The 286,627-nt window shown below is 45.0% G+C and overlaps 8 protein-coding genes, 1 long non-coding RNA gene and 1 pseudogene across 34 annotated transcripts in view; 5 read left to right on the forward strand and 5 right to left on the reverse strand.

The window, feature by feature from the left end:
- Nucleotides 1-20,112: 20,112 nt before the first annotated feature.
- Nucleotides 20,113-38,764, reverse strand: Ppp1r36 (protein phosphatase 1 regulatory subunit 36). 2 transcript variants are annotated; one of them, XM_087911742.1, is made up of 11 exons: nt 38,631-38,764; nt 37,040-37,104; nt 32,188-32,274; nt 30,866-30,963; nt 30,701-30,767; nt 29,832-29,930; nt 23,403-23,537; nt 22,055-22,097; nt 21,364-21,542; nt 20,960-21,148; nt 20,113-20,484 (listed from the first exon to the last, which is right to left on the reverse strand). In XM_087911742.1, the coding sequence occupies exons 1-11, from the start codon at nt 38,697-38,699 to the stop codon at nt 20,298-20,300; spliced, it is 1,218 nt and encodes a 405-aa protein (XP_087767868.1). In that variant the 5' UTR covers nt 38,700-38,764; the 3' UTR covers nt 20,113-20,297. The 2 variants fall into 2 exon arrangements, with proteins under 2 accessions (XP_087767868.1, XP_085553635.1); XM_085697509.2 differs by lacking the exons at nt 37,040-37,104; nt 38,631-38,764 and adding an exon at nt 36,795-36,828.
- Nucleotides 38,765-46,079: 7,315 nt separating this feature from the next.
- Hspa2 (heat shock protein family A (Hsp70) member 2) lies at nt 46,080-48,852 on the reverse strand. The gene is made up of 2 exons (XM_048415723.3): nt 48,759-48,852; nt 46,080-48,541 (listed from the first exon to the last, which is right to left on the reverse strand). The coding sequence occupies exon 2, from the start codon at nt 48,534-48,536 to the stop codon at nt 46,629-46,631; it is 1,908 nt and encodes a 635-aa protein (XP_048271680.1). The 5' UTR covers nt 48,537-48,541; nt 48,759-48,852; the 3' UTR covers nt 46,080-46,628.
- Nucleotides 48,853-49,093: 241 nt separating this feature from the next.
- On the forward strand, nt 49,094-54,948 carry LOC125387672 (uncharacterized). Of its 2 annotated transcripts, none has more exons than XR_015739233.1 (3): nt 49,094-49,589; nt 50,112-50,215; nt 54,841-54,948. It is a non-coding gene; the product is annotated as an uncharacterized LOC125387672 (long non-coding RNA). The 2 variants fall into 2 exon arrangements; XR_007227954.3 differs by lacking the exon at nt 54,841-54,948 and adding an exon at nt 51,235-51,689.
- On the reverse strand, nt 53,139-76,621 carry Zbtb1 (zinc finger and BTB domain containing 1). 5 transcript variants are annotated; one of them, XM_085697513.2, is made up of 3 exons: nt 76,485-76,621; nt 62,694-64,607; nt 53,139-55,106 (listed from the first exon to the last, which is right to left on the reverse strand). In XM_085697513.2, exons 2-3 carry the CDS (start codon nt 64,589-64,591, stop codon nt 55,070-55,072), a joined length of 1,935 nt encoding a protein of 644 aa, XP_085553639.1. In that variant the 5' UTR covers nt 64,592-64,607; nt 76,485-76,621; the 3' UTR covers nt 53,139-55,069. The 5 variants fall into 5 exon arrangements, with proteins under 5 accessions (XP_085553639.1, XP_085553638.1, XP_087767872.1 ...); XM_085697512.2 differs by lacking the exon at nt 53,139-55,106 and having other exon boundaries at nt 61,395-64,607; XM_087911746.1 differs by lacking the exons at nt 53,139-55,106; nt 76,485-76,621 and adding an exon at nt 75,963-76,168 and having other exon boundaries at nt 61,395-64,607.
- Nucleotides 76,622-77,598: 977 nt separating this feature from the next.
- Nucleotides 77,599-104,105, forward strand: Zbtb25 (zinc finger and BTB domain containing 25). Of its 7 annotated transcripts, XM_048415659.3 has the most exons (4): nt 78,211-78,912; nt 93,346-93,525; nt 97,873-98,825; nt 99,297-104,105. In XM_048415659.3, the coding sequence occupies exons 1-4, from the start codon at nt 78,887-78,889 to the stop codon at nt 99,386-99,388; spliced, it is 1,251 nt and encodes a 416-aa protein (XP_048271616.1). In that variant the 5' UTR covers nt 78,211-78,886; the 3' UTR covers nt 99,389-104,105. The 7 variants fall into 7 exon arrangements, with proteins under 7 accessions (XP_085553640.1, XP_085553641.1, XP_048271613.1 ...); XM_085697514.2 differs by lacking the exons at nt 78,211-78,912; nt 99,297-104,105 and adding an exon at nt 77,599-77,736 and having other exon boundaries at nt 97,873-99,240; XM_085697515.2 differs by lacking the exons at nt 78,211-78,912; nt 99,297-104,105 and adding an exon at nt 77,746-77,840 and having other exon boundaries at nt 97,873-99,240.
- An 8,369-nt stretch (nt 104,106-112,474) lies between these two features.
- Nucleotides 112,475-120,767, reverse strand: Akap5 (A-kinase anchoring protein 5). Its single transcript, XM_048415650.3, is given in 3 exon segments — nt 112,475-117,218; nt 117,220-118,241; nt 120,635-120,767. Coding segments are annotated over 2 exon segments (1,905 nt in total). The 5' UTR covers nt 118,021-118,241; nt 120,635-120,767; the 3' UTR covers nt 112,475-116,114.
- Nucleotides 120,768-127,146: 6,379 nt separating this feature from the next.
- On the reverse strand, nt 127,147-194,123 carry Mthfd1 (methylenetetrahydrofolate dehydrogenase, cyclohydrolase and formyltetrahydrofolate synthetase 1). 3 transcript variants are annotated; one of them, XM_087911743.1, is made up of 28 exons: nt 193,851-194,123; nt 180,142-180,226; nt 170,552-170,611; nt 170,154-170,207; nt 169,855-169,991; nt 169,638-169,738; nt 166,950-167,086; nt 165,946-166,057; nt 160,578-160,705; nt 160,089-160,186; nt 159,739-159,912; nt 158,000-158,136; nt 155,702-155,748; nt 154,947-155,054; nt 154,720-154,794; nt 152,176-152,278; nt 149,115-149,191; nt 148,169-148,309; nt 146,252-146,320; nt 145,115-145,226; nt 144,874-145,013; nt 142,119-142,160; nt 137,119-137,219; nt 136,134-136,311; nt 133,095-133,202; nt 132,468-132,620; nt 129,089-129,182; nt 127,147-127,376 (listed from the first exon to the last, which is right to left on the reverse strand). In XM_087911743.1, exons 1-27 carry the CDS (start codon nt 193,889-193,891, stop codon nt 129,093-129,095), a joined length of 2,808 nt encoding a protein of 935 aa, XP_087767869.1. In that variant the 5' UTR covers nt 193,892-194,123; the 3' UTR covers nt 127,147-127,376; nt 129,089-129,092. The 3 variants fall into 3 exon arrangements, with proteins under 3 accessions (XP_087767869.1, XP_048271603.2, XP_085553637.2); XM_048415646.3 differs by lacking the exon at nt 193,851-194,123 and adding an exon at nt 193,223-193,266; XM_085697511.2 differs by lacking the exon at nt 193,851-194,123 and adding an exon at nt 183,195-183,271.
- On the forward strand, nt 165,060-165,468 carry LOC125387826 (large ribosomal subunit protein eL31 pseudogene; annotated as a pseudogene).
- A 7,795-nt stretch (nt 194,124-201,918) lies between the features above and the next one.
- LOC125388064 (uncharacterized) lies at nt 201,919-232,493 on the forward strand. 3 transcript variants are annotated; one of them, XM_048415956.3, is made up of 10 exons: nt 201,919-202,016; nt 203,423-203,777; nt 209,245-209,373; nt 216,509-216,765; nt 217,173-217,305; nt 219,747-220,049; nt 222,361-222,558; nt 226,760-226,966; nt 229,713-229,934; nt 232,231-232,493. In XM_048415956.3, exons 2-10 carry the CDS (start codon nt 203,640-203,642, stop codon nt 232,387-232,389), a joined length of 1,746 nt encoding a protein of 581 aa, XP_048271913.3. In that variant the 5' UTR covers nt 201,919-202,016; nt 203,423-203,639; the 3' UTR covers nt 232,390-232,493. The 3 variants fall into 3 exon arrangements, with proteins under 3 accessions (XP_048271913.3, XP_048271914.3, XP_048271915.3); XM_048415957.3 differs by having other exon boundaries at nt 229,713-229,856; XM_048415958.3 differs by lacking the exon at nt 209,245-209,373.
- An 11,005-nt stretch (nt 232,494-243,498) lies between these two features.
- The window catches only part of Esr2 (estrogen receptor 2), a 96,615-nt gene continuing 53,486 nt past the window's right edge, over nt 243,499-286,627 (forward strand). For 6 of the 10 annotated variants that reach the window (XM_085697519.2, XM_085697521.2, XM_085697522.2 and 3 more), the window contains exons 1-8: nt 248,349-249,082; nt 254,053-254,164; nt 257,460-257,912; nt 259,573-259,745; nt 274,287-274,403; nt 280,343-280,642; nt 284,208-284,346; nt 285,190-285,243. In XM_085697519.2, coding sequence (XP_085553645.1) covers nt 257,494-257,912; nt 259,573-259,745; nt 274,287-274,403; nt 280,343-280,642; nt 284,208-284,346; nt 285,190-285,243 — 1,202 coding nt within the window. In that variant the 5' untranslated portion in view covers nt 248,349-249,082; nt 254,053-254,164; nt 257,460-257,493. Of the gene's footprint in view, nt 243,638-245,019; nt 245,152-248,341; nt 249,083-254,052; nt 254,165-257,459; nt 257,913-259,572; nt 259,746-274,286; nt 274,404-280,342; nt 280,643-284,207; nt 284,347-285,189; nt 285,244-286,627 lie in introns of those variants that run through there. The other 4 variants (XM_085697517.2, XM_087911750.1, XM_085697523.2 and 1 more) reach the window with 4 other exon arrangements.

A 286,627-nucleotide genomic window follows, 5' to 3' on the forward strand; every position in this document is an offset into this window, starting at 1 on the left:
CTGAAGACCCCTGCATCCTTGAGTGTAGCTGAGGCTGCCCACTTTGCCTTCTTTCAAATTAGATCATCCTCAAGCTTCCTTCTGAGTTCTGTTTCCAAATTCCTACAAGACTAAGAACCCATAACAGGAATTAGTTGTGGTGGCATATACTTTTAATCCGAGCACTCAGGAGGCAGAGGAAAGCACATCTCTGTGAGTTCGAGGCCAGCCTGGTCTACAGAGTGAGTTTCAGGACAGCCACGGCTATATAGGCAAACCCTGTCTTGAAAAAAAAAATAAAACAAAACAAAAAACCCACTAACCCCTAGCAGACGCTCAGGTGGTTAAAATGTGTTATTTCATCACACAGCCCAGCGTTTTCCGTCTCAGCCATCAGGATCTCTCAGCTACCCTGGGGTTCAGTGATTCACTTAGATTTACCAGCCAGAAAATCCAGGGCATTTGTATTCCAGCACTAGGACAAGGGGTGTGGACTACCATGCCTGGTTTTGCACAGGTCCTGGAGTCTGGGGCTCAAACTCAGATCTTCACGTTTGCACAGTGAGCCCTTATAGATGAGCCATCTCCCCAGCTTCTGTTCTGTTTTAAACAAACAATCTTCACATTTTCATTAGTCATTGGAGATCCATCATGACAAGAAAGACAATCCACTACCAGGGAAAAACAAATCTTTTTTAAAAAAACAAAACAAGACAAAACACATCTATTATCTGAATCAGGATAAATCTCCTCTTATAATAATAACGATAATAATAGTAATAGCAACAGCCCATCAATGTTTCATTTTATTTGCCAAGACTGTCTTGAAATGCGACACCAAAGGGAGAGAATGAAAGTCGGGGAGAGGGGGGCAGAGGTCAGTAGTCTCATTCTAGTGCTGGGCACGGCATGTGACAAGGCAGTGGTGTCTTGTGACAGGTACTAGTTATTCCTCCTGGGGCCATGGGTATCATCTAGCTGGAGAGGGACAAAGAACAATCTGTCTTTTGCTTGGAACAAAAGCCTCGACCTTGCATCGTAAGAGAGTACTGACTTTTCATTCAGCTGCCTCTCCCTAGCCCAGCTCTGAAAAAAAAAAAAAAAAAAAAAAAAAGACTTCCTGTTCATGACTCTGGGGCTTTTGCTACTTCCAGAGCCTCATGGGGCCCAGGAACGTCCATAAGTTCTGTCCCCTTAGGATCTTCAGCTGCTGGGCTAGGGCAGTCCTCATCACCTCATCACCATCGCTGCTCCTCCTTGTAACCCCAGGAGTGGATGGTTTATTACAGAATTCACTCATCATTTAGAGAAACGTCCGTGAGGATGAACATGCCTGGGTGGAAAGCAATTGCAGATTAAAGGTGGCCCCTATTGTTCTCAGCAGGCAGCTGTTCCTCACTGTCCTGGGACTCAGCTGTCCTCCTATCTTTCATGGAAACTCAGTAACTGCTTTCAGGGGTTTGGAACATCTTGAGTTTCCCTAGGTGACAGTTCATGGCATAATTAAGGCTGGAGCCTCCTTATCATGCTTTCCTGTGGTTTGGGGTGGGATTTCTCGGAGATAGGACTTCAGGGAGGACTTTTCTTCTGCTGTGTTCGTCACAGAAGGGACGTCCAACCCAGGGTTGCCTTTAAGGAATGGTCTTGATGTGTACGTAAACAAACACACGGATTCTCACCGCATCTCTTCGCAAGGCAGAGGTGCAGCCTAACCCCAGGCTTCTCACCACCTCTACTATTGCCTCCCGCTCATCTCAGAATGTCAGAGTTCCACCCAGCTCTACTTAGGAAAATAATAATGGTAATAACAATAAAAGCCCCTCAAGCAGGAACTGAAGGAGAGCTCTTAGGGTTAAGACCTACGGTGAGGATAAGACCATTGCTACAATTTGGGCCAAATTTGAAGCGAGCTCTATTCTTTTAAAATTTATTATTTTATGTTCATTGGTGTGAGGGTCAGATGCCCTGGAACTGGAGTCACAGGCAGTTGTGAGCTGCCATATGGGTGCTGGGAATTGAACTCAGGACCTCTGGAAGAGCAGCCAGTGCTCTTAACCGCTGAGCCATCTCTCCAGTCCTAGAAGCTGGGGTCCACCAAAGAGCTGGCCAGCAACTGCCTCCTAAGTTGCATTAAAGAGAGCAGCCCCAAATCCATCTCTCAGGCCCCTTTTAAGGAGTAAAATCACAAGTAGATTTACAAAAGAGAGACAAAATAAGGAATTACAGAAAAAAAAACTCTCAAAAAAGCATTATGTAGTCACCATGTGATTAGGGAGGGTTCAAGGAGGACCAGGGAGGGTAAATGTGTTCTCAAAAACAAGTCAAGGCCATGGATTGGAAAGGTCAGGTTCAGGAAACAGAGAGCAACTCAGTAAACAGACCTTTTTTAATCTTTTTTCTTTTCTTTTTCCTTTCTTTCTTTTTTGGTTTTAAAGACAGGGTTTTTCTGTGTAGTTATGACTGTCCTGGAGCTCACTCTCTAGACCAAGCTGGCCTCGAACTCATAGAGACCCACCTGCCTCTGCCTCCCTGAGTGCTGGGATTAAAGGTGTGTGCCACCACCACCTGGTTTAGGAATTTATTTATTTATGGTTTTTCGAGACAGAGTTTTTCCGTAGTTTTAGAAATTGTCCTGGAACTAGCTCTTGTAGACCAGGCTGGCCTCGAACTCACAGAGATCCGCCTGCCTCTGCCTCCCGAGTGCTGGGATTAAAGGCTAAAGGCGTGTGCCACTATCGCTCAGCAGAAACTTATTTTTAACAATACAGCATAACTCCTGCCTTCAAAATGGAGTCAGGCAGGTTCCTCAGCATGAGCATGAGGACCAGGGTTCAGAGCCTTTAACATATATGTAAAAGCTGGGAATGGAAGCACACACATGTCACATAAACCCAACCTACTTCCAGATGCAGTAAAAAGAACCTCTCTAAAGAAACAGCGTTCCGGGAGCTGGAGATAGTTCAGCAGCGAACAACACTTGATGATCTTACAGAGGACTCCTGTTCAGTTCTCAGCATCCACATGGTGGCTCACAACCATCCATAACTCTAGGTCCAGGGATTCAAAGTCTTCTTCAAACGTCAGCAGCCACTAGGCATGCGTGTGGTTGGTACACATATATGCAGACACATGCAGGCAAATACTCATATGCATAAAATAAATAAGTCTTTAAAATGTATTTTAAATAAGTAAGTTATATAGGAATTTGATAGAAGAGCACAGCTAACATCTACCTCTGACACACACACGCACACACACACACGTGCACGCACACACACGCATGCACACACACACACACACAAACGTGTGCGCACACACATGCACATGCACACACACACGCGCGTGCACGCACATACACACACACATACACACACACACACCCTTCAGACATTCCTGGAGACTGTCAACAGCACTATCCCCCAGGCAGAATAACTATAGGATCTTCATAAAACCAGCTGTTTCTGCTTGTTAAAGAGTCTCACAGCTGGGCTTGTTGACTTTTGACTTTCTCTCATAGGAGGAGAGGGCAGGCAGGGTCAGTGGACCCACACCTGAGCATCTGGCCACTCCTCCCAACCAAGTCTGCCCTACGGAACTTCTCCCGGGGTCTTGGAGAAGAGCTAGAGCGTGCAGACTGAAGAAGACAGGGGAAGGCCTCCATCTATGGAGCAATGGGGAGTTGCAATCCGTGCTGGGTGCAGACCTTCCAGTCCTGTTGTTGTAGGTTCACACACTGACCTGAAACCTCTCACCCATTCTGAGAGACTCATTGGTTCCCCACAGTGAACTTTGGAGGAACTGAACTTTGGTTTGTCATTGGGCCTAAGAAGGAGGGAGGGAGACATTGACCAGCGCTCCACCTCCCAGGGAGAACATTCTTAGAGCATCTTAGCTTGTGTGACTGCTTTCCTATGCCATCCTTTTCCCATCAGCTCCACGTTCTCTGAGCTGGCCAGTACCAAGCTCCTGCCAGGAACCTTGAGTGCCAATATTGCCCTACCTAGGAAGATGCAACCACCATATGGCAGATCTGGGATTCGAATTCAAGCCTGGAATCGGACTCAATCCTTGGGCAAGTATTCCTAATCTATAGAGAGGCCATAGATGAGTTACTAACATAACTTACACGAATAGCTTCTCAACCCAGTGAATGTGGAACAGAGACCTTAAAAGGCCACAAAGTTCAACTCTGGCAAGTGGGACTCTTTTGGAATCCGGAAGCCCATTGCCACCAGTCCCTCAAATACACTGCCCCCAAGTGTCTCTGCTTCTCTGTGCTGCACCCCAGCCCTGCAGCGTCCAGTCCCTGGGCCTTATAGAAACTCCCTCCCAGCCTCCCTCTCAGTTTTGCCTCAAGAAATACTCTCTTCTCCCTGTACTTTCTTTAAGGCTCACTGAAGTGCCTGGGTGTTGTTGACTGCCGGTGATTTCAAAGGCAAAAATCCTCAGCAAACTCTATGCTTCCATAGTGTTTGTACCTAAAATCTGGTATTTACCCTGGGATACCCAAATGAACTGTTTCTGTTTCTTCTCTTTCCTGTTAGTTAGGCTGTGGAATTGCATGTGAAATTGCAAAGCACAAAAGTTATTTGTTTTTCTAAGTACCACCCACAGGTTCTCAATGATGGATAGTTGAGTTGAATGCAATTTGTTTTAATTGAACTACACTGGCTTCAGAATAACACAAGATTCAGTATGCATACATTTAACAGTATGTTATGAAGATTATTCATTGGTATCACTCGAATATCAAAGCATTAACAAACATTTTCTTTTCTGAATCATATCCAGGTTTGGAATCCATGATGCTGTGCTTGCTGGGTATGGTGCCTGAAATTCCAAATTCAAGACCAGCCTGGATTAATAATGAGTTCTAAGCCAACTGGATTAACTTATTGCAATATTATCACAAAATAAAAATGAAAGGGTTGGAGATGTAGCTCAATGAGAAAGCACATGCCTAGCACGTGCAGGATCTTGAGTTAAATCTCCAGCCATAGTGAATCCTGCAGAAGAAACCTGCTGGGGGAATATTCGATCACACTACGAACCCTGAGTTTGCATTTGTATTAATTAAATAAAATTAACCCTAGCTTAGGAGGTTTAGTTAGCAACTCATTGATGGAAAGTAATCATAGAGCATCAGCGGGCATCTGCAGGAGATAGAGAGCATGGGTTTTTGTTTGTCTGTTTGGCAGAACAGAAGGATGCTCTCTTGGGGATATGTCAATAAGGTAAGAAGGTTAGCTAGGTGCTGCTTAACCTCTCTGAGCTAGCAGGTTTTCACCCTAGCCTTTGAGTCTCGAGTTTTATTTACAAACAGAATGATAGAGATTTAGTTAAAGCTGCCTTTTGCTGCAGTGGCAGAGTCAGCATTGTAAGGTGGTGGGAGAGAGACCTTGATGGGTCAAGGGGCCACCTGGTGGGTGAAGGCCCCTGGCGAGTGAGGAACATACACACCATGCAGACAGAGCTTATGTGGGAGTTTTATTGAGATAAAGGGGAGTGGGGGAGGGAAGAGAGAAAGAGAGAGATACAGAGAAAAGGGGAAGAGGAAGAAGAGGCAAGGACGAGCCTGCCTTTTCAGAAGAACAGTGGGAAAGAGCAGAAATGGGCAGAGCTTGTCTCTTAAAGGGACCTTTTGCGCCTGCATATAAACTATGTAGTGCCGTAGCAACCATAGGATCCTGGGCTGGCCAGGATACTGCCAGGGTGCATCTTGTCAAGTGACAGTGGCCAGCGTAGTCTGAATCCTAACAACCAGTGTCTGTGGAAGCAAAATTTCCACCAGCATGCAGCCTGAGCAGACAGGTTGCGGCCAGAGAAGCAGGTCGACAACTGTGGGAGTCACAGTTGCTGGCTGAAATAGCAGTAGATTAAGGCGCTGTCACCATGCCGACGTTAAAAACAACAGAAACCATGTAGTTGAATATCTGTGCTGTAAGCATGGCAGCTGTGGCTGGGTTCCACAGTCATAGTTTTGTGATATAAAAATGTGTGGGAAATGGTTCACTGATGAAATGACTTGCCCCTAAGCCTGACGACCTGCGTTCAATCCCCAGAACCCACATAGTAGGAGAGAACAAACTCTTGTCCCTTGCCCTCTGCTGCGGGACACTGTATCCTGTCACTTGTATTATTTTAATAAAAATCTGATTGGCCAGTAACCAGGCAGGAAGTATAGGCGGGGCGACCAGGCCGGAAGTGGGATAGGAGGCGACAAGAACAGGAGAATTCTGGGAAGAGGAGTCAGTCTGCAGTTGTCACCCAGATGTAAAGGACGCAGATGAGAATGCCTCGCTGATGAGAGGTACCAAGCCACGTGGCTAACACAGACAAGAATTATGGGTCAAGATCTAAGAATTAATTAATAAAAAGTCTGAGCTAATAGGCCAACCAGTTTATGATTAATGTAGACCTCTGCGTATTTCTTTGGGGCTGATCGACTGCAGAACCTGGTAGGACAGAAACCTTTGTCAACAACTCTCCTATACACAAACACAATAATAATAAATAGCACTTTTTAAGTGATAAAAATGAGGTGGTTTTGGAATTATGACTAAATACTATGTCAGTAGTGTGTCTAACAGAGATACCATGAAAACTTGAACTTAACCCTAAGTTTAAGATGGTTTTTAAATGTCAATAGGCACCAGGATCCTTCTAGAGACTTTCCCACAGGCTTTACCATCCATTGTGATCATATAACCCACAGGGGCCAGTGGTGGTGGTGTGTGCCTTTAATCTCAGCACTCTGCAGACAGATCTCTGTAAGTTCAAAGCCAACCTGGTCTACATAGCAAGTACCAGGGACAGCCACAGTTACATGGAGACTCTGTCTAATATTTAAAAAAAATGCACAATTGTCAGAGATTTGTATATACTATCCTCCCCACAAACTTACAAGATCTCCCCATTGTGCTGATGGGAAAGCAGAGGCACCTTAAGGTAAAGCAACCTAACTCAGACCTCAGATGTGGTCAGATCAGTTCTGAACTCAAGCAGCAGCGTCCATGTGCTATGGTCCCCCACAGGCTGTACAGGAAGGTGTCAGGACTCAACTCTTCCTCGGGCAAGCCTGTTCTTGAATCTGAAGGAATCCAGATTCTCCCATATTTCACCTTTGCTTCTACTTGGGTCTTCCAAGGAAGAGAGGCCCAAATGCTCAGCCCTTGGCCACTGACTGTGAGTACCTGAAGAAGTTCAGACTTTTCAGTTTAAATCGTTGCAATAGCTTAACTCATCCATGTTTTTCAGGGCATAGCTCTTTTGAATAGTTTTTCTTGATTATAAAGCTCCAAAGTACTTAGGAGAGTTCTCCAGTGAGGCCCTGATGATGCCATATATGGGAAAAGGAGTCAGGAATTTTGCTTGTCATTTCCTCACTAACATGCCAGCATCAGCCTGTTGTGGAGATACAAGCCTGAGATCCCAGCACCGTGGAGACCAGGCTCGTTCAGAAGCTTAAGGCCAACCCAGGGAACATGGCACAACCCTATTAAAATAGAAGTCCAGTGTCACGTTGTTTCTCTAGCATTTTCTCTCTCCTTTCCCCCTCCCTAATTTTTAAATTTTATTTTATGGGCATGAGTGTTTTGTTCACATGTTTGTCTATGCACCACATACATGCTGGTATTCTCAGAGTTCAGAAGTGGACATCTGTTGCAGGAATATATGTTTACACTGTGAAAATGTGTCTCTGCCTAAGGTGCCTCCTGATTGGTCTAATAAAGAGCTAAATGGCCAATAGCTAGGCAGGAGACATAGGCGGGACTTTCAGGCAGAAAGAGGAGACTCAAGATGAATCTAAGCACGTGAGAGACGCCATGAGAAGACATAGAACAAACCTGACACACAGAATAGGAGGGATATAAAAGTCACATGGTAGAATGTAGGTTAATTAAAAAAAATGGGTTAATTTAAGTAATAAGAGTTAGTGGGGCAAACCTAAGCTAAGGCCAGGCTTTCATAATTCCTATGTCTTTGCGTTGTTATTTGGGAGCTGACCGGGGGACAGAGAAAGACTCACTACAGACATCAGAGCCCTGAGAACTGGAGTTAACGATGGTTATGAGCTGTCATGTGGATGCTGGGAATCAAACCCAGTGCTATTAACCCATCTCTCCAGCCCACTCTTCTAGCATTCTCCTGTTCACTGGTCCTGTGCATGGGGTAGTGTTCACCCAAAGCCCTGAGACGTTCATTTTCACTTACATGTGTGTGGACAAATCTCCTGATAGCCAAGCCAGCCTGAAAGGTCCTGGGGAGGCTAGCCCTGGCTGTCTGGGTGTCAGCCGCTCCTAATTTGGTATCATTCACTGAACACCAAATGCTTGGACTCAACTAGACCGTACAGGCCACTGAAGAAAGTATTTATACAAACCTCTTTCCCCATAAATATACTTTCCTGGCTTCCAGATAGCTTGGGAGTGGGGGTCTGAGTTCACATTTTAATCCTTTCTAAGAACTGCCGCCAGTTATCCGAAGTGTTTGCCCCTTGGGAAGAAAACAGTCCTGATTTGTTTCCAGATCTGAAGAACTACTGATGTTTGGCCACAGGCTGGTTCCTGGAAGACAGCCAACACTGAATTTATTTAAATCCAGGAGACAGCAGTGTTCTTTGGAAGCCAAGGCTCAGCCTCACTATGTGGAAGCTACAGAGAGGCCTCTACCAAGGGGCCTGCCCTATGCTGCCCACAGACAGGCACTGCCTTTACTTTGGACTAGACAGAAACACTGCAGTCTGGCAGCAGGCCAGGACCGCTAAGAGCTGAAGAACTGGATGCTTTTAACACAGGTTTCTGTAGTGTTTCGTTTATACCTTGTCTCCAAGAAAAGTAAAGACAGTTTTCAAAATTTATTTCTATTTTGCATGCATTAGTGTTTTGACCACATGTATGTCTGTCTGTGTGAGGGTATCAGACCTTGGAGTTACAGACAGTTGTGAGCTGCCATATGGATGCTGGGAATTGAACCCAAGTCCTCTGGAAGAACAGTCAGTGCTCTTATCCTCTGAGCTGTCTTTCCAGCCTCCATTCCCCTCCCCACCCCCTACCTCCAACCCCTGTGCTTTTTAAAAGGAACTTCTGACCTGGCCAGTGGTTAGAACCATCAGGAGAATTTTGGTAAATGGAACTGACACACCCCAGACTATTGAATCTCCAGTGTGATGGCACTATTGAGGGGTGAGGACAGGATATTATTTTTGAAAATCCCCCAAATCAATTTCATTAATTATGGCTAAAGCGATGCCGCAGAACACCGACAGTCGCTCTAGAAACGACCAAATCTAAATATGCTAATGTGGAAGGAGCTCATATCAGCTATGCAGAAAGTCTAGTAAGTTTCTACTTGATGTCAATCTGTCGTGTCACATGGGTAGAAATGATTCCATGTACTTGTTTGTCTTCGTTAGGTTACTGTTGCTGGGATGGAACACCGTGACCAAAAGCACTGGGGAGGAAAGGGTTCCTTTCTCTCACAGTTCTGTGCAACAGGTTCACCATCCACAGCGGGGAGGGCGGGAACCTGGAGGCAGGAGCTGACGCCGAGCCCCCGGAGAAGTGTTACTTACTGGTTTGCTTCCATAGCTTGCTCTTACAGAACCCAGCTGGTTCTTACAGACCCCAGGACCGCCAGCCCAGCGATGGGACCATCCATAATGGGCCCCTCCATCAAGCACTAATTAAGAAAATGTCTTACAGTCAGATCTTTTTTTTTTCTTGGTTTTTCAAGACAGGGTTTCTATGTAGCTTTTTTTGGATCCTGTCCTGGAACTAGCTCTTGTAGATCAGGCTGGCCTCGAACTCACAGAGATCCACCTGCCTCTGCCTCCCGAGTGCTGGGATTAAAGGCGTGTGCCACCACCGCCCGGCTACAGCCAGATCTTATAGAGGCATTTTTTTTTTCAATTAATGCTCCCTCCTTTCTGATGACTCTAGTTTGTGTCAATTTGACATAAAATTAGCCAGTACAGTCGTGTTTACCACAAAAACCCCTGTACATGCTCAAGTGCGTGTGTGTGTGTGTGTGTGTGTGTGCTGTCTATGTAGATGCATGTCTTAGATTTTTAAAAAAAAAAACTGAATCAGAGAGAAAGAAAAGGTATAGACAATACAAATCTATAAAGACAGGAAATAAAAATCAACTGATTGGGGCTGTGGAGATACACAGTTCAGTCATCATGCAAGATGCAAGCAGTTAACATGCAAGCTTGTCTCAAAAAAACAGACAAACAAAAGTGCTGGGCCTGGTGGCATCTACTTGTAATCCCAGCATCAGGGAGGCAGAGACAGGAGCATCACTGGAGCTTGAAGTCAGTGGGAGAATCTGTCTCAAGGAAAGCAAGGTCCACGTGACAACACATGAACTTGCCAGTGGCCACTCTGGTGACTAAATAGTAACTCTGTTTCTGTATTTCCTAGAGGCAGGAGTGAAAGAGGCAGCCATGGCAGCTTATGTGTTCTTGTTCTCTGATTTGAAACAAGCACATTAATTTTTAAGAGACATTCTTTCTCCCAGCACTCAGTTCTGAGGAAGAAATGGACTTAGCCTCACAGAGTAACCGCAGGGCACAAGGTGAGTTCCCCATGGCTGAGCATCATGAGGCTCAGGGGTGTCCGGGTTAATGTTTGGTGATCCGCAACTTGTCTATTTTGGATCCTAACGGAAAATTTAAAAGGACACAGCTTTCTGACCTTCTCTGGCACCCAGACAGGGCAGAGGGCAACACAGGAAGAATAACTATAGGGAAATAAGAAAAGAAAGATTGTTACGTGTGGCTGTCTTTCCTATGTGGAGCATCAAAGTGCAGCACTGGGGACATTTTTACTGTCCGGGCTCTAACGTTGGAAACTCAGGGGTCAGTGAGCTAACTCAGCAGGCAAAGGCATTTGCCACCAAGATGTACAGAGAGGGGCATTCAGGAGCACCGGGAGGAATGTTGGAGAGATTATTATACCCCATGCTTTGCCATGCAGGGCCACGTCATCCTGGGCTTCTTATCACTGTCTTACATCAGCAGTCTCGGGCCCTCCAGGCAGGCTCAGCATCCACACCAAGATGAGGCCTGGACAGATGGCTCAAAAGTGAAGAGCACTTTCTGGCCTTCCTGAAGATCCAGGATTCCCATCACCCACGTGGTGGCACACGGCCAGTAACTCCAGTTCTAGGGGATTCAATGCCTTCTGGCCTCCGTCAGGCAAACACGTGGCACAGACATACATGCAGGTAAAACACCCACACCCATACAAAATACGGATATGTTACGCTGTTCTGTTCTCCCTGACCTCACACCATCTCTTAGCAAATGCGCCCCTCTTCTGTCCCACATCAAGCCCCTCTGATCGCCCCCAGTCTCTGTTTCTCACGCATCTGTGTCTATTGAACCTGAATCAGAGGGCTCCACATCCTTGAGCCTGCATGGTAAGATCTCACATTTGATGGTCACTTTTTTGCAACCATCTCATCTTCACCTTCCCATTCCCTGTTTCATGGTACATTTTTCTCTTCTATGACCCCCTGCTCCCAGTGTCCTTCCTGATCCAGTGGCTACCGGCACGTTCTGAAGTTGGTTTGCATTGTGAGAGCACGGAGGGAATCTACCACTTTTTTCTTCCCACCTCAGCCTCTCCTGATGCGTACAGAGCCCTGCATGTGGGTACCGTTGTCCCTCTGCATTCTCTCCTTAGCTAATCACACCCAGTCCTGTGATCAGTGACTTCCAAACCTCTATTTCCAGCTCTGAGAGTTTCCTAGAACCAAATCCAGCTACTCCGCCCTTCCATGCCCCGTCACCACTCTAAATGTCCCAGCTCAAAGAGCGCTCAGGTGCTCTTCATGTGCTGTCCCCCACGGAAACACAGGATCCCCAACTGTTCAGACTAGGAAGGGTAATCATCCAGCATTTGCTTTGTTAGCCCAACAGCCAGCCGTTCCGTCAGCAAATCTCACCAACACCCTGTCTAGAACCCATTGCTTGCTTTGTCTCCTAGGAACCTATGGAACTTCTAAATGCCTCCTCTGTCCGTTCCCTGTTCTCCTCCCCTCCAGTCTACATCTCACAGTAGTCAGAGAAATCCCTTCAAACACAGATTAGATTATGTTGCTCATTGGTCTAAAACCCTCCACCTTCTCCCCAGCACATTGTGTAAAGTCTTAGCACATCACAACCGACAAGACCCCGATCATCTCTCGCCGTTAACTCTCGTCCATGGAGAAATGCAGGACCCATGCCTGCTCCTCAGGGGGAGCATTCTTGGGGATTGATGCAGCAGGTTTACGATAAACACTTCTGTGAATCAATAAAGCAGTGATTTAGAGAATTGCTTCTCGACCTTCCTAACGCTGTGACCCTTTAATACAGCCCCTCATGTTGTGGTGACCTCCAACTATAAAATTATTTTCATTGTGGCTTTATAACTGTAATTCTGCTAGTGTTACAAATCATAATGTAAATATCTGTGTTTTGTGATGGTCTTAGGTGACTCCTATGAAAGGGTCATTTGACCCCCTCAAATGGGTTAAAACCCACAGGTTGAGAACCATTGATTTAGAAGGACAAACTTGCGATTCTCAACTTGTAAAAACAGCTTTGTCATTCAGAGTCCCAACATGAAAAGCCAAGTTTTATTTTTTTATTTTTTACTTTATTTTATTATTATTATTTAAAAGATTTATTTATTGGTTATAGGCAACATGTTTTCCTGCACACCAGAAGAGGGCATCAGATCTTATTACAGATGGTTGTGAGCCACCATGTGGTTGCCGGTAATTGAACTCAGGACCTTTGGAAAAGCAGTCAGTGCTCTTAACTTCTGAGCCATCTCTCCAGCCCCATTTTATTATTTTTTTCAAGACAGGGTTTCTCTGTAGCTTTGGGGCCTGTCCTGGAACTCACTCCTGTAGAGCAGGCTGGCCTCAAACTCACAGAGATCCACCTGCCTCTGCTTCCCGAGTGCTGGGATTAAAGGCATGCACCACCACCGCCCGGCTGAAAAGTCAACTTCTATGATCACCATTCTTTCCGGTTTATGTGAGGAAAACTTGTCTAGTTAGAGAATCTTCATGCTAGTTCTTCGCTGAGTACCTGTTACCATGGGAGACCTGGGATGGCACTTCGGGTGTCCCCCCCTGCTGTGCTCTGCCACGTGCAGGGTCAGGCACAAGCGGCACAAGCGGCACAAGCGGCACAAGCGGCACAAGCGGCAGGCTCGAGTCCTCCAACCCATGCTCACATTTTGTCGTTTGCCTTCGCATCAGGGCACAATTATCAGCCCACACAAAGGGAGGGATGAGAGGGGAGAATGAAGCAACAGCATTTGGGTGGGAACCAAGATAATTACACAGCCAGTGGCTCAGAGACACTCCACAAAAGAGCATATCTGCCCCCAGCCAGGAGAAGGTGCCTGTAAATCCACTGCCATAGGCATGGAGGCCTCACACTCTGAGGATGCTGAACACACAGAAGGGCTGCTACAGTTTGGGTTCTTTTTTCTTTTCTTTCGAGACAGGGTTTCTCTGTGTAGCTTTGGAGCCTGTCCTGGAACTTGTTCTGTAGACCAGGCTGGCCTCGAACTCACAGAGATCCACCTGTCTCTGCCTTCAGAGTGCTGGAATTAAAGGCATGTGCACCACCGCCTGACTCAGTTTGGTTTCTTGAGATTATGTGTATATATTATATATATATATATTATATATATAATGTATGTATATATGTGTATATAATATATATATTGTTTTTGTTTTTTTTCTTTTTAAAAATCTCATTCACGCTTTGGTCTGCGCTTAATGCAAAGAACACCTAGTTGGGTGGGAAAAGGGTGAATCGCTCAAGAGCTACTCACATCCTGACCCAAGCGCTCCCATGATGCCAGTTGCACCTGAGGTCTTGTCTGGGACTCTTATTCTATTAGGGTTTTATAAAATGGGGCCAGAGAGATGGCTCAGCAGTTAAGAGCCCTGGCTGCTCTTTCAGAGAATCTGAGTTCAATTTCCAGCACCCACAAGGCAGCTCACAGCCGTTAGTAACTCCAGTCCCAGCTGAGCCGATGGCCACTCAGACACTGCATCTACATGATACACAGACATACAGTCAGTCAAAACATCCATAGTCATAAAATAAAAAGAATATTTTAATTTTGAAAAATGATAGTATTCTAGTGGGACTCTTCCTAATTATTATTTAACAGTGGTTTTATAAGGAGAAAAGTTTTCGTCATCAGCAATTTGGGTTGCCCTGAGGTACAATTTGAAAAGGAAATTGCTGCCTACAGTTTGGAGGTTTGTCAGGGTTGAAAGAGCACAGCAAAAGAGGGAAATCTCAGAGGAACAGCTGTGCTCCTCAGGAAGCTCCATCCAGGCACTGGGTGCTGGGCTTGGGGACTGACTCTCCAAAGGAAATGAGTGTGAGCCCCCATCTCTGTCCTCGTTGCTAATCAAGGACCACAAGAACCATCAGCCCACTGCTAAGACCCTAGTCTCTGCCTCACATTTAGCCCTCCCTGCCTCCTCTCCTGTTTTGTGACCAGCTATGCCCTGACTCCCTCCTTCAGCTCTTCAGCGTGGAACCCACTTTAAAGTTCTTGAGTTCCTCATGGACCTAGTAAGGCACAGAGCTCTGATCAGGTTATTAAAAAGTGGCTGTTTATAACCCAAGGAGATAAACTACTCACTTACCCTAACCGTCCTCCAAGGCATTCTACAGTATCTGTCTAAAGCAGTTTTTCTGTGGGGGGCAGGGGTAGAATGACCCTCCCACAGGGATCGCCTAACACCATCAGAAAACACAGATATTTAGATTACAATTTGTAACAGTAGCAAAATTACAGTTACAAAGTAACAATGAAAATAATTTTATGGTTCGGGGTCACCACCACACGAGGAACTGTATTAAAGGGTCACAGCATTAGGAAGGTTGAAAAGCACTTGCTTAGAGCATCTTGATGTGTAGCATGGGGCGGGGGCTGCTTGTTTGTTGGGGTTTTCTGTCCCGCCCGGCCCCCAAGCTATTTAGTCCCAGAGAAAAATCACACTGAGATCTCTATAAATTATAAAACTGATTGGCCCGTTAGGTCAGGCTACTTATTAGCGAACTCTCACATCTTGATTAACCCATTATTCTGATCTATTTTAGCCATGTGGTTCAGTACCCTTTTCAGTAGGGCAGCTTACATCCTGCTGCTTCGGTAGTCTGGGCAGGAGTGGCAGGAATCAACTTCCTCCTTTCCAGAATTCTCCTGCTCTCCTTGCATCATTTCCACTTCCTGTCTGGTTTTCCCACCTACACCTCCTGCCAGGCCAATCAGCGTTTATTCAAAACATGATTGACAGAATACAGACAATTCTCCCGCACCATTGATGGAGTATCTTGGTGGAGAAGGCACTAGATAGTAGGAGCAGGAGGCAACTGGTCACATGACACGTGCAGTCAGGAAACTGAAAGAGAATTCTGGTGCTCAATTCTCATTTATTTTGATTTATTTTATATGTCTGAGTGTTTTTCCTACACGCATGCCTATGTATCATGCATTTGCCTGGTCCCTGTGGGGCCGGAAGAGGTCGTCAGGTTCCCTGAACCTGGACTTACTGTGAGGGGCTGTGTCAGTTCTGGGCCATCTCTCCATCCCCTCTTTTTAACTGATTCTGGAACCCCATCCCAGGTCATGGTGCTGCCCACACTCAGGACTGGTCTTCCATTCTCGGTTATACCTTTCTGGAAACACCTTCACAGACTTACTCAGAGGTGTTTTTCCATGATTCTAAACCGGGTTGACGGTGATGATGAACCATCTCAGTGAGACTGTTTCAGAGTTCCTTAATTCTGTGGATCCTTTTGTCACATTCTATGGTGGGATATTATTTGTGTTTGACTAAATAAAGCTTGCCTGAAGATCAGAGGGCAAAGCGGCCATGCTAATCAGTCATACAGACCAGGGAGGGTGGCACTCACCTTTAATTCCAGGACTTGGGAGAGACAGAGGCAGATGGATCTCTGTGAGTTCAAGGCCACCCTGGGCTACACAACATTGATCCAGAAACAGATCCAGATGTTGGGGGCTCACACCTTTAATCCCAGTGTCCCAGCTCTAGGGAGGTGGACACAGGAGCGATATGGCTGGGCGGAGAGAGGAATATAAAGGGGAAAAGACATGAACTCAGTGGAGTGCGGAGTCTGAGAATTCCTGGAGACAGGATCTCACCCTTTTGGTCTGAAGATTTGGTAGAGATAAAAAGTCTCTCTAGTTGTTGGCCTCTTTGTTTCTCAGCCTGAACCCCAGTATCTGTCTCTGGATTTTTATTATTCGTGCTACAGCATTCTGTCTCCTGTCCTGGAACTCTGCCACTTCCCCAGCAGTTTCCTGAATCTTTCATCCATTAACACCTACTCCCTGTGCTGGAAGGTTTTGTGGGTTCTGACCAAGGCAGATGCATGTGAGCTCATCACCACAGTGTCCTGCTGAGAGGCTTTGCTGCTCAGGAAGCCCCAGGCTCTCCCTTGTAACATGAGGGCCGGCTTGTTGGGGTTTCTGTCCCTCCCAGTACCCCAACAGCCGGCAAGCAACAAAGAAAATCACACACAAGACTCCATAAGGTTACAAACTGATTGGCCCATTAGGTCAGGCTTCCTGTTAACTCTTATAACTTATATTAACCCATTATTCTCATCCATGTTAGCCATAATGGCCCCATACCTTTCTCAGCTGGGCAAGTTACATGCTGCCTCTTCGGTGGTCTGCGCAGGAGTGGCAGAGGAACTTCCCTGCTTCCCAGAATTCTCCTGTTCTCATTGCATCACCTCTACTTCCTGTCTGGTTTTCCCACCTATACTGCCTGCCTGGCCAATCAGCGTTTTATTAAAATATGATTGACAGAATACAGACAATTCTCCCGCATCACTCCCTACCCAACCTTCCTCAGCCTAAGCCCTTAGCACCACTTCTCTATTCATGCTGATTTGTCTATCATCTCTCTCTTTTTGCTTTGTTCTGGATATTATATGCTTGGAACATATAGTGTCTATAGGCTTTTCTGATTCCACAATATCTACTTCATATTCACTTGCATCTTTCTTTTTTTTTTTATCCTTTCTTTTTGAGGCAGGGTTTCTATGTGTAGCCCTGTCTGTCCTAGACCTCACTCTGTAGACCAGGCTCCTGAGTGTTGGAATTAAAAGTGTGAACCACCACGACCTAGTCTATATCTTTGTATAGTTTGATAGATCATTCTTCTTATTGCCTAATAACACTTTATTGTATAGTTATACCACAACTTATCAACTGGCCTATTAAATGCCATCTTAGTTGCTTTGTTATCAGTAATTATGGAATAAAATTACTATGAACATAATATTTTGTGTGGATAGGTATGTTTTTATTTGAATTATTTACATTTTAGTGTGTGTGTGATGATTTGTGTGTGTGTGAAGGCTGTGTGTGTGAGAGATGGTTGTGTTTATGTGCCACAGCATGTTCATGGGGTCAGACGACACCTTTCCCTCCTCCCACCCTGTTGCCCTGTCTATTAAAGACCAGCTGGCTAGTGCACTTCTGACTGAGGCCCCGTCTCTGCTTCCTGCCTTCTGCAGGAGGCTGCAATTAGAGTTGCGTACTGTCACATCTAGGTTTTCTACTGATTTCCAGGGAAGGAGCGCAGGTTGTCAGGCTTGCAAGGCAAGGGCTTTTATGAACTGGCCCAGCCCTCTCAGCTCAGCTGTTTAGGTAGCTTTGGAAGGAACTGTTTTTGTCAGCTTGATTTGGAACAAAGGAAGGAAGGGAGGGAGAAAAGAAGGAAGGAAGGGAAGAAGGGAGGAAGGGAGGAAATGAGAAAGGGAAGGAGGAAAGGAGGGAAAAGGGAGGAAGGAAGGGAGAGAGAGTGGAAGGGAGGAAGAGAAGGAGGGAAGGAGGGAGGGAGGAAGCGAGGAGGGAAATGTGGGCCTACTTTCTGAGGTGCAACCCATTTAGCATCTTCATCAGCATTCAGAATTACCGTATTAGATTTTAAACATTAGATTTTAAACATTCTAAGAAGAGTGTAGTGTGGTGCGGGAGAATTGTCTGTATTCTGTCAATCATATTTTAATAAAATGCTGATTGGCCAGGCAGGCAGTATAGGCGAGAAAGCCAAACAGGAAGTAGGGGTGGAGCAATGGGAACAGGAGAATTCTGGGAAGCAGGGAAGTTCCTCTGCCACTCCTGCGCAGACCACCGAAGAGGCAGCATGTAACATGTCCAGCTGAGAAAGGTACGGAGCCATTATGGCTAACATAGATGAGAATAATGGGTTAATATAAGTTATAAGAGTTAATAAGAAGCCTGACCTAATGGGCCAATCAGTTTATAACCTTATGGAGTCTTGCGTGTGATTTTCCTTGGGACTTGCTGGCTTGTTGGGGTACTGGGCGGGACAGAAACCCCAACAAGCAAGCCCATCATGTTACAGTAGTGGTATTAGGTTGCTTCAACTTGCATTCATTAATGACAGGTGATGCTGAACATGTCTCCACATGTATGTCATTTGCATGTCTTTAGTAAGGTGTCTAGTCACATCTTTTGGGCATTATTGGGTTGTTTTCGTATTGTTGAGTTTTAAGTTCTTGTATATTTTTCACATAAACTCTTTATTAGCTCTTTTATAAATATTTTCTCTAATCTTGAGGTTTTCATTTTTATTCTTATAACTGCTGAATATTTTGATCCTCAGGAACTTAGTAAACTTTAAGGGGCTGGGGAGATGATGGCTTTGCCAATAAAGTACTTGCCATACAAGGACTTGAGTTTGATCTCCAGAATGCATATAAAAATGGCTGGTGCTCATAATCCCTAGGACTCACTGGCACTAGCCTAGGCTACTTAGCTAGCTCTAGACCAGTGGAAGACCCTGTCTCCAAAGTAAAAACCAAAGCATGTGGCTCCTGAAGTATAGCACCTCCAGCCTCCATGTGCATGCACATATATGTGCCCCCCCACAGCCCCTGCACATACACACACATGCACATAAAAAAACCAAATCAAACAAAAAAACAACAATGACAAAATACATATAGTAGGCTTTAACAACTCACCTGCTTTAATAAGAGCTGGAAGCAAGTTCAAAGGGCGAAGTGTCTGCTGTGCAGCCATGATGACTGGAGTTTGGTTCCCAGCACCCGTGGAGAAGCCGGGTGCTGCTGCCTGTGCCTGAAGCCAGCACTGGTGGGAATCGAGATGAAGACGGAAGGAGCACTGGGGATTGCTGGCCAGGCAGCCTCACTGAAATGGCGAGCTCCAGGGTTAGTGGGACACTATCTCAAATAAAGTAGAGACCTATGGAGGAAGACAGCTGACATTGACCTCGGGCCTTCACGCTTGCACACACATGTGCGTGCTTGCATGTCTGAGCATGGACACACACACACACACACACACACACACAACTGTCTATGAACATCCATTAAAGCTGTAACTTTCTGAGTCATAAAACAGTATCCCTCTCTGGAAAGATCTAAAACCAGACCAAGGTTCACTCACTGACACTTGGCTTACCCCTCTGTGCCAAACACAAAGTGCATGATCCCACTGTGCGACACCACTATTCCTATATGTATTATATGCTTCTAGAGGCTCCCACAGGGGGGCTCTTGCCTATCCTCTGCAACCTAGCCAAGGCAACCCATTTCAGCCATTTGCAGGGGATTCTGCGCCCAGCCCATGGCTTCCTCTGCCAGCACAACAAGCTGACATTCTAAGGTGACCTCAAAGATCTTTACTTCCTAGTCTCAAAAAGAGGGGGGTGGAGGCTGGCAAGAGGGTTCACGCAGGTAAAGGCCTTTGCGAAAGAATCCTGACAACTTGAGCTCAGTACCCAGATCCCACACACAGTGGAAGGAAAGCACTGACTCCTAAAAGCTGCCTCTGACCTCCACATACGCTGTCTCTGTCTCTGTCTCTCACACACATAGCAAATAACTTAAAATTTTATATATATATATATAATTAAAATATTAGCATGTTAATGAGGTGAATGGCATCTAAGGAATAAGAGCCAGGGTCACCCTCTGGCCTCCACTGCACAGCACCCAAGTGCCACATACACCTGCACACACAAGTGCTCCCCCACACACGCGCACAAAGGAAAACGAGTAAGAATAGAAAAATGTGCTTTTTAAGATTTTTCTAAAATCCTTTAATGAGCAGTCATTAAAAGAACAACTTGAGCCAAGGAGTCTTGAGCATTCTAATCAGCTATTTTATGACAACAAATACTAATCCAATATAAAGTGTTAAGTCAAAGTAGTTTACTTCAAATATAGGGACCTGAATAAAGAACTGGAACACCCTGGATTATTTAGGGAAGGTGTTTTGTGACGATAGGGTTGTCATGACCAAATCCAGCGTGTCCTCAATCATTGCATTATTCCTCTCTATTATGGAGGAATTTCTTCCACTCTGTTTCCCATTTTCTTCTGATTCAAGGGGGAGGAGAGTATGAGGGTTGAACAGATGTCGAGGCTCCCCCAAGATGCCAACTCTGTAAAGAGAATTACTGCCGTAGTTAATAGACTGTGATTCCCAGTTGTGTTTGACACTGTGATTCCCAGCTCTGTGATAACCACACACACACTAAAGCTAAGACATACATTTATTTAAAAAACCAGACCTGTTTCCGTGCCACCATTGTGGTCTTACGATACTAGCCTGAAACTGAATCTTCGCAAGGTTCTGCCCTGGCTGTACCCACATCTCCCCAAGATGAATACTTAGAATAGACCTTCAGCTCGGAGAAGCCTGGCCCTCACTCTTCAGGCTACAACTATTGAGAGTCTAGCACAGCTTCTGTGATTTTTTTTTCAGGCCCAGATGGGCCTCAGTGGAGCAGCTCTGGTCGGGGAGTCAGGGGTTGGCAGGGGAACAGAAGCTTTCTCAGGAACTGAGCCCCTGGCCCTCCCAGCCCCACCAGGAGGCACTGCCCATGACTCTGCAGTGATCTTCCTTGGGCCACTTACACGGGAATGATTACAGACTCCAGACTTGCTGTGTCCTTCTGCATTCGGGGTTGCAGTTTGATGCCTGCCATATACTTTTTTTCAACGATATTTTGAGCTTTTTCTCTGAGAGATGGCAGCAGTGTAGACAAGACCGGGGAGCGCATGTCCACAGCCTTTTTAATCGCCGGGCGTTTTGCCATCATTTTCCTGTAAGAGGGAGGGAGACAGTCACATTAGTTACATTGTCCTGCTTCTTACAAACGTCCTTGAGCAGTGGAAAGGTCCGATGGTCACAGCTGAGTCGGATGTCGTAGGCAGGTTCGTAGCCCAGCTACTTAGAATTACAAGTTTGGGGCCAGTCTGAGCTACACAGAGAGACTTCTCTTAAAAACGAAACAGAGAAAATACGCGAGAGGTCATACCGAAACTGTACCAACGTCATGCGCTTCTTCTCTCCTCCTGATTCTTCATCCTCGCGTTTCCTTCGGGGAATGTTGAACATATTGGTACGAAAAAGCCTCCCTACTTCTTCCTCAATCTCTGTCAGGTACTGGCGTCGGAAGACAATCCAAGCTATGCAGGTACAGAAAGTATAAAAGGACTGGAAGAGAAAACAGCGGAATCACAAAACCCGGAAATGCTATGAAAATCTCCCACAGTCCCCGTAGTATCATTAGGTAGACACAAACCCAGATGACCCAACAGCTTGACATCCCTGGAAGCTGTGTGGATTTACCTGTGTACTCACACTTATGGGTGCAAAGGCAGGCCAAAATTCTAGGGCACAACAAACAATATGTTGTCATCCTTTTTTTAAAAATATTTATTTATTTGTTTATTATGTATACAGTATTCTGTCTGCAGGCCAGAAGAGGACACCAGGCTTCATGCCAGATGGTTGTGAGCCACCATGTGGTTGCTGGGAATTGAACTCAGGACCTTTGGAAGAGCAGGCAAATGCTCTTAACCGCTGAGCCATCTCTCCAGCCCTGTCATCCTTTTTAAAAAGGATGTCTGTTAAAAAAAAAGACATGCCTGCCAAATGGCTACTAGTCATTGTTGTGTGTTATTGTTTTCATAGGAAACGAAAAGTCCCCAAAGCAAGGGGCTTACCTCAAAGAATTTCCAATCTTTTTGTGTGTCTGAGACTTTATCCCTAAAATATAACAAATCACAGCTGTAGGTGATAAGTTCATCCCACACAAAACGTAGGATTATAACTGGTGGCTCTATTAGAATTTGAACCTGGAAAGTCCTGAGGCCATAGGTTTGGTTATTAGGAGGTAGTGGGGCCCAGTCGGAGGAAGTAGGTCACTGGGAATGTGCCCTGCCAGGCGGCCCTGTCTCTGGGTTCTTACTCTCTGTCCACTTCCTAGCTGCCAGGATATAGCAGTTTTTTTTTTTTCTATCATGCCCTCCGGCCACGACGCTCTTCCTCACCACAGACCTAGAACATACTAAGATCTTCACATTGGTTATTATATTTCATCCTCCTACTGTACCCGTGAGGGAGGCAGCGCTGTGATTTCTACATTACACTGAGGAAGCTGATGTTGAGATTCAAGTTCAGTTCTCTCTCTGTATTTCCATGGTGCTACCCAGGCACCTCCCAGCTTTCCACTGATGGCCGCCCCCACCCCACATACTCCTCATACTGTTTTCTTTGCACTTATATTTGGCACCACCTCGTCTGCTATACACTGGATAGAGCGTATGTGTAAAGAATAGTAAAGAATAGTGGGTTGAATGATTTCCCACACACAACAGCACACCTCCAGCTGCTACTGAAACTGTATACCAAAAAAAAAAAAAAAATCAAAGAAAGCACACAGGAAATGTACGCATCCAGGACACCTGGATCGACAGAGCTTCCTCAGAAGACAAGGGATATCTTATACTCCGTTCTTTTCCTGTGCTCAAGATGTGGCTCATGGGCCACTGTGAAACTAATTACTCAGGCACTTCAGTGTCCACAACCAAAGCTCCCCATCCTGTAAGTCCAAACTTTCCTGTGTTGCGAGCCCCGTTTAAGTTTTAGGTGCTGTATGTAGCCACTGTCATCCCGAGATCAAAACAAAACAAAACAAAAACCCCCACCAGTTTCTCACAGACAGTGCTGTCTCGATGGTGGTCCTCACACTGCTAAGAGAAGCAGACACTGATCTCCCCTGCAACACTGGCCATCACTAGGCCTCCTCCTGAGACAGCCAAGCAGCCCAGGTCATCAGGCTGAGCAGGACTCCACAAAGAGGACAAGTGATGTTGTCCCAAGAAAGAGCAGAGTCTATAAAATGCCGGCCGAGATGCCGGAATACCTTCAGTACTTACTTGGCTCTCTCAACAGAGTTATCACTGGTATTTGGGGCAGATTCTCACCGGAGCCCGATTAGAGGGAACAGTTTCTCAAGGGTACCAGGTACTAGGGATGTGCCGACCTAGGGCAGCAGAAGCGCATGCGTACTTTCCACAGTTCATGTGATGCTTATCCGCCATGCCCACGCCCAGCACGAGGATGCAGTACTTCTGTGCCAGGTACTTCTGGGCATCTTCTAACTTGCTCATAACCAGCTCTATCTCTTTTTTCTCTACCAGGCCTCTGGGGGCAGAGAAAGAGACAAGGTGGATTAATTCTGGTGTAAGTCTATGTTAATGAGTAAGAAATCAGAATTAGAGGCTATTTCAGAAGAAATAGTTAATCAACAAACTTCGCTCACCAATTTGACTTCCTTGAGTTTTGGCATTGGGAAACTCCTTAAAATCTCTCTCTTTTGAAAAAGACAGATTCGCTTTTATTTTATTTGCATGTTTTGCCCGCATGTATGTTACGTGCACTGTGTAGGTGCCTGGTGCCCACACAAGCAGAAGAGGGCGCTAGAACAGGAGTTACGGATGGTTGGGAGTCACCATGTGGGGGCTGGATCTGAACTCTGGACCTCTGGAAAAGCAGCCAGTGCTCTTAACATCCAAGCCATCTCTCCAGCCCCTCAAAGTCTCTTAGTCACTGGAGTTAGCATCTCAAGCTTAGGGTCAATGTCACTGTACAGATCCCTTATACTTGATGTTCTTTATAATCTCCAACTATATTTCCAGCACATCCTAATCTCTATAGAACACCCCAGTAACAAGTTATCGGCCCTGGTTGCTGTGTGGCTGCCTGCTCTCGTCCCTGCTGTTGCTAAAACACTTGTGGAGATCCTGCCACCGTGGTTTTCCCCGAGGCCCTGGTGTTGCTGTTAAGTTCAGGCATTCTGTGTCTGAATGCAAGCTGCTCCCTGTTCTGAGCTCAGCTCTGTTTGGTAGGGAACCATTCCCTGGCCACCACTCAGTGGATTTTGGCATAGAGTGTGAGAACGTCACTTCCCTATAAAAACACAGCCCAGTTCTGATTGAATTGCAAAGGAACTTTGCAAAAGCCACTTGTTCTTCGGTTACAGCTGGTCTGAAGTCTGATTTTAAGTGTTTGCGGTACAGCATGGCAGAAAAAAGTGCTGTTGACAATACTGCCAATGGTCACTGGAAGGTGAGAGAAATGCGCTCTCAATAGTGATGGATCTGAAGTGAATCTGGGTGGAGGTGACGCACGCCTTGAATCCCAGCACTCAGAAGGCAGAGGCAGGCGAATTACTGAGAGTTCAAGATCAGCCTGGTCTACAGAGGGAGATCTAGGCTACACAGAGAAACCCTATCTAGAAAAACAAAAAAACAAAGAACAAAACAAACCAAAAACCTAAATGAAGACCTGCTGTGAGTGGAGAGGGGCAAGTTTAAGACCCTTTGAAAAGCAAGAAGTGAGTTCGAGGCCAGTCTGGTCTATAGAGGAAGTTCCAGGACAGCCAGGACTGGTAGAGAATTAAGATCCCAGATGGTGTACAGTCCAAACACATCCTCTAAATGCAGGCTGCAGGCTACATACCAGTGCCGCCTGCCGGTCCCCTTCAGACAGCCCTCACCTTCCTTTGCCGGAGGTGCCACTAGCTAATCCTTTCCTTTTGCTATAAAAACCCAGCCAAACAGTCGTCAAGGGATGCTCTCCAACATCTGGACAGTGGCTCTCAGGTTTCATTCAATTATAAAGGAGAACTATCCTGAGTACTTGCTCCAGATACAGAGTCCCGATGTGACTCCATCTCCAGATTCTGGAGAGAGTCCAGGAAAATTAACATAATCATTCCCATTGAATATGAGGCTGGGGACTCACTTAGGGATGTACATAAGGACCCTGCGTGTTGGACTTTCAAAACGGCTCAGCAGAAACGGGTGCTTGCCATGAAACCTGATGACGTTAGTTCAATTCCTGGGATCTACGTGGTGGGAGAACAGATTCCGGCAAATTGTCCTCTAACCTTTATACACACACACACACACACACACACACACACACACACACACACAATAAATAAATAAATAAAATGTAATTTTAAAAAAATTAACAAAAATTAAAAAGAAGCTATGGCTGGAGGGATGACTCAGCAGTTAAGAGCACACTGCTCTGCCCAAGGACCTAAGTTTAGTTCCCCGCAGCCACATGGCCCCTGACCTATAACTCCAGACAACCCGACTCCTCTGCTCTCCCAGAATGCCTGCTCTCACATGCGCATACTGACATGCAGACACGCACAGCTACACACAGTTAAAACCAATACATGGTTTTAAAGCCCTGTTGAAGTGGAAAGAGGAGGGTAAGCTATGTAACCAAAGCTTAAGAAAAATAATCTCCGTACAAACTTCTAGGCGGTGCTGGTCCACCCGTACCAATGCTCTGTGCCTGAGTCCTTCCTCTCGACATTTTGGTGTTTTCACTTCTGCGACATTGCCTCAGGGGTTTGTGGGGGGAGGGGAGGGGGGACTGAGTATCACGTAATCCAGGCTGGACTTGAGCTCACTGTGGAGCTGAGAATGTGAACCTCTGGTCTTTCTGCCTCTACCTCCCAAGCACCACACCAGGTTTAATCAAACCCAGGGCTTTGTGTATGTTAGGCAAGTGTTCTACTAAGTTTTATCCCCAACACTTAAGCAGTTTGCACACAGAGTTAGTGGTTCATCTGAATTGACAGTCTTCCTCCCACCCCCCACTCCCCGAGACAGGGTTTCTCTGTAGCTTTGGAGCCTGTCCTGGAGCTCTGTTGAATTTGATCCGACTGGGCTCAGATTCACAGAGATCTGGCTGTCTCTGCCTCCTGAGTACTGGGATAGAAGGCGTGCGCCACTGCACCACCATCACCGGCACAACCAACAGCCTTCAAAGTCTTCATTTGCCACCAAATGGCAAATGAAGGGATAGGGACGTGGCTCACATGCAGGACCTTGGATTTAATTCCTAACATCACCAAAAATTAAAACTGCAGCTGACAATTTAATTGAGAGTGATATATTACATATATTGTTGCTATCATAAAATTGGCTGAGTCCTATGGAAAAAAAACATTTGAAAAGAATTTAAAGAGACATGGTAGTGATTATAAGTTTCAGTCCCATAAGATCTCTCTTGGAAATTCTTTTTAAAAAACATTATTCAAAATCAGATAGAGAAATTCTAAGAATGAAGATATTCAATTCTGAGCAGAGTATTGTAGCATTTGTCCATAATCTGAGCACTTGGGAAGTTGAGGCAGGAGGATCAGGAATTCAAGATCAACCTCAGATACATTATGATTTCAAGGTCATCCCGGGCTAAATAAGACTGTCTCAAAAAAAAAAAACTTTAAAAAATTCAATGCAAAATTATGTATTATTGTTGTTGTCATTATTATTTATTGAGACAGGGTATCTAACTATGTAGCGCTGGTTGGCCCGGAACATACTATGTAGATGAAGCTGGCCTCAAACTCATTGAGATCCACTGGCCAATGTCTCCCAAGTGCTGGGATCAAAGGCATGCACCACCATGCCCAGTCTACAATTATTATTGATCAATCAAAGAAACAGGGACTTTTCAAAATAAATAAACAAAAGGGATGAAAGGAATATCACTCATACAGCCAGTTGGGATTCAAGGGATTGACACTGATGAACTTTGTGCGGCTGGAATCAAATATCTTCCTCTATGCATACACCCCAACACAATCTATATTTAACTCTGTTATAAAGAAGTAAACCAAACTGACTACTGGACACATAAAAAATGAAAGATGACCATGATTTTTAGAACCCACAATTTAAGATTTGGGTTGGTGTGTTTTCCTATACCACTGTGTTCTAAATAGTTTCAGTACACGGAAAAACTTACCAGGAGACCTTTCTTCTCTGTTACTTACAAGCTAATATATAAAACAAATGTCCCTGCTGGATTAGTAATAGGCCTCAGAATTAGAAGAAATCAGAAGAACATAACAAGCCAAAGAGCCACAAAAGCCTCCTGAGTTCAGTTTGGGAATGGGAGCCTCCTTGAGCCTTGAAAGCCGCGGTTGGCTTTGGTTTTTGACGCTGCCATGGAAACGCTTCACGCTCTGGCTGCCCTGCTGTGAAATGCCACCCTGAAATAACACTCCGGTACGTATCATGGTGGCGTTACAGGCACAGCAGTGTCTGAAGGATTTATCTGGTTCCTTACAAAACTGCTACTCAGGGACATCGATCAGTTCACAAAATGTTTCTCCAACTGCTTTCAAATACGAAAGTTTTATATTTAAAAACATTCTGTAGCAACAAATTAATGGCTCTACACAGAATTCCTAACAGCTAAATCATTGAGCTGGTTCCACACGTCCGGGGTGGAGGGTGGCGGACACGGCCTGGGCACTTGGAAAGTTCCACAAATTGTGAAAGGTCGCCAAGGCTGAGAGGCTTTGTGTTCTGAACTCCAAGCTCCCAGATTTTGGCTCTGGTATTTATCTCTAGGCTGCCACTGCCTAACAGCGTAGTCAAGTTTTCTACAGACAGGTTAAGAAACTGCGTCGATTTTTCTTTGATGGAGAATGTTGTATTTTCAGCCAAATCTACTTTTTAAAACACCTTGCCTTTTGTTATTAGATGCTTACAAACCTTTTAGCAAGAATTTTGTAAGCATAAAAGCCATGAGGATAGCTGGATGGTGGTGATCCACACTTTTATCCCAGTGTTCAGGAGGCAGAGGCAGAGGCAGGTGGATCTCTGTGAGTTTGAAGCCAGCCTGGTCTGCAGAGTGAGTTCCAGGACAGCTAGGATGGTTACACAGAGAACCCTGTCTCTAAAAACAAAAACAAAAAACATGAGAAGAGAGAGGTGGGGCTGGAGGACAGAGCTCTGCATGGCCAGTGCTGACGTTACGAGCTATAACCAACTTCGAGTGGTTCATCTGAACTGAGGTACTACAAACATAAGAGACACCAGATTCTGAAGACTATAGGAAAAGCAAAAGCAATCCCAACAATAACATCTCAAGGAGCTGGGCAGATGGTTCAGTAGGTAACATGGTTGCTGTTCAGACCTAAGGCTCCAAGTTTAGATCCCTAGCACCCAAGTGAAGACTTGGCATGGTGGCAGGCACTGGTGACCTCCACTCTGAGGAGAAATGAGATAGGCAAATTCCCAGATGCTCTGGCTGAAAAACAACAAGTTCCAAATAGTTGAGAAGCCCTGTCTCAAAACACGAGGTAGAAAGTGATGAAGGGAGATACTGACTAGACCTTAGGCTCCCACATGCACACACATGCATATAACATACACACGCATGTATAACACACACATGCATATAACATATAAGCACACACAAAGTATACAAATTTCTTATATTTTTATGGTTTATTTAACTTTATTTTATGTGCATTGGTGTGAAGATGTCAGATCCCCTGCAACTGGAGCTTCAGACAGTTGTGAGCTGCCATGTGGGTGCTGGGAATTGAACCTGGGTCCTCGGGAAGAGCAGCCAGTGTTCTTAACCACTGAACCATCTTTCCAGCCCCCCCAAGAATACACATTTTTAAGTGAAAGAATTATTTTAAAGTACTCACATCCTAGTATTGAGTACATACTATCATTGTAATTTTTTATTTGTTCGTTTTGTTTTGTTTTTGTTTTTCAGAACAGAGTTTCTCTGTGTAATACCTTTAGTGGTCCTGGCACCAGCTCTGTGACCTCATCTCACAGAGATCTGCCTGCTTCTGCCTCCTGAGTGCTGGGATTAAAGGCATGCACCACCACTGCCCGGATATTATTATAATATTTTTAAGTCACTACGTTAGATAAAATAATGATTTAAATTCATGTCACCTTTCACATGTATATTTAATTTTTAAAATATATCTTATTTATTTCTTTATTTTATTTCATGTGCATTGATGTTTTGCCTGAATGTATGTCTGTGGGAGCGGGTCAGATCCCCTGGAGCTGGAGTTATAGACAAATATGAGCTGATTGTTATACTGATGCTGGAAACTGAACTTGAGTTCTCTGGGAAAGAAGCCAGTGCTCCTAACTGCACTTTTTGTTTGCTTGGTTGGTTGATTGGTTGGTTGTTTTTGGATTTGTTTGTTTATTTGTTTGTTTTGAGATAGAACTTCTCTGTGTAATAGCTCTGACTGTCCTGGAACTTGCTTACATAGACCAGGTTGGCCTTGAACTCACATAGACCCACCCGCCTCTGTCTCCTGAGTGTGTGTGTGGGGGGGGGAAGGGGGAATGGGGAGGGAGTTGTTAAAGGCGTGTGGCCACTACCACTCTGCAAAAAATTTAAATTACAAATACGGCTTTCAGTATGTCTCATCATAGAGCAGTGCCGATCTGTGCTTGTTGGAAATGTTTCATTATGAGAAGTCCTGTGTGAATTCTCAGTGAGCTTTAAAACAGAGCAGATCCTCCCATGAAAAAAAATGTTTTCCTAGATCAGGAAGATTTAAGAGATGCCATCGCCCTGCAACCTAGGTAACACTGCCAACAATAAGAACTCTCCGGCATATTCTAAAGTCTTACTCACACCATGTAGCTTTGGGGTTTCTTTTCCATTGAGAGTTTCTCCAAGTAATAAGACAGATAGTACAAAAGCGCCATAAGGAAGCTGTCAAGGTTCTTATTTCTACAGGGAAATTAAGATAAAAGAAGAAAAGAAATCAACACTCCTGATTGTAAACATTAAGTTTCTTGTGAAAAACAATGGGAACACGGTGTAAGAATAAATAGAAATACATGGATCCAAACCTATCACACAATAAACTTACTATCTAAAATTCTCCCCATTGTGATGAAGATGTAAAAAGCATCTGAAAAACACTTATTTCTGGGAAATCTGATGTTAAACTACTAATGTATTATTAATTAATAACTTTTTCACTTCACAAGTATTTGCTCCGTACGTAATATATTTGCATTGTTTGTAAAATATACAAGCTGGGCGGGGTGGTTCACAGTGGGCCCCTCCCCCTGCATTCAGGAGGATTGCAAGCTCCAAGCCAGCCCGGGCTGCTAAACATAACTGACAGAGAACGCTTCTCCACAGCATAGTCCTATCTCAAAACACAAGCAAAAGCACAGAAATACACTAAGCCAACGTTCTCTTCTCCCGTTCTTTTGCAAATGTCTTGCTCCAGAAGGGGCCGCTTGTGAATACCTGCCGTCCATATCAATTTGCTCTTATCCCTTGCTCTAGGATTTTGGAGCCCCTGTGACGTGGGACCCTGACCTCAGGTATCTCTCCTACACTCTCTAGTCTAGTCTGTGAGAGGATGGCTTGCAGAGGCGCCATGTGCTCTTCCGGTAAGAATCAGACCTGTTCGCACTTATTAGGCCTGTTTCACTTATTTCCGCTTGGGAGAGGAAGGGGAGAGATGTATGTTGTCCCAGCTTTACCTCATAAACGTTGTAAAAGAACAGATCCGCTGCATTTCAGTGTCTTGGAGGGAAAGCAATGCAACAACTGCAGAGAGAAGAAGGCAGTTAGTTAAACAGAGGCCGAGAGCGGCGGAGGCTGGAAGCTACTGCGTCAAGTCAAGCGGGAGGAAGAAAGCAGCTCACACTTGACGTCATCCAGCGTGATGTTGCCCTGCTGATATCGTTTCTCCAGGGCTTTCGCTGACTTTTCGTCCCTTGAGGCAAACCTTTTATCTGACAACCTGTTTGGAAATAGAATAATCTCAGCTGGTGATTTTGCTGCTGTTGTTTTTAAGATGTGTTTTTGTTTTATTTGTATGGGGTGTTTTGCCTGCTGGGATGTCTGTCTGTGCACCACATTTGTACGGTGTGCAAGGAGGCCCGAAGAGGATGATGGACCTCCCAAGTAGAATTACAGTCACTTGTGAGCCACCCTGTTGGTTCTGAGAGTCAAATCTGTGTCAGATCTTAGAGGAGGAGCGGCCAGTGCTCTCAACCTCTAAGTCGCTGCTCTATCCTTCCAAGAGTATTTGAAAAGATTTAGCTGTATCTAGTATATCCAGGGATGCACGAGGAATTTGCTTGAAAAGTAATGAAAGCTGGAGTGTCATGCGTGGATTCCATTTAATGCAGTATTATTTCACAATGCACTTTTTAAAAAAAATATTTATTTATTATGTATACAATATTCTGTCTGTGTGTATGCCTGAAGGCCAGAAGGGGGCACCAGACCTCATTGCAGATGGTTGTGAGCCACCATGTGGTTGCTGGGAATTGAACTCAGGACCTTTGGAAGAGCAGGCAATGCTCTTACCCTCTGAGCCATCTCTCCAGCCCCCACAATGCACTTTTGAACATTGTTTTACTATAGGTGTAGAAGCATACATACTGATAGAAAGTATAAATTCAAATAGATCATTTTTGTTGTTGTTGTTGTTTTGTTCATTTGTTTGTTTTTCCTTCAAGATAGGTTTCTCTGTGTAGCTCTGGCTGTTCTGGAACTCACTTGGTGAACCAGGCTGCCCTTCAAGGTCTCCCTACCTCTACCTCCTGAGTGCTAGGATTGAAGGCATATGCCACTACTGATCAGCTTTCAAATCACTTAAATGACTTAATGGACTGAGGATGTGGTTCAGTGATAGGATGTTTGCTAGAGTGTGTGAGGCTTTTATCCCCAGCACTATGGATGGATGGATGGATGGATGAATGGATATGAATGAAATCTTATGTTGCTAGTATTTTCAGATTAATAAAAGTTGTAACAAGCTTGAAATGTACTAGCAGACACATTTTCAGAGGAATAAACATTTAGTGGCTGTTTGGAACTCCTGCTGTAGTTGAGATACTGCCTGTGTTTCCCTTGATGGATATTGGCACGGCAACCTAGGAAAAGAGGACTGGTATCTCTCTGTGTTTGTAAAGACAAGCCAGTCTGTGGAGAGACGGCGTGGGTGAGATGGAGCCACCTTTCTGAAGCCGGACCGTCCATCTCAGCGAAGTGAACCGCCTTCCCTTTCTTGCCTCTCTCCTTGAGCTCTACTGCAGGCGTGAAACTGCAACGAGAAGGGCTTGATTAGGGACTCGACCTTCTCCCAGGATCCTGTGGCGCCACAGCCCACGCAGTCTGAAGATTGGCATATATTAGCAGTGCTCAACTCAGGATGTATGTCCACACAGACCCCCGATCAAGAGGAGGATCAGCTTCTCTGACGCACAGGCAGCTTTAGAAAGTCACCACGCACAAAGCATTGCTGTCTGAACGTACTGTGACAAAGAGGAAGCACGTAAGTGTGGAAGGCTTTCTGAGTTTATTGGGTACCTGTGGCAGGCCAGGTACTTCTAAGCACCATCTCGTTCTCACTACAACGTTATGAGAAAAGCATTATTGCCATCGTTTTCCCACCTGAGAAGAAGTGAAGCTAAGAGATTACATAGCAACTGGTAAAGCCAGAGCAGGTGCCATGTCCTCTAGACACTGGGCAGTTCTGTCTCCCAAGCAGCCATCTCGGGGTCACTGCTCTGGAAGGTTTCAGCATTTGAATGTATGTGGTGTGTGTGTGTGTGTGTGTGTGTGTGTGTGTGTGAGAGAGAGAGAGAGAGAGAGAGAGAGAGAGAGAGAGAGAGAGAGAGAGAGATCACATGAGAAGAGGGACAAAGAGATCCAGGGCAGAGTCCTGAAGGGAAACCACAATTTGAATAGAAGGCCAAGGACGTGCAGAGCTAAGCAGTCTCAGTGAGGTGTGGTCCTGTCCTCTAGTGCCCTCATTGGCTGGGCTTCAGTCTGCCAAGGTAAGGTAGTCTTAGAACTCAATAAAACCTCTTCCCTAGTGACAAGTTCCCCTAACCACATAATACGGGAGTTCTAAGAGATTAGTAAATCTAACAAACAACAGACCATGGTAAACAAATACATAGTGAGGCCCTACTGGATGCTAGGAACTCCCATGACCCCAAGGTCATGACAGAAAGAAGATGGTATTTGAGTAGAGCCAACATGTAGACTCATGGGAACACAATGTCAAATACAACAGTTTGGTAGTTTACTGTAGGTTACAACTTACTTTTCTCACCCAATCAGAAGCTTCACCTCCACCCAAAGTTATATATCTGACTATTAAACTTGGGCACGTAGCAGCACTTCCTCCCAAGTCATTCTCTAAAAATGGAGACCATCTTTCTTTTATTTTTAAAAGATTTTCTTATCTATTATGTATACAATATTCTGTCTGTGTGTATGTCTGCAGGCCAGAAGAGGGTACCAGACCTCATCAGAGATGGTCGTGAGCCACAGTGTGGTTGCTGGGAATTGAACTCAGGACCTTTGGAAGAGCAGGCAATGCTCTTAACCACTGAGCCATCTCTCCAGCCTTTAGGAGCTAACGTTTTATTACAACATGACTATTGCCAGGAAGTTGGCAAACCTAGAAGAAAGTACCAAGCTAACTTTATCACTGCCATAGTGAAGATTTTCTCAAAAAAATTCTTGTGGGATTTGAAAACGAAGTAATGGGAGTTTATAAAATTGGTCATCTGGACAGTGGTGGCACACTCCTTTAATCCCAGCACTGGGGAGGCAAAGGAAGGAGGATCTCTGTGAGTTCAAGGCCAGCCTGGTCTACAGAGCAGCCTGGCTGCTCTTCCAGAGGACCCAGGTTCACTTTCTAGCACCCACATGGTGGCTCACAACCATCTGCAAGTAGTTACCGGGGATCCGATGCCCGCTTCTGGCCTCTGTGGGCAACAGGCACATATGCAGGGCACAGACATACATTTAGGTAAAAATAACTTTTTTAAAGGGTTGTCTTTAAATAATAGGCTTAAAGGTCATGCTTTCTTTTGAGAACCATGTGGGGAAGTTTACTGAAAACTCTTAATGTGCACACTAACAGAAAGATGAATTGATCAATTGTAATGTGTGAGCCTTATTTGAATTCTAATTGAAGCAAAATAAAATGTATGAGACACGAGGAGTCTGCTGAATGATAACTGAATATTTGACATTAAGGCTTTATTTTGGCATGTAAATAGTAACTTAGTAGGTTTTCTATGAAAATGCTTATAGTTTTGAAGCACATACTGAAATATTTATAGATCAAATTAAGTGACACTTGGGGTTGGCTTTAAAAGCCTGAGGGTACAGTAGAAGGCATATAGGGTTACCATGTTCGTCTTCATGGTAGCTCTCAACCGTCCCGGTCCCCAGCTATCCGCCAGTGTGCAGATTCTACACAGCCTGAGGACTGGGAGTGGGGGTCACTCGTTAGACTGGCATCACTTACACTGCACGTATCAGTGCTAAGGATACAGTCTGATGAAGTTTTAACATGTCCATACCCAAGAAACAGCATGTCAGCCGTTGCCAGCATCTCCAGAAGCTCCTGCACCCCCCCTCACCTGTCACTGGTTAGTCTCTCCTATAAGGCAAGCCTCTATTTTGGATTTTAGCATCATAACTTTTGTGTTCTAAAATAATAACCCAATTCTTTAAAAAATTATTCTGAATTTACATGTTTGTAAATGGACTTTCTTGGCCTTATTATATCACATAATCTACCTTCATCTTTCAATATTTTTTACTTCTATTTGTGCGTGTGTGTGTGTGTGGGCACACACATGACATGGCACATGTGTGAGGTCGGAGGACAACTTTTGGGAATCACTTCTCCCTTCCATCTTGTTTTTTTGTTGTTCGCATTTTGAGACGGGGTTACCAGATTTGATCACTACACCAGAACTCCTTCCTACTTCTTTCTCCTCAGAGCTGGGTTTACTGACATCTACCACTCTACCCAGTTGTATACTGGAGAATGAACCCAAGGATTTGCGTACATGAGGCGAGCACTCTACCAACTGAACCACGTCTCAGGGTCCACAACCTACACTTGAAGCCATAGCAATCAGTATTCTCCAAAGTCGTGGCAGTTCAATCCAGCCATATATTCAGAACAATTTGGTAGCAAGCTGATAAAAACTTGGACTCATCTGGCCTCCATGGGCACCTCACACACATACATGTAATTCAAAGTAAAACTTAAGCCAGGCGGTGGTAGTACACAACTTTAACCCCAGCACTCAGAAGGCAGAGGCAGGTAGATCTCTGAGTTTGAGGCCAACCTAGTCTACACAACAAGTTCCAGAAAAGTCAAGGCTACACACAGAGAAACCCTGTCTTGAAAAAGAAAAAAAAGAAAGAAAAGAAAGGTAAAGCTTAAAGCATTTAGTTTACCTATTTATTTTTTTAAATATTTATTTACTTATTATGTATACAATATTCTGTCTGTGTGTATGTCTGCCTGCCAGAAGAGTGCACCAGACCTTATTACAGATGGTTGTGAGCCACCATGTGGTTGCCAGGAATTGAACTCAGGACCTTTGGAAGAGCAGGCAATGCTCTTAACCACTGAGCCATCTCTCCAGCCCCCAAACCTTTAGTTTATTAACATATCTCATGAATATGAAAAAAATAAACCTTACTTTAAACTTATTAGTAATCCTAACTATTAAACTTTGACTTTTAAACTTACTAGTCATTTTAACTGAAATATTATGTGATTAACACTAAAACATAGTTTGAAAAGTACGGCCAATTAACCTCTTGTACAGAAATTCAGTACATGGAAAGCACGGTCAAACTAGTCTTCAGTATTGGGGCTGGCATTTTAGAGTTTGCCTATATCCTCTTGTGCTGTAACTATTTGGCCTCCTGCACTAGCCTGTCAAACCCCCAAGCGTTCTCAACACCACTGAGCCCTCACTCACTGAGGGTGATGCTGCAGGAGCTACTGGTCGGGATCTTTGTGACATCTCAGTAGAGACAACCAAGCAGGAGTGAAATGACTGCTTTGGACACAGCAAGCTACGCGGAGATGCTGAAATAAATGTATCCTATAGAAAGTAAATGCTTGCTGGGATGTAGCCTAGTGGGAGATGCTTGCTGACATGTGCAAAGCCCTGGGCTCAAGCTCCAGTACTGTGTAAGAAAAATAAAATAGAAACGTTGATTTTCACTCTAACGTGGTATTTGAATTATCTGGCAATACCTCTAATGCCTTTATAGTTCTATAATTTTAAGTACAAACTACATGTTTTAGCCAACTCTTTTCTTGACCTCCAGCCTCATCTGCCCACCATCAAAACATGTGTTCATGGGAACCTGTCATAGCAACCATAAACATGCACTGTTTTCCTCCATGTGTGGGGGAATGGCAATGCTAGCCACCCAGCTGCCTGGAGAGCAACCTAGCTGCTAACTCCTCCTCCTCCCTTCACATTTGGGTATTACAGCCTGTCAATTCTATCCACACAACCTGCTTGATGTCTTCCACTCCTTTACATTTGGGTATTACAGCCCATCAATTCTATCCACACAGTTGGTTTGATGTCTTCCACCCAGCTCTGCATGTATCAGCATAGTTAGTCCTGACTCTGACTCTCCCCACTTCTGCCACCGTCTACCACCCCTCCCCGGCACTGCCCCTTCATTTGGTCCTCAGTAAACAGCTGGTTAACTGGACATGCTCCATAAACATTTGTTAAATACTTATTTTGTTGGTTGGGCGGTGGTGGCGCATACCTTTAATCCCAGAGGCTGAGGCAGACAGATTTCTGTGAGTTCCAAGACAGCCAGGGCTACACACACCAAAAGAAAAAGAAAAGAAAGAAAAAGAAGACAAAGTCATTAAAGGTTATTCAGTAAAATCATTTTCAGATAGTGGGATTTAATTTTAGTTTTTAGATTTCTCTGTATGACTTATTATCGCCCCCCCAGCATATGTAATTGACATAAAAATTCCTTAAATTTTTTTTGTTAAACTTTACCTTCTAAATTCCAGAGTTTTGGTTTCATCTTTCCAGTACCACATTCCTAATCGTAATCCACATTGCTGTAAAATGAAATGATTGCATCAAATATAACTGAAATTCACTTTACAATCCACATGTTCCCATAAACCTTCACTATTTTCTGCTAGTCCCTTGTTTGTAAATTCTACAGAATTAATGTCATTATGTAATTGAAGATGAACTTGAGTTTCTTTTCTTTTTTTTTCCCCCAGACATGATTTTTCGGTGTAACAGCTCTGGCTGTCCAGGAACTCGATGTGTAGACCAGGCAGTCTTCGAACTTACAGAACTACCTGTCTTTGCTAGGATTAATGGCCCGAACCTCCACGACCAGGTGAACCTTGAGCTTCTGATCCCTGTCTCTACCTCTACACTGGGATTACAGACATGTGCTATAATACCTGTTTTATGTGATGCTGGGACATTTGTATCCAAAACAGAGGTGGGTGTACACTAGGGAAGCTCTCAACCAACTAAATCCAGCCTTTGTTTTATTTTGTGTGTATGGGTGTTTTGCTTATGCGTTTATGTGCATACCACCTGTGTGTGATGCTGGAAGAGGTCATGAGAGGGCATCAGATCTCCTGGAGTTGCCAAGGTCATGAGCCGATTTGTCGGTGCTGGGGATTGAACCTGGTTCTTTTGGAAAAGCAGCCAGTGCTGAGTCATCCCTTCATTATTTTGTGTTTTGACTTAATTTCGTCCTTTTCGTTTCAATAAGGAAAGGGAGCAAGGATGAAGGAAGGAAAGAGAGTGAGGATGAAAAAAATGAAAGTAGGGGAACAGGGATGGGGAAGATAGGAAGGGGAAACGGGAAAGCAATTTAGCTCAAGGCTAGTCACAGCTATTCAGAGGACGCCATACAGCAACCTTTAATTTATACCTTTAAGTTAAATTCCCATTTAAAAAAAAAAAAGGCAACCAGGCTGCGGTTGTGGTGCACACCTTTAATCCTAGTACTTGGGATGCACAGGCAGGAGGATCTCTGAATTCGAGGCCAACCTGGTCTACAGCGTGAGTTCCAGGACAGCTAGGGCTACACAGAGAAATTGTCGTGGGGCGGGGGTGACGGGGAGAAAACGGGGGTGGGGGGGAGAATAGGCTCTAAAGTTGTCCCTGACCTACAAGGACAGACTTTCACACAGTAGTTGGGGACAAACAACCAGTCTTTTCCCTCCCTGAGTCCAGAGCAGGCCTGCTTCTCCTGCAGTAGGACTACCTATCTCACAACGTAATAGAGAGGAGTGGGCTTTCATCATTCTCTACACATCTGCGTGGGCGGCCAGACAGAATTCAATTCCGACAACACACCTCTCTGTTTCTGTATCTGGAAGCAAATATGCCCCACTATTCTTGAGAACCGTGGGCACAAGACGAAGGCGACGATCCGCCTGTGGACGAGCCCGAGCGCAGAGCACAGGACCAAGAAAAGCGCCGCTCCGGCCTCCCCATTGAATCCCGCTGGGCTCCCACGGTGCCTACTACACCGGCTGACGGTGTAACAGGTCCCGGTCAGCACTGCCTTCCTGTCACCGGCCCCAAGAAAGTGCGACCAGGCTGCACTTACGTCCAGTCGGGTGGAGGATTGCCCGTCGAACTGCCTCCTCTTAGAGTAAAACTCTGGCACGGAGAGCATGGTCTCACCCTGAGCATCACACCACGGTCGCCTGCGGTCGCCTGGGATACGGACACGCCGCGGCCCGGCTGGCACCCGAGGGGCGGGGCTTCCGCCGGACGGAGGACCTCGGAAGCTCTCCCACCATCCCCCTCCCCCCTCCCCCCATCCCTCCCCCCCCCCACCCCGCTCGGGTCCTGCCAGGACTTGACGCTTACTGCGGTGCCCCCATGAAATTATCGCCCCATGCTCTAATTGGATTAACTGGGTACAGTCCTATAGTAAAAACCTGTTCCAAACTGCCATGGCTAGCACAGTGAAATTGAAACACTGTTGGACCTGGGTTGATTTGGAGAGTTTAGTGGAAGAGACTACGGTTACGGAAATAAAACAGTCTGAATAGTTTCTTTAACTAGTGAAACCTGGTTTTAACGTACTTCTGAAAATATCCAAGTCAAAAGTTAGAGAAATTTTTGAGTAACGTCGCCGCATGTGCCTGCGTGTGTGTGTGTGTGTGTGTGTGTGTGTGTGTGTGTGTGTAAGTTAGGGTTATGCCTGCTGTGATGAAACGCCACGACCAAAGCAAATTGGGGAGAAAAGGGTTTATTCATCTTACACTTCCACATCACGATTAATTAGAGAAAAGTCAAGATAGGAACTCTAGCACGTCTGGAACCTGGAGGCAGAAACTGATGCTGAGGCCATGGGGGTGTGGGGGGGGGCGGGGGGGGCTGCTTACTGGCTTGTGCCTCATGGCTTGCTCACTCTGCTTTCTTATAGAACCCAGGGCCACCAGCCCAGGGATGGCCCCACTCACAATGGATTGAGTCCTCCTCCATCAAATCCTAATTAAGAAAATGCTCTGCAGGCTTGCCTACAGCCCAATCTTACGGAGGCATTTTCTCAACTGAGTCTCTTCTCTGATGACTCCAGCTTGTGTCACGTTCACATAAAACTAACCAGGACAAGCCAGGCAGTGGTGGCACACACACCCAGCACTCAGACGGCAGAGGCGGGTGGATCTCAGTGAGTTCGAGGCTAACCTGGTAACCTGGTCTACAAGGCAAGTTCCTGGACAACCTGAGCAGTCTCTGTTACAGACAGAGACCCAGTCTTGAAAAGAACCAAAGCAACGAAAACTAAAACCTAGCCAGTACGGTGTGTAAAGCACTAGCCTTAAAGAGTACTCAAAATCAATGTTGCTCACAACCAAAGCAGGAACTTGTTCAGTGTTGGTGGATATTCAAGTGAGCTTGTGTTCTCTTCAGGCCACGAACCTTGTTCCTTCTCTTCACAGTTGAACTGATAGTCAGACTTGGGTTATTTTCCTCTCTGATATGAGCAACGCTGGATGGAGAGGCTGGCAATTGGAAATGCCTGATGAGTCTGCTTCTGTATTCCCAGAGCTGAACGGGTAGGAGCTGCTCAGTAAACAGCCGAGAATACCTGCCCATAAACTTTACAGTTACAGCAGCTTGCCTGTCGCTGCCTGCCTGCCCTGGCTTCCCAGGCTCCCAGTCATTGGGTATGGCGGTCTAAAACTGCAATTAATAAATCCCTGCCCTGTTCACTGGAGTCAGTTCTACCTGTTGCTCAAGCTGATTTCACTGCATGGAGACCCACCTGTACAACCCCAGCAATAGTTTGAGGTGAAGGGCCAAGTGGGCTTAGTTACTGAAAGGGAAAGAGAATATAATATCCCAGATGCCAAGCATTATTTAACAACTGCTATCTACAACTTGGAATGGAGGGAACAAGGAGAAGATGAGATAAAGCGCCAGAAAAAACCAAGACCAAGGAACCTAGTTATTTCATAACCACGGGAGAAGGTAAGAATAACCCTTTTCAGATAGCCCACTAAATGATTTAAGTGCTACGAGAACACCAAGGTTTTTGTAGACCTCACCCTCTCTAACTAAACTAAGGTAAAAGGACGTTTCTGAGAAATTGAAACGTTATTTAAAATTAACATGCACAGCCTGGCATGGTAGTGCATGCCTGTAATCCCGGCACTCTGGAAGTGAGGTGGAGGCCAGCCTGGAACCCACATGGTGGAAGCGAGAGCTGACCCCTGAAAGTCACCCCCATTATCCATATGTATAGGGAAGCACGGACCTACACAAACACACACACGATATGAAAGGAGCAAACTTTTTAAAGTTCATACTGTTATAAAATAGAAATATATAGTTACCTTCTAAGTATTTAATACTCCTAAGTATCCTACGAGAGAAAGAGTTGTTTGTGCCTAATCAAGAGAAACTCCTAGCTGGGTGGGGCGACACGTGCCTTTAATCCCAGCACTCAGCCAGTCAGGTCTGCAGGTCAACTGAGCGAGTTTCAGGACAGGTTTCAAAGTTATGAGAAACCCTATCTCAGAAGGAAAAAAAAAAGACAGAAACTTCTTAAAAATCTTATTGAAACTAAGGAGCAGGGTTTGCTGAGATGGGTAAGAGGTTAAGGCCACTCTTACAGAGGACCTGGGTTTGGCTCCCAGCACTAACATGATGGCTTACGCTTATAATCCTGTCTCTAGTTTCTATAGAGTTTCTAGAGTTTCTAGATCAAACTTCCTCTTCTGGCTTCCAAGAGCAGCAGTTACACATATGATGTACATAAAAACATGTATATACAACACTCATAATACATATTTTTAATTCAAAAAAGCAATTAAGAACATGTAACACAAAGCAAAATTTCTGGTTTCAGAATTTTAGACCTGGCACTAACACATGCTTGTGCTGGGCATAGTGGCGCACGCCTTTAGTCCCAGCCCTAAGGAGGCAGAAGCAGGCAGATCTCTGTGAATTCCAGGTTAACCTGGTCTACATCATGAGTTCCAGGACAGTCAGGGCTATGTAGAGACACTGACTCAAAAAAACCTTTATATGCTTATTTAGTGAAAAGGTCATAAAGATATATTTGAGATGTTGTAATTCTGCTCATGGAAAAAAAAAAACACTTGAGATGATCATGACGATGCGTGTCTGTGATTCCACCATTGGAGATACTGGGACAGGAAGACTGGGAGTTCAAAGTCTGCCTGGGCTACATATCAAGCTAGACCTAAGAACAAAATGTTTGTGATGCCAAATATTGAATAAACATTTTTATTTGCCTAACCTCCAGTTTACAACCAAGTTTCTCTGCGGTGACAGTGGTAAAGCAGAGTGTCCATGGTATCTTGATTGGTTCTGAAGAAAAAGATATTTTAAAATTGACTACTGTCCCACTAAACCAGAAATGTGTATGTTCTAGAAATATTTACATTCGGCAGAGGCAGGGAGATCTCTCTTGTGAGTTTGAGGACAACCTGGTCTATACAGTGAGTTCCAGAATGGTCAAGGCTACACAGAGAAACCCTGTCTCAAAAAGAAAACAAAATAAAACAGAGAACAAAACTGGATTCTTTCAATGAGCTGTAATTTTCACTCAGGAATGAAACTTTGTATAAGATTTCTGGTGGAGAACATTAATTCATGCCTATTTATGCATTAAGCATACAGAAGCAACTGAACATTCCTATACTTCATTTTAAAGATTTGTTTTTATTATTTCAATTGTGTGTGTGTGTGTGTGTGTGTGTGTGTGTGTGTGTGTGTTATATGCACATGAATACAAGGGTCCTTTGAGGTCAGAGGTGTCAGATGTCAGATACCCTGGAGCTGAGGTTACAAGCCCTTGTAACCCGCAGATGTGGGTGCTGGGACTCAGGTCCTCAGGGAGGGCAGTAGGTGCTCTTAACTACCGAGCCATCTCCCCAGCCACTTCTTTTGCTTTGTATTTGTTTTTTGAGACAGAATTTCTGTGTGTAGCCCTAGCTGTCTTAGAACTCTGTAGACCAGGCTGGCCTCGAACCCACAGAGATCCAGCTGCCTCTGCCGTCCAAGTGCTGGGATTAAAGGCGTGTGCCACCAGTGCCCGGCCACCCCTCTTACTCTTCTTTCTTAATACTATCATACATATTCCCATATTCTCTTGACATGTGGTTATGAGTTTAAATCTTTACTCACATTTGTTTATGTGTCTGTGTGTGTACCAAGGACAATTTATGGGAGTTTGTTCTTTCCCATGATGCAGGGCCTGAGGATAGAACTCAGGCGCTCAAGGTTGGTTTGTTTTTAAGTTCCATTATCCAAATGCAAGAGGAATATGCTTTGCAACATAACTTTTACAACCTACAATTTTAAGTGGGAATGTCTTATGTGCCTGTCCACGCAGCTTCATAAAAGATCTTTTCTTTTCCTCCAGATACTCAGATTGTACTCCTGCTTAAGATGTAAGGTTGAAAGCTATGGGGCTGAGGGTGTAGCTGGGTCGGTAGAGTGCTTGCCTAGCATGCACAGAGTGACGGCTCAGTGGGTAAAGGTGCTGACTGAGGAGCCTGAGTCCCATCCCTAGGACTCCTGTGGAGGGAGGAACTCTCTCAAGTTGTCGTCTGCCCACCACATGTGCACCATGGCAGGAATGCAAACACACATGCACATAACACAACTGTCATTTTGAAAAAAAGATGGAGGCTGGAGAGATGGCTCAGGTTAAAAGCACTTGTTGCTCTGGCAGAGGATCCAGGTTCAATGCCCAGGACCAAGGTGGCAGCTCACATCTGTCTCTAACTGCAGCTCCAGATCTGGTGCTCGCTACTAGCCTCGGTGGGTACCAGACACACACGGTGTAGATATACATGCAAACAAAATACCTAAATAAAAATTTTTGGTGGCACACACCTTTAATACCAGCGCTTGGGAGGCAGAGGCAGGCAGGTCGGCAGATCTCTGTGAGTTCAAGGCCAGCCTGGGCTATAGAGTTAGTTCCAACACAGAGAAATTCTGTCTTGAAAAACCAAAACCAAAAATTAAAAGATCAGTAATTCTCAAAAATCTCTTTTCCTTAAGCCTCTGTTGTATATTGAATGTGTGACATATCAAAAATTCTATTAAGTTTTATATAAGCAATATCTCCTAAGGTATTGGTTTTAATGCCTTTCCATTACACATATAAAACTCTATAAGAAATTTAAAGTGAGATTGTTTCTCAATGTCATATATCTCGGTACTGTAAACATTATATCTTATTTCACCTCAAAACAGGGATAAAGTAATCAGATGCAATGTGTGCCTATTTTAATAAATTGTCTATCTTTAGCCTTAGCTTTCTAGTTGTAAATATATCACATTTATTTTAGACAGTCGGCTACTACTTGGACGTTGCAATGATGCTAATTATTCCTTGAACTGTAACTTAACCCTCCTAAGAGCAGGCATTGTTTCCACTGTTATTTGACCAGGGCTAGTCTAACATGTTGTCAGGAGTTCCCAGGTATTCTTGAGTTACCAGTTTCAATTACCTCTTGGAAACACTAAATGGCTACTTTTAGTGGCATTATCTTAGTAATATTTGAATCTAGATAAATTTGAGAAGATGGAATTAAAAATTTAAAAGTCTACAAAAAAAGGCTAGTCTACTTTACAAAATAACAATAAGGGAGGTATACTGGGGTTAGTGTTATAGCAAGTGACTGGAGATCAGACCACAGTAGCATTGGTGGTTGAGACTTTAGGAATCTCTTCTAAAGTGAGGCCTGAAATCAACATACCAACTTGCATTTGTAGAATGGCTTTATTATTTGAAATTAAAGCAGGAATGTTTTCATCAGAGGTCTGGAGATACCGAGTGCTCTGCTAGCATGAACAAGGTGCTGAGTTCAGTATCACCTTCTGGTACCCCACTCCCTAGGACAGGAAAACAAACGAACAAAACCCCTAAATTCATAAAGGACTAATGAAAGAGCTATATACCGAATATTGTCCTTGTAAAACTCATGTAAAAAATCACTTTAGAGCCTTTAATCTCAGCACCTGGAAGGCAGAGGTGGGTTGCTCTCTGTGAGACCAGCCTTGTTTACATATGAGTTCCTGGACACCCAGGACTGCCTGGGAGGGGAGAGTCACTTTAACACAGGTGTGGTACACAACTGTTCCAGCATTTGGGGTCAGGATTTCAAGGTCATCCTCAGTTACACACTGAGCTTCAGGTTAACCTGGGCTACTTAAGACACTATTTCAAAAACAACAACATTCTAAAACTATTAGTATCAAAGTACTCTATCAAAAATGTATGTGATGGCCTATGTAGCCTTGCTTCACCACATCTTTCAATGCTCATAGTTGGAAACTTTCACTAGTGTTACACTGGCATAAATTTATCTGCCTTCACATTATGAAGTATGGAGTAGTCTTTGAAAATTTTCCAAGTATTTTGAAACAATTTCACAATTGCCCATTTATCCTCCTGCCCCCACCTAATTGAGGCTTGCTAAAAGATCTAGCTAAACACAAGGGCCAACTATAATGTGAAAGTTATTCCCAACACCCAATAGCCTTAGATTAACTTGCTTCCTAATTTTTAAATTAATGTATACTATTATTCCAAAAATAAATCTCTATGAAGAATCCACTATTAAATTGAAAATTTAGCTTCTAAAATGCACTAGTTTTTTAAAAATAACACGAAGTGAATTTTTATCATGCTAGATATTAAAATGCCTATGTGCTGTTGAAACTACGCATTTTCAAACCAACTACTAAATTTCTTCCAAGTTCCCCTTAAAGGAACTTTTAAACATAACTCCATTAAAAACTAAAAACTAAGTGGCTCAGCTGGTAGAGGTACTTGCTACCAACCTGAAAACCTGAGTTCAATCGTGGGCACACACATGATGGGGAGAACCAGTCATACAGTGTGCACCCCCAAGTCGATGGGACTAAAAAAATTAACTATAGTAGTGGTTTGAGACAGGCTATTTTAAGAGCTCTAAGATCTTCAAATCAGAAAAGGAACCACTTCCCAAATAATTACAGCCGCCAAACAGGTTCTTACAGAATTTGCCCTAAGTTTGGCAGTTGGGCTGTTTCACAGAAGCGGGAACAAGCGTGACCAGGCTTGGCCTCAGCATCAGACCCTTTCACACTTGCCTGCTGGCTCTCATTTCAGGAACCTGCATGTCAGAGTGCATCTTTCTATACTCCCTGTGGCTATTATGAAAAGATGCTGTCATTTTGGTTACTTAGAGAACATCTGTGTTGTACAGGATCTGGAATACAGCTTGCACTTCCCTGCAACATTCAGGGAGGTTTTGTTGTTGTTGTTATTGTTGTTTTAAACTTGAATACTGAAGCCAGGGCTGAGGAGTTTAGATTCACTTGAAGACCCCATCAGGTTTCTGTATACTAAAGGGGGTGTTTGCCAAAATTCTTCACCCTTTAAATTGTTGGTTACTCGAGGCAGGAACTTCATCTGAGAATTAGAGAAAATTGGATTAGATAAATTTCACATCATACTAACGTAAAGATCAATATGAGTAAAACATGGGAAGAAGAAATTGAAAACTCCAGGCTGCAATTTTGTGATCAAGTTCAGCTTTACTAAAATTTGCATTTATGTCTTCACAGAATATACCTGTCTTTAAAATAACTGCAATGTTTATTTTAATCTCAAAGTAGTACATAAAAATAAACAATTCAAGCCCCTCTGTATTCAGTGGTACCAAGCTTCCATAGGACAGGTGTGCAAACATCAGGTTTCCCATTTCCAGCAATTCTCCACGTACAAACTAAGCTTAACAAGAGAGAGAGAGAGAGAGAGAGAGAGAGAGAGAGAGAGAGAGAGAGAGAGAGAGAAAAGAAAAAAATGCTCAAATCAGCAATCACTTAAAATGTTAAAATGTATTAAAGAGAAACCTCATTTCCCCCCCCAAACCAAACTTTAGAACTAACCTTTTGTAACTAAACTAAGGTGTTGCACCTTTCCTTTCAGACGCCTGCACCAGGCTAAAGACTTCCAACAACAAATCTCACTTGGCACGAGGACATTTCAAAGAAACCAAAACAAAAGGGGAATGGGGAGGGGGGGAAGGAAAAGAGATTTACGCGGACTGCAGTGCAAGCTTAGTTAGTCCACTTCCTCGATGGTGGGGCCTCCAGAGGAGCCGCCGCCTCCGCCGCCAGGACCGCCTTGGTAAAGTTTGCTGATGATGGGGTTGCACACTCTCTCAAGCTCTTTCTGTTTGTGTTCGTACTCATCTTTCTCGGCCATCTGGTTTCGGTCGAGCCAGTTGATCACCTCCTGACACTTGTCGAGGATCTTGTTTTTGTCCTGCTCGCTAATCTTGCCCCTCAGTTTCTCGTCTTCCACCGTCTGCTTGATGTTGTAAGTATAGGACTCAACTGCGTTTTTGGCTGCCACGCGATCGCGATTAGCTTCATCTTCCGATTTGTACCGCTCTGCCTCCTGCACCATACGGTCAATGTCGTCCTTGCTCAGACGACCCTTGTCGTTGGTGATGGTGATTTTATTTTCCTTACCGGTGCTCTTGTCGGCAGCAGTGACGTTAAGGATGCCGTTGGCATCGATGTCGAAGGTGACCTCGATCTGGGGGACCCCGCGGGGTGCTGGGGGGATCCCAGTCAGGTCGAACTTGCCCAAGAGGTTATTGTCCTTGGTCATGGCCCGTTCGCCCTCGTACACTTGCACCAGCACGCTGCTTTGGTTGTCTGAGTAGGTAGTGAAGGTCTGCGTCTGCTTGGTAGGGATCGTGGTGTTTCTCTTAATGAGCGGGGTCATGACACCGCCAGCTGTTTCAATGCCAAGCGACAATGGAGTCACGTCGAGTAACAGCAGATCCTGCACATTCTCCGATTTGTCCCCGATGAGGATAGCCGCCTGCACAGCGGCGCCGTAGGCCACCGCCTCGTCGGGGTTGATGCTCTTGTTCAGCTCCTTGCCGTTGAAGAAATCCTGCAGGAGCTTCTGGATCTTAGGGATGCGGGTGGAGCCGCCCACCAGCACTATCTCCTGGATCTGGCCCTTGTCCAGCTTGGCATCGCGCAGAGCCTTTTCCACCGGCTCCAGGGTCCCTCGGAAGAGGTCGGCGTTGAGCTCCTCGAAGCGGGCGCGGGTGATGGACGTGTAGAAATCCACGCCCTCGTAGAGCGAGTCGATCTCGATGCTGGCCTGCGTGGACGAGCTCAGGGTGCGCTTGGCGCGCTCGCAGGCAGTGCGCAGCCGGCGCACTGCGCGCTTGTTGGGCCCAATGTCCTTCTTGTGTTTGCGCTTGAACTCCTCCGCCAGGTGGCTGACCATACGATTGTCGAAGTCTTCACCACCCAGGTGGGTGTCGCCAGCCGTGGACTTCACCTCGAAGATGCCATCCTCGATGGTCAGGATGGACACGTCGAAGGTGCCCCCGCCCAGGTCGAAGATGAGCACGTTCTTCTCGCCACCCGCGCAGCCCTTCTTATCCAGGCCATAGGCGATGGCCGCTGCCGTGGGCTCGTTGATGATGCGCAGCACATTGAGGCCCGTGATAGTGCCCGCGTCTTTGGTGGCCTGGCGCTGCGAGTCGTTGAAATAGGCGGGGACGGTGATGACCGCGCTCTGCACCTTGCCCCCCAGGTAGGCTTCGGCGATCTCCTTCATCTTTGTGAGGACCATGGAGGAAATCTCCTCCGGGAAGAAAGTCTTTATCTCCCCCTTATATTCTACCTGCACTTTGGGCTTCCCACCCTCGCTCACCACTCTGAACGGCCAGTGCTTCATGTCCGACTGCACCGTGGCGTCCTCGAACTTCCGCCCGATCAGCCTCTTGGCGTCGAAGATGGTGTTCGTGGGGTTCATGGCCACTTGGTTCTTGGCGGCGTCGCCGATGAGGCGCTCGGTGTCGGTGAAGGCCACGTAGCTGGGGGTGGTGCGGTTGCCCTGGTCGTTGGCGATGATCTCCACCTTGCCATGTTGGAAGACCCCCACGCAGGAGTATGTGGTGCCCAGGTCGATGCCGATGGCCGGGCCGCGGGCGGACATGCTGACTGTAAAAACAAACAAAACCAGGCACAGCGACGTTAGGATGAGACCCAGCCAACGGTCGTCCCGCACAGCTCTCCTCGAGCGCGACCAGCGTCTCCCGGCTCCCAGGGCTTGGTTCCCCGCTCTTATAGACGCCCCCCCTGCCTTCTGGAAGCTCCCAGAGCCAATCCGCCCCCGGGACCGCCCGCACCAAGCCGTCCGGCACCCCCACAGGCTCACCTGGTCGGAGTGACCAGCCGGTGGTCCAACAGATAGCTAGTTGGCTGGGGGGCGGGACTCCGGCCCAGGGCGGGGAGGCCGAGGGACGGCCGTTATGCAAATGAGGCCCCGCCCAGTGCCTCCCGCCGCTTGGGGGCGTTAGGCTCGAGCCCGGGGAACCGGGGCGTACGCCCCTTCTCCGCCCCTCCCTCTCTTTGACGTTTCTACAGTGTGATTCGTTGACATCTGTCAGATTGGCAGGGCATGTGCCCAATGAGCAGCGTGGAACCCTAAGCTTGCGGCGGAGGGGCGCGGGGCGTGGCGCGGGGGAAGGCAGGGCGGATGGGGAGCTGGTTTCCTGGGGGTCTTAGTACGGTTCGGTACCGGGTCCCGCCACGGACCCAGCTTCCTGGGGCCGAATTCTTTTTGGGGGCGGTTGCACGGAATAAAGAACGGCTGGGACCGGCTCCCGTCTTCCCTTCCCCGTGGGGTTGGGCATAGGGCGGCTCCAGGGCGGGAACTGCGAGGTCGGGCAGAGGCGAGTTTTTCCTCGCGCCTCGGTGGGTGCGCGGCGGGAAGGCTGCGCGGTGCTTACCCGGGAGGCGCGAGTTCACGGCCCGCGGGCCTCCTTACTCGTTCCCGCTGTCCCCCACCCACACCCTCCGCTTGCCCCGTTTTCCTCTTTCAAGTTTTCATATCGGCGATTTTGGCTCCTTGTCGGTACCCTGAAATACGCCCATGTCACCCTCTGACTACCGTCCGTGCACATGAGATCCGGTTTAGGAACTAGTCGTTTTGTGGCTGTGCCCGGTTGAAGAACTTAGGTTGGCAGCACAGAACTTGTGAGAGAAGGTAGATGAAAAAGAGTTCCCATCTTTCGCTCCCTGTGTGGACGGGATCTGAGAATAATTCTGGAAAGCGCTCTATGGCGCGAGAGGGTGGTAAAAGGACTCCTGGTAGAAAACGGAGAGCTGTAACGTAGAGCCACCGCTTCGCCTTACGGATGGGAAGCTGAGCACAGTCAACCCCGAAAACTTTGACAGGTGCCTAGTATGAGATGAGAAAAAAGGGGAAATAGTTCGTTCTCAGGCCGTTGTGTGATGAAGGGGTAAACATAATTCAAGAGACGTGCTATGAGAGCACAGGGCAGGGGCGCACAGAGACCAAGGGAAAATGCCGAGGAGTGCGACCCGGAAGAGGCAGCATGCCTAAAGTCCTGCCGGGGACAGTAAGAAAGGCGTTCTTCATCCAGGTTGAGGTGTTGGAGTTTGGGCAGCGACGAGGGCAGATGAGTTCGGGGTCAGGATGCATTCAGCAGGCTTTTGTGCAGTTGGGATTGGGGTTTTTTGTTTGTTTTGTTTTTTGTTTTTGAAGCTTCAGGAGAGTACCGCCCTTTATAACCGGCTAGTGCGTTGTGTGAGACAGTAATGGAGAAGACATTTCGTGTGAGAAGCACGGAAGTTTTCTGTGTCCAAAAGGTAATGTTAACAGAATTCTATAACACTTTATTTTTACTCGTGTGTGTGTGTGTGTGTGTGTGTGTGTGTGTGTGTGTGTAGAGGGGGTATGTGCAGTGTGGTGCAGGTGCCTGCAGAGGCCCTAGAGCTGCAGTTAAATATGGTCTCAAGCCACCTGACGTCGATGATGGGAATTGAACCCCCAGTCCTCCGGTAGAGCAATAAGTGCTCTTCAGTCTCGAGACATCTCTCCAGCTCAGAATTCTATAAAATTTAGTCTGGAAAAATTTAAAGATTCTTTTATTTGTTCCTATATGTAATTTCTAGTTCTTAAAAACACATTTGCTGTTGATTTCTTCATCTCATTGATATAGCTGGTTTAACTACAAATCTCTATTTCCCATGAGAGAAATTAAAGAAAATTTTGAAATAGGAAGAGTGTTAAAGAAAATATCAGACCAGGCGGTGGTGGTGCACACCTTTAATCTCAGCACTTGGGAGGCAGAGGCAAGTGGTGAGTTCAAGGCCAGCCTGGTCTACGGAGTGAGTCCCAGGACAGGCTCCAAAGCTACACAGAGAAACCCTGTCTTGAAAAACAAAACCAAACCAAAAACTCAGGCCAGGCATGGTGATATATGCTTACATACCCAGCACTGAACTACTCTTGCAGGTCCTGGGTTCAGTTCCCCCACACACATGGTGACTCACAGCCACCAGGAACTGTAGTTCTAGGGAATGTTACTCTTTACTGATCTCCCTGGGCTCTTGTACTTAAGTGCACATAAACTCACAAAGGCAAACACACATATACATACATAAAAAAGAAACCTTGGGCAAGCAGGTGACACACATACACGCAGACAAAATACCTTTATTATATTCTTATTAGAAAATATTTTTAAAAATGAATCTTTTTTAAAAAAAAAGGGAGCTAGTGGGCTGGAGAGATGTCTCAGCAGTTAAAAGGACTTGCTCTTGTGGAAGACTTAGGTTGGGTTCCTAGCATCCACCTGGGGGCTAACAACCATCTGAACCTCCAGTTCTAAAGGATCCAGCGCTCTCTCCTGGCCTCCAAGGGCACCACACATGATTTGGTGTCTTCTCCAAACAGTTTGAGCAAAGCAAGACCAGAGAGCCAGCAGGCACAAACCTTGGCCATGCAGAGACCCTGAGAGCTTCAAAGGGAGCGGCCCTTCTGTGAAGCAGCTATGTCCTATCCATGCACTCATTGCAGACAAATCTTGCAGTCTTCTACCACAGTCGCCTTTAACGGCCTTTGGAAATGACAACAGCAGTCACACCTGCGTTCTCCTACACATTTCTGTATGGAAGGACATTGCAGAGACTAAGAATTGAAACAGATTGACACTGGAAAATCTCTCCACCAGAGAACTGCGCGAACGTGAGGCACAAGAAGATGTAGTAGTAGAGCACAGGCTAAAGCTTGAGAATGGAGTTCAACTAATGATTGTATTTAATAAACGGTGCCATTTTATTCTTTTTTTTTTTTTTTTTTTTTTTGGTTTAAGACAGGATTTTCAGCGTTTCTCTGTGTAACAGCCCTGGCTGTCCTGAAATTCGCTTTGTAGACCAGGCTGGCCTTGAACTCACAGAGATCCACCTCCTGGCCCTGGGATTAAGTGTGCACACCATACATTTTATAACAAGGTCTTGCTACGTGACACTGGCTAGCCTTGATCCTCCTTGTCTCAGGTGCCCTGGTTTTGTTTTCCTCGACATGCCTACTTCGTGTGAGGACACAGGCATGTGTCCTCGTGCATACAGAGGTCAGAGGACAACCTGAGAGAGTTGGTATTCACATGGTTCTGGGGGGTCAAACTCAGGTCTTCAGGGTTGGTGGCAAGTGCCTTATCCTGGTGAGTTACCTCATCAGCCCTAAGGTGCCTGGTCTTAAAGTAATTCTCCAATTCCCTGTCCCTATGACAAGGAAAATCACCACTTGTTTTCTTTGAGTCTTAAAAACCTGTCTTGTGGGGCTGGAGAGATGGTTCAACAGTTAAGAGCACCAGCTGCTCTTCCAAAGGTCCTGAGTTCAATTCACAGCAACCACATAGGGGCTCACAACCATCTGTAATGAGATCTGGTGCCCTCTTCTGGCCTGCAGGCATACATGCAGGAAGAACACTGGATAGATAATAAATAAATAAACCTTTAAAAAAGGTTTGGTATGGTGATTTAAGTCTGTAATTCCAGAACTCTGAAGGCAGAAGATCATCACCAGTTAGGGGCAACGTGGGCTACAGAGAGAGACCCTGTCTCAAAAAGAAACAAAACAAAGCCTAGTCTTAAGTTCAGCTAAACTGAAGATACACAGTAGGATGTTCAAGGAGACTGCTATGTCACCCCGTGGCCAGCTAAATACCTGGCCCTGGAAGAGATGCTTTCCAAGAGGTGGCCGGAAGCTGCAAACGGTCTGCCTTCTTCATCTTGAGTGCTAACCAGAACGGTGTTCCCTGGGGAACAGTTTGATACACCGTGGCAAATGAGGCTGCCCTGTCAAGGGGACAGGCAGACCACACATTCCACTATTGTCAACACACAAAAAATTCCCTACCTGAAAATAAGAAAAGTGAAGATAAGTCGGTTTTTGAGTAGTAAATCATGTTTGCTTTTGAGTAAAGGCTCTGATAAAGCTAATTCTCTTATCAGATTTTTAAAAAGTAACTATTTTGTGTCAGGAATAAACCCAATTCGTTTGTTTTCAGGTTTGCCTTGTATTTTCCACTCATCCTGTATAAAAGCAAATAAACAAGAAACAGGGTTCAGCAGTAAAATTTTCGGGGCACCCATGACCACCTCTGGTGACATTACTGTGACCCTAGAGGATGCAAGGAGCTGATAACTTAGCCGACTAGATGTTTTGAAAGAAATCAGGTTGCAAAGCAAGGCAATCCAAATGAAAGTACTGTACAGACAGCTTCACTTCTGAATGTAGAGGAGAAAATTTTATTAGGCAAAAGCAATGGATTTCAAAATGTAACAGAAATACTGTATGTAATCCAAAAATTCCACTTAAAATAATGTACAGAAAATACTCACATTATAGTATGCACTCACGCCACCTACAGTTATTATGTTTCAGTACACTTGCATTTAGTACAAAGTCAAGCCATTTTCTTTAGTAAATCTAGTGCAATAAACAGCCAAAAATTGTTTGACTCTTTTCTATCTTCATCAGGTTCCTTTAGTTATTGGGATTTTTTTCTCTCTATTTTCTATATATTTTAAGATGCCTGCGGTCTATATGTTTATGCTCCCCAGAGAGATCAACTCTGGTGGTGTTTCATCTCTTAACACTGGTCTAGACTTCTTGTCTTGCAACAGTCATATATTTGGAATATTTTTGTCTGTTTGAGATAGGGTCTCATGTCGCCCAGGCTGGCTTTGAATTCACTCTGTAGCCAAGGCTGGTATTGAACTTTCCTTGATCCTCCTACTTCCCCACCCAAGCGCTAGGATTGCAGGCAGACATCACCATGCCTGCTCCAAATCTGGACTCTGGCCAAGTTCCCTTCTTTGCTCTTTTCTCCTCTGTCCCCATTATCCTGTAGGGTGGACTCTTTCTAATTCTTCAGTCAGTTAGTTTCCAGAATGAGATTCAAGTTATTGCTACCTCTAAGTTACATTTTTCTTTAAATAAAAAATTTTAAACGAGGTCTCATTATTTAGCCCTGGCTAGCTATAAAATGGAGATCATTACGTACACAAGGATGGCCATGAATTTACAGAGATCTGCCTGCCTCTGCCTCCTAAATGCTGGGATTAACGTGTGTGCCCCCCACACCTTTCATTCCTTAGGACAGATTCCTTTGTGTAACTTTATTAACATACTTGAAGAATTTTGCATAAAAACAAAGTAAGCATTAGAACATTTGAAATCACACATACACAAGGAAGCAATAAGGAATTAGTCACATAGTTGGTAAAAAAAAAAGAGTATATTCACAATAAGGAAATAATATGGTCATAAGATTCGTGTGGTTAAGGAGTATACGTGTAGCAAAGCACTTGTATTCATAGCCAGGCTCAAATCTCACTAAATCTCACCTCAGGAAGGGCTTTTCATAGACATATTATCATTTCATTTAGTACTTATTTTTCTTTTGAAATTTGAGGCTGAGCATAACACTATACATAAGTTCTGATATTAACAAAAATTTATTCTATGTTATGGGACCATATTGCTAAGTTCAGAAGAAAATAATGTATGGTTTTGTGGAAATCTCCCACTACGGAATAACACTCCTCTGTTCAGGAGACTTTTAGAAGGGAGCTTTACTGATATTCAAAAGCAGGCATGTGACTGGCACACAGTGAGGAAGGAAGACTGGAATTCCATTTCCATAATGCTGCATCATCTTGTTAAAGAACTGGTCTTGGATTTTCTTTTCTGTACCCAGTTCTTTTCACTTACACTCTACAGATATTTTTTGATACCCTTTTAAATTGCTTAAGTACATTTCATAGTATATAAGCTATAATTCTGATCGTTTTGAGTTTAGAATGGGTTCATGGGAATATGTTATTATTTCCCTGTATAGTGCATTTACAAGCCCTTTATTTTAGAAGGGAACCGTGGCTTCAGCACTGATGTCATGACTTTTACAGTCACATTTCTTTAGCAGATTTCCCGTAAGTACTAGGAGAGTCACTGAGAATCATCTTTGTTACGACGTGATCCCAAAGTGATCTTTACTGAGTTTCCTTGGATCTTTGTAACTGGAACCTGGGGGCTGATGGCGTTTGTCAGGAAGACAGAAAAGATGGTGCCACGTCAGATCTGCTTTCCTGGTCTGCACTTAAAGATTATCTGAAGAATGATTCTTCCCCATGTCCTCTCCAAAGTCACATCTGTCATTTCTCCAGAGGCTTAGAAGGCCCTACGTCACCACTGCCACACAGAAAAAGACAAAACTCAAGAAAAATAACATCACAAGGCAACCGCTCTACAAGACAACATCACGCTAAGGTCAGAATATTTTCTCTTTGGCCCTGGCACGCTGCGAAAAGAACAGAGTAGGGACAAGGGAATAGCCCCTCGAGCCTGAACTCATAAACTGTTATCACTAGTGGTCTTCAAATGCAGGGCACCTTTTAGCTTTGTTTCCATATGGCCTATGTAAGCATGGCTGTGTACGTGTGTGTGTGTGTGTGTGTGTACGTGTGTGTGTGTGTAACGATGAAATGAGTGTCAGATGAGGGGAGCAGGGCAAGAGGGGCTGCCCTTCAAATGAGATAGTGTTGCAGTGTGTTTGTAATATCTGACTGAAATGATGCGATGAATTTGACAGTTCGTGGTTTTAGTCCTAGCCATCAGCCCAGCACGACTTTCCACAAATATTAGGTACATACTTGCAAATGCAAACCAAGTACAAACATGGCCGGGAATAGTCCTGGGTTTGTAACTCTCCTAACCTGCCCCCCAAGATTGGGCAAAGTGATGTTTTTGTAGGAATGTTTTGCCCTAATACATTTTTTTTAATTAGTCCCTTAAGATATTTTTCTCACATTAGGGAACATATCTGAAGCATTTGCAGGAAAAGATGATCTTCATAATCTGGGTGCTTAGATCTGTGCCGTCAGAAACAGCAATGTATCTGTGCCTGTTGATCCATGCTTGTGATATGAAACTGGGAGGTGGAGGCAGGAGGATCACCCTGTTCAAGGCCAGACTGGGCTCTCTGAGGTCCCATCTTCAAAATAGAACAAAGCCCTAGCTCTGTCTATTCACTCGGCAGAGCGAATACACGGGTATAATATTGGTTTAAGCGGAATAACAGCAACGTTAAGTACAGCCTAAAGGTTGTATGTTTAACTCCAGTCCTTTCTCAAATAGGTCATTACAGACTACTATGCAATTTTCGTTTTTGTTTGTTTAGTTTTTTGAGACAGGGTTTATTTGTGCAGCCCTGGCTGTCCTGGAACTTGCTCTACAGACCAGGCTGTCCTTGAACTCAGGGGTCTGCCTGTCTCTGCCTCCCAAGTGCTGGGATTAAAGGTACATGCTACCATAACCAGCTTTTTTCAATGGAAATTTTCTTGCATGAAATTATTAATATTCTTGGCTCTGCAATGTCTTTTGTCAGCTTCCTCAGGTACTAGCCTTTCCTATAATTTTTGTACTTAGCTCAGTGATTAGCACATTGACACACTAGAATAAAACCAAGTATTGAATTGTAATTTTCCTCATCTTTCAGTGTTACTGACCTTCTGCCCTCCATTGATCTGTGGACTTTGATACAAAGAAAATCTCTCACTACTAATCTGCCTCAATGATTTGGTTTTCTTGCCTATCATAAAGAAGCTCAAGATTTAAACTCAATGCTAACTTCAATTATGTATGTCTGTATGGACATATGTTAGTAATCAATTGGTTCAAAGTTAGCATGGGCTTGCAAGTTGTTACTGTCATCTGGTTAGTTTCTATTTCCCATTGTCACTGACAGATACAAATATTAAAATCCTCCTCTTCTGGCCTTTTCCTAAAAAGCTAAATTATATCTGTTTTTGAGACTATATCCATTACCAAGTAATGTGTCCTAGAGACTGACAGGGAGCAGTGCGGAGCAGGCCATTCAAATGACCAGTCACGGAACATTCTCCATCTTATTGATGTATGGTAGCTAAATTATTAAAGTGGTAGCTTTAGCATAGACTCTGTTGTATAGATATTAAATAATAGCTGCAAAGGTCAGGATCGTATTGCTCTCCTGAAAGCATCGTCTAAGTGCTGCTGGACTGGGGTGGTTATGAAGCTGCTACCTCCTGGGGTCATTGCTCATTTGTCCTGTCAGCCCATCTTTGAGGAGCTTCCCAGACATCTACGGATAGTTCCACAAATGGAGTTACACATCGTCAGAATAACCAACCACCCTTGGTTTTTATGCAGCCCTTTGGTAAAGCAACCACACTATCCCACTGGGAGAGGGAAATAGTGAGCTTCTTACCCACATCTATTAGAACAAAAAAGAAACTGGTTATTGTGATCTTGTTTTTCTCTTGGGGAGATTTGTTCAAGTAGTCTGACTTCTTCAGCTCACCAGTTCCAAGACCAACACAAGGAAACAGGCTGGTAGAAACCAAAACACAAAGAACAGGCACGGGGGGAGGAAGGGAAGCCCCAGCAGAGGCCTGCAATGTGAATTCAAGCTAACTTTCAACTGATTATTGGGCCCTCAGATAACTAACTATTCCATGAAATGTTTTAAACTTAAATGTCACAAAATCAAAATATTCCTCAGCATTTCAAGTCTACAACATTCCGAATGACACATTCAAATCAAGTTTTGCTTTCTGTTTTCGTCACCTCACCTCAAATTGTTCCTAAGTACCCACTATTCCAGCCACCTTACCAGGCACCACAGATGAGATGACCAAGGAGCACGGCCTCACACAATCTTTATCGTGTGTCCTATGCTGAAAAGGCACTTCTTTGTAGACGGAACATGTGTCTTCACGATTAAGGACAAGAGTGTAGCCTACGCCAAAGATTAAGTTCAAATTCCAGGTCGAATATACAGTTTCTGTGTGGCTTAGGAAAGACCGTTTTTGGACCTTAGTCCCCCCATCTGGAAAATTAGTATACTTACCTCAAAGGGGATGAGAATCAATTAAAATTATGTGTGCAAAACATCTGAATAGAGCGTGCTGAAGAAATGGACGCTCCGATTATAGGGAGCCTGACTTTGAGCAGACTGTGGGTTTCCTAAGCTGGAATGTTCAGCTTCAAATTCTTACTATGAAGGATGCCATCACTTGTGCTAGTTTCTTAGTGCCCGTGCCTATCATACCTAGGGTACTGAGCTGGGCTACTGAGGACAGGATTCTATGTGAATATGCTCCCCTGCAACCCTAGTTAATAGTAGAAAACTGGCATTTTGTCATTGGGAAGCATTTATACAGAAAAGAAGATGGTGAACAAAGCTGAGGAAATGATCCAAACAGATCATTAAAAGAAAAGGTGGAGCAGCTCTTTTCTTTCTCTTAAACAACCTGCGACATGGTATCATGTAGTCCAGGCTGGCCTTGAACTCTTGGTGCTCCTGGTTCAACCTCCCAAATGCTGATTTTCAAGTATGTGCCGTCATATCCAGCTCTTATGATAAAGCCAGTTCAAATTAGGAATGTCAAATTTTAAACTTTTCAGTTGTATATACATACTTGGGTCTTTTTCTTTTAGCATTGGTATATCTCTTTTTGTTAACAAGGGCAGTTTTACTCTTCAATATTAAAGCTATTACACTGGCTTTTAAGATTTTTTCAGAGATCTAGCAAATGCAGAACTTTATTAGTGATATTAAGGAGTATCGCTTAACCAGTGAGAAGTTACCACCAACCACCTCCACCTGACTCTTAGGGGCACATCCTGGCCAGGCTTATAACCACGATCCCACTGGGTATTTCAGTTGAATTAGCCTAATCAAGACCTGAATCCTAAACCTCCTCCTCCAAACTCCATATACTGGTTTTCACTCAATTTTACATCGCGTTCATATTTTTGCTTCAAGTTGAAACATGAACTTTTCAATCCCATTGTTGTTTCTGTCTTAGCAAGCTGTACTCAATAGTAACTTTCAGTTTTCTGAGACAGGGTCTTATTTTGTGAACACCAGTGCAGCCCTGAACTCAAGTGGTAGCCTTGAAACTAGCCTAGCCTCTTGCATGCTGGGATTACAGGCACTCAGTTTAGTTCCCCCCCCCCCCCCGTTTTGTTTTTCAAGACAGAGTTTCTCTGTGTATCCCTGGCTGTCCTAGAACTCACTTTGTAAATCAGACTTGCAACAAACTCAGAGATCGGCCTGCCTGTCTCCTGTGTGCTGGGAGTAAAGGTGCATGCCACCACCGTCCGGTGGCTTAATTCTTTTAAAATGTTTTGCTAAGAGTCAAATTGTTCATTACTTTATATTAATTAAACATTTGCTATATTCCATGATACCCATGTGGGTCATTTCTCTGAAAAACTTCACTTCAAATATATGGGCAATTGGCTGGGTATTAGCCACAATCCTAACACTCCCAAGCAGCACTAGAAGGATGGAACTTTCCATTCAGCCTCTTGCTGTACAGAGAAAGCCCGACTCAAAAAACAAAGAACCTAAAAGGACGTGAGAAGCTGATCGCTGCAGTTCACATCTGTAACTCCTGAACCTGGGAGGCTAACGACAGAGGATCAGCGTGATCCTGAGGCAAGCCTGGGTTAGGCAGTGGATTGCAACATGGAGGGGGAGGTATGAAAACCAGTTGAGCCCTGGTCTTCTGTTGCTGTTGCCTTGGTTCTACTTCATTAGGTTCTGAGGTCCAGTCTTTAAGAAATCATAGATCCTAGATCCACATTGTAATGTCAACCTTGGTAGAAATGGATTATTTCTCCCTTTTTTTTTTTTTGCGCTGTTTCCAAAAGGGAAACTTCAAACACATAGCTCAGAGGCAGAATGGCCGCCCTAGTGCATCAAGGCTCTGGATTTGATCTGGAGCGCGCGGGGGGGGGGGGGGGGGGGGGGGGGGGGAATACAATTAGACTATTGTTTATTAAGAAATTCCAGAAATGGGACTTCAAATAAAAAGTGTCATTAATAGAGGAAAAGATGCTATTCTTCTCTGGTCTCTCTTTTCCTTCCCAGGTCTGAAAAATACGGATCCCAAATGTGTGATTAAAGGCAGAAGCAGCAGGTCAATTCCAGCCTTGAGTCATTGTCCTCACAGTCCAAGCAAAGAGCGGGGTTGAAGGCAGAGGAAGTGCTGGATGCTTTCCATCCCCCTTAATTTTACAAGCTAAGTAACTTTTTCTTTTCTTTTTTTAATTATTATTATGTATACAGTGTTCTATCTGCATGCTTGCATGCCCGCCAGAAGAAGGCATCAGATCTCATTATAGATGGTTGTGAGCCACCATGTGGTTGCTGGGAAATGAACTCACTCAGGGTGTCTGGAAGAGCAGCCAGTGCTCTGAACCTCTGAGTCATCTCTCCATCCCAAGCTAAGTAACTTTTACCTGAACCCTGTCTTGTTAAAGAAAATGAATTGTACATTCTACTTGGAGAAACCTGTTACACTCTGTAGCTTAATTCCCCAAAAACATGCGTACTATACAGTATGAAATAGAAAAACACCATCAAACATGGCTTTTCCAACTGTCACAGCTGGGTAAAGTTAGGTCACATTTGCTTCCTAATTTATTAGTTGTTAGCATACACTAAACACTAACTGAAACCCCTCTCCTCATGAGAAAGAGGGGTCCCCTCTTCAAAGAGAGGAGATATTTAAAGAGGGGGAGAGCCGATGCAACAGGAATTCTGACAGGGAAAAGACCCCCAAAATGAGGCCCTGCCCCCCCCCCCCCCCCGAGACACTGTACAACTTGACTTTGTCTTCCCTTCCTTTACACTGCTCTTTAATGTCTGGCTTTGTGAGAGAACACTTGTCAGGTGCTTCTCAGTAATCCACGTACACATCTTAGATTTTCTTGTCAGTTTTAAGTACTTGCTAAACTGTTAGATCTAAGAGATTTTAAAACGAGTGACCTTTCAGCTTTTCCTGTTAACTAATTCCCAGGATCTCCTTATGTTTTTGTGCCTCTCTCCCAAGATCAGGTTTCAACCAGCTGGCTTGCATACTCTCCTGTCCTCACTAACACTTTAACACACGTCATCCATTTGTGCGCACTCTGTGCTCGGGTACTTTCAGCTAACCCTGTCCTAGCCAACACGTCTCGGTTCTCTTGGCAACTTGTGCTTTCATGCAAATAGCATGTAAAAATATGATTTGTGTGCCTTAAAAATATCGAGAGCAAGAAGAGCAATACTTTTAAACTATACCACAAATCAAAGCCATACTTTTAATCCCTTTTAATCTAAGAAGGGTGTTTCAAGTAACTCCTGTTAAAAGGCACTCTAGTCTCTGGATGTGTTTATTGGTGGGTTTCGTCAGTGTTTCAGTTCACATGTAACTGATGGTATAGACCCTGTCAACAACCGACAGTGTGACTGCTTCACCTGACAAGTAGAAACTGTTGCCAGTTATATGCTGTGATTAGTTAAGAGTCCTCAAATCTTGTATCTTTTACAAAAGATGATATATAAAGCATAGAGATAAACTGCAATTTGCCACAACACACTTCCTCCAAATCTTAGTGTAAAACACCACACACTTTTGTGCACTCTACTTTTATAGAACAACCAGATTTATAATTGATTTCTTTATTTTATTAGATTTATCAATATACATGGCAGCTTTTTCAAATCTCAGTTCCAAAGTAATTTTAAAAGTGAAAAATAATTTTTCCTTAAATGTCATATTCCTAAAGAGCTATTAAAGTCTTATTTAAAAACAAAATAATTGATAAACTAACACACTTTAGAAATCAGAATATTTTTAAATTAAAATATTTTAATGAATACAAGATGTCTTTTTAATTAACTATCATAGTTAAATTCAGTATCACAAAACAAAATGGCTTATCCCCACTAATTTCTCAAGTGAGGTAAAGTCATTGGGATTTACACTTAATATAAGTTTTAAATGTGATTATTAAATGATAATATTTTATCAATTATAGGAAATGTTCATTTATAGGAATTTCCTTAGGTCCATCAATCTTAGGCCAGGAATGAGCCCATGTCCACCTTAAAGGTTAGATTTAGTGTACCTCACTTGCCTAAGCTTGTCAATTTAAGAATATGGATTTCATTGATAAGGGAGAATGAACAGTAGACACCCCACTATACAACTGACAAAAAGACAAAAAGGCAAAAACCAAAAAAAACCCAAAAAGCAAAACCAAAAAAAAAAGAAGTTAAAAATGAATAGGATAGTTTTTAAATAATTATTTAAAAATTCTTTTAAAAATTTAAGTAGGAATGGTCAATGATCTAGGGTTTAAAATTTCATAGGATAACCTTAAAATCAAAGTACATAGAAATAGTGAAATCATTACCTTATCGGTTAAAAAAAAACTAGTTTAATAGTCATTGAAGGGATAATAGCCACTTACAGTCTACATTGAAAAGTAACTTTAATGGTAGTTAAGAAAACTACGAACAAAGAATGCTCTTAGAAACATCAAAAATAACATTTAATGCCTAAAATATACTTAAGGTCCTAAACAAAAATGTTAAAGTAAAAGGGCCATGAAAACTTTTCCCAACACTTCTTGTAAAATCAGTGTCTAAATAGCTCACATCCTTTTCGCTTTGGTGTCCTGCCTATCAGCTAAACATTTGTGCAGTAGGAAGCCCCTCAGGTTCTTTTCAAATGCTTGGCATTATAATGTGATCTCATATCCTTCCTCAAATTAAACTTTGCGCCACATATTCCACACGTATAGAGATGAACATCCATATGCTGCTCCAGTTGCTCATTATTTGGGAATATCTGAAAGCAGACCTGGCATATAGTCTCACCAGCAGATAAGTGGGAAATCATATGCCGTACATGGTCATGTTTTCGGAAGTTTCCTTGATCACAAATGGAACAGACATACCTGGCCATGCCTTTGTGCATGTCATTGTGCAGACGCAACTGCCGCTCTCTTAAAAACTGCTTTCCACATGTCTGACACACAAACTGCTTTTCCTTAGTATGAACAGTATAGTGTTCTCTCAAATGACAGCGCTGATAAAATCCTTTTCCACACAGATTACAAAAATGTTTTCGTCTGTGATCTCTTTCGTTTTCTTCCATGATGGCACTCTTAAACATATCCTGGTCTAGGCAGCTAGACATATGCTCGACCACTAAGTTTTCAGTTTCGAAACGCTGGCCACAATTGGGACACCGGAAAGGACAAGCAGAGTGTTTAAATAACTGCTTCTTCTGGATGCTGTTTATCTGGTAATGACTGTCCCTGAAATCGTCTAGCATTTCGAACATGTCCCTGATCTCAGACTGCTCATCAGGGTTCTCCTCCATGTCCATCTTCTCGTCGGCATTTCCCAGCCCGTTCATCGTCAGATCCTGAGGTTCTCCACATCTCTGAGCATGTTCCTGAAGCTGCCTGCCCTTGACAAGGATCTGTCCACATTTACCACACGCACAGATGTTTTCAATGTGTTTGGCTAAGTAATGAGATGACAGGTCTTCCTCAGTTATTGGGAGTCCACACAACTCACAAGAGGCATTGTCAGCATCCTCTTGCCCTGGACTGCTATTGGTGGGGGGTCTCATACCTTCTAAACCACTTCTTTCATCCACACTGACGGACATCCGAGGCTTTAGGGTTTTCCTACCACTCTTTTTAATGCCGACATCTTCCTCAACATAGTATCGATAAAACGGCTCTTCGGGTTCATCTTCTAACTCATCATTGTCCGTGGATTCATTGCAGTCTTTGTCAGCAACTTTAATGATGTTGAAGTCTTTCATCTCATCTGTAGGGATATCTTCTGGCTCCATCTTGATAATAATTCTTTTTGTCTCGGTGGCTCTACTTTTGTCCTCACCAGCCGCCATTCCAGACTCCACTGTGCCTTTTCTGCTTCCAGTGGTTGAAGCTGAATCATCAGGCGCCTGGGTGGCATCTTCTCTGTATTTGTCTGTCTGTGCGGAAAATGTTTTGGAAGACTCCTTTTCACCAAGTTCCGCTTTGATGTTACTATCTTTGCCATCTCTAATATCCACGATGCGATGGTAAGCTCTCGCCGTGCTTTGGTATGAATGTCTGTTAGTGCAGGTCAGCACATGCTCGTCTAGTAGCTTCTCACAGCTGAAGCCAAATCCACAACTATCACAGGTAAAACTCCGCCCAAAGCGTCGAGACACACGCTCTTTTGGAGTAGATAATTTGGACACAGAACTTTTTTTACACACATCATATATTGGCTCAGGAAAACTAGCTAACTGCAAAGACTCTTCGTCAGGCTCTCTGTTATGTGGTGTGTTCACTGTGGAACTGGGCTCTGCACACCACCTGCTGGCTTCGGCGCCATTCCTAGCCACCGTGTCTTCATACATCCTCACCCCAAAGATCATCTTGCTGTTCTGTTTGCTTGACGCGGAAGATGAACACTTTGAACTAGAACAGTCTGCGTCCTGTATGTCTTCTAAGCAGTCAGGAACATTGTACAGCTGAAGGTAGTTCATTGCCACCTTGAACTGCTCGAAACTGGAAGGAGCGGTCATAATCTTTCCTAAATACATGAACTGCAAAATGAGATCAAAACACTCAGCGCTTATTTTCATGTTGCTGAGATTCAGCTGTGCAGTACTGTGCTGATGGTTCATGAAGAACATTCTAAAATAGGAGCTACAGGCAGCCAAGACCGCTTTGTGTGCCTGGAAGTAAATGTCGTCAATAGCAATGCAGCAGTCGCAGAGAAAGCCCCACTCTCTCTGGTTGTTGAGCTGCTGAAGGACATAGCTGCTGTGGCTGGGCTTCGCCATCCTCTAGAACTCAGACCTAGGGAAAACAGAAACAACAGCCAGACATCAGACAGGTGCTTTCAATCAAGGCATGGTCTTCTATGCCAATGAAGCAAAAGCCAGTAATAGGCATAAATTACTTTTTAAACTTGAAGACAAAAATATTTAGCTATTTATTCAATTTTCTCATATTGAACAAAAGGCACCAAAAGCAAAAAACAAAAACAAAAACAAAAACTTAACATTTTTAAAGTTAAAAATGAGGCAGAGGCAAGCAGATCTATACAAATTCCAGACCAGTCTGGTCTATACAGTAAGTTCCATGCCAGCCAAGGCTACATAGTGAGACCTTGTATCCAAACAAACAAGGAAGGATGCATGAGGACCCCTAAAATCCTATCTTTAAAAAGCTGGGCACGGGTGCATCTCTGCACCCAATAGACTTTCTGGTGGGTCAGCCAGCTAGCCTACTTATGAAATTCCAAGTCAACGGGAGACTCTGTCTCAAAAATAAGGTAGATAGCACCTGAGGAACAATGCTTGAGGTTGACCTCTGGCCTCCATATGCACACACACCCCCCTATACACAAATGAACATATACACACAAAAACTGTCTTCATGCTAGGGGAAAAACACACACTAAATTTGAAAGGGAACAGACATCTTAAACAACAGAACACACGAACAACAAAAGTAAATAAAGATGCCACTTAAACTAAAAGTTAATAATTTGAGTGTAGAGCATTAAAAGCCTCTTCAATGATTTGATATTAAGGAACTGTTGCTTATCTTTAAAGTGTGCTAAAAACAAGCCTTCTTTTCTCAAATTTACTTTGGGGTTTTAAAAGTTATTTCATATGTACCACATACATGCAGAGCCTGTGGAGGACAAGGAGGGCATTCGATTCCTTGGAACTGGAGTTATAGGTAGATTAAAGTACCTATGAATAAATGCTGGGAACTCAAGCAGGGTCATCTGCAAAAGCACTAAGTGTTTAACTGCTGGGCCATCTCTCTTGCTCTCTACCTAAGGTTTTGGGGACAAGAGTTCTACCATATCGTTATGAGAACCTCAGACTCAGACGCCTACTTCAGTCTCCTGAATACAGGATCACACATGTGAAACCTTATCAAAGCAGGGCCATAAGAGTTTCATTTTTTTTATTTGCTTGAAATTTTCCACAGAAAAAATTTATTAGGGCTGGAAAATGGCTTAGTGGTTAAAACATTCCTACAAAGGATCCATGTTCGATTCCCAGTTCCTACATGGCAGCTAACAACCATGGAACTCCAGTTCCAGGGGATTCAATGCCCTTTTCAGGTCTCCATGGGCACTGTACATACTTGGTGCACAAACATACATATAAGCAAAAGATGAATACATATAAACTAAATCTTTTAAAAATAAACCAAAAATTCTATTTAAAAAATATGCTGGGCTTGGTGGCCTAAGTCTTTAATCCTAGCGGGAGGCAGAGGCAAGCAGATCTCTGAGTTCCAGGCCAGCCAGGACATACAGTTAGATCCTGTCTCAAAAAACAGGAAATAAAAAAGCTGGGGGGTGGTGGTGCAAAATTTTAGTCCCAGCACTCGGGAGGCAGAGACAGGAGGATCTATCTCTGTGAGTTTGATCCAGCCTGGTCTAGAGAGCTAGTTCCAGGATGGGCTTCAAAGCTACAGAGAAACCCTGCCTTGAAAAAAATAAAAAGTACATTGATGAATGAAGGCAGCAAATGAAGGGGCAGAAACAGAATTGCTACAACTAGAATCATATAAAACAAATCTACATAATAATACAACTGAATGCAAAGGGTTAAAAAATATAGAAAAACACTGACCCAAGCCCACTTTAAGTAGGGTGAGATTTTGAGGTCACACTGGTCATCTCACTGTATGATTCACAGTAACTTTTAATGAAAAATAAAGAGAAAGGGCTGGAGAGATGGCTTAGAGGGTAAGAGGACTGGCTGCTCTTTTCCAGAGAACCTGAGTTCAATTCCCAGCAACCACATGGTGGCTCACAACCGTCTGTAATGAGATCTGGTACCCTTTCCTGGCGTGCAGGCAGAACACTGTATACCTAACGAATAAATATACATTTTTTTAAAAAAAAAAAAAAGGAAAGAAAAAGAGAAAGAAGCACAGAGGACCAATAGCTCTAAAAAAAGACTTTCTAGTGTTAGCAGTTGTTGAAAACTAAAAAAACCTGAGTGGAACCTAGTGATGCCCACACAAGGAGATGAAACTGAGCGAGGCAGGGCAGCCGGCACTGGATCCAGTCCTGCCCTCCCATTCTGCAGCCTGTTTACCACCATTTGCCCAGTATCAAGGTGGGAATAACAACTACAAACACAGGGACTCACACAGTTAATGTGTAAGGCGTGGGGTTTGCCATGTAATCATTAACGGAAACAATACTGGCTGTGGTTCTAACGGCAATGTTTATTTGAACACCAGGAGGTAAATCTAACTAGAAAACGTTGTTTCCTTCCAAGTAAGAGCCAAATGACAGAGTCAAAAAATTCTAAGACCCGTTCTTAACCAAAATGAAAAACAGTGATTTGACCACTAACTACATATGTACTTCAATTAGTTAAATTCCGTATTTTGCATTAACGTAAACAAGCACTGCACCTATTAGTACAGCCTCTAAAGCACTTTGATGCATGCTATTTCACTCAATAAATCAGTCACTGTATATAGACAGTACTGAGATCAGCAACGCGCTTTAACCCACCCAAAGACCAAGGTCACCTGGAGGTGTTTTCTTCCCAAGATTAGTGCCGTCTCTCAGCACGCAGTCAGGAAGTGTCTGCTCTATAGGAGGCAGCACGCTGAGGTGGGGGGAACAAGCACGCATCCAAATGCGGCTGTAAACCCCACTGCCTCTGTGTGTCGCATCCTCCGGTCTTCCCATCCCACTGTGAGATGCTGAACAAGGGCTAAGGGAGTTTTCAGTGCTACCCCTACAATTTCCAGGCAGACCTACAATTACAGTTCCAGCAATGTTATTATTTATTATACAACTTTATTATCTACTTGTAAAACTGATTTTACCCAGAGAATGGGGGCTGGGAGAATCTAAATTCTTGGAGGACTTTTAGCTTATCTCTTTCAAGTTTTGCATTACACTCATATAAAGCAGCTGGGTGTGGTGGCTCATTCCTTCAAGCCAAGCACTTGGGAGGCAGAGAAAGGAGCCCCGAATTTCAGGCCAGCCTCATTTATAGTTCCAGGATAGCCAGGGCTACACATAGAAACCACTGTCTCTAATCCCTACTCCCTGCCAAAAAATGGTATAAAGCATTTACTTTTATTAAACAATTAGTAATTTCACTCAAATTTCAAAGGTTTGCTTTCAATTTTTTAATTTATATTAAAAAAAAAATGTTGGGATGGGCCGGGGAGGGGGTAGAGAATGCTCAATGGCTATGAGCACGTGTTGCTTACAGAGGACCTGGGTTCAATTCCTAGCATTCACAGGGTGGCTCACAACTGGTCTGTCTATAACTCTAGTCCCAAGGGATCTGAGGCCTTCTTCAGACCTCAGCAGGCACCAGGCACACAACCTTGGTGTACTAACATATAGAGAGGGAAACAACACTCATACACAAAATAATAAAATAAACAGATCGAAAAGAAATGTTCACGGGTGTGGCTTTAATTCCAGCACTGGGAGGCAAATGGGGAGATCTGTGAATTCCAAACTGGTCATGGCCGGAGTGAGACATGGTCTCAAAGCAAACCAAAATGTCACCAAAATTTAGTGAGCTTTACATTATGCAGCTTATCAAGACGTTTATTTACATAAAGAGAGTCCTTATATTTCACCTGCTCCGGTTCTTGTTTGTTACTAGCTAGCTATCACTGAACAGAAGCAAAACCCTCAACTTGCACTCAAAGGTCTGACACCCAGGAAAGTACTCCAGCAATATGGAGGCAGGGATCCAATACATCTCACAACACAACTAAAAATTACTTTGAAAGCGCTTACCAGCTTATTTTAAAAAGTCAAAAATGGTCACGAAACACATCAACTGTATTAAGCAATTCAGTAGATCTAAGCCCAAAAGTCTTATTTCACAAAAAAGCAACATCTATGACGACTAAACATTAGATCAGGATACAGTTAACTGTGTAAACCAGGTACTGGGACTACTGACAGGGACTCCTACGTACCTCAGATGGTATTAAAACTTCCTTGGTACTATCCAGCATGGTCTTCTGCAAAGACCATCAACTAAGGACTGGGTGCAGGTCCTGAATTTAGGTGCTATCGTATAGGTGACAAGCCTCATCCGAATGATGGCTGTAGGCTGTAATGTGGTTTTATCTGTCTTTACTGGTATGGTCCCTATATACTATGTAGCTTTTTTTAAAAAAAATTTAAATACAGGGTCTTATGTAGTCTAGCCTGGCCTCAAACTTGATTTGTAGTAGAGGATGACGACCTTGAACTTCTGAGCCTCCTCCTTCCACCTCCCAAATTCTAGAATTAAAGGCCTGCACCACCAGATCTGGTTTGCTAAGGGTTTGGGCTGGAACCCAGGGTCTCCTGCATGCTAGGTAAGCACTCATCAACGAGCTACATCCCCAGCCTTGTAGAAGTACATTTCTCACATAGTAAAATTTCAGTAATAATTCATTCCATGGCTAAGTTTCTTAAACGGTAAATAATAGTTTTTACCTGATGATGTAAGCATCTGTAAGTATGTACATAAAACAGTGGTGGCACACACCTTCAATCCCAGCAGTTCCACACTGCCAGGGGTACACAGGGGCAGAGACAGACAGGCAGATAGATAGACACACACACAGTCCAACTTCTAAAAGAAACACAAATTTGGTTGTTCTGTTTAAAACTTGTGGAAGCCGGATGGTGGTGATGCACACCTTTAATCCCAGAACTCGGGAGGCAGGGGCAGCTGGATCTCTCAGAGTTCGAGGCCAGCCTGGTCTACAGAGTAAGGCTCAAAAGCTACACAGATAAACCCTGTCTTGAAAACCCTGGATAAATAACTAAACAAAACTTGTGGGGATAACCAGTTGTGGAGATTACTAGAGATAAAAGGTTTTACTTGGAGGCACATAAGAGAAAATGCCAAACACTATTCACTATCTAAACCAGGCATTCTGGCTAGCTATTAAATTCAGTACTTAGTACAGGAAGTTCTGAATTTATAATGGGATAATGTTCCAAAACTTATTTTTAAGTTATTTGGAATCTGAAACACACATTCCCATAGAAACAATGCTATAAATGGCGGCTCAGTCTCATGCTCACACCCAAAAGTCTGTTAGAGCCATCGCGTGCCCGTATCAATCCTAACAATGCTTGTGTCATTAGTCCTCACCGATCTAAGGAGCAGTATGGTACAGTAATGCCCACTATACCGAGCTCTCAAGGACAGGCACAGGCTTAAAGGCCTTAGTGTTCCTGTGCCCAGCAGTCTTCCCACATGGCTGGCACTTAGCACGTCTGTTAGTGAAAGGGGAGGGAAAAACAGTTCGGGAAACAGGCACTGCTAGATATGGGTACCAGTTCTACCCGCCTGGTAGCTCCCAGGAAGCCTTTCCGCCCCCTGATCTTACTCCTCAGCCACCAAAGCGGGACAGTCACCCTCAGCAAGGGTTCTGGCAGAAACTAGGAAGGACAATGTTAATGTCACCATACTGAACACCATTTACAAAACTTCACGCAAGATCAAGTTCAACTTACTGTTCTGCAGATGAGAAGGCAAACTGAGGCTGTGGGGGGGGGGGGGGAGTTAAGCCATATGCTCAGCCACAGAGTTTCAGTGGCTGTCAGGGTTACCTGCGTCTCCGGCCTCCTGGCCTAGGCTCTTCCTATTCCTAACAGCTCCTGTGATTCCTCTTGCTCATCACAAAGCATTGGTGACATGCAGGAACTCACATTTCCACTCTTTTGCTGGAGACTGGCTTACTGGTTGGCTGGTGTTTCTGTGGCCTGCTCAAGCCAACAGCTGTCACTTCTAAAAGTTATGCTGATCTGCTGGTCACCATCTTAATCCCATAGGTTGTGAAACTAGACAAAAACTCGGCGAAACAAGCTACATAATTGAATTCTTTGAGGTCCTGTGTACTATGATAGCAGGCAACCAAATTGCCTTCTTGGCAGGACAATGGGTAATAAATGTTACACCAAGCAACACGAATGAACCATTTCTGTGGTTCAACTGGATCCCAGAAAAGAAATTCGTCCACACTAAAGGCAAAAATAGAGTTTTGAATACTCTTTTTCTCTCCAGTACAAGAGGAAAGGTATTTTATACCTCCATTTTTAACCCCCTATCCTAGAGGCAGCACAGCCATTTCCCGAACACCAGAGGGCACTGTAGGTCCTCTGACCTGAAAGTAGCTACCGAAGTTGGTCCCCTTAGCACAAGACGTTTGTATTGTTAGGGTTTGTGGCATAGGACTCTACTTATTCCCAAGTGTTGTCTGCTGTAATTTTGAGCAACGGACACAGGCCGCTGGCCTATCCTTTATCTTAGAGCTGAAGTGTCCAGTAAATGCTGCTGAGTGTCCTGCCCCTTCCCAGCCATCATTCACTTTCCTTCTTCCAGCAGATCCTGAAGGTCTAACAAAGTGGACTGTTCCCAGTTCTGCAGCTCGAGTGGTTTCTGCTTAGTTCTAACCAAAACAGCGAAAACTCCCATTTTATTCTGGAGACAGGGTCTCACTATGTAGATCAGGCTGGCCTCAGAGATCAGCCTGCTTCTGCCTCCTAAGAGCTGGAATTAAAGGTGTGTATCACCACACCCAGCAAAACTCCAAATTTTTATCTAATTTAGATAAATGAAATAAAACAATAAAAAGTATCTATTCTAAGCACAATTCCATTTTTAAACCTTAAATCTCTTAAGATTTCCCCAACCCCAAGCACTTGAGTGGAAGCTTTTATTTCACAGCACATCTCTAGGGAACCCTCGCCGAGCCACGACGAAGCAGGCACCTCTTTGCCATGCTCCAAAAGCCCAACATCAGAGACAGATGATAGAGCATCTAAACTGGAGGCTGTGTCAGGCTGTACATTTAACGAGGTTTACAAGAAATAAATGCTGAAGTGGGCAAGTCTTATTTTGCTTATCGGTTTTCGCTTTGGCTGTCACTGAAACTTTTAAATCATTGTTGACAATTTACAGTCTTTGTCAACTGATTCTCACAATACCAGGAGCAAGGTTCTAAACTACCCTTACTTTTATGAATGAAGAAAACAGGTGTGGCAGTTACCACTCATCCTGTAAACAAAAGAGGGGGCTGAAACTCTAACTCCTGATTCAAAATGCAGTGTTTCAGTCTCTGTAATCCAGACACTTCCTGGGTATGATAATTAAGTCAGTGAGGAGCCCCTCTGGGACACTCTAAGCCTCCCACCGTCACACTTCCCATTACTGTAAAAGCTCCCGTGGTTCTTGCACTGTCTTATCTTGCAGGCAAGCAGAATGCACCCCCTCCCTATCGCCTTTTCCATCTGCTGACCACCCATCCCACCCCCACTGCTGGCAATTTCAAGTGGGAAGGCGCTCTTCAGTTAGCTCTGAAACGGACAAGATGCATCTCACACAGAAACTTATTATTTAATATTTTGTGGGTTTTTTTTTGTTTTTTGTTTTGGGGGGGGAAGGGTCTCGCTAAGTAGCCTTGGCTGGCCTTCTGAACTATGTGTATCAAGCTGGCCTTGAACCTATGGGAAGTCCACTTGCCTCTGCCTTTGAGTGTTGGGATTAAAGTCATGCACCCTCACACTCTGCTATCCTTTAACTTTTAATATTCATCATATTTTGCAGTGCTGAAGGTTGAACTTACGGCCTCAAACAGGCTAGGCAAGCACTCTACCACGAAGTTATACCTCCAGCCTTGAAGCATGATTGAGAACAATTTATATTCACATAGTAGTGTTCTAAAAAAGTGCATCCTCAACACCCTCAATTAAATTTGTATGTGTTAAATTTGCATGTATTGTTTTCCGGGCTTTATTAGAAAACCAACTTCATAACTCATCTTTCTTGAATACACCAGGTTAAGTAACTTTTATACTTAGAAACGCACCATAACTATATGAAATGCCAATTGTAAGTGAAATTTAGGCCAGAGTCCTTGCAGTGCAACCCCCCCCCCCCCCCCACACACACAGTTTGTCCTTCCCATGCCATAACCTACAACAATACAGTCATTAATGTCCCCTTCCTTTTGATTTCCTTCCTATCATGTTTCTCTTGCAGCTTTGGATGCTGATCAAGAGGAACCCACACCATCACAAAAAGACACAGGGACATCTATCTCAGCAGTGGTTTTAGAGTCAAGTACACCCACTCATTCCCAATGGTAAGCTAGGAAGCTCTCTACAAATGAAGGGTTTGTTTTAATGAGTTTAGCCTGCATATGTCAACCAGATAATGGATTGATCTCAACACTTGCAAAGGACGAGAGGAAGCCCACCAAGGGAAACTAAAACTGCAGCCCTGCTAAACATAAAAACTCACACGTTACTAAATTATAGAATTTGACATCAGCTCAATGCAAAAACCCTCCCTCCTTTCCTGCTGTCAATTTTCACCAATCTGAGCTCTGAAAAGAAAACAGGAGCCTATGAATGGGAACAGGCCAGAGCAAGGCACAGGCCGCAGCAATATGCCCAGATGCTGCCTTCATATTATTAAAGCAAGGAACGGACTGTTCAGTGATTATCTCTGGGGAGAGGGAGTCACAGCAGCTTTCCTGTTTTGTTATTTCGTGTACTTTAGTACAGGTTGAATTTTTAAAGAACATGCATTTCTATCATTGAAATAGGATTCCACCCAGCACTCTGGAGGCAGAGGCAGGTGAATTTCGAGGCCAGCCTGGTCTACAGAACTGAGTTCCCAGGACAGCCAGGGCTACACAGAGAAAAGAGAAACTCCAGCTCAAAAAAATAAATTAATTAACTAATTAAAAATAAAGGAAAGAAGGGTATTCCTTCCCACTTTAAGGAAGAATAGATAGAAATAAGTTAATTATGCTCACAGAAGAACATATGAAAGAACAGTAAAGCATTTCCACTATTTTATTACCAGAGATACTACAACAAGAAACCATCAAAAATACGATAGAGACCAAAGTGAACCTGAAGCAGATGTTTTACAGGTCCTCCCAAGACAAAAGACTGCAGCCTAAAAATATTATTTAGCATTTCTGTCATAAATGTCCCATCCCCTACCCCTCGCTTTAGGCAAAGATATAGTCTGTCCTGGCTTGAGGGGAACACTACCCCCACCCCCCAAAAAAGGGCAGCAATACTTTTTCTTGAAAGTTAAAAATTAAAAAATGGTGTTGCAAGGAACACTGGACACATTGAAAAGGGGCCTCACTGTACCATAAACTGACAAACGTGGAGAGTGAGGAAGCAGAAGGCACAAAACTTCTGCAGCTACCATGGAATCAAAATACAAGGTCATGAGCAGGCTTGGCAGCACAAACCTTTAATCCTAGCACGGTGGAGGCAGAGGTGGGTACACTTCTCCAAGTTCCAGGCCAGTTTGGTCTAGAGTTCTAGGTCAGTCAGGGCTACAAGATGAGACCCTGTTTCAGAAAACAAAACAAAACCCACAAAGTCACAGGTCAATACTGGTGAGATGCTGGAGCAGGATAGAAAGCTAAGGTCAGTCCTGGGCCAAACACCAAAGTCTAACTTAAAAAATCAAAACAAAATAAAAAACAGTCAACATGGTGCTGCATGCCCCTAATTCTAGCACTTAAGAGGCAGAGGCAGGCAGATCTCTGAGGCCAGCCTTGTCTACAGAGCACGCGCGCGTACACACATACACATACACATACACACACACACACACACACACACACACACACACACACACGGTCAAGAAGCTATGCTTATGCCCTAGTTAAAAATGGGTTTCTGACAATGATGTACCCACCACAAGCACTGGTTCAAAACAGAGTATTCCTGATGTAAGAAACTGGAGGAATTTAGTATCATGAAAACTGAGACTTTGGTTTGTTTGGTTTTTTCTAATTATGTGTTTATGTGGGGGAGGGGTGTGTGCACATGAGTTCCCTGGAACTGGAGTTACAGGCAGTTGTGAGCTGCCTGATAAGGGGGCTGGGAGCCAAATTCGGTTCCTCTGGAAGAAAACCAAGTGCCCTTACCCACTGAGCCACCTCTCCCGCTGCAAGTTTTGGGTTTTGTTTTGTTTTTTTTTTTTTTTTTGAAAAAAGGGTCTTGCCATGCAGGACAAGCCCAGGTTAGCCTCCAACTCCCAATCCAGCCTCTAAAGTGCTGGGATTATAGGCATGCACAACCACACCCTGTAAAACTTTGATGTCAATAGTGAAATCCTGTTGTTAAAATGGTTGTAAGACGCTATAACCAACACTGTACCGTAGAATTCCTACCTATTAACCTTTGGAAAGACATTTCACCTCTTCCCTGCTTTAGTTCCATCTATTTCTTTAAGAGGAAGAACCCTGCGTAGCTCCTAATGCCACTTAGTATTACTGAGACTTTAGGAGATAACAGCAAGTGATTCAAAAGGGAAGTTTACGGTTCTGGGCAACCAACCGGCCATCATTCAGGCTTCAGACTCCTGCACCTCCATCCAAATCACATCCATTGGAGGTGAAAAAGTTGGAGAATCTATTTTATACCTTTTCCAAACCAAGGTTGCTTTAATGTTATCATAAGAACTACATCGTTTCCCCAAATCTGCTTCAAGGTGCCTCGAACTTCGGCTCAAGAAGTTAACTCTAAGTGGTCTTAAGAACACAAAACCAGGCTTGGTGGCTCATGCCTTTCAACCCAGAATTTAGGATTCCCTAAGGTAGACGTCCAAGCGATCCTGGGCTTACCTTGCCAGACAGTGTCTCAAAAAAAAAAAAAATTAAAAAAAAATGCTTGGAACGCTTTGTGGATTCCAGTGTCAAAGGGAAAAATGTTGCCGCAGCGATACATACTGTACGGAGCTACATTCTGACCAGTGGAGAATCTACGTGTACCTTCACAGCGACAGTCGACTTAGAAACACAATCACACACATACAAATACTCTAGCCCCAGAAAACAAGGACTTTCAATAACCTGCTCCTGACGCGTCCGGAGTTGGAAAATGTCTTGTCAAGCCCTCCGATCACGTGGACGCGAGGCTCAGGTGGAGAGGCAGCCGGGGAGCGGCAGCTGAGCTCAGACCCACGCCGGCACGCTCCAGCCGCAAGGACTCCCGATCGCCACCCAACTCGCTCACCGCCTCTCCCAGAACTTCTACTTGTAAGCGCCCACCACTGGAGGCGAAAAGCACTTTCTTTTCGGGACTCGGGGGGTGAAAGGAAAAAAAAAAAATCTCGTCCACAGAAAAATCCCCAACCCCCCGAGACCTACCACTTTTGACCCGAACAAAAAGCGTGTGTGCTGACGAGAGGGGGTGGGAAAGAGAGAAGCAGGAATCCGCGCGGCCCAGCCGCCTCCTCCCTCGGAGCGCGCCCAAGTCTGCGGCCTCCGGCTCCGGGACGCTCCCCTCCCACCGACCGCCCGGCCGCAGCTGGAAGTTAGCGAAGCGCGCTCCGGGCCCGTCAATCAAGCGCGGCCTCCCGCCTCCACCTCCCCTCCCCCTCCCCACCCCAACATAAAATAAAAGGAAAAAGAAGTAATTTGGGAAGTCGTCTGGAGAGGGGATTCGTCCCGGACCCGGGGAGGCCGCGCGCACCGGACTGACCGCCGGCACCGAAGCAGGCGGGCCGGCTCAGCAGCCCCCCGCCACCGGATCCTCGCCGCGCGCCCTCTGCGCTCCGGCTTCCCCCGCACCGGTCGCCGCCGCCGCGGGGCCACGCACTCCACGCCAGGCCCGTGGCCCGGCTCGGGTCAAAGTTGCGCAAATCGCTCCGACGACTGGCAGATACTCACCGGGCGCTGCGGGACGCGCGGCTGCGGAGGTTTTCGGGAGTTTCGAGCGGCGGGGCCGCGGGGCGAGCGGGCGGGCCGGCGGAGGCGAGGGGCCGCGGGCTGCAGTTGACGGCGCGCGGCGCTCGGCTGGGCTGCGCCGAGACACTCCGGCTGTGCCAGGGACTGCGCTGCAACAAAGGACTTCCGCTGCCGCACAGCCGCGCCTGCCGCACCGCACTGAGCCGGCCCCGCTTACGCGGCGACTCCGGGTCTGCCCACCAGTTCGCCGCGGCGTCCGCCAGCCTTCCCCTCCCTCTCGCCCGCCCACCCACTCCGCCGCTGGCGGCTAGGGGCACCCGCGGTCGCCTGTTGGTTGCAACAAGTTTCTGCGTCGGGGCCGAGGAGGCTGGCACTGCCCGCAGCGGCGCGGGCGCCCGGGCGGCGGCTGGAGCAGCACTCTCGCCCCTGTCCCCTGGGTCGCCTTGGCCCTCCTCCTGTTTGCACAGCTGGACGCCGCTGGGATCCTCCCGACTCCCGCCCGGGGGCTGGATGCTGCTCGCCCTGTGCCCAGATATCAGACCCCTGCCCCGCAGGGCCCCGCAGTTGGACCCGCCCCCGCGCTCCACCCAGGACGCTCTGGGGGCTCTGACACCCTCGTCCCGTCCCGCCTGAAGCTCGTCCGCTCGGGGTCGCCCGTTCCCCGCGCCCCTCCACCCCTCCTCGCGCGGGCCCGCCGGCCTGTCCCTGAGTCACTTCCCCCGCCATGCCCCGCCCGGCCCGCCTCCTGCCCTGGCTCCCGCCGCGCGCGGCCGCCTGCCCCGCGCCCTCACCCCGCTCCCGCCCCATCCGCGGATGCATCCCTTGCCCGTCCCCACCCAGGGCCGAGGGGGGCACCCGTGCTTTTGCACACGCCGGGGGGAAAGTCCCCGGGGTCACGCGGAGGCGTGTAGGGGAGCCTGTGACGCTCAGGCTTGTCCCCACACTTCCGCCTCCAGTCACGACTAGGGGGACCGTGGCAGAGGCGCCCGAAGCGCTCGCCGACCCCCCGCCTGGGCCACTCAGGCAGCAGGCGCGCACGCACGCACGCGATGCACACCAGTCCGGGTGCCGCCGGCTTCCCTGGCAGCCAGGTCACGTGGGCCCGGCGCGGGAAGCCGCGCGAGAGCAGCCCGCCGGGTGCGTGAGCGGGCGCTGGAGCGTGCTGTGCGCAGCGCGGGAGCCCGCCCCTCCCGCACGGAGAAGCCCGCCCGCCCGCCGCCGCGGCGGAGTCTGGGTAAGCAACGCGGCCCTGCCCCCGTGGGGCTGCTCCGGGCTCAGTCCCTCCCGCCGCGAACCGCCCCGGGCGGCGGCTGCAGCTGCACCGGTCGCGGGACAGATGCAAGTAGCCGGGGACAGGGGTGTTTTTGGTCCGTTGGAGATGTCAGTCAGGGCCCCGGAGGAAATTAGCAACGGCGAGCGAGTGCTGGGCGCGCGGCGCCTGGAGCCGCCCTTGGCTGTGGGCCGCCGCCGGGGCCTAACGCAGGCGGGATGGCGCGCGCGGGCTCTGCACAGCCTTGGAGTCCATCCCGCTGCGGGCCAGGTTCTGACCGGGCTCAGAAGTCTCGATCCGTCCGTGGCTGCTAGCTCCGAGTGACAGCGCCAGGCCTACGGCTCTAGCTAGTGGGCGGGTATCCTGTTCAGGCTGCTCAGCCATCACTGTCCCCTCCCCCATCCTGTTTGTGAGTACCTAGTTTCTAAGGCAGGTAGCCCCCAACCCTGATCAGTTATTTTTTTCCCCACGTGGTTTATTATAGCCAAATGCTTTTTTTTTTTTTTTTGAGTCTGCCCCCATCATCTCACCGCCTCCCTAGCACTAATTTGGAGAAATCAAGCCATTATCAGTTGCTTAGGAGACGCACAGCGCTGTACCTGGAACCTGATAGCTAGTGTTGTGTTTTATAAATTAGCTCCCGTATCCCTCTCAGGGATTGAATTTGGCGTTCTTGCTCTAGAGACTCGAGCAAGTCCTTTAAAAGCTGCAGAGCTGTTGATTGACAGGAGAAAAGCACATCTTGGAATCTGGGTTTTCAGAACTGAAAATTCAGGGCCTTAAGTAAAATGGAGTTCATCGCTCTTATTTCACAGAAGACACCGGACCTAAAGAGCATAGTGTTGCTTGATCAAGATGATCAAGGTGCAGCCCTTCCATGGTTAGGCTTTAGGGCTGCAGACAGTTTTTGTGGCAGGACGGCAGTGCTGGTTCATCCTGCTTCGGACAATGTGTCCCCCAGAAGTGACTGCACTTGGCTTGCAGGACTTCTCAGGTTGATTGGGAAGTTCGGCCTGGCTGTTGCGATGGCTCTAGAGAGTAGTAGATAAGTGTTTCTGGGTGAGTTGTACGGCCTATATAGTCCAGGCTAGTGTAGAACTGGTGATCGGTCCAGATGGTTCCTGGGTGCAGGGACTACAGGTGTGTGCCACCTTGTCTGACCACTGTTTCTTCTTTAGTTTATTTTAGGCAGCAGTCTTTCAACCGGGGTATGTTTTAGTTAAGATCAGATCAGTGAGCCAGACAGTGGGATAGACATGGAATATTTCAGGTGACTGGGGTGTAGTTAGGAAGTGGTGAAAATCTTGGACAGCAAGAAGAACCACACACACACGCACACACTGGACACTTGTGCCCAGCACTATAGTGACTGACTTTTTTTAAGCTATAAATGACCTGTTGTCGCTGTTTGTTTAGTTTTATATGTTAACCTTTGCCAGCTGATTTCATAGGTGAATTCCCTAAAAAGGTGGTATTGTCTCCGTGTTACACATGTTTTAAGCCTGCAGAAAGGAACCAGAGAGACACGTTCTGACTGTGGTGCCGGTTATTTGCAGAGGAATGTAAGCCTAGATCACTTATCTTCTAAGTCCAGTCAGTGCTCCATTGCGTTGTATCTTGCTCCCACTTCAAGCTGGGAAGGGGGATGAGGGAATTGCCTGTGGCTGCTTTATTGGCGCCTGTGGTTGCCCAGAGAGGCCAAGCAGGACTTTCAGCTGCCCTCTATGCCTCACAGAGTGGAGCTATGTACTTCCACCCTATCTCCTGAGGGGAATGCAAAGGAGCCAGGCTGTCTAGCTGGGGAGGAGGGGCCCAAGTGGCTTGGCAGTAAAATATCCTGACCATGGCTGTGCTGCTGGGAAGTGTTGCATAATGTCCCCCCCCCACACTGACCTACAGTGATTTATTCCTTGCTAGCTGTAGGTGGTGTTTGACCAATTGGTCCATTTTTGTAGTAACAGCTAGCCAAGCGTTGGAGGGCTGGATTATGGGAGATTTCCCTGAGAAGAACAGTACAGGTGTGCTTATCTTGATGATAAGTTCTGCACCACTTCCTGTGGCCCCTTTCTCCTTTTGCGTAGTTATTCCCCAGAGCATGTGAACCTGAGGCCTTTGAGAGAAGGCTGAAAAGAAAATATTGCTGCAGTTGGTCCGTACAGTACTAGCTATGGACTTAGATCCTTTGATCTCTACCATCTGTTACTCAGGTTCTTCAATCGATCCTTTTGCTCTTGGCTGTGCTTGTAGGTGACCCAGGTTTGGTTCCCAGCACCCATGTGGTGACTAACAGCCATCTGTAACTCCAGTTCCAGGGTTCCTTCTTCTGGTTTCCACAGGCTCCTACCACACATATAATTTACTTGAATCCATGCAAGTACATACTTAAAACATGTTTTGCCAGGACTGGGGCACATAAAAAGGTGGTGAACACCTTTTTAATCCCAGCACATGGGAAATAGAGGCAGGTGGATCTCTGTGAGTTCAAGGACAGCCTTGTCTACATAGTCAGTGCCAGGTCAGCCAGAGCTACATAATAGGCCCTGTCTCACTCACACCACCCCAAAAAAGTGGAGGAAAACGTATGTAAAGCTAATAAGCTAATATGTGTTATGATTGCTAGTTGATTTTGTTTATACTTGGTTATGTTCTGGGTATTAAACTGGCATCTTGTGAATGCTAATCAAAACCTCTACTACTGAGCTATATTTCTTCAATCCTTTGTTGGGCTTCTGTTTTCATTTTATTAAACAGTTTTCTTCTCTGTTAAAAAAAAATATTTAAGCCAGGCCGTGACGGCACATGCTGTCAATCCTAATACTCGAGAGGAAGAAGCAGGCGGAGCTCTGTGAACTTAAGACCAGCTTGGTCTACAGAGTGAGTTCCAGGACAGTCAAGCAGAGAAACCATGTCTTGAAAAACCAAACCAAAAAAAAAAAAAAAAAAAGCACAAAAAAAACCACCTTATTTAGGAAAAATGTTTTTATATTGATAACTTTTTAGAATTTTCCTAGTTCATTGCTTTCCTAGTTATAGATAAAGACCACGTTTTATTGTGAGACACCAGGCTTTTGAGCAGAGGATCTTTTAGCCTGTGCGGGCCCACGTGGGTAGTGTGCTCGTGGAGCTGTAACTCTCAGACAGGAAATGCTGCCGTCGGTGCACACAGAGGAAGTGCTGGTGTAGGGACACACAGATTCCGCAGTCGGAGGTCTGTTCTAGTTTTAGCATCTTTAACTTTCTCCTTTCTTTGGATACTTTGTTTTGTTCTGTTCGGAAGGGGTCTTTAATAAATCAAGAAAATCATATCCTTTTCTTTCTATATTAAGATTGTATTTCTAAGATCTGTTGGCTTGGTGCTTTATCAGGCACGTGTGCACACACACACCATGTTAAGAGATGAAAAGGCCGTTGTCTGCCTCAAACTGTCCTGGCGAAGCTTTCTAGAATGTAACTGTATCCTACACTATGTCGTCTCTAAGATTCTCTGTAAATTTGTGTAAGTAGATGTGTAGGGTTTATGGCAGGCTCTTATCTGAGACTCTATTTTCTGGCCTCAAACTCACAGATCCAACTGCCTCTGCCTCCAGAGGGATTAAAGGCGTGTGCCACCACCCGGCCATAGATACTTTAAAAAAAAATTGGAAATAGTGCTGTCTTTCCTTGTTTCTAACCATCCTACTGTTGCTTAGTTTAGATCGTTTCTGTTTCTTTTACTTGGGTGTGTATGTCTGGGTGTGTGCATCTAAGGTCTAAGGTGTCTTCCTCAGTTTATTCCCCTTATTTTTTGACTGTCTTTCATTGAACTTAAATGAGCTCACTGATTCATCTAAGCTGGCTAGCCAGTGAGCTCCAGAGATTTGCCTATCTACCACTAGAACACTCGGAATCCAGCTGTACATCGCTACACACATTTTAAAGAAATACTATTTTTAATTTTTATTATGTGTGTGTGAGGGGGTTCTACATGTGAATCCAGTCCCTTTAGGTAGCAAGTGTGAGATCCCCTGGAGCTGGCATTACTGGCAGTTGTAAGCTTCCTGGTGTGGGTGCTGGGAATCGAACTTGGATTGCTTTGGAAGAGCAGTACTGTCTTTTAACTGCTGAACCATCTCCCCAGGACTCACCAAACACATTTTTAATTTTTCAAAACGCTTTTTAAAATGTTTTGCGTGTAGCTGTTTTGCCTACAAATATATCTGTATACAAGTGTACTTGGTGCCTATTGAGGCCAGAAGACAGTGTTAGATCCTCTGTAACTGAAGTGACGACGGTTGTGAAACAGTGTGTGCGTGGGGAACTAAACTCACGTCCTCTAGAGAGGAACAAATGCTCTTAACCACTAAGCCATCTTTCCAGTACCACACGCACATTGTGTGCCGGGGTGCACCATGTAGACTTGTTGTTTAAAGAAAGAAGGCACTCCAAGGTGAAATTTTAATGGCATCAGGAAGGTCCAGCCTCCCTGAGGGACTGAACCCTAAACAGCCACACAAAGGTGTATTGATTGATTGTTACACAAGGTCCCTAATCTAATTTACATCTTACTAAAGGACAGTATCACATGCGCCCATAACTCTTGTCCTTTATTATATGTATCATTTGCAATACACAATAATATAGGAGCCTCATGTGGGCCAGAGGTGTCTTGTGACTCAAACTCATTGGCTGGCTGCAATGCCCCTTCAGCAAAACAATTCTGCTATCTTGGAGAACAATCGCTTTTTCACAAAGAGTCTCCAAGGTCGAAATACTTCTAAAAACCAGCTGTTCATTCTACTGTCCACCCCATACAGTGACTCTGCTAAGTTCTCAAGCATCCTGGGAATCTGAACCCAGGTCCTCATATTTGAGTGGCAGACACTTCACTATTTCCTCAAGTCCTCTGCTTGTTTTCTTTTTGAGATAGGTTTTCCTAAGCGCAGGCCTCAGACTTCCATGAGCTAGAATTGCAGGTGTGCACAATATGCATAACTTTCTTAAACTCCTAAAGCTTTTAGTTTAGAGTCACATTTCGAGTAATTGCTGGTATATATTTATCTAATATAATCGATATAATTCTTTGAAAACTTATGAAATAGTTTCAGTTTTCTTATTTTACTTATGTGTATGTACATGTTCCTATAAGTGTGTGCACTACATGTGTGAAATGCTCTTCAGGGTTTCCTTAGCTTCTTGTTCTTCTAAAGCAAAGGTTCTTACCTAAAGCGTCTGCTAGAATCTCCTGGGAAGTTTCTTTTTTAAAAAAGGCCTGCAGAGAGAGGTGTGTGTATGTGTGTGAGATGGCTCAGAAGGTGAAAGCATTTGCCAGACAGCCTGGGTTTGATCCTTAGAACCCCCATGGAAGGAGAAATGATTCTATTCTGACATCTACATACATGCTGTAACATGTGTGGGTTCGTACTCACAGATCATACACACAATAAAGATTTTAAAATTTATGTGTATGGGTGTTTAGCCTGCACATAGTATGTAGCATTTGCATAGTTCGTAGTCTGTAGCATTTGTATAGTGCCGATGGAGGCCAGAAGAAGGCACTGGCTCCCATTGGACTGGAGTTATGGATGGTTGTTAGCTGCTATATAAGTGCTGGAAATCAAACCCAGCTGAGCCATCTCTAATAATAATAATTTTAATTATTTATTTTTAAAACTTTGAGTGGTCTGAGGACAGCTCTCTGAAGCTAGTTCTCCTACCACCTTGTAGGATATGGGAATTGGGCACAGGTCATCACATCTGTGCACATAAGCCTCTATCTTCTGAGCAGTCTTCAATAAAATAGAATTAAAGTCTTAGAGCTCCGCACCAGCAATTCTTGGGTTATTTTGTGATAAGACTTCCCCATCTGTCCAGCTCTGCACAGCCTGTGCTGTGTAGTCAGTGATGGGTGCACTGTCCCAGGAGAAAATTATTTATGTACATTCTTTCATTCTTTTTGGGAATAATGGTTATGCTTATGATCCCACTGTTCAGAAACTTTAGGCAAGAGAGTATAGAGTTCAAGGTCAGCCTGGGCTACATAGTAAATCCCAGATCATTCTAGGCTACAGTGAGATCTTGTCTCACAATAAAGCCAGATGAGCTCATTCATTTCTTAAATAATCAAATGTCACACATCCACAATCATCTAAAAATGATTACTATTTTACAATTACCAAATTGCAATCAGTATAGAAAACCTTTTATCATGTAACTCTAGAGGTTTTTTTTTTTAACCTTTGTATTTATAGCCATGAGTAAGTAGCTCAGAAAAGCTTAGCATTCCTGCGCCAGCTTCCTATCTTTTAGTGGTGATTGATTATAAAGTCTGTTAAAGATTCTTGCAGCCTGAGTCGTATAGGTTATTCTGCCACTGCTGATTTGAGAGTACAATCCAAAAGAGATTTTTCTAAACAAAATAATGAATATCATGCTAACTGAGTTATCAGCAACCTAGTATACATAGTTTCATCATAGTTTAAACTAATCTGGAACTAATTTACTACACTCGAGAAAGTAAAGAAGGCTTTTATAATCTCAGAGCTACCAGTACTAAACCTGTTGTTTAATAAATATAACTTTGAGGGTGAGGAGAGTAATGTTTGGATGGGGAGGACTGGGGTGAATATTTGTATATATGTATGAATCCTCAGAATAAAATATTAAAAACACTAATTTCTTAATAAAAGTTTTTAAATGAGCCACTCTTTGCTTCTCAAAATAAATCAATAATGTTTATTTTTCTGTAATCTACTTTACATCTTTTTGCTTCCAAAAATCTTTTTTGTTAAATTTTTTAAAAGATAGACCCAAACCATCCAGCCTTGAACTCACTGTGTAGCCCTGGCTAACATTGAATTTGCAGCAATCCTCCTGCTTCAGCTTCACAAGCCCTGGGACTACAACTGTGTACTGTCAAGTCTGTCTGTTTACCAGTTTTTAAAAAATCCTTTTGTTTTTGTTTCTTTGAGACGGGGCTTCTTTGTGTAGCCCTGACTGCCCTAGAACTTAATTAGTAGACCAGACTGGCTTTGAACTCATAGAGCACTCATCCACCTGCTTCTGCCACCAGAATCCTGGGATTAAAGGCATGTGCCACCACCTGGCTTAGATTTTAAATTTTTTTTGTTATTTTATGCTGTGTCTCGGCGCCCCTTTGTGTGACTGAGGATTGAATTAACAGACGGATTAGTAGTGGAGGTTTCTGTTTTTATGACTTTGGTGACACAGTGACTGGCTAACACTGTGGTGACTTCTTGCTTGAAGAGAAAAGGGGTGGCAGAACAGAACATAGAGATGGAAAGTGAGGGGCTATCCAAGAAATGGTAGGTTGGAGTGATGTGTATGTACATAACTTTGAATCTTGTCACTGGAACTGACGTGTTCACAGGAACCTCCTAACAGCACACCTAAGGCCAAAACGTGGCTTTCAGTTGCTACCGACAATTGAGATAGACCTCGGGAGTGTTCGGTTCAGCCAAGTTAATTACTAAAATAAAAATTTCTCTCTGGAGGAGTATTACTGAATCTAGAGTCTCTTACATTAATCAGTTTATTTTACATGTATGGGTGCTCTACATATATGTGTGTTTATCATGTGCATGCCTGAAGCCCATGGAGTTAAGAAGAGGATGTCTGATGCCCTTGAACTGGCCTTTGAAAAGGTTGTGAAGGTTGTGTATTGCCATGTGGGTGCTGGGAACCGAATCCAAGTCTTTAGTTTTTAGAGATGGTTTCTCTGTACAACCGGGGCTGTCCTGGGACTTGCTCTGTAGACCAGGCTGACCTTGAACTCACAGAGATCCTCCTGCCTCTGCCTCCAAGTGCTGAGATTTAAGATGTACACCACCACTGCCCAATAAAGCCAAGTCTTTTACAAGAGCAGTAAGCACTTTAACCGCTGCTCCATCTCTCCAGCCCTAATCGTGGTTTTTAGGATATAAATAACTAGATGTGTGTCACATCAATAAAGATTGACCCCCACAGTGACACAAAAATTAGCAGGTCAAAAATGTAAAGCGAAGGTTGTAAGCAAGCAGGAAGACTTTGCAGTCCAGGGGGGGAAAAAAGGGATGACACCAGGCCTAGACTGAGGAATTCAGGCAAACGCACCCGAAGCTAGAGGAGGGGTAATGTGCTTGGAGAAAAGTAGGGCAAGAGTTAAAAAATTTTTTAGACCTGAAAAGAGATCTGAAATCTCATGGAGTAGGTTTAACCAACTAGACAAGACGGGCATCAGTGATTTTGAGTATAGGTTAATGGGAACCAAAGTAGAAATTATTGTGTATAAATTCCTTATACAGCTTAATTCTCTTTTAGTATTTCAGGTCCCTTTTCCCTTCCTGTATGAACCAAGTCATTTTGAGTTAGATGCTCAGCCCTCTATCCTGCCATCTCTGCTGTTGGAAAGAGATCCCTGCAGCTAACTCCCAGGTTAATCTGGGGCTGTCTTCTTTAGCTCTGCAGCTTCCTCAGTGCCCACCCTGACTGCTTCCCCTTCTGTTGCCTCTACTCTTTACTAAGAAAGTTGGCCTTGGCTGCTGGCTTGCACTTGGGAGGCCACATGCTCTCCTGGTCACCAGTGCTGCTTCCTCTCCCAAGGTTCTTGCCTTTTTCCTCACCTCTTTTGCTTTCTCTCCGTTCTGGTATTTTCCTGTTTTTTGTTTGTTTGTTTGTTTTGTTTTTGTTTTTTGAGGCAGTTTTTGTGTAGCCCTGGCTGTTCTAGAAGTAGCTCTGTAGACCAGGCTGGCCTTGAACTCACAAAGATCCTCTCGCCTCTGCCTCCTGAGTGCTGGGATTAAAAGTTTAACGGCCACCACTGGACCTCTATTTTGTTTTCTTGTATCCTTTCTGTTTTCCAAGGATTAATACTTGCCTTTGGGGGGGGGGGGGGCGGTAGAGAGTGAACCTGGGAGCTCATGCATGCTACAAGTCCTCTATCACCATCTAAAACCCTATTATTTTTTATTTTGGCACAAGAAAGGCCCAAGTTTTCCAAATTGCCCTTAAACTTATGTTCTGTCCCAGGCAAGCCTTGAATTTGTGACCTGCACACCCTGGCATCCAAGGTGGCTTTGATTACAGCATGCCTGTGCCACTAGGCCCAACTCATACTTAGCTTTTTAAGACTTTTTCCCCCCTCAATTTGGTTTCACCGTGTAGCTCCATACACATTTAGAAACTTCAGTCTTGTCATTTCAGAGGCTCTTTGGTCCCGCTCCTTCTAGAGCTGTCCCCGCTCATCACCAAACATTTCTACTTCCTGTTCCTGGAGCAGACACTCTGAACCCACTGCGGAGGAAACCTCTACTAAGCCAGTTCCTGTGGCTAGCTCTGCTGTCGTACCTCTGTATCGGCACCAAGAACATGGCAGTTACTCTGAAAATGTTTTCTGAGGAAATGCATGACATCTTCTAGTAGCCCAGCCTGGAGTTCTGAGACTCACCTTTAACTCGCAGTCTGTGGTTGGCTGCATCCGGTCTGCTGCCAAGTTGTGTCAGCTCTGGTGGATCCCTGGTGTTCTCCCTTTTTTCCACTGCCATTATGTGGTTCCTAGTTGGCTCCTGGACTGACGGACCTGGTGATGGTACTGTCTAGTGCAAGGTTCTCAACCTCCCTGGGGCTGTGACCCTTTAGTACAGTTCTCATGTTGTGGTGACCCCCAACCATAACATTATTTTCACTAATGCTTCATGGCTGTAATTTTGCTGCTGTTAAGAATTATAATGTAAATATCTGTGTTTTCTAATGGTCTTAGGTGACCCCTATGAAAGGGGCATTTGACCCCAAAAGGGTCATGACCTGTAGATTGAGAACTGTTGTGCTATTACTTAATGAACACTTACTATGGGTTACACCATTAAATTTATTCAGTCTCTTCCTTCCCCTACACCCCTTGATTAACAAAGTCTCACTGTGTAGCTCAGGCTGGCATTAAACTCCAAACCCTTCTGCCTCAGTTTCCCGAGTGCTTACAGGTGTGTGCCACCACACCTGCCTTCATATGACAACTCTCAGGAAGATATTGCCATTATCCCTAATCTGTAAGTGAAACTGAGGCCCAGGGAGTTGGGTGTCCTGTGAAGATCAGACTAGTGGCAGAGCTGACACTCTAAGTAGTTGGATTTCAGAGGCCCCGCTTTCAGTACTGTGCTCTTCCTGCCACAGCAGAGAGGGCGGCAGTGCTGCTCTACAGGAGCGTTCCAGACACAGCGGGGGCACCTTCGAGTACAACTGGGGGTGCTTATACTTGGATTCCCAGTGAGCTGAGCCTCTGTTATTTCCCCCTTTATATTGAATTGAATTCTTCTGATATCAAAATATCACACCCCTCCCAGTAATGTTATTCAGTTTTATCTGTCTGCCTGTTGAAGTAACACCAGTTTGAACATCGTAACTTTCATTGTGTTCTCTGTACTTATCTCCAACTTTTCTGGTGACACCACTCTTGTAATATGATTATTCTGTGTTTTATCTCCTTGTGTAGCCTGTATTCTTGACTTTAGCATTCATGACTTTATGTCATTTTTTTTTTCTGTCTGTAGCCTGGAATAGAACATGGTTTTGATTGTGTGTGTGTGTGTTTCAATGAGTACTGAGGAAGTGAAAAATTTAACTGTCACTCAGCCCATAAACCACAAGACCTTTACATTGTAGCTTTTTTGTACTGTTTCCCATTTCTGTCTGTATGGCTCCATAGCTGGTTTTGCCAGTGCACCATATATATAGGAAAAACTGGTGAAAAAGACCATGGTTCAAGAATTTGGTGGGGTTTTTGTGAAGCGTTTTTGTTTTGTTTTGTTTTTGACAGATGAGCTAAAGTATTACACCTTGAGCCATTTTATTGATTCTAAAGTGTTCTTATATGCTGGAACTTCAAATATAGGGCTTTAAAAAGGTCTCCGTGTAAATTGGTGATGTTTTAGAATCAAATGTAGGGTTGTAAGTAGTAACTTTGGTCAAATAACCCCTTAGAATAATACCCACAGTTTGCAGGGTTTTTTTTGTTTTGTTTTGTTTTGTTGTTTGGTTTTTTGCTTTTGTATTGGTGTTTTAGCCTACATGTATAAATGTGTGAGGGTGCTGGATCCTGGAGTTATAGACAGTTGTGAGCTGCCATATGGGTGCTGGAAATCAAACCCGGGTCCTCTAGAAGAGCAGTCAGTGCTCTTAACCGCTGAGCCATCTCTCCAGCCCCAACAGTTTTGTTTTTATTTTAGAGGATAGGCTCACGTTTCTGTGGCTTCTATTTAATTATTTCAATGATGCTGAAAGTTTTGGGTTTTTGTTTTGTTTTGTTTATGGCATGGGGAAAGACCAGCAAAATGGCTCAGCTTATAAAGACACTTGCTGTAGAAGTCTGGTGGCTTGAGTTTGAGCCCTAGAATTTCTCCCACATAGTAGAGAGCTAATTCCACAACACTGTGCTCTGACCGTCACATGGACACCCCTGATACTCATGCCCCCTGAAAATAGAGTAATAATAATAATAATAATAGTGAACTTTGAAGTGAGATGACTTAGCAGTAAGGATGCTTACTGACAAGTCTGACAAGCTGAGTTTGAACCCCTGGACCTACATGGTGGAATTAAAGTCCAGACTTCTGCAGACTGTCATCTTATTTCCACATGTGTATGGCATGCTTGTACCCAATACACACATACACATACACACAACAAATACATATTAAAATATTCTTGTAATTTATTTGGCATTGCATATGTGTATGCATGAGTGGGTACATGACATCTTTAGTGTGAAGGTCAAAAGCTGCAGTTAAGACATTTTGCAGAACATCTGGTTTGTTATGTCAGTGCTGGGATCTGAAATCCAATCTTATTGATTGAGCAGGAAGCACTGTTAACTGCTGAGCCATCTCTAGCCCCATAATAATTTAAAAATGTGGGGTGATAGAGGGTTAGAGTTTTGTTTTATTGGAAGATGAGTGGAGAGATTATTAAATAAATAGGGACTAAAGGTAATAAATGTGGAGTCTGGAAAGTTGGTCTCAGCAGTTAAGAGCACTTGTTACTTTGGCAGAGGATTTGGGCTCAGTTCCCAGCATCCACAGGATAACTTAAAATCATCTATAACTCCAGTTCCAGAGAATGCAGCACCCTCTTCTGACTTTTTTGTCACTGCATGTGATACACAGACATACATGCAGGCAAAACACATACACATAAAATAATTCTAATAGACACACACAGAAAGAGATTGCTTGTACTGCTCTTGCAAAGGACCCGAGTTCGAGTCCTAGCACCTACATGGAGTGACTCCCAGCTCCTGGGGGTTCCAAACCTCCAAGAGCATCTGCACTCATATCCAGTATCCACACGCAGACACATAGACACATAATTTGAAAGAAATAACATCTTGTTTAAAAGTAATATGAATATAGAGTTAAAAGAATCAAGCTGTGGAATTCCTGACATGTAACTGTTTGTGAAAAGTAGTATTCTTTGGCCAGGGATATATTAGTCCTGCCCAGGAAGAACATGATGATAGTCAAAAGCACTAAATTCAAGATGGTGCTTACCTCGGGAGGCAAGATAGGGGTAAGATAAGGATGTGCCAAGGGGTTTCTGTCGCATGTGTAATGATTACTTCCTGCCTTCATAGTAGGTGGGTAGGTCTTTTTTTATTTTTTGTTCTCTGTACTACTTGCTTATCCAAAATATTTCTAGTTTTAAGTTCAGGTAGCCTTTCACCCCTACTCCTTAATTCCTCTCCCAGAATTGTTCAGGAGTCAAAAGCCTACTGATTTAACTGAACCTTTCCAGTGATATATACATGGACAGGAATTACATTTATGTAAAACTACTTCTTCCATGTTTAAAAGTCCCTTTTACAGTTTTCTTCAGTTTTATACCTATGTCTTATAAATATATCTTAAAGATTATATTGTATCAGTATATAGTTTTTAATGAAAGTGACTCTTTGTCAGCAATATTATTAGCATTATGCTATATTTTAAACTTTATTTGCTAATGTATATATTGTTTTTGTTGTATATCATCTGTTTAGCCAACAGAAAATCCAAGTTTTTCCCTAATTCCTCTTTACAAATATTCCTCAAGCTTCCCGTGGAGGTTTTATCTGTAGTTCTTTTCTAGTTTGTAAGTCATGTTCCCTTTTAAGGAATGAATATGGGGGCCAGGTGGTGGTGGCTGATGCTTTTAATCCCAGCACTTGGGAGGCAGAGGCAGGCAGATCACTGAGTTCGAGGCCAGCCTGGTCTACAAGAGCTAGTTCCAGGACAAGCTCCAAAGCCACACAGAGAAACCCTGTTTCAACAAAACAAAACAAAACAAAACAAAGAATGGATATGGGGGAGGCAGATTTGGCTTCAGAGCTTGGGTTTGAATCCTCTGCTTCTGCCCCTGACTAGCAGTGTGGTCTTGGGTGTTGGTTCATTCAGTTCTTAATCTGTAAAGGGAATTTAGTATTCCTTTGCTTGTGAAGTTCTGTTAAGAATTGAATGGGAGCCAGGTGGTGGTGGTGTACACCTTTAATCTCAGCTGTAGTGGCATTTTATTTGTATTTTACTAAATAAAGCTTGCCTGAAGATCACAGAGTAGTAAAACAGCTCCACTGGTCAGCCTTACAGATCAGGTAATGGTAACACACAGTTTTAATCCCAGTCGCTACACTAGTTGCCACAGAAGCCGAGCAGTGCACGCCTTTAATCCTAGCCCTAGAGAGGAGTATAAAATTGGAGGAGACAGCTCTTAGACAGTCTCATTCTGAGATTCCTGGAGGCAGGAACGCCTTTTTCAGACTGAGGTCGAGGTAAGAGCCAGTGGCTGGCTGCTTTGCTTTTCAGGTCTTCATGTTGAACCCAGTTTCTCTCTCTTGAGTTTTTATTAATTGTGCTTCACCTATCACTCGGGAGGCAGAGGCAGGCGGATCCCTGAGTTCAAGGCCAGCCTGATCTATAGAATGAGTTTCAGGACAGTCTCCAAAGCTACAGAGAAAGCCTATCTTGAACCCCCCCCCTCCCCAAAATTGAATGGGTTAAAATGCCTAACACATGGGAAGTGTTGTAAAGTATTAGCTATTTTTTTTCCTATTTCTATTGTATTGTTGATTGCTCTCTTGCCTGATATTCATGCTGCTGCCAATCTCTTGCTGGATAACTCTGCCTTCCCCTACTGACCTCCTCAGGCCTTGGTTTCATATTTGGAATCTGCTTTTTTTTTTTTTCTTTTTTTTGAGACCGAGTTTCTCTGTAACTTTGGAGCCTGTCCTGGAAACTAACTCTTGTAGACCAGGCTGAACCCGAACTCACAGAGATCTGCCTGCCTCTGCCTCTGAGTGCTGGGATTAAAGGTAAGCACCACCACTGCCCGGCTGGAATCTGCTTTTTCAAAGCATGTTCTCCTAGTCCCTGGTGACACCCGTTGAACTACAGCTACCTTCTCCCTACAGCACCAGGCTGTTGGCATAGCTAAGGGGGAGGTGGTGGCAAAATATAGCCTCCCACCTGCCTAGAACTAACTTTGCTATGTCCTTGCTATTCAGAGACATAGTCACATAGTTTGTCTTGGCCAGAGCTTTCGTGCATATCCTTGTGCAGAGTTTTCCCTTAGGCTCCTTTGCCATACTCCATTTTCTTACCTGAAGAATCTGCATCCAGGTAGTGTCTGAGTCTAGCTGAGAGGAGGTCAGGTAGGCTCTTTCTCATGAGCTCCCAGGCCCCATATAAACTGGGGTATGGCTAAGTTCCACAGACACTTCATGATGGCAAGGAGGCCAGTGTCTCCTGAATGCCAGAGGATCTCCAAAGAAAACAGAGTTCTGGCCATCCAGCTAGAGAGAGAGCTTGGGCTCAGAACCAGGGAGGACGCCCTATTATTCCGAACACTTACAACTAACATTTGAGTAGCAGTTTCTATGACTACTGAGTTTTCACTAATTCTGAGCCACACATGGGTATCCTATTTCCATCTCGCCAAGGAAGAAACATCATTAGAAACAAGTGGTGACACGCCTTTGATCCCAGCACTTGGGAGGCAGAGGCAAGTGGATCTCTGTGAGTTCCAGGACAGCCAGAGCTGTTACACAGAGAAACACTGTCTTGAAAAACCAAAAAGGAAGGGAGGAAGGAAGGAAGAAAAGAAAATGAGAAGACTCAGAAGTAGAGGGCTTACCTGGTGCAGATGAGATCCTGGCCTCGTCTCCAGAACCTTGAGGGAAGTACGTGTGGGGCTTGCCTAGCATGGCCCTAGGTTTGATCAAATATATATTTTTATATACACAAAAGAAACGATTACATAGAAAAAGGGATGAGCATTTTTTTATTTCATGTGTCACTCAAGCAAAGCTACCTTCTTACGTGGTTTAAAAAAAAAAGAAGACCATGTCTTACAGTTCAGTGGAGTTTATCTCAGTTGTCATAATGGAAGGGGGTTGATGTTAGATAGGGTGTGAGGTTAACAGTGTTGACTCTTTTTATTTAAAATTAGGCCTTAATGCCCTAGGTTTGTGTGAACTGTAACTAGTTTTGTGTATAAATATATGTATGTGTAATAGATATTTATGTATAAGTATTTTTAGATATGTATAAACACATGTATACATCTGATTTTTCTCAGAGCCACAATGGATACTGCTAGCCATAGCCTTGTCCTTCTGCAGCAGCTGAACATGCAGCGAGAATTTGGTTTTCTGTGTGATTGCACAGTTGCTATTGGAGATGTTTACTTCAAAGCCCACAGAGCGGTACTTGCTGCCTTTTCCAACTATTTCAAGATGATATTTATTCATCAAACAAGGTAAGAATGTGCTCTTGTAAATGGGAAGAATTTCTAATATTGTGATACATGTCTTACTATAATATCATTTAAGGGACGGTTATGGGGTAGCTAATACAAAATTTTAATTATAATAACTTTATATATGAGTAATGGATCTCAGTGTGTAGTATCTATGGTAGAACGTATTAATGAAAACAAGTTTAACCAAAATTGATTAGGGCTTGGCCCAGCTAGGTGTGGTGGTGCAAGTCTTTAATCTTACCGCTTGGGAGGGACAAGCAAGTGGATCTCTGAATTTGAGGCCAACTTGCTACATAGTGAGTTCAGTCCAGCCAAGGCTACCTAATGAGACCCTATCTTGAAAAAAACATCCCAAACAAAAAAGGCTTAGCCAGTGCCCAAACATTAATCCTATAATGCTGCATACTCCACTGTTTTCCCGGTCTTAGAGAAAAGGCAGTTGAGCCTGAGCCGCTGAATGGCCTATCCAGGGCTAAACAGCCGATCAGTTGGGCACAGATGTAGCTCTGTCTGAAGCTAACCGTCTGTTGTAAGCGCCAGGCTATTGATTTCTAGCGCAGCAACACTGCATTGTCACAGCCTGCCATCACATTCCACACCACCAGCCAAACAAAGATCATGTGCTTCACATGTTTGTTTGGTTTGGTTTTTTTTTTTTTTGATCCTTTGCATTTTTTTAAATTTAGGTAACATGGGAATTCAAATTCTTAGCTCTGGGTAAAGATGAATTTTAGTCTAGTTTTAGTTCATCCTAAAACATTCCCATATTTATTTGTTTATTTATAAATTTGGAGATAGCATCTCACTAAGTTGCCCAGGCTGGCCTTAAACTCACTCAGTATCCCAGGAGGACCTTGAACTTGTGAACATCCTGCTTTGTTTTGTTTTGTTTTGGCTTTAGTCCACGTTGGCTAACTGACTCTATTGCTGTTAAGCCTAGAGGAAAGCAGAGGGCATGACAGAAAAGCTGCCCACTTCCTAGTAGGCAGGAAGAAAGCAGAAACAGTGCAGACAGAGAAGTAGCCCTGGAAGATATGTTCTTAGTAACTCTTCTTCCACCTGGCCCCATCTCCTAGTTTCTACCACCTACTAGTAATGCGTGGACTAAATACACTGATGAGGCCAGAGTCCTCATGACTCAGTCACTTCCTCAAGTTCCATCAGTTGGCTATCAAATCGGCACATGAGCCTTGAGGGAACAGTTCACATTCACATCCTAACACTCAGCTTTCTTGTCTGTTAAATGCTAGAATAGTGTACTTTCCTTTTGGGTATTGAAAGATTAAATGGATTAGTAAAATTAAATACTTAGAGCAGCCCGGTGTGGTGCACGCCTTTAATCCCAGCACTGGGGAGGTAGAGGCAGGCAGATCTCCCAGTTTGAGATCATCCTGGTCTACAGAACAAGTTCCAGGACAGCTAGGGCTAGAGAGAAACCATGTCTTGGGGGGAAAAATGCGTAGGAACAGAGATTTGCTGTTACTAATGTGGTGTCTAGCGTCAGGTGTATTCAGAGTGAAAGAGTTCTAGCAGGCCTGTTTTGAGACGTTTGGAACAGACTTTACAAATCTGAGCAGTCAGGAGCCCTTCAGGTGTTGCAGAGGAATAATATAAGATGTATTGCAATCAGAGGGGAAATGGCAAGGATCGAGGTTAGGTAGCTAATTGTAGCAATCCTAGCACTTTAGGTACAGAGACAGGAGGATCACTGAGTTTTAGGCCAGCCTGGGCTATATTGTAAGTGTCAGGCCTGAGCTACATAGTAAGACCCTGTCTCAAAAAATCAAAATGAAACAAAAGTGGTATAGAAACATTTATAGGTATGAAGCAAATGTGGTCACCAAGTCAACAGAGTAGATGAGGTGATGAGAAAGTGTGGCACAGTGCAGAGATGGGGTCAGAATGCTAGCCAGGTAATGGGAAGTCCTTTCTGCTAGAGGAGTTTTGTCTCTGCTGTGACACTGTAGATCACATTCACTCCTCAGCCTTTGAGCTGTGACTTGTGAGTTTAGAAGCAGTGAGCATCTGAATGAAGCCCCTGTTGTGAGCTAGGTGCTGTCCAAACACAGGCATTAGGAAAGGTGAGGCCTGCCCTATGCTGTCTTTGTGTTAAGCAGCTAAACTCCAGATAACAGAATTCTGAACTTATATCCCCAAAAATGCTTGTCACACAACATGCCAGTTAGTAGACAGCACAGGACAAAAAGAGTAAAACCTAAGAGAGGAAGCAGGGATCCCCAGATCCTGGGAATAGAGAAACTGGATTGCAATATGCTGAACCCCAGTGCATCCGACTCGGAGAATAAACATCTGTCCACTGATGCTGTCCACGCTTCTGTACATGCATGATTTCCTTAGCTGTTTCTACTCTAACTTTACAGAGCTTTACTCTGTTATTCTGTCTAGTAGCCAGATTGAGTCTGAGATTACTATAGTGTTTTTCAAAATTATACCTGTGTTCATTTATGATTTAAAGATTTAGAAGCCAGGGCTGGAGAGATGGCTCAGTGGTTAAGATTTAGAAGCCAAATAAACTTAGCATCATTTATGTCTTAAATTTTAACAATTTTATTAGATTCTTTTAAAAATATGAATACTTGGTTTGGTTTGGTTTGCTTTTGTTTGTTTGATTGTCATTTTGTTTGTTTGTTTATTTCTATGAGTGTTTTGCCTCCATGTTGTAGCAGGTCCTCTGCCAGAGCAGTTAATGCTCTTAACTGAGCCATCTCTCCAGCCCCTGGTTTTGGTTTTTGATGTAGGGTCTCATTATAATTAACAGTTTTAAATCATCCAACTTAATGGCAGTAATTACATTGATAACGTTATACCTGCAACTATCACTGTTTCCAAAGCCTTTTCATCACCCTAAACAGAAATACTGTACCTTTAAGTAGTAACTTTCCATTTTCCTTCAGCTGCCTGTAACTACCCCTTATCTAACTGTAGGTTTCCCCCACCCATATGTCTCTGTCCCTTGTATATGGTTGTTTGGCCTGCACGTATGTCTGTGCTCCAGTTGCATTCCTGATGCCCAGTAAGCCAGAAAAGGGCATTGGGTGCCCTGGAACGGGAGTTACAGACAATTGTGAGCCACATATGGGAGCTGGGAATGAAACCAGGTCTTCTGGAAGAACACCAATTTTTTCTTATTTTTTTTGTTCCGCTGAGCCATTTCTCCAGCCCAGTTCTGTCTCTTTAAATGTGTTTGTCTTAGATATTTCTTTTTCTTTCAGGTTGTTTTTTTTGTTTTGTCTTTCTTTCCTTCCTTCCTCCCTCCCTCCCTCCCTCCCTCCCTCCCTCCCTCCCTCCTTTCTTTCTTTCTTTCTTTCTTTCTTTCTTTCTTTCTTTCTTTCTTGAGACAGGGCTTCTTGTATCCTTGGCTATTGATGAGTGCTGGGATTTTGAAGGCATATGCCACCATGCCCAGCTTTGTTTTAGCTATTTCATGAACATGGTACCATACAATTTTTTAACATTTTTGTCTGACTTTTTTCATTTAGCTTTTTTTCAAGAGTTCAACCTTGTTATAACACACACCAGAATTTCCTTATTTTGTTATGGTAGAATAATATAACATTTTTTAAAGATTTATTTATTTTATGCATGAGTGCTGTATCAGCATGCCTAACTTTATGCCAGATGGAGCATCAAATCCCACTAGAGATGGTTGGGAGCCACCATGTGGTTGCTGGGAATTGAACTACTCTAGAAGAGTAGGTGATACTCTTAACCACTGAGTCCTATGACATTGTATTTACAGCCCCATTTCATTTATCCCTTTTTTCCCTCTTATTTTGAGGCAGAGTCTGTCTAGTAGCCTTGACTGTTCTGGAACCTACTTAGCTCAGGGCAGCCTCAAACTCAGAGACTCTCCTGCCTCTGTCTCCCCACTGCACGTGGCTGCATTTATCTTTTGATAGATATTTGTTTCCCGCTTTAGCTACTGTCAACAGTGCTGCTCTGAACACCACCGTAGAAGTGTCCTTTGGAGCCTCTGCGTTTAGTTCCTTTGATGTGTTCAGTGTAAAAGCAGAGCACCTGTTTTAGTCACTAGTTTCTGTCCTCTCACCTAGAACAGATGCTACTGCTTAGGAGTCTCTCAGGCACTAATCTGAGTGTCCATCTGTGTTTGCTGTGCTGGCCAGTAGACTGGATGCACAAAGGTTTGTGGATGGACCATAAAAGCAGTTAGGATCAGAAACTGATTTCTTGTTACTATAGTTCATCAAGGCAGATTGCCAGATTTAAACCTCGGGAAGAATTTGTCTTAACCTAAGATTGCTAGAAACCAAAAGGCCAACTAGGTTGTATTTCATTTCATTGGGTTTGTTTTTGTTTTAACAGTGAATGCATAAAAATACAACCAACTGACATCCAGCCTGATATATTCAGCTACTTGTTGCACATTATGTACACAGGAAAAGGGCCCAAACAGATGGTGGACCATAGTCGTTTGGAGGAAGGGATCCGATTTCTCCATGCAGACTACCTTTCCCACATTGCAACTGAAGTGAATCAAGTGTTCTCACCAGAGACTGTACAGACCTCAAATCTCTATGGTATTCAGATTTCAACAACCCAGAAAACAGCTGTCAAACAAGGGCTGGAGCTGAAAGAAACCCCTCCCAGTAGCAGTGGGAACAGAACTGCTGTCCAAGGTGACCACCCACAGCTGCAGCTCTCCCTTGCTATTGGGCTGGATGATGGGAGTGCAGAGCAGGAGAGGACCCGTCCTGCTGCCCAGGCCTTGGAGGAGCACCAGAAGCCCGCAGTGTCCATCAAACAGGAGAGATGTGATCCAGAGTCTGTGATCTCCCAAGGCCACTCCTCGTCCTCATCAGAAGTGACTGGCCCCTCTTTTACAGAAAACAGTATCAAAGTCCACTTATGCCATTACTGTGGGGAGCGTTTCGAATCCCGTGGTAACCTGAGACAGCACCTCCATACTCATGTGTCTGGATCTCTCCCATTTGGTGTCCCTGCTTCCATTTTGGAAAGTAATGACCTGGGTGAAGTGCATCCACTTAGTGACAGCAGTGATGCTCTTGACTGCCGGAGGCTTAGCTCCTTCATTGTCAAGGAGAACGAGCAGCAGCAGCCACCGCCCGAGCACTCAAGCCGGGGAACCGCCGAGCCTTTACAGATCAGTCAAGTGTCTGTGATCTCCAAAGACACAGAGCCAGTAGAATTAAACTGTAATTTTTCTTTTTCAAGAAAAAGGAAAATAAGCTGTACCATCTGTGGTCATAAATTTCTTCGAAAGAGCCAGTTACTGGAACACATGTATACACATAAAGGTAAATCTTACAGATATAACCGATGCCAAAGGTTTGGAAATTCACTGGCCCAGAGGTTTCAGCAGTATTGTGACAGCTGGCCCGATGTCCCCCTGAAAAGTTCTCGCTTGTCACAAGAACATTTAGACTTGCCTTGTGCCTTAGAGTCAGAGCTCACACAAGGAAGTGTGGATACCATCCTTGTCGAGTAGCAGCTTCTCCTTTAGAATTTTTATACCAGTCTTGGAAAAGATTCATACGCCGTTTTTAATTCATAAATTATTTACTTCCTCATGGTCTGTTGACTTAAAATAATCTGTCCCTGGCTTTGAGGTTGTACATACCAGTTCTTATTATAAGACATGGCTATTAAATGTAACTTTCCAATTATCCTATGAACTTTTCTATAAATTAAATGATAATTTGAAAATCAGAAGTTAATGTATAAACTTCAAAGTGACTGATTATTTATAAAATCTCTTGTTTTTCCAGGTTACAGAGTCAGTAAAATGAACTTGCATATGAAGCAGATGAGATCTGTTTTAAAGAATGTTTTAGAGACCGGGAGTGAAGCTCATCTGTAGAGGGCTTGCCTACATGTATGAGGCTCTAGGCTGAGTCTTCAGCGCACACATGTGTTCACAGACAAACACACTTCAAACCATCACTCTTGTCTCATGTTTCATATGAATTATGTCCTCATGAAAATGACTTTTAAATATTTTCTGACATATAGGAAATCAATAGTTATTTTAATGTATAGCTATATATTATAATGTATAAAAAGTTTGTTCTAAGACACGGCTATACCAAATCATGAGTAGTTTTAACTGTCTACTTCCTAGTACCCCAGTCTCTTACATGGCCTCTTATTTAATTAACATCAAGTATACCTCATTTTTAATAAAAATATTCCAGCTAGAAGAAAGGACTGGAGAAGCCAGTGCTAAGGAAGTCTTGGAAAGAAAAACCAGTCCATACATATGTCCAAGCACAGAGGCAGGCTCTGAACCATCCCTGGGCCGGTGAGCACAGCTACTGTGTCTTTACACACCCAAGGGCAGTTTCAGATTTCCATAGCAAGAGTTTTGCCTAGATTTAAAGAGAAAAATAAGATACAAGCCATCTCTCTAGCTTAATGCAGCAAAATTGTCTAGGCTGTCTGGGTTGGTGGTAATTTTCTGAAAGTCACTCTTACAGGTAATTTTGCAGTAGTGTGGCTTTCACTTCTTCTGTTAGTAAAACCAGTGAAGTAGATACATCCAGTGTTCCAGGTCTATTTAAAACCCACGCTGGCAGCTCTCCTTCTGTGGATATACTTAACTTCTCTTCTATAGTGGTGACTTAGAAACCTAAAACCCCAGAGAAATGGAGTTGATGGACTAAGTGATGGATTTACTGTACCTAAAAAATAGCCCATCAAATTTCATTGTGTTTGAAGTGTTTAAATTTGAAGGTCTGCACTCAAGGATAAGAAGGCAAGAAAGACTGCAGGACAGCCCTCCTCCTTCCCCTATCCTATTAAAGTCTAAGCTTCACAGACATTGGAAGAGCATCTGAGATGGACCTGACCCCTGCCCGCCCCCAAGTTTGGAAACAAGAGTCTTGGTATGTGTCCCAGGTTGGCCTTAAACTCTTGGGCACAGCAGTTTTCTGTTTCAGTTTGCCAAGTAGCCAGGACCTTGGGCATGTGCCATCGCACAGATATTTGAATACATCTAATAAATGTGATGCTTAGATTTTAGCCACATGCAAAGGCTGAGCTGCTCCTGCCCTGATAGAACACCTCTGAAGACATTTCTTAGAGGTTCTTCCCCCTGTCTGTGGGGAGCCTAGAGTAATCCAGCTAATTCTGAAACAAAAGTCCTTTCTGGGTAAACAATGAGTTCAGACAAATAACAAAGCAGTGGTTTCAGAGACAATGTTGCCTGCCTCTTGTCCCAGAACTCAGGAGGTTGATCTCTTGTGAGTTCAAGGCCAGCCTGGTTTGTAGAGTGAGTTGTAGACCAGTTAGCTACATAGTGAGACCCTGTTTCAAACAAACAAAAATCACACATGCAAACCACATACCAAACCAAAGTAGCAGTTTCCTTGTCTTTAGTTTTTGAGACATTCTTGCTACATGGCCCATTCTGACTTTGAACTCACCATCTTCCTCCCCTGCCTTCTTAGTGCTGGGATTATGGGCTGTACCACCAGCCAGGCTTCAGAGTGGTAACTTGAGAGCCAGGTGAAGAACCCCATTGGGTGTTGTCTTAAGGCAGCTGAATTTCTGATTTAGAGACTTAAGCCCCTGGGGTCAAGACCCATGTATAGAGAGCAAAATCTATTTAGAGGGGTTGGTTAAACAAGTATGCTGTTATGGGGGGATTACAATATAATGCTACCTTCAATGATTTAACCTTATAGAAACTCAAATACCAATTTAATATATTTTAAGCTATTTAGGATATATTTCCTACTTTTAATTTTTTTTAAGGATACAGTGTCATGTTTAGCCCAGGCTGGCCCCAAACACACTATATAGCTGAAGATGGTTTTAAACTCCTGATCTGCCTGCTCTTCCTCCAGGCATTGGCACTATAGTTGTGCCCCCCATGCCCAACTCTCCTTAGCCTTCTCAAATATAAAAGAACCTAACAATTTTCATTTTAATCTTTTCATCTTTTCTGTAATCTTTCTTGTGTACCAAGTCATTAGTCTTACACATGAGGCCCTTATATAGTTAAAGGGTCCGAATAGAGGCTTTCAGGGTAGGGGAGTGGGTACAGCAGCTCAAGACAGTCTAGAGAGATGCTGAAAAAGCTTACCTACAGCTGACGGCCATGTCAGACACTTCTACTTAAAGTGGAACTATGATGTGGGATTCCCCTCTGTAGGCTGTGAATATGTTTTATAAAAATGGGTTAATTCAAGATGTAAGAGCTAACTAGGAATACACTAGAGTCATTGGCCACACGGTGCTGTGATTAATATAGCTTTTGTGTGATTATTCGGCTCTGGGCAGCTGGGAAATGAACAAGCAGTCTCCGTTTACAGAACCGTATGCAGAAGAGTTAATAAACATATGTTAGTAAATGAAATGGAACCCTACCTAGAGTCTGGGGAGGTGGCTCAGCGAGTAAAGTCACCGCTGCTCACAGATTGGAAGCTGAGGTGAGAGCTAGGTATGGCGCCTGCCGTCCCAATGCTGGTGGGGAGCAGAGACAGGAAGACGGCAGATGCTCTCAGGCCAGCCCCACAGAAAGAAGCTCCAGCTTCCAAGAGACCCGTGTCTCAAAACCTGAGATAGAGAAGTTATTAGGAAAGATGTGTCACCAGTCTCTGGTCTCAACACATGCCTACACGTGTGCACACACCCACACACATGCATATCCCACACACACATACAGAATAAGTGGAAGTCTATGAGTTTGGAGAAAATATTAGTTCACCTGGTTCCTAATGCTCTTAAAGTTCTCTTGTCCCAAGAGATTCCTCTCATTTACAAAGCTCCTTTTAATACCAGGCCAAAAAGACAAAATGCTGGGTCTTGCTCATCTGTAACCCCAGCTGTCAGTAGACTGAGGCAGGAAGAGCAGGAAGAGCTACATGGTGAGACCCTAACTCAGTCCGCAATAATTGTTTTAGGAAGTGGAGAAATGTTAGTTTCATTTTATGGAAAAAGTTCCCTAAAGCTTGTTTTTACAGAGGCATGTAGTCAGTGGGATGGCATCTGCTGTCACTTTGTTTTGATTTTTAAAGATTTATTTATCTTTATGTTACATGGTATGTGTTGAGTGTTTTGCTTGCATGTGCTTCTGTGCACAGCATGTGTGCAGTGCCCGTGGAGGCCAGGAAAGGGCATCAGAGCCTCCGGAACTCAAGTGGGTGTGGGAACTGAGCCCAGGTTCTCCTCTAGGGCAGCAAGTGCCCTTAAACACTGAGTCATCTCTCCAGCCTGTTTTGGTTTTTTGAGGTGAGGTCTCACTGTATGGCCCATGCTGGCCCAGAACAGTCCCTTGTCAACCTCCTAAGGGCTGGGATGGCATACATGCACTGTCATGGGTAGTTTTGGTTTTGGTTTTTTAAGGACATGATTTGTCATTGTGAGGGAGGGGAAAAGTCTTCATATTTTAAAAGTTTTTTCAGGAAAACAGCTTTGCTCTTTACCACATCTGTAAAATGGAGATTTGTCTCTGTCTTAGCAGTGTGGTTTGTGTAATGGTTGCCGAGTTGAGCCAGGAATTGTCTGCTGGATGTACTTTGTTGCCTAATGTCGCCCTCTTGTGTTGAGGTAGATAATCTCTGCTGGCTAACATTTTGAAGGCACGGTGGGAAAAAAGCCCCAGTTCTTACCAACTGGCTCTGTGTTAAGCAGATATTTAATAGATCTCCACTTGGGCCAGCTTTAAACCCCCTCTTCTTCCCGGATCCTGCATCATGGTGTTTTCTGGAGAAAAGCAGAGACTGTCTCAGCATTTGTTCTTAGTGGGGGAGCCCAGTAAATACAGTCTGCCTTTTATACCAATGTTGTTGTTTTTACTGTATAGCCTTGAGATGGTTACTTCTCCTATTGACCTCCCAGATAAAGTGACACCCACCTCACAGGGATGCCGTCAGGCTTCGGACTAAAATTGTGTTAGTGCACTGATGAAAACCAACCTCTGAGGAAACTTCCATAGCTAGAGCCCTATTCAGTATTTCTCCCTGTAGATTCTAGAAAATGTTTGAAGCAGTCATGCACTACTTACTAGACAATTAGCTGAGGAAACTGTTTTTTACAAAAATACTCTGGAAATAGCAGTGTTACTTGAATTCTTACTCTACTGTTTACTCTTCGGCAAGGAAAAGGAGGATTAGCGTTGTTGGGAGTAAAATACACCACTTCAGCATTAATGAGACTTTCCCCCAAATACATTGTTTTCATAAAAAAAAAAACAAATAAAATGGAAAAAAAGTCCCATCGTTTCTTGGATGAAGATGGTCTAAACAGTAGACGGAGGAAAGAAGAGGAATGAGGACGCTACCTAGGAGCTCGCCAAGGTTCTGTGGAACACCGCGGAAGCTCCTGACGGTCGTGAAGAGCCAGGACAGACCCTGAAGCCTGTCTGCACAGGCAGTTCTTGATACGGAAACTCGGATTCCCGACGAAGGCTTGATAGGGGTTTTTGTGGGAACTGCGCTACAAGTCGGTCGTGCAGAGATCCTTTACAGTGTAACTTGTGTGTCTTCGTGTGCTTAGGCTTTTATCTGTGACATTTCTTTATGATGCGTTGTTAAATTCCTAGGAGTGAGCCCTGTAAATGCTTCTGTGCTGAACCACGTCTGTGTAATTGGTCTTTCTTTTAACTTGGTATGGCACCTGGCCCTAAATCTGGGTGTCTTAAATGCAAGTATCCCAAACTGACCCTCATCCTAGATTGGGAGAGTCCATTGTGCTTCAGAGTGTGCGTGTGTGTGTGCGTGTGCGTGTGTGTGTGTGTGTGCGCGCGCGCACATGAGCGCGACAACTGCCCTCAGCTCCCCTGCTGTGTACGAACCACAGTAGAACAGAATAGAAACTTAAATTACTCGAAAAGAAACTCCAGCCCGGCCTGGTGCCACACATCTCTTCCAGCACTCAGGAAGCTAAAGCAGTAAGACTGTGAGATCACGGCCAGGCTGATCTTATTTCTAAAAAAAAAAAAAAAAAAAAAAAAGAGTCTGAAGAGATGCCTTAGTAGTTAAGAGCACTGACTGCTCTTCTAGAGGATCCAGATTTGTACTGAGCCACCCTGTCAGGCATCTTAACTACAGGACGATCCAACACCCCTAATTTCCAAGGTACCTGTAATTATGTGTGCGCATACCCGTGCACAGAATTAAAAATAAGCCCCAAACAAACCTAAGAGCTTATAGAATTAAAAAGGCCTAATGAAAGAATCCTCAGATTACCAGGCACACATGGCAGATGTAGGACGACAGTACGCTGCAGGGTCTTACTTCCGGGTGACGTGCCACAAATTGCCTCAGGAGTGCACTACCGAGATTTGTCTCCCAGCTGGAGTGGAAACTGACTTTCAGCTGTTTTATGGAAACATGTGACTTGATCTAGTGACAACAGAATACTGGCTTGTGGATCTTACATTACAGCAATTTCTGCCAATGGTATTACCGTTGTTGAGGTAAGTAGTCTTTGTTGGGCAACTTAAAAATGTTTTCAGTATCTGAGTATTTTTCCTGCACGTATGTATTTGTGCACCATATGGGTTCCTGGTGCCAGTGGAAGCCAGAAGAAGGTGTCTGATCTGGAAATGGAGTTACGGGTGGCTATGAGCCACTATGTATATGCTGGAAACTGAATTTGGGTCTTCTGGGAGAGGGGGACTGCTCTTAGCCGCTGAGCCAGTCCTTCCGCCCATCTTAAGGCATGAAGCAAAAGGCAAGAATGGGCCCAATTCTTACCAACCATAGCCTCTGGCAAGAGAAAAGTGCTGCCCAAACCAAGACAGTTCCACCTGGAAAGAAAGGTCCTATCTAGTCATTTCTCAGAGGCGTCTGCTTCTACTTCCTGCTTTGTACTGTTCTCTACCCCAGCCACATGGTCTACAACAGTGATTCTTAGGGTATATTAGGATTCCCAGGGAAAAGTAGTAAAGGGAAAAGATAAGCAGGTATATGTTACCTTGAGTTATGGCTGCTGTGGTGGTGCACACTGGTAATCCAAACACTTGGGAGAAAATGGCAAGAACACCATGAGTTCGAGACCAGTCAGGTCTAGTTAGTGCCAGGCCAGTTTGGGGCTACATAGCAAGTGCCTATCTCAAAACAAAACAAAACAAAACAAAAAAACGTAACTATGACCTTGACTCTTGCCTTTATGAAGAGCTGCCCTCTGTGAGCTGATTGCCAGGGAACTAAATGATGTAATTCTATTGTTAGGTCTAAAAAAGACATAAACCCGGAAGAGCTACTGGAATACGTTACAATCCCAAACTAGCAGATCCAGAATGATCTGATGGTTTCACTTTTGCCCAAAGCTAGAAAAATACGGGTCTCAGGCAGGGGAAGGTCACCTTTCTGTCCAGGTTTTCAGCTGTTAAATAAAGGCAGTCTCTTTTACCTAGTCTGCTAATTCTAGTGTTACTCTAATCCCCAAACACCACAACAAAGCCAGATGTGATGGCTGGCATTATAGGTCCAGTAAGTTAAGTTGAAGTGGGAGGACCAGCTTAGAGAGCAGCCTGAGCAAGGAGACCTTGTCTCAAAACCTAACAAAAGGCACCTTCGCACACACTAGAGCAGGGGATGTGGGTGAGGCTCAGGAGAGTGCTCGTCCAGCGCACAAAAGGCCTTGAGTTCCGTCCTGCAAAGTAATATATACATAAAAACGTCCCCCAAAGCTACCTCCAGCATATGGATGGTTGGCAATGTGGAGATGTTTGGGGTGATTAGGCCTGGGTGGAGGGCATGATAAAGTTGCTTTTGGCATCTAGTGGGTGGAGACCAAGAAGGTTGCTGAATGGGTCATAATAAAAAGGGTATCTCTCATTCCTACCCCACTCAACTGCCCACTGGAGGGTTAGTAGAGTTATGGTTGATTAGCTCTGGTCTAAAAGCTTTACATTTATAATAAATGTTTGAATGTTTGGGAGGATTTTTTTTACTTTTTTTCCTTTTCTTTTCTTTCTTTCTTTCTTTCTTTCTTTCTTTTTTTTTTTTTTTTTTGAGACAGTGTTTCTCTGAAACTTTGGGCCTGTCCTGGAACTAGCTCTTATAGACCAGGCTGACCTATGGGCTTATGAACTCACAGAGATCTGCCTGCCTCTGCCTCTCCAGTGCTGGGATTAAAGGCATGTGCCATCACAGCCTGGCTGAAGTTTGGGATGTCTATCTAGTCATTTTGGACTTAATACTGACCCAATGGAATGCATGATATGTTTATTCCAAAGTCCTGTTTGTGCTGTCCTTTTTCTTGGCTTTTAAAAGATGTTAAATTGGATTATTAAAGTCAGAAGTAGAGTTGCCGGAATGACTTAGTAGGTAAAGTACCACTTGACGAGCATCAGGACCCAAGTTTGTGTCGCCAGGACTCACATACAAAGCCTGTGCTGTTGCACACGCCTGTAAATGAAGGATGTGGTGGGGGGTGGGGGCATGGATGGACAGGTGGATTCCTGAAGGTCATTGATTCAGTGAGAGCTGTGAAGAAAGACCCGTTTGCAGCCCCACATGCACATGTGCCCTTCCACACTGAAAAGTGCATACACAACACACTACCAGCAGAAGGAAAATAAAGTTAGATATATGTATTCATCAACAACAAAATCCAGCCTCAAACACATAGTCCTCTTACCTCAGCCTCCCAAGTTCTGGGATGATAGCCGTACACTTCCACTTTCAAGTCAAGACAGTTTTAAATCTCATGTTTAAAGTAAGTAATTGGCAAAAATAAATAAATAAATAAATAAATAAATAAATAAATAAATAAAGCAATTGGCCAGGTAGTGGTGGCACACGCCTTCAATACCAGCACTCAGAAGGCAGAGGCAGGTGGAGCTCTGTGAGTTCGAGGCCAGTCTGGTCTACAAGAGTTAGTTCTAGGACAGGCTCCAAAGCTACAGAGAAACCTTGTCTCGAAAAAACAAAACAAAATAAACAACAACAACAACAAAAAATAAAGTAATTGTATCTCTAAAGTCTGTTAAAAGAAAAATATGATTGTAATTTATAATGTGTGTGAATTTTAATCTGGCCAAAAGATGGCACCAGTGTACCATAAAAATGGTGTTCTTCCCAATTTGGCATTACCCTTCAGCTCATTTGGTGTTTGATGAACTCCTTCTGGACCCTGCCTTACCTTACAGTCAGTTCTGTTAGGTAACAGCGGCTTGACAGCCCTCTGTGCATCTGACTTACAAGGAACATATCAGCAGATAACACACTTATAGTTGTTCCATTGAATAAGCCTGAGGATTTTTGCTTATCATGAAGAGTAAGGTCATGGGATTTTATTCCAATGACACTGACTCTCCTAATCATGTCAACTCAGTTAATATTTACCTGCTTGAGAGCTAAGTGGAGACATTCAAGAAAATCCTACCTTGCTTGGTTCGTTCTTTCTTTCTTTCTTTCTTTCTTTCTTTCTTTCTTTCTTCCTGCCTTCCTTTCTTTCTTTCTTTTATTGGCATATTCATTGCACATAGTGCGGGTTTCATAGAGTCAGCTTCAAGTATATCATGTGCTTTGATGATAGTCATCCGTTCCCATTTCCTTCCCCCACCCATGGTTTCCTTTTTAATTTTTGTTGTTGTTTTTGCTTCTATCTATCTATCTACCTACCTACCTCTCTCTCTCTTTCTATCTACCTATCTAACTATCTACCTATCTATCTATCTACCTACCTACCTACCTATCATCTATCTATCTATCTATCTCCTATCTATCTATCTATCTATTTTTGGGGCAGGGTCCCTCAGTTACATAGCTCAGGCTATTCTGCAACTCATTATGTAGACCAGGTTAGCTTCAAACACACAGGGTCCATCTCCACCTCCCATGTGCTGTCATTAAGGGCATGCGCCACCACACCCAGATCACCTACCTCTTTCCTTTTATGTCATATGAGTGAGGCAGGAAACCAAGAAACAAAAGCATTCATTTTCTTTCAGCATCCATTTTACTTTTCTTAGCTTAATATCCAGTTACATCCATTTTCTGACAAATGACTGTTTTGTCTGTTATGGTTGAATGAAGCTTCTGTGTATGTCTTCCACATTTTCTTTATTGATGGACACCGAGGACCCTAACTTGGCTGTGGTGAATTGTGCTGTAGCCAGCATGGATGTGGAAATACCTCTGTGGCATGTTGATGTGGAACTGTTCAGGGTGTGTACCCAGAAGAGGCACAGGAAGAAAACAGTACTGACACGTGGGATGGCATGAGATTTAAAATCTCCTACGCAGCCAAAGCATAGTGTCACACCCCTTTAACACAGCAGAGTCAGGCAGATCTCTGTGAGTTCGAGTCCAGCGTGGTCTACCGAGCTAGTTCCAAGACAGCCAGGGATACACAGAGCGACCCTATCTCAAAACACAGAAGGAGGAGGAGGAGGAGGAGGTCCTGTAGCAAAGGAAAAGAGTAAAGGGCAATCTACGGAAAGGGAGAAGTTCTTTATTAGCTGTGCAACTGACAGGATTACTATCAAGAATATAGAAAGAACTCAAAAAGCTAAACACATACCCACTAAACAAAAACAAGCAATCCAGTCACGAAATGGGCTAATGGAAATCATGATAAACAGCCAATTCTCAGAAGAAAGAACAAATGATCAGTCAGCTTTAAAAAGTGCTCGGCATCCTTAGCCACCTCTGAGGTACAGCTGAGAGCCGCACTGAGACTCCGTCTCTCCGCAGTCAGAAAGGCTACCTCCAGAAAGCAAGAGGTGGGAAGAGGGGTCATAACCGCAGCTGGGCTCGCAGACTGGCACCGCCCCTAGAAACCGGTGTGAGCTCCCTCAAAGCAGCCAGAACTGCTATTCACCTTGCCTCCCCTTCCCTTTCCTCCCACACATGCTACCTGCAGGTCAGCTGGTGGCCTTTCAAAACTACAGTTTCTGACACCTGCAGGGATGCCCTTCGGTTCCCTCCTTCCTCACTTCTACCCAAGTCCCCCTTTAATAGTTTCAGCTCTCATCGGCTGCCCTTTTTAGCTCTCCGCCCCCCTGTCTGCAGTGTTCTGACTAGTATTCTCCTCTGACTAGTGCTTAAGTTTCTGTACAGCTGAGCTTTCTTGAGAAATGACTCCGCCTTTCCTCAGATAAATTGTCTGCCAGTGTTTACATGATGTTAGACCTTTTTCTGTTGAAACAGTTTGGTGATATGGTATCAAAATAACAAAGTATCCCTTAAGCTATCAATCCCATGGTGTTCCTTCCTGTCAGAAACCTGAAGGAATGGCAGTCTGTAGGAGAATTCTGGTATGATCTTTGTCCCCTCTCTTCCGGGGACTAGGAGCCCCGACATCCGGGCAGCCCTTATCCCTGCTGCTGTCTGCTGTTCCACCTGCAGGAAGGTTTAGGGGAGATCCATGTGTACCTCATAGGCCTTTGAAGAAGGGAACTTGTGAATTCAGCTCTGCCACAGTTTTCTGTGGTGAAAGCTGTCCAGAGTCTAAGTCCTACGTAGATTAAAAGTATGAAGGCAAGAGAGAAAGTTCTTTAATGCACACAAAGGCCTGGAGGGAGAGGGAAAACTCAAAACTCTTCTAAGGCTGAACCTGCCCTCCCTCCCTCCCCCTCTCACCCCAGGCCTGCGGGCTCAGGTGCTTTAGCACAGCGCTTCCTGATTTGTTTACTTTTGGTTTTCTTTCCCCCTTGGGTTCCCAGTCCTCTTGTGTCAATGCTTTCAGTGTGCAAGGATTATAGGTGGACACCACCACACCCAGAATAACACACACACACACACACACACACACACACACATACACACACAATCCCTCATGCGGTGCTGGGCATTAAGCCCAGGGTCTTTTGCTCTCACCCAGGCTGGGCAAGCACTCCCAGGAACACACAGTCCTTCCTGCTCCCTGTTTCTGTGCTTTAATCTGAGAAAAAAGTATAAGGCATGAAAGCCCACTCTTCGGCACCTGTGTGGATGTATCCTGCCCCCGTGTCTACACACAGAACACCCCAATGGCCAGAGATTATACTCAGTACAACTCGGGGAACAGAGCTCACCAGTGAACACTTTTGAGGTTGGCTGTACGGCCGCACAGTGGGCTGTGCCAGCCTTGCCCCGCTTTCTCCTGCCATATTTTTATTAATTTATTAGTGGCTACAGGTTCAATACTCAGATAGCATTTGCGGTGGTTACTCAATTTGTTTTTAATTTTTTTTTTTGTAAAGGGTGTCTTGGGACTGTTATGTAGACCAGGCTGGCCTCAAATTCACAGAGATCCTCCTGCCTCTGCCTGGGATTAAAGACGTGTGCCACCACACCCAGCTGGCTAATTTTGATTGACCACACCTAGGGGGCAGCTTCTCGGCACATCTGTGAGAGGTTATGTGGATCAGGTTACTGGAGTGGGAAGACCCACTTTAACTATGGGTGGCCCCTTGCCATGAGCTGGGGCCCTGTGCTGAACAAACAGAGGAAAAGAAGCTGAGTGAAGCTGAGTGCCGCTGTTCATCCTGTTTCCTGAGGTGCACCCAGTGTGACCAGCTGCCTGAAGAAGTCCATGGCTTGGACCTGTCTCCTGGGTGCATCACAGCCAACTTGACTGTGACATGAAATGTGAACCTGCACTTACTCCACCCCACCCCACCCCCGAACTCATGATGGGACTGTAGGGAACCCGCACTCTTGGTGGCAAGTACAGTCTGTAAAGATCCTTCTATTAGGAAAATTTATTTCATAAAGCTTTATCCCGAGGGTGGTGACATTCTCATAACCCCAGCCCTCACGAGGTACAGGCAGAGGCAGGAGGACCTCAAGTTTGGGGCCAGCCTGAACTACACAGACCCTGTCTCATATAACAAAAATAACCTTTGAAAAACCCTCGAGAGTAAGGTGTTGCCAACGGCTTTAATCCAAGCACTAAGGAAAGAGAGGCAGGTAGATTCCTGTGAGTTCGAGGCCAGCCTGGTCTACATAGTGAGTTCCAGGACAGCAGGGCTACATAGAGTGACCCTGCCACAAAGACTAAAACAATAGTGATAATAATGATAGTAATAATAAAACAAAATTTTGAAGAACATGAAATTGACTATGTTTGTGTTGTGCTTGTGTAACACCAGGCAGTCAGGGAAGCACACAGCCAGATGTAGCTTCAGGATCTTGAAAATGCTACCAACTCTTCAATGGGTCCTGAGATTTGGAAACTACAAATCACATAGGACCCAATTATTGCCATTAAGTTGTAGTTAGAAAAGGGCAGAGGCCAAGCCTAAGGGTGCATGCCTGTAATCCCAGCACTTGGGAGGTGAGGCAGGAGGATGCTCAAGGCTTGCCTGTCGTACGGTACAATGAAAGCAGTAGTGGGAGCAGAAGGGAATGAGGGCTTGAGGAAATCAAACTGGTGAAACAAGCAGCTGAGGTTGATACCATGGGGCTAACATAAGCCCTTCCACACTGTGGCTCGTTTACGAAGCCATAAGGATTACTAACAATTCATAGACCAGCAATACAGAAAAGACAGGCTGGGTGGTGGTGGCCCACACCTCTCATCCCACCACTTGGGAGGCAGAGGCAGTTGGATCTTGAGTTTGAGGCCAGCCTGGTCTACAGAGTGAGTTCCAGAACAGTCAGAGAAACCCTGTTTCAAAAAACAACAAACAAACCCCGCCAAAAAGCCCCAGAAAAGCAACTGATGCAATAGGTAAGAAACAGTGAAACCTTCCCTTTTGTTTGTTTGATTTGGTTTTGAGGTCTTGGGGACTGAGCATGTCGCTTTGCCACTGGGTTCCAGCGCCCAAAGTTCAGATGGCATCACATGCAGAACTGTCTGTTCTTAGAGTGTCTGTTCAGAGTTCTGTTTGCATTTCTTTGCTGGAGGTGAACTCCTTTAGGCCTGGGTTGAAATGTCTCTGTAATCCCTACCAGAGTGGAACTTTCTATAGAACTAAATTTTCTCGTTAGTGTGATCTTTACAGTTTTAGGAAATGAATATAATTTACCATATTCCTTTTTAAAGACACAGATAAAATAAATAAGTTAATATAACATTTATTCTGTATTCCTCAGTACATGAATTAATTCAACTTGAAAACTTTTTCTCTACAGAATATTATCTCTTGAATATGTGCCTCTGATTCACAGAAATACCAATTTTAATGAGGATACAAAATGGTTACTCTTACTTTTTAATGGCTCATCCACTTAACATTTCTACAGGCAACGACCTGACATGTGTGGCATTATACAGGCCTTCTTCCTGCACCTGGTCACAAATCAGAATGAATACAGTGTTTGTATTCAGACTGCCGCTATATTCAGGCCCCCCCCACCCCCGTTCCAGACAGAAACACCCTTTCTACTTCCCTGATTGTCATTTATCTTTTTGCTTTGTCTGTGGCTGCTTTTCCCCATCCTGGCTTCTGTTGCCACTTCTTTCCTTCCAACACAGACACACACACATACACATACCATGCCCAGGATGAGCTGTGGGAGGTCCTACTACCAAGACATCGATAGGCATTAAGCCTAACACATGTTGGATCTAACTTAATCGGGGCACCCATACTTTGTGTAGATTCATCCTAGTAAACTTTTGTCAAGGATCATTACAAAAAAATTCGTGTTAAAAATATGTGATAAAATGCAGTATAGATTGAATATTTTAATTCCGTATATGAAACTTTGTTATACAGTAAGACAGGAATTTGAACCTAAAGAACTCTACAGTTTAAATGAAGATATTAAAAAAATGCAAAAATGGCAGGCAGAAAAGTCAAATCCTGGCGCAGTTAGTATTAAACTAAGAAGTAGAACACACTTACTCAGTAAAGCCGACAGAAGGATCTTTTCAAACAACAGGGTTCGAAAGTCTAACAATTGTTTTAAAAAGTCTGACACAACCCCTAAAAAATTCTCAACTATAAAAATTAAGGCAAATTGAAGATAGACATTTGCCGATGGAACGAACTCTGGGCCATGTGTACAGGCAAGACTGGCCCAGGCCCTTCTCACAGGCCAAGAGCCTCACCTCATCTCAGAAATAAAGCCGGGTCTCAGACGCCACCAAATAGTAGACCAATTAAGATCATTGCCATCTCCGCGCTGTCAAGCCCATTGCCGTGGAGGAGAATTATGCAGACAGCTTCTCTGAAGAGCTCCGTTCGTGCCACATGCTCATTATTCTTGGAGGTGGAGGAGGTGGCAAGGAACATGATTTCTGCTGGAAAGTTCTTTTGTTTTCTGCTACCTTTACTTAAATGTTACCAGGTACTATTTTTAATATCCTAAAAAGTGCTTTGAAAAAAAAATGTTAAGGGAATAGTGACACACACACACACACACACACGCACACACACACACCTAGGCAAGTGCTCATATTCTCTGTGTTGTAAGTGGAGTGAATAATGCTCAACTCTTAAGGGGATGAAGATAATACATTGAAAAATTGTTAAGTATCTGATAAGCCCCTCTGCCTTCAAAAAGAAATTAGAATCTAGCTGATAAATGTTCATTAAAGGCAGATTTCAATTAAAATTACTGTGAGTGATTAACGATGCCTAAATTGATGCCTTTAAACTGGTTGGTTTAAGGCCAAAAAGGGTGTAAATTGAATTAGAATCTTTCTACATATTTTTCACAGGTCAAACTGCTTGAAATATATCCTATCATAATAAAATATTTTATAGTAGACTTCCAAGCTATCTGATTCCTGCTTTTTTTTTATAACAACGGAACAGTTTGGATCACCCCAAATTCCTCTATAATTTGGCCACATAGCAGATATTTCAGATTGCAACCCACTGATGAATTTCTGCATCCTGTTTCCAGATAGAAACACTCTTTAAGTCCCCAGAGAAGCCAGAGAAACTAATTAAGAATGAAGTATTCTATTTCCAGATGGAAATTCTCTTTAAGTCCCTAGAAAAGCCAGAGAAACCAATGAAAAATGAAGAATATATTTTCTTATAAAAACAATCAATCAATCACAATGGCTCCTAACCAAAGGTGTATTTATCAAACAGCAGTGTAAGGAACACACACACACACACTAAAACTTGAAACTTGGGGCTACTTTTTTACCCCCCAAATTACATAGTTAGTTTCTGTTTTTCAAAATCCCCAAATCTAAAATACCCTTAATAATTGCTAAGTGCTGTATATTTTATAGCTTTTTCTCATTCATAATAGATTATTAGGGACTTTAATACAAGTATATTAGCTTGGAGCCATTCTAATAGTAAATAGATACAGGATTATTTAAAATACTGCAAAGTGCACCAACCTTAGTCAGGCATTTAAAACTGTTCATTTTAAACATATTTGCTGGTAGCTATACAAGTCTATTAGCACCATACACAGTGGGTTATTCTCTCAAAGATGATTTAGCAGTGATTTGGTTTCATGTCTAAAAGGTACACAATTAAAAGAAATGTATTGAGGGGCAGCCGTGTGTTTTTATCTTTCTAAATTGAATGATGCCCCCATCGCCCATTGAAAACATAAAGACAGGCAAGCCTGAAGAAAAGAGTTTCACATTCCAGCAAAGAATCTTGCTAAACATCCACCATTTTGTTAAATTCCAAAGCCACGTTGGTTACTTCTGTAAGAGATCACAATATGTATTTACAAAACAAAGCAATGTACACATATGCAGTTCATCATCACTGTGAAGTGCAGAGCAGATGGAAACCATTGGTGCTCATGCCTCCGGAGGATGCTCTCCTCCATCAGCCACCGTCCCGTCCGCACGGCCTTTAACATCATCACTTGGGTTCGATAGTGGAGCGGGGTGCTGTACAGTATGAACCCTAACCCGCGGGGCTGAGAAGCATGTAACACTATCATGGCTAGACACATCGAAAAAACACTGGTGTTGAAAAAATCTATGCTTCAGCATGAATTTTGACTTTTTATTCAGTTGTATACATAGTTCCCGTTTGGCCAAGAAGAAATACTTTCACAAGGATATTACGGTTTTCCTGGGCCTCCAGAAGTCGTTTCACTAGAGGGAATCCTCCGTCGTCTGGCAAGTTTGCCTTCTGGATGAAACATACTATTCCCTTTATGTATTTGGTTCTAACGTCTCAGCAGATAGTCCACACAGAGATGGGTATATACAAGTCTGCTGGGCAGAAGAGGGGTGAGAAGAAAACACTCTCCTGGTTGCCACGCTTACACACTCTTTAACTACCCGCCTGGCGGAAGGAACCTGTGAATGGCTTTTGAAAGGAGCTTGTGCGGGACTAGAAACCCCCTCACCTGACTCACCGTTAGAAAATATACTGTAAGAGAAAAGCGAAGGCAGCGTTCGCCTTTACACAGGGTCGACCCATCAGAAAAAAACCCAGACTTCGTGACGGTAGCGAACAGCAGGGAGCGTACAGCATACCCAGGGCTCAGTAAGTGGCCTTCCTCAAAGGACTCATCGCCGGTCACTTCTGCACCTTCCTGTATGTCACTGCGTCCTGTGATCTGGGCTGACTCCTTCCAGTCAGAAGCGACTGTGTTTGGGTGAGTTTATAAACTTCATTTATTCTTCAGCCCTTCCGGGTTGGAACCGTACCTTTAAATTCCACAGATGGAATTTATGACTGAGAAAGAAGTGTCACAAATGTATAAAATAATTCATCTTTAAAGTTTTTTTTTTCCCTTTCCCATGATCTGGAAACGAAGTCACTGTAACAGAGCATTTATTTTATTATCCTCGGAAACCATTTCATTAACCAGCTGTTCTACAGACAACTGGATGGCATTCTTGACGAGGGAAGAGGCTGTTTCTATTAAGAGTGTTTCATATTGTTCTGAAGTTCTCCCTTCGAAATCACTATCATTAGCAAAAACCCCTACTTGCTCATTTTCCACTGAAATTAGGAATTGCTTAGGGACATTTTTAGATTTCTTAACATCAAATTCACTGATTTCAGTGTCTGTAATGATAATAGCAATTGGCTCCATTCTTTTGCATTCCTCTGATCTGGGTTTCTCTGTGTCAGTTCCATTTTCTTTCAGATCTGGTGCCTGGGCCACTGTAGCCTCGTCTGCCTGGGCCACTACAGTTTCCTCCACCTGGGCCACAACAGCTTCCTCCGCCTGGGCCACGGCAGCTTCCTCCACCTGGGCCACGACAGCTTCTTCTGCCTGGGCCACGACAGTTTCCTCTGTCTGGGCCACGAGAGCTTCCTCCATCTGGGCTACGAGAGCTTCCTCTACCTGGGTCATGGCAGCTTCCTCTGCCTGGGCCAAGACAGCTTCCTCCGTCTGGGTCACAGCAGCTTCCTCTGCCTGGGCCACTACAACTTCCTCCGCCTGGGCCACTACAGCTTCCTCTATGTGGGCCACAGCAGCTTCTTCCGCGTGGGCCACAGCAGCTTCCTCCGCCTGGGCCACGACAGCTTCCTCCACCTGGGCCACGACAGCTTCCTCTGTCTGGGCCACTACAGTCTCCTCCACCAGGGCTACGACAGCTTCCTCTGCCTGGGCCATGACAACTTCCTCTGCCTGGGCCACTACAGCTTCCTTTGCCTGGGCCACGACAGCTTCCTTTGCCTGGGCCACTACAGCTTCCTTTGCCTGGCCCACGGCACTTTTGTGTGCCTGGCTGACAGCAGCTTCCTCTGCCTGACTCAGTGGGGTTTCTTCCCCCTGGCCCTGCACAATGTCACTTGCTTTCTTTTCTTCAGCAGCACCCTTTCTACTTCTGTCATCTTTCGCACTGGGTGCGCGGTCTCGGACGGTGTCACTGGGTTTGTCGACACCACGTTGATACGCGGTGGCTGGTGAGGCGGGGAACATGAGAAGCCACTGGATGGGGGCTGTCTACTTCTGAACTTGCTTGCTGCGCCTGTACACTTGGTTTTTCCTTAATCACTTCAGCTTCCTTTTCCAGCACGGGAGTTCCCATCTGAATAGCAGAAGACTCATCTTTTAATTCCAGTTCTACGGAAATCACATTCTCTCCAGATGTGGTGTTGCGGCTGACCTGCGGTTCTTGGACATCTTTACCATCTTCCACCAACACACCTTCCTGTGGGCCCTGTGTGGACTTAGCCTGGCTTGTCCGGTCAGCCGGTTGGGTCTGGGGTTTTGTCTCCAAATCGTCAGTCCCTCTCTGCTGGACTCCAGTGTTGTAGTCTGCGTCTTCTGTGAGTTTAGAATGACGACTTCTCTTTGCCCCTCTTGAGAATCTTATGCAAGGAATCTTAAGTCTGGATTTTGCCTTTTTCTTAGGAAGAGCTGCATCCTCGGGCTGTACTTCAGCTGCAGATGGCTTCTGCTTCTTCGAAGACTCTGACCTTTTCCCAGGTGTCACAAAGCGTTTGATGGAGGCCCAGGCCCCGGCTGGCTGTGGCTGATCAGAGGCCCCGGCTTCTGGAGGACATGTCTTGGTCCCCTCGGTGGTCTTGGAAGCAACCTTAGACTTCATCTTGCTTGCTTTCTTCCTTCTCTTGAAGCAGAGCGTGGCTCTGTTCCTTTCCTGCCTCTCTTTCTGAGGACACACAGCCCCCGGCTCCTTTTCTTCCTTCGTTTCTATCTGAATCTCAGAAGCTCCGCTGTCCATTTTTACGCTAGACTCTTTCATTCTCTGAGGAGCGTCTTCTCTTTTCTTCTTGAAGTCCTTTGTGACAAAAATATCACACCAAGCCCGGTTTCTCCTGGGTGTCCACCCTGCTTTCACTCCACAGCTGTTTCGACGGCTTTTCAGGACACAAACGCCTTGTTTGTTGCTTACGATTTCTTCCTTTAATTTCCCCTTTGAATGAAAGCTCTTTCCTGGGTAAACTTCTCTATTCAAAGACCAACCTGAGAAGAGAAAAGAGTGGGGTTTTATTTCAGCACAAGCCTAGTATTTTTCATACAAACTGCATCATGTGGGGCATATGCTCCACAGAACATACCGGAACAATCATGGCTGCAAAGTGAGGCTTGCTTTTGCCCTATCGAAGAAAAGATTCCAGTGTGAACCCATTTTGCTTTATCGTTTTTGTTAAAACTTCGTTAGAGGTCACTCTGCACGTATGCCCTTCCTTTGTTGACTTCTCCATGAATTAATTGTTCATGGCCCCACACAGAAAGTTTAGCAAACACAAAAAACAACAGAGGGCCGGGTGATAGGGCAGCTGGACTGCTTTCTCATTGCATCCAGCGAAGAACTGTTGGGACTTAGAGATGACTCGAGATTAATCAAGTCGAATCCAATGACAGAACTAAGCTCCCAAGTGGAGAAAGTGCAGAAAGAGTAGAAAGCCTTAGGCTAGATGAGGTCCTAGCCAGAGTTGGAAGCAGAAATCTTGACTCTCTGGTATTCTTCCTCCTGTAGCATACGGTTTCTGTTCTAAAAATGGACATCCCATCAAGGAGGTGCTACTTTCCATACACACTCAGAAAAACCCAGCATTGCTGTCTTTCTCCCGTCCTCAAGCCGTTGTGTAACTCTGACATTCCCCCCCCCCCCCCGCCCTGCAAGCGTCTGCCACTCACACTTTCCCGCTGTAACTGCGCAGAGCTGGAGGTAAGTAAGTGAGGTCATAGCCAACACTGCTTGTGCAACTCTTGTGTACGAGGCGGCGTGGAGCACTTTCACAGGCATCTCTAACCTGCACCACAGTACCCCGGAGTGAGGAGGTGGTGAGATCTCCATCTGCAGTTAAGCAGCCTGCCTGAGATTACAAAGCTAGTCAGCCACAGTGCTCAGATTTAGCCCGAGACTGCCTGCTTCTGAAGCCCGTGCTTTAGTTCCGTGAGACAGTGGAGCGTTTTAAAACTCGCATCCGAGGCTGGTCGCGGTGGTGCACGACTGCCATTCCAGCGTGTGGGAGGTGGAGGCAGGAGCATGAGCCAAGGTCATCCACAGCTATATAGTGTAGTTGAGGCCAGTGCTGGCTACGTGAGACCCTATCTCAAGAGACAAAAGCGTAAAACTATGCTTTGGATCTGGGCACAGAGCTCAGTGATAGAGCATTGGTTTAGCATGCCACGAGGTAAGGGATTTGATCCCCAGTGCCACCCAAAAATATCAATCTACAGAATAGAATGGCTTAAAGAATGGGGACATAGGGTGATTACCCAACAATTCTATGGATTTTAGTTGACAGATGTCCTAAGTTAGGCAAATTATTCTGCTCGCATGTAAATTTTTCACTGCTCTCTCATTTGGGTACCAGCTCCTAATTCTCTGTAGAACTGGAACCCTGAAAAATCACTTTAAGATCTAAGGAGGTTTTTTTTGGGGGGGGGGGTAGGTATTGCACGTTTCATCTTCCTGCAAAGAAATATAAAATTCTAGAATAATGATGGAACCAAAAACCACGTACAGTCTCTCCTCACACACCCTTTATAAGCACTAGAGCCCGGTCTTAAGGGCTCCAAGCCTGAGCAAGTGTTCCTTCTAAGCAGAGGATGTACGGATAGAAGAAATATTTAAATGCCATCATATCCAGAAAGTATCTGAAACTAACCTGAATGGCCTAGGGGTTTGCATGAGAGGCTTCTCTGAATGTACATCACTGTAGAAATGAGCACCCCAACAAGTGTATCCGAGGCACGGAAAGGATGCAGCCAGCAGAAGTTAAAACTTTGCAGACTGTTAAGACTGCAAATGATTCGCCTTTACCTTCGAGTGGAGCACGATCGCCTTGGAAACCTTAACGTCCCTGCTCTCCTTCGCTAGCAGAATCTCATGTCTAAGGCCACAGAAAACAACCACCACCCTTTCCCCTTCTTGGGCAGCAAGAGCAAGGAACCTTCCCCAGCACCAGACACGAACCGCTAAGCTTCCTCCTGGAGGAAGGACTCTATCCTCCAGGCTTGACACCCCTGTGCAAGAGACAGGGCTCAGGAGAAAGTGCTCAGAAAGGAAAATACCGGAGGCGTGGAAGAGATAGGCCAGCTTTAAGCTATCTGCAGAATTATCATAGACCGGAGCCGAGAATCACAGTTCCCCAAAAAGCCTTGAAGAAGGAAAAAGGCTAGGTAGTCGGTGCCAAGACTCCAGCAGCACCGCGTGCGAAGCGAGCGGACGGCAGAACTGCCCAGAGTCACCCACCTGGAGACGCCGGAGGACCAGGCGACCTTGCAGTCCGCGCCCCTCGCTGTCTGGTGACCCGAACCCCGGGTATGCCGCCGCCGTCACCTGCCCACCAGGGACTCAGTGCATCCGATCCTGACCCAGAGCCTCTGGTCCTGCCTCCACTTACCCAGAGCGTCGCGGTCTCGGGCCAGCTCTGTTCCGAGGTCGGGGCGCAAGGGCTCAAACAACGGGGAGCTCCGGAAGCCGCGGAGCGCGCATACCTCTGCAGAGGGACCGCAGCCGCGCGCCCCCTCCCCAGTGCGGAGAGAGACAGCTGGCGGCGCCAATGCGAGCGGAGCAGCGGGGCGGGGCGAGGGCCGGGGGCGGGGTAAACCCAGCCAGCCACCTGCCAGCAGACTGCCCGGCCGCCTGGAAGAGACCTTCGTGCTCCCGCCCCGTACGCAGCCCCGCTGCATAATGACATCAGGGTCTGGGTGAGGGACCAGCAAGGCAGAGCAGGAGGACCGCAAGGAGAAGAGAGGAGAGGACCCCTCATTTCCTGAGACTCACAGTCGCAAAAAAAAAAAAAAGCCCGTTTGAAAATGCGAGGCGCCCACCATAAATTCCTCTCGAACATTAAAAACAAGGTAGACAGTTTATCATCAAAGAAAGATTGATGGGGTGGAAAAGATGGCTCAGCGGTGAGCAGCACCTATTTCCTTTTCCAGGGGACTCGAGTTCGATCCCCAGCACCCACATCAGGCGGCTCACAACCACCTGTAACCAACTCTACAGGGATATCTTGCTTCTGTGGGCAAAATACACTCGCATGCACATGCCCACTCTCCCTCCATAACTAAAAATAAAATTAAAAAGCAAGGCTCATAACCTTGAGAGAATCATAAGGGGTCGTCTGGAAAATAAAATATTTTGAGACAGGTCTCAGTATCTAGCTCTGGCCGACCTGGCACTATGTAGACCAGGATGGCACCCAACTCACAGAGATCTACCCACCTCTGCCTCGGGAGCCACATCTGGGTAGAGAGAAAGTTATGGATATGGTAAGAAACTGAAACAAAAACAGCTCTGTCAAACAGGACCCCAGACCTGCAGAGGCCAAGCTGAGGTCTGCTGGAGGGATGTGGTCATCATAGAGCACAACTGAGGGGCGCATAGAACACCCCCCCATCTGACGTCTCACATCAGAAGCACAGTTTCGTTAGCATTTCTTAGGGGTTGCTCACCGCGTTCCTCTCAAGTGGGGATGTAGATAAGGGCTCTTGCCATTCCAGCCCCATTTGGAGCAGAGGGTGCAGGCAGAGTCCACACTCCGGAGCAGGAAGGTGTCGCGTCGGGTGAAAAACAGCACACATACATTTCTGTGCACACAGGTGTGGCTCCCACAGCTCAGGGCCAATGGCTTGGGGTGTTTTCAAGAGCTTCAGCTAAGGTCCTAGAAATGACATTCCAGCCTCCTCCAGGGCTTTTCCTGGCCCAGAGCTCAGAAGCCCCAGGAACGTGCAAGAACAAGATCCCTTCCCTTTTTCTTGAGGGGACCGAGATCTCTGGGAGGGTTAATCTCGGACGTCCACTTGGGGATGGTTTTTCTAGGAAAATATTTTCCCTTCCTAAGATTTCTAGTCTAGACTTACTCCACCAAGACTTGATAAGGAATAAATTCTTGGGACACAAAACTGATAAAATTCTAAGTTAAGCTTGTAGATTAAAAGTTAGTGATAAGAACTGTATGTAACACAGGAAAATCAGATACAGGCAAGCTGTAATTATGGAGTTCGAAGGAGGGAGCTGCAGAGATGTTCAGAGGTTAAGAGTTCTTCCTGATTGGCAGAGGACCAGAGTTCAATTCCCAGCATATTTCAGGTCACTCATGGGCACACACACACACACTCATGCACATGCACCATTGAGGGGGCCTAAGAAGTCACTCAGTTTGTATAGCATTTGCCTGGCATGCACAAAGCCTGGAGTTTGGACATGCTAAAACATGCCTGTGGTCTCAGCACTCAAGAGGTAGGGATGGTAGGATGAGACTTTCAAAGCCATCCTTGGCTACATAGGGAGTCTATGGTCAGACTGGGCTACACGAGACCCTGTCTCAAAAACCAAAATGAACTTGATTCAGCAAACACAGGCAAGTGGAAATGGTCTTTTTATCCCCATGTAGGTTATGTTAACCCTGCTTCTACGTCATCTCGAACTTGAAACAAGCTGGGAGAAATCCATGCCACTCAAGCAGTAGAGGTGCTGTGACGTCAGCACCCATCTAGCAGACCTGGGAGTTGGCAGTCATTTAGGAAAAGAAGCAAAAGAAGGCTGGTTCCGAGAAGGACAGGGTAGCACAGCTGTTGTTAGAAAGCAGCTGGCGCCAGGGGTGGCAGTGCAATCCCGGGACTGGGGTGGCTGAAGCAGGAGGATGCCAAGTCCCTAGCCAGGCTATGCTACATAGCAAGCCCCACTTTAAAACCCCAGCAATAAAGAGAATCTTAGAAACTTGTAGCTCTCCTACCTGCTTTGCTCCTAAAAAGGAGATGAACACATTTAAGAGCCGGATTTATCTTCTAAGGGAAAATATGATTTATATGCTCAATAACTTAGCCGACACCTCTCATGCACGTATACACACACACACACACACACACACACACACACACAACAACACACACCCAGAAGAGAGAATATCACTATAAATAAAATTCCGCATTTGTGGCTTTTCTTTAGGATGTGACTAGAACCCGATGCCAGATGTTTGAACAATGCACTCCGCACCTCATGCATGAAAGAAAAAGAAACCTGTCATTCCTAAACACACTTAAGTGACAAGACTGCTAAGCTATTACTGTATTATTATTGCCTACTACTCGATTTGAATTATATAATTAGGAAATGAGCTATAAATACCTCTCCAATCTGATGAGGAACTATCCTCCTTACAGCTAATCTTATTAATGTCACAGATACAACGTGCCAATAAAGTAGCCTACATATGCCTCTGAACAGTACTGAATCGAATATATGATCTCTTCATTCTGGTCCCCATCCACACGGTCCAGGCTTTTATCTACCAAAGTGGTCTCAGCTCCTTGTTAACAATTCTTAAGTTCTTCAACCTTTCTCAGAACCAGTCTTCCACGTACCTTCCTCTGGCACACCATCTAACGAAGCAGTGGCTCCAGGTCCGGGGGGTTTGATCCATTTGCGGGCACCATGAGAGCTGCAGGGAGCCAACACAAAGCCAAGTGCCTTACTTGGCAGCACAGGCATACTGCTGTCATGCTTAAACTATGTGTATATATGTCTTCCGTGCACGGCCCCCGAGGAGCAATCAGGAGGCACAGTCTGCCTCTCAGGGATCCTACCAATATGGAGAGGGGAGCGCCTGAAGATAAGACTGGGGGCCAGCGGATCTGGTGGACTGCTAGTCCCGTGGTGAAGGGATGGGACTTGCCCTGGCGACACAGGCACGTCCCCTTCACACTGATATTTCTATAGGCATTTTGTACACGTAGCTGCAGGTATCCTAAGCCTTCCTTCATTATGGAAATAGCCTCTGTACTTGTGGCATCTTCAGGCAAAGATCCAAGAATCAGTAGCATAAAATCCTTGCCCTTCAGGATTGCCCAGCAGCCACCACGACCTCATCTCTTTTTAAAACTTTCATATACTTTCCTTCTGGAGGGAAGCAGAATGGACCCAGTCTTCTACTTTGTACAGTTTGGTAGGAGCTGTCTTCTAGAACTGCTGAGAGGCGGCAGAGAGCAGAGTCTTTGCAATAAGGTGACAGGTGTGCTGCTGTATTGGCAGAACCCATGTCAAGTGGCTCACAAATACCGTCCAGCTCCAGGGGATCCAATGCCACTGGCCTCCATGGGCACCAGCACGTTCCCCCATACTGATACAAACACATAATTAAAAATTAATCTTTTGGCCTTTCTTTCTTTCTTTCTTTCTTTCTTTCTTTCTTTCTTTCTTTCTTCCATTTTTGGTTTTTTTTCAAGACAGTTTCTCTATGTTGCCCAGGTTGTCCTGGTGTCCTGGAACTCGCTCTGTAAACCAACCAGGCTGTCCTCAAACTCAGAGACCCACCTGCCTCTGCCTCCTGAGTGTTGGGATGAAATGCAAGTACCATCACACCTAGCTCAAAATCTTATAAATAAACAGTTCCCCCCCCCAAAAAAAAACCCAAAATTAAAATTACATGTCTTTAAATCCCATCACTTTGGGAGGCAGAGGCAGGAGGATCTCAGCCTGGTCTTCATAGTCAGAGATATATTATACCTCCAATAATAAAAGAAAAGAAAAGAAACTTTAGGGGCTGAATAGCTCCTCAATGGTTGAGAGCACTCATTACTCTTCTAGAGGACCCAAGCCAGGTTCTCAGCACTGGTCAGGAAGCTCATGATCATGAACACCTATAACTCCAGCTTCAGGGGGTCTAATACCCTCTTTTAGCTTCTACCGGTATCCACACATATGAAAATAAAGTGAATTAAAAATAATTGGTCTTTTAACTCTCGCCCCCCTCTATATTTATTTGTCCACTATTCTTTCCAGTATTAAGGATCTAATTCCCCAATGTTTGGCAGGATGGAGGAAGTCTGCATCCTTTTTTTTTTTTTAAATATCTATCTATCATGTATACAATATTCTATGTGTGTGTATGCCTGCAGGCCAGAAGAGGGCACTACACCTCATTACAGATGGTTGTGAACCACCATGTGGTTGCTGGGAATTGAACTCAGGACCTTTGGAAGAGTGGGCAATGCTCTTAACCGTTGAGCCATCTCTCCAGCCCCAAAGCCTTCATTCTTTAAGATGGTTTCTAAGTGTCACATAAGATTGCTTCCTTCCTGTTTACACGCTGATTACCTAGCAAATCCCATCCCGAATGATATTCTATAGACTACTTGGAAGCTTACGAAAAAGATGCCTCGTCTCAGGGACAGCAATGAGTACTTGAAATGTGCCAGGCACTGTACAAAGCACCTTATGGAACTACCCACGAGGAAGCAGCAACAGCCTTTACTTCCATGGTCTATAAAGTGGGTGGAGGTGGAAAGAGATGAGTGAGGGGCAGAGAGGTGGGCGAGGGGGGCAGAGGGGTGGGCGAGGGGGGCAGAGAGGTGGGTGAGGGGGGCAGGAAGGTGGGTGAGGGGGCAGAGAGGTGGGTGAGGGGGACAGAGAGGTGGATGAGGGACAGAGAGGTGGGTGAGGGATGGAGAAATGGGCGAGGCAATAAGGGACAGAGCTGAGACTTATGCTCACGATACCTTTGCCATTCGCCCCCCAAAGTGCTGTCATTGTTTCTTCTGACCATGAAACTGTATTGTAACATTGATGTGAACCCATGGAATTAAATATAAAGCAAAAACCCCGGGGAAAACAGAGCTGTCTACATCAGCAAGGTTTAGCTTTGGCACCAGGGGAACACAGTATCTGGAAGGAGCCAATGTAGGAAGAGAGGGAAAATAGACAGAGACAAGAGAAGCAAGGACATGCTAGACACGGCAAAAAGATAGACACTCACAAGACAGCCAGCACGGAGGGGTAGAACCCAGGTACTGGCAGGCCAGCAAACATTTGCTAAGCCGGCGGGGCAGAAACGGCCCACCCAGAGCTGGTGCTGTCATCCTTGAAGACTCAAATGCAATCAGCAGAGATATCTATCACCAGAACGGATAACTAAAACGTGGTACATACATAAGATAGGATGTTATCCAGCCATGAAGAAATATGAAATCATGAAAATAGACCACTATATCAAGCGAGGTATCCCATGCTCAGGAGACAAACGCAGCTTATTTTCTGGTACATACAGACTCTGGCCTTTGACTGTTAGATATGGATGTCTAGGTAGGAGTGAACAGGAGCAAAGGTCAGGAAGCCAGAAAGGGGTCTACGGGAGAGGAGAAGGGATGGCAACAGAACAGGTGGAAGGGGGACTATCAGAGGGAAAAGATGAGGTGGGGGGAAGGGGTCAGGGAGAGGGAGAACCAACCAAAATTAAGTGTATATAAAAAACCCACACAGAGATCCAGAGGCCTGTTATTTTGTACACTAACTTTAAAAAATTCTTTCTATCTATCTATCTATCTATCTACACACACACACACACACACATACACACACACACACACACACACACACACACACACCAGTAACAAAACCCAACTGCTTTAAGGCAATGATTCAAATGAGATCCTAAAGATGTCAAGACAACATTCACACAAGCAGCAGCTTCCCTGGGGAACAAACTCGGTCAGACCAGGAAAGTATAAAATAGGGAAGTCTCTCTCCATACCCTACTTCCCACTCCCACCCTTTCGGTTCCCCTGAGTTAAGTTCTCACAGAGTAAACACACAAGCCCAAACCCACCCCCCTTCAAACAACAGATCACAAAGTGCTTCCTGCAGCCTGCTTCTTTGCCGGCCACCCCGCCACTCAATTCAATGATGAGTGCTCATTCAATGATGGCAGCCATTATATATATATATATTTTGAGACAGGTTTTCTGTGCAGTCCTGGCTGTCCTGGAACTCTGTAGACCGGGCTGGTCTTAAACTCATAGAGATCCACCTGCCTCTGCCTCCCAAGTACTGGGATTAAAGGTGCGCGCCATCATTGCCCGGCCCATTTTACTGTTCTACCGAGGTCTATCAATGTCACAATTTTCAACACCATGGTAGCAAAATTATTCCATTTATTCTGTGGATTTTCCCTAAGTAAATAGACACGATTTATGTTAATTTATACACGATGATGTGAATTAAGGCTGTAAAAGGCTTTAGGGAAACTCCCACTATTCCTGAAGCTCTTCAGGGCGGGGCTCACTTCCTGGACTTCTGCACACTTCCTCAGTGGGCCTGCACAGACACTGGCCAGACAAAGTGGCCTCTTGCGGACAGAAGATCTGAAAGGAAAGGCAGGAAGAAGGAATGAATGATTTCTCTGAGCACTGCGGTTTCCTCTGTCCTTCCACACCTCACTCTCAGGCTGCCTCTCCAAGTGTTCACACTTAAACCTTCCCTCTAGGCGAGCCTTCTAGGGTCTGTCCATATAGGCTTGAAAAACAACCCATGGCGTGACGGTTGTGTGAACAGCAGGTAGGGCCGAGCAGGGAGCCAGGACAAGCCGGTCTCCCAGCTCTTCCAGGCTTCCCCCATGTTCTGTACTAGATCTGAAACTCACAGTCATGTGCCCTTGTCGGAAACCCCTTCACCACTGTCCAAAGCCAGTTCCCTAAACTCACATCTTTCCCTTTCTTGGGTTACTTCCTCATTTTACTACATTGTTAAATAGCTTTCTAGCAGAAGTGCGGGTGACAACCCTTTGCCCATCTGAAAATACCTTGGCAGATCTGGCCAGGGGTAAACATAAGATGAAAGCTATCTTCCCCTCACATACTCAGGACATTCCTCTGCCATCTAAAAGCTCCTGACTGCTGATAAGACAGGCATTCTGTTCTCTTCTCATTCCACGGCCCTGGCTGCACTGGCTGCACTGGCTGCACCAACGCCTGGCTATACCAGAGCCCACAGTTCATTCTTTCACAGGTGGGCTGCCTCTTAATTCCTGGAGAGGGATGCCGAGGATTTTCCTGCTTGACATTTTTGAGGTCTGAACTGAATGTGTCACTCAGGTGAGTACCTGGGGCCCTGTTATACAGGGCCCAAGAACTCCAGAAGTGGTTCTGTTCCCGTCTCTGCTTTCTGGATGATTACCCGAGTAATGTCTCTGTGAGTGCATGTGTGTGCTTTCCTGGGAACCAAACATGGCTCTCACACAGGCTTAGCACTGGTTCCACCATCAGCTCCAGCTCCAGTCCAGTGCTCCGATGCTGCTTGCCTTCCGTCTTTTTCTTCTTCCTTTCTCTCTGTCTCTCCTTCCTTTTTTTTTTTTTTTGAGACAGTTTCTCTGTGTAGCCCTGGCTGTTCTGAACTCACTTGGTAGACCAGGCTGGCCTTGAATTTGAATTTGGAGATCTGCCTGTTTCTGCCTCCTCAGTGCTGGGATTAAAGGTGTGCGCCACTACCACTGGTTTCTGTCTGGTTTCTGTCTTTTCAAGGTATACAGATAGACTTGGGGATGTTTCTGCCTCTTCTAGATCATCAACTCTGAACCCCAAGCCTTCTGGGGTTCGTTCAGAGGGAAGTTACCATCTCCTGCAGGTCTCTGTGGTGACTAGAGGCTGTACCCTTCTCCCTGCACTGCCACCTACTCTCCAGACTAAGACATTAATATCATTAATATTTCATTTATCAATTACTGTTAATTCTCTTTTCTGAGTGCCTCCTCTCAGTTAAATCTGGAAAGAAATATTTGGAAATCACTAGAATTTGAGTGTTTGTATAGTCAGTTTGAGCTTTAGAATTCATGAATAATCTCAAAGTGAGAAAAAAAAAACCCAAAACCTTTTGCAGGGCAAGAAAGACAGTTCAACTGGTAAAGGCACTTGCTACAGACCTGAAAACCCAACATCCATATGGTGGAAGAATACTGATCCCTCTGACCCCAACATACACCACACGCACATCCCTCCCTGCTCCCATGAAGTAAACAAACAATTAAATGTAATTTTAAAACAAAAGCAAACAAGAAAAATCTTGCCCGGTAACAGTTCACCTGTTTAAAACAATCCATTCACTTGTTCGGTTTCAGGGTCCAAATCGATATCGTAAAAACAGGGCCGGGTAGGGAGTCCAGGCATTGTGCTCATCTACGAGGTAAAACAGCGGTACAAATGAACTGAAGGGACCAGTAAGATGGCGCAGTGGGTAAAGGTCCTTGCCACCAAGCCGATGACCCGAGCTTGATTCCTGGGACCCATGGTCCCGACCTAGCCTGGACTGGCGGGTGCCGGAGGAGCTGAGTGGCACACGGCTGAGGCAGGAGAGTTGAAAATTTCAGACTAGCCTGGGTTACATAGTGAGTTCAACACAGACCAGGACTCCCTAGCAAAACCATCTCTCAAGACAGCTCAACAAAGCCCCCAAGAGGAGGTGCTGTGTTTGAAAGTTCCTTCCAGCGAATCTCGCACAGAAGCCTGCGGGATTTCTGTGGCCGCAGTGACATGACATTACGATCCACACCCTTTGGCTCGGGCCAAGACATTTCTGTGTTCGGTCTGGGTGGTTTTATGGCCTCTATTCTTACCATCTCCTCGGGCTTTCTTAAGCCAAACTTGAATCTTCGGCACTATATTGTGCTTGCTTCTTTTCTGAAGACTTGGCTTTGCCACTTATCTGCAAATTCGTATGGCTTGTAATGGAAAATGCGGTATTCTCCTCCCCCACCCGTCATACTGCCTGTATCATAAATATATACATGTCGTTCCAGAGCAGACCCAGAAAGGACGGCAGCTTAGACTGAAGTTCCAAAACTTTACTATAAAAATATCACAAACTAGATGAGTCATTTTCTGTAACACAAAACATCAATATTGGAGGAAAACCTAATGCTGACATCTGAGCACCAATCAATAGTCTCCAAGGGATCCAACAGCTGGCTTCTATTAATGCATTCTATAAGAAGTAAGGGGATGGAGTGGGTGTGGGGACGAGCAGGGGAAAGGAAAGGATGGACGACACCGGCCCAAATATGCATGTGTGTGCTGGCGGAACATTCCAGAGATGGCTCAGAGAGCAGCGAGTAGGATTTTCAGTATTTTTATGTTTTCTCAGGGGAGGTTCTGTCCCTGTAAACAATGCCACTGTTAATCAGCAAACACAAACAAGCGATGGCATGTGCACTTACATGAAAACATAGCTACAAAACTCTGGACAGCCACTCACTCTGAAGCACCACACGCACACGTGCACACACACACAGGCATGGATGCACACACCTTCTGAACTCTGCTGAAATCCCAATAGCAATCAGGTGTTTTAAGGTTGTTTGGATTTAGTAGTCATTTTGTGCTGGGCTGGGATTGAACCCAGGCCCTTGGGCATGCTAGGCAAGTGCTCAGCCACTGAGTTATATCCAGACACCAGGAAGTAGTAGAATATAATTACTGAGAATACTTAAGGTGATTTTTTTGAAAAACTTGTCTACTTTGGTGTAGCGCACCATGGCCGTCTGTGCTCTATGCGCTACCATATAGTTTGTGAACTGGGCAAGGGCTGGAGATTGAAACACACAAAAACTCACAGAAACAGAAAGAGACAGAGATACAGGGACATGGGTTTCTGGGGTAGCTTATATAGGGATCCTTAAATGATAGCCATGCCCCTGCCAACCTCACCAGAAACCAATCCTTCCTGAGGGTCTCGTGTGCAGAGCAGCTGCAAGCATTACAAGTTGTTTACCAGAAATTCAGGATCTGGGGGGTTCACAGCTCCCAACACTCTGGGATATGCATAATACTGCCCTTTTCTAGTTCTTGTTCTCCCTCTCTTTCTCCCTCTCTCTAAACAGGGTTTCTCTGTAACAGCCCTGGCTGTCCTAGAACTCATTCTGTAGTTGTAGCTGGCCTCAAACTCACAGAGATCCACCTGCCTCAACCTTCCAAGTGCTATGATTAAAGACACGCGCCACCATTGGCTTCTTTCTATCTCTTAATGTCCACATTTAAATCTATAATAAAACATTTTCTTTAATAAACTTCAAATTTTCTTAAACAAAAAGATTAAGCCAGCCAGATATGATGGATGTATCTGCAACACTAGCCTTAAAGCAGGAGGTTAGCAAGTTTGGGGCCAATCTGGGCCACACAGCGAAACCTTGATTCTCCTGCTTCCACCTCTCAAGTGCTGGACTATAATAGTTTAACACCACACCCAGCTTTATCCAGCTTTATGCATTGCATTTTAGTGGATTTCAAGGACAGTGAACTACCAGAATTTCATGAATAAACTTCAATTGGATGGAGAGGTGGCTCTGTGGGTAAGAGCATTGACTGCTCTTCCAGAGGACCTGGGTTCGATCCCCAGCACCTACTGTGGCCCATAACCCACAGTCCAGTTCCAGGGATCTGGCATACTGGCATTCTTGGGCACCCAGCACACAAATGGTGCACAGACCTATCTACAGGAAAAATAACCACACATACACAGAGGAGCTCTAAGTCCGTCAGCGAGACACTGGATAGGACAGTCACTGTTTCTGGAGCTGCGGAGAGGACTGGGTTAATCTGTATAACACGCTCAGTAAACAGAACTGTGAGGACAGTTTCTCTCCATGGGGGTTGCTTTCTGTGACCCCATAGATCTCTAAATCTGAGTTCTCAATCCATTTTAGGATGGTCTAATAAGACACATAAAGTATGCACACCCCCTGTACACATCACTCCTCGACAACTTTTATCACCTAATAGAATTTAAAAGCTATAAAACAGCTGTTATACAATACTATAAATCTAAACCTACTCAATACCGACACATTTTTTTTCCTCCTAGCAGCTGGAGATTTTAATAAAGATAGTTTAATATAGTCTTAAGTAAGAAGATTAAAAGGAAACAGAGATGCTAAGATGAGAGAAAGGGCACATGGATTATAGACTTCTCAAAGAGTAGCCACTCGTAAGACAAACCCTCCAGTGGGTACCGGCTCTTCAGTGGAGAGTTGCTGGTTTTGTTTGAGACAGGGTCTCACTTCATAGCAACCCACTATGAAGAGCAGGCTGGCCTCAAACTTGCAACAGACCTCATTCAAGTGCTGGGATTACAGGTATGTGCCACCATACCCAACTACTATTGTCAGTCCGCAGACGACTGAATCGGTGGATGTTGACATCATGTATCCAGAGAGCAGACCGAATTTTGGCAACATCCGAGCCCAATTAGACCCATTCTGGGTTCAATCAAGAGCAAACTGGCCCCGGGAACCTTATTCAATAGAGGTAGGTGCAGTGTTAGGCTTTAATGGGTACCGTATGGTCCATATCAAGGCCAGGATTAACCTGGATAGGCTTGATTACAGCTTTCTGCTAGCCTGTGGCAATCGACACTGACAGCCCGAGCGGCCCATCTCAGAAGAGAGGCAATGAATGGTTTGCACTTACCGTTCCCACTAATGGGTACAGAAAACCAGCACCAACGCTGGCGCGGATGTCACGGATGGGCAGAACGAAGCCAGTAGGCACACCTTTTAGCTCTGGGTTGTGAGACAAAGACAAGTGTGTTTTGGCCATGCAGATGGGTAGATTCCCAAAGCCCTGTGGGGAGAAAGGGAACAGGGTTGTGACAAAGGAAACACTGGCTATGCAGCTAAGAACATCTGGGCACCATCACGAGACTGCGATGGCTAACTCCCTGCACAGGCACCTCCACCCCATCCTTCATCGTTATCACAGACCAACACAATGAAGAATCCCTGTAAGGGAAGGAGGAAAGAACTTAACTATGTTCTATAAATGACTATTTGATCCCATCGTTATAATCAATAAAATACAGTATCTGGAGCAGAGATGAGAGCACTACAGAGGCGCCCCAGGTTTCAGGAAAACATTCCATATTCTGTATTTCCTCCAGGTTTCCCTACATGTTCGCCCACCGGTAAATACAGAATCCAGGGCTGGGATTTTTATCCCAAGCCCAGCACTTTGGAAGAGGATGCTGCTATCAGGAGCAGTGGAGTGTAGGAGCTCACGAGGTTGGGAAAGCTCAGGGCTCAGACTCCAAACACCCACCTGCTTTGTGTAGACCTCTGCTTTGTTCTGCGCTTCCGGGAGCAACTCGATGTCGTCTGCCCCGTAGATCTTCTGTGCGATGATCCTGATTTTATCCTCAATTGGAAGCTGATGTACAAGAGAGAAGGGAAGGGGACTGTGACTGACACACATGAGGATTCTTAGCAAGGGCATCCAGGCCAGTGTCCCCAAAAGGGAAACAAGTTGTATTTTATATACAACAGGCATGCAAATAATTTGACTTTTTTTTTTTTTTTTTGGCTTTTTGAGACAGGGTTTCTCTGTGTAACAGTCTTGGCTGTCCTGGAACTCGCTTTGTAGACCAGGCTAACTTGAGAGTTTTTTTTTTTTGGGGGGGGGGTAGGTCACAAACATTTAACTAATTTGATTATTGGAGGTGGTGAAGCTAAAACCTAGGGTCTTATATCTTCTAGAGTAGTACTTCTCAACCTTCCTAATGCTGTGACTCTTCAATACCGTTCTTCATATTCTAGTGATCCCCAATCATAAAATTACTTTTGTTGCTACTTCTTAATTTAATTTTGCTACCGTTATGAATTGTAATGCAAATATCTGTGTTTTCTGAGGGTCTTAGGTCGAGACCCATAGGGGCGAAGAGCAACTGTTTTAGGCAAACACCCTACCCCTAAGCTGTCTCTCCAGCCCCGGGTTAGAAACATTTTCTAATAACTTAAAAGCCTCTTTATTTACTTACTGTATGTGTACAGCATATGGGCATGGGTTTCCCAAAGCTCCTGTATGGAGACCAAAGGACAAGTCATGGAAATCAGTTATGTTCCTCAACAATACGGGTTCTGGGGATTGAACTCAGGCCATCAAGTTTGCACGAATGTCTTTTCACACTGAGTTATCTTGCCAGCCCAGGACCATTTGAATAAAAAAGTTCCAGATTTGGTTAAGTGGAAAATATCTCACAGATACGAAGTCTCTACATAGATATAGATATGTAGATGTGTACACACACATATAAACACTACACTTATTGGGCTTTCTCTTCCTTAGCAACTAAGGCTAAATGAAGATATTGGGCAGATCTTAAATGGAGCAATGTTCTACCTATAAAAACACAGACTTTACTTTTTACTAAATAGTGACCACTTCCAAGGGCGCTTTGTAAAACGGACCTGAGACGTGGGCTCTCGGTAGCGGCTTCAGCAAGCTGCAGATGACGCTCACATGTATCACATAATTGGAGCTTGTTAAATGCCAAGGCACATTTAGAATTTCAGAAACAAAAATGCTTTGGTTGAGGGGTGATTTAAGACACGCAGATGCTGAATAATACAGAGAGGGGCAGCAGCCTCCTGTCTGCCAGCACAGAGAAGAGCCCCATTGAGAAGGGTTCTGAAGCCCTGGTTCTCACGCTTTCAGGTCACCCGCTGGCCCTTCAGGTCTGGGGCTCCTGACTCAGGTCCCACAAGTGCTTCTCGGTTGTGTGCATTTATGTTTATGGCTTTTTCTAAAAGGGTGATTGTTCAAACAGATTTTCAGACCCGTTTACAAACCCAAAGCTCAACAGGAGAAAATATTCCAAGTTAAAACTCAAGAGCGATAGTTTCTTTTTTCCGTGTGTGTGTGTGTGTGTGTGTGTGTACGCGCACGCACACACACACATGCTCAGGTGCAGGTGGAGGCTGTCCTCTATCCCTCTTCACCTTGTGTACTGTGTCAGGGTCTCTCACTGACCCCGCAGCTCATTGATTTGGCTACACTGGCTGAAAACCAACTCTAGAGATCCACATGTGTCCAGTACTGGGATTGCGGCATGCACTACCACATCTGGCTCTCACAAAATCTTGGGGACCTGAACGCGGGTCCTCATGCTTATATGGCAGACACTTAATGACTGAGCCATCTAATCCGGGCTCCACTCTTTATAGTGGCTATTTTCCAAAGTCTCTGATTGTCTTTGAAAAACCAAGCGAGGATGGAGAGATGGCTCAGCGGTTAAGACCAGTGACTGCTCTTCCAGAGGCCCTGAGTTCAATTCCCAGCAACCACATGGTGGCTCACAACCATCTGTAATGAGATTCCCTCTTCTGGAGTGCGTGCAGAACACTGTATACATAATAAATAAATAAATCTTAAAAAAAAATAGAAAAGAAAAAAGAGAGAAAAGCCAAGCAAAAAGTAGCCTAGAGAATACAAACAGAAGCCAGGTGGTGGTGGCAGTGCAAGTCTTTAATCCCAGCACTCGGGAGGCAGAGGCAGGCGGATTTCCCTCGGGTTCAAGGCCAGCCTGGTCTACAAAAGGAGTCCCAGGACAGCTAGAACTGTTATGCAGAGAAACCCTGTCTCAGAAACAAAACAAACCCAAAACAAGCAGAATGAACTACAATGTACACCCCATGTTCCAAAGTCTCTAATTACTGTTGAGAGACTATTTAGCATCCACTCACACCCTGAAATACAACCCTAGGAACAGCGTTCTTCCAAGTGACTGCGGCGTGTCATGGAATAAACTGCTTCGGCCAGGCCAGATGTAATCCACCTGACTCGGTGACCGAACTATGAAGAAGCCCGTGGAAGTGAGAAGCCTGTGGAAATGCTTTGGTTTTGGCTTGGAAGACTTGTCTGAACTTGGGGTAACACCATACCAGGAAGTGGGCTTGGCTGCACTCTTCTTTGCTCTATTATTGAGAAGTGGTCAGAAAACTTTCCAGAGCCAGATACAGCCACCTTTGTTACTACATGGCTGAGGCCGTGGTGAGAGCCTGCAATGCAGTGAGCTACAAACAAACTTGGCTCCACCCACAAAAGGGCACATACATTGTCAGCTTCAGAAGCCAGGGTGTGAGCTAAGCTCTCCAGGTATTTCTGCTTGCAAACGAGCAGTCATCTGTGCTTGGAAGACAGACGTTTCAAGTGGAGAGGCCAGGCTGTGGTTGGGGTGACTCACCTACAAGGGAATCAGACCACGAGGTAGACGCTGCTAACTCCACACAAGTTCCACAATGAGGCATTTTTACACACAGACCATTCTGTTTTCGTTCTGTTTACGTAGAGCAAGTAACCCACCTTGAGGTCATAGAGGAGCCGGAAGCTGCTGGGGGCCTGTGATGCTCGCTGGACTGCCTGAGCCAGGGCTAAGGCCCCCCGGCCTCCTTCTGCCCAGTGGGTACATTTGACAGCATCGAAAGCCCCATGTTCTCTGGAAAGGCGGCAGACGAGGTCCAGTTCAGCGTCTGTATCTGTCCTGTTCAGGAAGGCTTTGCGTTAAAGAACGGGAGGTGGTGGGGAAGGGAGAGCAGATTGTGCGCATTAACCCCACTCAGATTGCTGCCTGGAACATGGACGCTACTCAATCCGGACTGGTGTCAAGCTCAGCTCTAAGGCCAGTGGGCTGGGGTGACTTGGCCAGCTACTTCATCTGCACTTATTTGGCTCCCCCGAGGAAACAAAGGAAAGAACCACAGCAGGGCTGCCCCAGGATATCATGAAGGTTAGACAGCAATACATGTAAAGTATCTGGAACATTCCCAGGACACCACCGGGACTCAGTAAATACCAGCTTTACAAATTGCTTCTTCCCGTTGCGCTGCGGCGAGGGCATTATTTTGAAACCCTAACGGCGCTACAGTGCCAAACAACCCACACAGCTCTTGCATGAACACTTCTAGCTCAATACATTCAACTCTCTCAACATAACATCCCACCTGACCCGGTGAAATAAAGCCATGCTGCAGGCGATGCTCTTCTGTTAGCAGAAAAGGCCTTGGAGCGACCGAAAAGAACATTCCTTGTCAAGTGTGTGTGTTCTCCCCGTTGCTCAGAAGAGAAGAGGGCCCTCAGGAGCAGTTCTGATTTCCGGACCTCAGTGGTGAGGTAGCGAGTCGGCTGTGGCCCATATGGTGCCTGTCACATCCCAGGCTAAACCACAAGCTATACCCAACAGCCGTAAGCGAAGGACAAAATGAAGCTAAAAGGGGTACTGCACAGCTTGCTCCAGGAGCTGTTTCCTGGCGTTTTCTGCACTCCTCCTTTCTCGAGATTCTGCACTTACTTGAATGCATTCATGGCCACGACCACAGGCACTCCAAACATCCTAGCATTTTCTATTTGTTTCCTCAAGTTACTGAAGCCCTTTTCAATCAGGTCCAGGTCCTGCAAAACAATAGCAAAAGGCCTGCAAGGTCAAAGCCAGCAGACCTGAAATTCCCAGCTGTCGCTTCTTTTGCAGACAGAAGCTATCCCTTGGGTATGGCGGGGCACACCTGCAATCCCAGCACTCAGGAGGCGGAGGCTGGAGGATAGAAGCTGAGATCGGCCTGGGAACCCGGCCAAAGCCTCTTCTCAAATGAATAAATAAAATAAAAATATAAAAAGGGAAGTGTGTTTTTTGAGTCAGAAGATGTTCACAGTGAGGGCAAGGAGGAAGGCCAGCAGGGGGCCGTGATGCACACCCCACAGCGCTGCTGGTGGAGGCAGGAGAATCGACTCCTGCCTATATATAGCAGCGAGGGAAGCTAAGCGGTTTCTCTACGCCTTGACAATATGACAGCGGGGGTCTCAGACGCCATTATGCAACATATTAATGTCCTCCTGGTTGTTCGGAGGGGATGAGCTTGAAGCCTCTACGTAAATTACACTTATAACAACTTGTGTGTTGGCACAACAGAATAACCCTGTAGTGCATTCAAAACATTTGCTCACACAACAGAGCCCAGCACAGGGCCCAACCCTGAAGGCGTTTAACGCCCAACCGCTATAAATACTGCCCTGCAAGAAGTCAGTGAAGTTTCAAAGAATTTAATGAGCTCAACTATGAACCTTCCCAAGGCTAATAAAATAAGGCAAATACTATTTGGAAAACCCAAGTACTGCACTGGACAGATGAGATGGCTCAGGGGTTTAGAGTACTACTTTCAGCCAGGGGTGGTGGCACATGCCTTTAATCCCAGAACTCAGGAGACACGAGGCAAGAGGATCTCTGAGCTCAAAGCCAGCCTGATCGATCAGGAATTCCAGGACAGGCAGAACTATACACAGAAACCCTGTCTCAAAAAATAAATAAAAAAGAGTACTACTTCCCGTGTGGATGCCAGGAAATGTGAGCCTATTTCCATGTTGACCAAAGGTCAGAGAGTCGGAACTTACCTCTAGTTCCTTTAAGTTACTGTAATTCTACCCAAAGGTCCCGTCTACTGTTGAGCAGAGAGGTCAGTTCTCTCAAGGTTATTGTCAACAGGTGTGTCTAATAGCCAGCCCTTGTACCCCAGGAAGAGAGAAGTAGATTGTTTCCACCTCACTACATCAAACGAGCGTAAGGAGCCAACTAAGTTCCAGTTTCCTTTATGGAGATAACTTGGGATTCCACTCAGGTTTGCCTGAGTGTACAGAATGTTTTGGTCTTGTATGTGAGCGTGACTTGTTTTGTTCTAGCAACAGAATGTTTTATGAATGTAGCCCGCAACCTTCAATTGGTATGTTCATTTCTTCGTATCATGTTAATGTAGTTTTTTGTCTTACTCCTACCTTTTGGGGTCAGAGGTATTTTAAGCAGTTGGAAATTAAATGCGGGTGAATTTTCAGTACTCACTGGAATTCCCTCCTGACACTATCCTATGTTTCTCCATTTTATTATTTTCATTTGCATCTTCATATTCTTTACTATATTTCTAAATCCCCATGCCTCTACCCTGGCTAGAGGTGTTTTTGTCAAGGCTGGTCCCCGATATTCCTGTCCATCCAAGTTTGTATCCAGCATGCCAATCAGGTGGCACCTAACAGCCTGTCACTCCAACGTTAAGGAACACCCTTTTCTGGTCTCCTCAAGCATGCCTCCCCACCTCCACATGCACATAAAAGAAAAACCAGGGCTGGAGTGATGACTCAGCAGTTAAGAGCACTAGTTCCTGCAGAGGGTCCTAACAACCACCCGTAACTCCAGTTCCCGGGGATCTGATGTCCTCTTCTGCCTCTGAGGGAACTAGGCGTGCATGTGGTGCTCATGAATACATGTAGGCACTCCCACAAATACATAAAAAAAAGATCAAAAACCAAACAAACAACAAAGCCACCATAAAAACAAAAATTAGGGCTTTGCAGTTCAGATATCGGAGGACTTGCTCAGCATGCACGAAGTCCTAGGTGTGACCCTCAGCATCACACGAACCAGCTGTGGTGGCACATGCCTATGGTCCTAGCACTGAGGACATGAAGCCAAGGAGGACCAAAAGACATAGAAGCGGACAAAACATTCCTACACATAAAATAAGCCAATCTTAAAACTAAGAACATTTGTAATAATATATTCTTATATTCCGCTTCCCACACATACCCCCACAAATAAAATAAAATCTAAAGCATAAAGGGAAGGAAAGAAACTGGTGGAAACATTATTTGATTCTTTTAAACATTTCAATTTTATTATTTTGTGTGTATAGGCATTTTGCCTGCATGTATGCTTTGTGTGAGGGTATTGGATCCTGGAGTAACAGACAGTTGTGAGCTGCCGTGTAGGTGCTGGGAATTGAACCGGGTACTCTGGAAGATCAGTCAGTGCTCTTAACTGCTGAGCCATCTCTCCAGCCCCAATTTATTTTACAGACTTACAGCGTCTAATTTCCTTTTTGTAAAGAAAGGGCATCATTTAAAATTTACTCAGTGGGGAAGACTGCAGAGCAGGGTGCAGGGGACCGTGGGTCAGACCCCAGCACTAAATAAAAATAAAATAATTGTAACCTCAAAATATTAGGTGTAGCGACACACACCTTTAATCCCAGCATTCAGGAGAAAGAGATAAACATGTATCTGTGGGTTCAGGCAGCCTGGGTTATAGAGTGAGGACCAGGTCAGCCAGAGCTATAAAGCGAGATCGTGTCTCAAGAACAATCAATAAATAAATTTTGGAGACCAGCTTCAACAAAAATACCACTTGCCAGGGAATAGGCATGGGGATTAGAAAAAAAGATACGCACACAAGTGAAAATAATAAAAAAGAAAACATAGGATAGTTCTGGGAGGGGTATTAATACTGAAATCGCCCACATTTAATTTCCACTTGCTTAAAAACCCCCAATCCCAAAAGGTAGGAGTAAGAAAACTACACTGACATGATATGAGGAAATGAACAGACCAGCTGAAGGTTGCGGGTTACTTACTTAGTTAAACAATCTGTTGCTAGCGCAAGACGAGCAATGTGCACAACCTGACGAGGCAAACCACTCTCTGGGTGAAACCCATTGTTATCTCAATAAGTAGGATCCTTAAACTTTTGTTTGGGGGTAGAACCACATCTGCTTCTCTATTCCTGAAATACAAGGTCTGGCTATTAGCCACACCTGTTGACAATAACCTTGAGAGAGCAGAACTCCCTGACCCACATCTAGTTGGGCACAATAACCTTGAAGGAACAGAGGTTAAGTTCCACTTCCCTGACCCTTGGTCGGGGTGGGATGGCAACAACTTTGAGCAAACTGAAACTCTGACTTCAGACAAGGTGGAAATAGGCTCACATTTTTGGCCTCCACAAACAAATAAACAACAGTTCAATCGATCAATCAATTAATCAGTAGTGGTTGTCTTATAGAGCCATGCTGGATCACTAGGAAAACCTACCACTATTACTTTTTGGGTATTTTGTTTCTTAAATTTATTTATTTATTTATTTAACACCCCAACCTCAGTTCACCCCCCCCCCATTCCCTCCTCCCTACTTCTTGGTTTTCAGATGCCTAAAGCAGCAGGAAAAGGAAGAAGGTTAAAGACAGAAAACAAGAAAGATCTTACACTGTACAAAACCCCATCCCCTCTAACTGTAGTCAGGGATCAGGAGTACCTGATGGTCTAAAGAGCACTCTTAATTGTTTTTACCTTTCTTTAGTCACATAAAAAGCAATTAATACACAAGATCAAGGGAGAACAGTTTTTTAAAGAAGTCGAAATTCTTAAACGGAGACACCAGCTGGGCCAGTTTGGGGCAGTCACTGCAATTAGATACAGGAAAGGCTGTGGGGTGGCAGGAGGGCCAGAGCTGTGAATTCCCCTCCTACGCCTGAATCACACAGACGACCATAAAAGGCAAGTCACAGCTCAGAAGACGGGCAGGCTCAAGGCACCAACCATCTTTTTTCTAGTCAAATTGGCAAACTTCCTCTGGGGGCTGTACACTGACCCTGCACACTGCCTGGTAAGGTAAAAGCCTCCAGAGGGACAGAGAGAGGCTGACCCTGCATCTTCTCCATGGGACCACTCAGTGGCCCTAGGGATGGTTCTTTGATGGTAAATAGTATCAGAATGAAAAAAGAAAACTCTCTGAGCTCCTGCCCCCAAACCAAATCAGCTTCTGGAAGATGTGCCTGCCAAAACCAGGGCACTTAGTGGCATTATCTGGCTGGGGTCTTGAACTCAGGTTTGGGTTTGTAGAGAAAATGTGCTTTCTAAAGGTCTCTCCTTGTTTGATTTAGTTGACGTTTAGAACTGTTCAGTGCAGGACAGACAATTAAGGAGAGAGGTGTGCATCAGTCTAGCGCGTGGTTTCTTAACTCTGGCACTACTGTCGTTTTGATTACTGGGGGTGGGTGAGAGGGTGCCCTACACACCCTAGGCTGTTAATAATTCCTGGCTTCTACACATCAGGTGCCAGTAATACCTCCATAATGTACTCTGGGTATGGTGCACCTGCCTCTAATCCATTGATTAACTCCAGGGCTGGAGTTCAAGTCCAGCCTGGTCCAACTAACAAGACCCTATTTCTAACAAACAGCAACCAAACAGCTTCCAGATACAGCCAAATATTCCCTGGGAGTAAAACTGTCAGAACCAGCCACTCGTCTAGGACAACGGCTTCCTGCCATCCTCGTTGGGTCAATTCTACTTACAGCCACTTCTTATTCAATTTGATGTCCAGTGCACCTCAGGCTTTTTTGTTACCCCCCTCCCCTCACTGCAAGGTACAGCCTAGGGTCGGCGTGACTGCCCTTTGTTTTCCATGGCCAGATTAAGACATGCTGATTTGGGGTGTGGTTTCCTAGGACAACAAACAGAAATAATTGTAGTTACCTCTTCTGTGTAAGCCTTGGGAAGGGGCATTCCAGCAGTGACCTGGAAGAAAGGAAACAACGTCAGGTGTGCTCCCATTGTGACAGGCAAGCGGCTGCACGCTTCAGAGACTAAACGGCCGGCCGACCACGTGAAGCTGTTTCCCGCCCAAAAGACTCAGGAGCATGAGGGCGTAAAGCGCAGGACAGTGGCAGATGTAAACCTGGTGTGCGTGCGTGCGTGCGTGCGTGCGTGTTCTTCGTGAACTGAGATGAGGAGGGACAGACCGAGGAAGGTCACAGCAGACAGGAATATCCCCGTGGTAGTGCAGTGGCCCCGCTGAATGAAGCCCACACCAGGGGAATGGAAGGGAAGGTGGATGGGCGGGGACACAGCCACCGGTCCTGCAAAAGTCGCTACGGATGTCAAAGGCCAGGCTTGTGACGCACCGCCACTCATGACGTGGCCAGAGGGGCGGGTGGGGGCCGACCTAAGATGACTGAACAACCAGTAAGAGGGAAACAGCGGTCACTGTGGACCGGCGGCCCTAGTGCTTGGTAAATGAAGGCAGGGCAATCACTTCAAGGTCCTCACCAACACAGCCATAGGGGTTGGAGGTCAGCCTAGGCTATGCGACCCTCTCTCAAGAGGGAATAAAGGGGAGAGGGTGACAGTGGAGGACCTGTATAGCAGACTTAGAGGTACATGAACACTAAAGCAGTTAGCTCATTGTGTCACTAGGTGGAGGGGCCTGGGCTTGAGTCCTGATCTGGGAGCTGGGTCAGCCCCGCTGCATGCTACATGCAAAGGACTCGGGGTTGATGCGCCCGTCACTGCAGGCAACACACAGTGCTTAAAAGGCCTCTGGCTGGGTCTTCCACTCTCCCGAAAGACTTGAGGCCTGCGTGTTCAGTCTATGGTGCTAGGATCCTAGAAGGGCCACGTGGAAGATGAACAGGAAGCAGTGACCTAGAAAGCTCCCCACGGGTCCGGCTCCTGGACAGAGCTGTGCAGGCAAAACCTCCTCTCAGGACTGCCAGAGCAGGGGCCCAGTGCTATGACAGCGAGGCTCCCAGGCCAGTCCAGCCTTTCAAACTTGCAACATAATGCTGTCACCTACAAAGTTCACACTCAGGAACTGCACAAGAGTTACAAAAGGAAAAAAATAACTCACCCTACCCCCCCCCTCAAAAAAAATCCTCAACGTTTTTAGTAAGTTTAAGGCTTCATGGGACTTCATTCACAGATATCTCTAGCCCTGGGCAAGTTGGTCAGGTTACGGCATGAAGTCACTGAGGGAGGGGTACGTGAGCTGGGAATGCCGGCTAGAACCAGAGACTATGAAAGGAGCATCTGAGGTTGGGAAAGTCTTTCATCCCTCAGGGGCAACTAGATTATGGTTTGAGAAAGGCTGTGTGAGTTAGGAGAGAGCCTTCCAGTGCAGTCTATGGACCTAACCTTGTGGAGGGGGGACCTAAGGCCAAAACGATTTCCCCGATGGAGCCTTCACTCTCTCACCGAGTGGACAATGATGTTCCCACAGGTTACCTGCCACGTGACATCACAAGGCCACGTGTAGAGGAGAATCAATCCACTGTTTCCAGTGAACCAGACACAGAAGAGAGGGGAAAAGGACAGACTTCTATTATTTCAGAAAATATAATCACTTTTCCCTAAAAAGCTATTTATGTTAATGTGAAACTCAGTTTTAACATAAAATATATTAAATATTAATAGCTGTAACTCACATAAATAAAAGCTTTTTTAGGCATTTAGTATTTTTTAGATGTACAAAGAAGGTCTAAGGCCTGGGAGTGAAACATTGTCAGGTATGTGCAAAGCTCTGGGTTCAATCTCTAGTGTACCCCTCCCCCCACCACATCCTGAAACACTTGAGAATGGCTCTGTTAGGACAAATGGGTGTCACTGCGCCCACAACAGATTCAAGGTCTCACTCCCTAGGTCACAATACCAATGCCTAAACAAGAACAGAAATCTAATTCTACAATGACTGCCGAACAGTACAACCAACTTCACATGTCAGTCTGAAGAAAAGACGTGAAGTCAGGTGTGCCTGCGACATTTACTCCAGCACTAGGGGTGGGGGTGGGGTGTCTCTGTAAGTTTGAACCCAGCCTGGTCTACAGAGGAAGCTCTAGGACAGTCAGATGACAGTGTGAGACCCTGTCTCAAAAACAAAGACAAAACAAAAACAAAGAAGAGACGTGAAAATATTAGAACAAGAAGGTATATATGGTCTCTAAGCAATAGGAGTTCAGGAAAGCACATCACGTCCGGGTTGCAGCTGGTCCTGAGCGCGCCCCTCCTTTGCCATTCCTGAGTGACCTGCCCTTCTTTCACCAGCCTAGGGCAGCCCCACCAGCTCACCGCAGGGTACCAGTGCCCTGTCAGCAAGGACTGCCGTCCACAGCCGACTTCTGCTTCAGCCCAGTGTTTGCTGGCTGACTGCCAGTGTCAATATCAAGAGGAAAATCCGATTCAGGTTTATAAAAAACAGGTTGACACGGAATTAGCTACCAGTAAGGTCAAGCACCAACCCTTGGAGGGCTTTACACAGGCAGGTGACAAAACCAGCTTGAACCCCTTAAAACGCTGGAGGGGGCTCTGTCCTTGAGGGCGAGGTGGCATCTGGCCATCCCTGGCTCTGGCTCCCTATCCATCAGCAATGGAGTACCAACCCCGGAAAGAGTCATGGAACTTCCTCCAAGCCTCTAGAACATTTCTGACAACCATGCTCTCAGTCCTTGGTCCTCACCGTGGGGCCGCCCCCATGCATCTTAAGAGCCCTGACAGTGGCAACAAGAACCACCACGTGTGGCTGGAGACCAGAATACCGGCACTTGATGTTGAAGAACTTTTCCATGCCTATGTCTGCTCCGAATCCTGCTTCAGTCACTGCAAGGAAGACGAGCAACTGTAAACCACCACCGCCAATCAGTGACACGAACCCGTCCATCCACCGAGGAGGCGCGGACCGAGGAGGAGCAAGGACTCACCGACAAAGCCTTCAGGGCCAACAAGCTTGAGTGCAATCCGGTCTGCAATGATGGAGGAGTTCCCATGTGCGATGTTGGCAAAGGGCCCAGCATGGACAAACACTGGTGTGCCCTGAGGAAACCATGACATCATGAGCAAATGCCAGCTTAGCTTCACAATGGCGTCACGTTGGCCAAAGGGCTAGGATTTAACTAGAATTTGAGAAAAGACTTCCAGGAGGAAAAACACCAAGCCGACCCCTTTGTTGCGGAATAGAATGTTTGTTTAACCACGTAAAGATGTGTTGCATTTGATTGTGCTGCATTTGTTTAATGTAAAGCCATTGCTTTTGTTTATGCTGCATTTGTTTCACTATGTAAGGATGTGCTGCTGTTTCACCTTGCCTGCCTAAGGTATCTGATTGGTCTAAAAAACAAAACAAAACAAAACTGGACAGCCAATGGCTAGGCAAAGGAGGCATGGGTGGGGCTGGTGGAGAGAGAAAAGGAGAGCCAGCCAACCAGACACAGAGGAAGCAGGGAAGCAGGATGCGCAGTACATGGATGAGGCAAATGGGCCTCAGGGCAACACATAGATTAATAGAAATGGGTTAGTTTAATTTCAAAAAGAGCTAGCTCGAAACACGCCGACACTGAGGCTGGGCATTCAAAGCTAATAAGAAGTCTCTGTGTTATGATTTGGGGGCTGGTGGTCCAAGAGAGCCTGCTGCACCCCTTTCCTGTGGCAGTGTTGGGAGTCCAACCCAGGGCCTCTCACATACTAGGCAAACCCTCTGCCACTGACCTATACCCCCAGCTCCAAAGCCCTTTATTTCATATTATTTTAGAACGCCCCCTCCCAACTGTAAGAAGTAAGGAAAGATGAGCAGCAGAAACAGCTTCTACGGGCTGACAAGATGGCTCACTGGGTAAAGGCGGTTGCTTTGCGAGCTTGGGGACCTGCGTTCAAATCCTAAAATCCACGTACGAGTGCCAGGAGAGAACTCACTCCACAAAGCTGTCCCCATAGCAAACAGATTTCTAAAGATCTTTCCAAAAAGATAAAAGGTGTCTGATTCCGCAGGGAAGGTGTGCTTTATAATCTCCTGGTTCTGAGTAGAGGGAGTGAATTCCGGAGTCCGGAGTTACCCAGCGCACCTCCAAGGTCTGCATGAGATTGGGCTTGATTGCGTCCTTCATCAGCACCGTCAGCGCTCCACTCACGCCCTGCAAGACAAGCCCAGGAAGCATCAACTCCTGCTAGCAGAAATCCAATCTCCTGAAACCAGAACTTGGCACCGCGGGGCTTCTCATTCATTTTAACCATCTTGGGATAATTACCGCTCACACCTAATCTCCACCATTCATCTTTATTGCTTATTTCCCCCTCGCTGGACTAGGAAGCCACCAGTTATCCCGGCAGGGGGAGGAGGCAGGATGAAAATGGCACTCACGCACAATTTCTGAGAACGCACGTGGCGCTAGAAACAAGCGGCTCAATCAAGCTCTGCGGCTGGCTGATGTGGGGAATCCATTTAGACCAGTTTAGAGGCGCTGTGTTAGTTCCGACAGCAACGCGTTATTTATAACTCTGGTATCCGAGCACAAATGGGTCTGAGTCGAATTCACTGTATGTTTTCCGAAGCTGAAGCAAAACCACGAGGCAGAAGCCTAATTCCAACTCCTAAATCCAGCTCCCTCTTTTAAGGGAGCCAGTCGTTGCTGAATAAACCAATGGCAAAGGAAAACCAGGCAGTGGTTCTCATTTATATTCGACATTAATGTGTTTCTAAATTTAAGGTTTGGGTGTTAAAATTTAAAACATGTTAACTGTGAAAAGTTAATATTTTTCTTCCTTTTCTAAACTCGTGTGCCATAACACCAACTATACCAGTGTCTGCTGATACAAACAGGCCTTTAAATTTTCAATCTAAAGCAGGTGTAGTGACTCAGGTTTATAATACAGCAGTTCTCAACCCGAGGGTGTTGAAACCTTTGGCAAACCTCTATCTCCCAAAATATTTACATTACGATTCACCACAGCACAAAATTGCAGCTATGAAGCGACAACGAGAATATTTTATGGTACCAAGCGAGCTTGGATTAGGTTGTCTGGAAAAAGAGTTTCTTTAAGAACCCCCCCCCCCCTGCCCCCTGCCCAAGACAGGGTTTCTGTGTGTAGCTTTGGAGCTTGTCCTGGCACTGGCTGCTGTAGACCAGGCTGGCCTCGAACTCACAGATATCTGTTTGCCTCTGCCTCCCAAGTGGCAGGAGACACGACTGCCCGGTTAAGAATTTTTATTCCAAGCCGGGCGGTGGTGGCGCACACCTTTAATCCCAGCACTCGGGAGGCAGAGGCAGGCGGATCTCTGTGAGTTCGAGGCCAGCCTGGGCTACAAGAGCTAGTTCCAGGACAGGCACCAAAAGACTACAGAGAAACCCTGTCTCAAAAAAAAGAATTTTTATTCCAAATTTTATATCATGTACATAGAGAGCTGGGCTAGTGGCACATGCCTTTAATCTCAGCACTCGGGAAGCAGAGGCAGGAAGATTTCTGTGAGTTCGAGCCCTGCCTAGTCTATTTTGAGTCCCAGGACAGTCAGAGATACATAGGGAGACCTCATCTAAAGAGAAAGTAACAACAACAACAACAACAACAACAAAACAAACCACCCACCAAAAAACAAACAAACAACAAAACAAAGAGGAGACCCAACCAGAAGACCATCAGCCAAATTGGTCAATGAGTCTTTTTAAGTCAAGCGTTGTGGGGAGGCAGTGAGGGTGACACCAGACACTCGGATGTCAGGTCTTCCATACAAACTCCGGTGGCAGCTATCTCAGGAAGAGCGTGCCGGATGACAGCATCATTCACACCACCCAGTGCTCGTGGCCCATGACAGAGCCCAGTCCCATTACATCACTCACTATGAGGAACTTAACCAAAAATTCAGAATTTTTGTAATGAGCAAAATCAATTAGTGAGCTAATCACAACATTTTAAGACGAGTGTAAATTTTGTTCTCAGTCTCACAGAGAGACTGCAGGACATCATGTCACCAGCCTGGCACTTACCAGATCCTCGGCACTGATGGGCTCGCCTTTCTTACTGGATGCCACCACCATTTTGCCCAGTCTCTCTCTCATGTCTTCCAGGGAACTAGTCAGGGCCAGGACGGCCATGATTTCACTGGCCACAGAGATATCAAACTGGGCCTGTGGGCAGACGGAGAGACAAAGGCAGATAGTCTGCGTCAAACCGGAAGTTAACAAGGATGGAGTAGAAATATCCAAATCATCTTCCAACAGTCAAAATTTCTAATTGTTTGGATGCCTTGAGTAATCATTTTTTTAAAAAAAAAAACCAATGTTTTAGGGGGTGTAGCACTGGGTCAGAGAATTTGCCTAACATCCACAAAGCCCTGGGTTCGATCCCCAGGACCTAATAAAACAGGTGTGGTAGAATAAGTCTGTAACCCCAGAACTTGGGAGGTGGAGGCTGGAGGATCAGAGTTCAAAGTCATCCTCAGCTATAGTATGTTAGAGATTATATTGAGCTACATGAGCTCTTTCCTGCACCCCTACTACCTCCTCACCCCCAAATTGTAGCAGGACCAATAAGCTATTTTATTCCTGTGAAAGCAGCTTGGTTACAGTTGGTTACATATTGGCTACAGTTTCCCTGACATAAAAGGAACAACACAGGTATTCTTACACCGAAGATACATTCTGCCAAGTGTCGGCAGAAGAGAAGCAATTTTAATTAATTTACATGCAAGACTATTCACTTGGGGTTCTCCACCCCCAGGAAAGAATGCTGGGGGAAAAACCACACAGGTGACACACAGATTTACTGCAAAAGCTGTCAGGAGTGCACGGTGCCACACCCACTCACTTCCATTTTAAAAGAGAGAAGGCAGAACAACACCTGCCCGTGTGGTCGCAAAGGAGGGGATGGAGGAGGAGGGAAGCAGAGAGCTAGTTCCCACGAAGCAATTACTGGAGATGAACAAACAGTTACCGTGCGTGTGTGGCCCTTCTCTGTTGGAGCCTGTCCAATTGTGATCTTCCTCAGGAATCTATCGTTGGTGTCCAGCACTACGGTGGGAAGGGAGGGCAAGGAACAGTTTTTAAGAAAAGGTACATAAATAAAGGAACAGATATCCAGAGCATGGTAGTGCAGTTTAGCACTGGGGAGGCCCTAGGTTGATTCCCCCACCCCCCCCCAAAAAAAGGAATAGAGAAAAAAGGACAAAGAAATACAAGGCTAAGGAAGATTGCACATGTTTCTCATGCCAGCACTCTGAGGGCTGAGGCAGGATGCTCTCAAATTTAAGGCCTCCTGGGCTAGGTAGCATGACCCCATCTCAGGAGCAAATAATAATTCCACAAAGATATAGGGACCATTAAGGTAAAGGGAGCGGCAGAGGTGTGGGTTGTTTTTGTTTATTTGTTTTTTTTGTGTGTGTTGTTATTGTTTTTGAGACATGGTCTATTTATTATGTAACTCTGGCTGCCCTGGAACTCACTCAGTAGACCAGGCTGGCCTCAAACTCAGAGATCCGCCTGGCACTGCCTCCTGAGTGCTGGGATTAATGGCATGTGTCACCACGTCCAGTTTAGCAACAGTTTTAAAACAACAAATCAAACCTAAGGATGATCTATTAATACTTGATTTCAAAAGGGACGACGAGCTATTCTAGAGTAAGAAACAGTCGCACACCAGAAATGTAGAAGGATGATTCTTAAAGCAGAAGAAAATGGAGTGATTGAACCTCACTCCTTCTAAGGAATCCAAACAGTTATAAAATCTGGACTCTACTTCAAAACACATTCTACATTAGCAGAAAAAAAAAAAAGAGCAACCCAGTTTTTGAAAAGGCTAAGGTGCGTATTGTTCTGAGGGATGACTCACTGGCCATACACCCACACAAGGGTCATCAACTCAGACCAAATGCAAATGCTTGTGAAACACTCCAAGCCGCAGACCTGGCCCTCCCTAGCACATTCTCTCACGATGAGAGAACACAGACCCAATTGTATGACCTCAGGTAGCCTGGAAAGGTCAACCACCAACAATCCAAACCTCACTTCCCAGGACGAGCTACTGTTCACTGTTCAGTGGGCACCTAGATTTGATGTTCCCATGGATGGGATCCAAGGAAGCGTATGTCATCTTTGTCATGGGTTCACGGTGCAAGGTTCCTAGAGCCCTTGGAATGTTAAACAGACAGGGAACCTCAGGAGAGGTATGGTGACCAGCAAGGACAAGTAATTGGAGGGATGGAACTTTCAGGCCCATCCACAGAGAAAGTGACTCCACCCCATGGATTGGGGGTGGAGGTAAAGACTTGTAAAGATCATCACCACCACCACCACCATCACCATCTTCACCAGCAGCAGTATATTTACACGTATAAAACAATGAGTTTCCAGGCTGGTTAACACACGAAGGCACAGGGAAATGATGTATACAGGCCTCCAACTGCCTCTTCCCTAATTGTTTCTTTTGTAACAAACCAATAAACACCAGCAAAGGAAAAGTAGCCAGGTGTGGTGCCTCCTGCCTGTAATACTAACACTTGAGAGACTGAGAATCAGTTCAAGGTCAGTATGGGCCTCAGAGTCAGATTCTCTCGACACACCAATACTTCCCCATGCTAAAGTAAATGATTAAACAATGTATTAAATTCTCACAACATATGGTGAGCTTGTTTCCTTCTAAAAATACTGCAGTGGGGTCTAGAGAGATGGTTCAGTGGTTTAGTGCATTTATTGCTCTGGCAGAAGACTGAGCTTGAGTTCTTAGCATCCACAAGGCAGCTCACAAGCAACCATAGTAACTCTAGTTCCAGGGGATCTGATGTTTTCTCTTGGGCACCAGGCATGGACACAGTGCTCATACATCCATGCAGGTAAAACACCCATATGCATGATAAATAAATAGATTATATTTAAGGAATTTAAAATGTTGCAGCATTTGCTTAAAGCTATTGAAGCAAGAAGAGTAATGACAGTATGATTATTATTATTATTTTTTTTTGTATTAAGAAGGTCAGTTTGGGACTATAGACACGGCTCAGAGATTAAGAGCACTGGTTGCTCTTCCAGAGGACCTGGGCTCCAGAACAGGCATGGCAGCTCATAACTGTCTGTTACTTCAGTTCCAGGGTATATGATGCCCTCTTCTGGTCTCTGTAGACACTACAGGCATGTGGTACATAGACATAGAGGAAGGCAAAACACTCAAACACATAAAAATTAAAAAAAATTTTTTTTTAAAGGAATGTCATTTTTAAAATGGCATTACACCAGGATGGTGGTGCACTTGTAATCCTAGCAGGGACATGGACGCAAGAGGGCTAATTCAAAGGCAACCTTGACTGCCTAGAGGAGTCAAGACCCGCCTGGGCTACATGATCAAAACAAACACCAAAAACTCCAAATCGACAGGACACTAGCAGTTACTGTGCCGATAAAAACAAGAACGAAGTTGGTAAGTTGGCCTTATGGTGCATTGTGTATGACTCGATGAACATTTCTCCTCTACCGTGAGACAAAGGAGATGGGTAGAAAGTAAAGCCCCGGGCCCTGCTAACTGTACACAGAGAAAAGTGACATATGGTGGTGAAGTCAGACCAGCGCCTAAAGCTAAAGGCTGCCGAGTGCCTTTATTAACAGAGGAGTTAATAACGAGAAGTGATGAGCAGGCTGAAGAGAGAGATGAAAAGCCAAGTCACCGGTGCCAGCAGAGTTTTGAGAAGAAAGAGCACACATGATTCAAGCGATTAAACATCATTTTCCCACTCCATGACACCAAAACTTTCTGCATAAAATTGAAACTTAAAAAATGTTATTTTTGGTTTATGCATGAACTTCCTTGAAATGTTCATTTCAATCAACACGGAACAGACAGCGAGAAATCCAACCAAACCCACAAAGGGGCATCTACATGGCGGCTAAGGTTGGCAAGCAAAGCAAAGGACATCCTGGACAGCATCCTGACCCGGGAGCATCCGGGGGAATGGGAAGTGTGTGGTTACCAAAGCACAGAAGGTTGGCAGCTTGTGCAGGGGACATACCTCTCTGCCACGTTATGGTTTCAGGATCAATATCCAGTCTTGCAAATCTGTTTATCTCATCATCCGTCAGTGTGGTAGGGTCAGTCTTTTCAATGCCTAACCTCTGGGAAAGAAAAGAGAAAAAAAAGGAAAAGAAAAGAGGAAATTAAAACTTAAAATGAGACAAGAGCTGGCTCAGGAGGCAGAGGCAGACAGATCTCTGAGTTTGAAGCAGTCTGGTCTACCCAGCGTGTTGCGTCATATAGCCAGACCCTGTCTCAACAAAACAAAACAAAAATGAAAAGAGAGCTTTCATTCATTCATTCCCTATTTCCTGATTATGGACGTGATGTCACCAGCTGCTTCAAGTCCCTGTCATCCTTCCTTACGATGATGGACTGAACTCTGAACTGTAAGCTAAAATAAATGCTTTCTCCCTTAAAAAAACAAAATAGAGAAGCATAGTTTTTTTTTTAAAAAAAAATTTATTTATTTATTATGTATACAATATTCTGTATGTGTGTATGCCTACAGGCCAGAAGAGGGCACTAGACCCCATTACAGATGGTTGTGAGCCGCCATGTGGTTGCTGGGAATTGAACTCGGGACCTTTGGAAGAGCAAGCAATGCTCTTAACCTCTGAGCCATCTCTCCAGCACGCCCCCCCCCCCTTTTTAACAACTGATCATTATCTTGAGATAGCGTTTCCACTAGGAAATAAGGACCATGAATTCAGTCTGGGGCGCACCCTTGGAATGCCAGCATTGTAAATCCAGAAGGGTAAATTGGGACCCTTTAGCTAAGCCTGGAGGTTCTTTCCTATGCCCATATAGTACGTCTGTCTCTGTAACTCTGCCCCAGAGACTTCCCTCAACACCAAAACCAGCCCTAGCGGAGAAGTATCAGCGCACTTCTGGATTCATTAAATATATTGAAATGAAAAGCAACATGAAAGGCTTTAAAAACCAGACTGCCAAGGAACCCAATTGAAGTCAGATTTTAGGAAAGGCAAAAATGAGCAGCAATCAATAAAAAAAAAAATCAACTAAAACTCTTTTATAAATTTTTATATGGCTCAATACTTTTGTTGACTTCTTCTTACTGTTCTAAAGGGGCACACACATAAAAGGGCTTTTTATTTTTATTTTCTTCCTTACAGAATTTAGGTACTTTTAAAATCGATTTACAGTATCTATGCAGGTCATTTTTCAAGATGGAAAATGCTTATAAAATTGTGCTCTCCCCACCCAGCAGTCGGCAGTCAGAGTCCCGGCAAGACCTCCTCTGCCCGTGGCTCCTTCCTTCTCTTTTTCTTTCATCATCATTATTGTGATTATTATTATTATTATTATTATTATTATTATTATAGGATGCAAAGAACGAAAAATAAAGTCTCTAGGACTGCTAATAAACATTTAGTGAATGCTTCCATGTGCACACACACGAACCTTTTCTTTACTTCAGTAAAGTTACACATGAAAATCCCTGTACTAATCCTTGACGGTCATACCTTCCCCTAGACCCTTGGCATCCAGTGGTGTAATGGCCATTACTACAGTTGTGTCTCACCGAGGATGCCACATAAACAGAGGCACAGCCAACGACTTTTCATACTGGCTTCTTTTATTCAACATAATGCCTTTGAGAGTCAACCAAGCTGTGCATGTCAGCAGCTCGTGTCTTTTTATGGCACAGATGTATGACAACTGGTTTAACCAGTCAGCCATGGAAGAACACTGAAGACTTTTCTCACTTTGGCAAGGTTATTAACAGATTCATTAATACATTCATGTACAGGGTTTTATGTGAACACCAATTTTCATTTTTCTTGTTCAAACTCAAAGAGTGGATTTCTGGGCTGTATGATAAAACATTGCTTATTGACGCTACACAGATTTGGACAGGCTATTCAGAATGTAAAGGCACTTGCTTTGAAAGCCCAATGAACTGAGTTCAGTTCTTCATACCCATGTAGAGCCAGATGTACTGGTGCACACATCTATAATCCCAGCATGCCTAACAGCGAGATGGGAGGAAGAGACGGGAAAAACAGGAGTGGCCCTGCTCCAACAAACTGAGAAGAACTGAATCCCAAAAACTGTCCCCGATCCTCCATGGTGCTATGACCCACACATGCTCACACTTAATATACAAATAAATATTTTTTAAAAATGGTTACATATGTTAAAGAAATTCAGATAAAGTACAGAACTCACTAATTCTCCCAGAGTCCTTTATCTAGGTAGGACAAGCATTATCAAGGTCATCTTTATAGAAGACAGAACTGAGAGGCTGCCCACAAGTTTGCTCAAGATTCCAGGGCTGAGGGGAGTAGGAATTCAAACCCCAGGAGCCACACATCTCATGACGGTGTCCACACTCTTTCTACACTGAAAAGCATCTGTTCTCTCTCTTAGTTGAGGGTAGATTGTCAGCGCTCTATTTACTATAATCAATCACTTCTAAATTATAAAGAAATGAGGGGAAAGTGCCTACCATTAATCGCCATTGCTTTTATCAATTAAGTTTCTTACAATATCAGCGATCAAGAAGGAAAACACTTACCCGTAGCCTTCGGATCTGGATATCAGAGAATTTTCTTACTCCGTTTACTGAAGGCACCAAGCGGTTAAAGAGAGCCTTAGAGAAAGGGGAGAAAAGAATTTGAGATGAGGGTGTCCCACTGCCATGTTACCTGCCTCAGCACGCAAGGGACCAACACTAATTCAGGTGCTTCACACACACACACACACACACACACACACACACACACACACACATACACATCCTACCTTGTCTGTCTGAGTCAGCTCATGGAATATCCGAGCATCGATGGCAGCAGCCACGAGGTTATTAGCTGCAGTGATGGCGTGGATGTCACCAGTGAGGTGGAGATTGAACTACAAGAGAGCAGAAGCCACAGCGGTCACTCAATATGCACTAACACCAGTGGGTGCTGGCTGAAGCCCAGCTTGGGCTATGAAAAGCAAATCCCTGAAACCAAGCGTGGTGGCTCATGCCTGTCACAGCAGGATAGCCACCAGTTCAAGGCCAGCCTGAGCGACACAGTGAACACTAGAACTTATCTATTTATAAAATAAAAACGCCCAGCTATCTGTCCTTTGAAACAACTCCTCCCAAAGAAAGAATTGCGGTTCTCCATAAAAGCGTCCAGAGAATGGAGCTCACACCGCACTACTGAGGTCACCAGAGGCTATACCAACGAGGAGGAGCATGGGCAGCTGCTCTCCTTTGGGTCCCTACACTGTTCCCATGTCACAAGGACTTTGATGCTTAAGACCATGCAACATGTGTTCACTTGCTCCAAATAATTATTCTCGCTGAAGGGCAGACCTCGAGAGCAAGCTATTGTCACAAGTCTACAAAGAAAGATACTTTTGTTTAATGTGTTGTTCCTGCCAAGAAACAAGTAGACTGTCCACTAAGCATTCTAAAAATATATATAATAAAATAAAAGAAATTTCCTCTCTGGAAGGGAAAAGATATGCCACAGAGCCGGGTGGAGTCGAGCCCTCGGGTGCTTTACCTCTTCCATAGGAATGACCTGGGAATAGCCACCTCCTGCAGCGCCACCTAGGGAACAGACCGAAGGCGGGGATTCAGGTTAACTTGCTTCTCCAGGACTTGGAATCCAAAGACCGACAACAAATCCATTTCCGAAACTACTAAGCATACTGTTTGTTTATTTTCTAGTCATTTGGACAGATGTGAGCAGGTGTTTTCTAATTTCCTTCACCGCACTAAAACACTTGATCACGTTCACGCTGAACAGCCTCTCAATTGAAATCCGGGTGCAAATGACAAAACCGTGAACACACGCATACATACCTACTTATTATCTTTAGAAATAGGTTCCCTGTGATTCCTAACATATTAAAAAACCCAGATGACAGCTACATAAAGGCAAGCCTGTTTAATTTCCTACTCTTACAAAGCTACTCTAGCTTCCAAAAGAGGCGTCTTGAAGATACACACCTAATGCAGAGACCCCAACTCTTCCAGAATAGGAGACATAAATTAGAAAACAGCGGAACCAGTAGGAGCTCTGCTGGCCTGTGCAACCGGTTAACTGAAGGCCGGTCAAGACGGCCATGGCCACAACATCAGGTAAGACAAATGTCAGAGTAAAGAACAGATCCTATTTTGGGGAGGAAGAGACGATGCAAGGAAGAAATTCAATAAAGAGGAAAAGAGAACAATGAGCTCTCTAGTCAGAAGGAAGAAGACTTCTGGTGTCAAAAGGGGGTTGTTACAAGCACAAAGGCAGGGCGCAGGCTCATCTAGCTCTCAGGAGGGACAAGGACGGCATGGTGGCCAGCCTAGGCAACACAGTGAGATCCAGGCCAGTCTGAACTACCTGGAAAGACCTGGTCTCAGAGACAAAATGAAACTAACAAGCCCAAAAGCCCAAGTCAAACCTGGCAGGAAGGAAGAGGTGTACCTGTTGAGAACATGTACATTAATTACTGGAACAAGCAGAACATGATACCTTGTCAGCCAGCAAATGAAACAGCCACAGCCAAAAACATATTATAATTAATAAAAATAGTTTAAATTAAAAAGAGAATGTTTTGAAAGTAGAAGCAACACTGTCTAGGAAAACACAAAGGAGTAACAGGAGGAGGAAGCAATGAGAAAAGGGAAGCTATGGGGGTTTGTGGCAGGCAATGCATATGTGTGTCAAAGTGTCCTATGTACCACAGCACCATGGACAGAGAGTATGCACACGGAAAGCTAAGACAAAAACAGAAGCATGTCTGTGTGTGCAGCTCAGTGCGGGATCTGCCTAGCATGTGTGATGTCCTGAATTTAACCCCAACCAATGGATGCAAAATAAATAATAAACAAAATCAATAGATAACCTGGAAAAAGGGAAGAGAATAAAACAGCATCATTACAAACCACAGGGATCAAAATGAAGTTAAATATGGTTAGCGATCTAGTGTTCTCACCTGATCAAAAGGGTTGCGTGTGGTAGCTTAGCGCTTGATGTAGGAGTGGGGCAAGAGCTGCTGTGGGCTGAGTTAGTGGCTGTCAACCTTTCTAATGCTGCACACTTTTATACAGTTCCTCAGGCTGTGGTGATCCCCAACCATAAAATTACTTTGTTGTACGATCACAACTGTAATTGTGCTACTGTGATGAATTGTAAGGGGGAAGAAGTGCTTGCTGCCAAGTCTGACAACAAGAGTTTGATCTCTAGGCTCCATATGGCGGAAGGAGAGAACAAATGAAGCAGGCTATCTTTGACCTCTACACACAGGCTGTGGCAATCACACACACACACACACAATAAAGAAATAAATGCAAAATGGTGCCTTTAACTACATTACCAGTAAGGCCCCATGCTGCTATCCTAAGCAGTGACATCATCTCATCTGGGAATAGAGAAGGACGTATACACAAAGTGCTTAATGACGTATACACAAAGTGCTTAGCACAACACCTGGCACAAAGCCCACACTAACTGGGGTCAGGTTTTCTTATTCTGTGGGGCTGGTCTGTTTCAGTGGGAGTCTGGATCAGCAGCCATGATTTCCTTTATTGTTACTATGACAGTAGGGTGGATATCAGGATATTAAGTAAAAGCCCTTTGAACTCCACTTTACACATCCCGATCATCCCTGTGCATATATACCATAAGTCTTAAGTCTTGGGGTAACAATGAAAGTCTTCCTCAAATGAATCACAATACAAATGTCTGAAGCAAATACTCCAGCTATCTAAATGAGCTGAAGCACCCATGAGCGCCCTCAGGTAAAGTCAGTCTGGGAGGACTAAAGGAAAGGCAGGGGAGGAGGCAGGTCCCTCTGGCCACAAGTACCTTTTATTCCAAAGGTGGGTCCCTGAGAAGGCTGTCGCACACAGGCAAAAACATTCTGATTCAGGTGGGCGCCGAGGGCTTGCACCAGTCCGATTGTGGTTGTACTTTTCCCTTCTCCCAGAGGTGTTGGCGTTATACTTCAAGAAGAGAACATAGAATTAATGTCACTAGAATCACTGAACACTCAGAGATAACTCCTAATATAAATAATAAGAAAAACGGGCTAGAGAGAAGGCTCTGTGGTGAAGAGCGCTTGCCTGCTGTTCCAGAAGACTGAGTTTGGGTCCTCGTGCCCATGTACTAACTAGCCACCTAGGCCTGCATTCCCCTATAACTTAGCCCCAGGAGAATCTTACATGGTCTTGTCTCTGTGCGTGTGTGTGAGCACACACTACATGTGCACACAAACACAAAATATAATGACAAAAACAAACAAACAAAAACCCAAAGGAACAAAAGCCCTGAGATCTTTTTCTAAGAGTTATAGTGATTTTCAAAAACCTAGAAACAAAAATCGGGGTCTACCAGATGGCTCCATAGCATCAAAACCTTACCCAGAGTTCCATCTGGAACCCATATAAAGGTGGAATGGAAGAAGCAACTCCACAAAACTGTCCTTCAACCTTCACATAAGCAGCCCTACATTCCACATATCATGTGTACATAATACAATTTAAAAGAACTTCAGCTCTACTCACTATGAGAAATAGAACTGACATGTTACCCTATTGCCCATGATTTTTAAGTTCTTTTTATAAAAATTTATTTTTTATTTTGTGTATATTTTGTGTTTTTGCTTAAATGTCGGTGCACCACACGTATGCAGTGCCTGTGGAGGTCAGAAGAGGGCGTCAGATCCCTCAGCACTGGAGTTAGAGAAAGCTTTGTGAGCCGCCAAGTGGGTGCTTGGAACTGAACCGGGGGTTTCTGGAAAAGCAGCCAGTGCTCTTAACCACTGAGTCATCTCCCCAGCTCTTCTCCCCTTAAAAAAAAAGATTTATTTATTTTTTTCTTATTTATGTGTAAGAGTGTTTTGTCTGCATGCATGTAAGTGCACCATATGTATGCCTACTGTCCTCAGAGGCAGATGAGGTCATCAGACCCCCTGAAACTGCTTCTTTAGGAGTCTGTGCTCTCTCTCTCTCTTTCCTCTTTCATACACACACACACACACACACACACACACACACACACACACACACACAAATTAAAAAATAAAACCTTAAGAGTCAGGCAGTGGTGGCACACACTTTTAATCCCAGCACTTGGGAGGCAGAAGCAGAGGCAGAGGCAGAGGCAGAGGCAGAGGCAGAGGCAGGTGGATCTCTGAGAGCTCACGGCCAACCTGGTCTATAAGAATTAGTTCCAGAACAGGCTCGATAGCTACAGGGAAACCCTGTCTTGAAAAAACCACAAACAAACAAACAAACACACCCTTAAAAAAAAAAAAAAAGGTCTGGGTGATGGTGGCGAACGCCTTTAATCTCAGCACTTGGAGGCAGAGGTAGGTCCATCTCTGAGTTTGAGGCAAGTCCGGTCTACAGAGGGAATTCCAGAACAGCCAGGGCTGTTATACAGAGAAACCCCGTCTCAAACACCAAACCAAACAAACAAAACACCACCAACAAAAGACTGAGCTAGTAGCTCTTCCACACGTGTGTACTTAAGTATAAATGCCACCCTGGTGATAACGGTCAGGCTGCAGGTAGAAGACCCTGCTGGCGACAGGACATACATACCCAGTCACGACTACGTATTTCCCATCGGGCTGGTTCTTTAGACGCTCTAGGGTCGACAGCAAGACTTTGGCCTTTGTGTCCCCATATAGCTCCACCTCTTCTGTGAGCAGCCCAATTTCTCGGGCCAGGTTACAGATGGGCTTTGGCTTGCATGATCGTGATATATCAATGTCACTTTAAAGACACAAGGACAGGTGTCAGTCTTTAGCTACTGCATAATGAGCCCCACTAGAAACATCCTCTTTTGCCCCAATCAGGTGCTGTCCGTAGACATACCCATGGGCCCACAGTACCCAGCAGTTAAACCCTAACCAGCCCCAAAGTTCCACCCAAGAACATTCCATTCTTACCTGGGGACAGGTGTCTTGAGACTCAGCTTGTTATACTGAATTGTCCAATTTCCCGGCTTAAATTTCTGCAAGAAACGCTGTGCGCTCTCTACTGTGCTCTGGGCAAAGTGACAGAAATGGAGAAAGAAGAGGTGAACAGTTCAGCTCCACAGTCAGTCTGTCCCAAGGCCTGGTCATCACTGCTCAGTCCCCACCTGAACCAGTTCATGGTGACCCTTGACCTGGGGTGAGTGAGGAGACACCATGCTCACGGGAGGGCCTTTGCCTCACCCACACCGGCAGGACAGCCAGCCAGCGTGTTCTGGGTCAGCTCTAAATTCCAAAGGCTGTGGAAGGACAGCTTCCTCTACTGACGGGACAGATGCCGTACCTTTGTTCTCTCTCACCGCTTTCCCTCAGCAGACCCCATCCACGCCTGACTTCTGAGGAGGTCTTACGTGGTGTCCTAGGGTAGGAAGGTTTTCAGAAGATTCCCAGAACTTTTCATACCTGCATCAGCATCGCCACGGTCATGGGCCCCACGCCGCCTGGGACAGGCGTGATAAAGCTCGCCCTCTCCTTGGCCTCGTTATATGCCACATCACCCACCACTTTCCTTCCATTGGGCTTTGTATCATCTGGTTCAGGAGAGGAGAGGGAGAAAAGGCAAAGCAAAGTCTCAGACCACAACAATGGTGCTAATCTTCTACTTTAGAGATTAAATACGACGGTTTGAATCCGCCCTCCCCCCTATCTATTTGAGAGTCCATTAGTACTGTGAGGCTCAAGTGTCTACTTTAATTAAAGCTACTGGACAGGGCTGAGGTGCAGTTCAGTGGTCGAGCACTGGCCCAACATGCATCAGGCCCTGGACTCTCTAGCACCAATGTGAGAGAGATGGCAGGTGTTCCCTATTTTCTAAGGGAGAAAATAGATTATCTGAAAGACCTCATAAGATGTGTAAATGGTAAGAAATGAAAATTAAAATCATTTAAAAATAAACAAATAAAATAAATCCTCTTCAAAGAGGGCTTTTTTCAGATCCTGGAGAATCCTTTTGTAGTCTCTGGTGATAAATAAAATGTGTTTTTTATTCTTAAAGCTGACAACCTTTGAAAATGTTAATTTGCCAAGGCCTACAAAGGAAATTTTTTTTTAGGTATACAAAGCTCCAACTATGTCACAGCTGCCAGATACGGTTTCTACAGCAACTGTCAGCAGTTAGTGAGCTCCAGGCAGGAGCTGGAGGAACAATTCAACATCCAGTTCCAAAGACAGCAGTTACTTAAATGCTTGCTCAAGGCAAAAAATATAATGGCGCTTTCCTTAAAAGGACCCCAACTACAAATCTCACCAGCAAAGACCAGCTATTCAAGGGGGCAGACTCAGGGATACACCGCAGCTCTCACGCAGAGAACATCCAACACTTCCGGGCTGTGCTAGGGACAGACCCAGACACTTCAGTAACCCGGGGGAGGATCTGTAGAAGCTCAGTCACATAGCCACTTCTCTTTGAGTACATCTCTGTGGCTGAGAGGAAGTTTTCAGATGTAGCCAAAACCAAAACAACCCAGACCCAGGAAGTCCTTGTACCAACTGCCGTCTGTCCTGGGAGGCTCTGCATTCACCTGAGGTCCAAAAATGCAAAGGTCTAACAGGCACCTGCTTGCAATGTTTTTTAGGTGACTGGGGAAGCCAAAACAGCATGCAACAGTAAGAGAGGTTCTCCTCGTAGGCCTCAGAGTCTTTCAAATGCTAAGGAGGTGGGAAGGATGGTTCAGAGAGCAAAAGCAGAGGCATGGGAGCCACACAACCTGAGTCAGAGCCCCAGAACCCACGTAAGAACCTGTGTTCCCATCATTCCAACAACCCCAGGGTGAGGTGGAGACAGGAAACTAGTGGGCCGGCTAGTCTGTGGAATACAGAAAGGCAGAAATAAAACCGCCTCCCAAGGCGAAGGCAAGACGCAACTCCAGGAAGTTACCCTCTGACTTCCACACACGCCCCATAGCATGAACACCCACCAAACATGGAGGGCAGGCTGACTTACTGCTCACGAAGGGACAAGAGTCTCACAAACACAGCGTGATCAGTGGGAAAGTGACCACTTATCCATCCCTAGCTATCCATCCCCAGCCCTAGACTTTCTTTCAGTGGAAAGTTGCAAGCATAGAATTCAATGGAGTTTCATCCTGACAGTTACTTTGGAGATCCCTAACTACTGGAGAGGAGACTAGATCGGGGCGTGGTGGGGAATCCGCCCTTTCTTTCATAACCCTTCTAACTAAAACATTAGCCTGTCTCAAATTACCTTTACTGGTAAGCTAAGCAGGAAAAGCCCATTCACAAGTTCTGACCAATACTTTCCTCACTCCGCTTGATTCCTAAAAAATATCCTTTTGAGGTGACTGGAGATATGACTCAGTGGCAGAACCCTGAATGTGCAAAGTCCTGAGTTTGATTCCCCAACCCGGCAAATCAAAATTAAAAAACAGCTAGAAAATATATGGACTAATTCATTATTAATTTGTAAAGCAATTTTTCCTTTTATCCTTGAGTGGATCACACAAACAATTCTTATTTTTTTAATAAGATAAAACCAAAAGTCTTGTGCACGTCAAACTCTTGTCCTACCACTGAGAATCAATCTCAAGTAAACAATTTAAGAAATATGAATCAAGAAGTGGCCCGGGGTAGACTAGATTGCTTCATCAAATGAAGTTATTCGAAGAACAGTATTAAGATCTTGAAGCCTACTTCTGTCCATAACCCAGTGATTTTATCATTCTCAGGGAACTACATAGTCTAGCCTTACTGATATGAATGTGCCCACATGCCTAGGACTGGTGGAAACACTGATGACCACCTACGCTTATTTTGCAAACGGAGACAGCACATTGGTTTCCCGGCCACTCACACCCAAATTACAACACACAGAAATTACAACACTCCTTGGCAAATGGCTCAGGCGTATTCTTAGCCAGCTCTTATATTTTAAATTAACCCATTTTTATTATTTTATATTTTACCATGAGGCTCGTGGTTTACCTGTAAGTTTCTGGCATCTTTCTCTTCTGGCAGCTACATGGCATCTGCTTGACTCCTCTGCCTTCTTTCTCCCTTCCACTCAGGAGAATTTCCCCACCTACCTATATTCTGCCCTGCCAGAGGCCAAGGCAGCTTCTTTATTAACCAATGGGAATAAAGTATATTCACAACATACAGAGGGGAATCCCACATCACTATTTCACCATTTACATGAGAAATCAACATTTAAAAAATCAAAATTTCAGACAGATCAACAGAATTCTAGATCCTAACCCAGGGGTTTGTGTGTGTGTGTGTTTAATTTCTAAAAAGTAAATAAATAAATATCTCCCTCTCCCTGAAGTAATAAGGATTGAATTCAGGGTATAGCACAAGTCAGGCAAACTACCACTGAGCTGCACCCCCAGCCCAGGTTCTTCTTTTCTATCTTAATTCTCACCCCCCCCTTTTTTTTTCTTTTGAGACAGGGTTTCTCTGTGTAACAGTTCTGGTTGTCCTGGAACTCACTTTGTGGACCAGGCTAGCTTCAGACTCAGAGATCCACCTGCCTGTGCCTCGCAAGCACTGGGATTAAAGGCATGCACCACCACTGCCCAGCTTTTTTTTTTTTTTTTTTTTTGAATGCCCATAGTAGTTTATGATCCAGAGATGCGGAGATGTACGCAGACTGAGCTTGGCTGTCACATTGCAAGTATTCACAGTGGGGAGATCAGGAGAGCAACTTCTTCTGCACCCGTTAGATAATTGCACCCAGAAAATGAGCGATCAGTTCTGAGCTACTGTTTTAAAAGCGAGGCTGAGTGGGAGGGAGGTTAGAAACGGTGAGAACTTGACAGTGACTAATGCTGCTGGCAGCTCAGTGTCTGCATTTTAAACTTCAGATGGGAAGGGAGGAAAAAAAAAATCATCCTTGCTGCAAGTCGCCTCAACAACTCCCCAGACCTGAGCGCTGGTGTCAGAAGGCAGGATGCAGGACAAGGTAGCACAGAGACCACCGAGGAGCTGACGGCAGAGCTGGAAGGATACAAGAAAGGACAAGTTCTGTGTGATCAGGGCTAGGGAGAGAAGGATTTTCAGAAGACGAAGATCATCCCTGGGTGACAGGAAATCAGACATGGCTCAGGAAGAACTGGCACGGAGGAGAGGAACTGAAGAAGCTATTTAAAGTCCAAATACAGAGAAGGGTGATTGCTGGTATAGTTCAATGGGAGAGCTCTTGCCTAGCATGCACGAGGTCCTGGATTTGATTCCCACAACCACAAAAATGAATGAATGGATGTATGAATGAATGAATTAATGGAGTCCACAGCTAGGCCACACTCACTCACACAGCCCAGGGCCTGTCATAGTGCTCAATGCACAGAAGAAGTTACTGAATTAGTAAATGTTCCTTTCACCAGCTAATACACACACGTGTGTATATGCACATATATGTATGTGTGTGTGGGGTGTGTGTGTGTAGGTGTGTGGATGTGTGTGTAGGTATTCCTGTACTGTTCTTGGAAATTTCTTTTTGAAAGAACAACCTGCCGCGCAGACAGGAGATGCAAAGGAGATGTTCAGTGGGTAAAAGCACTTGCCACCAAATTTGATAATGTAAGTTCAAATCTGGTAAGTGGGGTTACCAAGAGACCAAAGAGCAAATAGTGTAGTTAGTTAGCAAGGGCCCAGGTGACAAAGGCATAGTTTCTGTTCCAAGCAGGAAGAAGTAGGACAGAGAAGGGTGGCCCAAGATTTCATCAAATCACTCAGGATGGCAAACAATTTGAAATCCATTAACTGTTGAGGTGTGGTGACACATGCCTTTAATCCTAGCGCCCTGGAGGCAGAGGCAGGTAGATCTCTGGGAGTTCAGGGCCAGCCTGTATAGTGATTTCCAGACTAGTCAAGACTACAGAGTGAGACTCTGTCTTAAAAACCAACAACCTCCTTTTCCAGCTTGGGCCCGGCAGAATGGCTCCCGCAAAGAAGGGTGGCGAGAAGAAGAAGGGCCATCAATGAGGTGGTGACCCGAGAGTACACCATCAACATTCACAAGCGCATCCATGGCGTGGGCTTCAAGAAGCGTGCTCCTAGGGCACTCAAAGAAATCCGGAAATTTGTCATGAAGGAGATGGGGACTCCAGATGTACGGATTGATACCAGGCTCAATAAAGCCGTCTGGGCCAAAGGAATAAGGAATGTTCCATACTGTATCCGGGTACGTTTGTCCAGAAAATGTAATGAGGATGAGGACTCGCCAAACAAACTCCACACATTGGTAACTTATGTGCCTGTTACCACATTCAAAAATCTACAGACAGTCAATGTGGATGAGAACTAACTTACTGAATCTCAAATAAAGTTGGAGAGTTGCATTAAAAAAAAAAAACCAACAACCTCCCTGACTGTTTCGTAGTATTTCTCCATTTAATGTTTTTGGATTACAGTTGACCATGAATAACTAAAACCAGGGAAAGCAAGGCCATCGGGAAGGGAAAACTGTTGTAACATATGATTTAAGGCTATCTACTGCCTCTGCTACAAGAAAGGGTGAGAGTTCTATGAAGGTTGAACAGAAGTCAGGCGAGCACACCTACAGTCCCAGCCTTCAGGAGGCTGGCGCAGGACAATCAGGGATTCAAGGTCAGGTTTGGCTATAGGAAGAGATTGCATCCCAAATAAACAGACAAGACAAACAAACAAGCAGCAATACACTTGATTCCTCTTCCACTCTCTCTGGACTAAGTCAATTGAGGATGAACAATGGGGAACCATAGTCACCTACTAACAAAGCCGGTTTCAGCAAGCCCCCAGACTTGATATGAAGTTCTTTCTCCCCACTACTCACCTGGAACATAGTTGATCCCACAATCTATGACGACAGCCCCAGGCTTGATCCATTCCCCTTTCACCATCTCAGGCTGTCCTGTTGCAACCACCAGAATGTCTCCTTTATTTACCTAGGGGAGGGGAATCAAGACTTTAGAAATTACATAATCAAACACACACACACTCCTAGAAGTGGAAAGGAAAATCCAGAGTTGTAGTACTACATTTTTAGTTATCAACAACATTTCCAGGGATACGGGATAAGGCAAACCAGAGTTTCTGCTGACCCACCCCACGCCGTGCTCAACCCTATAACACCCCCTTTCATTAGTTATTTCCCCTAGTGGGAAAGGCAGTGAGAACCTGTGCAGGGTTGGGGAGTACAGGTCTAGAGCCAGACTCAGGCCAACATTCCTGATAATGTAACCCTGGTTAACCCACCCTCTTATGGAATGTGAATGCCACCACCATCACCACAGAACAGTTTAAGGATATTAAAGATGGTGCCAAGGCTCTATCTTGTTCTCTGCCCACATACAACACTGCACTGCCAACAAGGACACGGCTGTGCCAACATTCTTGGATCAGGAATACAGCGTCAAGAGGAAGCTGCTGGGGCTAAGGATGTAGCTAGGTGGTAAAACACTGCCCTACAGTAAGGAGTTCAACCCAGCCTAACAACGAAAGTAACAATAATAAAGCAATAAAGAACAAATGTCTGAAGATGCCTACTGCCCACCACCTCTTCCAGGGCACCTCTGCAGCCAACGAAATCATGCCTGGGAGATTTGGACATGATGAAGTAATTTCACTGCCTGGCATTAATCCCTATATAACACTGCCTGCCAAGGGGCAGACTGGTAAAGAAAGTATATGGTCACAATGAGCTAGATAACTGTAGGCAAATTTGACTTAGTTCCTCTGTCTTATGAAACGAGACAAGAAGCACAGCATAGTTGCTTGGGTTCAGTGAGATAATGTACCCACCCACACCAGATGCCTACTGTACTCTGGACCTCCTACCTCTTTGTCCAGATTGGCAGTCTTGGAGTGGCAGGTGGTCACTGTGGCATTGTTCCACAGGAGCAGGTCATGCATGGGGGCACCAACTATTTTACTTCGCCCAACCACCACGGCGTGTCTTCCGGCAATCTGCACCCCTGGAAGAGAAGCCAGCATGCATCAGAGATGGAGAAGCAATCGCCCCCCTTCACTCGCCACCTGGATGGAAACCAACATAGGTGCACAGAATCAGACTCTCTGCGTGGAGCAGAAAACCTCCTGAGAACACTCCCTTGGCAAAGTACACTCTCAGCTCCAGCCATGGTCTGGATCTTGTACACTGTCCTTCCTGCAAGGGGGTGGGTTGGAGATCTGCTTAGGCCAAGATCTGCTCATTGAGTCATAAGGGAGTGGGAAGAAATCCTACACTCAAAAAAGAAACCTCGACACACAGCTAACAGCCATATGGAAATAGTTATCAGATTAAACTACACAGGCAAAATAGTCATGAAAACGCTGGTATATGGAGCAGGGTCAGAGCAAAGGAGGAAATTGGATTAGCATCAGCAAGGCTTTCCAGATTTGGTGAGTTGATTCATATAGCTTCTCATCCAAAGTTCTGTCTGGCTTAGGGCCTGAACCACAGGGTTATTTGCAAGGAAGTGATCATGGGAACTGCAAGTGACTGGAAGGCATCTTTGCTGACTCAGCACCTATGCTTCTGACAATGCATCAACATTCCCAGCCTCTCCTCTCCCCTCCCCTCCCCATCCCGCCCCGTGCTGGGGACCAAACCCAAGACCTCATACATGCTAGGCATGGGCTCTTGCACTGAACTATACCCCAAGGCTTGTTTTTATTTTGAGACACTCTCAGTTGCCTGGTTTAGCCCTGAACATCCACTATATAGCTCAGACAGGCTTTGTGAACTCACGGTCCTGCCTCATGCGTCACCAGGCCCGACCAGCGAAAGTGTTAATTTTTAGCACTGGTACCTGCTGTCTCACAGAGGCAATGGATGAGTGCTCCACATCACCCCCTAGCCTGTGAGATGCAGTCCGTGACGATGAGAATGGAAGTTACCAGGAGGGGGCTGAAAATGAGCTGCTCGCACAGAAGGAGAGGGTTCTGGAACAGTCATCTGCCCAGCCATCAAGGCTTGCTTGAGATTTAAATGACACTTCTCACAAAATAATCAATGTCATCAGAAGCCCAGTGCTTAGAGAAGGTTGACGTCATGACTCTCCGTACTAGAACTGACGTCCTCACAGTTTGAAACGATGAACAAATATGTGGGTGGGTCGGAGGCGTGGCTCCACTGTAGAACAGCGGACAAGCATGCTGGCACCCTGGGTTTCATTCTCAGCACCGCAGATCAATCAATCCCACCTTACTGGACCAACGAGAATTCAGCAAAGATCTCAAGCTCCCTTAAAGCTATAGTGGCTTCACTTGTGAGACACTGGGAGGCCACAGATGCTGGAGCTCATGGGATTTGCGTCTATAAAACGGTAAGAAATGCTGGCTAAACATACTGAAGACTGTAAACTGCGGGTCTGAACTGTCATAGCCAGGCCAACAGCAGACCCCTTTCCTTAGCAACGCTGGCCAAGCGCCTCGCTTGAAACTGCTAACCTACTTCTTTCTCACAGGACTCGTTTCCTTGCAAAAAATAAACTCTGCTAAAAGTATTCATAACGAAACTAAAATGTGAAGGTACCAGCTCTGTAATAAAGCGAAGTGGGGCGACTGTTCAAGAGATCTGTTCCAGCCATCTGCCTACTGCTGGAACCACAGTAGGAACCCAGGGCTGGCTCCCGGGACAGGAACTTACACGTTTGCACTCTGAATTCTTACTGCCATTTGGGATTTCTGCACTATCCTCACACAAAATAACTTGCTTTGAACGCACATAACTGTTCTGGTGGCAGCTCCATCCCGGCCCCTGGCATCCACATACCCAGAGTCTGGAATGTTCTAGTGGAAGCTCCTCCCCAAGCACCCTCCCTATCTCTCTTTAAACCCTGCTGCATCTCAGAAAGTTCGCCAAATGATGACCCCCGCCCCTCACCAAGAGATGCTCAAGACCATTCACACAGGGTATTTAAATTTGACCCCCAGAAAACAGACACATGGTTTTTCAGTCTCTCTTTCCCATCTCCTGTCTAGAGTAGAGGGGTAGAAAATCACCCAGACGTGTTTTATCCATTAAACCTGGGTTTTTTTTTCTAATTCGGTTTGCTTTGGCCTTTGATTTGGATTGCTGCATTGGTGGAGAGGCTTATCAGAGGTGCAGAAACTTTTCAATAACCTTGGCTTCAAATCTTGGTTTTGTTACCTTTTGGAGAAAACTATCTCTCTGACCTTTAGTCTGTTTGCTTATTTTTGATTTCAGTACAGGGAACTGAACCTTAGCCCTTGGTTTTGACACAAGTTCTCATGTATCCAGGATGGCCTCAAACGTATGATCCTCCTTCCAAGAGCTGAGATTACAGGTGTTTTTGCAAGTACTCTGGCTCGGAGCCTGTTCCTTCGCCTGTTAAACAACAGCACGTACATTCCACATGGGGAGAAAATTGAGCCTTTTCTTCAGCTTTCGTTTTGTCAATCCCATCCGTTTCCCTAAGGTCCACTTCCTCGGTATTGTTGTGGATCTAGAATGCTCTTAGGGAACAGCGGCCTCCTGTCGCTGGCTTGCCTCATCTTTACCTGTCTCTTTGATGAGCTCCAAGCATCCTTTGGGTGTGCACGGAATGAAGCAGTCATTCAGATCACCTCTGGCAAGCTTCCCAGCGCTGATGCTAGTCAACCTAAAACAAAGCCATCAAAGTAAGGAAGAAGGAAGGCAGGCTCTGTTCTTTGGAAACAAATGTGGTATATTTCCAGAAACAGAAGCACAGTAAATAAACCCAGGGGTAGCACTCACCCATCCACGTCCTTGTCGGGCACGATGGCGTTGATGACTGTTTCAGTGTTAATGGGATTCTCGGAATCCAAAGGCAGTTGCACTATGAATCCATGCACACTGGAGTCCTCGTTCAAGGAGATGACACACTTTAACACCTAAAACAAGTGTCATAGTTCATTTGTTTACCCCACAGATGCTGAAACGGGGAAGTGTGGGCTGGGAAGAAGAACCTGGAGATCTGCTGTTTGCAAAGTGTATCTAAGCCCCTAAAAGAAGCAGCCGGGGAGGCACCTCACCGCGCTCATTCACTCGCTCACCTCGGACTCTGTGGACGTTCTCGGTAATTTAAGGTGGGTGGCTTTGATTCCGATCTGCAGAAACGAACACAAGAAACGGGTAAGCGGCAAGAGAGCCTGCGACCTGGGCCTGTTCCTTTGAAGGACTGTGACTAAGACAAAGGAGCGCCAGGCATCACTTCCCCTGTGTGTGGAGAAGAATCAATACATCCTACCGGTAATTCACCTGTTACCTTCGCAGTCACCATCACTGCCCACCCACTCATCTGGGAAGCACACGGGGGTGGGGGGGCGGACTAGCTGTGCTAGGTCACTGATCCTGACCTGCTCAGCAGCTACATTAGGGTCTGCTGGTGGCGGAAAGTTCCCGTGGGAGGGGTCACCAGCAGGATGTGTGTGGGGTGGGGTTCTGGCTTTACCTCCTCAGCAGCTTTCAGTTTCATATTTATATAAAGATTGGAGTCATCTCTGTCGCCAACCTGGAATAATAAATACACGCAAATCAGACGGTTAGGGAAAGGCAAAGTGTACAGAAAAACTCCTGCAATTTTAGTTTGGATAAAACGAATGTTTGAGCTGCGTCACTCTCGATGAAGGAAACTTTTCTGGAAGACAAGGAAGCTGGGAGTGAATACAAGTGGTGTCACTCTGTACCCTGACCGGGCTCAGACAACCCAGGGACAATCCAAAAGGAAAAAGCATGCTAAAGTGGGCTCGATAACCCGGAAGACCAGCCTGCACAATAAGGATAACTCATCGTTTAAAAAGAAAGTGGGGGGGCTGGAGAGATGGCTCAGAGGTTAAGAGCACTGGCTGCTTTTCCAGAGGCCCTGAGTTCAATTCCCAGCAACCACATGGTGCCTCATAACCATCTATAATGAGATCTGGTGCCCTCTTCTGGTATGCAGATGTACATGCAGGCAGAACACTGTGTACATAATAAATCTTTGAAAAAGGTAAAAAACTATAAAAAGCAAATAAACAGGGCTGGAGGGGATGGCTCAGCTATTAAAGGCTACGCTCACAACCAAAAATATAAGAGTTCGGGTCCCAGCACCCACGGCTGTCCCTCCAGGTACCAAGAAAAAAAAAAGCAAATAAACAAAAAAGGTTGTGCGCCTGCTGCCGCCCTGTATCTGCCCTGTGAACAAGGCAGCAGTGTTTTGGGCTACCAGAAATGCAGGATTACTTAGAAAAGTACAGGTAATTAAAACTAAGAAATTATTATCAGACCAGAAAAACACCAGAGGGAGAAGATCCCAAAGGCATCATCCACCCACCTCCTACCCCCCCACAGGCCGTGGGAATGATCACGTTCAGCCACACACTGCAGTGAAAACTGTCAGTGCACTCTGCTAGTGGACACAGAACAGGAGCGGGGTGGGGGGGGGCACACTGGTGCCCGCCTCCCGGCAGTCAGTGTAGGAGCCACTGGACCCTTGGAACCCGGACCCTACTACACCCTGTTTTTCACCCTGACCATGCTTGTGGGTTTTCAATGCAATCAGTTATCTGTAAAAATCTATTTCACAGATGTGTTCCCATGTCCTGGGGGTCAACAGCTCTTTGTAGTAAGGTTTGCGTCTCTCCACACTGCAGAGGGCAAAGCAGTGGTTAAGTGAAGTCCTCAGCACAGGAGGCTGGGCTTCATAACAGAATTTCCAGAACTTTCCGTGGGGATGTGTGAGGCTGCTCTGGGATCTCAGGAATACAGCCTCATTCCCAGTTCTGGTTTTTCCGTATTTGTTTGGTTCTCAGCTTTGCTGACTAATTTGAACTTCAAAGAACTAGGAGAGACCTATGGGGGAACTTGAATCCTGGAAGTTTAGCTTTGTTTTCTGGTCCTGTCTCCTGCATGCTGGATGCTAGACAAGCCCTGAGCATACGGCACATCCCCAAGCTCGGAGCCTCTCACAGGGGAGCTGGTTATATAATCAGTCATAGACTAGATGCAAGAATGTTTAAAGAACATTAGATTCTTGACTGGCAGTCAAGCGGGTGGGTGTAGACTGGTTCCCCAGAACACATCTTAATCCCAGTATGATTTATCAAGAATGTTACTTAAGCATTTCATCCTGAGTGCTAATCCCTTCCTACAAAGGGGCCGTATATCATACTATCAGAAAGACCCAACAAGACAATAATAAGCCAGATCCGGTGGCACACACCTGTAATCCTAGCACTGAGGAGGCTGAGGCAGGAGGGAGATTGGTGAGTTTGAAATCAAGCTGGGTCTCATGTAGCCAAGTCTGATTCTGATCCTCCTGCCTCTGCCTCCTACAAACTGGCCAATGGTTTTTATAATGGGTCAGACAGCGTCTACACTAGGGTTTGTTTTATCTTTACTCTTTAAGACAGGGTCTCACTGGATAGCCCTGGGTGGCCAAGAACTTTTTATATAAACCAGACTGGCCATGAACACAGACATCTTCCTGCCTCTGCCTCTCAAGCACTGGGATTAAAAGCATGCACCACCATACCAATTGGGCACACAGTTGTAATTCTGACACTTTGAGGGAGCTGTGGTGTCCAAGGCCAGGTTCTGTGTGGCTCCACAGCAGGTTCAGTGTCAGCTTCTACTACATGAAACCTGGTCTCAAAAAAAAAAAAAACAAAAACAAAAACCCAACCAACCAAACAATAACAACAACAAAAACAAACAAACAAACAAAAAACCCAAGCTTCTTCCAAAGGAATATGCCAAATGGCAGATGACACAGGTACAAAAGGACTGGGGTCCAGGCTTGGGAGGTCTCAGCCATCTTAGGGGCCACGGTGAGCCTCCAGAGGTCCATGGAGGTAAAATGGAAGATAAGGAGTGGACCACCTCACCAAGTTGGGTCACCGGGTCAAGGATATGAAGATCAAGGCCCTGGGAGAGATCTGCTTGTCCTCCCTGCCATCAAGGAAGCTGTGATCACTGATGCCCTCTTGGGAGCATCCCTAGAGGATGACATTCTAAAGACTGCAGATTTGGGCTACAACGATCATGTTGGTCATGGTGTTAAGTGTTCCAAGGAGATAACCACTGCCATCCAAGGAGCCATCATCTTGGCCAAGCTTCCCATTGTCTTTCTGCAGAATGGTTACCATGGAAACAAGATTGGCAAGCCCCACTCAATCCCACGCAAGGTGACAGGTCACTGTGGTAGTGCTCATCCTGTGTGCCTCATCCCTGTCCCCAGAGGTAATGGCATGATCTCCATTCCTGTACTCAAGTAGTTGCTTCAATAGCAGTATTTATGACTACTACATATCAGCCAGGGGCCGCCCTGTCACCTGGACAACTTCACCAAGGTCACCTCTAAAGTCATCTCCAAGACCTACAGCTACCTGACTCCCAACTTCAGGAAAGAGACCGTTCACCAAGTCTTCCTATCTGGAGGAATTCACTGACCAGCTTGTGAAAACTCACACTAGAGTCTCTGTTTAGAGGACCCAAGCTTCAGCTGTAGCTATAACATAGAGTTTTTATACCAGAAAGTGTATCAAGTCTGGAAAGGAAGGAAGGAAGGAAGGAAAGAAGGAAGGAAGGAAGAGAAAGGAAATCCCACAAGTATCTACTTGGAAAAGATCATGAACATCCTACCGTTTGTTTTGAGTCTGGGCTGAATTGACAGCTCCAGCTGTGCACGCACCCTGGCTGCATGGATGTCCTTTAAGACTGTTGCCTGGACTAGGCAGAATATTGTGAGTGTGAACATGTCAGAATCATGGAAGAGCCAAAATGACCTACGGTTGTCTTTATAGCTCTGTTATCCAGCTCATATCTGATGGCCTCGTAACTTCTAGATAAAACTCGAGAAAGGTCTAAGCTTGACACGTTCAGCCTCTATTAACCCTAAAACCAAGAACGACAAAGATAGTATCTCAGTAGATTACCTTAGCGTAACTCACTTATCTGATCATCCACATGTGTATTTTGTAAACGTGACTGATGGCTTTCTTTGTGACTATAAAAGTTCAGGTGACCTTTCCATGGTGGAAAGTCATTCTGATCCCTGGAATGATCATTTGAATCCATATTTTTCTGATCTATCATGGTCAGAATAAACCATTTTCTTATTTCCTAAAGCAGAGTTGATTTGTATGGTGACAAGGGAGAAAAACAAGCAGGTTTTGGAACCAGCGCTTGGTTGGGGTGCCAAACTCATCCTTTGGGCAAGCCCTCAAGATGCTTGGGGCAGCAATTACTGTTAGGACAGCTTTTACCTTATAGGGGTCATATCACAATTAGTATAGTCACAAATATAGAACCTTTGGACCACAATAAACACTTATCTATGCAAGCAGTACTGCCATCCCATCAGTAAAGGGAGTGTAGTGGGTGGGTTAGGATGAGGGTTGTATTTTACCAAGCGCTTCCTGCTGGAGAGATGGCTCAGAGGTGAAGAGCACTCGCTGCGTTTTCAGGGAACCTGGGTGTGATTCCCAAACCCAAATGTCAACTCACAACCATCTATAAACTCCAGTTCCAGGGAATTCAGGGGTCTCTTCTGGCCTATGTGGGTACCAGGTATGCATGTGGTGCATAGACATACATACAAGCTCATTCATATACTTAAAACTAAACAAAACAAACAAACAAAAAACCCAAGGGTGACCCAGAATGGGAGGGATAGAGATCTAAAGCAGGGAACAAAATCCAAGATCTGCTGTAGGACTATGGTCTTGTACCCTGTAAAGATTTGTTACTTGTATTTTAATAAAACACTGATTAGCCAGTAGCCAGACAGGAAGTATAAGCAGGGTGATCAGAACAGGAGAATCCTGGGAAGAAGAAAGAGTCAGTCTGCAGTCATCATTCAGATGCAGAAGAAGTAAGATGAGAATGCCTCACTGATAAAGGTACCAAGCCACGTGGCTAACACAGACAAGAATTATGGGCTAATTTAAGATGTAAGAATTAGCTATCACCTGAAACTGAAAAGCTTCTATAAAGCAAAGGACATGGTCAACAAGACAAAACGACAGCCTACAGAATGGGAAAAGACCTTCACTAACCCCACATCAGACAGAGATCTGATCTCCAAAATATACAAAGAGCTCAAGAAACTGGACACCAAAATATCACGTAATCCAATAAAAAAAAAATGGAGTACAGACCTAAACAGAGAACTCTCAACAAAGGAATCTAAAATGGCTGAAAGACACTTAAGGAAATGTTCAACATCCTTAGTCATCAGAGAAATGCAAATCAAAACAACTCTGAGATTCCATCTTACACCTGTAAGAATGGCCAAGATCAAAAACACTGATGACAACTTATGCTGGAGAGGTTGTGGGGAAAAGGGAACACTCCTGCATTGCTGGTGAGAGTGTAAGTTGGTACAGCCCCTTTGGATGTCAGTGTGGCAATTTCTCAGAAAATTAGGGAACAACCTTCCTCAAGACCCAGTAATACCACTTTTGGGTATATATCCAAAGGATGCTCAGTCGTATCACAAGGATATGTGCTCAACTATGTTCATAGCAGCTTTGTTTGTCATAACCAGAACCTGAAAACAACCTAAATGCCCTTCAACTGACGAAAGGATAAGGAAAATGTAGTACATTTACACAATGGAGTACTACACAGCAGAAAAAAATAATGGCAGCTTGAATTTTGCAGGAAAAGGGATAGAGCTAGAAAACGTTATTTTGAGTGAGGTAACCCAGACACAGAAAGACAATGATAACATGTACTCACTCATAGTGGTTTTTAAACATAAAGCAAAGAAAACCAGCCTATAAACCACAATCTCAAAGAACTTAGCCAACAATGAGGGCACTAAGAGAGACTCACATACATAGATATAATCTACATGGGAAGTAGAAAGTAGAAAAAGACAAGATCTCCCGAGTAAATTGGGAGCATGGGGACCTTGGGGGAGGGTTGAAGGGGAAATGGGAAAGGCAGGGAGAGGAGCAGGGAAAAATGTAGAGCTAAATAAATATCAATAAAAATAAATAATTCTTTTAAATAAAAAAAGAATTAGTTAATAAGAAACTCTGAGTTACTAGACCAACTAGTTTATAATTAACATAGGCCTCTGTGTGTTTCTTTGGGACTGAACAGCTGCAGGACCGAGAGGGACAAAAACCTCTGTCAACAAAGATCTAAGAAGCAGATTCCTGGGAATGATATTTTGTTTTGTTTTGGACAAGGTCTCTCACAGGAACAGGCTGGCCTTGAACTGCTAGTCCTCTGGCAGCACTGGGAAAGGCGTGTACCACACAGGCTTGAATAGAGATGACCTTAGCCCTCTGGTTGTGACGGTTGGCAACCTTTTATGTAGCCAAAGCAAGCCTAGAGCAGCCATAGCACCGTTTCATTGCTAAAAGACATAGCAGCAGAAATTGTTAGGCTACAATAGATACTTGCAAAATCAATACATTTGAGGTCAATTTTAAATATTATTGCTGAGAAATGGTTTGGCTAGCATAAATTAGGCTGGGTAGTATGGCACACAGCTGTGATCCCAGCATTTGGGAGATAGAAACAGAAGGATTAGAAGTTCAAGGTCATCCAGTCTGAGACCCTTAAGACCCTTTTAAAACCAAACAGATGCTGAAGGAGGCAGGAAGGAAAAAGGAAGGAATCACAACAACTTAAAGAGCTTAACTGGTTTTCTTTGCAATTCTACAATCAAGTACACTTCACTTCATAAAGCAGAGGTTGGGTTTGTAGACCGAGGCCAAGGAAAGCAGGGAAAAAGGAGAAAGTTTATGTACCGTTTCAAAGTTACTTTCTCTGCAAGGTGAGGGGCAGGGAGCCAGAACCACAGAAATGATAGCAGATTGGACAATGTCAGATTACAACTGACACTGGCCAGTTTGGGCAAACTGGCTGTTTTCTCTCAGTGTAGAAAAAACAGTTTGGTGGCATTGAACATTTGCATGACCAACTCCACTTTGACCTCTCGTTGAACTGCTAGACCCAGTGAAATAGCTTAGTCCAATGATTTACAGAAACGAATTCTTTTCTTTCTTTCCTGTTTGCCCCCCCCTCTTTTGCAGTGCTGAGGATAAACTCAGGGCCCAGTGCATGCAAGTGCTCTACCACTGAGCTACACCTCCAGCCCACAGCCGCAATTCTTGACATTTATTTCTTCCCACAGCAAACAATTAACAAGCCAAGAAGTAACCAGTCTCCAAATGTACCAGGTATACACCCACCACACAAATCTTGGTGCTTAGTTATTTGAGGAAAGAAAAAAAAAAAAAAAAAAAAAAAAAGGAAAAGCCACCGCAGCATGGAGCACACCAGGCAGTCGCAGCCTTGTGTGTGTGCATTTCTGCTCTGCTCAGGCTGTGTGGATGAATAGCAGTGTGGGGCGGGGGAGGCGGGACTTAACTACCACTCGTTCTGGAATTTTTAATAAATAAGGGACAGAGGCTGAGCAAAGAATTAAAGGGCATGCATTTGTGCAGACGCGCAGAGAGAATGAGGGACATGGAAGATGATGATTCCGAAGGAAGTTTCAGATGACGGCTGTTTCTGCCATCCAAACCAATCCTTCAGTCATCCACACAGTGATGAAGTAGTCATGTGTGACAGCCGTCCCTTGGTCAAGGCTTCTCATGAGCAATTTCCTTTTAAACTCTGACAACCTTTACACAGAGAGTATGATGCCATTTGCCGTGTGTGTGTGTATGTGTGTGTGTATGTGTGTTGACTTTAGTATTGATCGTACACAAATAACAGGGGGTAAGTCTGCTGGGGGCAGCACAAATCAAGCCAAGGACACTAACCCCACTACTTTTCTACTCCTACTCCGCCGCGGTCCCTCAGGAAAAATAGATGGCAGTTTCAGTGAGGAAGACTCTTGACAAGCAACACCAGTTATCGATGTTATTAGACCTCAACCTGGAAGTCTTTTCAGGATTCTCTGTGAAGAATCAGGAAGTCCCCACAGCTCTGCTGTCTGTGAAGGAAGTTCACGGCTATTAATAGGCGAAGCACGTGTGCCAATCTGCCTTGCCAGATGAACCAGATGCATTTCCCCAACTTTTCTTGAAAGAACTGACAAACAGTGATTACTCAGGCTTGAGTATTTTGCAAATACTTCCTAAAAATGAACAACTGGGCTGGGCATGGTGCTGTACACATATTTGCAATCCCAGCACTCAGGAGGGTGAGGCAAGAGGATGCCCACAAGGCCAAGGCCAAGATGGCCACGTAGTCCAGGCAAGTTAAAGTGCTAAATCCTGTCCCAAACAAAAACCAGTAAAAAACAAAAATAAAATTTGAGTCTTGGTGTGTTGGCTAGTTTAATACCTTTTTTTTTTTTTAAAGGTTTTTCAAGACAGGTTTCTCTGTGTAACAGCCCTAGCTGTCCTGTAGACCAGGCTGGCCTCGAGCTCACAGAGATCCACCTGCCTCTGCCTCCTGAGTGCTGGGATTAAAGGCGTGCACCACCATTGCCTGGCTTGTTTTTTGTTTGCTTATTTGTTTTTTGATTTTTCGAGACAGGGTTTCTCTGTGTAACAGTCCTGCCTGTCCTGGAACGTGTTTTGTAGATTAGCCTGGCCTCGAACTCACAGAGATCTGCCTGGCTCTGCCTCCCGAGTGCTGGGATTAAAGGTGTGTGCCACCACTGCCAGCTCTTCATAATGTTTATGTTAACATAGCAAGAATTTCCTATTGGCCTTTTGAAATAAATTATATTTAACACTTAATGGGGGGGGGGGCTAATTCAGCAGTTAAGAGCACTTGCTGCTCTTACAGAGGAGCAGAATATGGTTCTCAGCACCCATGTTGGGAGCTTACAACCATCACTAAGTCTAGCTCAAGGGACCCTGACACCTCCTTCTGGATTCCAGATGTGGTGCGGGAGAATTGTCTGTATTCTGTCAATCATATTTTAATAAAACACTGATTGGCCAGGCAGGCAGTATAGGCGGGAAAGCCAGACAGGAAGTAGGGGTGGAGAAAAGAGACTGGGAGTATTCTGGGAAGCAGGAAGCTCCCTCCGCCACGCCTGTGCAGACCACCGAAGAGGCAGGATGTAACCTGCCCAGCTGAGAAAGGTACTGAGCTGTGTGGCTAACGTAGATAAGGATAATGGGGTAATATGTGTTATAAGAACTAATAAGTAGCCTGAACTAATGGGCCAATCAGTTTATAACCTAATGTAGACTCCGTGTGATTTTCTTTGGGACTTGCCGGCTGTGGGGTACCGGGTGGGACAGAAACCCCAACAAGCTGGCCCCCATGCTACACAGATGTAATCACATTCACATGTGCACATACCCACACAAGGATACACACTTATACCGGTAATTAAAAACAAAAGGTCCTTTAGGTCAGGGCATGGTGGTGCACACCTCTAATCCCAGCACGCAGGAGGTGAGGCAGACAGATAGAGCTCATTGAGTTAGAAGCTGGGGAATTTCAGGCAAGCCATGACTACTACACAGTAAGACCCAGCCTAAAAAAATAAGTCTTTTAACAAAAGAGTTAATGTACTTAACACACACACACACACAAAAGAAAAAGACCCACCAAATTTTATTTCCAATACAGTAACTATTAGCAGCTAAGTTCCATGAGATCTTTAAATTTTAAGAGTACGAAAGGTCCTAAGAAGACCCAAGGGGCAGGTCTAATGATGCAGCTGTGGGGAGAGGGCTTCTCTAACATGCAGGAAGCCCTGAGTTCCATTCCCAGCACCACACAAAACCAGGCAGGGTGGCACAAGCCTACAGCCCCAGCAGTCGGGAGGTGAAGCAGGAAAATTAGGAGTCTACATAGCCTATATAGCAACTCTGATACCAGTCTGGGATACACAAGGCCCTGTCTCAAGACAAAACAAAAAAAGACTAAAGTGCCCTAAAGGGCATCACACTGGCAGAGAGCAGGATAATCTGGCACCTGGAAGCTGGGTGGCAGAGGGAGCCCACAACGAGACACCATAGTGTGTGAGGTTTCACAACAGGGCAAAAAGAGGCCTGAACTGCTGCTGCTTCTCATGCTGGGGAGAGGCTGGGCAGGGGTGGGGCTAACGGGAAGAGGAGGTCATATTACCTGCAGGATGGCCAGGCCAGGTGTGAAGCCAGGAACTTGCTCCTTCATCTGAGTCACCTGGCTCTTCAGTCGCTCCCTTATTTGCCTAGTGGGAAAGAAAAAGCGTGAGCTTCCATTTCAAGCTTAAGAGAGGCAGGTTACTGGATCATCTCTTGGAAATACAAGCTACCATCAGCGATGGGTTTTTATTTTTGTTTTGTTTTTGTTTTTTTTTTTGAGACAGGGTTTCTCTGTAACATTGGAGGCTGTCCTGGAACTAGTTCTTGTACACCAGGCTGGCCTCGAACTCACAGAGATCCACCTGCCTCTGCTTCCCCAGTGCCGGGATTAAAGGCGTAAGCCACCACCGCCTGGCTTCAGCGATGGGTTTTTATCTGGTATGCCGTATCTCACGGCCTTCCCACCAGTTGCCCAGGCCTCAGTTTAACTTGGATTATTCTCTAACTCCTATTGACAGCAACTGAACCAATAGGTAAGGATAGGAAAGGTTGTCTACAATATCTCAGTTGGGGACTGAAGAGGTAGCTCAGCAGCTAAAGGTAAGACCCAAGTTGGGTTCCAAGCACCCACATCAGGCAGCTCACAAGCGTCTGTAACCCCAGCTCTCGGGGGATTGGGTTTGATCCTGACACACACTCGCGTGCACACACACAATTAAGCAACAAATGTAACATCTTAGTTGTGGCGGATACAGTGCAGTGGTAGACCGCACGCCTAGTGTTGCAAGGCCCTGGGGTCCATCCTCTAGAAACAGAATGAATCCATGAACGGTCATGGCGTCCACAATCCCACAGTGAGTAAAGGAAAACCTGGACACTTCTGGAAGGCTCTGCTTTTCTTCGCATTTCGACTCCCCACATGCTGTCCTGAGACGCCTTTATAGTGGAGAACTCTGGTTTATAACGTCGCGACACATTTTAGTGTGACCACAGCCACATGAGGCCGAGGGGCAGATCGAAGAACGCCGCTCCAAACTCATCATGGATTTATCATATCTTAATTCAGGAAACAGTTGTCCTTACAAAAGATTTAGGTCAAGCACAGTGACACACACCCGTAACCCCAGCACCCGGGAAGCTGAGGCCAAAGGGTTGCAGTTTGAGCCAGCCTGCTCTACACAGCAAGTTTCAAGTCAGGGCTATATGAGGTGAGACTGTCTCCAAAATGACAAAATAGAAAACCTAGACAGGAGTGGTGGCAAATGCCTGTGATCCCAGCAGCCAGGAAGCAGAGCAGAAGAATCCGAAATTCAAGGCCATCCTCGGCCAGACTAGAATTCACAAGACATCTCAGAGGAGGGGAGGATATGGGAGACGGGGGGGGGGGGGGGGGGGGGGGGGTAGAAAGAGATAACAGAGGGATAACCTCTTAAGAAACCAAGATAATCAGTGTTCTGGGATACATATTTCCATACATTCGAGCAGCCAGTTAACTAAGTCACACCAACGAATACACATCCAAATTACCCATGGCACTCACATCTTTTGGAGAGCCGGTTTTGTATTTGCCCTTCTTTGTGCCCGCCTTAACTACACCTGACATACTAATGTAAGCTGGTGCTCAAGCCTCACTCTAGTTGGGACCCTCCCATCTCCACTTCTCCTCGCTTCCCCATCGGGTGTAGGCAACACAGAAACGAGTTTATCCGGACCAGCCTAGTGACCACCACGGTGTTAAAGGCCAGGCCTGGTGGCTCAGGTCAGTAATCCTAGCTCCTCAGGAGGACCAAAAATTCAAGGCCTGTTTGGGCTATAGAGTGAGTTCAGCATGAGTCTGGGCAACTCAGGAGATTGTGTCTAAAAATAAAAAAGCTGGGGGCTGGAGAGATGGCTCAGAGGTTAAGAGCATTGCCTGCTCTTCCAAAGGTCCTGAGTTCAATTCCCAGCAACCACATGGTGGCTCACAACCATCTGTAATGGGGTCTGGTGCCCTCTTCTGGTCTGCAGGCATACACAGACAGAATATTGTATACATAATAAATAAATAAATATTAAAATAAAATAAAAAAGCTCGATGCAGGGTGAAACTTCAATGAGGCAGAAACAAATTACTTAAGTTACATAGAACTACCAGGCAAGCCAGTACACAGCAAAAAAAAAAAAAGTCTCAGAAAAAAAAAATCAGAGTTTTACTCAAAATTTCCAAATTTTATTTCTAGTCAATTATCTTATTTTTTTCAAAGCATTACTCAACACAAGAATATAGTTCAAAAACAGAATAGATGGACCACAGGGGTTTTGTTTTGTTTGTTTGTTTGTTGAGACAGTGTTTCTCTGTGTAACAGCCCTGGCTGTCCCGGAACTCACTCTGTTTTGTTTCGTTTTTTTGTTTGTTTGTTTGTTTGTTTAAATCAGATTTGACCTGGATCATGGACATAGCTCTTCTTTTTCATGTTTTTGGACACAGCTCTCCCATGAAACAAGAACAGCTGCCAAGTTCCCACTTCCTAGCGGCCCCAGCCTTTGCTGTTCCCTGTCAATGACAATGAGCTATCTCATGGTGCCTGGCAACTGAGGAGCTGTGTCAGGTTCCCAGGCTGGCCCCTTCTTCCAAGCTCCCTTCCCTCTAGCCTCTGTCAGGACACAAACAGGAACACAAAGTGCCTACGTTCAGCGCTCTGTTGCGCAAGCTGGGCTTGGTGCACATGCCTTTAACCCCAGCAGCTGGGAGGTAGAAGCAAGAGGGTCAGAAGTTGGAGGTTATCCTCAGCTACACGGTGAGCTCAAGTCTAGCCTGAGCTACATGTGAATGTGTCTCAAAAAAAAAAAATGGAGGAGGACAGAGGGGCATGTGATAGGCAAAATTTTTTACCTTATCCTAAAGGAAGCAAAACCTATGCTATACAAGTACGCCCAAAACAAAAAAAGGCACAAAGACGGCAGGAATAAACGAAGAAAAGAAACAAAAGAAACAATAGATGAAACAGATGGACACTTGAGATTACCCCCTTGTCACGTGGGAAGGCAGGAGAGGCTCTTTGTGCCACTCACAAAACAAACACAGGATCACAACAGGCCAGTGACTTTCTAATCAGCTGGCAGAAAGATGCGCACCTGCCAACACCCTGAAGTGGGCAACCGGCGGAAACATGCGAACTGGGATCCGGGGCCAGCATGGAGACTATTTTATTCTGGCGTGACGGAATCATCCCAGGGTCTGGAACATGAGTCACACGGTCAGTTGTCCATTGTTAAGTTTGTTCTGGTTGTTGAATTGGAAAGGGATCAGGAACGTTACAATCCGCGGTACTAGAAGGAAACCACTGCCACTGCAGAATCCAGCCAAGATTGAATTACATCACTACTGACGGTTTAATTAAAAAGAAAAAAAAAAAAAGGGATAGAATTCTAATCTCCATGAAGCACATAGAAAACGTCACAGTTATACACAGACCCTGAGCTTTGCGGACCATGAAATCGCAGTGGAAAAACAATTAACTGAAAGTATTCTAAAGTCCACAGCAGACTTCACACTGACACAGCCCATCTATTTACCAAATCTTCTGAAAGGAATTGGCCATTGGAGACCTAAAGTTGCAAGTCTAGGGAGAAATAAAAATAAAAGCACTCAGCAGGTGGTAAAGCTACGGGAACTTAGTCCCATAGGTGGTGAATTGGAAAACACTGGCTTCGCTCAGTAGGATAAGACCATAGATCAGAATGTTCCAGAGTGCTAGGCTACCATTTAAAATAGCCTGGGTTGAAGTTTCCTTTAGGGGAAAAATTGGTATTAGGTGGAATCTAGTTACACTGACTCCCTAAACTTTTCCTAACAGGCAGCTCTCTCTCCAGTGAAGGTTCGTGTTTTTCTGTATAGCGGTATCTATAAGTATATGCAGGAACACCCATGTGTTTGGAGGCTGGAGGAGAACCTCGGATGTTGTTTTAAGTCCCTTACTGGCTTGGAACTCACTTAAGCTAGCTAACCAATGAAGCACTGGAATCTAGGCCTTAAAAAAAATTTACTTGAGCCAGGCGTGATGGCAGACGCCCTTAATCCCATCAATAGGAAGTAGGCAAATCTTTATGAATTTAAGGTCAGTCTGGAATACATGAGGGTCCAGGTTAGCCAGGGTTATACAGCGAGACCTTGTGTTAAAGACAAATAAGTAAATAAAAATTACTGTGGGTGTATGCCATGGTATGTATGTGGTCAGAGGACAGCTTGAGGGAGCCAATTTTCTCCTCCCACGGTGTAGGTCTTAAAGGCAAAGTCATCAGGCTTGGGAGCAGGTACCCTTTACCCACCGAGCCGTCTCACCGCCTGCTTTCTTTCTTTCTTTCTTTCTTTCTTTCTTTCTTTCTTTCTTTCTTTCTTTCTCTTTCTTAAAGCCATCTCTATTTCTATTACTTTGAAGAAGGAAAAGCAGTCTGCTTTTGCTATCTGGATTGGCTACTCAGGACCCTAAAATAGAGGAGGAGGAAACCTGAGTCCGCTTCAGCTGGAGCAGGGGAAGTTGAGGAGCTACCAGGGAGCATGGGGAGAAAACACAGGCACAACCTCTCCTGCCCTCATGAAGCTGCCCTCAAAGCCATAGGAAATTAAACGGTAGTAAGTCCTTCAATTTTTTAGCCCATATTTCCAGAAACTTGAAGTGCTATCACAGAACAACTTCCTAGTCATTACAATCGTGTGTGTGTGTGTGTGTGTGTGTGTGTGTGTGTGTGTGTGTGTGTGGTTTTTCGAGACTCTATAGTTTTGGAGCCTGTAAAGGCGTGCACCACCACTGCCCTTCCTACCCTACACCCCCCCCCCCCACAATGGCTCTCCATTGCCCTTTGGCTAGATCTTCCACATAAGGACTCCAGAGCAAAGCCAGGCCAAAAGAAGCTACTGGAAATACTCTGGTCCCCGAACAGATCGACCCATGCCCGATTCATGGCATTCTTCAGCAACCACTGCAATCTAAGGGAAGATGTTCATCGGTCTGTAGGTAGGAGCAATCAGTGCCGAAGCGCGCGCAGAAACCCGAGAGCCACGGTGCACCACTCACATCTCTCTGGTTCTGACCAGCGGACACCAGGAAAATAACCACAGCCAAGTGGATATGACGTAAGAAGTAAGATGGAGCCGTTTTAAGATGATACTGCCATCTAGTGGGTAGAAACCAGCGGTGCAGCAAAAAGATTTGGTTGTGAGAGGCTTCAAAAATGTATCATTTAAAAAGTAGACCATGTGGATGTGGGGGTCCCTGCCTTCAATCCCAGACTCAGGAGGCAGAGGCAAGGGCACCTCTTTGAGTTCAAGGCCAGCCTGGTCTACATAAAGTTCCAGGATAGCCAGAGCTACATAATAGAATACTTGTCGCAAAACCAAACAAAACACAACACAGTAGGCTATACAGATAAAGAGATGGGTCAGTGGTTAAGTAACTGCTGCCTAGCCTGATGACCTGAGTTTAGCCCCTGGGAGTCACATGGCAGAAGAGAAATGATTCCCAAATTGTCCTCTGACCTCCAAACACAAGCTGTGGCATGACAACACCAAGCCCCTCCACCCCCAACCAAATAAAAAGTAAAAAACTAAAAAGTAAGTGTAATAGCAGACCACCACTGTTGTAGAATATGATCTTAAGGTGTGTTACTTTTGTTTATGCTCTGGAACGTCTGTTTAATGATGCAAAGATTAAATAAAATTCACCTGCGATCAGCAGCTAGCTGACAGGAAGTGGTAGGGAGGAGCTAGGTGGAGAAGGGGCAAGAAAAGAGGAAGGCTTCCAGCGGCTTGCTATTCAACCTCTCTGGGAAGCAGGATCTACTTCAGCCTTTGAATCTTGAGTTCCTTAGCAGGACAGAGATTTAGACAAATTCCTTTGGTAGCTTTGAAAGAGCTGGTGCCTGAGGGAACAGAATTTCCTCAGGCTGCAGCTGCCAACCACCGCCCGGTGGCTACAGGGTTGCAGCTGCTGGCTAGGATGGCGGCAGCTTAAAAGGCACCAACAATTAAAGACTCACTACACACAAAATTAAAGTAAATGTAATAAAAATTTAACTTTTAAAAGATTTATATATTTATTTATATGCACTGGTATATGCATCGTGTGTGTGTCTGATACCTGTAGAGGCCATGGGGTCATATCCCTGGAACTGGAGCTACAGGTGGTTGTAAGCTACCATGAGCTAGGAACCTAACCTGGGTCCTCTGGAATAGCAGCCAGGGTTCTTAACCCACTGCCCCAATAAAAACATCTTAATAAAATTAAAAAGTTTAAATGGCAAATTAAAAACCAGCAGTGGTGGCTCATGCCTATAATCCCAACACTCAGCTGAGGCAAGAGGATTGCTATAAATTCTAGGTTAGGCTGGGCTACAGAATGAGCCCTAATCCCAGGTTAATGAGATAGCCCAGAAGAGCTTGCTGCCAAGGCTGACAACCTGAGTTCAATCACTAGAACCCAGGTGGTGGAAGCAGAGTGAGACCTAACCTCAAAATAAATAAACAAGCAAATATACAGATGGGTTATAAATTCATTCGAGAAGAGTAACAGATCCTGGTGTATGCAGGAAGGGTAAGGTTCTTGAACAACGAAGTCCTGACTCTGACTGCTACCCTACTCCAGGAAGGAGCAGATCAGCACCTACTCAGCTCCAACAAGCCCCTGACGTTAGACACGCAGACCACAGGGCTGGGAATGTAGCTCAGGGGCCAGGCTGTTGGCTGGCACACAGAACCCTCCCTCTGCCAGCTTCAATGCCCAGTACTGCAAGAATGCAGAATACAGCACGCTAAACTCTCCACTGTCTTTCCAAGAGTCAGACACCCAGATTTTCAATATAACCTCAGACACGAGTGTGTTGCAATTTTTAAAAATAATTCTGCAAGCCAAACAAAACACTTGGCTTATAAGCTACTGTTTTGTTGCAAGACAGTTAGGAGACAAGATGGGACGGCTCTGCGTACAAAGAGCTTAAGCAGCTGTGACCGGCTATGTGCCAAGAAGGAAGTCACGCCAGTGGGTCTTCCAGCACGGGCCCTGCACCAGCTTTAGTCTCCATCTATCATTACCAAACCGTAGATCTGGCTGTCAGAGCTTGTTGTGGTGACAGGGAATAGCTGCCACAAGTCCCCTGTAAACTGGGACATCATCGCCGGGGGTGGGGGGGCTGGGGGGGACGGACGGACGGACGGACGGACGGACACGGAAGTCGAAAACATATCTGCTTGAAGAGGAAGAGAGGGTAGGACACCAGTACACTGTGAGGAACTGACTTTGCAAGCTCCATTTTAAAGAAGGGGCATCATCTTAAGCCATATTCTGAGCTGGGGGGCCGGTGATCTCAGCTCCAGAAATGTGCCGCCATAGCAGACATTTGAACAGATGCCCTAAAAATGACCAATTAAGATAGGGAGTGGGGCCATAAAATGTAACACGGTCCAGATGTTCTTGGGAGGCATCCTGTCCTTGAAGATACCTTGTCAGTGTTAGGTTTTCATGCCCAAAAACTGACCAATGGTTTCAGAAACTACCTTATCCTATGCCTTTCTTACCCAATCCCAAGACAATAAGACACGAGCTCCCCTGATTATGGCGTTTTCCCTTTAAAAGTTCTGCCCTCTCAGGGCTCCCTGCCACACTCTCTGCACCCACCATGCTGGGGTCCTGGAAAGGTGTTGGTCCAAACTTAAGTTTGAATACTATTAAAAATCCTCATGTAATTTGCATCGGAAATCCAGCTCCATGAATTCATTTGGGGACCAGAAACTTGGGCATAACAACACCAAAAAAAAGCCCCATGTTTCTGCTCTAGAGAAGATGAAAGGAAAACCTCAGGTAAAAGGGCCGAGAGCTCAGCACCTGTTTGGTCTCTAGCCCCCACATCTGATGGCTGCGGAGGAGGGTCTGTCGCCCTTTCCTGGTTCCCATGGGCACTGGCACACACGTGCACACACATATACAGACAGACAAACACACACAATTAAAAACAAAGTGAATCTTAAAAAACAACCCTCCCCCCAATCTTTTATTTTTGTTTTTCGAGACAGGGTTTCTCTTTGTTGCTGGCTCTGTAGACCAGGCTGGCCTGGAACTCACAGAGAGATCCATTCACCTGCCTCTGTCTCCCAAATGCTATGATTAAAGATGTGCGCCACCACACTCAGTCTAAGAAGTCTTTCCAGAAAGAGGAATTAATTAAAGGAAGCACCCCTAACAGAGAATGCAGGATTAATTACAAGCAAACACGAGGGAAAGCCAAACAGATCAAGAACAGACCCCTGCTCCCAGCTAAGAACCATAGCAAGGTGGTCCTGACACCAGCAGACCCTCCCCTGTGCCCCTCGCCCTCTTACAGAGTTCACACTTATGCCGGGGGAAAGTTTCACCTCCATTGTGAGCTTTGTCACCTAAAGAGGGCCCCTCAGTTTTCCACCAGCCACCCGTGCAGTTATTTACTAACTAGGGAGGTCAAAGGTCCAAGGCACGGGTTATTTTTGGCTTAGAGTCTTCTTCTCCACAACACTGATAGGCTCACAGCCTAAGTCCAAGCCACTTTGACAAGAAATATGACCTTCGTTTTCATGAACACTGAACCCATACCACAGAAACTATCTGTGAGAGCAGAGCACTCCTCCCTCCCTGCTCTGGTTCTCCCTGTCACCTGACATCTAATTTATCATGCCCATATAACCATCAAAAAACCCTGAGGGGAGAGATTTGGGCTGTTTATTTTATTTTATTCACTATCGGAGTTCTGGGCTTTGAAGACATCCTGGCATAGCGAAAGCACACAGACAGCACACAGACAGCGCTGAGCAAACACCCAAGGGACACATCACTGTCTCTATTCCTGGCCCTACCCCTCCCCTCACAGGTTCCCAGATAGTTTGGGCTATAAAGACCTTCCCCCAAGCAACAAAAACAAAAGGACTGAGTCTAGTGGCAGAGGGCTGGAATCCTAGCTGAGAGGCTGAGGCAGGATACTGAGTTTGAGGCTTGCCAGGGCTATTGAATGAGTTCAAAGCTAGCCTGGGCAATTTATTGGGAGCCATCACAAAATAAAAAGTAGAAAAGAGAATTAAGGAAATCATAGTTCAGGTGTAAGTATTAGGCTCAAGATTTAGTCTCAAAGGCCAGGAGTGAGGTGAGGATAGATGTCTTTGGTCCAGCACAAGGAAAAGTCCATATAGACTGTGAATAGAGCTAAGGTATATTGAATACTGACTACATGTAAGGAAGATTCTTTAATGTTTCTCTGCTAAGAACTCATTTAGGTAGCTGCTGGTGGTGGTGGTGGTGCATACCTCTAATCCCAGAGGAAGGAGGGATTTCTGTGAGTTCAAGGCCAGCCTGGTGATGTGGAAAGACTCTGCCTCATAAAACTAAAGCCCTCATTTCATTTTACTAGAAACCCAGTAATAGATATTATGTTTAATTTACGCCTGAGGAAATTACAGCACAGACGTTAAGAAATTTGCTTAAGATCACACAATTAGTAAGAAGTGATAAAGTTTCTAGGTGTTTTAGATACAGACATAAACAAAACTGCATATGTCACATATTACCTAAGTCATTTGATTATTTTTTTTCATGTGTTTGAGCACGTGTATATATGCACCAGGTATGTTCTTGATGCATAAAGGGCCATCAGATCCCCTGGAACTGGAGTTACAGATGGTTATGATCTTCCACAAGGGTGCGTGGAATTGAACTCACATCTTCTGGAAGAGTAGTCATTATTCTTAACCACTGAGCCATCTCTCCAACCATTTTTTAAATGGCGCTTATAACTATTTAATTTCTCTCCACAATCAAAACCCATACTACCCAGTCCCATTTACTTGTCAAGATGAAAACTTAAATCATCTCTTACAATCTTCATTTTGTTTTGTTTTCTATTTTCCCCCCGAGACATGGTTTCTCTCTGTAACAGCTCAGACTGTCCTGAAACTCGCTCTGTAGAACAGGCTGGTCTCGAACTCAGAGACCCACCTGCCTGTCTCCACCACTGCCCAGCTCTTGACAAGCTTTCTAGTAGGAACACTTCGAGAAAAGGGCACAGTAAAAGGTGTGAACATATATGAATATACACATTCAGAAGTAGAAACAATGTATTTCAGCAAACTACATGCTGAAAAGCTAGTTAAACTAGCCAACAGGCATACACCCACACTCTCCTCAGCACCACTTCCGAGGGCAAAGCAAATTAAAACCACTGGGATAGTTTTTCACATTCACTGGGATGTATACTAAAAGGGAAAGGCCAAAAAGGATGGTTCAGCAATTAAAAGATCTCACAGCGCAAGCCTGACAACCAGTCTGATTCCTTCATCCATCCATCAGCGGAAGGAGAGGATTTCCCATGGATTCCTTCATCCATCCATCGGTGGGAGGAGAGGATCTCCTATGGACACACAGCGAAGCACAGAGAAAAGGGTATCCTGGTACCATTGGTGGAAACACGAGTTCATGTGATCACTAAAGAAAATTGCATGGAGTTTCCTTTTAAAAATCAGATCTATGCTACTGTGGCAAAAACCACCAAAATGAAGCAATGGGCTGTGGATATCTGGCACCAAGGCTTCTCCAGCACCAGTGGCTGTGGGGCCTGGACCAACACCGCCACTCCTGCTGTCGTGGGCAAGCCATCATCAGAAGACTGAAGGAACTGTAAGGCCAGTACACGCTACCTAAATGGGCTAATTTATGTTTTAAAAAATAACTGCAGGATGGGGCTAGAGGAATGGTTCAGTGGTTAGGAGCACTGTCTGCTCTTCTAGAGGACCCAGGTTCAGTTCCCAGCACCCCTATGACAGCTCACATCTGTCTGTAACTCCAATTCCAGGAATTTGACAACCTCACAGATACACAGTCAGGCAAAATACCAACGCACACAAAATAAATAAATTCTAAAAATTACACAGTACTGGCCGGGGTGGTGGTGGCGCATGCCTTTAATCTCAGCACTTGGGAGGCAGAGACAGGCAGATCTCTCTCTGAGTTCAAGTTCCTGGTCTACAAAGGGAGTTCCAGGACTGGATCCATAACTACTGGGAAACACTGTCTTGAAAAAAAAAAAAAAACTAAAAAATTACATAGTACTCTATAAATATGTACAGCATATGTATCCATTAATTTTTTTAAAAAAATCAAATTAATTTTAATTTTTTAATTGTATTTTATATGCATTGGTGTTTTGCCTGCATATATGTCTGTGCGAAGATGTTGGATTACCTGGAATTGGAGTTACATTTTGAGCTGCCATGTGGGTGCTGGGAATTGAACTTGGGTCCTCTGAAAGAGCAGCCAGTGCTCTTAACCATTGAGCCATCCCCCCCCCCAAAAAATTTTAAAAACTAAAAACAAAATAGAGTATCAGAGCTAACAAACCCTTTCCTAAATGTGAGCAAAGAAAATTAAATTACCTTATAAAGAAGTCTGCGTACTCACGATAAATGTAGCGTTATTCACAATAGCCAAAACATGGAAACAACCTAAGTTGCTCCTGGCCTTTCTGAAGGCTGCTTTAGGACATTAGGTGCTCTTCTGAGCCCAGAGCATTGCACATGCCAGTCAAGTACTCCACCACTGAACGAACAGCCACAGCCTTAATAGACAAATGGATAGAGACTGCAGTTAGACTGCAGTTAAACTGTGGAATATCATCTATCCTTAAAAAAAGGAGATCTTGTCACAATATGGGTGGAACCGGAGGGCACTATGCTTCGGGAAACAACCCTGGCAGTGCAAGAAATCTGCCGTATAATCTCACTTATGGTGGGTCTAAATCCATGCGGACGGCTAGAGAATAAAACAGGGCTGGGGTAAAACCAGATGTAGTCCAAAGAATACAAAGAAGGAAACAGTGTAAACATAAGAGGTCTGGAGTGTTGGGCTAAAGCCTGAGGACTGTGGGTACCCAAAGAACACTGTATCCAGGATTGTGTGGAGTAAGTTCACTTTAGCAAATCTTATAAAAGAGGGTAACCCTGTGAGACCACCACCCATGCGCTTACTTCACTATAACAAACATTTACTGCCTATATGCATCCCATATTGAGCCAACCTCAAATATACATATTAAGTTTTAAAAAAAATATTATTTATGTGCATGTGTGTATGTAAGTGTATGACACGCCTGCGCATCGGCATCTCTTCCCTTGGAGTTGGAGTTACAGGCGATTGTGAGTGGTCTGACCAGGGGGCTAATAACTAACTGAGTCCTCTGGAACAATGAGAAGTACCCCTAAGCCCCAGGCCACCTCTGCAGTGTACGAAGGCTTATTTTAAGAAAGAAAAAAGCCTGACAGTACAGACCTCTAATCCTAGCATTTGGAAGATGTAAGCACTAAATTAGTAGTTCAAGGCCAGGCTCAGCTACATTTGAGTTTGAGGCAAGCCTGGGCTACATGAGACCCTGTCTTTAAAAAACAATAAAAACAAAAAAGAAAAAGTACTCAGATGTATGCATTAGGATTTCTAGTCCAAAAAAATGTGTGTGTGTGGGGGGGGGTTCTTCCTTGCCTTTGAGCAAGATTCACCAGGCATTTACTTATATTTCTCCTCTTTGTTCACCGTCCCAGCCTCCAGTAAAGGATCCAGATGCCCGGGGTAGGTTTCACCACCATTCTCTAAAAGCCTCTACTGATAAAGCCAAGGGCTTTAACAATTTACGTAATTTAACAATTACGGTTAGCCACAGCAGTTACTAAATAACCAGTGATACCGAAAGTCCTAAAGGCAACCTTCAGTAAGGACACAAAATATCCCTTTCTCTCTGCCTCCACTCTCCTAATTCCCCAACATTCACTCCCCAAACAAAGCAAGGAATGCCCAGAGGTTAAGCATACTAAATAGCTCAATTTCCAACCCTCTCCCCGCCAAAAGCAAAAGGATGCTACTTTGTGGGAGTACATTCGGCAAACATTGCCACTAGTTAAGCATTCAAATCTGCAGCGCCAGAACAGGCGAGGTCAAATGGACTGTGGAGGAGAGTCCGCACACTGGAGCCAAACTAAAAAAAGTACGTTTAGTGCCAGGACGGATAGGCGGCTGTTAAAGCGCGAAGCATGAGGGTACTGGGGTTGTCGCTCAGTGTGCAGCGCTTGCCTTCCATGTGCGACAGCTTGAAAGAGGAGCACTAACCGGAGGAAGAGAAAGTAAAATGCAGTCATCGGTGTACTGAGGAATGTGTTGGACCAGAAGAGATCCTCTAGGCCGGGTGTGGTGCCGCATGCCTTTAATCCCAGCACTGGGAAGGCAGAGGCAGGATGATCTCTGTGAGTTTAAGGCCAGCCTGGTCTATAGGGTGAGCTCCCGGATAGCTAGGACTCTGTGGAGAGACCATGTCAGAAAACAAAATAAAAATACTCAGAAAGAGACCCTCTGTCACAAAACAACCGTGTCAAGTCACGCCACAATCGAATTACTATACGCAAGCGGCTATGCGGGGTTTCTGAGTTCTGCCTCTCCAAGCAGAGTCCGGGAAGAAAGATGTCGCCAGCGGCCACACTTTTGAGAGCAAGACTTGCCGCCAAAACACAAGCGTGCAGCCAACGGGCATCCGATTGCAATCACACACTGGGCCGGGGATCTGTTTCTCTGGCTTCAGAAAACTGATTTCCAGCTTCCAGGGGCCGTCTCGATGTCCTCCCTTCCCACCCAGCCCATTTGATTATGCCACAAGCACCTCTCCTGCAGAACCCGGGTGCATGGAGATCCCGCACGGCCTGCCCTGAGCCCGCCACCCCTATCAGCAATGGCAGGTGCTTACGCGGAGACCACCTTCCCGTTCAGGATTCCCGCCGGTGCCATGGCCTTTACTAGTCTGCCACCCACGATGAACAGATTCCAGTCTCTCCGCGGGCGCGCGCCGGACGGCACGACCCACGTGGTCAGAGGAACCTCCCGGGGAAATACAGTCACTGCGCCTGCGCCCCGCTCCCAGCCGCGAAGGTGAGCGGGCGACCAGGAATGACGTCGTTGGTCCGCTGACAGCCGAGGACCTGGAGAGTCTGCGGGAGCCGGAGGGCCCAGCAAGATCGTCGCTAAAGACTGGCTGGTGGTTGTGACTGGCTGTGAAAAGAGCCTGTGCAGAGCCCGCCTCCGACTGACCGGGAGCTTCCCGCCCCGCTCTCAGCCAATCAGAGATCATATCTAGGGGGCGTGCCGGTGGGAGGCGGGGTCCGGCCGGAGCCGCGGCAGAATGGACCTGTCTGAGCAAGTTCCCCAGCTCCGGAGATTCTTCTTGGTTGTTGTGCGCTGCTGTGTCTCTCTGCGTGATTTTTTGGATCGTCGTTGCTTCTCCGGGCCTTGGGCTAATTGCGGGTGCTGGACCTGGAGCCGGAGTCGCGGCTTTCCACTTTGTCACATTCCAGAGTGTGGTGGAGCCCCTGGGGTAACTTTGCTTTTCTGTAACCCTCCTAGCAGGAATGAGGCAGTTGTGCCCCTCAGGTTAGCCCTCTGCCGAGAAACAAAAGCTCCCCAGAGAATTGAACTTTCCCCTGGAATCTTGTGCTGGGAGACGCTGCTTGGTGTTAGCCAGATTAGAAACTTGTTTGAGTTAAGAGATTTCACACAGATCACCTCACTGGATGAAGCCTAGACAGTGATGGGTGGGACCATCCTTGACCTTGACTGTTCAGGTCTGTGATAGTCTGCTCCTCTACTTAAATCGTACCGTCTCATTAGGATCCAGAAGATAAGACTTCTCTTTCTCCCTCTTCCCAATGTGACCACATTAAATAAATCTTGGTTTTCTGTAGTTTACTATTACTTGTTTAGTTAACTTATTAAGAATGGTGGCCAGCCTGACTTATTGGATTGTCAGGGCCTAGGATCTGACTCTCAATTCCAACAACATTATGGATGATCAATTTACAGCCCTGGTGTAGACAAGATCAAGACAAGGTCGCTACCCCTGAACTATAATTCGGCCTTCCATAATTTAAAAGTCTCAATCGAACATGCTGTTCCCTCAGGACTGAACCCCGAGGCAGGTTCAGCATGGCAGCTGAGAGGGGTGTCATAACTGGAGCGTGGGGCTCCCGCAGTGTGGAGGCGGCAGGAGTCAGGATAAATGATCCTCCCCTTTCAGCAGAGACCCCACTATCCATCAGCTAGATGCGGGTTGCTTGCTGGCAGATACCCCGCCTGGTTGGCCCTGGTGAAGAAATGAGGTTGAGCAAGAGGATTAGAGTTCAAGGCTACCCTGACTACATAGGAAGTACCATGCCAAGCCTACCAGACAGGAAACGCTGTCTAAAAAAGGTGGGTAGGGAGGAAGCGGGGGAAGGCCTGGAGAGACGGCTCAGTGGTTAAAGTATTTGCAGCTTTTATAGAGGACCCAGGCTTGGTTCCCAGCACCTACACAGCAGCTTATAACTACCTATAACTCCAGTTCCAGGCAATCCAACTCCCTCTTCTGACATCCATGGCTCCTGCACACGAGTTATACACACACAAACACATACAATAAATATTTTTAAGTGGAAGAAAATGTTCCTGTAAATAGCCGTTAGTGTTTCTCCTGTACATTCTCCTGTAATTCAAAGAAGGTTTTTACTAATGTCTTGTTTGTGAGGAAGAGACACAAGCCCCACTTAACACATAGGAAAATGGTCTTAGACCCACAAGCCTACCTCCCCAAAGCTATGCCTGGGTTAGGCCCCAAACCTTGTTTTCTCATCCCTAAGTATATTGCCTTTGACCTGGCAACAGACTAGATTTCAGTCACAGCATCTATGTGTGGCCTGTCGAGTGTGGCCTCACCCAACAAAGGACTGTTAAACAGCCATTTTGTGCCAATAACTCTGCTCCAAATATTGACAGCACTCTAGAGAGCCAAGTATCACAGTGGACTGTTCTGCACCCAGTTCAAAGTCTGGTACGGGATACAAACACCAATTAAATATATCATTTTAGAGATGAAAAAATACTTTTTATGTATTTTCCAGTGCTAGGGGTGGAAACTAAAATCTTGTACTTGCTGGGCGAATGCTGTGCTGACTGCTGACATGCTAGTAAAAAAAAAAAAAAGTCAGCTGAGCCAAAGTAGTAGTTACTTTTCTGTGACTGTGGTAGAACACCATGACCAAAGCAATTTACAAAAAGAAGGTTTTCTTTGGGGCTTAGTTCCAGAGGGATAAGAGTCCGTCAGCATCACAGCGGGGAAGCGTGGCAGCAGGTTAGCAGGGCAGTTAGAGTAGCAGCCACGTGCTCACTTCTCAAACCCCAAACAGGAAGCAGATCCCGCATCAGGAATGACAAAGCCTTCCTCCAGCGACACACCTCCTTCAGCAAGGCACGCCTCCTAGTCCTCTGTTACCTAGGGAACATTCCTCCGTCTGAGTCCACAGAGGACATGCCCTTTCAAACCGCCACAACCAAGCACGGGGATGCACACCTTTAATCCCAGCACTCAGGAGGCAGAGACAGGAGGATCTCTGTGAGTTTGAGGCTAGCCTGGTCTACAGAGTGAGTTCCAGGACAGCCAGGATGACACAGAGAAACCCTGTCTTGAAAAACAGGAAAAGAAAAACACAAAACAGAATCTCAGCTAAAAGGATTGGTGGTGATGACAGAGGAGATGGGGAAATTATTATGTTTTTTTTTTAAACTTTTCATCTGACATTGCTGAAGGTTGAAATTCACACAACGCACATGGTAGGCAAACAACCACTGTGCCACATCCTCAGCGTGAATGCTGTGCTCTTAAGTGTGGGAAGAGAAGCCTCTCTGAGCATCTGACATGAGAGAAACTTGACTCAAGAAAGGGGCTTGGAACATAAGAGAGAAAGCAAGGGTTTGGCTTGAGCAACTAGGCAGGTAGAGCTGCAATTTTAACAGTTTTGTGACAGGGTCATGGTGGGGAATAAGATCCCAATGAAGGACCCCAACTCGTTTTAACCACAGTTATACCGTTTTGCAAAGGTTCACAGATAACAAGCTCAGTGTGCTGAGCAGATAACAAGCTTAGTTCAGGGCCTCCGGAATGCTGAGCAAAGATACCTGAGGTTAGAGCAAGGACAGTCTTATCTGGCTACAAGACAGGGGATTTATGGACTGGCCATAGAAACAAAGAAAGAGAGGATTGCGAGGCCTGAGTCACGTATAAAGCGGGGCTCGTCACGAGTCAGGGGCTGTGCAATCAGACATCTGGTCGCCAGCCAGGAAAAGGGGACAGGATAAGAGGAGCAGTAAACCGCTGAGTAGTCCTCTCATTGTTATTTAGGTTAAGAATTTACCACCCCGCATCTTGCTTCTGTAAACCTCGCTTTTTGCTCTCCTATAAAAACCCCTCACCCCCAACCTGCGGGCGCGCAAGTCCTCCGAGAGACTTTGTCGCCCCAGGTACCTGCGTATCCAATAAACCTCTTGCTGTTTGCATCCAGCTGCGTGTTTTCGACTGATCTTTGGGCACGGGGTCTCTCCCGAAGGAAGACGCCCACGGGAGTCTTTCACCCATAGCAGTTAAAATGTCTTCAGAGGCCTCCTGGGCATCCAGTCCCTAGAACATTTCAAGGTTTGGAATTCCAGGGAAGTAGGGGAGACGGCTCCATGGGTAAAAACACTTGCCGTGCGAGCCTGACCACCTGAGCTCCAGCCCAGACCCAAAGTGAAAGGTGGATGCAGTCGAGAACCTAGTAAATCTGTAAAGCCAGCATTCCTCCTGGGACGTGGCAGGAGGCGGGAGAATCATGCAGGGGCTGCAAACAGCAGAAACAACGAGAGACCCTGCCTCAAAACAGGGGAAGAGAGAACCGATTCCTGAAACTTATCCTTTGACCTCCACGTGCAGGCTTGCACACATACACACACACACACACACACACACACACCCATACACACACACACACACACACAGAGAGAGAGAGAGAGAGAGAGAGACACTGAGACTGTCAGAATCTAGCTGCTGCTCAGACTACGGGACCTTACAGTATCTCTTTCTCTGTCACAGATACCCGCAGGCACACTACTGAGTTTCTAATTAAGACTTCCAGGTGGCGGGCTCTGACCTGGGGGAGGGAGTTTACATCCAGGCCTGTTGAGCAGCTGCACTTCCTGTTTCCCACCCCTTTCTCTGCCATCCCCCCCCCCCCCCTGGGAGGGCCTGGCTGCGGGCTTGAGCTGTACCTGGCCTCACTAAGAGAATCCTGCTTCTGCCGCAGGAGCCCTGATTTTCCTCTCTTCAGAGTCCCCACCATGCTGTCTTGTCTCTGGTCCTGGGGTTTGAACTCTCTTCAGAGTGACTGCCGTGCTGCTGTCTGTGTTTGTTTGTCCATGGTACTAATAGCTCTTCTAATACTTAAAATAAATAAATAATATATTTATTTATGGGCTGGAGAGATGGCCCAGGATTTAAGAGCACTGGCTGCTCTTCCAGAGGTTTTGAGTTCAACCACAGCAACCACATGGTGCCTCACAACTATTTGTAATGAGATCTGGCTCCCTCTTCTGGTTTACATGTGTATATGCACACAGAACACTAAGCATAATAATTTATTATGTATATGGTGTTCTGCCTGCACGTATGCCTGCATACCAGAAGAGGGCACCAGATCTCATTACAGATGGTATAAGCCACCATGTGGTTGCTGGGAATTGAACTCCTGACCTCTGGAAGAACAGTCAATGCTCTTAACCACTGAGCAATCTCTAATACATTTCTTACTCTCTAACAATTCATCTCAGTGTTTCCTTGAACCCCCATGTGAGACCTTTCACACACATCTTTCTTTTTTTTTTTAATTTATTTGCTTTTATTTTACGTGTTTGGGTGTTTTGCTGGCATGTATGTCTGTGCACAGTTTGCATGCCTGGTGCATCCAGAGGCCAGAAGAGTTTGTCAGATCTCCTGAAACTGGAGTTACACAGGCAGTTGTGAGTCATCATATGGATGCTGCAACTGAAATTCAGGTCCTCAGGACGAGGAGCCAACACTGTTAATCACTAAGTCACTACTCCAGATCCCTTCTTACATATCTTTAAAAAAAAAAGAAAGAAAGAAAAAAGAATTACAAAAGACGAGGAGTTAGGGGAAGAAGGAATGAAAAAGGAGAAGCCCAACAGATGAGAGAAAAACCATAAAAACCTGTTGTCTTAGAAAATAAATGAGGTGCTGGGTGGTGGTAGTGCACGCCCTTAATCCCAGCACTTGGGAGGCAGAGGCAGGAGGATCTCTGTGAGTTCGAGGCCTGGCCAGTCTGGTCTCAAGAGTGAGTTTTAAGACAGCTAGGACTGTTACATAGAGAAATTCTGTCTAGACCCCTCCATCCCCCGCAAATAGAAAGCAAATGACACATTTTGTAGAAAGAGAGGCAATCCTGCCAAATACTAAAGACAGGGCAAATAAGTAAAGACAAAAATGATCATTTTTCTGGGACTAGAAAGACAAAATATTGAAATGCTAATAATGACAGTCACTACTAATGGTGTGTATCGTTCTTGCCCGGGCTCCTTTTTAATTTCATAATAGCTATCAAAAATTTAAATGTGGGGCTGGAGAGATGGCTCCGAGGTTAAATGCACTGGCTGCTCTTCCAGAGGTCCTGAGTTCAATTCCCAGCAACCACATGGTGGCTCACATAAGGTAGAACACTATATACATAATAAATAAATAAAATCTCTATAAAAAATTAGTAAGTAAGTAAGTAAGTAAATAAATGAAACGTTGTGGCGCATGCCTTTTTTCTCAGCAGGTGGGAGGCAGAGGCAGGAGGATCTCTGTGAGCTCAAGCCAGACTGATCTACAGAGAGAGTTCTCGACCAGCTAGAGCTATATAAGTGAGACCCTGATTCATACATTATATATGTATATAATGTATATATAACATATATATAATTTGTTATTGTATCAGGTTGGGATGGCACATACCTATGAAATCAGCACTTGGGAGGTACAAGACTGGTCTAGGCGAAATAGATTCTCTGTTATTGAAAAATAATCTAGATGTGTAATTACTTTGAGTTTTCAGCTCCAAGAATTTATCCAACAGTAATATTTACACAGAGAAAAGGATATAACAACATTTCAATCAGAATATTAATTGTAATAAAGACTAAAGCTTTCCATTATAACTTAGCTCACTGTTACAGAGTTAGTGGCTGTGCATGTGGAGACAGGTAACACACACTCCGTGTTGTTTTGTTATTACTTCTAAGTCTTTTGATGTGATCTCACTGTGCAGTCTAGGTTGCATCAAATTTCCAATCTTCCTGTGCAGGTATAAACCATTTTTTCTGGTCGTGTTTGTTTGTTTGTTTGTTTGTTTTGAGACAGTCTCCCGTAGCCCAGGCTGGCCTTGAACTCCACGTAGTTGAGGACTGCCTACAGTTTCTACCCTTCCTGCCTCTACCTCCTGAGCACTAGGATTACAGGCACGGCACACATCTGTGCTGTCAGGATGACGTCATCTAGTGTCGCTGGGCAGCTTCTTTTCTTCGGCCAGTTTAAAGACTAAACCGGCAGAAAAAGCAGGACCTCAGCATGCAGTCTAGTTTTATCAGCAGTGAAAGCCCAGGGTCTCTCAGCTCTGTGGAAACCCAAACCTCAGTGGGTATTATTTGAAAAAATTTATAGAGGAAAAGTTTGCTTTTCCTGGTTTAATTATCTATTACTCTCATTCTTGTGAACCTTAATTTCTTTCTACTTAATTTTTTTTTTTTTTTGAGACAAGGTTTCCCTGTGTAGCCCTGGCTGTCCTGGAGCACATTCTGTAGACCAGCCCAGCCTCGAACTCAGAGATCTGCCTGCCTCTGCCTCCCAAATGTTGGGATTAAAGGTGTGCACCACCACCACCACGCACCTCTCCTTAATTTTTATTGTCCATAAATAAAGACAGTGGGTGGCTCTAAATTTACATTTGAATGGCCTTAGAGCCATTCTACTTATACCCAGTAGAAAATACTTATGCCCAGGCTCCACCCTTATCTAAGAACTTGGAATGAGATCAGGCTATCCGTACTCTTTGATATTTGGCGTGTATTCTTTGCAATTCTCGCATCAAGAATATACACACATTAGGAACAAACTTCCACTGCTGTGAAATTATTTTCTTGGAATAAAAATTCCAGTTTTTGAGATAAATAATTTTTCTATCCTCTTAAGGATCATGTGTTTTATATATATATATCACATAATATATACATATATAACACATATATTACATATATGCATACACATATACATACCTAACACACACACACATATATGTATCACAGTGTAACCACTTGATCTATCCTAAGAACATCACAGTAGCCTGCAAACAGGATGCTATGATAGGTGCGTGTTCACTTTGGTGAGATCACTTTCTTAAGCCTTGTTCTTTTTTTTTTTTACTTGTTTGGTTTGTCTTGTTCACTAACACTTAGTGAAAAAAACTTTTCCTTTTACTTCCTTAGTTAGGACTGTGGGAATTGCTGCCCCGAGTTATATTTCCCTGCCCCCATTTGAGGTGCTTATCTGCAAAGAATCATAACTTCCCTCTGCTCCTGGAGTTGGATGAGGAAGTTTGAGTGCACGTGATTATTCCTTGACCCCTACTGGGGTCAGGTGAGAGTCCCTGCTTGGGTCGGGTGACAGTCCCTTCGCAGCCCACTCCTCTTTTGGTGCCATGGTATAAAAGCTAGCCCCAGCAGAACAATAAACAAGCTGCTGTTACACCTCAACCTCGTGCTCTGTGGATTCATTCAACCTGGACACCCTCCACCGAGACTCGTGGTTCCAGACCGTGCTGGCATGGTATAGGACAATAACCATAGTGTAACTGCCACTCTGGGAGGGTCCCTGCCTTCCTTGCTCATCTGTGATGCGTTCACCTAGCAACGGTTTCCGTGACGTGCAAACATTCTACTGGCAAACTGTGCAGTACGGCCACTCATTGGGGGTGTCTCCTGGAAACTGATCTTGGATTTGAGATTTTCTCTTGATCGCAAAATGGTAAAAAAGTAAAAATACGCTTTATTCTTTCTAATAAGTGAATCTTAGCAAACTATGTATTATGTGTAAGAAAGTAAGACACACAGAGAGTGTGAGGGAGATTCAGAGAGTTGTAGAGAGTAAGCTGTAACCTTGGATAAACTTAGATAGAACTCAGCTTCCATTTTAAAATAATTAATTACATATGCATTCATGTGTACTTACCATGTGTACCTGGGTGGTCAGAGGACAACTAACTGTGTGTGTTTGTGTGTGTGTGAGTGTGTACATGCACACAAAAACTTATATATAGTACAACATGCATGTGGAGGTCAGAGAACAGCTTCCAAGGGTTGGACTCTCTTACCAGGTGAGTCTTGGGGATCAAACTTGAGTTTTCTGGACTTAGTGGCAAGCACCTTTAAATGGTTGAACCACCTTACTGGCCTTTTCCTTCTCTTGAACCTCCATAAAAGAAAGCCCTAAATTAGGAACCAGGCCCCTGTGTATCCTTACCTGTGTGGCCCACGACTCCAGTGTATTCTGATCTGTGCCATCTCTCTGCTTCAGACAGAGTTTCTGTTTCTCAGCAAATTGGTTGTGCTTGTTCCAGTGCTTTGAATAAGATACCAGGAATCCGGGAACCCTGGACTCAGTGATGAAAGACACTCACTTCTCTTGGAGGTGACCCAGGCTTGATTCTCAGCACACACATGGCTGTTCACAGTTGCCTACAACTTCAGTTCCGGGAGACACAGTGCTCTCTTCTGACCCTTGAGGGCTCATACATATATACAGTGCATATATTAGACACTCAGGCACACACACACACACACAATAAGTATACATACATTATACACACACACACACACACACACACACACACAATATGTATACATACATTATAACAGAGAACCTGGAAATACCCAGCTCTGACCCTGACCTCCAGTAACACCAGCGCACTCAAGGACCTTGGGTGATCCTTAACACTGAAAAGAAAGTAATGTGAGCTGGGTGGTGGTGGCACACGCCTTTAATCCCAGCACTTAGGAGGCAGAGGCAGGCAGATCTTCATGAGTTTGAGGCCAGCCTGGTCTACAAGAACTAGTTCCAGGACAGGCGACAAAGCTACAGAGAAAACCTGTCTGGAAACAAACAAACAAACAAGAAAGTAACATGAGGTTATGTTTACGTTTTCCTCTGGGGCATAAAGAGCATAAACGACTGTATGCATCTTATCAATTCATGTTTGAGTTTTTATGGTCTGGCTATTTCTTGAGTGCTGTAGTTGGCATTTCTGATAGACTGAAAAATTGAAAATGAGGGAAATTCACAAGTCATAAAGCTATGACATAGCATTAAGAATGATGTGTGTGTGTGTGTGTGTGTATTCAAATGACACTTCAACAATTCTACACTCTCTTTAGAAACTAGGTCCACGTTGTCTTGAAGAATCAAGCTCAGCAGGCAGCTCCTCCTGCGGCCTGACTACGCACTGAGACTCTACTGGAACTCTCTGGCCATTTTTGCTGTTGGCTCAGGCCAGGCCTCATCACCTCTTCCTGAGTGCTATACAGAAACTTCCCTTGGAAGCACCGTGGCTCACCGTTAGCGGCTCCGTTTCACGCTTGCTGTATCTCCAGCATGGCAACGCCACTCCAGGCTTTAAGTCACTCAGATCCAGGAAGGCTTGCCGACAGCCAAACCAAAGAGGCCTGTGAGATGAAACCACCAGAAACCGGGCACCTAGCACCTCTATCAGCTCAGGAAAATGTCCCAGGGGTGAGTGGTACCCTGGTATTTGGTCCCCATTTTCCAAAGGAAGTAAAATATCACTTGGCTGCTGTTGAGAGCTAACCTAAGAAAGGGGAGGTTCGCTCCTGGCTGCCCATTCGCTGGTGAACTTCGCATTTCTTTGCTAGGAAATCACACAAGATAAATTCAGGGATCTGCTGGCAGAGTTCAGCAGGTAAAGCTGTTTGTGCATTAGCCCAATGGCCTGAGTTTGAGTCCTTCCACAAGGTGGAAGGAGAGAACCAACTCCAGAAAGTTGGCCTCTGACCACCACATGCAATCTGGGGCACACGCTCCATCATACATGTGCAGCAAATGCAAAGAAAAGAAGAAAAGGTTAAACATCCCACTTTTTTGTTTTCTGAGACATAGTCTCACCAGATAGCCCAGGCTACCCCTCGCATTTATGTCTCCTCCTCCATCACCCTCTAAAGTGCTAGAACTGTCGGTGTGAGCCCCCATACCTAGCTCTGACTGTCTGCATGACTGACCTGACGCTATGCAGTCAGGCGATCTTCACGCTTAACGCTGATCCTCCTGCCTCTGTTTCCCTAGTGCTGGGAGTACACGTAGGCAACCATACCAGGCCTCTCCAACTTATACTTTTTAAATTCTGTCTCTTGTGTGTGTGTGGCGGTGGTCAGAGGACAGATGACCTGCGAGAGTCAGTTCTCTCCACCATGTGGGTCCCAGGAACAGAACTCAGGTTTTCTGGCTTAGCAGCAAGTGCCTTTACCTGCTGAGCCATCTGGGGCACCCTGCCCCTGGCTGATTCCTCGGTGTAACAAGAAAACGTGAAACAACTGGATCTAGTGAGACCTCCAGTACGTTTTGGGTTTGCCTTTTTGGTAGTTCAGTTTACCAGTGCCCATTACTCCCAGTCAAAATGAGAAACCGGCAGAGGATCTCTGATCATTATTTTGTAGATCAGGAAACCCCACTTGGGATCCACCACGGTGATTTAGTAGCAACACTAGATGGTCCAATTCTATCTCTCTAGTGCACTATAGTGCTGCTGGGTTTACAGGCCAGTTTTGTGACCTTAATGGGAATATTTCTGGAGTTTCAATCTTCTCAGAGCAGATGATAACCCTTCCATTTCAAGAGCACCAGAAAGATCCACCCAGTCTTTATCCTACTATTGCTAGAGGATGAATCCTGAGCTGAGCATTGGAGAGATGCAGATGGAGATTTAAGGAAGTATTATGTTTTCTATGGTTTGAAATGAAGACGAACCTAGTTAGTGTCTTTATTAGGAAAAGAAAAACATTGCATTAAAAAATAAATGATAGAAGCCAAGTATCTAATATGTCATGATGAAAACCATGATTTTGTACATTAATTAACAATTTTAAGTAAGTGACACAATGCAAAATAATACTGCTCTTCAATCTTAGCAGCTGAATTCTAAGGGTCTCAGTGCTCCTGAGTATGTCTGGGAATTTGAAAGCACTTGGTGTGGTTGGAGGTACAGCTCAGTCGGTAGAACGCTTCCCTGGAGTGTGGACAGCCCTGGGGTTGGATCCTCAGGTGTGGCACACATGCCTGTAACCCTAGCATTTGGGAATCAGAGGCAATAGGGTCAAAAATTCAAAGTTATTCTCAGCTATATAGTAAGTTTGAAGCCAACCTGGGCTACATGAGACCTAGTCTCAAAACAAACAAACAAACAAACAAACAAACAGGACTTTGCCATTTTCAATATTATATAGTGAATATAAACAGTATAACATTTATATTAATAAAGTAGTTGTCATCTTATTTTTAATTAATTTTAACTACGACATCATAACACAAGATGCCTGGTTTGAGATCCAGATTTCAAACAACACACTGTAATGCATAGTAGTATATACTTGTCATCTCAGCTGCTTGGGAGACGGAATCACCAGCAGGGCCACTGGAATTCACAAATAAGTGGTCGTCCTGGGCAATATAGTGAGTCTCTGTCTCAACAGTAAAGTCAAAGGAAACAGCACATTTTCTTTGAGAGCAAGTATACTTAAGATCCAGTTTGGGGCTGGGTGGTGGTGGCACACACCTTTAATTCCAGTACCCGGGAGGCAGAGGCAGGTGTATATCTGTGTGTTTGAGGCCAGCCTGGTCTACAGAGCTAGTGCCAGGACAGCCCAGGCTACATAGTGAGATTATGTCTCTAGATAAATAAATAAATATAAAACACTTTTAAAGAGAAAGAAAGGAAACTTGTTTGTATTAGTTACTTTTTCTGTTGCTATGATAAAATATCACAACAGAGAGAAACTTGTGGAAGAGTTTATTTTGGCTTACGACTCTGGAGGGTAAGAGTCCATCATGGCGGGGAGTAACGGCAGCAAGCAAGCAGGTATGATGGCAGGAGCAAAAGCTGAGCCATCACGTGTCAACCATAAACACGGAGCAGAGATCCAACTGGAAGTGGGAGAGAGCTTAAGTTCACTGAGCTCTCCCATAGGGAGGCGCTTCCTCCAGCAGCGCTGCAGGAAGCGCCTCCCTATACCTCTCCGAACAGCTCCACCACCTGGGGACCACGTGTTCAGATGCTTGAGCCCAAGCGAGTGTGGGGAGGGGGCATTCCTTGTTCAAAACACTACACTGCTTTTCTAGGGTGTGTGTGTTGTACATTTGTGATGTGTGTAATTATGTGTGGTGTATGTCCACATGTGCCTACACAGGGAGTTGGGTAGCCTCCTCTGTCACCCTCTGTCTTACTCTTTTGAGGCAGTGTCTCTCTGAATATGGTTGCTAGGTTAGAAGTCAGCAACTCAGCCTTCCCGTCTCTGCTCCATCAGCCCTGGAGGTAAGCACTGGACCATCCCTCTAGTGCAGCCTTTGTTTTCGTTTTCATTTTCTTTTGGTCCAGTATCTTTATTTTCTAGGTCATATATTACAATTCAGTACTCACATCATCTACTGCTATTTTCTTTTTCTTTCTATACTCCCTCCCCACTGTTTTTGGTAACATTCTGTGGTTGACCTAGCATGTCTTCTCCTTTTTGTTTGTTTTCTTTCATCTTTAGAAATGCTTGGGTTCTTTTTGTGGTTTCTTTTTCTTTTCTTTCCTTTGTTTGTTTTGAGACAGGGTTTCTCTATGTAGCCTTAGCTGTTCTTGGCTCTTCTGGGACTTATTCATTAGACCAGGCTGGCCTTAAACTCAGAGATCTGCCTGCCTCTGCCTCCCAAGTGCTGAGTAAAGATGTATGCTCGCCAGAAGCTTTTTAAAGTAAAGACATATTGTAGTAGACTCAACGTTTGTTTGTATAAAATATCTTTATTTTATTCTTTTGGTTTCTTTGGTTTTATTTTTCTTTTTTGTTTTTGAGACAAGGTTTCTTTGTGTAGCCCTGGCTGTCCTGGAACTTTCTTTGTAGACCAGGCCTCGAACTCAGAGATTTGCCTGCCTCTGCCTCCTGAGTGCTGGGATTAAAGACCTGTGCCACCACTGCGGGCATCTATTCTTAATCTTAAAACATAAACTAGGCATGTAACTCAGGTACTTGGGAGATAGGAGGGTCACACCTTGTCTCAAACAAGCAAACACCCAAATATAATTTAATTCAGTGTGATATACTGGGTGACATTTCTGGTATTTCACTGATTTTTAGGAAATACGTTTATTTTATGCACTATTGTAAATTTGAAAGTACGTTTCCAGCTAAGTATGAACAATATGAACTGTCTCCTCTTTAAGATACCACCCCAACTGCTAAGATAAGACAATATGGGTGGCTGGAGAGATAGTTCCCTTTGTAAACTGCTTATATCATAACCACGAGGACCTGAGGTCAGTTTCCGACATCCACATGAAACCCATAGGCACAAGCCAAATGTGCTTATAATTTGAGCACTGTAGAGACTTGTACAGACAGATACTGGACGAGCAAAAAGCTGGTGAGAGACATCTCAAAAACTAAGGTGGACAGCACCTAAGGAAACACACGCAAACACACACACACACACACACACACACACAGCAAAAGGGAAAGTATTAAAATTTATACTTCTCGGAATGGATGAAAGATGATACTTTTTCTTAGTACATTAAAGTTACGATTCTGCTGCTTTCCAGTTTCTGTGTAATTAGTGAGAAATCACTTTGATTGCTGTCTGTAATTATCTGTCTTATAGGCTGCTCTCAAACGCAGCACATAGCTGAGAATGACCAGGAATGTCTCTTATCCTTCTCTCTCCACCTCCTGAATGCTAGGATAGCAGGTGTGTGCCACCACGTCTGGTTTTCCATTAGCTACCTTTTTTCCTTTCTTTTCTTTTTAGAAACTACTTTTTTTTTTAAAGAAAAATATTTATTTTGCGCGTGCGTGTGTGTTTGTGCATGTGTGTGTGTTTGCACATGAGTATAGGTGCCCTCAGAGGTCAGAAGCAATAATCAGATCTCTTGGGTAGAATTGCAGGTGATTGTGAACCACTCAGGTTGGTTTCTGGGAACTGAACCCGGATCCTCTGGAAGAGCAGCGTAGAGCTCTTAATATCTCTCCAGTCCCTTGGGACTATTGCTCACTTTTTTTCCTCTTTAGATATATTTTATGTGCATGATATTTTGTTTTCATGTGTGTATTTGCACCACATGCATGCCTGGTGCCCTTGGAGGTCAGAAGAGGTTATTTGATCCCCTAGAACTGGAGTTACAGATAGTTGTGAGTCACCATGTGGGTGCTGGGAATCGAACTCAGGTCTTCTGCAAGAGCCACAGGTGCTCTGAACTGCTGAGTTGTCTCTTCAGAAGCTATTTTTAAAAATTCTTACAGTGTATGTATTTGTATGTATGTGTGTGTGTGGTGTATGTACACATATGTGTGCATCTGTGTACATCTGCACATGCGCTTAGAGGTCAGAAAAGCAGCTGGATGTCCTCCTTCATGATCCTCTACTCTATTCCTCTGGGGCAGGGTCACTCCCTGAGCTTGGAGCTTGCGGTTATTTGTCTGTCTGTCTAGGCTGGCAGACTGCAAGCCCCAGAAATAATCCTGTCTCCACTCTCACCTGCTCAGGGAAGGCGACAGCTGTATTCAGGACCAGGACTTGTTACCCGGATGCAGGAATCTGCGCTCCTGACCTCAAGCCAGTGCAGCCAGAGCTCTTGCCTGCTGAGCCTCCTCCCCAGCCCTTTATAGTGTTAGCAGACACACGTGGAAATGTCTCCAGGGGTTTTCTGTGTTTTCTTGATTCCTGTACTTTCAGAGACCCCAGCACACGATTCAGACAGGCCGCACTTGCTTCCGGCTAGTAGAAACTATTGGCAGGTAAGCATTCTGTTTAGAAGAATGTAAAGCCGTTTTTCCAACCAGCAAGATGCTTGCCATTTTCCTGGAAGCCATTGAGTTTATTAGGACAGTTCCGTTTGTCGCTACTTATTGTAAGAGTTTGTGTGTGCTAACGATTGTGGGTTTGATCCTCAGGGCACATACTTAGTTAATTAACTGGCCCTTTCTCTTTATAGGCCCGTTTTGATCCACCTCTTGAAGTGGTTCCTACCAGGAACCCAATCACATACAACAATAAGGCAACGGACCAAGTCCATCCTGACCTTGCCAGCTTGTTGGTGAAAAACAAGACTCTTTTAGCTGAGGTATATGTTTATGAGAAACAAAACGGTGGAATTATATCTTCTGTAAATGTTTAGGAGAGAAATTTCTGCTAGCTACTAAAGGCACAAGGCATTTTCTTAACCCAGTTTCGTCCCTTCCCCTCTGCATCGAACTCACTCATCATGGCAGAGCAGAGTTTAGACTCACATCTTCCTTTGCCACGCCTATGGAGTGAAGCGCCTAGTTCAGGGGTTTTTGAGCTGATAGCCAACTTTGGAAGTCAGCATACTACTTGTGAGATATCATTCTTGAAACTTTTGACATTGGACGTGGAGAGCTGGCTCAGCTGTTAAGGCACTGAGTGCTCTTCCAGAGGACCTGTGTTCAATTCCCAACACCACATGGCTCTCAACTGTCTGTAACTCCAGTTCCAGGGGATTTGATCCCATCTCTAGTCAAGACACCAGGCAGACACCAGACACATGTGTGGTACATAGATACATATTCAGACAAAACATCCACAGATATAAAATGAAAAAATATTTAAAAGTAGATAAAACTTGTGGCATAATAATAATCAATATGTGTAAGCATCTCCCCCCGCCTCTCTTGTGTGTGTGTGTGTGTGTGTGTGTGTGTGTGTGTGTGTGTGTGTGTAATGGCTGAAATTCTAACCCAGGACTTCGCACAATCAAGACAAATATTCTACCACTGAGCTACACTGCCTGTCCCAAATAATTTTAGTGGAAGAAATGAGTTCTTTAGTGTTCCTCCCCTACCCCCGCAGCAAATATCCATTAGTTTTATTTAATACTTGGTAAGAATCTGAGTGACGACATCCAAACCACATTCATAGGAACTGCCTTGACTTTTACGCCCTGTGATGAAGCCCTGGGAAGCGCTTGTAGGAATTCTTTAATTGAGCCTAACTATTCCCAAGGTTTGTTGACGGAGAGACAGCCTTCTAGTAACTGTGGTTGGAGGATCACTGGTCCTTGTCACCGTGAAGGGCTCTTCACTGTTCCTTCTGTTCGACTTCTCTGTGGTGACCTTCAAGTAGAATCCTCAGAATGCTTCAAACAGGGGCCAGCCAGTTGGGCGAGCAAATCTGACTGCGGCCACATTTGCCTCCACAGCGACTATAGCAAAGCATCAAACCGAGGGCTTAAACTGCAATGTTTTCTAGCGGTCACAGAGGCTAGAAGTATGAGACAAGGGGCCAGTGGGTTCCTTTCTCCTGAGATGTTTCTTTTTAGGTTGTAGACGGTGATCTTATCCTGGTGTTTCCCCCAGCATCTTTGTTCAAGTCCCCCCCTTCTCCTCCACTCCCCACCTCCTTTTTCTGCACCTCCTCCATTTTTGAAGATTAATTTTAGTTATATTTATGTGTGTGAATCTGTGTATGTCTCTGAACATGCATGCAGGTGCCTCAGGGGGTCAGGAGAGGGGGGTCAGGTCTCTTGGAGCTGAAGTTCCAGGCGACTGTGAGCTACCAAATGTGGGTGCTGGGAACCGAGCACTAATGCATACAGCACACACACACACACACACACACACACACACACACACACACACTTGTGTAAACCCCCCCCCACGAACATGAATGCATACAGCGCGCGCACACACACACACACACACACACACGTGCACGCGTTGTCCTAGTTTACTCCCTTTTGAGACCAGGCTGAGCCTTGAACTCTCAGAGTTCCGCCTACCTCTGACTGCTGAGCGCTGGGATTAAAGGTGTGCGCCACCACCGCCTGGCTCTAATTTGCTTTGTACTGCTGTGATAAACATCATGAATAAAAGCAATCTTGGGAGGAAAGGGTTTATTTCACGTTACAGATCGGAAGTCCTTCATAAAGGGAAGTCAAGGCAGGAACCCGAAGGCAAGAGCTGAAGCAGAGACCATGGAGGAGTACTGTTTACTTACTTGTTCAGCCTACTTTCTCCTACAGGGGTGACACTGCCCCCAGTGAGCTGGGCCCCTATCAATTATCCTCCTAGAAAATGCCCCCCACTTGCCTGATCTAGTGGAGGCATTTTTCTCAGTTGAGGTTTCTCTTCCTAGATGACCCGTAGTTTGTGTCAAGTTGACCAAACAACTACTGTTATTTTTCACATTACCATTATAATAACACAGTAAATGGGCCATCAGGATGTTAGAACAAGCCAGGCTTAATAAAATAAACCTATCTGTCACGTGTGATAAGGCGCTAGGAGGAAGGGCTCCTGAGCGATCAGATTTTCTAAAACATAGAGTCAGGTCTCTGTTCGCTCTTGATCTGAAGAGAAAAAAAGCAAACACAGGTTTGAGATGAGGAGAGAGAGATCAGAGCAACAAGGAGAGGGGAGGAAGGAATGTTCGCATGCAGGAACATTAGGAAAGATCTGCCTTCAGGATCCAGGACTCCTCTCCGCCCAACAGGCTGTGGCACCTTCTGCAGTAACAGGGAGGTGGCAAGCATCATTCTCTACAGTATGACTTAGTAAAAACGCTTGAAAAGTTTGGGGTCCTGTTAGATTCGACTTGGATGCAATCATTAGTAGTAGGCTGGCGTGTGTGCATTCACCCCCTGGCATATATAAGGCAAGCACTCTATTTTTAACTGAACTATAAGGTGTGACTATAGAAAGGTCGATGCTTGTTGTTTAAGGTAGACTCTCACTAGGTAGCTCAAGATGGCCTTGAACTTGCAATCCTCCTGCTTCAGTTCCCGAGAGCTGGAGAGAGTCACCCTTCCTTCCACCATGCGGGTCCTAGGGATGCTGCTCAGCTTGTTGAGATTGGCAATAAAAGCCTTCATCGGCTGAGCCATCTTTCTGACCCTTAAGAAGCTTTTCAACCAAACTCCCAAGAAAGGTTTCAGGTACCTTAAAGAATATATGTAAATTATTTTCAAGAATTTCAAAGATTCTCTTTGGTTGGTTGTTTTGAGATGGTGTCTCACTATGTGGTCCTGGCTGATCTTGAACTCATTGGTTCAACTGATTCTCTTCTTTAGGTTTCCAAGTAGCTCAGACTGCAGCCGGGTGCCACAGTGCCTGGCTCACTATCATGCCTGACTTTCAAAGTATTGTTTTTTTTGAAGTTATCCTCTGTACATATATAAACATCTAAAGGGTCCTTTAGGGTCATTTTGACATGGTTTTAGATACCACATGCATTAAAAAGTATTCCATCCAGGTGAGGTGAAGTGCACCTGTAAGTCCAGCATTCAGGAGGTTTCTGTAGAAGGATTACATCAGAGGCTAGCCTGGGCTACTCAGGGCTATGGATGAAACTTAGTGGTAAGGCACATGCCCAGCAATGTGCAAGCCCGAGTTTGATCTCCGACTACACTCCCCCTCCCCCAAGAAGTATTTCAGAGCTCCTATTGGCATTTTCAAATTTAATAAAAATTTCAAGCCAGAGCCAGAGGAATGGTTCACTGGGTGAGGGTGCCCAGTGCCAAGACTGACAACCTGAGTTGAACCCCAGGACGCGCGTGGTGGAAAGAGAGAACCAATTCTTGCAGGTTGTCCTCTGACCTCTGCATATGTTCCGTGACGCGTACCTCCCAACCCCAATCCACTCCCACACAAATAAATACAATTTAAAAAAGAAAAAAAAATCAAGCCAGTCCTGGCTGAACGCTCCTGGAGAGCCAGTACCCAGGAGGCTGAGTAAATAAGATGCCGAGTTTAAGATCAGCCTGGATTGCCTAATGAGACCTTGTCTCCAAGTAAAAATTTAGTGACATTTATTATTATACGGTATCCTCCTGTTAATGTTAGAAAAGGAAGCTTGGTGATTCCAACAAGATACCTGAGTCTCAGCATGAGTCATCTTTGCCTTCCTCAGCAACCTACCATTTAGCCCCACAGCGCCCCAATTGTCTTCGTAAGGCAGCTTTTCTCTTCACGACACGCATTTCAATTTTTTGTTATAATTAACCCGATCTCTTTATATAACATACAAAAATAATTGCCATGTGTTTCTGTCCTATAACGAAGAAACAGGTGCAAGAGATCTATATTTGGGTGAGGCCAGATATAGAAGGCATAAATTCAAGCCTATTCAGTTGGTGATTGTTTAGGGAACACGGTATTGAGATAAAACTCTTGCATAGGTGGGCTGTAGTAATGAGCTAAGAAGCCACTACTAACACATAAAGTCGGATATTATAAGTTGGATGTAAACGCAATGTGTTTTAAAGATCTCCCTTTATTTTATGTGTATGGGTGTTTGCCTGCATGGTTAAAAGAGGATGTCAGGCCCTTGGAACTAGTGTTAGACAGTTGCGAACCGTGGCATGGTACCGGGTGCTGGAAATCAAACCTACTGTCTCCTGCCAGGTTAGCGGGTGCTTTCGCTCTGTGTGGAAGAAGGAGGACTTCCTGAATAAAACAGGTGACGTACTGTGGGTCACGTCCTGTCCGTCTCGGTGTCCCCATCCTTCAGCCCCTCAAGACTGTCCCAAAGAAGACCATCAGTACAACGGCCCACTGCAGTCACTGAGTGCAGCCCAATGCAGCAAGGAATGCATCCGGGTCTTTGAAGGGCACTTGCTTTCCTTCACTCATCCGCCTTGAAGCTGCACTGTCTAGGATGTCGGCAGAAACCTCCTGGAGTTGTAATGAAATCACTATTGGTCTAGCGCTTGCTTTCCCTTTACCCCCGTGAACTTAGTGTCCTACACAAGGAATGCAAGACCATGTTCCCTGTCACTCACACTGTCAATAAGGGAGCCCACCACCGACTGTGATTGGATGAGACGCACATTCTTCTAGCTGCTTCCACAAATGCTGGCCCTGCCTAGATGTGAAATTTCGCCGACAGCACAGGCATTCACTGTAGATCTTAAATGAGCCATGTATTTTGCTTACTAGCAAACCCAGAGATGTTGGTTGGGTCAACTCTAACCCCATGGAATTGGGTCTGCAACCCTGACTAGGAGTGACGAGGGAGGACAGACAGACAGACACACACACAGAACAGCTGGGTGTGCACACACACAGAACAGGTGGCTGTGCATGCTGTAATGGAGACGAACCTATTAACACAACAATCTGAAACCTCAGTGTGTTTATTAGATACGGCACTGGGGGAGGACTTAGCTGGTCCCCATAGGATTTTGAGGTGGAGCAGCCTCTCAGGCAGTAAATATCCAGAAGGACGAAGCTGCAGTTGCTGGTTTTTGAACAGAATGATCAAGTCTTCATGAACACTCTTACTTGGAGGGCAGAGGAAGGCTTTGCCTTTCTGAACCTGGGGTTGGCCTGGTTCCTTTGTCCTTGGCACGGCAGGCTCGTGTCGAGCAAGGCACACTCACTCAGAACTGTAGCTCAAGATGTCACTTTTCCACTACAGTCAAGCAACTACTGAAGAGAAACGCAAACTGTGAAACACACATTACCAGTCCCTGCAAATACAGCAGGAAGCAGACCCAGAGGTGTCAGGGTGCCTGGGAGCCCTGAGGTGTAGAGCTGGGCATTAAATAGAAAACAAAAGAGAGAGACTTCTTTCTCACAAGGAGACTGCCTTTCTCACAGGCAGTGGGCTGGATCGCTGACCGGCATGACTGGTGGATCTCAGTGGTCACAGGAGTGTGAACAGAAGTTATTTACTAGAGCCATGGCCCTTCCTGTCCTGGGAGAGAGGAGAGATGCGTCAGTCATCAGTCTGGGCTGTGACTGTCCTGGGTTGCCTGTGGTTCTGGGCTCTGGTGGGCTGAGCTTCTTAGGTCTTGGAGAACTAGTTAGCAGCCTGTGCCATGCTCTGTCAGGAAGAGCCCTGAAAACTGGCGGGTAGGTTCATTCCAGCATGGAGATCTTTGACTCATTGAAATCAAGGGCAAAATTGCTGTTTGGAAAACCTAACTAGATACAGCTGGATGATCCATGGCTGATGAGTCAATGCCATTAAACATTTTCATCTGGAGCCTGAGCACAAGTTTAGATCTGTCGCTGTAGCCTTACTTACTGTCTGTTTGCGTTGTTGTTGTTGTTATTGTTATTATTATTATTGACAATAATACTTTCAGTATGTAGACAGGGCTGGCCTTGGATGCTTCTGACTTTCCTGCTGGTGTGAGCCACTACACTCCACTGGTTGTTATTGTTATTATTATTATTATTGACAGACTTTCACTGTGTAGACGGGGCTGGCCTTGAACACTTCTGACCTTCCTGGTGGTGTGAGCCACCACACCTTACTGCTCTCCTTTCTCCTTCACAGACCTCTGTTGTTCTTGGACTTGCTTTTCCCCCAGCAAGCCATCTCTCTTGTTTCTTTTCATAACTTTCTGATCTCTTCTTCCCTTTCTCTGTCTTTTAAAAAATATTTTAAAATTTTATTTTATTACTTTGCTTGTCTGCATGCATGTGTGTGCCCCATGCATATCCAGTGCTCACAGAGGTCAGGAGAGGGTATCCATTCCCTAATTGGGGTTAGAGACAGTTGTGAGACAGCTTGTGGGTGCTGGTAATTGAACCTGGGTCCTCTGGATGTGTAATCAGTGCTTTTGACCACTGAGCCATTTCTCTCCTTTATTTGTATTAAAATATAGCTAGTCATTTTATTTATTTATTTATTTACTTACTTACTTACTTATTTATTTTGAGATAGAGTTTCTCTACATAGTCTTAGCTCTCCTGGAACTCACTATGTAGACCAGGCTGGACTTGAACTCACAAAGACCTGCCTGCCTCTGCTTTCTGAGTGGTGGGATTAAAGACATGCACCTTTTTAAACTTTGCTCTTCCTGTGGATTGACCCCTTTATATTTTCCCTACCAGCACAAGATCAGGAACCAAAACAGGCCTGTGAGCATGCTTGTGAGTCACACACCAAAAGCAAGACATCTAAGGCTAAAGCATTGCTCCTTTCTGGAAGTTCCCAAATCCATTATTCCTGTATTTAGTAGTTACAGAAGTATAAAGACTCACACAGTTTTAATGTTTAATAAATATATTTATTATTAATATCATTATATTATATACAATTATATATTTTTTCCCAAACATACTGTGTCATTGTGTTTTATCTTAAAGGGCTTTTAAACCTCAAGATATACTGTTAAGGAATAGGTTTGAAAAGCTTCAAACCTAAGTTACAGTAACTTAGTATCACAAATGTTTAAAAGTAAGATGAGAAGTTATTTTAAGTAATACTTTCTTTCCCCTTCTCATTAGCTGAGAAATCTTCAAAGCAAGCTTTTCATCAAAGAAACTTCATTGCAAGAAGTGAAGACTGAGTTAGAGAGTTACAAAGAGAGTAATGCCCAGCAGTTGCTACAGATAATGTCCCTGAGAGACGACATCAAGAACCTGCAGGACCTTATCGCTTCTCTAATGAAAATTAAGATTTTGAAAAACACAAATTCTCAGAATCTTGGAAGAGGCAACTGGGACCTAACTGAACGAGTTATAGACCTAGAGAATCGCCTAAGGTAGGGGTTTCCTGGTCTGTTTCCCAACATACCTTTTGCTATATGTTTTTAATTCACATATAAGCCCGTATTACTGATCAGATTTGGGAGTATGCTGGCTAGGTGGGTCTGTCCGTGTCGCACCCCCCCATGTCATCCCCGTTCCCCGTCACCCCCAACTTGATACAAGAGAGCAATTTGGGAAAAGGGAACATCTGTTAGACAGAGCAACCCTGTCTCAAATATCTATCTATCTATCTATCTATCTATCTATCTATCTATCTATCTATCTATCTATCTATCTTATCTATCTGTCTATCTATCTTTCTATCTATCTATCTATCTACCTACCTATCTATGGTTATAGTTAAATTGGAAGTTGGTAGAGCTGGTTTCATTGCATTGCTGACCGCCGGTGTCCTACACAGAGAACACCTGGTGGACAGAGAGAAGGCAGGACGGCATGCAGAGCCGGAGAAAAGGTGGCCCTGCTCCAGCAGATTCTCTTCCTGTATGCATCCAAAAGGACCAGAAGATTCCTTGGATATTTTCCCTGTGAAGGTGAGAATGAGTTGCCTGTTGCCCCAGGAGAAAAGGGTAAGTGTTGGGTAGGGTGCCAGCTCTCTTGGGAATGGAAAACCCAAAGAAGCCTGGTAGACCAGAGGCCAGTGGCGGAGGGGCTGCCCGGAGGACTGGAAGGTCTCTATGATTTTACAGAAAGATTTGGAGGAGAGAAATGGAGCCGAGAGACAGCTGGGCGTGTGGCAGGGGGAGACGATGAGGAAGTGAGAAGTCGGAGCTGACCATTTCTTGTTATTGGCTGAGTACACTGGGCTTTGTGTGCCTGGATGTAGAGGACCGGACACAGGAACCACAGGCCATGGTGTTGTCTACAACTTTGGCCATGGACATCTAGCACACAATTCCAGGAGAAAGTGTGCGTGAAAGAGAAGGGGAGGCAGATCACTGTTAAGAGAGCTGGAAAGTTTGCTGCGAGCACCTTAGACCACCACAATTTATTACATCATTTGAGTGTAGAATAAGAACCTGTGTGACCCAATTAATGTGAGGGATCCCCATTCGAAAAGAATCAAGGACTGAAGAGGCGGTCCAGCAGTTAAGGATGCTTGCTGTGTGAGCACCAGGACCAGAGAGTCTGGATCCTAACACCCACATAACAAGCCAGACATTGTCAGGCCTGTCTATGGCCCCAGCACAGCAGGGGCCAGGACTGGGTGGTCGCTGTGGTTTTCAGGCTGCCGGGTTCAGTAGAGACCCTCCTCAAAGGAATGACGCAGACAGTGATTGAGGGGGGACACCTGACACCTTCCTCTGGCCTTTGTACTGTCTCTTGAGAGCACGCGTGCGCACACACACATGCATAGTTGTATACATCTGTGTACACATGTGTGTATATACCACAAACACATTCAGCAACTACTTTCAAAGTATTTCCAATTTTTATTTGTATCTCAAATAATTGATTTTAACATTTTTTTCCTTTTTGAGCTTTTGTTATGAATCTTTCATTTCTATAAAACAAAACAAACCACCAAGAATTGGAATCCACAAAGCTCTGGCTTTGCTTCCCTGCTCCTTTCCCCTCCAGGTTCCTAGTGAGATCTAGTGATACAAACTCATCATTACTTCCATTCTTCTTCTTGTTCCCCTGTCCATCAATCTCACCTAACAACCACAAAAACCTCACAGCAACTCAACTTGCCAACTCAGCTGGTGGATTTCTCCCACAGGAGGAGCTTAGCAGGGCCAGCGGCCTGGCTCAGCTGCTAAAAATCTCTCGCTGGAAAGGTCTGATTACTGTTGTTCAATCCTCAGATCCCATGGTGGAAAGAGACAGCCAACCCCCGGATGTTGTCCTTTGACCTCCAGACTTGCACTGTTGGCGTGTGTGCTGTTTCCACTCACACATACACTGTATATACACAACAATCAATAGTTTTTAAATAAAAACACAAACCCCAGGGTTACCTATTTTCTTGTCATAATTACAATAGGCCAGGAGGAAGAGCTATGACTTCTTTCAATTACATTATGGAGGTTGTTATATTTGATAAGCGTGATTCTTTTCTCTTGCAGTATTAGGGATTGATTGTAGGGCCTCTACAAGGTTAAGCAAGGCACTCTCCCACTGAGCCATAGTTTCATTCTTACTTGAATATAATTCTTTATGAAAACATCTGTTTCCTTGACAGCACTTTACTTATTGCTTTAGTATCCATTCACCTTTTCCTGAACCAGTTATGTCATTAGGAGTTACAGAATGATGGCTTTCAGCTGGGCATGGTGGCCCACAGCTGCCATCTCGGCACTAGGGAGTCTGCGTTTTGGGATCTCTAGTTTGAAGCTAGCTTGAACTACACAAGACATTCTCCCAAAAACCCAAAAAGAGCCAGTGCAGTGGTTCAGAAGGCGAAAGCACATTTCATGGCAATCCGATGACTTGGTTTTGACTCCTGGGACCGTGTGATGGGGGAGAGGAGCGACTCTGCCAGCCGTCCTCTGATCTCCATCTGAGACCGTGGCATACGCCTCCTCTCTCATCATTATAATAATCAAAATAAAATGATCACTTTTAAATTCCGTCTGCACCTTGAGCGTGAATGCTCTGTAGAGTTTGCGCTATCAACAAGGGCTTTGGGTCACTGTTTCAATTCCCGCCTTTTGCTGTTGTCATTCCTTCTTTTAAGTCTATGCCTTGTTTCTTATACGATACCAGTGTTTCCCTTCCTTCCTTCCTTCCTTCCTTCCTTCCTTCCTTCCTTCCTTCCTTTCTTTTTTTATTTTTTCAAGACAGGGCTTCTTTTTTGTAGCACTGGCTATTCTAGAACTCGCTCTATAGACCAGGCTGTCCTCCAACTCATGTCTAATCAAGGCTCTTTCCCCCTAAGGTTTTGTGTTATTACTTATAGTTCAAAGAAGGGACAAATATATCTGTATTATGTTTCAGATGGGATGTTTAATCCGTGTGTTGGTACATTTAGGACAATGGCGAAGCTTTCGACTTTGAGAGAGACATTGTTTACTCTGAAGGACCATCTGACGGGCAAAACATTGTGGGTAAATACCAACAAGATCTGCTCCACAAAGAAAGATTAGCCTCTGAGTTCGACAGACCTCCCTACTCCTGCAGCTGGGAAGCCACACCCGAGCAAGCCCATCACCAGGATTTCCTTGGCCAGTTGGCTACTCTCCTGAGTGACAGCATTGGCCCCATACTAGCCACAGAGGAAGCAGTGAAGGAGAGGATCCAGGAAATGGGTGCAAATGAGCAGCTGTGGAAATCTGTAAGTGTACTGTCGAAGAGTTGCTCTTTCCCATTTAATTAGCGTATGTGATTGTGTGTGTGTGTGTGTGTGTGTGTGTGTGTGTGTGTGTACCGACACATGTGGCTATGCATGCACACGTGTGTTGAAGCATGTGGAGGCCAGAGGTTGAACTTGGGTGTGTTCACTGGAGCTCACTGACTTGGCGACTTTGACTGACCAGTGGGTTCTAGGGAATCAGCCTGTCTGTCTCTAGCGCTTGGATTATAGGTGTGTACCAAGCCTTTTATGAGTGGTAAGTATTTAAACTTGGGTCGTCATGTTGGCACAGCAGACACTTTACTAGCTGAGCCATCTCCCCCTTTACCCAATTTTATTAGTTTAATATGTAGATTTTGATATTAGCCAATTGGTAAGATCTTTGGCTTCGTTGCAGTTTTTAAAGATTTGTTTTTATTTTCTTATTTATGTATATGTGCATATGTATGGGAATGTATGCTACTTATGTGCATCCCCAGGGAGGCCAGATGAGGACCTCAGATCCCCTCGAACTAGAGTTGTGAGTAGCTGTCAGCTCCCTGACTGTGAGGGACCTCTGCAGCCACCAGCCAGATGATAACGATCCTCAGGAAGCAAGAAGGAGTTCAGTTCAACGTGACTCCGTAGCCAGTGTTGATTGACAGTCTGACCCCAAGCAATTTGTTTTATTTTATTTTATTTATTTATTTTTTTGATTTTCGAGACAGGGTTTCTCCGTAGTTTTGGTGCCTGTCCTGGAACTAGCTCTTGTAGACCAGGCTGGCCTCGAACTCACAGGGATCCGCCTGACTCTGCCTCCCGAGTGCTGGGATTAAAGGCGTGCGCCGCCACCGCCCGGCTCCAAGCAATTTATTTTAGGCATATTTAAACACAGCACAGTTTGGTGAAAAACTTCCCTGGTGATAAATAACTCAATCCCTTGTGCACAGTAAACCTTATGATATGACTACATCAAAACTTGCTGTAAAGTACATGTGACATCTTTCATAAAGATGGGTTCTGTTGATTGACAAACTCATAAGAATCTGGGGGTGCATCCGATGTGGCTGTCTTGGCCACACAGATAACGCAAACGGTCACCAGGCTATTAATCGCATCGGCTCCCAGACTTCAGGGCAGAAAGCGGGTCCTGCATCCCTCTCTTTGAAGAGATAACCCTGTATGTTTAACATTCCTAGTGCTTCTCTGTGAGCACAAGGACCTCTGTGCCTCCCACACCTGACCTGGGTGTTGGATGCTGAGCCATCTCTCCAGCCCTTCGTTGTAAGTTTGATTGCATTTTTATTACTAAGCGGAAGAAGAGAACAGGCTGTCCTCAACTGTATTGGCGACACGATAGCGCGACACGATAGCTTGGTTAGAGCAGAGTCCTGCTGTGACTCCAAGTTCCACCCTCTGCCAGCGGGGTGTTCTTGGGCAGCTTACTTATCTTCCCTGCACCACTTTAGCTCCGTTTGTAAATTGGAGCGGAGAGCTGTCATTCCCACTTTCAATATGGTCGCAAAGATTAAGTGGGCTAACAGATGAGAAGTGCTTAGTGTGGTTCAGCACAGGATCCATACATATTTGCATAATAGTACTATATTATGTACACATTTGCATAATAGTACTATATTAGCCGGGCATGACAGCCCATGCCTATAATCCCAGGATGTGAGAAGCTGAGGGTATCATTATGAATTCCAGGGCAGCCTGGGCTACATAGCAAGACCCTGTCCCAAAGAACAGCAACGAAAATCATTATGCAACTGTATTTTCCACTATGAATATATTTTATCTTTGTGTACCTACTTATTTCTTAAAACAATGGATATATCCAGATGTATGATCTATAGCTATAATACTAGTGCTTGGGACGCTGAAGTAGGAGAAATGTTGTGAGTTCAGGATTGTCCTGGCTGATAGATTAGAAATCTGTCTCAAAAATCCAAACAACCAGTGCTGTAGAGATGACTGTGCTTCATATTCAGTGAATAAGAGCACTGGCTGCTCTTGCAGAGGACCTGAGTTCAATTCCCAGCACCCACATGGTGACTCACAACCGTTTGTAATTCCAGTTCCAAGAGACCTGATACCTCTTCTGGTCTCCTTGGATACTGAGCATGTGTGATGCATGGACATACATGTAGGCAAAACACACATACACACAATAAAACCGTACGTGTCAAATCCACTCGTCTATCTAGTCACTCAGTGCCACCTCCGCGTCTATAGAAGCAGAACTCGTATGTAGTTGGAATGGCGTGGGACGCAGGGAGCACTGGGAATGTTTACTTAATGTCACGCCTTGCAGAAAACCGAAGCCCTGCAGCAGGAAACTCAGATGCTCACTGAGAGACTGGAGCAGCTGTACCACCTTTATGAAGAAGCTGCTGCAAGGCTGCCCCAAACTGAAGGAAGTTACACTGGACAGAAAAGACCCCTGCAACACCTGGAAGGGCAGGCTGCCGTCAACTACTCCCCGAGGAGTTTCGACACGGGCAGGAAGAAGGTAAGCGTCTCCCGAGGGTGACGGGGCACATTTTACTCTACTTTATCAATAGCTTAAACATGACTAAAGCTGCTGAGGCTATTTATGTCTTTCTATTTTGTGTGTATGTATGTGTTAGCATCTTACTGTGTAGCCCTGGCTGTACTCAAACTTGCAACAACCCCATCTCAGCCCCCCAAGTGCTGGGAGCACAGTGTATACCACATCTGGCTTATACTTTTCTTGGGAATGAGAAAGAGGGGAATTTGCCTCAAAGCCTTACTGCTTTTGATTTTCTAAAAAAGCCCCTCATCTTTTATCTCTCTTATGTATTGTGCATATATTTGATAAGTATTATAATGGTGCTTGCTAATATGAATCTTATTTTTAATATTACTTTTGGACAGGATTTAGTTTGACAATATAATATAGCCCAGGCTAGACCAAAACTCTCAATGTAGCCAAGGCTAACCTTAAATCTATAGTTCCTCTGCCCCTGTCTCCATAGTCTAGCTGAGATTAGAGACATGTACCAACTCCTCTGACTGATATATAACTTAATTCTCTTTAAAAGACGTTTTTTAATCGCAGTTTTTAAAATATTTATTTATTTTTTATGTATATTGGCGTTTTTCCATGGGTGTCAGGTCCCCTGGAAATGGAGTTAAGACAGCTGTGAGCTGCCATGTGGGTGCTGGGAATCGAACCCAGGTCCTCTAGAAGAGCAGCCAGTGCTCTCAGCCACCGAGCCATCCCTCCAGCTCCTTCATTCACTTTTAAATGGGCCAAACAGGAAGTGCACTGGAAGGAACTGCTCTCTCGTGGTGGGATTCAAGGTTCCGTGACAGGTGACATGAAGGGCATCGGTGAGGTGCCACGATGGCATTTCTCAACCATCCCTGTGTACGCAGTCCACCTTCTCTGCTTCCTGAGCCCATGTTTCTGTGAGGGAGGGGCAAACCGAAAGGACAGGAACGGCTGCAGTTTATTTCCAGGAGTTTCTGTTTCCATTTCAGCCACTCGGCAAAGAATTCTGTGCCATGTGCTAACCTGCGCCACACTTTTCTAGAATGATATGGCTTGACGTACAACCTCACTCACCACTGACTAAGCTGGTCTTTGAGTCTGTTCATCCATCAGCGTGTGCTGTGTTGTTTCCTTTGACGCGCCGGGGATCAGAATCTTATCCTATGGCCTTGGCTGATCTGGATCTTGCTACACAGACCAGGTTGGCCGCAGACACATAGACATCCACCTGCCTTTGCCTCCCAAGTGCTGGGACAATTCAGTATTTTTTAAGAAAAAAAAAACACAGAAGAAAGAAGCAAACAAACAAAACCCCCAAACCTCTGTCATTGGGGCTGAAGAGATGGCTCAACAGTTTAGAGCACTTGTTACTCTTGCAGTGGACCTGGGTTTGATTCCCAGAACCCATATCATGGCTCACAGCTCTCTGAAACTCCAGTTCTAGGGGACCTAATACCCTAACCTGGCTTCCTCAAGCACCAGTCACATCCATGGTGCACATACGTGAATATAAGCAAAATGCTCCATCATTCTGAAGTAACGTTTGTTTTTGCCTTTTGAGACAGGACCTCACTCTGCAGCTTGATATGGAGGCCAGGCCAGCCTCGAACTCACAGGGATCTGCCTGTCTCTGCAGCCATTAAAGTCCTGTGTCACCATGCCAAGTTCACTCTGAAATGATGTAAAAAAGACTTGCCTCATAGTAATCAAGCTTGAGCATACCTTCTGCGCCTGCTTTTGAGCAATAATAATTCATTTAAATGCAAAAATTTAGACAATTTATTCGGTTTTAAGAAAACACAAATAGCACACTCTTTTCACTCTCCTTTCAAAAGGTCTCAGGAAAGCAGTGATAATTGTCCCATTCCTCTTTCTGCCTCTGCCATCCCAGGAGCCAATCACTTAGGCGTGCATCGTTCAGCCATTGCTGTGGTACCTCACCATTGCAATGAAGCGAACATCACAACCAATTGAGTCTGGTGACATTTTCTGTTTGCTTGTTTCTCAGTGCATATAAAAACTCCAGTGACATTATATTGTAGTCTATTATGTTTCCGCTATAAATAATACATATGTCAAAACAAACTAGTAAATTGTTCTTTAGAAAGGTAAAGTAGACAGCCTAGGCAAGCTTTTCTAATGAGGGTGAAAACAAGCAGTGCTTGCGTGATGGTTTGAGCTAGAAGGGCCCCCAGGGGTGCGTATGTTTGGATGCTCCTTTCCTAGTTGGTGGAACTGTTTTGGAAAGAATTGAGAGGTGTGGTCTTATTGGAGGAGGTGTGTCACTGGGTCTGTGCTCAGTCTTTCTCTGCCTCTAACTAGTGACTAAGAAGTAAGCTCTTGGCCTGCCTGCGCCGTGTTCCCCGCCATGATGGTCATGAACTCACCCTCTGAAACTGTAAGCAAGCCCCCCAACTTAGTGCTTCCTTTTATAAGTTGCCTTGATCATGATATCTCCTTACAGCAATAGAAAAGGAACTAAGACAATTTATATACACAGAAAAGGAAAATGTAAAAGAATATTTTGCTGTCTAGGGGCAAATCAAAAATCTGGGGACCCTTGGTGGAACTCAGTCATAAAACATGTGCTTAGCGTATTTAAAAACCTTGGTTTGATTTCCAGCACAATGGGGATGGGGAGAGAAGAGAGGGCAGGGTAGGGGAGAGGAAAGGGGAGGAGAGAAAACAAGGAGGGAGAAGAGAGGAGATTTCAAAGAAATACATTCATATAGACAATATAATGAGAAAAGTCACATTGAAAATCCCTAAGATACTCAGAACACCAAGAAAGAAAACTATTGGGCTTAAGAAGTCACTCCAGTCAGGTGGTAGGTAATAAAGATCTAAACACATGGGCTGAGGAAGCTCAGGTGGTAAAGCGCTTGCTTAGCCTAAAGGAAGTCCTAGGTTTCGTACCCAGTAACACATAACCTGGCATGATGGCACATGCCTGTAATCCTGGTGCGGGAGAATTATCTGTATTCTGTCAATCATGTATTTTAATAAAACGCTGATTGGCCAGGCAGGAAGTAGAGGCGGGTCAACCAGACAGGAAGTAGAGGCGGGGCGATGAGAACAGGAGAAGGCTAGGAAGGAGGAAGCGCATTCTTCCATTCCTGCCCAGACCATAGAGAAGCAAGATGTAACCTGCCCCACTGGAAAAGGTACCAAGCCATATGGCTAACATAGATCAGAATAATGGGTTAATATAAGCTATAAGAGTTAACAAGAAGCCTGAGCTAATGGGCCAATCAGTTTATAATCTTATGGAGTCCTGTGTGTGATTTCTTTGGGGCTTGCCAACTGTGGGATACTGGGCAGGACAGATACCCCAACAAGCTGGCCCCTCATGCTACATAATCCCATCATTCTGGAGGCAGAGGCTGGAGAATCAGAAGTTAGGGACACCCTCAGCAACATGGTGGGTTCTAGTTCAGAGATCCATGAGCACCTGTCTCACAAACCCTCCTCCAAAACACCAATAAACTCCAAGACTCTGAGGCAACAGTGTCAAATGGGAATATTTTCTTTTGACTATCTTCTATGAATATATAAATATATACACAAATGTGTGTGTGGGTGTGGTTTTTAAGACAGAATTCTCTGTGTAGCTCTGGCTGTCCTGGAACTTGCTCTGTAGACCAGGCTGGCCTGGAACTCAGCCTTCTGCTGGGATCAAAGGCATGTGCCGCCACCACCTGGCATTCTATGAATATTTGAACACAACTGAAATAAGTGAAGCCTTTTACTATATACTTTTTCATTGAGCAACATCACTATTAATTATAAGAGATATTTTAGAAGTAATTTCCAGGGAATGTGTATTTTCCTATGCATAATTTAGCTCTTCTGACTTGATAACTGCATGGGTTCCATTTTTTCCATTACTAATTATGGCGTACATCATGTTGTGGGTGAATATTTATCCAAATACTTAATACATTTTAATGCATTCTCAGAAAGGTGGGTGAATCTGTGTTAATACATAATACTTATTACAAAATTGATTGTTTAACTATATCTTTTATGGCACTGAGTCATTTTCATTTAATTTTCATTTACACATTTGATTTTCCTGATGATTTGATTAGTTCATATTTATGCCAACAGATATTCTAATTATGCGGTTAGCATTAAGCCTCACCCAGAACATATTAAAGTGTAATTCTTAATTTCAATACTCTTATCTACACAGGAAAACTCCAGGACTCGGCCTGCCCAGACAGATAAACACAGGAAGTTCAAACAGTTAGAAATGTTATTGGATATCGAGCAGAACTCGAAGATGGCTGCAGCCCCAAGAATGGAGGAGAAAATCCAGAGACTCCAGAAGCAGCTTAGCGATTTGAAATTGTCAAATAAAAACATGAAAACTCAGCTGACAAGAATAAATGTCCTTAAAGTGAGTGAAGGGAGACGGGGTTGTCAGACAGTCCCCGTCTTCGGGCTCTTCCTGTTTCAGTTGCATAGTTCCCCGTCAACTTTTATACCTTTTACTTGTTTAGTTCATTACTAAGTGGTCTGAACCAGGTTCCACCACTCACTAAGCCAAAAGAAAGAACCAAATTAGGGGTCTGGAGAAATGACTCAGTGGTTAAGAGCACCGGCTTCTCTTCCAGAGGACTCAGGATCAATGCCAAGCACCCATCTGATGGCTAAGAACCATCTCTAACTCCAGTTCCAGGGGATCTGACCTGATCTCTTCTCACCTCTTCAGGCACTGCATGCACATGGTACATAGGCATACATGCAGGCAAAACACCTAGACACATTAAATAAAAACACACACACACACACACACACACATTTTAAAGGGGCCAAATTATTAGTGGAAAGCAAAAAGAGAGATTTGTCCAGTTTGGTCACACTGTGAAGAAAGACGAAGAGATCCAGTGCATGCCCCAAGTTCATCTTTGGGGACTTGAAATGAGATCACAATGTAAACATCCACATTTAGTTTGAACATTCCTGGTCAAGGTGAGGTCCTCCCTACCATTGCCGCATCATTGTCTGGGCCTCAGTCTCATCCCGTAAACTGGTCTGACAAGTTGTTAGAATTTTGTAAAACTTTCTCCTAGCAGACAAGTTTCCCCTCTGGCTGGTGACTTTCCCTGCTCCCAGCATGTGATTTCTGTGCAAATTCCTATTTCTTTGGGGTCATTTCTTGAATAGTCTGATAATTGATTGAGAAAAACATTATCTCCTTAGAACAGCTCCATTCCTGCTAGGTCATTTACGGTGCTGTGGCATGCGCACGTGCACACACATGTGCACACACACACAGAGGCAGGCACATATGCATGCAATATGCATTAGCATACAGTTAAAATGATTTTGTACACATGCAAAATAATATTAAAGCCTATAACCCAGTGGTTCTCAACCTTCCTAATGCTTTGACCCTTTAATACAGTTCCTCATGTTGTGGTGACTCTAACATTATTTCGTTGTTACTTTATAACTGCAACTTTGCTACTGTTTAATTATAACATATGTATCTGTGTTTTCTCATGGTCTTAGGCAACCCCTGTGAAAGGGTCCTTTGACCCCCAGAGGATTTGCAATCCTAGGGTTGAAAACCACTGCTATAGGACAATAAATTGGATATCTGTGAAGCCCCCAGACAAAATGTTGTTAATCCTGTGGAAACCCATGCATAGATCACTATTGCTCAAGTAACTACAAGTTAAACTGTCACAACAATAAACTGCTTGCTTTTTGTTTTCATTTTTAAAGCTTTATTTATATATATTTATTTTATGTGCATGCACCTGCATGAGTTTATGTGTTCCATATGCACCCAACTGACACAGAGCTCAGAAGAGGACATTGGGTCCCTTGGAGCTTGAGTTACAGGAGGCTGTGAGCAGCCTGATGTGGGTTATAGGAACCAATCCCAGGTCCTCTGCGAGAGCTGTAAGCACTCACAATGGCTGGGTCATCTCTCCAATGCCGTCTTTTGGTTTTCCTCTGGTGTTTGTTTGAGAAAGGATTTCACCAAATAGCTCGGGCTGGTCTAGAACTCTAATCTTCCTGCCTCAGCCTGTGAACTGCTGAGGTCACAAGTGTGCACACTCAGCTTTTACTATAGTGCCTTATTGGGCTAATTGATTGTTTTGTATTTAATTAATTTTTTTCTTCTGCTTTGGGGCCTCCTAGCTTCTATACTATTTCAAGAGTTAGTTGTATTGTATCTAAAGTCAAACATGTGCTAAATTGACCAGATGTGTAGTAAGGGGCTGCGGGCAGGCCTGCTTTTCGTCCCACCCGGCTCCGCACGGCTAGCTTAGCCCCGGAAACAACAACACACAAATTGTATTCATTTAAACACTGGCTGGCCCATTATCTCTAGAGAGTTAGTTACTGGCTAACTTTCACATCTTGATTAATTCTAATTAATTTCTAATTATCTAATTATCTGTATTTCTAATAATTTCTAATAATTTCTAATAATCTGTGGTGGCTTACTGGAAAAGATTCAGCATGTCTGACCTGGTGGCTGGCTCCATGGCATCTGCCTCATTGCCCTCTTCCCAGCATTCTGTTCTGTTTACTCCGCCTACCTAATTTTCTGTCCTATCAAAGGGCCAAGGCAGTCTCTTTATTAACCAATGAAAATAACTCATAGACAGAAGGCCCACCTACATCGCAGATGGGCAATAGACTGCTGGGAAGTTTATCAGGATATTTATCTGCTGCAAAAGAAGTTATTTTCTGTTTTAAAATTAGGTTAACATAGAGTATAATATCGTGGAGGACATAATCCTTAAACCTCTTTAAATTCCATGAGTTCAGTATATAAAACTGGTAGGAGGAAGTAGGTTATTAATGAATATTAAAGTGAAGAAAGAGACTCTTAATTAAAAAACCAGAAAGATTTGCTTTCCATGTATTTTTATGAAGTTTTTTTTTTAAAGGCATGTGAGCCAGGAATGGTATCGCAAGCCTTTAATCCCAGGGCTAGGGAAGTAGAGGCAGGAAGATCTCTGCAAATTCAAGGTTAACTGGGTCTATTTACCAAGTTCCAGGCCAGCCAGGACTCTGTCCTGAGACCCTGTCTCAACACAAAGTTGAGCTGACTAGTCTGTTACTTCCAGATCTGAGCACATTGTCCTCCTTCCTTCCTCTTCCCTTTTATCCACACACAGGACAAGACAATTGAGAGGCTCAGGCAATCTGTAACGAAAGTTGAAGCCGTGAAAGACAAGACCGCTGTCAAAACAGACAACCTGAAAACCGCATCAGACTCGGCAGCGCAGGCAGCGAGAGCGGAGAAGGAGAGGGTCCGCCAGGTGCCAGCCCCGGGCCCTCCTGAGCCCCCCCCCACCATCAGGAGTGCACCGCAGGGCGTCTCAGGACGAGAGCAAGAGGTCTCTACAACTATGTTAGAAACAGATTTCATTGACGCGATCAACACGCACCTCAACTTAGACTTTAGCTAACTAACTCTGACAAAAAGGGACATTTTGGCTAATGGCATCAGACATGATTTGGACTACTCTTACAAGGCCAGATGTGTCCCTGGACACTGCAATCAGCACCTAGCCCCTTACAAGGCCTTTCTTCTCTTCTTGGTGTCTGTTCGGCTAGCAGCTGTTGTTTCCCATATGACAGGGAACACGGCCACTGAGAAACATGTAGTTTGATATTTCGGTTCTGTGACAGGAGTGCATTTTATCACCTCAACGAGTCAGACAATACTGTCTTTCTGTTTTTGTCCTAAGGTAGTTCCATGTAACTTGTTATTTATTTATCCACGTTATATTTTTTAAAGATTGCTTTGTTCCTAATCACAAGTATGTCTGTGTGAGCATGTGCTGCTGCGTGTGTGGTGTTCTCAGAGGCCAGAGCCCCTGATCAGTCACAGATGACCTGGCTTGCAGTTTGGGACTTGAACTCTGGTCGTCTGAAAGAGGAATATGTGCTCGTAAGTGCTGAGCAGTCTCTCCAGCCCCTTATTCATCTTAAAGTCCTTGTATTTGCCCCATCTTTCCATCTTCCTGCTTTGGAGCACTTACCGGGTTCCTAGACTAGATGATTATTTTAGCTGAACACTGCCCTCTTCTGTTGGGAAAGCAAGGGCGCATGTTTTAGTTTTCTTCCTTTTTGTTTCTCTCTTTCTTTCTTCTTTTGGGTACTGGTACGGATGCAGGGACTCTCAGATGCTAGAAAAGCACACCAAGCTCTGAACCCTGCCCCTTAAACTCGTCCTTTTGAGACAGGGTCTCACTCAGTTGCCTGAGCTGGGCTTGAACTCCTTCTGTAGCCTAATCAGGCCTTGAGCTACAGCTGGTGTTTCAGGGGCAAGTGGTGTCTTGAAGTCTTTTATTTGGAGGGGGAGGGTTTACGCGATGTCTCCTTCTGCAGTACTCTCTTTTCGTATATTGCCTTAGGTCTGTTGTTCCTCTTTTCTGCGACCTTACAGAGACTCTGCAGCCTCCCCCAGAAATCTTGCCTTCTAGAACTGCCATCTCTGGTCTCATGCGTCCAAACCTCTCTGTTTTCATCTCCCACTGGCCAGTGTGTCAATCCCCCAGGTCTCAGGCTTGTTAGCAGCATTGCGTGTGGGGATTAAGGCTGTCCGTGTGCCACACCATCACATCGAGTTCACTGCCCTCTGGAGCTGCCTCTGCTGGTTCAGGAAATTCATGTCCCCCTCACATACGAAGTAAAAGCCGTAACTTTCCTTCAGTTGGCTTTGTGGGTGATTTTTTTTTATTCGCTGTCCTCGTTGGTTTCTTTGTCCTTTGGAGTATGGATGGAGAGACAGGCATTGAAGACTGCTGTCATCATAAGAGAATCAGAAGCTAAAAAGGCAGTTTGTCACACCCAGGAGCACACGCCAGAAGTACCCAGTGCAGGCGATGGAGGCACACGGGTCACCTGTACCCTGGAGTTTTAGGCTAGACTGAGCATAGAACAAATACAAAAAAATGCGCTGGCGCCATGGCTCACCGGGGTAAAGGCGCTTGCCACCAACCTTGCCAGCCTGTGTTCGAGCCCTGGGACCCACACAGTAGAAGCAGAGAACTGACCCCTGAAAGATGACCCCCACACAGGCATGTGCAAATGAATAAAAGTAAAAAAGTCATTACATTATGAATGAAATGTAAGTAGTAATAAAATTAGGTTTAATGTACAGAAATACAAAATGAAAAGAGATAATAGCTGGGCAGTGTGGCGCACGCCTTTAATCTCAGCACTCGGGAGGCAGAGGCAGGAGGATCTCTGTGAGTTCAAGGCTAGCCTGGTCTACAAGAGCTAGTTCCGGGACAGTTAGGGCTGTTACATAGAGAAACCCTGTCTCGAAAATCTAAGAGAGAGAGAGAGAGAGAGAGAGAGAGAGAGAGAGAGAGAGAATAATGAAGAAGTCCTGTGATCGAATGGATTTTTCTATCTTGAAAACATCTCTGCACCTAGGCATGGTGTGAGCCTGGTTGCGATTGCAGCATTTGGGGGACAGAGGGAGAAGGTGAATTCAAGCCTAGCTTAGCTGCATGACAAGACCCTCTGACCATCTCCCCACCCCCACCCCCGCCCACGGGATGTACTGTATTAAAGAAACGGTTCATAGAATTACATTTCAGTCTGCACCAATTTCATCGTCCACAATGAGTGGGTGACTCACGGCAATGACGTATTGATTTTCTCGGTGGTTCCTTACAGCTTGCCGACTTTCGAGAAACCATTATGAAGATGTTGGGATTGAACATGAAAACAGCAGACAAGGAAGCCATTAATCAGCTGAAACTTGTCGTCCAAGTTTATGAAATCTCCAACAGGGTAAAGGCAGGTTCTCACTGTGAGACCGGACAGGACAAGTGAGCACGTTCAGCCTCTACTTGCTGTCAAGAACTTAATATGTTCTTATGGCGCTGTGAAAATAGTTGCCTTGTGAATAAAACGCACTGGGAAAGTTTCACCTACAATCTCTTCTCTCCCGTGTTTGGTGTTTGCCTTTACTTTGTGATGATCTTTCTTCATGTTTATTTCTGGCTCAGCCTTGCTTGTCACTGGTGATACATGATAATTATCTAATTACCTTTACCGATGGTATTTTAGGCAGGATATGAATCATAAACATATTCTTAGCTGTAATACTTATAATCACAGTCAATAGCCCATGCCTTGAAGGAGTGATTTATTGAATAACAACCCCCTTAGAAAAGCAGATAACATTATATTCTCTTAATTGGTTCTATCCTTTTTTTTCTTTTGTTTTGTTTTTTGAGACATGTTTCTCTGTAACTTTGGAACCGGTACTGGAACTTGCTCTGTAGATCAAGCTGGCCTCGAACTCACAGAGATCCACCTGCCTCTGCCTCCTGAGTGCTGGAATTAAAGGTGTGCACCACCACCACCACCCAGTCTACCTTATTTTCTTAACTGGGCATATGGCTATCAGATATGACATGCTGAGGGGTAGGAGGGTTCTTGTAAATAGAACGGACCATAGACTATATTGTGGCTATGTCTCCCTAATGTAGGCCCATTTCCCACTGAATAGTGACTGCATTCATTTACATTTGTGTTTTGAGCAAGGGTCTTGTTCTGTCGCCCAGGATGGCTTCACACTCGTAGCCTTTCCTATTTCTAGAGGTGGCTTCTCTTTTTCTCCCCCTTGAGACAGGAGCATGCTAAGTAGCTCAGACTGGACTCAAATTCACAATCACACCTGATCGCACATCCTGAGTGCTGGGATTACAGGTCACATCACTAGGCCTGGTTTCCTCATAGTCTTGGCTCATGATCTTCCTTCATTTTTATTACTTTTAAGATTTATTTTTTTTTGTGAGTCTTGCCTGCATGTATGTATGTATGTGTATCATGTGTGTGCAGTGCCTGGGGAGGCCAGAAGACGTCAGATCCTCTGACGGTGGAATTACGGATGCTGACCTGGAACTTGCTATATAAACCAGGCTGGCTTCAAACTCTGTCTGCCCCTGCCTCCTGAGCACCGGAATTAAAGACATGTGCTACCACACCCAGCTCCTTCCTTCATTTTAAAGCCCCTCTGTCATGCTACCCTTTCTCTGGTTCTCTTATGTGCTTCTCCAATTCCTCAAATCAGACCACTCACACAGCCCAGAATTATGTTCCCATTTTTGACTTTTTGTATTTACAGTGCAAGGGATCAAATCCAGGGTCCTCACACATGCTAGGCAAGTGCTCTACTACCGAACTCATCAATGTCAGTTGATCAACAACCTCAATCCTCTTCTGCCTTGGAACATTATATAGTAGGGTTCGGTGATTGGACATTTTGAAGCCGTTATTTAGTAAACATTAAAAGTGACCACGTATACGCTTTATGAGCAGGCAATGCCATGCCTACAGATTGTGTACATATGGGTGAAAATACACTTACTACTTTACAGTACTTTCGTTCATAATTGTACCAGGTGCATATTATCCAAACTCCCAACCATAGCCCAAGTATGGCTATCACACCCATCGGTTCAGATCTCCTTTGGTGATTGACCAGGAGACCAACTAGAAAGCTGAATTTTTCTCAGCGGCCAAACTAGAGGCTCTAGGGCCAGACGTAGAGAGGTGGAGAACTCGGGTTTGACGAAGTGGGTCTCCTTCAGAAAGACAAACCCGGCGAGAAACTCAGAGGGTTGTGCTTTGTTCTTGCGGAACACTGTCATGAACGGCTTGGTAATCCAAGGGCTGGAGCTACTTAGAATCTGAACTTTATCTCAAAGTCAGACAATAACTGTGGCCTGGATCTCCGAGTTCTGATGATGGGGTTGTAGCCTCAACCATTCTGACAATTTTCTGCACTTACTGGAGTTTGCAGTACTACAAGCGCCTGAGCTATAGGGCACAGCCCCAAGACATACTCTACTTCGGCTCTGCTCTTCAGCGGCCAAAGGAGGAGTCATGAGGCTCCGGGGATCACCCCAAATTCTCCATCACCTTGCCCTGGCTTTTACCTTGTAGAAGCGTTCCCTTTCACAAGGAGGGACCCTACCCAATGTCCTTGCCTGCCCTTCAGAATACCGAAGTGGCCACCTTCCTGCGCAGAATTTGCTTTGCGGGGGCGGCGACCAAACTCGAAGTCTTACAGCTCCCAACAGTTCAGCAAATGAGGTGACTTCTACAGAGCACGGGGTGGCCGTGCTGCGCTTACGCGCACAGCAAACGGTGTGCCGCCAATCAAGGCGCGGGCGTGGTACCAGGGCGGTGCCGGGGCGGGGTTGCTCTTTTGGGAGGTGTGCTGGTCTCTGCAGCAGCAGGCGGGTGACTTCCGTGACTTTGCTGTTGTGCCCAGGGTAGGAGCAGGTGGCGGGTGGGGCGACATTCTACTGTCTCTCAACGGCTCAGCAGGACTCGGTTCCGGCTCTAAATGCGAAGATCTGGGAGGGTTTCCAGAACTTTGCAGTGTTGGCAAATAGTTCGACGCGTGCTCTGCGTGCGAGCTCCCCCTAAGCTAGCTACAACTGTACTCAGCTGTGCAAAGATTTAAAATGCACAGATTTAATACTTTTACAGTTTCTCACGTAAATTAGTAATTTTATGATAGCTTACCAAATTCTAACTACCCCACACCTACCCTAATATGGTCTTTGTTTGTTTTTTGTTTTTGAAACAGGGTCTCACTATGTAGACCAAGCTGGCTTCAAACTCAAAGAGATTGCTTTCTTTCCAAGTATTAGAAGTATGAGAGGCAAGGTGTGCCATCATGCCCAGTTCATCTCTTTTAATATATATATATATATCAGTCCAGATTGTGGTGGTTCATCGCTTTTTTCTGACCTCCACAAGCACCAGGCACACACATGGAGCACATACAAGCACATAGACAATCACAAATACACATAAAATAATTTTTTTGGGGGGGGGCAGGCGGTGCTGGCACAGGCCTCTAGTCCCAGAACTCAGGAAGAAGAGGCAGGTGGATCTCTGTGAATTAGAGGCCAACCTGGTCTACAGCGTTCCAGGAAAGCTCAAGAGACACAGAGAAATCCTATCTTGAAAAACAACAAACCAAAACCAAAACAAACCAAAAGCAAACAGAAAGATAAACGGACTTTCTTGTGTGTATAGACGAGTGTGGGTATCCAGAGCTTGTGGAAGTCGGAGGATAATTGCTGACGTCCTTTCTCTCCCCCCACCTTGTGGATTTTCAGAGATAAACTCTGGCGGCCAGAGTTGGTGGTGATAGAGCTCGTCACCTCCTCAGCCATTGGTCCCTCCAGCATTTTCATATCATTTTGATTGGCATCATTTGCCAACCCCCTAAGCTGATGAGTTTCTATAATGATTTTGAAGTCAACCTGCAAGTTAACCCCTCTTCTCTTATCCCTTCTAAACACAGCGTTGGTAGACACGATTTTAGAGAGCCATGAGTAAGACTGTATTATGGGGAGAGAGGGGGAGCTTTGTTTCGCAGGGAAGGGTGAATGAGAGATTTGCAGGAAAATAACCAGGGACATGAGAACAGGAGCAGGGCAGGCAGATGGAATAAAGTAATTTGTAGGCACTGTTGATGAAAATTTGAAATCAATATGCCATTTTTTTAATTGTATCTACTAAGAACTTTGGTTGTTATTTTTGTTTTTTTGAGACAGGGTTTCTCTGTGTAGCCCTCGCCATCCTGGAATTCCCTTTGTAGACCAGTCTGATCTCAAACTCACAGAGATCCTCCTGCCTCCCAAGTGCTGGGATTAAAGGCATGTGCCACCACAGCCTGGCTTCTATAAGGACGTATAAGGACCTGGGCAGGAAGGAAAGTTGTAAAGGCTCTTGCTGTGTCTGGAACTGCTGAGCACATGAGGACACTAGAGGTGAGAGCTCCTGGAATCCTTAAGAGAAAAGCCATGCTCATTATTTTACCCCTTGAAACAGGTTTTTATAAGTGGGTGTTAACTATTACCGCCATATGTGTGATGCTAATTTTCCACTTGGTATACCTTACCTGGTTCTTTATTGTCTTGGAGTTCCAGTGACTCCTCTGGAGCAGTTTCCAGTGTTTTTTATTTTTTATTTTTTTATTTTTATTTTTTTCCTTTGTGACAGAATCTTATTATGTAGTTTATGCTGGTCTAGAATTGACTATGTAGACCAGCTGGCCTCAAAATCACGGAGATCCATCTACCTCACCAGTTGTTTGTGTGTGTTTATGTGTGTGTGTGTGTGTGTGTGAATTTATCTTAAAACATTTATTTACTATATGTGTGTCTGAGTATATGTATTTGCATGACATGATTGCAACACCAGAGAAAGTCAGAAGAGGGCATTGGATCCCCTAGAACTGAGTTAGAGGTGGTTGTGAGCTAGTATGTAGGTGCTAGGGACCAAACCTGGGCCTTCTGCAAGAGCAGTAAGTTCTCTAAACTGCTGAGCCATCTCTTCAGCCTCTGTCTTCATTCTTAATTGTGTGTATGGGAGCGTGTCTGTGTGGGGATATGTGCGTATGCATGCAGGTGCCCTTGGCGGCCAGAAGAGGGCGTCTGATCCCCAGATACCCTGAAGCTGGAGTTACTGGCACTTGCAAGCTGCCTGATGTGGGTGCTGAGAATCAAACCCAGGTCCTCTCCAAAAGCAATATCTGCTCTTAGCCATGACCCAGCTCTCCAGAATCTTGTTGTTTCTGCTGTTTGAGGCAAGACCACACATAGCTAGAGATGGCCTTGAACTCCTTTTGTAGGCTAGCCTTGAATGTCTTTCTTTTGCTTTTGAGACAGGATCTCATAACATTGCCCTGACTATTCTGAAACTCACTGTGTAGACCAGGCTGGCCTGAAAATTGTAGGGATCATCTTGTCTCTACCTCCAAAGTACAGGGATTAAAGGTGTGTGTCCCCATGCCTGGCACATACCTTGCACCCTTGAATGGATCTTCCCGCCACCACATCTTAAGTTCTGGGTTCATAGGTGTGTGAGAGACACAACTCTCAGTTTTGAGGGACTTATTTGTGTGACAGAGTCTCACTTATGTAACCTCAGCTAGTTTGGAACTCATTATTGGCCTTGAACTGGCAACAATACTCCTGCTTCTGCTTCTAAATACTAGGGTTACAGGCTGAATACAGATTATAGATTACAGTGCCACCATGACTTGCTTCAGATGAAGCTTGAAGGGTCAGTCCTGGTTGGATCTCAAAGAAGTATTCTAACCGTAGTCACACTCTTGGTTCCTTTCTTAGCAACTCCTTCCTTTCTCCCTGCTGTGTTCTGTTTGTTTAGAGTCCCACACTGCTTTGTGGTCCTGTGCTCTGAGCTGGTTATACGAGCTAACTGAGCTATCCCATTCCCTTAGCCCGGGCAGTTTTGCCTGAGACAGAGAGTGTTCAGAAGAGCTGCTGGGACAGTTTTCATTGCCTCCAAAGATGCAAGAAAGAGTTCAGTTCCTCCTACTGAACTTACAGTTGAGTGTGACCCTGGAAGGCACACTCATAGCTCTCTTGGATGAGCTGCCGTGAGGACAGATCAGGGTGCACCAAAGGCAGCAAGCAGAAGATGGAAGAGCAGATTTTTATGGCAACCGTGAGCTTCTGGGTTAGTCAAATTTAGAGGTTCCTCATACTAGATGCTAAATGAGATATTGTCTTTAATGTCACTTTCTAGTCTCCCTCTGGTGACATCCCGACCCAACATTTTCTATACCTGTAATGAAAGTATTATGTATTTATACCTACTATTGCATACTTTATACCTGCTAGCTGGCTATGGGTTCATTTGCTCTACCTGCATAGAAATGGCAGGAAGGCAAAGAGACCTTCTTCAAAGGCTAGTCTCTGGAACCTTTCCTTTTTTCTCCAGTATCTGTCAACTGCGGTGGCAGTAGGCAGGCAAAAGCAGCGGTAAGTGGCGCCCTCTAGTGGTAGGGATCTCCAGGCCTGAGATATTAGGACCCTTAGCTACAGTGTTATAGCTCTCTGCCTGGGCTCTGAGATTTCTGGCTCCAAAGGCTTGCTTAGTCTTCAGGTGGCTGGCAGCCAACTTCCACAACTCAGTCATTGCCAGGACAAATTGAGTGTCAGCCACTTTGCCTAATTAATTACCTAGCCTCCTTTTTGCACTGCTCTTGGAGATTGATTTTCGATGGATCACACTCATCCCGAAGTGATTTAAACCAATAGCGACTTGAAACTGGGCACGGTGGAACACATGTTTAATTGCATCATGTAGGAGGCAGTGCAGGCAGACCTTTGTGAGTTCAAGGCCATCCTGGTCTACCTAGCAAGTTCGAGGCTAGCTAGGCATTCTGTGTGAGACCCTGTCTCAAAAAGAAAGAAAAGGAATGTAGCTAGTCATATTCTTTCCCATCCACCAGGGGGAGACATGAGTCCGCTGTGTAATGCTTGCAACGATTCTAAGGATTTCTGAGTCAATGCTACAGCTGGTGGTCCTTTGTAGACTGTGAGGCCTGCATCAATTTCTGAAGGTCTCCAGGTCTTGCACGGTGAAGGATGTCAAGTGCAGAAGGAGGACACAGTCTACCCTAGGGAGTGAGGACGCTGGAAAACTCCTTTGCTCACAGTGAGATAAATGAGCTGTGTCAGGAAACTAGCTCTCTTTCCCTTTTTAAAAAGTAAGCTAAAAACATTTTTAATTTTATTTTTCTTGTTTTACTATGTATGTGAGGGTTTTGTCTGTGTGTATGTCTGTGCATCACTTACATGCCTTGTGACTGTGGAAGCCAGAAGAGCTCACTGGATCCTCTGGAATGGCAAGTTCAAGACCAGCCTTGCGCAGCTTAGCAAGACCTTGTATCAAAATAAAAAGTATGGCTTGGAGATAGCTCAGAGGGTAAAAATGCTTGCTCTGCAAGCTACAAGGACCTGAGTTTGAATCCCCGGCACCCACATTAAAAAGCTGGGCTTGGTTGTGTGTGCCTGTAATACCAGCACAGGGAGGCAGATTCTGAGAATTTGCTGGTCAGCCAGCCTAGACTAAACAGCGAGCTACTGGTTCAGTGGGAGACCCTATCTCAAGAGATAGAGGAAGACACGTGATATCCCACTCTAGCCTCTGCGTGCTTGTGCACAGACTTATATGCCTGTAGACTCGTGTGCACACAACACATACATACGACACAGACTTCCTCCTCAAGTTGCCTCCCGTCAATATTTTGTCCCAGCGATAGAAAGTAAACTATAGCACCTAGGAACAGGCTGGAGACAAAGCTCAGCTGTAGAGTGCTTGGCTAGTGTGCGCGGGGTGCTAGGCTCAGTCCCTTGTTCTGCAAAACAAAGCAGTTTTTAAGATTTACTTATTATGCTTGCAGTGTTCTGTCTGCACGTTTGCCTACTCACCAGAAGAGGGCACCAGATCTCACTGTAGATGGTTGTGAGCCACCATGTGGTGGCTGGGAATTGAACTCAACCCTCTTAACCTCTGAGCCATCTCTCCAGCTCAAACAAAGCATTTTCTATCCACCGTTTCTCCTGTGAGGTATGCTCCTGTATCGTTCCCACTTCACAGAGAGAGATCAAAGCCATGAGTGTCCAGGCACAAGAGGGGTAGATGAAAACTCAGCCAGGCGCTGGGTTCCGCTCCTGCTGTGGGCAGTCTGCTGTTGTCTGCCCTACCCACAGAGCTCCTCTCCACACCACAAGGTGAGGTAGACTACGGAATGGAGGTGCTTTTCAGTCTCCAGACTCCCTGAAAGAAGCTTCCGGAATTCCAAAGAGAAAGATTAACAAGTACTGCCAGGGAAGGCTTCACACTTGGTGTCCTGATTCGTTTTTTTGTTAACTTGACTCAATTGAGAAAATGCCTTTATTGGATTGACCTGCAAACAAGTCTATAGGCGTTTTCTTGACTGGTGGGGGATGATGTGGGCTGGCCTAGCTCCCTGGGGGTGGTGCCACCCTTGAGTCGGTCATTCTGGGTTGTATGAAAAGCCAGCCAAACAAGCTACCAAACAGTATTTGTTCATGCCCTCTGCTTCAGTTTCTGCCTCTGGGTTCCTGCCTTGAGTTCCTGCCCTGACTTCCCTCAGTGATGGACTATAAGTTGTAAATTGAAACAAACCCTTCCCTCCCCAAGTAGCATTTGATCAGCGTTTTAAAATAGCAATATAAAGTGAATCTAAGAAATCTGGAGTTCGGATACAACCCCAGAGAAAATCAGCACTGTCGGGGTCTGACACTCAGTCTGCTCAGGTAACGGTCTCTGAGAATGACCATGAAACTCCTCTAATCGGAACTTGAAAATGTAGACATGGTCAGGTAGTGGTGGTGCACACCTTTAATCCTACCACTCAAGAGGCAGAGGCAGGTGGATCTCTATGAATTTGAGGCCAGCCTGGTCTACAGAGCGAGTTCTAAGAACTGTTACTAAAGGCTGTTACACAGTGAAACTCTGTCTCAAAAAACCTGAAACCACACAGATATGACTTCTCACCCCCTGAAAGCCACTAAGGCCCTTGCCTTCCTCTCTCATTTCTTACCTCTACCAGACCCTGAGTAGGTCTCGTGGAGTTTTGACTTCCCTCACATTTATTGTACAAAGCCTTGGGAGAATAGCAATGCAGAGAGGCTGGACTTTGGAATGAAATGGGTTTGGTTTGCTACTCATTAGCTTTGTGATCTCTATGTAAATTTCCCAGGACTTTGTCTCTTCATTTGTGAGGTGGTAGCAAAAATAGTACTGGTCTAGTCTGCTTGTCATGAGGATCCCTATCTCTTGGCTCTTGAATATCCTCCAATGGCCTATGTGTTGACAGCTGGAGTTCAGCCCCACGATACTCCTGGCAGGTAGTGGAAACTTTAGGAGGTGGGGTCTGGTGGAAGCAAGTTAGGCCACTGGGGACGTACTCCTGATGTATCTGCTGGAACTTCACCCTCTCCTCTCATTGCCCTAAGGTGATGGGCTTTACCTGCCATGTTCTCTGCTTTGCTCTAAGTCCAAAGTGCTGGAGCCAACCAGGAACCAGGAGCCCCAAAACCAACAACCAAAGGAACTCTTTGTAGGATAGGGAAGAGTTAAACTCTCATTATATAGATCAAACTGGCCTTGAACTCAGGATCCTCGTGCCACGGCTTCCCAAGTGCTGGGACTACAGGCATGCACCACCCCACCTACTTCGGCATCTCCTCTTTTCCGCCAATCTCAGGTATCTTGTTCTAGGAATGCAAGCCACTAAGACAAAGACTGAGGGAAATGAAGCAGGTGGGGGCACGGATGGCAGTTATGTCTTCCTTGTGTGAGAGCAAGTACGCTCATAGTTCCTCATGTCTCAGACACTGAAAGCGTTACGGTTTTCTGCATTAAGGGGGCATCCTTAAAGACATAAATGCACTAGGCAAACAGCGTCCTCAAAGACAAGTGTCTTATGAAAGAATAAATGGACCGTTGACTGTCAGAAATTTTAAGATGAAAATCACTGAAGAAGATGTCAAGAATTTCCTCTCCTAAATTGTATTTTAGAGTGAGTCGGGGGTGGGAGAGTACAGGCAAGCGAAGAGGGACAGGAGAGCGTCCTGCTGACACAGCCATGAAATAGTAACCCTGGCAGCAGGCCTTCGGAGACTCCGGTGGTATCAGTGTAATAATGGAATTTCCCAGAAGGAAGTGACTATGGACCAGTATCCAAGGCCAGGCATTCGTGTTCCTGCAGATGTAAATCCATTTTTTTTCTTAAAACATGGTAGTATTACCTTTTACCTTTTTATTCTTTTAAAATTGACACATAGTTGGGGCTGGAGAGATGGCTCAGTGGTTAAGAGCATTGACTGTTCTTCCAGAGGACCCGGGTTTGATTCCCAGCATCCACATGGTAGCTCACAACTGTCTGCAACTCTAGTCCCAGGTGATCAGATGCCCTCGTCTGACCTCTGAACACACCAGGCATACACATGGTACACAGACATACATTTGGGCAAAACACCCATACACATAAACAGTGGATGCGCAATCTTGAATTATACCCACAGGGTACAGTGTTCTGTCTGAACAGGTGTGTATAATGTGTGATGTTCAGGGTACTCGTTTCTTCGTAGTGCTGGGGGGGGATTCAGAATTGACAGTTATCATTTCTTTGTGTGGGCGCAGGGTCTCCTATAGTCCAGTTTGACCTTAAGTTCCTCACGTATGATCTTTAACTCCTGATCCTCCTCCTCCTACCTCTCAAGTGCTCCCCTTACAAGCATGCATCCCCATACCTGTTTTCCCTGCCTATCCTGAGATACACAGTAAGTTGCAGATAGTTAGAGTTACCCTACTGTGCTGTTGTATGCAAGAACGTACTCATCCTTTCTAACTATGATTTTGTGCCCTTGGTAAACCTCAGAAGATCTGGTGGTGGTGGTGGCGGCAGGTATGTGTGTGTGTGTGTGTGTGTGTGTGTGTGTATGCATGTATAGGCAGGTGTGGAAGTCAAGAGGACAACTTGTGGGAGCTAACTTTTTCCTCTATCTTTTTAGGTGAGTTCCAGTCTATTGGTGGTAAATTTACTCTTACCCACTGAGCCATCTTTTGGGTTCAGTATGAGACATTTCTAATATCTTTCTCTAATGGGTGAAAAATTTGAAGACATTAAATCCATTAGAAATAGAGAAAAAAAGGTCAATTTTAAAAGAAGATTGAACTACAGAATCAGACATTCTTATTAGAATCGGTGGCCTCTTAACCACGTCCATCTATGTAACCGTTCTCCCTCCTGACCTCATTTTGGGGACTGTTACCCTGTCTGGCCCGTTATTAACACTGTTTTATTCTGAGCCACAAGAGGTAAGGATGCTGAATTTCCAGAATTGGGTTTGAGTCATTTATGCAATTGCGTCTTACAATTTGCCACCGTTTTTGGAGGCTTGGTAGCATTTCCTTCTTAAATGTGTGTGCGCAGTCACACCAGGGGCTAGCTTCCCTTCTGGATCATGTGAGAGCATCGCCTCAGGTGGGGTGAGGCCAGGGTTGTACATTCTTCAGGTTCTTTGGTTTCAAATGACGAGAACAGGAGCAACTCAAGGTATTTGAGAGACTTGGGTAAAGTTCAAGCGTCTTCAAGGAGCTGCACTGAAGTTGTTTCGCCTGCTAATTTACAGACAGCAAAGCACAAGCTTGAGACGGGCATGGGTGACTTGCAGAGAGCTGACTGCGGAAGCCGGTTGCCCAGGTGGGTCCTTTAAACTTCAGGTCAGAGGAATCTTGTTTGGTGGCCTGGAAACATAGGTATCAAGTTAGGTCCCCGTTTCAGCTAGGCCCTTAATACCTGGGGCACCAATTAAATTTGTACCAGTAAAGAGTTGAGTTATATGTTTGTACTCATAGGTAGTCAGAACTTGACCAGGTTTCACACAGCCCTACCCTGTTCTGCAGGACCATCTGCTTCAGGTCAGGTCACATATAAGAAAAACGTAGACACAAAATGGGAAGGTTAGCAGGTGTGCAGATGAACTTGACATGGAGCATCTGTTTAGACATATGTATGTAGGAACACCTCTCTGAGCCTCGGTTTCCCCATCTATAGAAAGGGCTGAGTATATGTTCAATAAACATTGTGTTCATTTTTATTAGCATTTTTATAACGCAACCCCCAAATATTGTCACACTGTTATAATAGTACTGTGTCTTCTCCTGAGAATCACTTCAACAACTTAGAGACTGATGAAGAAAAAACTTTTATAATGACACATACCAGTTCTGGCTAGTGCACAGAGGGGCCCAGCTATGAACAGAATCCCCCCCCCCCCAATCAGCCTGTGCAGTTTCTCAGCCCCAAATTACACTTTGAATAATTAAACATGTTTTGCAGAGACAGAAATTCCAAGGCTTGGCTGTTTGGAAATATGGGGAGATTGAAAATATGAAAATATTGTCATAGTTATCCCGAGACAGGCCAGGATTGCTTTTCCCAAGCAGCTGTTAGCCAGGGTCGTTCTGTCTGACTGGCAGAACTATGATCTTGATAAGAGATAGCGGGTTCACACCAGGTTCACTTAGCACCGTCTGCCAGGGTCATCTCTAGACTGCCTGGCAGAGGCAGCGAGCGTTCTTTTCACTAAATCTTATTTTTTGTGTAACTTAATGTTTTCTAGGCAAGTTTATTGGTTTTATTTAAACAAAATACCTGTTTGTTACCTCTGTTTCCTCCTTCACCATTGCATGAGGTCTGACTTCGGAGCAGTGGAGATGACCCCTGGTCTGCTGGGGAGATGACCCCCGGCATTAGGCAATGCCTTTGCTGCCACTCAGCACCAACGAAGGTGGTCTAACTCCACAAGTGTGGGCTCTACCCTTTCAGATCCTTTTGTAACAGACCAGGATATAAGCCCAGAATGTGGAGTAGGTCTGATCCTTTGCTTCAGAACAAGGACCCCTCTGGCTTGCACTCAGAAGAGAAAGAGTAACGATCCCGAAGCATGCCTTAGCATGACCCCAGCCTAGTAGTCACTTTTTGCGGTCTTCCATCCTCTTCAGTAATTTTTTTTTTGCGTCAGCTTTTTCTCCCTTGCCTCAAACGGTCCGTTTGTTTTGCCTCTTCGTTATTTCTTACAGAAATGCTCCCCCATCCATTTCCTCTTATCTCCCAAATGGAACCTTTGCGAATGCCTGAATGGACAGAGCCAGGGCTGTGGGATTGTGGAGGATGCTGGAGGCACAAGATGAGCCCTGCAGTCAGCGGCAAAGGTGAGCTGCGCACTGCGGGGAGGCGGGGCGCACGTTCTGTAGGGCTGACATCGTAGTGGATGGGGCCAGGGCTGTCTTTCCTTTCTTCAAGCTCTCAGCTCTTACCTGGAGCAGACATTATCAGAGGCAGAATGGGAAAGCGTCAAATCTGTTATCATCCTTCCCTGTGGCAAAAAGTATATCCGTTAGCAACGGGATTCTTTGCTGTCTCCAGTGTCACCCACATCACGCTTTAAGTTAATCGAGACTCACCAGGAGCACGAGCAGACCGAACACAGATCAGTTCATTCGAAGGTGGTGTGTGTGCTGGGAGTGTGGCTCTGTCTTGGAGCAGGTACATTGCATCTGCAGAGCCCTGGGGTCCCTCCTTAGCACTGAGAAGAAGGGCGAAACAAGCTAGTGAACTGATGTTGCTCATCATGTGTAATGTGACTTGTTGAAGGGAGGCCTCTTGCTGGTTCCCGGCTGCTCAGCCCCGAAATAACCACACAAAAACTGTATTATTTAAATCACTGCTTGGCCCATTATCTCTAGCTTCTTATTGGCTAACACTTACATCTTAATTTAACCCATCTCCATTAATCTGTGCATCACCATGAGGTCGTGGCCTACCAGCTAAAGTTCCGGCGGGTCTACATGGCTTCTCTCTCTGACTCTGTCTCCTTTCTCCCAGCATTCAGTTTAGTTTTCCCTGCCTACCTAAGTTCTACCCTATCAACAGGGCAAGGCAGTTTCTTTATTAACCAATGGTATTCACAGCATACAGAGGGGAATCCCACATCAATGACTGAATGCTAATAATTCAGTATTCAGTGCTTTAGCTGGGCAGTGATGAGGCACACCTTTAATCCCAGCCCCCAGGAGGCAGAGGCAGGTGGCAGGTGGATCTCTGTGAGTTCAAGGCCAGCCTGGTCTACAGAATGAGTTCCATGACAACCAGGACTACACAGAGAAACTCTGTCTTGAACAACAACAACAGCAGCGGCAATAACAAATCTTCTTCCTGAAGATAATTACTAGTGAGGAGCCTTGTCTCTGTTGTATTGTAGGGGACAGGTAGGCCCTTCCTGGTCACACCACATGATCGCTTTGTGAGGCAGCTTGTGGAAGAGATAGACAAGACTGTGACCCTGCTAAGCAAAAGCACCATTCTTACCACTAGGTTGCAGGGTGCTTTTTGGTCTAAGCCCTGGCATTCACTGTCTCAAGAACCCCTTCTTCGTTTTGGTCATGGTTCAGATAGACTGGGGTAACCACCCTCTTGCTGCGTGTCCGAGCAGACAAAGCGCCCATCTGAGTATTATTCTCTTTCCTGACGGACAGAATGAGTCAGAAAGGCAATTCCGTCACCTCCATTCATCCTCTCTGCTTTAGATGTCCTGCAGTGATAATGTCGGGGGCAGTAAGTGGCACACTGTGGGTGTTTGAGGACCTTTAAAGAGAGAACGTGCTGCCCCCATGAGCAGGGCGCTTTCTGAAGGAAGTATGACAGCGAGCCCAGGGCTCCACACTGCTGGAACTCAGGAGACTCTGGCTTTCCATGTGGCAAGAGATGCTGAGGAGGCATCTGGGCTCCACACAGAACAAACCTGCTTATTTCTGAGTCATTGTAGATATGGTTTAAATGGACACAGAACAGGGCTTTAGGCTCTGTCCTAGGTTCAAGTCCTTCTCGGCCACTCACAAGCGGTCACTCAATCTTCATGAATATCTATTTTCCCATTCATAAATTAGAATAATTAAAGATAGGGTTTGCTCTCTAAGACAGGCATGGCAAGAGGATCACAGATTTGAATTTGGAAGCAACCTGGGCTACATAGTGAGTTCAAGGCTAGCCTGGGCTATGTAATAAGACTCTCTCAAAAAATTAAAAAAGGAAGGAATGAAGGAAAAAGAAGAATTTTTATATGCTCAGTGTGTATGAAGTAGATCACACATATACATGTTTTGGTTAGCTTTTTGCCAACTTGACACAAGCTGGAGTCATCTGAGAAGAGGTAACTTCAGTTGGGAAAGTGCATTCATAAGATTGGCCTGTAGGCAGGCCTATGGCCTATTTTCTTGGTTAATGGTTGATGTAGGAGAGTCCAGGCCATTGTAGGTGGTGTCAGGCCTGGGCAGGAGGTCCTGGGTTGCATAGGAAAACAGGCAAAGCAAGCTAGGAGGTACAAGCCTGTAAGCAGCACCCCTCCATGGTGGCTGCATCAGCTCCTGCCTCTAGGTTCCTGCCCTGACCTCCCCTCATTATGGACTACAGCTGTAAGTTGAAATAAACTCCCCCCCCCCGACAAGTTGCTTTTGGTCTTGCTGTTTATCACACCAATGGAAATCTAGTAAACTATAGGTGTGGGGTTCCGTGGAGCTGGAGTTGCAAGAGGGTGTGAGCTCGTGGGCATGAGTGCTGGGAACAGAATTTGCCTTCTATGCAAGAGAAGCATGCTATCTTAACAGCTGAACTATCTCTCCAGACCCCGGACATGGTTCTTGATGGATGGTAATCTAATAGAGGAAGACCAAGGGGGCATTTGGAGGGAAACTTGTACAATGCCAACCTCAACTATTTGGACATGACTAATTCACACACATATATAGTCTCTGTGGGCATCGACACGCATGTGCACATATCCACGTGCACATAATTTAAAAGATAAAAAGACCTTTAAAACCCTTCGTAAACAAGTCCCGGTGGTGTCTGTGGATGGTTTGATGACTAATTAGGTATATGTGCGACACCAAGTTGGCCTGCAGGTCGTTTGTTTTCCTTTTAACTGTTGTCACCAATGACTACCTGAAAGCCAATTGTTTCTCACAGACTAAGATATGATGGCAGTCTTTGCATATGGGGCCACTTCCAGGGGGATGGGAAGGCTGACAACTGTAGATCTGGGAGAATCAGGATTGCCATCGGGAGGCGCCAGACACTCTCGCCGCCAAGGAGGGAGGAGCCCTGTAAAACTGCAGGAGGATTTTCTCCAGGTGAATTCCTGGAGGCACGGGGATCTTGGACCTAACCCAATACCTTTTTTCCTTCCCTCCCTCCCTCCCTCCCTCTCTCCCTCCCTCCCTCCCTCCCTCCCTCCCTCCCTCCCTCCCTCCCTCTCCCCACCCCAGCCCAGCCGGCAGATTCTGTTAGATGAGCGTGCGCGCCTCCAGCTCCAGCCGGTGGCCTTGCCTTTCTGGGAGTTCAAGCGAACCCTCCCTGCAAAGGGATGTATTCCGTTATTACTTCCTACTTCGATGCTATTACCCGAACCCAGGGCCTGGACCATGCTTCTCAAGAATAGCTGTCAGACATAAGCATTTAATGACACCCACGTCGGTCAAAGTCTGGAGTCAGGATCAAGTGTGGACCCGCACTGTCAACTCCAGAATCCCTGGGGACCTGGTCAGAACGCCCATTCTCTGGCCCTATCTCTGTCCTCCATTGTCAGTCTCTTGGGAAGGGAGGGGGTGTCCCTAGTGGGTGATCATGAGATGACTGAAAGTGGACGTCCAGTGGATCTGGAGGCGCAGCGCAGGAGTGCGGGAAATCTCCGGCTCCGGGATCGTGGTCACGTGGGTTCTTTAGTTAACCACCCACTCCCTCTTCACTGTCTTTAAAAGGAAGACGAACTAACGCCGCCGTTAGTCGTGGGTAATCTTTGCAGTCTCTGCAGCTGCTGGTCTTTTTGAAACGAACTCCCAGGTCCCTGCCTCCTCCGAGGCTTCTAGAACCACCTCTTGAAACTTCCCTGGAGTAGAGGAGGCGGGGAGCCCGGCCGGGAGGAAGCTGCTTGTGCTGCGACTGGCATCCTTGGCATCCGCTCTGTGTAGGGTCTGGCAGCCACCGCAGGGCTGAGCGACAGCCAGTGAACTGCAAGTCCCGCGGGGACCGAGGAAAGCACGTGTCTGCGTGTAGAGAATGCAAAAAAAGAGAATGTTTACCTACCAGGTAAGTGCCCTTTTGCTCAGAGTGTGGTTTCACTGACGGTGTGGATTCCCGCAACGGGAAGCCAGCAGTAAATAGAACAATAAAGGGGCAGTGGGGATGCGACTGTCTCGAACACTACTGGAAACACAAATTTTATTGACTTTTGGGTTGGTTGTGTGACTATAAATGTATTTTTATAAAAAAGAAATCCCCGTGGCTTTCCTCCGTGGGTTCCTGGCAGTGGATGAAATGATGATGCTTCTTGCCCGAGCATCGTGGACCAGGGAGGATGTGCCTGTCTCAGGCAGGTGTCATGGCTTGAAAATGAGTCGATTGGCAATCCTTAGTCGTGGCAGAAATAGATTTTTTTTTTTCCTTTCCGGATAGGCTGAGCTCGGTTAAGTCTGATCTCTCCTATTTGCCGGCAAGGAAGCTAACTGTTGCTTCTTCACGGTTACCTCTGGAGACTGTTTCAGAGCAGAAGTGGAAAATTAGGTCAAGCGAATATTGTTTGTGTGTGTGGAAAGCAAAACTTTGAATCTGAGTGGAGCTCTGTTCAGAAAGAGAGCTTGATGATTTTTCTCACATTTTAGAAGGCAGCAGACTGGTGCTGCACACAACACAGCACAACAGGGGGACGGAGTTTTGTTCTATTTCAAGTGGTCTTTTTTCCCTGTGTGTGTGTGTGTGTGTGTGTGTGTGTGAGCCTTTCACTTGAAATTTCATTTTTGCTGTAATGATCCTCTCTCTCCGTGTAAATGCTATTTGAAAAGTGAAAGGGAAGATTAGCGGAGCTATGGGGACAATGACAAGTGAGACAGACACTGGACAAACCTCTATCCCCCAAAATATTTGCATTACGATTCATAACCTTGGCAAAACTACAGTTATGAAGTAGCATTTTAGGTGGTATAATTTTATGGTTGGGGGTCCCCACAACATGAGGAACTGTATTAAAGGGTCACAGCACTGGGAAGGTTGAGAACCACTGCTCTAACCGGCATTCTGTCAGAAGGAAAAGATCACCAAGTGTTAAAGAAGGAAATTAAGGGCTCCGTTTTATGTTCAGGAGTTTCCTAGATGAATCTGAAATTCTTATTTCAAAAGCCGTGTTACAAGTCACACTTAAGCCTTACACAAGATGTATAAGTGTTTGAAATAAACAAAAGCACATAGGACTGTTTCTGGGTGAGTCTGAGGAACCCAAATGGATCTACTCAGATTCAACATTTCTCAGAATGTATTCTTCATATAAAAAGGTAAAGCTACTAAATTCAGCCTATCAAGTACATAATTTGTCTTTAACAGACGTTATGTACCTTGCGGAGACTAAAACACTGTAACTCAACAGGCAATGCCTTAAAATATATTTCATGATAAAATGTTAGTTGATGTTTCAAGTCATCTTATGCAATATATTAGAAAGTGATTACATAAAATTCTGAGGCAATCATTTGCTGGTAAGTTTTTGTTGATTGTATGCAAAGCCCTTGAAAACTAAATATTTAGATATTAGATTTCATAATTCAGTGTTTAGTACATTGTGATAGACACTTGGAAAATTATACTTATTACAGTATTATTTACAGACAGTTGAATTTAAGCTTTCTAAAAAATACCACTCTAAGAATTTTGACAGAGATTAGCTTTTTCTCATTTTGGAAGATACACATATAGTTTTAAAGAGTTGAATGTAAGTCAATTATTAGCTGTCAGTTATTTTAGAGTAAATTTTCTCTGTTCCTAATATGAAATTGTTTGAGGACCTTAATATTTTGCTTTGAAAAAGATACATATGAAGATCGTAACTGCTAAGCAGAAACACACAAGAATGCTTGATGCTTAAAAGATAAACCTAAAGGAATGTGGCTCACTTGGAGAACTGGCCTCATCTGCACAAAGCCCTGGCCTCCATCCACAGCATCACACGAATCAGGCGTGGTGGTCCTTATCTATTATCCTACTACTCAGAATATAGAAGCGGGAAGATCAGGGAGTTTAAGGACGCCCTTGGCTACATAGCAATTTTTTGGCCAACCTTGGCTACATGAGATCTTGTCTTAGAGAAGAAAGGAAGAAAGGAGTAAGAAGAGAAATGCATTTATATGCGTTTTTCTTGTCTGTGAAATTCTCTCTGGTGAGGATAAACTGGAGTGTTTGAAAAGGATGCTTGGCTTAGGGAGGGGCAGGTGGACAGGTGGATGAAGATGGCCGTGGCCTGTCACAGTTATCCACGTCTGCAGGCCCAGGATGCCTCATTCAGGGGAGGTGACATGTCGACACACACACAACAGACAGGATCCTAACAGCCCCGCTGTCTGGGCAGCTTGTGGTGGTGGGCTTCTGTCAAACACAGATTTAAAAAGTAAAATTCAGAAGCAAGATTTCCAGGTCAGAAATCACTTGATCTTCAGTTGTCTGGGAATCCTGACCAACGTGAGAGGCATACCCAGTGGTGCGTCAGTGGGCTGGCATCACCCTCTGATACCTCGCGGAATGCTTTTAGAACATGCCACTTCCTTTCTCCCTCGGAGAACAGTGAAAAGGGGGCATCCCATAATGTTTCTCATCTCTGCTGAAAAGGATATGAAAGTTCAAGGAATTTATGTGGTTTGTCTAAGAGCTGGTGTTGAGCAGAGTGGAGGCTGGGAACCAGGGTTGTGTTCTGTCCACTGGGCCAGGATACGTATGAATACACATAGGTTGGCTGGTGATTGTTTCTCTCCTTTTGCTGGATTTGTAAGTCTGTCTGCTCTTCGTGGAATGCCGTGTTATTTCCGGGGCAACCTTTTCTTTCTCCGCAAATCCACTGTCAAAAGATCTCCTGAGTGAATTGGGACCTTGTGGGTCATGGGAGAGGGTAGAAGAGGGGCGAGAAAAGGAGGGGAGCGGAGAAAAACATGGAGCTCAATTGAAAAGAATCCACTGTCAATATTGGGGTTTTTAAAAGTTATTTATTTTTTTAGCTTGAGATCCAAAATACGTTTTTGAGCTAGTACGTTAGCACACCATGCATAACCCCAAGTGCACAAAAGCTTCTCCGAGGCTGTGCTTCAGGAAGAAAAGCTCTGTTATCAGTGATTGTGCTGTCTAAGATGCGACAGGAATCTGGACGTAGCGAAAGCTATTTAGCCAAAGGCCAAGCCTCGTTCTAACAGCCGCCCTCCCGCAGTGGCTCTCAGCAATCCCGCATGGACTGGGACTTGGTAGAAAAACTGCAGAAATCGACTGGTGATAACGCTAGCTTATCAGTTCCCTGTTTTCTAGGTGATCTTGGCCCTTCCTTTCCCATGGTATGTACCTGACCTGAGGCTGGGAAAAGGGATGATGGGATCAGTTCTCTGTTGTTTTTAAATTTTGTGTTCATTGACCAGCTGAACAAGGGAAAGCATTTTTTCAAGTTCGTGTCTTTCCCTGGGACTGTTCATTATTTTTTTTTGTGTATATGTATGTGTGTGGGTACACATGTACACACGCATGTGCATGTACATGCATGTGCAAGCCAGAGGATAACCTCAGGTGCTGCTCTTCTCCAGGCACTGTCCATTTTGAAAAAAAATCAATTTTAATTATTATTTAAATATTTTAAGCTGGGCGGTAGTGGTATACACCTTTATTACTAGCACTCAGGAAGCAGAAGCAAGTGCATCTCTGTGAGTTCGAGGCCAGCTTGGTCTACAGAGCGAGTTCCAAGACAGGCTCCAAAGCTACACAGAGAAACTCTGTCTCGAAAAACCATATTAAAAAATAAATAAATATTTTATTATTTATGTATAGGGGCGTGTGTTTGTACCTATATGTGCATAAGCATGTGGTACCTGTGAAAGCCTGAAGAGAGTCAGGTCCTCTGGAGCTGGAGTTGTAGGCAGTAGTGAGCAACTTGATGTGGGTGCTGGGAACTGAATTTCGGTCCTCTGAAAGAGTAGCAAGCGCTCTTAACCGCTGAGCCATCTGTCCAGCCCAGTTTAAGTTATTATTATTATTGTATGTATGTATGCATGCATGATGTCTATGAGAGTGTGGGGATGTTCATGCCACAATTCTGTGTGCATCTGGAAGTTAGAGGGTAACTTTTCTCACATTCTCCTGTGGGTTCTGGTGATCAAACTCAGTCTGCTTAGGAAGCAAGTGGTTTTACCCACTGAGCCTTCTCGTTTGTCTCCTCTTTGGTTTTTTGTTTGCTTGTTGCTTGTTTATTTCTTTTTTGAGACAAGAGTCTCTCATTGGCTTGGTATGAACCATCATGAAGCCTTTTACATGGATTCTTGTTTTGAACTTGGACCTTCATAGTACAGAGTAAACTCTTCACCGACTGAGTTATCTCCTCAATCCAGTTACTTCGTCTGTCTTAAAAGGCCTGGATGAAGGGCTGGAGAGATAACTCAGTAGTTAAAAGCACTCACTACTTTTTCAGAGGATCAGGATTCAATTCCCAGCACCCACATGGTGGCTCACAACTGCTTGTGACTTCAGTTCCAGGAGATCTGGTTTCTTTGGGTATCGGATACATACTCAGTGCACAAACAGACATGGGCAAAGCACTCACTCACAAAAAAAATAAGAAGAAATAAATATTAAATAAGAGGCTTGATGAGAAGAAAACACAGTCAAGGTTTCTGATTGTTGGTATGTGGAGTCTGCTGAACTTGGGATGCAAAAGTGTTAACTACATTGCTTTCGGAAATGAAAACTTAAGACCCTGTAGATTCAGTCAGATCTTGCTTGATCACAAGGCTAACGTTGTATCAAACCATTTACATTTAGTTACATTTTTGTTAACAGTATCATCTTGAAGTCCTTTTCTCAAATTTGTTTGAATTTTACTGTTCTCTTGGCTTATAACTTCCTGAATTTAATTGCTTTCTGTGTGACAATTCAGAGTACTGTGTTTGTTCTTTATAGAGAAAGAATTGCTCCTTATTCCGAAAGATTTGGTGGCATTTTTATGGTTTCTTGTTTGTTGGTTGACTTTTTTTTTGTTTTCTGGACAGACTCACACGGCATAGCTCTAGATGATGGCCTGGAACTAAACATGCAGAACAAGCTGGCCTTCCACCTGCAGCTCTAACTCTTGCCTCTGCCATTCCAGTGCTAGGAATACAGGTGTGTGCCACGGTACCCGGTCATCCAGTGATTCTCTATATAGAAAGGTCATCAAGGGCTAGGGTTGCGGCATCGTCGGTAGAGTGTTTGTCCAGCCTGTATGAAGCTGGGCTTGATCCACAGCATCACATACGCTGGGTATGGTTGTGTACATCTTTAATTGTAGACCTGGGGAGACAGAAGAGTTCAAGGTCATAATCACTTATACAGCAAGTTCAATACCAGCCTGGACTGCATGACATATTGACTCAACAAAGGTAGGCCTGGAGAGATGACCTGGTGACTAAAAGCACAATCATGAGGACCAAATTCTAACCCTGGCACCAGTGTAACAAGCCACATATCCCGTGCATGTTTGCAATCTCAACTTCAAGAGGGATGGAGACAGGAGACTAGAGTTTGGAGCTTGCATCCTAGCAGAGAAAAGCTTGAGACCTAGGTTTAGGGAGTGAAAGAATAGGTGGGTATAAAATAGTGGAGGACACCCAACAACCCCTCTGGCCTCCATGGGTGTACACAGGTGCTTGTACCTGCACATATATGTACACATACACACATGTGCACACACAAATAAATACATAAAAAAATCTTTTTAAAAGGTAGCATATATACCATAATAATCATACTCATTTTTGGACATAATTTTTGTTTGCAAATTGCACCTGACATTTTGACTCTTTATTTTTTAAATGTTCAAGAAATTTAAATTTTAATTATTACCTCCAAATTTTATGTATAAATATGTATAAATAGTATAAATAAACAGTCGCTATGCATGTCAAGAGCTTATGTATTTTGCTCTCAGTTGTTAGGAAGTGCCCTATTTAAAGTACATTAAATGTGTTTTGGTTAAGGATGTGTCAGCATCAGACATGCTCCGATGATACAGCCAAACAGCGCACTGAAGTGTGATCACGGAGCTGAAATCCACAGTGAGGGGTGGGTTAAGATAGGACTGGGCCTTGAGAGACAGCTCTGTGGTTAAGAGCATTTGCTGTTCTTCCAAAGGACCTCGCTATAACCCACCAGGTTTCCCCTACCTTTGAATCTTTGGATTGCTTGTCCTGTTGGTTTAGCAGTCTTGCTCAAATCAGAACATAGAGTTATATGATACCGTCAACAAGGGAAGTTTAATACAAAGAAATACTAACTATAAGAAGAGATAAGGCCGGGCAGTGGTGGCATATGCCTTTAACCCCAGCACTCAGAAGGCAGAGGCAGGTGAATCTCTGAGTCGAGGCCAGCCTGGTTTATAGAGCAAGTTCCAGGACAGGCCTCAAAGCTATAGAGAAACCCTGTTTCAAAAAACCAAAACCAACAAAACAAAACAAAACATCTACACTTGGTATCCTTTGCTAGGGACGGTGGAGCCACACATCTTTAATCCAAGCACTCGGGAAGCAGAGGCAGGTGGATTTCTGTGAGTTCGAGGTCAGCCTGGTCTACAAGAGCTAGTTCCAGGACCGCTCCAAAGCTACAGAGAAACCACGTCTTGAAACAAAACAAAATAAAACAAAAAAAAAGAAAGAAAGAAAGAAAAGAAAAGAAAAGAAAAGAAAAGAAAAGAAAAAGAAAGAGATAAGCCAGGTGTGGTGTGGCACACCTTTAGTCCCAGCACTTGGAAGGCAGAGGTGGGCAGATCTATATATGTTCAAGGCCAGTCTGGTTTACAGAGCAAGTTCCAGGACAGTTAGGGTTGTTACACAGAGCAACCCTGTCTCAAAAAACAAAAAACAAGCTAAAAGAAGAGACAAGAATGGACTTTGTAGAGATTCTTTCGGTCCCTTAGCTCTGAGGGTGAGTCCCCACATTGGAGACTATCCAGCTCTGAAGGAGTTTAGAGCTTGCTGGACAAGGTGAGGTTTGGCCATCGACTCGCAGACATGACTCGCAGTGATGTCTGCAGGTTTAAAGGATCTAGGGTTGCTGATTAAGCCATCAGTCCCTTCTAAAATGCAGTTCAGTGGTTGGCGGCCAGAACCAAGTCATGCAAACAAAGTGGGAATCTGGGTTCCCTCAAGGGCAGAAGGCCTTCAGAGCAGGTAAGTTGTCAGGGTGACGAGGCTTGTGCAATGGCTGACTCTACAGAGTTCAACCTTTGGGTCGCAGTCCAGAGGGGTGCCTGTGAAGAGGCCATCACCACACAGACTGCAAGGCTGCCAGGAGATTTCATTCTGGATCTTTGGCTGGGTCGGGCTCCACCCTGGATCCTCACATTCGTACTGCCTGCCATGGCCAGCAGTTGCAGCAAGCCTTTGTCCCACGGTGTCTCTATTGCGCCCTCTACCGAGCTCACTTTGGTCTTAATAGAAATTCTGTTATCTTTTTTTTTTTTATATATATATATATAAATCCTATATTGAAGGCTGCTTTTAAAGTTTAGAGGCAATAGACTGACAAAATCTTGTGTGTGTGTTTTAGAGAGAAAGAGAGAGAGAGACAGAGACAGACAGACAGACAGACAGACAGACGAGGGACAGCAAAAGAGTGGGTGTAGGGGCGCTGTGGTATGTGTTCGCCTCCATAGGGCGGCTTTCGGGCAATCTCACTTCCCACCCTGGGTTCTGGGATGGAATTCCCGCCATCAGGCTTGAGCAGCAAACGCTTTTATCCCCCGAGCCATTTTGCCTTGTCTTTCCTTTTTCTGAGCTATAGTTTCATGTAACCCATGTTGATCTTGAACTCCTGACCAGAGGATGACCTTGCACTTCTGATCCTTCTGCCTCCACCTCCTGAATACTGGGTTTACAAAGGTCTTCCACAATCCCTGGTTTATGCAATGCTAGGGATCAAAGTCAAGGCCTCCTGTCCCGTGTGCGAGCTCGGCAAGTATTCTACCAACTACGCTTTAGTCCCATTCCCATGTTCTTTCTTTTTTAAAAAAGATTTATTTATTTATTATATATATATATAGTGCTCTGCCTATGTGTATCCCTGCAGGCCAGATGAGGGCACCAGATCTCATTACAGATGGTTGTGAGCCACCTTGTGGTTGCTGGGAATTGAAGAGCCAGTGTTCTTAACCTCTGAGCCATTTCTCCAGCCCTCTTCCCTCTTCTGTTCGCGTCTCGTCTCGTCTTGTCTCGCCTCGTCTCGTCTCCTCTCCTCTTCTCTTCTGTTTTGAGACTGTGTCTCACTCTGTAGCCCAAGCAGGCCTGGAACTAGAAATCCTCCTGCCTCAGCCTCCTTGAGTGCTGGAGCTTGTAGGTAAGCACCATTGCCTCTAGCTAAAATGAATGTTTCTCAGTTACTCTTGTAGGGCGAACTAACTAACATTGTCTGCTTTCCTTTGCAGCTATTACGCCTGCCTTTGAGTCTCTGAGAACACAATGTCTGTCTGCACACCTTCCCACAAGGACTCTTCTCAGCTGCAACCTGCTCAAGACATGGATATCAAAAACTCACCATCGAGCCTTAATTCCCCTGCTTCCTACAACTGTAGCCAGCCCATCCTACCAGTGGAGCATGGCCCCATCTATATCCCATCCTCCTATGTAGAGAGCCGCCACGAATACTCAGCGATGGCATTCTATAGTCCAGCTGTAGTAAATTATACTGTTCCCAGCAGCGCCAATAGCCTGGAAGGCGGGCCTGTTCGACAGACCACAAGCCCAAATGTGTTATGGCCAACTTCTGGACACCTCTCTCCTTTAGCGACCCATTGTCAGTCATCGCTCCTGTATGCAGAACCTCAAAAGAGTCCTTGGTATGAAGCAAGATCACTAGAACACACCTTACCTATGAACAGGTAAAGCCCTGTCTTCATCTCAGTCATGGATGGTGGCATGATCCTCACTTCCCAGTTTAGGAAGAAGAAAGACATGTGGTAGACAGGGGCTTTATTCTGTCACTTGCTTAGGGTACCGGAGTCATATTGCTCTGTCCTATTCTGATAGTCTAGCTCTTATTAAAAAGTTGTGCTTATGGATGGAGAAAGTACGTTGTAATGCATGTTTTCTTTATGTAGCAATCATCAAACTTATGTCAGTTGGGTTTTGGTGAAGGTGTTAGGCTTTAAATGTTCATTCGTTTGTTTGTCTGTTTCTTACAGTCAGATTAGAGTCTTACTGTAAAATGATAGGTAACTCACTGGTGATGACAAATTGTTTCCAGGATGAAAGTAACCATGGCAGCACTACAGCTTCCACAATGTAGCCAGGCAGAGCCAGGAAAGATAATGGGGCTGGGCCACAGGAATGAGCCCAGGCGGTGCTTTCTAAGGATCAAGGAGGAACTCACTGTAGGAGCCTAGCCAACATTTTTGAAGTGAAAGCAAATTGATCCCCAAATGCATGGCCAAGCGACAGATTACTTCTGTCTAATTTGTAAGATTTTCAGCGTTAACAGTGACTCTGGAGGGAGAGAATAGTGTATGAATAAGTGGCAGGAAGAAGTGGATTTCTGGAGGAAGAGTACTGAGTCATGGCACACCGACTAGTAAGTGCGCTGTTTGCAGGGTGTGGTAGCTCACTCCGTTGATCCCAGCATTTGGGAGGTAGAGACAGACGGATCTCAAAGTTTGGGGCCAGTGAGTTACAGAGTGAGTTCAAGGAGAGCCAGGGCTGCTTAGAGGGATCCTGTCTCAAAAAACAAACCAAATAAACAAGAAGAGCATTACTTTCAGACATTGTCATAAAACTTAGAGGAAATAGGAGCTGGAGCGTCCATCTCAGTGCTAGGGGGTGGGTTTAATTTTTATGAGGCTCTGGGTCCACTCCAAGAACCCAAAAACCCAGCACCTCCGAGCCCCAAAGCAAATCAAAACAACCTTTGAGAAAATATTACACAGCAATTAAATTTTTCTTCTTAATCTTTTTATGTATTGGTAAGATAAATATAAAAACTGTGGGTCACATCTTACAATTAATACTTTTCACTTATTGTTTAAAGGATGATATTTTATAAACCTCTTAAATTCTCTCTAAAGCTCTGCTAATATTTAGACTAACTTACCATCAGAAAGGTTTCTGGCATTTCTAAATTAGTCATACCTCTGCTATCTCCCTTCCCAGAAGAAACATGTGACAAAATCAGTAGCCGGGGGCTGGTGCCACTGTCCCTGATGCTCCTCTGACGAGCACTTCCTCCTTACAACTACTGAGCACAGCCCTGAGCTGCCATCTCCTTCAGCCTCCTGAGGACCTGTGCGCACTGCCAATGCCCTCAAATGCCAGTCAGCCCCCACACTGGGCTCTCTGTGATCTGATGACAGGTTTACGGAAGGCAAAGAGATGACATTTGGCAAAGTTTATGTTATCTGTCCGTCCATCCGTCCGTCCGTCCGTCCATCCATCCATCCATCCATCCATCCATCCACCCATCCATCTATCTATCCATCTATCTCATGGAAATTCCTTGTTCTCTCTTTCGAGTCCTTTTACAATGCCTGCTTTCTCTGCTCCCCCCAGAGAGACACTGAAAAGGAAGCTCAGTGGGGGCAGTTATGCCAGCCCTGTTACGAGTCCGAACTCAAAGAGGGATGCTCACTTCTGCGCGGTCTGCAGCGATTACGCATCTGGGTATCACTATGGCGTCTGGTCGTGCGAAGGATGTAAGGCCTTTTTTAAAAGAAGCATTCAAGGTACAAGGCTGTGACACACCGCTACTTCAGTTTTTACATGTTGGCTGGCAAGCCACTTTGCAGAGATGACCTGATAGAAGTGTCACTGTTGGCCTGGCTGGTACACTTCATGAACTTGAGCAGCTCAGACGAACACACGTGTTAGGGAGTGTGTTGAGTGGGGGTGTATGGGTCCTCGGATACAAGTTTAATAGGGATCAGTTTGTCCTTATATTACCTAACTGGGGAGTGGGGATGTTTAGAAAAGGAGGGACAATATCAATTTACAACCTTTTAAAGATACTGCTTTGGAGAAAAAAAAAAAACAAACTGGGCTCACCAGGAGCATGGAAGTCTGTCTGTCTGTCTGTCTTTGTATTTTCTTAAGTTTAATATAAGGCATGCTTATGGCATGATGGTAGGCTGGCTCCTGAAGGAAAGAGAATAAATATAATTTATGGGAATGGTCAGGAATTAACCGTAGCAGACTTTGAGAACTGTGCCGTCCTTAGACTTGCAGCGCAGCCTTTGCAATCCCCTAGGTTTTAGTCTGGCACTAGAGTATCTCCATGACCTTCACGGGAGTCCTTGCTGGCAGCTGTTTACTCGGTGCAGACTTGTTCATGAGGCGTTTCTGCTAAAACATCTTTTTATTGTGTGTGTGTGTTGGGGGAGGGCATGCATATGCAGATAAGGCCAATGTGCCGGAGTAACGTCTGACCTGCCAATATATGAGTCTTGGGACTCAAACTTAGGTCACAACGCTTGGCAGTAAGTGCCTTTACACAGAAAGCCTGCGAGTTTTTTGTTTGCTTGTTTGTTTACTGACATTTTTAATACCCTTGTAGCTGTGCACACCTGGCTTCAAGACTGCTCAGTCTTTGCTATTTCTCTCTCATTAGTCACCCCTCCTTCCAGCCCTGATTTACTGGAGTCATTTAGTTTTAAAGATGTTTGTTATAGAATATTATTTTAAGGTGTGTTACTTTTGTTTCTGCTCTGAAACTTTTGTTTAATGATGCACAGATGTGTTTGATTAAATAAAATTCACCTGCGGTCAGGAGGCTGCGCCAGCAACTAGCTGACAGGAAGTGGTAGGGAGGAGCCAGGTGGAGAAGGGTTGATAAGGAGGGGCGAGGAGCCGCAGGAGGACTTCTTGGGAGATGAGGAGGTGAGCTGGTTGCTATTCAGTCTCTCTGGGAAGCAGGATTCTACCTCAGTCTTTGAATCTTGAGTTCTTTAGCAGGACAGAGATTTAGATTTCTCTTAGTTGCTTTGAAAGAGTTGGCGCCTGAGGGAACAGAATTTCCTCAAGGCTGTGACCCTTGCTGCCGAACCTCTGCTGGTAGCGGCCAAGTTGCAGCTGCTGACTAGGACAGCCGTAGCTTAAAAGGCAGCAACCATTAAAAAAGAGGACAACAGATACTTATTTTTTCTGTGTGTGGAAGGATGCATGTGCATGGAGGAGTGCATGTATATGTATGTGTGTGGAAGGGTGCATGTGCATGTGTGTGAAAGGGTGCATGTGCCTGGAGGAATGCATGTATACATATATGCTTGTGTGTGGAAGGATGCATGTGCATGGAGGAGTGCATGTATACGTATGTGTATGAGTGGAAGGGTGCATATGCATGAAGGAGTGCATGTATATATGTGCATGAGTGTGGAAGGACGCACATGTATGTGTGTGTGTGTGGCAGAACACATGTACATGTGTGCTGCATGTGTGTGTAGTGTTATGTGTACGTAGGAGCTCAAATGCATATGTATGGAGCCCACAGATAGACATGAGGTATTTTCTCCATATTTTTAAAATACTATTTTACTTTATAAATAGGAAGGTTTAGCCTGCATGTTTGTCTGTGTCTCTATGTGTCTGGTATCCAGGAGGCCTAAGGAGGTCATCAGATTCCTTGGAAATGGAATTCCAGAATGTTGTGAGCTCTCATATGGGTTCTGGGAATTGAACCTGAGTCCTCTGTAAGAGCAGCTAGTGCCCTTAACCACTGAACCGTCTGCCCAGCTCTGTCTTTGTTTTTTGAGCAGTGTCTTTCACTGAACCTGGAGTATGTTGGGGACAAGCTCTCGGAATCCGGCTGTGTCTGCCTCCCAACGCTGGGATTGCAGGCACGGAACTCCTAGGTGCTGGGGGAATCTGTATCCGAGTCCTTATGCACTTGACTCACAGGCCTCTCCCAGCCCCAGTCACTTTCTTCTTGTCTCCTTTCTGTTCTGTCCGCTCTGTCCTCTCCCTTACAGCTTCCTCTCAGGCGATCCTTTTGAGTTTCTCTCCTACCCACAGTGCAGTGCCCAGTTCTCAGCTAATTAGTACCAACATGGGGGTTATTAGTGTGAAAGTGACAAGCTATCTTGTCATCTGGGAATTCTAAATTAATAGGGAATTTTACCGGAAGCAGAGAAGCACAAGTAATGCCTGAAGGCTGGGGACTGGCGTGAGGTGTGTCCCTGATGTGTATCGTGTACGGAGGGCCCTCCTGCTTGTCCTGGTGTTACCACCACCCTGTCTTCTTTCCGGGGCAGTAGACGTGTTTGTGGAGAGTGGTAGTGGTGGAATACATCCATTAAGTATTTTTATTTGTGGTCACTGCAGCAATAGATCAGAAAGCCAGATCTGATTCCCCCTATATAGTCAAAGCAATTCAGATTTCTGAAATTCAGATTTGAAAGGTTTTTGTTTGCTTGCTTGTTTTCAGTTGGGTTGACAATGTAGTTCAGGCTAGCCTGGAACTCCGCATAGCCCGAGCTAGTCTCAAACTAACAAAAATATTCACTGGGGCAGGAGAGACGGTTCAGTGATTAAGAGCACTGGCTGCTCTTCCAGAGAACCTGGGTTCAATTCCTAACACCACATGGTAGCTCTCAACCATCTGTAGTACCAGTCCCAGAAGATCTGATGCCCTCTTCTGGTCTCCATGGGCCCTGTACACATGTAGTGGACAGTCATACATGCAGGCAAAACACCCACATACATAAAAAAACTTTTAAAGGTATTCGTTATTATGAGTGTGTGATGTCTGCATGTGTGTGGGATAGGGGTGAATGTAATGGTCCGAGTGTACAGGTCAGAGGCAAACTCACGTCTCCAGGTGAAATTGCAATAATTTTCACAGGCTGAGTCATCTTGCTTGCCCCATCTGATGGATGATAAGGTCTATCACTGAAGTTAGACCTCACTACTTTGATTAGAGTATCTGTCCACTGAGCTCCAGGGATCTTCCTATGTCTTCCTCCCCAGATGGGGTTATAGAGCCCAGCACCCTGCCTCACTTTTCACATAGGTACTGGGGACTCGAACTCAGCTTTTGAAGCCATATCTTTCCCGACTGAGTCACCCTTTTGGTCCTTGAGTCCTGTATCTTGTTGAGGCTCCTGAATCACTTCTTGAGGAACTTTCGACCTAGTCCAAGCAGCTATATCCTTTAAAAAAAATTTCTCTTTTGCTGTGTAGGAAATACATGGCAGCTTGGAATATCTGTGGACCTTGAGAATTTGGCTGCCAATTGTTGACAATAAAATTTCCTCTTATTAGTCTTTTCTGTCTCATCAGCCAGGATGCTGCATTCTAAACACGCAGAAAGGAAAATTCATAACCAAACAATTGTTTAAGGCCCAGACAACCCTTTCTCTGTACTCTTTATATTTTTGACATAAGTAGTTTGCAATAATTGAAAATTGCAGCTTAGTTTCTTAAAATGGTCTCAGATAGGCCAGGATGTTACACCAGTAACTTCAAAGATTGATTGCTTTTAACTTTAGCTTTTATTTTTATGTTTGAGACAAGGTCCCAGATAGCCCAGGCTGACCTTGAACCCATTATTTAGACAAGACTGAACCCAGGGCTGCTTCATGTATTCATGGAAAGTCCTCTACCAGCTATGCTATGCCCCCACCTCACAGCGTAGCTTTTTAACCCTTCACACGCTTTCATTTTCTTAGTTTTCAGCTTTCCTTGCCCACTTGTTTGGTAAACTGCTTGCCCAGGTCTTAGTGCCCTGGTGGCTGTGTGGCACTGGGCATCCCATCGGTAGTGGCCTCGCTGAACTTGTCACATAATGAACTGACAGGCACCAAATATTGCATTTCTCTCCTGGACTATGAAGCACAGAGAAGGGGTCATGGAGGGAGGCTACTTGTCACTTCTGGTTTAAATTAAGGTATGGTTTTGTTTGTTTGTTTTTGTTTTTTGAGACAGGGTTTTGACTAGCCTGGAATGTGCTCTGTAGACCAGGCTGGCCTCAAACTCACAGAGAGCCACCTGCCTCTGCCTCCCAAGTGCTGGGATTAAAGGTGTGTGCCACCGCCACCAGGCGGTCTGCCTTAGTTTAAAAAGCTTTTTCTTCTAATTCTACTTCCTATTGGCATTCTTTCAAGAAACATTAGTGGAGCCGTGGATTGGGTTGTGTGCCCCAGAGGAAGACAAAGCAATGGATCTTGCTCACTGCTGGACAGTAGCAGCTTCTTGACAGATGAGTTTGTAAAAAGGATTGGGCTCATACTGTGTATGCCTAGAGCATCATATTTGTGTGTGTGTGTGTTCGGGTACATGTGCGTATGTGTGAGTGTGTACACATGCCCATCTGGACGTCAGACGCTGACGTTGGGTGTCTTTCTCATGCTCTCCATCTTATTATTGGAGTCAGGGTTTCTTACTGAGCCAGTTGCCTCCCAGAGAGCTACAGAGATCCCTCCTGTCCCCAGTGCTGGTGTTCTAGGTATGTTCCTGGCTTTTACGCTGGTGCTGGGGATCAAACTTGGGTCTCTCATGCTGTGTGACTAAGCCATCTTAAGCTTGTCCTTACGCCGACTGACCGAGCCTTATCCCCAGCCCTGTGTTCTTGTTCGCATCGTTTGGTTGGCAAGCGTTTCTCTGTTGTTGACGTCCTAAAAGCCATTCTCACAACTGTTACCATTCAACCTTATAGATTAATTGCTTTATCTTTGCTATTGAAGATATTATCGGTTATTTTTATTGTCTCAAATAATGTTATGATTTCTATTCATTTATAAAACATTGAGAAAATGGGTTCCTTTGGATGTAGTCTTAGAACAGACAGGTAAGGTCAAAGTGTCATGTCAGTATTTAAAGTCCTTCTTGCCCACTCTTCTTTTATCCTTTTTGGTCATCATCTCATGTAGTCCAGGCTAGCCTCAAACTTGTGGATAGCCTTAAACTCCTGAACCTCCTGCTTCTGCCTCACAAGTGCCTGGATTACATATACGAGCAATCTTAACTGGTTTAATATTTAAAATTCTTGATAGTTTTTATTAACTGTTTCTCAGAAAGGCACAAAAATGATTTTTCTGCTAGTGGAATGTGATGAGCTTTGCTGTTTGTTTTGAGGTGGAGTCTCTGGTAGCCCAGGCTGACGCTGAGTGCATGACCTTGAATTTCTGATCCTTCAGTCACCACTGTCCTGTGCTCACAGTGTAGAGTGTGCTCTTATGTCCCGGTTTGTGCAGTGCTGAGAAGGGAACCCTGGGCCTTGGATGGGAGGCAGGGACTCTAAGAAATGAGCCCCATCCCCGGTCCCCCGACAGTTTTGTTTTGTTTACAAAGTTCTTGATAGCATTGAGAGTATCCCATTAGCTCTGATTTATTTTTAAGGATAGGGCCTTGCAAAGCCGTTCGACTTGGCCTTGAACTCACTATGTAGCTGGCTTTAAGCCCTTCCAGATTCTAGCTCTCCCAAGATGACTTTACGTTTGACATGCAGAAATATCTAATCGTTAAACGGTCAAATCTTATCAACACCGATAGTCTTAAATATAGTTTTTAAATTTTAGGTCTTTTGACATTGGGAAATTATGTAAACTTGTTCTTAATTTGTAATGGTTGACTTTTACATGGTATTATTTAATTGAAAAAGAAGTATTTCAGCATATTGAAAAAGAAACAAATGTATTGATCTCTAAAATACATCTTTTTCATATTTTTGTTGATTTAAACCTTTCATTTTTTCATTGATTTGAAATATGGGAGCTGGGCTGCAGATATGGATGGATCATCTATGAAGAGAATTCCAAGCCAAACTTCAAGGGAATTGTAGCTTGAAATAAAACTTACACACTGTAAAATTTCCCTATTTATATCATCCATGTTTCTAAGTTTTGAAAATATGTTACATAACTGGCACCATAATAAAGACATGAATGTTATCAGCTGACAGTCCCTCTAGTTTCACACTGCATCCCAGGCTGGTGGAACAGCTGGTCTGTTTCCTGTCGCTGTGGTTTGTCTTCTCTACCCGGTCATGTAAGAGAATCATAAAGTATACAGCTGGGCAGGGCCTGGAGCTCAGGTGGTAGAGTGTAACATGAGGGCCGGCTTGTTGGGGTTTCTGTCCAGCCCAGTACCCCAACAGCCGGCAAGCAACAAAGAAAATCACACACAGGACTCCATAAGGTTATAAACTGATTGGCTCATTAGGTCAGGCTTCTTGTTAACTCTTATAACTTATATTAACCCATTATTCTCATCTATGTTAGCCATAATGGCTCAGTACCTTTTCCAGCAGGGGCAGCTTACATGTTGCTTCTTCAGTGATCTGCGCAGGAGTGGCTGAGAGAGAGCTTCTGCTTCCAGAATACTCCCAGTCTCTTTGCTCCACCCCTACTTCCTGTCTGGCTTTCCTGCCTATACTGCCTGCCTGGCCAATCAGCGTTTTATTAAAATATGATTGACAGAATACAGATAATTCTCCCGCACCATTTCCCTCTTTTTTTTTTTTTTAAACAAAGGAAAATGCCCATAATCCATTTGTTGGGAATGTGGGCGTAGTATTTCAGGCTACTTCCTGCTGGTTGGGGGCGCTGATGATCTTATGGGGACCTAAAGAAAATTTAGAGTTGATATAATCAAGTCCTGACTGGAGTATCCTGTGCGTCTTGATCATCTCAGGCAGCAGTCTTGAACCTGTTCTGGATGAAGAACTCAGACATCTGGGCCATCTATTCCTGTCGAAGATTTTTCAGGTGGCCTCCCTTGGTCAAAGGTGATTTTTCTTAGCTCTGAATAAATCCAGAGCCTCTCATTTTCTGTGGAAACAAAAGCAGAATCTCTTCTCCAAAGTAGCATACCTTTTGACTTCAATTTTGAAGCCAAGGAATTTTCAAAATTCCTATCTTGGGTTAGTTCAGCAGCATTTATAAACAAAAGTCTTTTAGCAGTTGTTGCTCCTTCCTCAGCAATCAAACAATTTAAAGAGAGCATAATAGCATACAGTATGAAGATTCTCTGTGCATTTTCCATCTTTATGTGGCTTTATTTTAACCTCTATTTCTTTTATTTTTACTTTTAACTTTTGGCTTTTGAGACAGGTTCTCTGTATATATCTTTGTCCTGGAATAACTCTGTAGACCAGGCTATCCTTGAACTCACAGAGATCCTTCTGTCTCTGCCTCCCCAGAGCTGGGATTAAAGGTGTATGCTACCACACCTTGAACTCACAGAGATCTGTCTCTGCCTCCCAGGCATTGGGATTAAAGGCGTGTACTACCACACCTTGAGGTCACAGAGGTCAATCTACCTCTACCCCTTGAAGTCACAGAGGTCAATATGCCTCTGCCTCCCAGGCATTGGGATTAAAGGTGTGTACCACCACACCCAACTACTCTCTTTCTTTCCTTTTAACTTTAAGAACTTTAACTTTTAGCCTGCATATACACACTGTAAACCATTTAGAGGTTTTCTTCCTCTTTGAATCTCTCTTTACTGTATATTTTTCTTTTTCTGACCACATGAGCCATTAATTTACTAAGCAATATGGAGAGCCGTGGCTTTGACGGCTAGATCCAGCTCATTTTTTAGCTTTCCAACCTCACGGCTGAGATACCAGCCAGAGCTGTGTTCACTGCCACAACTCTATGGCGTTTCAAGGTCCTTGCCAGCAAGCAAACTGCAACATTTCGTTCACAGACCACACTCAGTAGGACTGCCTGCCTGAAAGAGTCAGAGATTGCCTTGGCAGGACAGCCCAGAAAGCCGACATTTTAAAACAGCACAGCTTTTTTCCTGCTACAGCTTAAAACCGAAAAGCATGCGTTCAGCTTTTCATCAACACCGTTTAAGTGCTTCGCGGCAGGACCTCTTTAAAGAGCTGCAAGGTTTTGCAGCTAAAGCTGAGTCAGGAAGCCTCTCTCAGATGAGAGCGCTTGCTTGCCTCTAGCAAGCAAAGTAGACCTGAGAAATTGCTGCCACCAAGAAGCCATGCTTTACTCTATTCTTTTCCAAGCTTTCTCAGGCTTTCTGCGGATTCAGTTATCCACGTCTGGGCGCCATATGTAACATGAGGGCCGGCTTGTTGGGGTTTCTGTCCAGCCCAGTACCCCAACAGCCGGCAAGCAACAAAGAAAATCACACACAGGACTCCATAAGGTTATAAACTGATTGGCTCATTAGGTCAGGCTTCTTGTTAACTCTTATAACTTATATTAACCCATTATTCTCATCTATGTTAGCCATAATGGCTCAGTACCTTTTCCAGCAGGGGCAGCTTACATGTTGCTTCTTCAGTGATCTGCGCAGGAGTGGCTGAGAGAGAGCTTCTGCTTCCAGAATACTCCCAGTCTCTTTGCTCCACCCCTACTTCCTGTCTGGCTTTCCTGCCTATACTGCCTGCCTGGCCAATCAGCGTTTTATTAAAATATGATTGACAGAATACAGATAATTCTCCCGCACCAGTAGAGTGTTTGTCTAGCACGCATGAAGCCCGGGTTCAATCTCCTTTCTTGGGAGGTGGAGGCAGGAAAAAAAATCAGAAGTTTGAGGGTATACTCAACTGCATAGCAAGACCAAAGCCTGGGCTACATGAGACTCTTTTTTAATTTTAATTTTATTTTTTTAGGTATATAGCCCTTCGTGTTTGTTTCTTTCCCTTACTGTAAGCTGTTGTTTTGCAAAGCTGTGCTGTTGAAAGCATTGTATCCTGATGCATAGACACACTTCAGTCTGTTTAGCCCTTCATTTGGGTGCTTCTCAGCTTATGTGATTTCTGATAAAAACCACAGTACATGTATCTTTTTGTGGCAGTTTACAATAATTTTATTAAATGATTTTTCATTCTTAAAAATTAAGAAAAGTGGAGATTTGTTCTACCTATGAGATAGACCTCTTGGAAGAAATCTTTCTATCTTCTCTCTCTCTCCTTTTTTTTGGGGGGGGGGTCTCACTGTATAGCTAGTCCTGGCTGTCCTTGAACTCAGTATGTAGCCAGGCTGTCTCAAACTCATAGAGATTTGTCAACCTCTGCCTAAAGGAAGCTTTTGTTGTTGTCAATTTGTTTACTTATTATGTGTGTGCTGTTAATTTGTTTACTTATTTGTGTGTGTGTGTGTGTGTGTGTGTGTGTGTGTGTGTGTGTGTGCATGTGTAGCATGGCCAGTTTGTGGAAATCAGATAACATGCAGGAATTGGGTCTCTTCTCCTACCATGTGGATCTAGGACTGACTGAGCCATCTTATCAATGCTGTTTTTTGTTTTAAAAAATATTTATTGTGCATGCTTACAGACATGTGTGCATGTATTCGTGTGTGTGCATGTGTTCAGGTACTTGCATACCACAGCATGCTATGGAGCTTAGCGGCCAGCTCTAGGCATTGATGTAGCTTGTGAGGGTTATACATCAAGGTCTTTAACCCACAGCGATCCTGCAGATCCAGAAGAATCTTTGTCTTTGTTTTCATATCAGGCAACAATTTATTTATGTCTTTTTAAAAATTCATTTTGTTTTGACTCTTGCTATGATAACCCAAGCTCTCCTGAAACTTACTGTGTAGTGTAGGCTGACTTGAAACTCACAATTAATGGTGGGGTACACTTTTAATCCCAGCACTCAGGAGGCAGAGGCAGAGGCAGGCTAATCTCTGTGAGTTCAAGGCTAGCCTACAGAGTGAGTTCCAGGACAGCCAAGGCTATTACACAGAGAAACCCTGTCTTGAAAAAAATAAAATACATAATTTAGGATGACTTTGAACTCTGGATCCTTCTACTTCCAGCTCTCAAATGCCAAGATTTATAGGCATGTGCCATCTTGCCCAGCTCTGGTAATTGTATAGGACCCAAAACCAACCCAACCAACCAGATTTACCCTTGGACCCCCACCCCTTTTAAAATTAAATCACTGCTTGGTCCATCAGCTCTAGCTTCTTATTGGCTAACTCTTACATTAATTTAACCCATTTCTATTGATCTGTATATTGCTGCATGGTTGTGGCTTACCGGGTAAAGTTCCCAGGGTCTATCTCCAGTGGCTCCATGGCTTCTCTCTGACTCTGCCCTCTTTCTCCCAGCATACAGCCTAGCTTTCCCTGCCTAGTTCTGTTCCTTCTTTGTATGCTATGATTACCATTAATGAATAAAGAACTGCTTTGAACCCCATTTTTAAACATATTGATAGTTGGTACAATTTGAAGAGGCTTTTGCTTTTCTTGCATAACATTTTCTAGGCTGTTTTTACTTAGCATGTTCATATTATTGAACCTTCTGATCCCTTTTTAAGGCAAACATATCTTCATGTATGTGTGTGTGTGTATATGTAATTTTTTTTGAGGTTATTGTTGCATCATTTCCCACCTTCCCTTTACTCCAATCCCTCCCACGTGCCTCCTTGTTCTCCTTTAAATTCATGTATAAGAGCACTGGCTGCTCTTCCAGAGGTCAGGGGTTTGATTCCTAGCAACCACCTGGCAGCTCACAACTGTTTGTAACCATTTCCAGGAGGTCTGATGCCCTCTTCTGGCCTCTATGGGTACCAGCACACATGTTGTGCACATATACACATGTAGGTATTCACACAAACACATAAAACCTTGTATCTCTCTGCATCTTTATTTTATATATTTTTTTGGTATGGATCTCACTATGCAGCCTTACTTGGCCTGGAACTCACTCTTTAGACCATGAAATTGGCTTTGTGGCTTCAAACTCACAGAGATTTACCTGCCTCTGGAGTGCTGGGATTCAAAGTGTGCACCACCATGCCTGGCTTATAAATATATTTTTTAAAAAGACTCCATCACATAGAAAAGAGAGAAGTTTGGAATCACAGATGCATTCTGTTTGACATGGAAGAAAGCAGACCCTACTCTTTGTCCTGGGCAGTGAAGTGCATGTGTGTATAGGAGCTGAGGACAGCATGCAGTCAACAGACAACAAGGAACGAGACTGAATCCTGCAACAAGGGACAGATTCTATCAGAAAGTCAAATGAGTGAGGAAGACCTTGAGCTACAACAGTTGAGTGGACAGCAAGCTACATTTTTCAAGAAAGTCAATGGAAACTTTTAGCTATTTATATTTTTGGAGAAAGTCTTACTGCCCTGTAGCTCAGGCTAGCCATGAAGTCCTTCTACTCCTAAGCACTGCGATTGCAGATGGGAGCTACCATCTGTCTTTGTTTTTAATGAATCTCATACTTAAAATATGTATGTAAGAAATAAAAAACATTTCGCCCAGAACTGTGTAGGGCAATGTTGTCAACATGCTTCATCACTCAGAATAGCCACTGTCATACTACTGTCAAATGGGTGTCAGCTGGGCAGCTAACACACACACACACACACACACACACACACACACACGCATGTTACCGCCACCTAACGCTCAGACTTGGAGGTGTTCTACTGCCCTACCAAGTTCAAGGCACAAGATCGGGCACTGACTGTGTGTTTAGGTGCCGTGTCTCTGGTCTCTGTCCTTCAGAGCTTGCGTTGTTTCCATATCATGAAACTTTGGAAGACTGAAGCTGCCGTCTTGCATAACGTCCCTCGTTCTGGCTTCGTCTGCTCTTTCATCCTAGACCCTGTTTGCATGATAGGCAGGGATTGCCAGAAACGCTGCTGTGCTAATCAGCGCCTCTCAAGTGGTGCGTGATTTCAATTTGTCCTGTTACTAGTGGCCTCATTTTGACTACTTGATTAAGGTACTGGCAGCTAGACATCCATTCTCTAAAATTACTCCTTATTCCCCCTTTGTAATGAATGTTTTTGTTGGGAAACCTTTTGAGCCTAAGTAAATAATGGCATTCTTCATTAAGCCAATGAATTAATCTGTATCAGTATGACTTACGGCTTCTTCTTTTCTGCATTGGGTTGCTATCATTAGTTTTTTTGAGGCTCACATTATCTCAGGTCTGGCCAGTAGGAGTCCTTAAGCTGATTCCTGTCTTTTCAATATGTTCCTGTAATTCTTTGGGCATGTTTCCTAGCACAAAATGTTTCAGGCTCGTTGTGCATGTAACCTGCCCTAGTTCTGAAATACGCTGTTGTTTCATGGAACCCTGATTCTCCTTACTGGAAAATGGGAGTGGTAAAGGTGCTCCTGCCTCACTGCTCTTGGAAGATCCCTGCACCAGGTCCTCTCGGGATGGAGCTAGAGAATCGACTTATGGATATATCCGTATATATCTTTGCATAGACGTGCATTCATCTATGTTCCCATTTCTTTCTCTCTGTATATATATATATATATATATATATATATATATATACATATACATGGGACCATATTAAAGATGCTATATGGGTGTATATGTGTGTGTGTGTGTTTGTGAGGGATGCATGTGCACATGTGTGGAAGCCAGAGGTCAACACTGGGTGTGTCTTCTATGGCTGTCCACTTTCATTTTTGAGACAGTTTCTTTAGTGAACTGGGGCTCACTGATGAGACTGGCCAGCCGTTGTTCAGGTATCTCCCTCTCTCAGCCCTGCCTCCCCACCATGGGGTTATGGGTACATGCTGCTGCTGCCACCGTTGGCTTTTACTTGGGAATCACATCTTCCCAAGTAATATATATGGACTTGTTTTTTTTTTAAAAGTATTTTCTGGTATGTCCATGAGTGTTTTGCCTGCATGTATGACTGTACCTGATTCCCCTTGGAGACCAGAAGAGGGCATTGGATTCCCCGGAACTAGAATTGCAGAAGGTATGGGCCTCCATGTAAGTGCTGGGAATTGAACCCGGGAAGAGCAGTCAGTGCTCGTAACTCAGCTTCAGCTGAGAGAAGCTATCTTTTGCAATAAAGAAAATTAACTATAGTTTGAGTGTAATATAAGAAAAAGCAGCCTAAGAAAAATAAAACGTTGTATTTCACATATTTATTTAAGCTAAATTATATACGCACGTTACACATTGGGAGTTAGTTTTTAAATCATCCTCTCGCCGCGTGCTAACATTTATGTAGAAGTCTGTGAATGGTTCAAGAATGGGAAAGGAAACCCTTGCATAGCTGGAGTTCAGGCAGCGATGCCCCAGCCTCCTGGCTCCTCCTAGTGGGCCCTGCAGTATTAACTCCTTGGCCCTCTCCAGAGCCAAGATGCACATAGCTTTTACCTTCCTTGCTATGGTTTGACCACAAATACATGCATGTCTCCATACTGTCATTGTGCTTTTCCTATTGATGTAATTACATTTCTTTCTCTCTCTCTCTCCTTTCTGGGACACTCTTACTTAGCCCAGGCTGGCCACTAACTCGGTATGCAGCCGAGGGTGACCTTAAATGGATTTTCCTGTCTTTATCTCTGACATACTGATAAAGGCATGTGCCACCGTGCCCAGCTATATGCCATGCTGGGGTCGAGCCCAAGGCTTCATGTATGCCAGGCAGGTGCCCTTCCTGCTGAATTATGACATCAGCTTTAGAATCTCATTTTTCTTTTTTTAAAATTTTTTTTAATGGTTTGCTCACTTAGGAGTCTTACTCGCTGATACTGAAAGTCTGGTCATCACAGACATCACATGAGAAGTGCAGGCTACTTTGTTTATTAATGTAATGCAATTAAGACACAAGGGCCTGGAGTAACAGCTCTGGTTAATGCAAGCTGCTTTTCCAGAGGGTTCAAGTTTGTTTCCCAGACCCATTTCAGGCTAATCACAACCACCTGTAACGCTAGTTCCAAGGGACCCAGTTTTTCTCTGGCCTCCATGGACCCCCGCATGTACATAACACACACAAACAGCAAAAGTAAACCTTTAGGGGTTAGTGACATGGCTTAGTCCATAATGACACTTATTGCCAAGTCTAATGACCTGAGTTAGATGCCCAGACCTCACGTAGTGGAAGGAGAACTAACTCTTGGAAGACCTTTGACCTACATAATCTCTCTCTAAATAAATAAGCATAAAAATAAAATAAAATAAATAAAAAAATAAAGCTGGATGGTGGTGGCACACACCTTTAATCCCAGCACGTGGGAGGCAGAGGCAGGTGGATCTCTGAGTTGAAGGCCAGTCTGGTCTACAGAGCGAGTTCTAGGACAGCCAAGGCTGCACAGAGAAACCCTGTCTTGAGTCCCCCTCCCCTCAAAAAAATTAAACATTTAGAAAGAGTGAAGACACCACGGCTGAGCATATAGTTCATTGATAGAGTACTTGCTTCACATGCATGAGACCCTGGGTTTGATCCTCCATACCAGAAGGTACCCAAATATCTTCTTCACCATGGCTGATTTTGGTGCTTTTATGTGTCTTTCCCGACTTCCTGCTACATGATGTTATCAGTGTTGTCAGCCAAACTGTTGCACTCACTTTCCGTCTTCTTGCTGTAGGACACAATGATTACATCTGCCCAGCCACCAACCAGTGCACCATAGACAAGAACCGGCGCAAAAGCTGCCAGGCCTGCCGCCTTCGCAAGTGCTACGAAGTAGGGATGGTCAAGTGTGGTGAGTGCTCATGTCTTTTTAGCAGGGTGGGTGCCTGCGAGAGCCGAGGAACTGGAGACGTGGCCTGGCTGAGAGGCAACTTTAGGGCATGGGAATCATCTTTAAATATTCGTGTCCATCCAAGTGCGCTGGTTATTTCTCGCAGCTGCAGGCGGGGTTGGTTGGGTGTGAGCAAAGATTTCAGAGCATTAGAGGCCAGAGTCTGATACAGCTCGGGGGTGAAGCGAAGAAGAGGCCTCTGTGTAGGTGGGGGGCTTTCTAGCCACTGAAACATTCAAACGGGCTGGAGCTTGCCAGCAGACGGTGACATCCTGGCATGAATGCCCACAGTTAGAGCTTGTAACAGGAAAACAGGATGTCTTGTGGATTTCTCAGGTGACTACGGGGAAGATGTGGTCCTGTTTTTCAACTTGCTTTCTAGAAGGAGGAAAATATATGCTTCAAGGAAGGACTGCAGCCTATAGACAGTATCTTAAGGAGCACTCCCGGAGGAGGAGCTGGAGTCTGTGGACAGTGTCTCAAGGAGCACTCCTGTAGAAGGAGCTGGAGTCTGTGGTCAGTGTCTCAAGGAGCACTCCCTTAGGAGGAGCAGGAGTCTGTAGACAATGTCTCAAGGAGCACTCCTGTAGGAGGAGCTGGAGTCTGTAGACTGTCTCATCTTTGCTTCTTTGCTTTTTGCTGACTGCTCATTAGCTTCAGTTCTCTAGCCCTTGGGTTTATCTCTGAAATGGCGATATCTGCTTGTTTGGGTTTTGAGAGGAGCAAGAAAGGAGACAAATGGGAACCTCAGTGTGGTGTCTGGTGCTCTGTCTCAGCTTCCCTTAGCTTTCCTCATGGGCTGATACTTATGAAGTATGGTTCTAGCACCATGTGATTTTCCCAGGTTCAATACAGAGAAGTAAGGAATGGATCACATAGGCCAGCATGGTAGCTCACACCTGTAATCTCAGCCCTTGGGAGGCTAAGGCCAAGGGGTTACTGTGGGTCTGAGTTCAGCCTGGATGATAGAGTGAGACCCTGAAACAGAACAACAAACACAACCGGGTGAGGCTTCCTAATCTCTTTGGGGATTTCAGAAGATGAACCGAGAGGCATCACATCAATGGGTATTCTGCCTCCCACGGAACAGAAAGACGTACTTCCCATTGCTGTGACAAATGCCTTGAAGGAAACACTTGAAGGCAGAAAAGACACTTCATTTTGGCTGATGATCTTAGAAGATTTGTCCATGGTCAACTGGCTTGTTAGGGAAGCCAGAAGCCTCATGGCGGAGGCATGTGGGGAAGGAAGCTGTTTTTCATGGTGGCCAGAAAGCAAGGAAGGGTGCAGGGGGCCAGGGACAAGCTATGCATTTCAGATAAGCACAAACAACTCCTCTGATCAGACCTCACTCCCCACACCTCGCTGTAGTGCCATCATATTATGAATCCATCAAGAGATTCATGCACTGAAGCTGCCAGAGTCTTTGCAGCCCAGTTCCCTCTCAACAGTGCCATCCACGGTAGCCAAGCCTTCCAACATGAGCCTTCTGGGGACACCTCGTATCCAAAGCATGAGAAAGTGTCAACTATTTTTTCTCCTTCCACATATATGTATGTGTGTGTGTGTGTGTATGTGTTGTGCGTGCACACACACACATGCACGCACGCACATACACACTCACACACAAATAAAAATAAATAAATAAAAACGTAATAAATTTTAAAAAATGAAATACATGTTAACTTTTTAACTCTTTTGGTTATAAATTAGGTTCAAATGTCTCCAAGTCAATGGCACTTTTCCTGTGTCAAAGAAACAAGGTCAAACAAAGAAAAGCAAACAGAGCCCAACATCCCATAGTTCATCTTGAATTTAGCATTTCTTATCCCTTTGGTTGATCACATCTTGTGTTTTCTTTGTCTTCTATTAGTTTGGGGGCTGCACAGCTGCTCTTTCAGCTCCTTTAGTGACATTTCTATTTATGTACATTTTTGACTGATTTGAGAATTTCAGCTTCTTCCTACATAAAAGAATTCTTTTGATGGTCTAACCTGAATCAACTTTTGATCTTTCATGATGCTATTGGCTTACCTTCATTGTTCATCCCTAGATGCTATATTATTATCATTCATTCCCAGAAACTATTATTTATTATTACTATGACTATTATTTTGTTCGATCAGTGCTTTTCGGAGGTCTGAGTGTTAAGGATTGAACCCAGAGCCTTGGGCATGCTGGGCAAGCACTCTACCACTGATCTACACCTCAGCCTCATATAGTGATTTTTTTAAAGGTTCATATTTTCTCATAATTACTTCTTAAATGTCAACATTTCCATTGTCATTTTTCCTCCTTTCTAAAAACACATGAGCGGTGTGGCTTCTCAGTTGTTGTTTAGTGGAAAATGTCCCGAACTGGTTTTAGATTTGTTTCATGTGTATGGGTATTTTGCCTGTATGTGTGTGCATCATGTGTGTGCCTCGTGCTCCTAGAGGTTAGAAGAGGTCATTGGATCCCCTGGAACTATAGTTACAGATGGCTGTGAGCCAACAAGTGGATGCTTAGAATTGAACCTGGTTCCTCTCTAAAAGCAGGAAGTGTTCTGAATAGCTGAGCCATCTCTCCAGTACCTACTGTCCTCAGTTTACTTTCAGATTTGGATGGGTCATGTTCCCATCAATCAGCGGGAAGATGACTCAAAATTCAAGGAGAACTAGGTGTGGTGGCTCACATGTATCCTCAGCATTTGGTTGGTGGAGGCAGAAAGGCTGTTGTAAGTTCAAGGTCAGCCTGAACTACGTAAGTTCAAGGTTAGCCTGAGCTACATTCCTAGACCCTATTTTAAAAACTCAAACAAGGGGGTGAAATGAGGGATAGATTTGATCAAAACATTTTATATGTATGTGTGAAACTCTCAAGGAGTAAATAAAGGAAAAAAACAGAAGATACTGGATATTAACAAAAAGGCCAACCTATATATATGTGTGTGTGTGTGTGTGTGTGTGTGTGTGTGTGCGTGCACGCATATACTCAAATATATTTATGTATATATGTATATATTCAAATGAATAAAAATGGCCTATATATACTCAAATAATGAAAACTATCAGAATATCTTTGCCAAGGATTCTGACTAATCCCAGCAATTTCAATTCTCAGGAGGACAAGGAAAGTATATTTCCAGGAGTTTGAGCCCAGCCTGGGCTACAGAATGAGACCCTGTCTCAAACATAAAAATGCATTTTCTCTACTTTTTTTTTGTTACAGTCTCATTCAGTGCATCCAGGCTGGCTTTGAATTCACTATGTAGCCAAAACTGCCCTTGAACTCCTGGTCTTTCTGCCCCTAACTCCTGCATGCTGGAATTAAAGGATTGCACTACTACTCCTGGCTTTCCCCATCATCATTTTAAAAACACAAGTTCATTATGTTCTGATCCATAGGCCTACAATAACAAGAATATTTGGGTACTAGCACAGGCATAGAAATACAGATTAGTGAAACTGAGTAGAGAATTGAGAATAAATCACCGGTATAAATAAATATTATTGATAGGCACTCAAAATTGGCAGGAAAAAAGCTTATGCTACAACAAGTACAGGGAACACTGTTTATCTATTTGGGAACTGTGACATGAAATATCAACTTCACATAATACAAACATGTATAAAATTCCAGATAGATTTTAACCACACAAGTGTTTATGAAGGTAAAGGAGAATACCTTTATGATCTTGATGCAAAGTAAATTGATAATGATTTATTTACCTTTATTTTATGTGCATTGGAATTTTGTCTGCATGTATATCTGTGTGAGGGTATCGGATCCCCTGGAGTTACCGTTTACAATTGCAGACAGTTGTGAGCTGCCATGTGGGTGCTGGGATTTGAACCTGGGTCTTCTGGAAGAACAGCCAGTGTTTTTAAACACTGAGCCATATCTCCAGCCTCTAAATAAAGCTTTTTATGGCAGAAGACACCATGAACAAAGGTTAAACACGCAAAGCAAGCCAGAGGCTGTGTGGTGCAAAGTTATACAAAAGAGCCTTTATAAGTTTTAGAAAAGCAAGGGGTAAGAAACAAATAGGCAAACTGGGCAGTGGTGGCACACACCTTTAATCCCAGTACTGGAGAGGTAGTGGCAGATGCATCTCTATGAGTTCGAGGCCAGCCTGGTATACAGAATGAGTTCCAGGACAGCCAGGACTGCACAGAGAAACTTTGTCTTGGACACCCCCCCCCCCCAAAAAAATAGGCAATGTACAAGTAGAGAAATACAAAGGGCAAACATTTTGAACATTGCTAAATATTTTAAAAATGCAGAAGAAGAAAAGACTGTTTACTCACTCCTAAGACCAACAAAGATTAAAAGTAACACTAATGTCCAATAATATTGTGAGAAATTAGGTAGTCCTTAAATTATTGTTAAGATTAAGAATTCTTAAATATTTTGGAAAGTAGTAGCTATAAAATTTTTAATGTCTGTATGGCTTGTTTGAACAAGTTAACTTTGAATTTATTATAAAGTAGTAATTGAACACACCCACAAGTCTCATTTTCACTGCAATAATTAAAGAAGAAACTATAGTAACATAGTCTTACATCAGCATGGGGCATTTTAGCTTTTGTTCTTTGAGGTACAGTCTCCTTTACCCTATAGTTCAGGCTGGCCTGTAACTTATTGTGTATCTCAAGTTGGCCTGGGATTTGTGACAACCCTCTAGGCTCTGCCTGCGCTCCAGCCATGTGCAGAACAACACTGGCTTTTAAAAGTAAATGTTAATATATAGTAATAGACTGGAGGGCTTTACAGATTGTGAACTTGGTTTATAGTTGTGTGTTCATGCGTGTGTAGGTTGCATGTGGGTTACATCACATTCATGGAGCTCAGACAACTTTTGGGAGTCAGTGTTCTCTTTCCATCTTGTCTCTCTTGTCCTTTTTTGGCATTCTCTAGGCTAGCTGAACTGTGGGCTTCTGGGCAGTCCTTTTGTGTCTGTCTTCTGTAGGAGTGCTGGGATTACAAATGTAATTGTATATATGGCTTTTTGTTTTCCTGAGACAAGTTCTCATTATATAGCCGTAGATGTCCTGGAACTCACTATGTAGATCAGATTGGCCTCGAACTCACAGAGATCCATATGCTTCTGCCTCCTGAGTACTGGGATCAAAGGCATGCGCCATTACCCCTGACATGTAAGGCTTTGTTTACTTGAATTCTGAGTGTTGAATTCAGGTCCTGAAGCTGTGTGATTGGTGCTGTTATTCACTGAGCTAGCTCCCCAGGCTTAATTTCAATAAGATTAAGAGCAGTTTATGAAATAGTGTATAAGCTATGATTCTAATTTTGTTTATAAAACATAAAAAGCATTAACGGAAAAATACCGAATTTATACAGAAATTAATTTTCTTTTGTATTTTCCAGGCTTTTCCAGTTAATTTATTTGAAATATATTTGTTTGTGTAAGAATATAAAAAGTACGTACATGTATATAAACTTTTTAAAAGTGCTGTTAGCGTGTGTTATTTGCTATCTAGAAATAACAATGTTAAAGTCCTGATTTTTCATTATTTTCTCTACTTGGGGAAAATTCCTAACTTCATATCTTTGAACCTGGGGTCTATCAGTGCACTTGAGAAGAGAAACAGATTCAGTAGCCAGTGATAACCTTGAAACGGAGCAGACGTTCCCAAACACGTTATGTTGCTAATACATCCAGACAGTCGTTATCTCTGTCCGCGACCCACAGACTCCAAAATATAAAAATGGAATGAAGTCAATGGTATCAGCACTGCTGTCAACACAGCTGCTTCTTACAGTGCTGGGCCCGGGAGTCGAACTCAGGGCCTTGCGCACGCGAGTCGAGCACTTAACCTACTCACCCACACCCTCAGCCCCTCATCGCTTTTAGACTGGCTATTCGGTGAGCTGGACTTGTCATCTGCTCTCCTCTTTAGGGTCCAGGAGAGAAAGGTGTGGGTACCGGATAGTACGAAGACAGAGAAGTTCCGGTGAGCAGGTGCACTGCCTGGGCAAAGCCAAGAGGAACAGTGGGCACGTGCCCCGGGTGAAGGAGCTACTCCTGAGCACCCTGAGCCCGGAGCAGCTGGTGCTCACCCTCCTGGAGGCAGAGCCGCCCAATGTGCTAGTGAGCCGTCCCAGCATGCCCTTCACCGAGGCCTCCATGATGATGTCCCTCACTAAGCTGGCCGACAAGGAACTGGTGCACATGATTGGCTGGGCCAAGAAAATCCCCGGTAGGACTCTGCTTCTTGACTTTGTTCTGTTTATTTGTGACAAGGCCCCCCTCTCATATTTTGGGGACAGTGAACTTCATCTGGATTATATAATAGTTTGTTTGATATTTTGTTTTGTAACCTTTTATATATCAGATTTTTTAAATCCCATTTTGATTTTGTGTATATCTGTGTGGAGATATATGACCATAACTGCAGGTGCCCAAGGAAGCCAGAGATGTCAGATCCCTCGAAACTGGAGTTACAGGAAATGATGTCCAATGTGGTTGCTAGGAATTGAGCTCAGCCTAGGTGCTGGGAATTGAACTTGGGTCCTTAGCAAGAGCAGTATTTGCTCTTAACTGCACAGCAAAATTTGTAACATAACAATGGTGTTTTCTTCGTCCTATATATTGGCATATATAACCTTAATATGTCTTGGGTTTTAGATTCTGTTTGGAATTCCCAGACTCTCGAGTTTTATCAGACAGAGTAGGTCAGGAAGTAGTGTATAGAGCCTCTTTTTATATCTGACTCTCTTCATTGTTGTCTCGTAGATTCATCCTGCACACACTGTAACACTGGTAATGTTTACATCTCCAGCAGACAATGCCTGTTGCTTATGTATTGTGCCCAGGTGTGGTCTGAGAAGGGACCTACCCAGGCTTTGGAACTGGACTCAGGGTCACTTGGGCAAGTCTAGAGTCTTAGGGCCTGGTTAAAAGGTAGAAATGTGGATTCCACGTTGACCCAGTCTCTGGCTGTTGATGTCTCAGCTGGTGAGGAAGGGCATGGCAGGTCAGGACAGGATAGAGCCAGTTTCACGTGGAAGTATAAGGCTTACCAGATGCTAAACAGGGATTTATAAAACATCACTCCAGTAGAGAAAGAATCGGTATTATATAGAGTAAATCAGCAGTTGAAGTATTGTGAATCAACGGGCCAGTAAATCTTCCTGCTATCAAAATGCGGTCATGCAGAATATGTACCTTTTCATCCTAGAAAGTCGGTATTTCCCCAGGCCCATTTGTACCTAGTCCCCAGCTTACGATGGCCTAGCTCTCAGTTCCTCACTGTGGGTGTGACAGTTAGAAATAGGCACTTTTACTCATTCTGGTTTTCTCCTTCAGTATAAGAGTCAAGAGGTCACTTGAGCTAGTGATGCTTTTATTAAAACACAGGCCTTGTATCAAATGCTTTTACCAGTCTGTAAGCTGACCATATTCTATTCTAAGCACGTGTAAGGTAGGATAGACTGAGCTAGATGTTGAATAGGTGAAGTTTATTAAATGCACCCATTTAAAAATATTATAAGCATTTGTTTATTACTACCATTGCTATTGTCATTGGTGTACATGTGCATGTGTGCGTATGTGGTGTGTGTGAGAGCATCCACACACTATGGTACCTGAGTAGAGTTAGAGAAAAACTTTCAGGAGTCAGATCTTTCCTTCCACCTTTGTCCCAGGGATCCAACTCACATCATCAGGCTTCCATGAAAGGCAGTTCTACTGACCGAGACATGGCACTGCCCTACATTTTGTTCTGGTTTGAGATGAGGGTCTCACAGGGTGGGCCATCCATTTTTTCTATAACCATATAAGAAATCTCTCTGTGTCTCTCTCTCTCTCTCTGACACACACACACACACACACACACACACACACACACACACACACACACACTTTCTAAATTTTAAGCCAGGCCAAGGCTCCCATGGCCCTGGGGAAGCGGGGGCAGTAACTGTGTGAGGCAAATTGTCAAGATTTGGCTGAGTAGACAAAGAGTTTGGGGAGCCACGTCTCCAGGTGCATGGGTCCCTGGTGGCCATTGCTGGCTGGACCCCACATCTTCTGAGCTTCCTGGAGATCTCCTTTCCAGCTTTGTTTTGTCTAGTGTCTCCACCTTTGCCAGAATTATTTCATTTTGTCTGCTGTTTGCCAGAGAAGAAAAACACCAATGCTCTTTCCTCTAGTTTTTATTCCAAGTGTTTTCCAAACACCATTTTTAGGATCTCACAGGAAAAATGGAGATGAGAGATTCCTGACTAGGGGAAACTATTTGGCTCTCCCCACCCCCACCCCCTAATTCATTTTTTTCTCAAGCGCAGCATTTTGAAAGATTTGTAGGAGTCTTACATATGACCATGAGTGACATTGGAAGGTGTCCATGTATCAGGACCTGAACTGAGCATAACCATGCAGCTCTGAAAGGATTTGTCCATCTGTGTGTGGTGCATACAAGTGCATGAGTATGTTCATGCATGCTCACGAGTTTCTAGAGGCCAGGGGTTGACACTGGCGTCTGCCTTGATTGCTTGCCTCCTTATGTTTTGGTACAGGCTCCCTCACTGATTGGTTAGAATGGCTGTCCAGTGAGCCCTAGAGATCTGTTTCTTTCTCCCTAGTGTTGGGATTGGAAGTGCATGCTACATGGGTACTGAGGATCAGACTCAGGTCCTTATGATTTCCTAGCAAGCCCTTTACTGACTGAGCCATCTCCCCAGCTTCAGAGTTCTCCATCTTTACATTCATGCTCTATTCACTTCTCCGTTGTGCACATTTACAGAACCATTATCCGAAGACTTGAGCGTGTGTGGCTTTGCATTGTAGGAACACTGGTAAAATATGTATACGCGATCTCACTTATAGGAAATTCTATTCTACCTACAAGAAAAACAGATTTGACAAGAGATGAACTCATCTGGGAGAGGGAGATAGGGATGTAGCTTAGTGGTAGAACACTTGTCTAGCATGTGACCATGTGTGCGCACACACACACACATTAGGGAGGGGCTAAACTGATAATTAAACCCAGAATCCATTTCACTCCAAGGCTGTGCCTTTGTCTACTATGTTCACACAGTGCGTGTGTGTTACGGAAGAAGTTCCTATGTCCTCTGCCTTGTGCTAAAGGCATTTGCTCCCCAGAGATTCTGTGTTTCCTTCCAGTGCTGTGACTAATTCATGCCATTGGAGTATCAGCTGCTTCAGTTATGTTTGCTCTTTAAAATAGGACCTGGAGACAGCACCCCCCCCCCCCAGAACAGTCCTAATTCTGCATGGGAAGTGTTAAACCCTGGGAAAACCTATTTTGGTTGAAGCCTGGCTTTCTGCAGGGGCTGGCAACACTCTCTGCTTTTCCTTCCACCCCCGGTCATCTAGACTCTACCTACCCCATCCAACCATCTTCCAAACCATGGATTGGGACAGACAGACAGCCCCTCTGGTTGACTGCTGAGCTTTGGTTTCCTCAGCAGGGCACAGGAATGATTAGTATAGCCGTAGCTAACAAGCCTAACTCTGCCTTTTGGGCCCTTTCTGGCATCTGTCTGGGGAACCAATGATTCTTTAGGAATATTAAGCAGAGTTTGCTTGTTTTCTGGAGGGGTCGGAGGTTGGAAACTGCAAGTTGTACAGCCAAGATTTCTTCCACCAACAAAACTTTGAAGCACCTCTTTGAAATACTGATTGATTACTTCCCTTTGTTGTCTGGGTTTCCTTAGCGTTTATAATGACTTGGCGTTCTGTCTGTACAGAAATGGGTTGCTGATGGGGAGGTGTTTCATGGACTCTTGTTCCCCCAGGCTTTGTGGAGCTCAGCCTGCTGGACCAAGTTCGGCTCTTGGAAAGCTGCTGGATGGAGGTGTTAATGGTGGGGCTGATGTGGCGCTCCATCGACCACCCGGGCAAGCTCATCTTTGCTCCAGACCTCGTTCTGGATAGGTGAGAAAAAAAAAATGCTTTGCATTTCATCTCTGATCTGTTTGACTAAGCCAAGTGATTGGGAACCAAGCCCTAGGTGCTGCAATTAAATTCTCACACCTGAAAGGGCAATTAGGGGACAATGACACCATCCACTCCTTCAGTGTGTCAAGAGCCCACGAAGAAGAGGGCATGGGTACCAGGGGTCATTTCCCATGAGCCAGTCCAGCCAGTGGTGCATCGACAGTCACAGGTCAGGGCTGTGGCAGGGAACTGTTTCCTGTAGGGTGTTGGCCACTGAGTGCAGTCAACATAGTTTTGTTTTTAAGAGATTCTGTTCTCACGTTATATTCTTAAGTTGCCTCACGGTTGAGTGACAAGTTACGTCTCTGGATAGGTGATAAAATTCTTACGACCCTTCCAAATTTATTTTCATGGACTATAGCTTTAATGCTCATAGTGCCATTTATCTCTGGGAGCATTTTGGAACATGTGGTGGGAGGGCTCGTTACTAAGGCCAGATGGAAGTTGACAGACACTGGGACATGGCCATACTGTGGGGACATGACACGGTCTCACAAAGTAGTCGCACTTGGTTTTCTTTTAAAGATGGCAGACCGTAGGAGCTAAACCTGGATTCAGTTGAACTGTTTATGGAAGCTAAATTGTTCACCAACAGTCAAGCTTTGTTATAGGAAAAAAAAAATTGAAAAACTTTGAGTGGTTTGGAAAATCGCCACGAGAAAAGGACTAGCGTTAAGTGTTCAGCACGTTAGACCGGGCACAAGGGCAGGAGGTTGCCTGGTGCTGTGAACCGGAAGTGCCCGCCCCAACTCTCGCATCGTCATCCTGTTACCACTGTAGGTCATCAGAAGACCCTCACTGGCACGTTGCGCAGACGACGAGCGCTGCCCCAAGGTATCAGCATCCCTTCTGCCTGCTGTCATGGATGGCCTTGACAGAGAGCACTGGTCTGAGTAATGGAGGTGTTCTGGTGGAGCAAACCCTGTGGGAAGAGCAGCAACATGTGGCTGGGGCAGGAGCAAGCCCAAGTGGTGAACGGGCGAGGGAGGCTCTGGGAGGCCAGAGCAGTGGGGCAGGTACCAGACCCTCCACTGACCGTCACGTAGCTAACTTTTTAGCCGGTGTGTGCCAGGTACTCTCTTAAGAACTTGACTGTGTCGCTTTATTTAATCTTTCCAAAAGCCCCTTTGGAGTGAACGCCACACATCGTTTCAGGTCTTCAGTTAAAAAAATGGAAAGTGAGGTGACTGATTTACAGGCGGGGGGCATAAGTGCTGGTGGAGAGGAGGGGATCTAGAGTCTGTACACAGCACATTGCCCCCGTGGGAACGAGAGTCAGAAAGGGAAAGAGAAGGCCAAAAGCAAATTGATTCATAATTTGTTATTTTGTGTTAGAACACAGCTTTAGGATCTGTTCTATTTCTGCCCATCAGCCCTGTGACCTCTTCTATTTCAACCCGCTCCTCCTGTCATCTCAGGCTTGTCAGTCAAGCCGAAAGGCCAAATGCCCAGCCTGGCCACTGCCTCATCCGTTCACTCTGCCTCACAAACACACACTTAAACATACAATCCTGCTACGTTAGCTGCTCTACCCATTGACGTGTAGTGGGGTTAAAACGATTTTACTTTTGGTTTCAGTTTCGAGGTGGAGGCCAAATCTAGTGTTTCAGTAACTAAGTCAGTAGCTGGAGAACATGTCCCGGGGTAAATTTAGCCTTCCCCTTCCTCAGTGTGGGTGTGCCACCACTGCCCAGCATGCCAGAGCGTCTTCACAGGGGTTTCACATGAGTACAAGCACTAAACACTTTTTATTTTTGTGTTTTTGTTTTTTGTTTATTTTTGGTGCTGGGCACAAGGGCACAAGACCAAGAGCCTTTCGCTTGCTTAGCAGACCCTTCACCGCTGAGTTAACCCCCTTACCTGTGCTCATTCGTTCTTATCGGGATTTCTACAAAAACCAAACAAAAACAAAAACCACGAGTGTACTAAAGCTGAAGGGAAACCCCAGTGATCTGGGCTTACTCGTAACAAGGTAGTTCTTTTGGCATCCATCAGAAACATAAACTCATGTGAAGATCTAGTGTGGAACCCGAGCTTCTATTTGCTGAAAAATGTACGTGGCTGGCAGGATGGCTCAGTGGGTAGAGGAGCTTTTCATCAAGACCGATGACCTGAGTTTAATCCCTCAGACCCACGTGGTGAAAGGCGAGCACTAACTCTACAAAACTATTTTACCTTTAACTGTAGCACACACACATACACATGCATACACACAGAC

This window comes from Myodes glareolus, chromosome 11, assembly GCF_982192425.1.
Source record: "Myodes glareolus chromosome 11, mMyoGla1.1, whole genome shotgun sequence".
Taxonomy (NCBI): Eukaryota; Metazoa; Chordata; class Mammalia; order Rodentia; family Cricetidae; genus Myodes; species Myodes glareolus.

Bases quoted from the DNA above. Each gene is read 5' to 3' on its own strand.
- Ppp1r36 (XM_087911742.1), bottom strand. From the start codon at position 38,699: ATGCTCTCCGTGCCAGAGTTTTACTCTAAGAGGAGGCAGTTCGACGGG. The intron at 32,275-37,039 runs GTAAAGTTTAAC...TTCTCGTTGCAG, and splicing joins AAAACTCTGGAATTTAGAAG to TTTCACGCCTGCAGTAGAGC. The intron at 23,538-29,831 runs GTGAGTAAGACT...CTCTGCCCCCAG, and splicing joins AAACCCCAAAGCTACATGGT to AGGCCTGGTAGAGAAAAAAG.
- Hspa2 (XM_048415723.3), bottom strand. From the start codon at position 48,536: ATGTCCGCCCGCGGCCCGGCCATCGGCATCGACCTGGGCACCACATAC.
- Zbtb1 (XM_085697512.2), bottom strand. From the start codon at position 64,591: ATGGCGAAGCCCAGCCACAGCAGCTATGTCCTTCAGCAGCTCAACAAC.
- Zbtb25 (XM_048415653.3), top strand. From the start codon at position 78,887: ATGGTTCCTGGGTGCAGGGACTACAG. The intron at 78,913-93,345 runs GTGTGTGCCACC...GATTTTTCTCAG, and splicing joins CCTGGGTGCAGGGACTACAG to AGCCACAATGGATACTGCTA. The intron at 93,526-97,872 runs GTAAGAATGTGC...TTGTTTTAACAG, and splicing joins ATATTTATTCATCAAACAAG to TGAATGCATAAAAATACAAC.
- Mthfd1 (XM_085697511.2), bottom strand. From the start codon at position 183,256: ATGCTGGCCCCGGATCCCAGTTCGCATGTTTCCGCCGGTTGCCCACTT. The intron at 169,992-170,153 runs GTGAGCGAGTGA...CACTTGTTTTAG, and splicing joins GAACGTCCACAGAGTCCGAG to GTGTTAAAGTGTGTCATCTC. The intron at 155,055-155,701 runs GTAAAGCACCCG...GCTCTCTTGTAG, and splicing joins AGGTCATTCCTATGGAAGAG to TTCAATCTCCACCTCACTGG.
- LOC125388064 (XM_048415956.3), top strand. From the start codon at position 203,640: ATGGCAACGCCACTCCAGGCTTTAAGTCACTCAGATCCAGGAAGGCTT. The intron at 216,766-217,172 runs GTAGGGGTTTCC...TGTCCTACACAG, and splicing joins GACCTAGAGAATCGCCTAAG to AGAACACCTGGTGGACAGAG. The intron at 220,050-222,360 runs GTAAGTGTACTG...CACGCCTTGCAG, and splicing joins ATGAGCAGCTGTGGAAATCT to AAAACCGAAGCCCTGCAGCA.